The sequence below is a fragment of the Lissotriton vulgaris genome, chromosome 8, assembly GCF_964263255.1.
Source record: "Lissotriton vulgaris chromosome 8, aLisVul1.2, whole genome shotgun sequence".
In the NCBI taxonomy this organism is placed as follows: domain Eukaryota; kingdom Metazoa; phylum Chordata; class Amphibia; order Caudata; family Salamandridae; genus Lissotriton; species Lissotriton vulgaris.
This window is the reverse complement of record NC_141696.1, coordinates 28684276-28926690: the sequence shown is the minus strand read 5'-3', so window position 1 is coordinate 28926690 and position 242415 is coordinate 28684276. Positions and strand designations below refer to the sequence as shown.

Here is a 242415-nt window from a genome sequence, read left to right as displayed (position 1 = left end):
TTACTCTCACTTTCTTTATCTTGAAGTGTTTACAGAGGCTGGTGTTGCACTGAGACTTCACCGGTACCAGTATCTTTGTCCACTTCGACTGCAGCACACGTGGCATGCACAAGCAGTTTGCTGGAAACACAGCAAACTCTCTGGAACACCGTGATTAATGTACTGGCTTCAGATACCCTATCTCGTCACCAGTTGAAGTGTCCTGCCAGCTAGGTACTCGCCAGTGTGTACACAACACATGGAGACTAGTTGTACACGTCTTTATTCTGCCTCGTGCAAGTCAGAACTCAACATTCTAAGCCTGCCTTCAACTCATCCCTCAAATGCTTACGTTACAGCCCTATGCTATGATTCAGAGAGGCTAGAAGGGCCACATAAAGCATTTTCAAGATAAGAACTATTGGCATTGCCTTTTCATGATGGAAGGGTATCTTGGAATTCGATTTCTAAAATCGAAAAGCCATTTCAAGATTGCTAGTCATGCGTGGGCATGCGTTGTGATCCATGCACATGCATGAAGTTGGTAAAGAACCATTGGCAAAGCAACTAGCATAACTCTTTTCAGCTGTGACCGATTGGATTTGCCAATTACTGTTTAAGGCCCGAATGAGTAGCCCCTTTTATTAGAGAAGGCTTTACTTAGCATAGGTGAATAAAACTCAGATCTGGGACTACGTACACATTATATTTCACCTCCTATCCACTTTTTCTCTTTTCCTCCTATACTCTGCCCCCGGATTCCCCCCATTCTCCATCCCTACACCCCCTGTAGCATCAATGTGCTGTTATATGTTTTTATCTTCGTAGCGCTTGGTAAAGGGACATAGACCTGTTGCACTATTATACTTGTATGAGTATTTCTCATTGTTATCTGTAAAGTACCTAAACGCCAATCTAATCAAAAAAGAGCGATATAAAAATGTTGAATAAATATATAAATACTGACAATAATACATAATTCCCGGCTTACAGGAAGGCCAGAGCTAATTGGCTCAAACCAGTATGTAAAATGTTTGGCCTTACGGATCACTGTGCTGCATTACGCATCCTGAAAACTGACACTTCCTCCTTGACATTAATATGTGGAGTAGCTAAATTTCTGGGTTGCGCCTAGTTGCTGCGAACAAGGTACCAGGCAAGAATGCATTAGGTCTCAATATTTGATGGACTCTTGGGGGAAAGACCTGTAAAATGAATGTCGGCCAATATTAATGATGCAAACGCTGCTATTCTATCCTTATTGCTCATATGCACAGTGCTTTTTCATTACCTACTGTATATAACTTTTACTTTTAACTTGTATATATTGTAGTTTTTAATGGCTCAGAATCTATTTTATATTATGATGGTTGTTAAATGACAAATGTTATTATGGAAATTAAATTGATCTTTTTGCTATGCTTTTATGATACATTTTTAGCGAATAAAGTTTATCTACTACTACTACTACATAATTATTCACTAAGTTTATCATCAATAAATATTCCCACACATTGAAAACTTGGCACCTCTAGAAGATGTACATTATGTAAATGAGAATTACATTCAAAATTCGTCTTGCAAAATGGTAGGATTTGGGTTTTATTCAAAGTCACTTTAAGGTCACCCGTGGTGGAATAAAGTAGCAATACATATATTTTTCTTATTTCTGGCGGAGGGTGACTTTGACAAAGCTGCGGGGTGGTGGGGGGGGGGGGGCGAACGTATGTGCTACCTTTGGCTCGACAATTAAATGTACCAGTACTTTTTATCAGAGTCCACAATTGCCTAGCAGATGTAATAACAGACCTTTGACTTCAATACAGCAGCTGCCTTCAGCTGTGATTATCAGAAACCATGATTTTCCCTAGTGAATTTTAATGCCAGAGTGGAAGGCCCCAGGGTTTCAGGATAAACACACTGCTGTAATGACAGCACTCCCACCCCCTTCTAGACCTGGATGCCAGCTGATCCTGGGCACATCTAATAAAGGATTCCCACCTTCGGAGACAGCACCCAGAGCTGCCCCTCAGCAATGCCAGCATGTGTATGGGAGAGTAGTTGCCTCCAGCAACTTGAAGGGAATGCTGTGGCTTGTTAGTTCAATGGCTTTCCACCTCCCCATAGCGCTGCTCCTCCTTGCCTTTGGGAGGGAGGAAGCGCTTGAGAAAGGCTGCAGACTCCAGGCCTGGACCCAAGACTCCTACACCCGGCTCGGGGATGTGCTCCTCGGCGGAGTGTTCATAGTTCACTCGGAATCCACTTCCCCTGGGCTCACATTCCAGGAGCATCCGGCGATGGCGTCCTGTGACGGGTAAGGGCAGCAGGCCACTTGGCCCACGGCTGGGCTGGAGCTGGGCTCTGTGGGGGCAAAAGGCAGTCCCAGCAGTTTGAAATGTCTCAATCCACATCTTCTGCCGGAGCTACTTATCAAGAGAGGCGCAGCTTCAGGGGGTTTTTGGGGTGTTCCACTTCCCTAATAAATGTATTTTGTGATAAATAGTTGGGTACAGCTTCTTTCAATCGGCAGGGTGAGGTGTCTGGCAGATTTCACCTGGTATTTTCACAAACACACAGACAAAACTGCACACACACACTCTCTCCTTTTCTCTGTTTGGAAATACTTCATAAATGTTGGTTATTTCACAAAATCATGTGTTTTTCTCACTTAGTACTCCTGTCAATGCACATTCCTCACCCTTTCCACTGCCCCTTGAGCCCTTCTTTTGGCACCCTGCTTGTGCATAATGTATTTTAATGTGAGATCCCATACTCCAGAGCAAAAATGCACATTTCTAGAGCAGAAAGGGTCAAAAATAAAATCACTAATTTACTAGCTACTAACCTGTAATCTTGGGTTCCGGAGTAGCTCACTACTTGCTGTAAAGTGCATCAACGTCTCGTCTGGGGTAGTAAGCGCCATATAAATAAAAATTTCAATTACCACGCAATGAATCTTCTATACCTTTGAAATGTTGGTGATCCTAGAATAGAATGAACTACAAGCAGTCCAAAGTGTATCTGCTCATGTCCCTGCTGCGGCAACACTACAGAAGGGAAAAAGGCATTTGTGGGTCCGGCCGGATACTGCTTTTTCTGTCCCGCAGAGATGATATAATTCATGCCAAAAAGAAGGGAAAAAGGTCCTCACCTTCAGCCATTGGCTCCTGTTGGTGCCATTTACATGTGGATCAGTTTCATTTACCAGCCATAGGTTGATTGTGACTGTCAATCATTTTGTATAGGGTCTGCTTGTGCTCCCGTACAGGCCACTTCATTGTAACAAGAAGTGGAAGAGGATGGGAGTCCTTCTTCATTTTGACATGTTCTGAAAAAATTGCATAAAGTCCATCATTTGAGAGTGAAATCCATTGTTCCTCAATATTCCTCATTATTCCATCAACAGACAGCTTCAGTCCTATAATGCGCTGGTTCTGGCAGCCAATAAGGTAGAATAAAAGATATTCTATATTTAAACAAAAGGCAGGACTAAACTTTTTTCATTGGCCAGCTGTGAGAGTTTTTGTAATCCATTGGGATTGGCTAAGGAAGTGCTGAGCAGCTTTTCAGTGGCTCTGGTATCCTGGAGCACTAACTGGACGCACTGACTGACCTACCCTGAGTGGGGGACTCCCTCACACTTTCATTGCTCTGCTCAGGAATCTTGTGAAACCAGAAGAAGATTGGCGGAAGAGGACTCAAGAGTCTCTTGGGGCAGTATGTGTGGAAATGCCTCTTGATAAATGCTGGTGATGTTTTAGGTGAGGGTGCCGTATACTATCAGAGAGGCTTAAACTCAGGGGGTTGTTTAATAGGCGGCTGGTGAAGCTGTCAAACACAAGTACTGCTGTGTACAAAACAAGGCGTTACCAAGAGTAACAACGTAAAAGGTTTACTTTAGGGACAAGATCGAAAGAATGAGTCCAATTACAACAGTTTCCACCTGAGCATACAGATGGCAGAACCATTCTCAGTGACCTGAGACAGCAGGAGACGCAAACCTACAGGAGAGGTCTGACCAGCAAGGGAAGGTTTACTGCCAATGTGGACACCAAGGCTCTTCAGAGCAGTGGAAGAATGGCTTGATGACCCATGATTGTAATCTAGGGATAACAGGAGATGGGTGTTGTAAAGGAATCCTCTAGACACAGTAAGTGCAGTTCAGTATTCTTGTTTAATGGAGCTCATAAATCAGCCTCCAGACTCATCCAAGTACTTCAAGTGAATGCCACATATATATATTTTTCAATTCCTTTCTCCTTTACAGTGCATTGACAGACATAACAAGATTGAACAACTTCTTCTACTTGTTTATCCACTTGTTTATCCAGCCTTAGAAACCGCATTTTTTCTCTTCGAAATGTATTAGTTGCTGAGATACCTCAATGACTTTCATGAGCCAAATCAATTACACAACATTGAAGACTTTCTGGTATTACTATTTTAGTTCCTCTGAGTAATATTCCTGAGGAAGTCACAGATAATTCTGAACCTATGTTCTTGAATGTTAGTATAACATTTTTTTTTACATTCAATCGAAATTCACTCCCATTAGTTAGCAATCTCCACTTGTTTTCATGCAAGATTTCTTTTACTTGTTGCAGTGTATTATCTTTTTGCGTTTCTTCAATTAGCTCATTTTCTTTGACAATTCCTGGAACTGCTGATCTTACTATAAAATGTATGTATTCCTCCACCTCTAGTTGTTGCTCATCTATTGTTTTAGATGGATGCCTGGACAAATAATCTGCTGGAGTATGTTCTTTTCCTGGTTTATAAATAATTTTAAAATCATAATCCATGAGTCTCATTCCTCATCTTTCAATTCTTGGTGGCATTTCTGTTTTTGAATTTCCAAAGATAGAAACGAGTGCCTGATGATCAGTGATGATCACAAATGATTTTCCATAAATAAAATCATGGAAATGTTTGCATGCCCAAACAACAGCTAAACTTTCTTTTTCGGCTGAGAATATCCCTATTCTATTTCAGATAAGCTTTTGCTAGCATGTGAAACTACGTATCTTGGAGTTTCTCTTCGAGGTTTATGTTGTACTAATATTGCACCTAAGCCTACCAGACTGGGATCCACTATTAGTTCTGTATATAGATGTGGGTCAAAGTATTTCAAATTTGCCGCATTTGTTATTTCCATCTTTATTTTTTTCAAATGCTTGTTCACAATCATTATTCCACTGAAATGTTTTTCCTTTCTCTGTTAGTTCTCTTAAAGGTGAACTTACAGTTGCAAAATTCTTCATATATCTTGCACAATTACTTGTTATTCCAAGAAAAGTTCTCAGTTCTGCTACATCTTTCGGTCTCTGCTTTGCATTTAAAGCTGTTATTTTAATTGAGTCTGGTCCCATCACCTTTTCTGAAAATATATGACCAAAATGTTAATTAATTCTTATTTATTTCACTTTTTTTTAAATTCAAAGTCAATCCAGCTTCTTCAAGCAGTTGACACACTAATGCTTGGTCATGTTCATCTTGTGTTTTGTACTGGCCTTATAACATTCTTAATAATTTTTTGAAAAATCTCCGCTGCAGAACAAATTCCAAAGTTTAACCGCTTGTATCAAAACAATCCCAAATGTGTTGAAAATGTTGTGATATATCTTGATTGACTATCAATCTCTAACTGATGATATTCTTTGCATAAATCAAGTTTTGAAAATCTGTTGCTCCATTTATAGTACTTGTCATGTCATTCAAATGAGGGCCTGGGTAAAGTTCTCTTTGAATAGTAGTATTGGGAAACCTCATGTCCACACATATTCTGATAGCTTTTTCTGGGACAATGACAATAGGACTTACCCAAGGTGTTGGGCCTGTCACTCCTTCAATTATATCTTGCTCAAGTAGTAATTTTATTTCTTTTTCAACTTTTCCTTGCATGTTAATTGGCACTCTTCTTTTTGTTTGTGCTATTGGTTATATTGCCTCATTTATATGTAGAGTATTTTCTTTTCCTTTAAATTTACCTAGTCCTTCAAATAGTTTAGGATACTTCTTTAAAATGGGATGATCTGTTGAAATATTACAATGCATTGCCAACAAAACCATGAGTTGAGCAGTTGTGTTCCTTAATAAGCATCGACCTGGAACTTCACCTTGTAACACATGTACATCTTCTTTACTTGTTTTATTTCCATATCGTAGGGTCTCTTCAAATTTTCCTAGGCATAGAACTGGATGTTTGGCACCCCATTGAAAAACACTAACATTTGATGGTGTCAACACACGTTGGTTTTTCATTTCCATATATTCAGTTATGCACATTATTTTGCATGTTGCTCCATTGTCTAAAACAAAAGGAACTTCTTGTAATCCAACAAATACATTTACGGATGTGTTTTTTTAATTATTTTCTCTTTTAATCATATTGATTTGTTTGCAAACACTACTTTCTTGCGTTCTGTTGCTTTCTTGCATCATATAGAGTTTTTCTGATTTGCTCAAATTATTCTTCAATTTCTTGAATATGTCTTATATATTTTGGGGCAGATTTACAATTACTGGCGCATCCCTGCAAATTAGCAGAGATGGGCCAATTATAGTGCACCCATTTACAATGCGGCGCACCATGGGGCCAAAACGGCACAGATGCATCCCGCATCTGTGCCGCAAAAGCGGTGCATTGCTGGAGTTTTGTCGCAAGCGCGACACAGCTCCAGCAATGCTCTGGGGGGCCTATTCTTTCAATGCTGCCTCAAGCCTTACGCCTGCTTCAAGCAGGTGCAGGGTTTCGACGCAGCATTGGCCTAAAAGTGACTGAGTGAAATCTTGTAGATTTCACTCAGCGACTTTTAGGAGGCGTTCCTGTGCAGGAACGCCCCCCCTGCGCATGAACGCCTCCTTATGGTGCAGGGCTTTACAACGTGATGCATCTCCCAGATGCGTCACGTTGTTAATACCCCGCACCATGGTGCATCTTTTGCGCTGCCGCTGCGTCACAAAAGTGACGCAACGGTGGCGCAAAAGAGGCGCAAGGGGCTTGTAAATCTGCCCCTTTGTGTTTCTAATTTTTTTTTAAATCGGATTAACTTGTTTCCAACTCTCTTTATTTTCTTTTTTAAATTTGCATACACTTGCAAAATGATTGTATCCTCTACATTCTTTACATTGTTGTCCTATTGCTGGACATGTTTTTTGATGTGGAAATCCACACCTGTAGCATAATCTTTTTCCTCTGCACTGTGTTTCATTTCTTTTCTCCACGTTTTTTTTTACATTTCTCTAATCTGTTCAATTGCTTTAATTCTCCCTTCTTCTATGTTTGTAGCATGTTTTTGGGCCTGTGTTTCTGTTTTTGCCATGCAAATTATTTCTTGTAGATCATAGGTTTTTTCTAAGAGCTTTTTTTCTGAATTTTATTGAGTTGCATCCTTGTATTACTCAGCCGAATGGCTTCTACGTCGTTGAATTTGTCAAATTCAAAAAATTTAACTAGTTTTTAAAGTCTAGTAACATAATTATCCATTGTTTCATTTTCTTGTTGGCATGCTATATTGAAATTATATCTTTCAAATTCTAAGTTTCTCTGAGGGTCAAACTTCACATTTTGACATTTCATAATCCCTTCATAGGTGTTTTTTTCATCTTCTGGGAATGTAGTTATCAGGTCTTCAATATCATCACCTACAAGGTTAAGTAGTAGGAGTGTTTTTTAGACGCTGTTTTAGAAAATGTTTAAATCTCCTTGTCCACTTTTCCCACCTTTGTGCAATATTTTCTTGTTCAGATAAACTGAAAGGTAATGTTCTTATAAAAATTGTACTTGAAATGCTTTCAATGCTTTCAATGCTTTCAATGGCATCTTCCTCACTATATATGTCTGAATTCATATTTACAACAACTTCATTACTTGTTTCTTCTCCAGTCATGTTTTAATATGTATTGTTATATATTATGAAACTAAGGGCCCGATGTAGGTGGCCGTTTCAGGCCATTTACCGAGCGGTAACGGACGATTTCGGCCGTTACCGACCGGTAAATGGCCAATCGGTATGTAGGGGCCTAAATCCAAGGCCACATGTAGGTAAATCTACATTTACAGAATCGGTAAAATTACCGATTCGGTACAAAATCGAATCGGTAATTTTACCGATTCTGTAAATTCCATATGTAGGTGGGACTCTTCTGAGTCCCAAAGGCCTTAACGAATCGGTATTTTTCCATGAAATCCAACTTCATGGTAAAATACCGATTCCGGTGTGCATGCACATGTGTGCCTGCACACCTATGCCATGTGGCAGGCAGACCTGCCCCTAGGGCTTGTATGCCTGCCACATGGCACCCAATCCTGTTTAGGGGGTGCCAGGGAGTGTCAAAGTGACGCCCCCTGCACCCTTGTGAAATTCGGTATTTACCGATTTGGTAAATACTGAATCTGTAAAGCCTTTTGATTCCTATGGGCTTTGAAGCCCATAGGAATCAATAGGCTTTACCGATTCGGTATTTACCAAATCTGTAAATACCGACTTTTGCCGATTCGGTAAAAGGGAACATCTGGATTCCCTACATACCCACCCCTCACATTTACCGATTCTTCATTACCGAATCGGTTAAATTCGGTAATTTTCGGTAATGAAGAATCGGTAAATGTTACTTACCTACATCTGGCCTTAAGTTCTTATTCTAGTATAAGTTGTAATCGGAATATTCCTTTTATGTGTGTCTGTCACCTTGTTTAATAAAATTCAATCAATATGGTGTTTTGGTTTGTTTTAATTATTTCCTCATTTCCATATTTTTAATATAGGGGGCTCGTTCTACTTTAATTGTTTCTTTCACGCTGTAGCTGTTTTCCTTTAATATAGCATTCACATTTTCTTTAAAATGGGGCTCGAGCTACTGGTAGCTATCTTTCTTTAATAATATGTGGCTCGCGCTACTGGCAGCTGCTTTCCTTTAATACAGCACTCACGCTGTTTTCCTTTGACACAGCGCTCACTTAGGCTTGCACGTAGCAATGTGAATCTGCAAACACTGTGTCCATTGCACTGTCCAGCTTAAAATGTTTTTGTAAAATGTATTCAGTCCGTACTACTTGCATCACTAATCCAGATGTAGCTTGGTTTTATGTCCATGAAAATAACTTGGCGGATATCTACAACTGAAGTGACGGAATGAGTCATTAGTCGTCATGTCTTAACGCCTCACTTCGCTACTTCAGAAATGCAATGCTTATTTACAACAATATGGTGCAGCCTTGCGTTTTCCCCTGCGCTGGCGCTACACTTAGCAGTGTAGCGACAACCCAGGCACCCTTGCACCATTGTGCAGGGGTGTCTGAGTGCAGGGCAAAGATTGTTTATGTACAGGCAGGTCCCCCTTCCTGCACATAAACAATCTTTAAATGCCATTTTGTTACTTCTAAGTGTGTTGCTTAATGCAACAGACATGGAAGTCACAAAATGTCATTTGTTTCAAGGATTGTTTATGTGCAGTAACAAGGACCTTCCTGTGCATAAACAATAAAAGGCTTTCTGCTTTTTCCATGTGTGCTACACAAGGCAGCATACATGGAAAAAGCAAAAACGAGGAGAATTTGAGCTTTTCTCCTTGTTTCGCCAATTTAAGACTAGGTTTCCCTGGTATTAATTTTGGTGTTGCCTCATATTTACGCTGCCCTTGTAAATAGGGGTCAGCGTCCAAATCAATGGGTGTTGCGGTGGAATGCCCACTACAACACCCACTGCCCACCCCTTCACGCTAAGCATAGTGTGAAAGGGGGCCTTATTTACAAGGCAGCATTAAGCCACTTCCTTGCAAATAAGGCGAAGCCCCTATTGGCACAGAAACGTCACAAAAATGTGCGTTCCCATGGCGATAGGGGCTTGTATCTATGCCCCCTTATGTCTTAAAAGCGTGAGATTTGAATTCTTCTGCAGCCACAGTGCACAGGAAACTAACCCCCAGTTGCTTCACCCTGCAGGTTCCATGTCCGCTACTACCGGGACATGCTGGCCATGGTCTTCGCCATAGAAGAAATTAACCAAATTCCAGACCTGCTGCCAAACATCACCCTCGGGTTCCAGATCTATGATTCCTGCTTTTCGCAGATCAAAGCCATCGGAGGGATCCTGGATCTGCTCTCGGGGAGCCAGTGGCCAGTCCCAGGGTACCATTGCCGTTCCGGGGCAATGCCTGCTGGAGTTATTGGGGAGCTCATGTCCTCCATTTCAGTCCCAATGGCCAGGATTTTAGGTCTGTTCCATGTTCCACAGGTACACAGAACACAAATGTTGGATTGACATGCTTGGTGGGTGGGTGCACAACTGACAGGTGGACCAACAATAGGAGCAAGAAGGTTTGAAGAAACTATAAATAAACCAGGAAGAGCATGTGCACTAGCAAGAGCATTCAGGGTGTTGGAATCCCTGATCCTCTAAATTTGGCCATAATAATTGTCGGTGCCAGCAGCATATCCAACACCAAGATAGTTGTAGGTGAATGGGTGGATACTGTCCACCACCAAGGTTCTCTACATCTGCCCATAATAGATGTGGGAGCCAGCGGCATGCCCACCGCTGCGGTCCCCTACATCTGCCCTCAAGCGAATGGTTGGCAGAGGAGGCACAGCTCCACCTGGAATAGTGCTTGTTGGACCCTTGCAGTCTGGTATTGAGAACACACCCACTTCTAGATTTTGAATAAAGAGTCACGGTTTCATAGCCCCAATTCTACTTGGGCTCTGCAGCCTGAAGAACAACAATTGTGTAGGCGCATTTCAAGGAGTTGTGTGGTTAAGCGGGTAGGTCAGATGACAAACAGGACAATTCACTGTCGCCATTGTTTCTTGCCCCAGCCCTTGAACTATTAGATATTATTAGTTCGAATGCGAAACTTACATCAGGTTGCAGGGAAGCTGGGCAGCTGGGCAGCTTGGAATGGATGAGGATACTGTGTGTGGAGGACAGGCTTTTGAAGACCTTTTGAAGCTTCCTTGCCTGTTCCACTTTTTATGTTCCTTAACAGGATATTTGGTGAGTTCAGTGACTAGAAGGTACTTAGACACTCTTTCTTTGCTAACAGAGAAACCTGTTCCATTTTATAAACCACAGCATTCAATTGCAGTCTGTTAGCTCCAGCAGGAAGGCAATGGGTTTAACTTATTTGTCCTGGAACTTCTCTTGTCTTCTTGCTTTCTGTCAACAGTTTGTGGGGCCTCTGATTCGAGACTCCTCCCATTGTGTAGTGTTGCTCTCCAGGGACAGCCACTTGGCATGCCTGAGGGGGAGCCCCAGTTGATCTCCTCACCCTGCTGTGTCAATAGACTATCACTGCTGACACTTCCTGCAGAACCGCAGCAGCACTAACATATGTCCTAAGGTTTGGCTCAAATGGTGGTATCTTTGTGAATGAATATTATTGTTGTGCATTTAGGATTTTAGTAAACATAATACATTTTTCCAATATGGATTGCGACTATCAAACTATATAACACCAGTAAATGCTGAATGAACATATCTAGAGGACCCTCTGTTATAGTTACCTATGAGTGTCTGCGAGCATGTATATTTGTAAACAAGTACAGGCAAAGCCAGTAGGGCTGGAGTTGGCCACCAGCCTTTTGGGTTTTGCAATCATTCTGGCATTCGCTGCCAGTATCTAACATTTGCTAATGCTTTTTGCGTACAACTTTTTCTCTAACTTTATTACAAATAGAAAAGCTTTCAAAGACACAGATAGGATTTGATGGGGCGATTGATAGCGTTAGACCTGACTCCTTTAGTGTTGTATTCCCCCAGACATATTGCGTTCACCCAGATCTTTTTTTCTGAACCTGTTTTTGCCTACATTAGGACTCTGTGCACTCTACTCCTGCTAACCAGCGGCAAAGTGTGTGTGCTCTCTTCCTTAAAACATGGCAAGAATTACTATTAAACTATGTCCATAGAATATAGTACTATATGTACCTAGGTTTGTAAGTTAAATGCTAATAGTGGGCTGTAGAACTCATTGTGCCACCCTCTGAAGTAGGACTGCAATACATGTCTCAGGACTGCCGCTGCAGCCTGTAGTGAAGTTTTAAACTACCATGTCGACCTGGAAGGCTCATATGGCAGAGTGTATGGTATATAAAACATAGTTGTATATGCCATACTTAAGTTTTACATGTCCTTGTACTTAGGTTTTACTTGTCCTTGTAATGAAAAACTGTCAAAGCCATTTTTCACCATAGCAATGCTACCTCTCCCATAGACTAACACTGGGTTACCTTAGTACCCCTGATAATTGAAAACCTCAGTTTGGGGGCAGATAGAGAAATACTTCCACTCATCTGAATTTTATTATAAAATCATCTTTAATGATAAACTCAGATTTTAAGTTAGTCAGAAAGGGCCATATGTATCATCAACCTGATTTGCGATTCTCAAATAGCGATTTTAAAGAAATCGCTATTTGAGAATCGCAAATAGGTATGTATGTACAACATCGCATTTTTTTTGCAATTTCTTAAAATTCCTTTATTTGCGATTAGCAAATCGCAATTAAGGAATACTTTCCCATTAATTTCTATGGGCCAGGACGCCCATAGGAATGAAAGGGAAGTTATTCTCAATTCGCGATTCGCAATTTGCTAATCGCAAATTGAGAATAATTTCAAGGGTACAGGGGTGTCCAAAGGACACGCTGTTGCACCCCTGAAATATGCATGGGTGCACATGCCGGTAGGGCATGTATGTGTGTCACATGGCACTTTGAAAAATGCAAAAATTTGCATTTTTCAAGGAATTCGCAGCTTACCACCAACTAGAAGTTGGTGGTAATTTGCGATTCCTTAAGGACATTTCGCAATTTTTTTTTGCTTCATACATTGCATTTAAGGAATTGCAAAATTTGTGATTCCTTAAATGCAATTGCAAAATAAGGAATCGCACATTTTGCAATTCCTTGTTTTGCACCAGATTTTGCTTTATACATACCATTTAGCAAATTCGCATTCGCAAAGGCCGTAATTCTGTGAATTTCGGCCTTTGCAAATGAGAATTTGCTTGATACATATGGCCCAAAAGGAGGAAGGAGCACACTGCTTGGCATACCAGCACATAATTAGCTCAGATGCATTGTGGTAAATGTTGTGCATGATAACACTTACGTTAGAAAAGTCTTTGGTATTCACTATTATTGGTGTAACCAGTGCTGTGTATCTCTGGACACATGCTTCAGGGCTGTTGTCCTTCTTCAGCAGAGAGTAACAGGTGACATTTTGAGGTGCTGACAATGCTGCTCCAGAGATCCACAGCATCCGTTGCACCAATATTGGTGAATACTGAAGATCACCAACTGACGTAATGTTATCAAGCACTGAATTCGCCACTGTGCATCCAGCATAATTGTATGCTAATCAGAGGCGTACTATTAGCCAGTGAAGCTCCTGCAGTGTGCGTGGACCTCAAGCTCCAGGGAACCCCTCTGGCACTGTGCAGGGGCAGAGGGTGTCTACATAAAAGCCTCTGACTGAATTGAGCCCCCTCCATGTACTTTGCAGGGGTGCTCCTCTCAAGTTGTGTTACGCCACTGCAGTGCTTGGAACGATTCCTACATATTCCTTAATTGCGATTCGCTATTAAGGAATACCTTCATAGTCATCATTCGCAATTTGCGAGTACCAAATAGGTACATGCAAATTGCGAATGCAATTTCAAGAGTGATAGGGGGGGCAAAAGGCCACCCTGCTGCACCCCCTAAGAGGTAAGGGGGCGCATGTATGTACGCCACATGGCACCTCTAAAAATGCAAAAAAAAGTGGAAATCGCAGATTACCACCAACTTGAAGTTCATGGTAATTTGCGATTCCTTAAAGGTTGGTTGCAAATTCTTATGGCTTCCTGCATTCCATTTAAGGAATGTCAAATTGCAATACGTTAAATCCAATTACAAAATAGGGATTCCCAATTTTTGCGATTCCCTATTTTGAAAATTACTTTTGCGATGATACATCCCAAAAGGCTTTTGCTTGTTCGCAAATGGGCTGATTCTGTAAATCAACCCCTTTGCGAACGGGAAAAACGATTTATACATCTGGCCATAAGTGAGTAAATTAGTTGATTATAGTAAGGGCCCCAGAATCCTCAGTTTTAGAATGCTGGTGTACCATCGCCAACAGTAGGAAAAGATATGTCCTCAGGCATTTACCTTACATCCTTTTATGAATTTAGTCTCCATATCTTTCCAGATAGTGCTTACATGCTTGCTAATGACGATTACTTTAGAAAGTTAACATGTTTCATTCTATTTTATTTGTTCTAATGCTGCTGCTATGTTGGACGGTATATTTGATCTTACTAAAAGGGTGTGACAACAGAATTGTTGACTAACTGGAATGTTTAAAAGAAGATGGGCATCCATACTCTACTAGGTAATGCTCCAAAGTTGGAAACCAACAGAATGCTGCTTAACAGGAGAAACTATGGGACATATTTATAAAATAGTGGTGCAGCGCATCACTGAGAAAGGGCAAAAATACACAGCATTTAAGGCATCAGCTCATTCCTGACTATTCCCCATCCACTGGTGCACAATGTACTGCCTAGCACCAATGCAGGCACCCTTACACCATGGTGCAAAGGTATCTGCATGGCATGCAGGATTGTTTTTGTACAGAAAGATACAACTTCCTCTTTCTATGTGTGCTGCAGAATGCTGCACACATGGCAAGAGGAAGTAACAAAGAGACATACATATATTTCTCCTCATTAACCCTCTCCTCTGGAGGCGTATCTTTTTTGGAGGAATTCCCAGGTTTACAAGGTCTTGTAAATCTGGGAAGGCGTCAAAAAGCATAGGAGTCACATGGGAAAACCCACGCAATGATCATGGAATGCCTTCCTAGCGCAGAGTAATGCAGCAATTTGCTATACTCCAAATGTTTGGTACCACTCGAAGCCACGCATAGTGATTTTGCTTGGCTTGAAAAATCTGACTTAAGGATTGCATCGCTCTTGCACCCCATTGCAGGGAGCAAGAGCAAAACAATTTGGGTCATAACCCTTTGCATGCTTATGACGGCCCCCGGCCGTCATGAGTGACGTTGGGCGTGAGCTCACGACGCCCCCCGGTCGTCCGAATCCCGCCCTCTATGTAAATTTCCCCCACAGCGCAAAAATTTACAAAGCATGCAAGGGATTAAACATGGCCCCAGATGTTTGGAGTAAGCTGCCCTTTTAGCAAGAATGAGTGGATTGAAGAAAATATGTGTTTTGTGATCTGAGGAAAAAGTGTGGGTATTCATCTCTCAAACGTCAAATATATATTATATTACAAGCTATTGTCAGGATCCTTTGGTCCTGCCATTGAGTGGCACTTCTTCTCTTCTGTGAGCGTGCTGGTGAACTTTAGTTTGGAACCTGTGGTGAACTTCAGTGTTCATTCACAGACTTTACAGATCCTTTTGGAAATCAGATTTCCTTCCAGATCCCATTCCAGAGTCTATCTATCAACTTGTGATGTATTATGGCACTTGTACACCCTAGCTGAGTGTGAGAGCTGGAGGAGAGACTTTTGTTGAGTGTAATTATACTCTGAAATCTCTGTTTTCCCTTCCAGCATGCCCATGTGCTCCCTAGTACCAATCACCACCTTGTTCCAAAACAAGACCCCATCCTTTTTCCACTCTGGAGATCAATTCTGCCCACTGGTTGCATCCTCGAAATTCAGTGCACTTTTCAGGCAAAGCCCAGGCAAAGCCCACCTGCACTGCGCTGCAGCCTGCCCACACCTGTTCTGAGTTCCAATCTCCCTGTATGAGGAGGGATTTAAGGATGGTTTCTGCATTCAAAACTTGTGCTTCACTGCTGTTACTGGAAGCTCTTGTTTTCTTCTCCAGCCACTAGCGGTACTGAACTCAGGAAACTTGGGAGGAGACATCACTCCTGCTACTGCTTTTTCCATCCCCTGCTTTCCTCTGGCTGCCCTGTACAGTTTGGTGCTTTAGGCGTTTTTCTTGCTTCCCAGTCTCAGGCTTCTTTCTGTCTATCATTTCTAGCTTAATATCCTTATGTCTATGATTTCCTTAATGGGCTTCTGACAGAATATCCACTGATATGGCTATGGTTCCCATTGTTCTGATTTACAGGTTTCACCCTCCTCTGAATGCTTATGTTTTTCTATGTATCGACAGGGCATTATTTGTTCCAGTGCGTGTTGTGTACAGCCTTGAATTCATTGCTCTGAGCTCTTGTTCCAGTTTCCATTCACCAATGGTGCATTATTTGTCCCAGGGCCTGTTTAGTGAGACCTGCTCCTGATCCCTGTATCCCTGCTCTTGATTCCTGAAGCCCTGTTCATAATTCCTTGCCTTGGTCATCCCCCTGCCTCCTTGCTGTCTTGTCTGTCCTGTCTTCTGGTTGTTCTTTCCTCTCTGGGTTTCTGTTCCATTTCTGTATACAGTGTGACCTCTTTCTTGGTCTTCATTCTGATCAGGTCCATTGGAGTCCTACCTTAATGTATGAGCATCTGTCCAGCTATGTGCCCCTTTTTTTCCCTGCTCACTTCATATAAATATGTATTACTTTTCAGTGTTTCATTCTTTGTGATTTTGATTGACTAAGTCTTTCATTTTGAGTTGCTCCAGTTAAGTGGTTCTACATGTTAATGTTTATCACATACAAACGCATTTAAACAAATTTGACATTTCCTTAAATCATCCCCTTGTTGGCCACTGACCTGTAGTAACTTTTCTTAAAGTTTCATTCAAAAATAATAATTTAGAATCAGACTGTACCATTAAAAAGAAGTTTGAAATATGATTACATTGAGTAGAAGACGCCAGTCTGTACATGTGCCCAAACTGAGGTTTTGCATTATGAAAAGTTATAATGTAACTCAGTGCCTCTCTATAGGGGAGGCAGCCTTGCTGCTGCGAAAAATTACTTTGTATGTTTTTCACTTCCTGGACGTATAAAAACATAACTATGCATGTTCTACTTTTTATATACAATTGATCTTTCCCTATGGTTCATGAAGGCTTACCTTAGGGGTGAACTACAAGTATTAAAAAGGAAGGTTTGGACTATGCTTGATCAACCGTATTGAACAATTCAGGGATAGGACTTGTGCCAGATTCCTCCAGATATTTGTCTTCACCGAAACATATGATGTCTCTTTAATGTGTGTCATACTTCTTTAAACCAAAATGCTATATAAAGTTGTTATAAAAAAAGGAAGGTTTGGACCTTGAAAATGGTTTGTTTTGTCAGGTTACAATGGCAGCTTAAAACTACATACAGAGGTTCCAAATCCAGGTGTGCAGACAGGTTTTACAGGAATATGCCTCATTATCAAACATTCTTTTTCCCCGCAGGGAATTACAACGTGGTTGTTACAACGACCGTGTTGGGATTCCGCATAACATTACCCCACAAGTCGTAACAACAACTTGCGGAGGGGGAGCACTGGATGTTGGAATAGTATAATTTACTATTCCAACTCCAGTCTGTGCGTACAGTAGGGAAGGTGTTGGATTTTAAATCTAACACCTTCTCCCCCCTCCGCAAGTCGTTGTTCCGACTTGCGGAGTAATGGTATGCGGAATGACAATGCAGTCGTTGTAACGACTGCGTTGTAATTCCCTGCGCCGAAAATGTTTCGTGGTAAACATTGTTTACCCTTTTAAAGTGGTACGCTAGTGGGTCCTGCTCCCTACTGGTAATATTTAAATGATGGGCCTTCAGTAACGGTAATATCATATATTAGGAACCTATAAATGAAAGGTTCCATTCATGTGTATGTCATGTTTACCATGTTTAAGAGGGAGAGCAAAGGAATTTACGGGTAGTTAGAAGGGGTAAAGTGAATGAATGAAACAGACTTGTAGAGCGCAACACATGCCAATGGTGTCAAGGCACTGATAGCAGATTAGTCTTCAGAAGGGGGCACTGAGAATGAACTAACTGTTGCCCATTACAGAGTGAACAACCAGGTCTTTACGGCCTTGTGAAATTGGGCTTGAGATTGAAGACTGGAAATTGAAGGGGGGAGAGAGTTCCACAATTTGGACTCTGCCACTGAGAAAGCTCTGCCTCCCTATCTTGATTTCCTATTCCTAGGAATATTTAAGAGATGATTTTGGAGGATCGCAACTGTTTAGAGGGAGTATAATGTCGGAAAAGATTCCTTAGTTGTTTAGGACCTCTTTTGTCAAGGGTATTATGAACCATGCAAAGAGCCTTAAAGGTAATTTGCTTGGTCACTGGAAGCCAGTGAAGTTTCCAAATCTCCTCAGAAACCAACTGGAATTTCAAGATGTCAAGAATAAGTCTTGCTGCAACGTCTAGAACAAGCTGCAGTTTTGCCAGGACAGTCTTATTAATGTTCAGGTAGAGAGCATTACAATAATCTACCCTGGACATGATGAGGGCCAGACCCACTTGTTTACATGCCTGAAGAGTTCAAGTTCAAGTTCAGGTATAAGTATTTGTATAGCGCACTACTCACCCAGAGGGTCTCAAGGCGCTTGGGGGAGGGGGTGCATTATTTGTCGAATAGCCAGGTTTTAAGTTCCTTTCTGAAGGATATGTGGTTCTGTGTAAGGCAGAGGTGAGTGGGGAGAGAATTCCAGGTCTTGGCCGCCAGGTAGCAGAAGGATCTTCCTCCCATGGTGGATCTATGGATGCGCGGGACTTCGGCGAGGGCTTGATTGGAGGATCTTAGTTGGCGGGTGGGTGTGTAGAAGGACAGTCGTGTGTTGAGGCATTTGGGTCCTAGTTTGTAGAGGGCCTTGTGTGCGTGGGTGAGGAGACGGAACGTTATTCTTTTGTTGACAGGAAGCCAGTGGAGGTTTTTCAGGTGACCGGTGATGTTATCTTGGCGAGGGATGTCCAATATGAGTCTGGCTGATGCGTTTTGGATGCGTTGGAGTTTTTTCTGTAATTTGGCTGTGATTCCGGCGTAGAGGGTGTTTCCATAGTTCAGTCGGCTAGTGACCAGTGCGTGGGTGACAGTCTTTCTTGTCTCGAAGGGGATCCAACGGAAGATTTTTTTGAGCATACGAAGTACGTTGAAGCAAGAGGAAGAGACGGCATTGACTTGTCTGGTCATCAAGAGGGAGGAGTCTAGGATGAAGCCTAGGTTAAGTGCTTGGTCTGTGGGAATGGGTGCTGTGCCCAGGGCCGATGGCCACCATGGGTCGTCCCAGGCAGAGGGGGATGATCCTAGGATGAGGACTTCCGTTTTGACTGAGTTAAGTTTTAGGCGGCTGTTTTTCATCCATTCGGCTACTTCTTTCATGCCTTTGTGAAGATTTGTTTTGGCGGTGTTAGGGTCTTTGGTGAGGGAAAGGATCAGCTGGGTGTCGTCAGCGTAGGAGATGATGTTGAGGTTGTGTTGTTGCGTGATGGATGCGAGTGGGCTCATGTAAACGTTGAAAAGGGTGGGACTGAGTGATGATCCTTGTGGTACTCCACAGATGACTTTGGTGGCCTCTGATTTGAATGGGGGAAGTCGGACTCTCTGGGTTCTTCCGGCGAGGAACGAGATGATCCAGTCCAAGGCTTTTCCTTGTATGCCGATGTTGCTGAGGCGTTGTATGAGGGTGCTATGACAGACTGTGTCGAAGGCGGCGGAGAGGTCGAGTAGGATGAGGGCCACTGTTTCTCCGTTGTCTGGTAGTGTTCGAATGTCGTCTGTCGCTGCAATGAGGGCGGTTTCGGTGCTGTGTTTGGCATGAAACACAGAAACACTTTCTTCAGGGATTTAATTATTCAAAAACAGGTAGAGACTGTCCTGTAAAACTGCAAGTCAAAAGCTAGATTTGTATCGGCCGGAAAGTCTGTTGGAGTGGGTAAGGCCCCCAACTTGTCCGGCTACCACAGATTGAACCACACAGAGGGTTGTCCACCAAAAATCAGGACCTCCTTTTTGTCCCCATTCAGGTAGTTTCTCTCCATCCATTTGGCCACAGCCTGCATACAGTTTTTAAATTTGGAGGTAGTTGCATCGCATTAATGTCCCTCAAAATAATCATGATGGTTTAGGTGTTATTATCATGGGAGAGAGCATGGATCCAAAATGATCTAATCAGTTTTGTGCGAGTGGAGAGATAATACAAGTTGAAGAGGGTAGGGGTAATAGATGAGCCCTGTGGGACCCCACATGGCATCATTATGGTCTCCGAGGAAAACTGATCCACCATGACCATCTATGACCTGTCCCTAAAAAAAGGTGCCACAAGTGTAAGTGCCAAGTCTGCAACCCCCAGCTGATGCAGCCACTGGACAAGATGGGTCGGGAGATAGTATCAAAGGTTGTAGATAGGTCCAGAAGGATAAACACTGCAGCCTGCCTGGCAACCACCATGGTGGGGATTTTATTGACTACGGATTCCAGTGCTGTCTCCGTCCCATGTTTACTCCTAAAGACAAATTGGGAGGCGTCTAAGAGTTGGAATTGTTCAAGATAGCTCATAACATGCAGGTCCAGATGCTTCTCAAGAATTTTAATGGGTACAGGCAGGAAGGAAATGGGATGATAGTCTTTGGTTTCTGTAGGATCCAAATTGGCCTTTTTGAGCAGAGGCTTAACTACCACCTTCTTCCAGTTTAGAGGAAAGCACTCAGTTTCAATGACCTTGTTCAGAGTTTCAGTAAGATGATGGACTGCACTCTTAGCTCCTAACTGCAAGATGTTGGGGCAACATGGCTCTTCCGTGGAGCCCTATTTAACACCAAATAGTTAATTTTCTGTCTGCTGTTGTGTCAACGGAGTAAAACATGAGAGGCTTTCTGCAGGGTTGTCTAAGGTGGACAGCTTCCATTGAAGGCCGGATATGGCCTGAGATTCTACATTCAAGGAATTTGAGAGCTTAGAGTTGTGAAGGTCCAGATCTTTGTATATCTTCACCACTTTGGAATTAGCCAGTTAATAGCAGAACACCTGGGAATTCTCTATGCACACTGGGGCTAAGGGAACCGATAAGAGGTTGATTAACTTAAATAAAACATATAGTGGATTTAGTAGAGGCAAGTTCATTGGTACAGTACCACAACGTTTCCTCCTTTGTGGCTGTTTAATATTTGCCCAGCATGGCCTTATAGCTGGGTAGGATGGAGATGGGATTTCCACCATACTCTTTCCTGGAGACGACAACCCCGCCTAAGCAGTCTTTTCTGAAAACCATGGTGATGTGGGCGTCTTTCTTCGTGGGTGAATTGCCTTGAGGGGGGCAACTATATCCATAGATGCTGTGAGCCATGAAAAAAATTCTGTGGCTACTAACATCATCTGCATAACCAGTCCTTTTACATGTGTCCAGGGTCTGGGATAACGTATCTGCACTGAGCCCTTTCCAGTCCTTTTAGAAAGTGTGTGTTTGTTCTTTGTAGTAGGTCTATGGAAAGAGGACCACAAAAAGAAAAATAGAACAGCGTAATGGTCAGTAAGGGGGAATGGATTAACAACTTTGAGCCGGACATCATTAGTGAAAATACCGTCCAAGGTGTGGTCGGCTTTGTGAATGGCAGTCATAACTATTTAGTACAGTCCACAGCATGACATTTCTTCTTTGAAAGCAAAAGTGTCCTTTAGATACCATTCTCCAGATGGAAGTTGAAATATCCTAGCACTGTGAGATTGCTTTTTACCCAAATAAGGTTCTAGTACGTGAAAAACTTGGAAAAAAAGATAGATCTGCATCCAGGTGGCCTGTAAATGAGAATACCTGAGAACGATTTATTAGGGTCAATTTTTATAGAAAAGAATAGTTCTTTGCAAACCTCTGAGTTGTGTTCTGGGTTAAACGTACTGGTGTCTCACTTTTATTTAGAACTGCTAGCCCCCCTCCTATTTTATCAGTTCTGTTGTGTCATTCAATCAGGTATGGAGGGACGGCATCCACCAGGTCAGGGCCAGAACAATCCTTAGCCCAAGTTTCTGTGACAAAAACCCAGTCAGGCTCATGAGCAGCAGCAATCGCTGCTGTTTCTACTTTGTTTTTGATAAGTGAACGAGTATTGATCAGCAATCCCACATTGATCACTGCAGCGATCATGGCCCATTCATCAAAGGGGGAATGCAGCACCAGTTCCTGGGCCAAAGTATAAGAAGATATTGAGGGGTTGCACTGAAATTGACCTGAGGGGCATTTATTTGTCTTGTCATAGATGAATGTGTTAAAAACAAGGGAAGAACAAACTGGTCCATTGTGGTGACTAGGCAGATTCAGGAGTTGGTCCTGGGGGCCTCTTTGCTTATAAAAGGTTCCAGGGAATCTGGCCCAAGGCGCATTCCAGGTGTGGATGGGCACAGACGCAGGCACCCATTGGCCTCAAAGGGCTTCAGCCCCCCCGTCATGTGTGGCAGCCCGGGATGAGACACTTCCCGGGCCCGCTCACAGCCGCACCCGAGCACTTCACAGGTCTTTAAAAGACCTTGTGCATGTTAATGGGGCTTTGTTGTTCCTTCACCCCTTCTAAGAGCCCCTGCAGCTCGACTCTGCCGATTGCCTAAAGATTCAGCACCCCCCGAAATTTTTTATTAGCCCCCCCAACTTTGACTCTAGTTACGCCTCTGCACAGACGGGCGTGCTGGCATCCTGTCCGATGTGCATACGTCATGCATCCAAAATGTGTGCAATAGCTTCCTCCAGGCAATCGGCATACAGCCGCAATGGAACGGGGAAGGACAACAAGGTAGGAATTGAAAAAGTAAGAAAATAAGATTGCTATTAATAAAAAGTAATTTTTTAAAATCCTCTGAGAAAGCAGTTAAATTGTTAAAAGTGTAGCAGCCTGTTGCAAGACTGTCCCTGCATAGAATCCTCATGCCAACAAAATCGGATTCACCGAAAGGAGATGAAAATCTAGGGTTATCCTGCGGAACAGATTCCTTTTACATATGTCTGCACATTATAAACACACAGTTAAAACCTAAAACACATATTATTACTTGCAATTCCAAGGTATATAGATTATAAATAATAAATCCATTTATAGATGCTAATACACACAGCATAAAGCTAAAGCATTTATATTAGATTAATACATGTAATTGTAGGCTACAATATTTATTGAAGAGGTTTAGAGGATACCTCGAAACATGTCGACACAATACTAGGGATTATAATTACATAACAGTTATTTTTCCCTTTTATTAACCCCTTTTTATCCTTGCCAACTGGGAGCAAGAATAAAACTTTGGCTCACTAGTTAGGTACATTTTTAAATATCACTTACACCACTCCCCCTACACTGCACTACAGATATCCTCAGAAAATAAGTGCTCCTACGTAACTCCGCAAGTCGCAGCATGCCCCAGCAGTAGATGCTTGGGATGGCCCCAATGATGAAGCATGTCACCTAGGGGCAACCCTGGGTGAGTGAGGGGACTCAAGAAAATAAATGTTTCTTTTCGGCTAGCAGAGGTTGGTTTCCACCCAATTGGTGAACCACCCTTCTGTCCTTGGCTAGCTTCTTTTGATCCGTCATCCATAGATCCTTTTTGCTACACTTTGATTACATAGGAGGGTTAACCTGGCCCACTCCTCCTTCTCCCCCTGTTTTTGATTGGGCTACAATATATGTCCTAGAACTGCTTAGAGAATTATTATGGGATTAGTACAGGTGAATACCAACAGTGTGAACAATATGAAAACACTAAACATTGTATGTGCAGGCTAGACAGACTCATTGTCAGCCTCAAATATGAAAAGTCCATGGACAGATGGATGCTCAGCATGAATGCCCTTTGGAATTTATAGAGTGCAACTCATCACCCCAGAGGGCATGCAGGCGCTTAGGTGCTGCTGGTCTCAGTCAAAAAGCCAAGTCTTGAGTCCCCTTCTCGATTCCACCAGGGAGGCTGATGTTTGTAGGTGGAGAGGTTGGTCATTCCATGCCTTGGTGGCGAGGTAGGAGACGGAACGACCTCCACTGTGATTTTGGCGAATGTGTGAATCCCTATAGCATGCTGCTCTTTTTCTAAGTTTGCTGGTCAAGACATGAATTTTATAATAGATCCAGACACTAAAAGAGAATTTCTAGCCATCAGAAGTAAATAAGTGGAATAAGAGAATATGGGAAATGCACCTGGAGAAATACAGGTGAGAGGGCAGCCACTAGAACTAATGAGTTTTGACAAGACAGACCTATCGCAAGTGAATTGCACAAGCCATTTCTTGGTAAAAAAACGAAGGCATGCAGCATCACTTCAAAATATGTTCACGTAAAGCATGAAAACATTAGAACGTAATAAAAACTAGTTGGTATACATAGTCTTCAGGTATATATGTCAAAGATTATACATAGTGGTGGTAAAAGCGCAGGAACCCTCTGAGATATGTGGCCATTCAAGAGCTGTTCATCGACTACGGAGTTAACCTTTTGACCTTAGTGGCCTTAAATGTATACAGGATTATTAGGCACATATTCACATCAGAAAGATGGATGCCATTATCATTGTGTTACATTAAGATATGATATTTGATATTACTATTATACAGCAGTTTAAATAGCCCAACCTGCTCCCAAGGTCAATTAACTGAGCTTGAAAACAAAAAAAAGACAGGGAAGGGAATACACACACCCTAAGTAAATAGGGTTGGATTCAGCCAGATGTCTAGGAAGTCCTACATGTGGCAGTAAGAAATCCATGTCCATGGGGTGGAAGATTTAACTTGCTTGACCTGATCACATTTCCTAATGATTGGACGCATTTCACCTGCCTGATTATGTATTCTTTGTACAATGTTTGTCATTTGTGCAATGTTTTTAGGAGGCTGTTTTCTCCTACAAATTGCAATGGCCGAGATGTGTATTCAGTGGTTAATCGGTAGGACTAGGAGTCGTGTCTTAAGGAGACAGAGAGTTGAATGTTTGTTCCCTTGTCCAGGACATTTATTTAAGATTGAAGTCTGAATATAAAATGACCATCATGTTTGGACTGTATATCAGTTGGGTGCTCTACTACAATTGCAGATCCAATCATTCTTCAACTCAAAGAAAAGATTATTTCTGCAACCAGTTGTTGGTTTGATCTACTGCTTTGTGAAGTGTACTTAAGGGCCATTCCTGATTGCCTCCCTGTACCTAAATCCTCTCTAAGAGAATGTTGGGGTGCACTGTGTCCCATGTTAACAAGAAATCAAATGACATCAAGGCTTTTTACTTACCTTCAAGTGTAACAAAGGAGGCCTTCTTGTATATTTGCCAGAGTTGGTTCTGTGCCTCACAAGGGTTTGTAGAGAGGCTTATGTATGATATCCTGTATGATGAGGAATACTTATTGGAATATTTAAGCATCTTGTACCTAAATTCTCAACATAAATAGTATTTTTCCTTTGTTGTCAAGTATTTCTCCTAAAAATTCATCCGTCTTTGTCCAGCATCTTCTCTTAGGACAGAACCACTGTTGAAGTTTGACACCTCTTTGCCCCATGACGTCAATGCCCCTCCAGCAGTAATTTCCTTGCATTTTGTGGGAAATGCCATATTTCCCTGGTTGTGTTTAACTATTTGCATGAAACATGTTATAAGGCACAACGACACATACTCAACAGGAGGCAATGCATACTTATAAATAACTGTTTTACTTCATGTATCGATGTAATAGCTTTCTAGTTATCCAAAAATATTTACTTACTAAATGCATCTCATTCACTGCAGATCAGCTATGGGTCGGTGCTCTCCACGCTAAGTGACAAGCTTCAGTTCCCATCTTTCCTACGAACAGTGCCGAGCAGCTCCTTCCAGAACATTGCTCTAGCCCGGTTAATGGGTCACTTTGGATGGACATGGATTGGGATGATCATCTCTGATGATGACCTGGGAGTGAAGGGAGGACAAGACATGAAGAGGGAAATTGAGGAAAATGGGGGATGTGTGGCTTTCATGGAAAAGGTCCACCTCATGTATGGCATCGAGAAGATCCAACATATCGTTGAAGTTACCCAGTGGCACGGTGTGAAAGTGATCATTGTTCACAGCTCAGAAGTCCATGTCAAGATGCTCATGGAAGTCTTCCTTGCATTTAAGGTGATGGATAAAGTATTTGTTTTCTCTGCATCATTCACTCTGACACCTGGACTTTTCTCTAAAGAAACATGGAGATTATTCAATGGTTCCCTAGGACTTTCTCCCCATGTAGCAAAGATGGAAAATTTTCAGGACTTTCTTACTCGCCTTCATCCTTTAAGAGATCCAAAGGATATCTTTATTAAACACTTCTGGGAGAAAGTGTTTGGCTGCAAGTGGCTGGAATCCAAGGAGGTGGAGACAACAACCACAGTACAGAAGAACGAGATGTTGATTCCGTGCAAAGAGAACCAAACCTTGGCCAGTATGGTCACCGAGGTGTTTGAACTGTATGACCTCAGTTATACATACCACACCTACCTGGCAGTGCATGCCTTGGCTCATTCCTTGCATTCTTTGATGACTTGTAAACCTGATCATCCTCCTCTCAATGAAGCCTGTGCTGAAGTCAATAATATTCAACCCTGGCAGGTAAATGAGCAAAAACCACTAATCCCTTTCAGTCCTGGTACAGAGAAAAAGTAAGGGCTCTCTAGTGAGTCATCCACCACACACATACCTGTTTGAATGGTGAATGCATGAAGAGGAATATGAAGATTGTTCATATTTTTAATTGCTTAATGTGTAGTTAGTTTCCATAGAGGTTCTCATATAAATCCTGGAACACTCCTAAGTGGAACGTTTCACTTCGGATAATACACCCGTCTGGGACATGGCAAGTATGAGTAAAGTGTTGCCCTGTTTGTCTGGAATGTCAAAAATCTGTAAAGATGCATAGTATTTGTGGTCTGCCTGTTCAATAATAAATATTTCTTTATATCAGTGAATCATGGCAGCATCAATAGTTTTGGCGCAGTAGTAATTTGGCGGCTAATATCACTCACGTAATGCTCATGTCTATCTATATATGTCAGTGATGTAATAAATGATGTCATAGCCATGTCATGAGTGATGTAAAAGGAGAGTTCATAAGCAGTGCATGGTGGATTTGCAAGTTACATTAGCTGTGCTAACTGTAACTGGTGAATTTTTGTGTTTTTCTTTTTCAAAGCGTTAAGTTGGCACTGACATATTCGTCTAACTATACCATCCTTTAACCTTTCATTTTATCAGTAAATATTTAGGGAGTTTTTTTTACCTGATTAATATTTTATTCCTATATGTATAGCCATAGCCCTGATGCGCATGGCCAACCACCCATTTGTGGCAGCCAATCTCATGCTACCCACAGTCTTCATGATTCAGAAAAGGGGGTGGTGATGAACAGAGTGTCTGAATTAAGCAGACCACTCTTACCCAGTCCAAAGATCAGGGCTTGATCCATCACTGTTTTTTAGCTCACTGCACCATCCCAGCTCAGAACCTGGCTACATGCAAATTAGTATGTTCCTGTCCCAGTGTATGATGGGAACAGGGCAAACCAAACTACCAAGCCAATTCTTATACTGGGAAGGAAACAAGCTACTGGGGACCGGTTTCTGGCATTTCAGCCGTCGTCGGCCCGGCTTGCTTGAATCCTGATGGTGCAATGAGCAAGGGACTCACATCTGAGTATACCCTTCCACGCTTATAGTGGACAAAATGATTCAGAAAAGGGGGTGGTGATGAACAGAGTGTCTGAATTAAGCAGACCACTCTTACCCAGTCCAAAGATCAGGGCTTGATCCATCACCGGTTTTTAGCTCACTGCACCATCCCAGCTCAGAACCTGGCTACATGCAAATTAGTCTGTTCCTGTCCCAGTGCATGATGGGAACAGGGCAAACCAAACTACCAAGCCAATTCTTATACTGGGAAGGAAGCAAGCTACCGGGGACCGGTTTCTGGCATTTCAGCCGTCGTCGGCCCGGCTTGCTTGAATCCTGATGGTGCAATGAGCAAGGGACTCACATCTGAGTATACCCTTCCACGCTTATGGTGGACAAAATGATTCAGAAAAGGGGGTGGTGATGAAAAGAGTGTCTGAATTAAGCAGACCACTCTTACCCAGTCCAAAGATCAGGGCTTGATCCATCACCGGTTTTTAGCTCACTGCACCATCCCAGCTCAGAACCTGGCTACATGCAAATTAGTCTGTTCCTGTCCCAGTGCATGATGGGAACAGGGCAAACCAAACTACCAAGCCAATTCTTATACTGGGAAGGAAACAAGCTACCGGGGACCGGTTTCTGGCATTTCAGCCGTCGTCGGCCCGGCTTGCTTGAATCCTGATGGTGCAATGAGCAAGGGACTCACATCTGAGTATACCCTTCCACGCTTATGGTGGACAAAATGATTCAGAAAAGGGGGTGGTGATGAACAGAGTGTCTGAATTAAGCAGACCACTCTTACCCAGTCCAAAGATCAGGGCTTGATCCATCACCGTTTTTTAGCTCACTGCACCATCCCAGCTCAGAACCTGGCTACATGCAAATTAGTCTGTTCCTGTCCCAGTGCATGATGGGAACAGGGCAAACCAAACTACCAAGCCAATTCTTATACTGGGAAGGAAACAAGCTACCGGGGACCGGTTTCTGGCATTTCAGCCGTCGTCGGCCCGGTCACAGATCTACATCTTTCACCCTTCCCTGTGGTATACCACAAGGCTCGGCACCCTTTTTAATCTGTATGTTACGCCTTTGGCTTCTCTAATCAAACGTCTTGGCTTCTTGGTTGTCTCCTTTTCAGAATTGCATGGTACAGATTGGGAGGTGGATGTCCAACAATTGTCTGAAACTGAACTCTGTCAAAACGGACGTGCTAGTTTTTGGCAAGCAACCATCCTTTTGGTCCCCTTGCAGGTGGCCTCAAGAATTGGGTAGCCTCCCTATCTCGGTGACAAAGGTGAATAACCTAAGAGCACAGTTAGATAAAAAACTTTCTTTTGTGGGTCATGCCAATGCCATAACCTCGTCATGCTTTTTCATCTTTAAATCTTTAAATCACTCAGGAAGGTTTTCCCATTTATCCCTCTGGACATATGCAAAGCAGTGATCACAAAAATAGATTACTGTTATGGGCTCTTCCTGACTGCCCATAAGAAAGCCCTGGATAAACTACAAATGGTCCAAAATGCAACCATCAGACTGTTCTTGGGAATTCCAAAATATCAGTCGGTGTCCAAGTCCCTCCCCCTACTCCACTGGCTCCCGGTCCAAAAGAGGGATGTTCAAGTTCCTGTGCCCAGCATTTAAGGCCCACATCTCTGAAGGACTAGCTTCAATTAAGCAACTTTTCCATCGTAACATACCTGCCGGGACATTAAGATCGACCTTCCAGGCTTCGTTGTTCCCAAGTTTAAAAAGAGCTACCTGGGGTGGCAAGAGCTTTGCAGGGGCCACTGGCAAACTCTGGATATTGATGCCACTAACACTCAAAACTTTGAATAATCTTTACACGTTTCAGAAAGCACTTAAAACTTCGTTATTCATCCAGTAGTTCTTTATGCTTTTCCACCTCTCCTGCTTCACTAGGGCTATAGTTATTCTCTACTTGGACCCACCCTGTCAGCACCTAGACACCCGCAGGTAGTAGCACACTTCAGAAATCAGAATTTCATTTAATTTTAAAGAACCACGCAGGCGGGTGGCGCAGTGGCAAAACTCTGGAACATGGAGGGCAGGGAGAGAGTGAAAAGGGCAGCAAAAGAACCATGCAGAACAGATGAGAGTGGCTGTGGCAACATAGCAAACCATCAAGGGCAGTGAAAGAACAATGCATCATGAAGGACAGGAGGGAGGAGATCGGGTACGTTCATGGTCGTAAGCTGGAAGGTGGTCAGGTGCAATAACAGCATGCTGACCACTCAGGGAAGGTAAGAGGGGTGGTGGCAGCACAACATACCAAATATGGAAAGCAGGAGGGTAAGTGGCAGCACAACGGACCATGTTGGCCAAAAGGAGGGGGCTGGAGCATACAGAGAGGCAAATGCACAGGGCTCAGAAAACAGATGGCATAGGGAAGGGGCAGGAACAGCAAGCATTGTAAGCACAGAAGGTAAGTGAAGGGGCAGCACAATAGACCACGTAACCCCCCTCTACCTTTAAATAAAAATGCCTTGGGTAATGTGACCCCAGTGGCCAGGCCCTGTGGCCAACCCATGGCCGTGCACTGCCAAAGACAGCATGGGGATTGCTGTGAACAGGGATGTTGGGCACTGGGACCTGTGGCTGAATCCACCGCTACCCATAGCTGAAGACTGAAAAGTGACGCATCGCTGTTTTCATGCAGCGATGCGTCACTTTTCATAAATGAGGCCCCCAGAACCTGGATCAAGTTTAATGCTCACTGGATAAACATTATGGGCCATATTTATAATATTTGCATGCACCACAGCAAGACACCTGGCTGCACTGTGTGAAAGGCAGAGGGCAAGCATGCACCATATCTGTCAAGATATGCTGCCTGCCTGCTCTGTCCATAGGCAGGTGCACTTTACGTGGCTGTCAAAAAAAACTATACCAACAAATTTTATAAGATCAAGAAATACCCACATTGGAGAGAACAATTACTGTTTGCTTGGTTTCTCCTTCGTCATTTTATGTTTTGCTGCAGAGGGATTTCTGAATTACAACATGGCTGCCAACTCAAAGACTGATTCTGTTAGCGTTCTATGCCTCAGACCCTATTTGATTTTTCCAGGTTTGATCGTGCCTGCACGAATCTCGCGCTGAGCACATCAACTTTTCTTCAACTGAGAGGAGCGGTGTAGGACGGGGCACATTCCTGCAAAAAATCCATCCTGGGAGATTTATTCCTCTTCCTATGTGTGCCGCAGAATGGTTACTAATAAGTTAACAAGTAGCTTTGTCTGGTCCACTTTGTCCCACTTTAGAATAAGGCCATTTTTGCTCACTAAGGGGCCCATTAGGATCGCGGACGGACGCAAGTAGGAGGGAACCTCCGCATGGCCTGCGGAGATCCCTCCTGTGAAATTAGGATGTGACTGCCACCCTGGTGGTCACACTCACATCCTCTATTTTTACCATTGCGGCGGGTGCGGCTTCAAGCTGCACCCGCCGCAATGGTAAAAATGCATACATTGCATTTGTATGCAGAAAGCGGCAGGCACCGTGCGGTCCTGCCGATTACTGCATACAAATACAGGGGGGTACCATAGGTACCCCCCATGTGCACCCCCCACACCCCACTTCACCCAGGGGCCCGCAACGGGCCCCCGCAGTGAAGTTCCACATGCTTTTCCACAGCGGAAAACCCACCGCGGAAAAGCATTTTTTAAAACACATCCTAATTTGGCTGGAGGTGTCTGAGAGAAACCGCCACCATATTAGAGCTTTTCCGCCGCAGCTTGTAAGCCAACCGCGGCGGAAAAGCAGCGGACTGAAACCAGGACCCACCAGCCATCCTAATGTGGCGGTGGGTCTTTGGTGGGTCGGCAGCGGATTTTCCGCATCCTCCGGGCCGGAGGTGGCTTCCGCCGGCCCAGAGGATGCGGAAAATCAACAATCCTAATGAGCCCCTAAGATTAGTTATGGGGCAACTTTACTAAGTCTTTTCTCAGCAACACTCCACGCAAGTGCACATGTAAGCATTGCATCATCACTGAATTCAGTGAAAGAGAACTTCATCTTAGAGATAATACTATTTAAAAAAATGTACGTGATTATTTAATCAATCACAGAACAGCACTCAGTGCCTTGAAATGTGGGGGATAGTTAGACAGATACATGGTCAATTTTGTTTTGGGGCTCTAATTGCCAGGTCATCAATGCATTATTTAGGAAGGCGCCATGTTTATTATGGATAAAATGAGTAATTGGCTCTCCCCGATGGTCTTCCATTCCACACAGCTTTGTTTCTACCCTTGGCCAAGTCCTAATATTAAAATCACCCACCCATAAAAATGTTGAAAGCTTTTGGTGTGATCCAACAAGATCCTCTATAGCCTTACCTATGTTCTCTGCCACTGTTTGTGGGTTAGAAAAGTATTGTTATAGTAGTTTATTAGCAGGAGGTCCCAGGTATCATATCCTTTAATTACCAGCATGTGAAAGTGGGGAAATGTTTTTATGAATTTTACTACTTTCATTGTAATGGTGTTAGCTAGCAGTGTCAAGAGCCCCGTCCCCCCCTTAGCTCTACTCCTACTGAGGGTTCAGCTGGAGTGTTGAATGAGTGATAGCCATTTATAAAGATCAAGTTTGTCTCCCAGATAATCTGAAAGCCATAAAGCACTTTAAACCACTCTTCATTACACAGTGTGGTATTGAACCCTGCTATGTTCCACAATAGAAGAGAGTGGGTCAGATTAGATGCACAAGAAATGGGGACCTTCGTGATATTAAGAGGTGAGCTAGGCAAATCGGTATCATGACTTTCCTTTCCGGTAAACCTTATGTATTTCCTCAGCCTCGAACTCTCACTAAGATTGAGAGTTCAGCTGGGCTAATTAGCATATCAAAAAATGCTATTTTCTATGGATCTGACCTAACTATGACCACACAGTGGTGACCACATGTATGTATATAAATATGCATACATGTAATTGGTGCTTTTGGGGGCAAAACAAGAGCCCATCACAGATATTTGTGTAGAATGCTGGTCTTCAAATATAAAGATGTTATTATAAAAGCATCTGCATTAGTATCAAAGAATTTTGTAGTAATGCCTGCATACCTATACATAGTGGAACGACAAGAAGAAGAGCTCATGTTAAAAAAAAAAACAAGATTATAGATTTCAAGGGCCTCATTTATGAGGCAGTGCGTCACTTTTACGCCACCGGTGCGTCACTTTTTGTGGCGTAAAAAATGCGCCTTGTTGCGCCATATTTACAAAGTGACGCATCTAGGTAGAAGCGTCACTTTGTAAACTCTTGCGCCATATTATATTTGCGCCAGGTATAATGTATGCAAGGGGGGCGTATTGACGCAAGAACGAGTCGTAGAAGTGACGCAGTGAAATCTATGAGATTTCACTGCGTCACTTCTAGGACGCAAATGCGTCAATATCTTACGCCTGCCTCACAGCAGGCGTAAGACGGACGCAGGCCCTTTCACATGGGGTTTGCCCCATGTGAAAGGACACATTGCTGGAGTTGCGTCACTTTTGTGACACACTCCAGCAATGTGTCACTTTTGCGCAATACAGATACATCAAAAATACTGGCGTATCTGTAACTCCTTGCGACATGATGCGTCATATTATAAATAGGATGCATCACTCATGTCGTAAGGAGGGCGCACTGAGAAGGTACCTATCACTGCTTTCACGCAGTGATGCGTCATTTCTCATAAATGAGGCCCCAAGATGCGTGGTCCGCGTCCCTGCTCCTCCCCTGATCGTACCTCAATACCACGATGCCAGGATGGTTTTGGCTTTCTTACCTACTATTCTTATTTATATTGTATAAATCCAAATAGTATACTTTAGAATTTCATGCGGTATTTTCAATATTAATTTCCCTGTTTGGATAAAACCTATTTTCCAAGGTAACTACCCAGTATAAAAATAATAAAAATTTTATATAAAAAAACTGACTGGCAACATGAAATATTGTCCTCTATTACCACCGCGGAGGTCTGTACCACCAAGATGGTAATATAGGACTATATTTCAGATGTTAAAGGAACATTATAGTTAGGCGATAATGTCAGTGATAGAATAATGTTTAAACCAAATAAACAATGAAATTCTGCAATTATAAGTTAGTGAGCTAACTATAACTTGCACCTCTGAATGCCCTGCTCATGAACCTGCATATCACATCACTCATCACATGTTCAATTTTGTCATTGATGACATCTCAAATTGATGACATTTGTGACCTAATGTGCTGGAACACTACTAAACTGACAATAAATGTAAACAAACACAAACACAAAGTGAAAATGCCCAAAAGGTCATTATGAGAATGTGAGATGTCCCAAATCAGAATGCAGAAACACCTGGATGTATGTGAAGGACAAACTGATGATGCTGAAATCAAGGACCTCATTCCTCCACTATGTTGAACATTCCTGCAATAATGAGATGCACTTGGCACACCCACAGTCAGGACTCAATCAGAATGGAGATGAAGGATTAAAAAAATAAAAACAATGCAACTGGTCAGCTCCATCTGCACACCCTGGATCTGCAACAACATCTGCATGACCTTCAGAACTGACCTAACCTTACTTTAATTTAGAAAAGAGCTGAAAGCAGACCTCTTTAAACAGGAATACAGCATAACACTACATCCGTCCATATTTGCTCTCAGTACCCAGCAATATCTCATATCACAAGTTGACTGTATCACTGCTTTTGGCCCTGCCCAGCTTTCAGCTAGGTGTGTACTGGACACATTCTACACATATGCATGCATACATGTGCTGTTGTTGGACACCCAATATGCTAGAGCTATGGAAGACCATTAGAGCCCTCAAGCACCATTGATGTTCTAACCTCCTAACACCCTGGGGACAGGCAAGTAAACACATTTATAAATGCTATACACACAGACAGACAAACATGCACCTCTCTTTGCTCACATAACCACACACACACACACCACTCCCACACTCTCACTTATAAGCATACAGGCGCACAAAAACACAGAGACAGATGTTGAATTTTAAATGGACGCAGGAAATCAAATTGTTTCTGGCCAGGCTCTTACACCAACTTATCTAGCATAGTGCCACCATCAATTGTGCTATTTTGTGTTGCTACTCCAAGTCACACAAGCCCTACAACATGTTGTTTGGTCCTGGGCAAGCAAGGGCGGTATAAAAAGTCTTTCAGTATGGCAAATGTCAAGTCAATTAGCGTTTATTATAGTCAGGACTCATATGCTTCCAGTTCTCTGCCTTGTGACCACAGGAGATTCCTGAGCACCTGAATACCCTTATGTTAAACACAGAGGACAGGTTACAGCAGGTACAACAAACAACAGCTGCCACAAGGTCACTATCCGGTACAAAAGGGGGTGGTGATGGACGGAGCATTTGAACCAATCGAACACTCACACCCAGTCAACAGATCTGGGTTTAATCCATCACCGTTCTTTAGCCCACTCTGCCACCCCAGTTCAGACATGGCCATATGCAAATCAGTCTGACCCTGTGCCTCATGGGAACAGTCCAGCCCGAACTGCCAAGCAATGCCTTCTTGGGCCGGAAACAAGCTTCCTAGGACCTGTTTCTGGCATTCCAGCCGTCTTCAGCCAGGCTTGTTTGAATCCAGTGGCAAAGTAAGCAAGGGGCTCACGTCTGAGCATACCCTGCCAACTTATGGCGAACAAAGCGGTACAAAAGGGGTGGTGATGGACGGAGCATCTGAACCAATCAAACACTCACACCCAGTCAACAGATCTGGGTTTAATCCATCACCGTTCTTTAGCCAACTCTGCCACCCGAAGTTTAGACATGGCCATATGCAAATAAGTCTGACCCTATGCTCATGGGAACAGTCCAGCCCGAACTGCCAAGCCATGCCTTCCCTGGACCGGAAACAAGCTTCCGAAGACCGGTTTCTGGCATTCCAGCGATCTTCAGCCCGGCTTGCTTGAATCCAGTGGCAAAGTGAGCAAGGGACTCACGTCTGAGCATACCCTGCCACACTTATGGCGGCCAAAAGCGGTACAAAAGGGGGTGGTGATGGACAGAGCATCTGAATCAATCAAACACTCACACCCATTCAAAAGATCTGGGTTTAATCCATCACCGTTCTTTAGCCCACTCTGCCACCCCAGTTCAGACATGGCTATATGCAAATCAGTGTCACCCTGTGCCTCATGGGAACAGTCCAGCCCGAACTGCCAAGCCATGCCTTCCCTGGACCGGAAACAAGCTTCCTAGGACCGGTTTCTGGCATTTCAGCCGCCTTCAGGCAAGGTCACTATCCTACACAGGTCTCTACCTACTCTTCACACTGAATAATCCTCTTTGTGGCTCAAACATTGACAGAATGAGCCAATAGTCTGACTTATCCTTCTTCCAAAATGCATGCAGATGTGTATTTGTGTGTGAACACACTGCTCTGCTGTACTTCTGATTGACCTAGCACTGGAAGTGCAGCAGACCTATCTTCTAACCTGCTCTTCTTGATCTCAGCTGGTGTGTTTGAACCCCAGATCCCCCCAGATGCAATTCACCCTTAGCATAAGGTAACTAAGAAGTTAGATATGAGTCCCTAAATTGATGTGCGTCTTATCTCATCACTCTCTTGTGTTCTGATTGATTAGGTGCTCCACTACGTAAAGCATGTAAACCTGTCCATCACAAATGGCGACAGAGTATACTTTGATGTGAATGGCGATGCCTTGAGTACCTATGACATCCTCAATGTGCAGATCCCCACCGCGGATGACTTCAGACTGGTGAAGGTGGGCAGCTTTGACCCAGCAAAGGATGAGGCTGTCATTGTCAACACAGATGCCATCTTATGGGCAGAGAACAACATGGTGAGAAGTCAATGAGTTCACAAATGTGTTGTTTAAAGTCATCCATGTGTTGTCATGCAAATTGCATATCCTGAATCATAAAGATTGGTTCATCAGTAGGTCTAACTTGTTTTGTTTTACTGACTTACCCCTGACTTACTTCTGAATTTCAGGAGTACTGCAAGAGAAAGTCAGAGGAAAATCTACGTGCATTTGATTTAGAGTGTATGAAACTATTGTAGCAATTCAAGCAACCTATTTCAAACAAGCATTGGCAAAATAAATCTTAATGATGCTAAACAGCAAAACAAAGGAAAAGAAATATGAATAATAATGAGCAGGGATCTACAGCAATAGGAAGGTAAGGACAACACCGAAAGGCTCCCGGGGAGACTTAAAAACCACATAATATACAAGCAGTATGCAAAAAAGTAGTCCTCTCACTTGAACTATGTATGGATAAAACACATCCAATAAAGTAGTCTTATAATAGAGCTGTAGTTCAGGGGTGAAACAAACACAGAATAAGAAGTAAAGCAGTCAATGCAAAGCACAACACTATAACAGGCAAAATACCCATCCAGGGAACGAGACTAAAATAAATGGGAAAGAATGCAATAAAATGCTGTCTGCAACAGACAGGAAATGCTAACGTTATGGATCATAGTCTAATGCCTACAGTTGCATTACAAGGCTGGAGGCTCCTATTGTGCTTATTTTCTTGTGTTACTTTGAGTAGCAGACAAGATAATGAAACTACGGGGCATATTAGCAACAACTGGCGATAATTATCGCAAATCGCGCTTAGCGCAATTATTCTTATTGCCTCCTATCGCTGGATTTTATCGTGGAGATAACGCAGTATTACCAACGTTTATCTCCACTGCAATAAAAAATCCAGTGATAGCGGCGAATCCCATCCTCAACGTGAGATTTCCAGGGATAAAAATCCTTTTACTAAGGAAAATCTCGCTAATAGGCAATAGTAGTATAAAATACCGCTACTAATAATAGTAGCCTTAGAATCCACCTCCCATTTACTATTATGACTAAGTCAGGTTTTTTACCAGGTGTAAAATCCTGGCGCTAATCGATGTTAGCACATGTTTTTTTATCACGTCACGGGTATTGCTAATAGGCAATAGCTGTGTTAGCGACTACTTTCAGTCGCTACCAGTTTGGGCATGCCCACTTTGCCTGTCATTAGCGATAAATATCGCTGACACCCAAAGTGGGCCCCAAACCGGTCACTATCGCTTGGAAGTTGTCGCTAACTGCTGTTAGCGACGGTTTGGTAATTGAGTAATTGAGTGATAAAAAAATTGCTGCTTTATGGACAAAAAGTGCAGCAATCTGACCCATGCTAATATGCCCTAACTTTCCCTATGAGACACAGGGAAAATAACTACAGAGTGACATCATTATGACGATAATAACCAATGACCCATGACCTATAGTAATAATGGACTTGACTGCAAGCAACAAGCCCTCTTTTCTTGCTGCTCTCAGTCAAGATAAGTACTCTGCATTGTTGTTCTTTCTCGAAATTCTTAGGCCTTAACTCAATGTTGTTCTTAATGTTCATTTTACAATTATTTGTTGTTCTATGCCCGCTATCATTTTGCACTGTCCAAGCGTTGTCATTTTGTTTACCTTTTGTCCCATTTCATTTCTCCTAAATCGTTTACCTCTGCCAGGCTTTCATATTATATTGGTCATGTCCCTGGTGGCTTTTATTGCCTGAAAAATATGTGAGACTCAGGGTTTTGACAGTACTCTCTGTTCGCGTTTCTTATGGTGGCCCAACACAGGGCGGTTGAAGAATTGGATCTGAGGTAAACCATCTTTGCATCTACTCTCACACTACTGCCAACTTCCTTCTCTATGACTCTCTGGGGCATATTTACATGTTCTGACGCATCTCTGCAAATCAGCAGGGATGCGCCAGAACAGATGCGTCATGCAATCCTCTCCTTTACAATGCGGCGCACCATGGTGCAAGGAAGCGAAGATTCATGACGCATCTTGTGGCGTATGGGCGGGGCATTGCTGGAGTCGTGTTGCAAGCGCGACGCAACTCCTGCAATTCACAGGGGCCACCCATACTCAACGTGGTGTGTCACTCCTTACGCCTGCTTCAGGCAGGCGTAAGGATGTGACGCAGCAGCATCGTAAAACTGACTCAGTGAAACCTTGTAGATTTCACTGCGTCAGTTTTACGGGGCTTTCCTGCTAGGGAACGCCCACCCTGCGACAGAACGCCCACATGAAACCTGACGCAGGTTTCATAAGTCGCAACGTGGCGCATTGTTTACGCCACCGCTGCGTCACAAAAGTGACGCAACGGTGGTGTAAAAGTGTTGCATCTGTGTAAATCTGTCCCTCTGTGTTTTTCCTTCAGATGCCCCTAACAGTTGGGATTTTGTTTTTGTGAACCTCCAAGCAGAAGCGTCGATTTTTCACTTCTTTCTGCTGGCTAATTAAGTTTAAAGGAAAAAATGTTGCAGTTGCCTATTACAATTTATAACAAAATAATAAACTATTTAAATATTTTTTATCTCTATTCAGTTTTAGGTGGAGAGCATTTACAAATATTTGTGTAATGACATGGTCTACCTGCAAGCCTTTTGTTTACCAAATAACAATACTTTAATTTAATTATACTTTATTTTATAATAACATACATTTGTTGAATATGTCACAAAATTTGCATTCGAGTGAGGATAAGGAAGCAGAATATTTTAGGGACAATCTAAAGGATGTCAATAAAAGCTCAGCCCAACAAGCTGTCACTGATTCTAAGGTAGATGTTTCTAAACTCTTGAAGCCTTCATGCAAAAAATGCTTTGCCAATGGATGAATCTGGCCCTAAAAGGGGCAAAAACAGACAGCTGTAAATCCATGCTAAACAAAAATGTCACTCTACAATCTTCTGGTCGTCCCCCCAAGTAGTTTAAAAATTAGTGAATATATATTATCCTTCCCAATTGATGTAAATCATCTGAAGTTTACAGATGATGATTTAGATTATTTTGATAATCAATTCAATTCAAAATATCTTTATTTCGGTAAAGCTTTACCATGAAAGACGTTTGCAATATACATTTAAAAACTGGTTCTATTAAAATGGTTTATACAGCATACCGTAAAATAAAATCAACTTTTACAAAAATCCCTATGTGCAGAAAATTCAAGTCAGAGCCCTGAGGCATTTCCTTCTAATAGACCAGAGAGCACCCAAGTACTTGGCCATGGCAAACACAATGTGGTCGGACAGATCAGTTTTTAAAACTCTGTAGGCGGCCAGACACCTCACAAATCCCAGGTTCCTGCATAGGGGAGCAATCCAGTACCTTCGGATCTCTCGATAGGCAGGGCAGAAAAAGAGGATGTGAAGTTCAATTTCATCTGAAATTCTACATGCTGGACAGGTACTGATTGCATCGTCACTCCATTTAGATGTAAGAGTTCTGATGGGGAGGGACCCATGTCTCCACTGTAAGTATAGTTTCCTTAGTATAGCGGGGTAAACTTTATCCAGAGTTGGTTCCATATTATAATTGGCCTTGTAGGACAGAAAGGAGGCTGTCAAAGTCCCGAGATTTTGGTGATTGAGTAGCAGGGACAGTTTGCTATCACGGTATGACTTGACTAGTTCCTGTTTGGAGAGGAGATGGCACGTGTTCAAAGGATCAGACCACATTGTTGAGAGACCCAAGGCCTCCAGTTCCAGTTTGATGGAATTAAGCCATTTGATTTTTCCAGCACCTGGAATAGCTAGGACCTCCTGAAGTCCTTCTCTGTAGCTGGCCAATTCTGGAGTTGTCCATAGTCTACGCCAGAAGGCCAGTGGGCGTAGGGCCAAATCCTCATCGAGCGGGCATAGGCCTAGATCCATCCTGAGGGGGACAAGGGGAGTGCTCGGTGGTAGTCCAACAAGATTTCGGATACATTTATTTTCCACCTTCAAGAGCATTGATGTAGTAGTATGGCCCCAGAGTTCAGATCCATAAATAACGGCCCCCTTGGCCTGGGATTTGTAGATCTGTATTGGAGGGCCGATGGGCCTAATTGAGGATTTATTGTTTGCCAAGAGTTTCAGAATGCCCCCCGAGTGTTGAGTCAGTTTAAGTGCTGCCTTCTCCAGGTGTGTATTCCAAGTAAGTTTGTCATTTAGCACAATGCCCAAATATTCGAAGATTTTCACTCTTTCGAGCCTGGTGTGTGCAATGCTGGGACTAAAGTGGAATTTCTGTGGGGGGTTGAGGACCATGAATTTCGTTTTGATGGCGTTGATTTCTAATCCATGGGCCTCACAGAAGTCCACAAAGCTGTCGAGGATGCGCTGAATGCCCGTTGCCGACTTTGATAACAACAATGTGTCGTCGGCAAACATGATGGCTGGTACCCTTTCAGCGGCTAGTTTTGGGGCATCAGAGTTGGGAACCCCCGCTAAGTGGGAGATTACCCCGTTGACGTAGAGGCAAAACAGGGTTGGTGCAAGCACACAACCCTGCCTTACCCCCCTGCCAACGGGGAACCTCTCGGACAATGTACCCATCCTGCCACATCTCACCTGGGCGAAATTAGTGCTATGGAGGCGGATTATCATTTTCAGCAGGCCTTCAGGAACCCCCAATTTAGCAAGGACCTCCCACAGCTTGTTCCTAGGGACCAGGTCGAACGCTGCCCTCAGGTCCACGAATACAGTGTAGAGGCTGCCACCCCCCAACTGCACCGTTTTCCAATGTATGAGGACAAGTCGAAAGACCTGATCAATGGTGGAGACCTTCTCCCTAAAACCTGCTTGAAAGGGGCTGAGAATGTTAGAATCCCTGATGAACTCGTGTAAGCGGTTTAATAGTAACTTAGAAAAAAGTTTTTGGGACACGTCGATCAAGCTTATTGGCCTGTAATTGGCCAGGAGAAGAGGAGACCCCTTTTTAAAAATTGGGACTATTTCGGCCCCCGGCCAGGTCGAGGGAATTGGCATGCCTTTCAGAATAGAATTGAATAGCACCTCAAGATAGGGAGCCCAAATTTTAGGTTCATGTTTGTAAAGGTCGCCTGGGAGCCTGTCCAGGCCCGGCGCCTTACCTGCAGCCAGGGACGTAATTGCCATAGTGATTTCCTCTATACTAAATCCATCCATGTCAATTACACTGTTGTTAGTAGAGTGGTACACTTCTGCAGGTTCGTTCGTCACCTGATCGCTGCTATGTGGTTCATATAGATTTTTAAAATGTTCCTCCCATACAGATGGTGCTATGTTGGCCTCAACTGCTACGAGTGGTTCGGCAGAGCCGTGCCTAACGATCTGCCAAAAAGTCCGTGCATCTCGGCATGCAAGGGCAGCTGTTATTTTAGACCAGTTCCCCTCATCCCAGTCTATTTTAGCAGCACGGAGGGCTGATTTGTAAGCTAATCGTCTCTCCCTAATTATGTTTGAAGTGTCTCGTGCTTTGAGTGATTTCAATAGTCTAGCTTTTGCTTCCCTGCAGGAGGTATTGAACCAGGTGGCTCAGAGTAATGATGATAAAGACCCAGGTTTTTCTGGCAAGGACCTCCAGATAAGGGGTATAATTCATCTAATTACTTCAGTCATTATCCCAAGAAATTGAGGTTGCTCTCAATGTTCTTACCCCTCCCTAGCGAGCAAACAACATCACAGCTACTCCTGTCATTGACTCTAATATGCGCCTCTTGTTCACTACATTTGGTATAGACACTAAAAAGGGGTTCACAGACCCTGGTTTAATTGTCATAATAGGGTTCTAGATTTAGCAGGACCATCAACTTAAATCCTGGGCTTGGATGAAGAGACAAGAGCTGACGCCTCCCAGGTGAACCTGGAAATACTACCAAATTGGGCACAAATGGAAATATGCAAGTTAGGAAATGCAAATGGAGCCATCTTGCAAAAAAAGGTTAAAAGGCTCCTATTTAAATATTGACTCAAAATGTGGCCGTCTTTCCTCAAAGGAAGAGGATCAACAAGCAAAAAGCTTATTAATAAGTGACTTCTATTGATAAAGCCGAATTTTTCTTAAAGTGGATCATTGATCCTATCATATTTTTCAGGGTCAGAAAAGCTAGGACTTGCTTTGCTGGCCAGTTTCTCTTGTGAGATGGTTGTTATTTTTTAGGCTTCTTTGGCTAGGTCCAGATAATAAAACTCCAATTCTGCCCCCAATGAGGAGAGGTTTTCCGGAACAGGGGTCATTGAAAGAGAAGAGTCCAAAATACAGGTAACAAGTTTACATTCTGACCATCATCCTATAAGGGGGACAATTAAAAAAAATCTTTGAGCATGGGAAACAGATGACTTGAGATCCTTGGGTTCTTTGAACATTTTGCAAAAATCTCTATAAATCTCCCTATCAACTAAGTCTTTCACAACCCCTCATTGTTTCTGAAGAACAAACAGTGAGCCCTTCCAATTCACTTAATTTTATTTTATTCTATTCGACTCATTACTTTGTAAATACTCCCTACCTAGTCCTGCATGTCAACACGACATTACATGCTACTGATTAATCCCATTTGTCTATGTTTTTTGTTCTACCCTAGAGTGTGACTACGTGGCCTCTCCCATATAAATGCCTATTTTAGCATGGTAGATGATGGAACATGGTGAGTTTGTTTTCATCGGCGAAGAATGTATGTGCACAGCGGATGTCCAATGGACTTCGGTCTAGCAAAGAGCAATTTCCTGCGATTGTTTTTAGGTGAATCATCGCATTATTGAATGGTGAGTTCTGGAAAGAACGTTAAGACAATATTGTTTACTACATGCAAACCTCACTGTCAGCCCACCCACCGAACCCTTCAACACAGACGACGCTGCCCACAGCCTCAGACGCTGGATCAAAGACTGCGCCAACACCCTCGCCTGCTGAAGAAACCCTCCCAAAGAGACACCAGCAAGAGGGCCAGCTGGTTCACCCCAGAACTCCTAGCCTCCAAGCAAGCCTGCCGGGAACTAGAGAAGAAATGGCAAAGTGAACAAACACCGGACAACCGCGCAGCACACAAGGACGCCATCCGCAAACACCACCACCTCATCAGGGCCACCTCAGCAACAAAATACACAATAGCAAGGAGCTCTTCAACATTGTGAAGGAAGTCCCCAACCCCAGCTCCAACAGCAACAACATCCCGCTGTCACAAGCCCTGTGAGACTCCCTTGCCTCCTTCTTCCACCGCAAGATAGCAGACATCCACGACAGCTCCAACACCCAGACAGACCCAACAGACAGCAACACAAAAGACCCTCCGCACACCATCGACTATGACCCCCTTTTAGCCTAATCAGCATGAGCATCGATGACACCATCAATACCACCCCCTTTTCTGAATCGTTTTTGGCCACTATAGGTGTGGCAGGGTATACTCAGACATGAGTCCCTTTCTCACTGCTCCATCAGGATTCAAGCAAGCCGGGCCGAAGACGGCTGAAATGCCAGAAACCGGTCCCCGGTAGCTTGTCTCCTTTCTGGTGAAGAATTGGCTTGGTAGTTTAGTCTGCCCTGTTCCCATGATGCACTGGGCCAGGGACAGACTGATTTGCATATAGCCAGGTTCTGAGCTGGGATGGGGCAGTGAGATAAATAACCGTGATGGATCAAGCCCTGATCTTTGGACTGGGTAAGAGTGGTCTGCTTAATTCAGACACTCTGTTCATCACCACCCCCTTTTCTGAATCGTTTTTGGCCACTATAGGTGTGGCAGGGTATACTCAGACATGAGTCCCTTTCTCACTGCTCCATCAGGATTCAAGCAAGCCGGGCCGAAGACGGCTGAAATGCCAGAAACCGGTCCCCGGTAGCTTGTCTCCTTTCTGGTGAAGAATTGGCTTGGTAGTTTAGTCTGCCCTGTTCCCATGATGCACTGGGCCAGGGACAGACTGATTTGCATATAGCCAGGTTCTGAGCTGGGATGGGGCAGTGAGATAAATACCGGTGATGGATCAAGCCCTGATCTTTGGACTGGGTAAGAGTGGTCTGCTTAATTCAGACACTCTGTTCATCACCACCCCCTTTTCTGAATCGTTTTTGGCCACTATAGGTGTGGCAGGGTATACTCAGACATGAGTCCCTTTCTCACTGCTCCATCAGGATTCAAGCAAGCCGGGCCGAAGACGGCTGAAATGCCAGAAACCGGTCCCCGGTAGCTTGTCTCCTTTCTGGTGAAGAATTGGCTTGGTAGTTTAGTCTGCCCTGTTCCCATGATGCACTGGGCCAGGGACAGACTGATTTGCATATAGCCAGGTTCTGAGCTGGGATGGGGCAGTGAGATAAATAACGGTGATGGATCAAGCCCTGATCTTTGGACTGGGTAAGAGTGGTCTGCTTAATTCAGACACTCTGTTCATCACCACCCCCTTTTCTGAACCATCAATACAATGAGCACAAATCCATTCCGGCTCTCCGTCTGATCCCTTTCCACACCACATCTACAACAAAGCAAGCAGCTCCATCGCACCCCACCGGCGCAACATCATCAATCTCTCCCTCGAGACCGCAACCTTCCCAGAGAGCTGGAAACACGACGAGATCAACGCCCTACTGAAAAAAACCAAGGCTGACCCAAGAGACTTCAAGAACTTTCGGCCCATCTCTCTGCTTCCCTTCCCAGCCAAGTTCATCGAGAAAATCGTCAACAGACAGCTAACCTGATACCTTGAAGAAAACAGAATCCTGGACCCTTCCCAGTCAGGGTTCAGCAGCAAGCACAGCACCGAGACCGCCCTCATCGCCGCCACCGATAACATCAGTACCCTGCTGGACACCGGCGAGACTGCAGCACTCATCCTCCTAGACCTCCCCGTCACTTTTGACACTGTCAGCCATTGCACACTACGCGCACGCCTCCACGCCGCAGGGATCCAAGACAAGGCTCTGGAATGGACCACCTCCTTCCTCTCCGGTAGAACCCAGAGTGTCCGCCTCCCCCCATTCCGGTCCAAAGCCTCCGAGATCATCTGCGGTGTACCCCAGGGATCTTCCCTCAGCCCGACACTGTTTAACATTTACATGGCCCTGCTCGCTCACGTCGCCCGACAGCACGACCTCAACATAATCTCCCACGCCGATGACACTCAACTGATCCTCTCCTTCACCAAGGACCCAGTCACGCCAAAAACAACCTCCACAAAGGAATGAAGGCCGTTGCCGACTGGACGAAGACCAGCCGTCTGAAGCTGAACTCAGACAAGGCAGAGGTCCTCATCCTCGGCTCCAACCCTTCAGCCTGGGCCGACTCCTGGTGGCCGACGGCACTGGGAGCAGCCCGACACTCACCGACCACGCATGCAACTTGGGAATCATTCTCGACTCAACACTCTCAATGGCCAACCAGGTCAACGCCGTCTGCTCCTCCTGCTTCAACACCCTCCACATGCTCTGCAAGATCTACAGATGAATCCTGACAGTCACCCAGGCCCTCGTCACCAGCAGACTCGACTACGGAAACGCCCTCTACGCGGGAACCCCGAGCAAGCTCATCAAACGACTACAACGCATCCAAAAAGCCTCGGCACAATTGATCCTCAACATACCATGCCACTGCCACATCACCCCCCACCTGAGGGACCTGCATTGGCTCCCCGTCAGCTAGAGGATATCCTTCAAGCTTCTTATCCATGCACACAAGGCACGCCACGAGACCGGCCAACACTACCTCAACAGACGGCTCTCCTTCTACATCCCCAACCGCCTGTTACGCTACGTCGACCTCTCACTCGCCACCGTCCCACGCATCCGAAGAACAACCACCGGTGGGAGATCCTTCTCCCACCTCACTGCCAAGACATGGAACACCCTCCCACTGAGCCCATGACAGACCCAAGACCTGTTGACCTTCAGGAGGATGCTCAAGACCTGGCTGTTTGATCAGTAGTGCCCCCCCCCCCCCAGCGCCTTGAGAGCGTCGCAGGTATTTATTGCGCTTTACAAATGACTGATTGATTGATTGATTGATTTACCGATTGGGTCAACATATAGCACCAAGGTGGAACATGTGTGCCTTGTGAAATTAGAGTTATGAGAGGGAACGTCGAGTGTCGGAGCACAACCATCTGAGAGGTATACCTACACAAGTAATTTTATCTTATTCTCTTTGTGCTTCCCCCTACAGATAATCGAGAGTGAGTTATTTAGGGCCACCCTCCTCTTGAAAGTAACAGATTCCAGGGATACCATACACAGGTACAGAGGGTAACACTTTTTGGGATCCGAAGGGTTCAGAGGAATGCTGGTGTGACCCAACACTGTGGGCACTTAAAACATGGCCAAAACATGTTGACACTTTAGCAGTAAAGAGAGGTGAAGGAACTGTTTAACTTCTCCTATCACCACCATAATACACGTTTTTAGACATAGCCGGTGGGTCCAGAAAACAAATGGCGAGAAGAGGCACCACTGAGCTACTTTTAACCTTCACTGCACTTTTCTTTCGGTGATCCCAACGTATATAATGTTTTATGTTTGTATTGTCTTCCCCTCCCTTTGCCCCACCCCAGGCGTTGGTCTGTGCAGGGGTGTATTTAAGCAATCCCGATGATGAAGCATATCACAGTTTTGTGAGTGAGGGCAGTATTTTTTACCAAAGCATGTGCTACCTTTGGATTACAACTCCGTAGTCCTCTGTGTGTGTTATAGCTAAATTTGTGTCATGTGGTCATTAATTATCTTTTTGTAATAATATTTTCTTGTGTAATTATGCATGTAACTTTATGAATGATGGATCTCCCCTCTATTGGTGTACTTATGATGTCACAACTGCCCAGTTGTTTGACCCCCTGACAGTTACATAACCGACCAGAATGGAACGTTCTGCAGCACACACAGAAAGAGGATAACACCTCGCAGGATTGTTTTTGTGCAGGAAGTTTCCTTTCCTAAACAAAAACAATTCTGCATGCAACACAGGCACCATTGCACCATGGTGCAAGCAAGCCTATGTTGGTGCTAAGGTGCCAAAATGGTGGCAGCGCAAGGGAAACGGACAGAAATGCACTGTGTTGCTTTAATATTGTGCATTCTTGCCCTTTCACTTTGGCATAGGGCAGCATCGCCAGTAACTTTTCTGCGCAGCCCTGCGCCAAAATCCCATAAAAGAGGCCCTCACGGCCCAATCTATGAGTAATGATGCAGTAATGGATGCAAGCAGACCCATTGCGACTTGGAGTGGCTGCAAACTGGTTTTGGTGACAGGAATGAATTTTATAAGTGAGTAGGTGGGACACCCACTCTTAAAAGAGTAACATTCATGCTTTGTCTCTTCTTCATATTCTCTGAGGCTCTAGGAACAATACTCTCTGTTTGGTCTTTGTGCAGCTTCCACGCTCTGTCTGTAATGAAATGTGCTTGCCTGGCTACAGAAAGGCGATGAGAGAAGGGAGGCCTGCCTGCTGCTTTGAGTGCATTCCCTGTTCCCAAGGAGAGGTCACAAATCAGGGTGAGTTTTGGCATACAGTACACCTTTTGAGAAACATATTTAAACATATAGATTATGGAGTTGAATGAGATTGAACCTACCTGCTGTAATAGTTTATGTTCGAAATACATTACTATGTATAGAAATGTGTGTGCATTAAAATAAATAAGTATATGTGGGTGAATAATTCTATTACCCACATGTTTTTAATTTAACACAATCTCTTGAACATATTACTTTTCAAGACTCAGTTCTACTATGAATTAAAAGACCATCAGCAGTGAGAACGGAGGACCATGGTGTGTTGCGAAGGGGCTGGAATCGCACAGCAGCTTCTGTGTCAGAGAGGCCGGCACAGGATCAGGACAGGCCATGTCCCCAGAGATTGCGGCACTCTGAGACGGCTATCGGCATCTGGTTCAGTAGCACAAGCATGGCATAAGGTCTGCATCCAAGGCCAGTTAAGTAAGAGACTCGTGGAACTCTCTTCGACAGCAGAGCCGGGTTGGGTGTGCAGGGGGTTGGACGTGTTAACGTGTGCCAACCCTCTGTGGACAGCACGGTGAGGTGAACCGCAGATTGGGTGCACTGCATGGTCAAAGGGCAGGACCTGGCCATAGGACATGCTTTCTTCTAGCCCCTGGTGCACATGATCATAGCCCTTGCACAGTAGGGACTGGTCATTCCAGACTTTGGGCATTCTTTCCAAACCATGTTCCTGATGCCTCATGTGAGGATGAGTGCACTGCTTGGCAAAAGGCCAAACGTTGCAGCCAATGTTTGTAAAGCACAACTGAAAGTGTTTACCACAGGGTTGGGGGCCTAGTAGAATGTGCCCAATGACTGATGCCAATCCATGATGAGCATGGCCAAAGAATACAGTATGTGAATGAATTAATGAATGCAAGGGATTTTATAGAACATTTGGCTACTCATCGAGTGTACCAGAGCTAGGAGTGTGGTACACACCAATACATAGAAGAACCCCTGTTTTTAGCCTTCTCTGAAGCAAGGCTGATTCCAAGCCTTGGCCACTAAGAACAAAAATGCTTTGCCAACCCTCCTCAAATGCTTGCTGCAAGGCACAGCCAATATGGCAGCGGATGCCGTTCACAAGACTCTGGAAGGGCAGTAAGGGAGGAACATATCATCAAGAGAACCTGGGCTAAGAATAAAACAATGCCCAATGGACCAGAGATAGAGATTTGAAGAGAATCCGGTTCTTGATAGTCAGCAAGTTTAGAGTTTTTAAAAAGGGGGAGACTAATGGGCCTATAGAAAGACTCAGGATGAGATGGACAGCAGCATTTTCAAACACCTGGAGATGTCCTAGTATAACCTCAGATGCCTCAGGTAAAGAGTGTTATCATAGTCCAAATGAGAAGTGATTGACACATAGATCACCATCCTCCTGAAGTGTATAGGAAGGATATACAAGATTTTCTTAAGAGTGAGAAAGTAGCCTAAAAGACATGGCATTCACTGAAGAAATCTGAGGTTGCATAGAGAGTTGGTTATCCAAATTAACTCCAAATTTTTTGCCACTAAAGCAGGAGGGGGGACCCAGCCAAAGCAGACAGCCAAACAGCTTCTGACGAGTTGGCCGAATGGAAGCAAAAGAGAAGCATCTTGGTTTTCTCTGAATTACATTTTAACTGACTGCTCTGCATCAATCACACACCGCTGACATACAATCCTTAAAATACTTTTCTAATGAGGAGTGAGACCCCTCAAAGGTGAAGAGAAATGAAATGAAATGAAAAGAAATTTCTAAAGCGCACTGTGGCCAAGCGGCTTCCTGGCGCTAGGGGACACATCAGTATCTGCAAAGGAGCCCAATGGGATTAGCCGGGGAAAGCCTGAAGGAAAAGAAAAGTTTTGAGGGCTTTACGAAAATGGGAGAAGATCGGGATAGAGCGAATGGAAAGAGGGAGATTGTTCCAAATCTGGGGGGCCCTAACAGAGAAACGAGTGCCCCCGGTACGGGATTTACAGAAGCGGGGGACGTGAAGGAGAGAAAGAGAAGAAGAGCGGAGGGAGCGGCTGGGGGCATGGGAAGAGATTAAAGAGTTAATAAAAAGCGGGGCAGAGCGAGCGTGCGCCCGGAAAGCCAGACAGGCTAATTTGAACTGGGACCTAAAATGAACAGGAAGCCAGTGAAGGGTTTTGAGGGCCGGGGTAATGTGGGAGGATTTGGGAAGAAGGAGGCCTGGTTCTGGATGGCCTGGAGACGGCGAGTTTCGTAGGCAGGAATGCCTACGTACAAGCCATTTCCATAATCCAGGCGGGATGTAATGAGAGCCGTGATGATGGTTTTAAGAGCGTCAACAGAAAAAAACCGGGAGATTTTGCAGATAAGGCGGAGGGAAAGAAAACACGAGGACACAACGGAACTAATTTGGGCATGCATAGATAAATCATTACTGATCTTGATGCCCAAAGTCCGGACAGAGGAGACTGGGGAAGGGGGAGGGCCAAAAGAAAGGGGCCAGTGAACGGAGGACCAGGGATTAGACGGGCCACCAGTGAGGACAAGCTCTGTCTTGTCAGGGTTGAGCTTCAAATGATTGAAGCTCATCCACTGGGAAATAAGGACAAGAGTGGTGCAAAACTTGGGAAGAGAGTCAGTTGGGTAAGAGAGATCAAAGACGAGCTGGAGGTCATCTGCGTAGTTATACACAGAGACCCCCAGCTCGAGAAGGGAGGAGATAAGGGGGCGGATATAAAGGTTGAAGAGAAGGGGAGAAAGGGAAGAACCTTGAGGGACCCCACAAGTGACAGGAAGTGAAGGGGCAGAGAAGTCAGAAAGGTGGACTGCCTGTGATCTGCCTTGAAGAAAGGACGCGATCCAGGAGAAGGCAGTGCCTTGGATGCCCGCTGCGCTGACCCGGTCGAGAAGGATGGCATGGTCGACCGTATCAAACGCAGCGGACAGATCCAAAAGGACCAAGGCCTGGGGGAGGTTGCTGTCGGCCTTCCCCTTAAGTTCATCCAGGACTGCGAGGACCACCCCCTCAGTGGAGTGGCCGGGACGAAAGCCAGCCTGATGGGAGGCCAGGAGATTGTTCGCTTCAATGTAGGAGGAAAGGCAGGATGTTACATAGCTTTCGAGAATCTTCCCTAAATAGGGAAGAAGAGAGATCGGCCTGAAGTTCGATGGGAGAGAGGGGTCCAGACCGGCTTTCTTCAAGATAGGAAAAACAATAGCAGATTTAAAGGAAGAGGGAACACAGCCCGAAGCCAGGGAAGAGTTGAGAAGAGTGAGAGAAGGGATAGGGCAACTAGTGTAGAGAGTTCTGAGGATCCGTGCAGGAGCACAGTCCGCAGGGAAGCCGGACTTGACCTTGACAAGCAGGTCAAAGGAAGAGATCAGATGAAATTGGTTCAAAATGATCCAAAGCAGAGGGGGACGGGTGAAAATGATCCGGCAGATCAGGTTGAGGCACAATAGGAATATTGGCCTTGATAGTGATGATTTTGTTGATGAAATAATCATTCAAAGAGTGACAGAGAGATTGAGAGGGGGCAGGGGAGAGACATGCGCGGTCAGAGGAGGCAAGACTATGAACCAGTGAGAAGATCTCGCGAGATTTGTTGGCCGAAAGGGCCACTCGCTCAGTAAAGTATTTAGATTTGGCCACTAAGATGGCTTTTTTATAGTTGTTGAGGAGGGCTTTATATTTGAGGTAGAGGGTCGGACAGTAGTTGCGGCGCCAACGGCGCTCCGACTGTCTGAGTTCTAATTTCAGGGATTTAAGGTCGCTAGAGAACCACTTGTGGGAGTCGTGTAGACGAGCTGATTTAATCTTTTTAAGTGGGGCGACCTGGTCACAAGCAGCAGAGAGCCAGATGTTAATAGCATCCGCCTGACTTTCCACAGACGGGTCGGTCAGGGTAGGAGCCGATGAAGACAATAGGGAAGAAAGATCGTTAAGATCAGTCTTGTTCCAACTCCGGGCCAAGATGTTTTTTGGCAGGGAGGCTTTCTCGGCTTGGCCCAAGTGGATAGAGAAGGAGATCATGGAGTGATCCGACCAGACACAGGGGAGAATGGAGGTGGCCGAGAGGTTACAGCGTAGGGACCAGATTTGGTCCAGGATGTGACCATGGGTGTGGGTAGGGACCAAGAGGTGAGGTAAGAAATTGAGACACCGAAGTGTGGCAGAGAAGTCTTTAGAGCAGGAGTCCTCTCTCGGGTCACCCGGCCAGAAATTGAAGTCGCCGAGCAGGAGTAGCGAGGAATTATTTACCGCCAAGGTGGCCAAGAGGTCCTGCAAGGTAGACACAAATGATGGCATGCTTTGAGGGGGGCGGTACATAAGTACCACCGTAAGGGGTACCGGGAGGTTAAGAGAGCGGGCCACCAGAAAGTCAACACTGGGTATGCAAGGGTGCGGAAGAAGCTGGAATTTCATCGAGGAGCGAACTATCATCGCCGCACCACCTCCAGTTTTACCATTAGGGCGGTCAGCACGAAGGGCATAGTGGGTACTAGGGAGAATAGCAAGGAGATCCGGGAGTGAATCAGAGGAGAACCAAGTTTCTGTGAGAAAAAGAAAATCAGGGGAATCAGTGTCCAAAAGGTTGAAAAGGGCAGTTTGATTTTTAACAGCAGAACGAGTGTTGACAAGGATAGCAGAGGCGGCAGGAAAGCCGGAAATGGGGCCAGTATCAGAAGGCGTGGGAGAAATAGAGGAAGAAGGAGTAGGAGAGACGGGGCGAGAACAAAGGGGAACGTAAATACCGTGCGAGGATAGGTGTTGGACTACAGAGGGGGAAAGGGGAGCAGAAGCAGAAAAGGAGCATAATTTTGCAGAGGAGTGCACCAAAGGAAGGGCAGGGTCTGAGGCCCCTGGTCCCGGCCCGTCGCGGACGGGCGCAGACGGGCTTGCCTTAGGCGCGCCTTCTGGCGTGCAAACGGCGCGCCCGCAGCGCGCGTCCGCTGCGCGAACGGTAGAGGCACATGATTTATGGGACAGCTAAAGCAACTGGGTACTGCCCACTTAAGAAATACTTTTTCAGTTGTACGGCACCTGCAAAGTAGCCAGCAGGGACATAACTAGATGTCAGTACCACAGGATAGAGACTATAATTTTATAAGTACAATTTACACATTTTTTTAAGCAGAGTGACTCATATTTTTGGTCCTGGTGAATGCCATGCACCAGTTGGGCAGATTAAGGCAGAAACATGTTGACCACAATATAAAATAGGATTAAATCCATGTCCATGCTTCACTTAGCTTAGTTTTAATCCTACCGGTTGGGTGTCCCAGAATAAAGTGTATTGTACCCAAGAAGATGTAGTTTTAACTCACAATCACTAGATATTCTTATTTATGCACTCTGCCCCTCGTTCCCTAATAAGCTAATAAGGGATGAATACAAAAATAAACCCTCCTGCTCCTCACCCTAGGGTGAGTTGTAGCCAACACCGGCTACCTTGCGGTCCCACTGTGAAGAGGGGACCCAATGATGAAGCATGTCCCCCTCGGCTGAGTGGGGGTTCTCGTCTCTAAAAAGTAATGCTTCTGCACCTGATCTTTATTCCAGTTTTTTTTTATTTTATCACCTGCCCTATACCTTATGTGAGAGAGTTAGTTAGGCATAGTAAGGTGGGTGGTGTCAAATACTCCAAGAGACCCTATTTTGTGAGCTATCCAGTCCCTCATGCAGCAAAGCAGTTCTTCTTCCTGGCAGGATGTTGTTGGTTACAGCAAAGTTCTCATTTGGTGGTGTCAGGGGTTCAGTATTTATACCCAGTTGTTCCTTTGAAGTGGGGGATACTTCAAAGAGGACTTTGAAGATCACAAGTTTCTTGCCTTCTCTGCCTTTTCTCCAGACTCACTATAGGGGGGTATGCAGCTCTTTGTGTGGGGACAGGCAAAGCCCTATTCAGTTGCAAGTATCAGCTACTACCTCCCAATCTACCTCTGGAAGGCCCATCAGTCTGATGATGGGCCAGCAGGATATGAATGTTACACCCATCTCCCTGTGTATGTGACTGTCTAGAGGAAATGAACAAAGTCCAGCTGTCATCCAAATCAGACGTGTGTTCAGATACAGACAGAGGCATAGAATAAAGTAAGAAAATGCCAACTGCCATTTCCAGATTTAAAATGTTAAAATGCAACTTCACCATAAGTTATTATTTAAGTTGTGAGTCCAGAGACATCAAACTCTTTTTTTTTCCAAAATGTTTTCCCAATTGGAAATTACAATTAAAAGATGTTTTAAGGCAATCCCAATGTTAACCTATGTGAGAAAAGCAGCAGTGAAAAACAAATTTGATAGTTTTTCACTACCAGGACATATAAAACCCAAAGGCAAATGTCTTACCTTTTAAATACACTGCACCCTGCCAGTGGCGGCTGGTGACATTGTGGTAGGCGTAAAATGTGCATTGAAGCACACTGCGGTGAGCGTAGTGAGTGAGCCCGAATGACCTAAGGTGGATTTAGAGAGGTTCTGCCCCCAAGAAATTTTTTGAAAAAAGGAGTAGGCAAATGGCGCATTTTCAAGCAAATTTGAGCAAGCAAGATGGTTAATGAAGTGGTGAGGCACAAAAGTTAAGGAAAGGGCCGCACGACTATTGTTTGTGTTGCTTGCGTGCCCAATAGCATTTCCTAAAACTGCCCTTGAATCCTGGAAGTCACTGGAGGGGTGTTAGGAGTGTAGAAGAGATGTGCGAGTTCCTGAAAATGTTGTCAGTTTCGCCAGAGGCCAATAAACCCGGTAAAGAGTAAAAAGATGGTTTTGCTTAAGGTAAACCGATTGATGAAAGTATCCTTCTGCCAGACCCGGTTGGAATGATCTAAGCCCATACCTTGGTATTCTTGGTATACTTGGTATTATGTCTCAGGAAGCCAGCCTCAGTGCATTAACAAATGCATGCCATCTGAATGTGTAAACCTGCCCACATCTCTGCTGACACAGTTTTCTTCCTTGTTAGGATGAATGTTGCAGCCTGTGGGACTGAATCTCATTCACACCGCTCTGCAGCTTTCATGATAACTCTGGTGTGAAGTACCTCTCACCAATTTAAATAGGGGCACGGTTTAAATAATAAAACACTGGTTTTATCACATTCTGCTAGAGATGCAGAATAGCAATGTTACTTAGTCTGAAGGTAAAAAGTTGTCTCCTACCAACATATAATATCAAAGAAGGACATTGGTTCTGATATGTGTGTTACTGAACCTAACGGAACATACTATAGAATAATAAATGGAAAAGGGCGACCGCTCGGTCCCCCCGAACGTATGGTGGAGTACCCCGATCCCCCCGGGAAGCCATTTTTGGGCGGGAGGCGAGTCTCGGCTGGTATGCCCGAAGCGGCGTAGCCGGGGCACGCCTTTTCCCGCCCAAGAGGGGGCTGTCCTAGACACCTACGCCGATGGCCACGCCCCGGAGGCGGATTGGAGGAGGGTCCACGCCCCGCCCGAAGAAGGATAAAAGGAGCAACAAGCCAAGGAAGCATCCTCTTGTTCCTGTGCTCTGAAGCTGCACCTCCCCGTTGCACGTGAGCTCGAGACGGAACGAAGAGCCAATTTTGAGTATTTAATTTTGTGTTTCTTCTTTCAGCGAGTTCGAAGCTTCCTGACCTAGGACCTTGAGGACTACCCGTGGACGATGCCGGGCAAGAAGGTCGGAAAGAGGATCAGAACCGAACAAATGCTTCGTATGCTGGTGAAAGACATGGCGGAAATGAAGAAGCAGATGGCGGCAATGAACGGTGCGGGTGGACCAAAGAAAGTCATCGGACCAGCATTGCCGGGAGTGGTCCCTAAAGGGAGAGGTAGAAGGGGCAAGAAGGGGGCATCGGGTGGGGAGGCCCCGGTTCCCGAATCACCTCCAGCGGACCCGGTCACCCCGATCGAGGTCCCAGTCCCGGTCCCGAATGCGGGACAACCAATCCCCGTGGTGGTCACTCCTGTGAACGAGGGGGATATGCCTCCCGAGCTGGCTGCCCAGTTGGCGGCATGGTTGGGCAGAGAGAATGAGGGGGCCACGGCTGAAGAAGCCAGGTCGATAATGAAGCAGTTGCGGCAATCGAAAGATGCTGCAAAGGCACCGTGTCCTCTTGTTCCCCCGCAGGCTCCCGTGGAACAACCAGTATCGGGCGTTGGTTCGACAGCGACAACGGTCACAGCTACCGGTTCAGGTAAGCAGCCATTGCCGATGGCGGGGGAGGGATCGGTACCCTCGAGAAGGGAAAAAGTCGTTCAACATATCCCGATCGATGTGAAAGAGAGGATTTGGGCGGATAAATATGTGAACATGTTTTCCCTGTTGACCGATCACTATGAGATTGAGCATGTAAAGAACCAGAAAGAGTTTTTACACCCTAGTGTATGGCGAGCAAAAATGGCGGGTTTCAGAGTTGATGAAACGATCTCTAATTGGGCCAGAGCATTTGGAATGTTCACTGCAATTATGGGGGAACGTAGGCCCGAATTAGTGGTAGAGTTAGCCGTTTATCAGACACATATTATGGAATTTTATGAAGCATACGGGGGTAATCAATGGTGTTGTTACGATAGCATACTTCGTAAGTCCAAAGAGTACGACTCATCTCTGACGTGGGATTGTTTCGACTCCATTTCCTGGCAGAAAATTGAGAAGTCGAACACGGCGAAGTCGCCATTTTTAGGCGGGAACGGGGTGGAGTCTTCCCGCCATTCTTTGGGGGCCCCCTTTCGGGCGGGTTCAAGCAGCGATCAGAACACAAAGAATAATGGCAACTCGGGTAAGAAGGGGGTCTGCTGGAACTTTAACAGAGGCAAGTGTTCTAGGCCACAGGGATCGTGCAGGTTCAGGCACGAGTGTGCAGGGTGCGGGCAGTCCTCACACCCCGAGAGTACGTGCAGAGCCAAGACTGGTGATACGGGAGGTAGAGGGGGCGCCAAACAGGTCTAAAATAGACCGAGGGGCGCCATTACCTACCCCGGTTGATATCATGGCATTGATCCCTTGGCTGAACGAATACCCTGATCATATCTCCGCCGGGGTGTTGCGAGACGGTTTCTCATATGGTTTCCGCATCCCGGCGGGGGATTTTCGGGGGGACGCACAATGTAAGAACCAACTATCGGTTCAACAGAATACGGCGGTGGTACAGGCAAAGATTGGTAAGGAAGTGGCCCGAGGTCGGGTTGCTGGACCATATGACATACCACCAGTTGGAAATTTTGTTTGTTCACCTTTGGGAGTGGTTCCCAAAAAGGACCCAGGGGAGTTCAGGTTAATACATAATTTGTCAGCTCCTAGGGGCCTTTCGGTGAACGAAGCGATTGACCCAGGAGTTTGTTCGGTGCAGTACGCATCCTTTGATGAGGCTGTCGCCATGTTGAATCGCCTGGGGCCCGGGGCGCTGATGGCTAAATCAGATATCGAGTCAGTGTTCCGGTTGCTCCTGGTACACCCCGATGATCAGCGTCTCCTAGGTTTTATGTTTCAGGGACGCTATTACATGGATAAATGTATGCCAATGGGTTGCTCCATCTCTTGTGCGTATTTTGAGAAATTCAGTACTTTTTTGCAATGGGCGTTCACAAGAGTCACGGGCTTTACACATCTTATGCATTATCTTGATGATTTTCTGTTTCTGGGGGCAGCCGGGGACATGGAATGTGCACAGGCTGTGGGCGAATTCTGTAATCTGATGGAGGAATTTGGCGTGCAGCTGGCACCCGGTAAGACGGTAGGGCCATCTACTACACTCGAGTTTCTCGGAATTGAGCTCGATTCTGTAGAGGGGTGCTTCCGCTTGCCCGAAGAGAAGGTTATGAAGTTCAGGGCCTCGCTAAAAACATGTCTCGGCGAGAGAAAGGCATCTCTCCACCAGTTACAACAGGTGGTGGGTCAGCTTAACTTTGCCCTGAGAGTAATACCAATGGCTCGCCCCTTCTCCCGTTCTATCGCACAAGCCATGGTGGGCCTCAGGGAAGGGCACCACCGCACAAGACTGTCAACAGAGGTTCGCCAGAATATGCGCATATGGTTGGCATTCCTGGCGGATTTCAATGGTCGTGTGGTATGGACCGACCCGCCAGTATCCTCGGAAGAACTGGGGTTGTGGACCGACTCGGCGGGGAGTGTAGGTTTTGGCGCCATATTCGGCAATCAATGGTCGGCACGAACCTGGCCGGAGTGGTGGCACGATAATGGACTCACTAGTAACATTGGGTTTCTGGAGCTGTTCCCCATTCTGGTGGCCTTACAAACCTGGCCAGAGGGGTTTCGTGATCGCTCTGTGGTGTTCTGGTCTGATAATATGACCGTGGTTGAGTGTATCAATAGTCAGGCAGCACGCTGCAAATGGATTTTGAGATTACTGAAGGAAATTGTCCTGCTATGTATGCGACTAAACGTCCACTTTAGGGCAAGACACGTGCCAGGGGTACTAAATCAGGCAGCTGATGCGCTCTCTCGTTCCCATATGCAGGCCTTCCGGGGTTTTCTGCCCTCAGCGGACTCGGTGGCGGCACCATTTCCCGAAGCTCTCTGGTCTCTCGGTGCCCCGGATTACAAAACCTCGTGGGAGAGAGTCTAGCACCCAGGACAAGGAAGGCATATGAAGGGGCGTTCCGTTCTTATTGGTCCTTTTTGGGTTCAGCTAGGGGGGAGCACTGGGGGCAGGAGGAGTATGTCCTGAAATTTCTGGTATCTTTACATCAGGCAGGCAAGTCAGTGGCTACGGCCAATAGGCACCGGGCCGCCATTTCTTTTATGGCAAGGGCTCATGGCATTCAGGACCCCACATCATCCTTTTTGGCACAAAAGGCGCTGCGAGGGTGGCAACGCCTTGAGGGTCGCAGAGTGGATGAGAGGCACCCGATAGGTTTAGAAAGGTTGTCCTTGTTGCTGTCCGTACTTCCGGCGACATGTTCATCTCAAACAGAGACGGTGCTATTCCGGGCCGCTTTTGCATTAGCATTCCATGGGGCTATGCGGGTAAGCGAACTGGTAGCGCGGAACAAGCAGGATACAGGGGGAAGTCTGTGTCGAGAGCACATCCAAATTAAGGGGGAGACAATGGTGGTTTCAATTGTCAGTTCCAAGACCGATCAGGGAGCGGTCGGGGACAGTGTGGTAGTCCAGCGGATTCCAGGGTCTCCCATGTGCCCGGTAAAATGCGTGGAGGAGTATTTAGCGCAGAGGGCGGCATCATGGGGGGGAACCTTGCTGAGGCACACCGACGCCACCCCACTGACCAGTTTTCAGTTCCAGCGGGTTTTAACGATGGCAATCGCGGCAGCGGGCTTGAACCCGAGCGATTTTGGGACACATTAATTCCGGATAGGTGCTGCTACAGAGGCTACAGCCAGGGGTTTGAGTGTGGATAAAGTGAAACAGTTGGGGCGCTGGTCCTCGAATTGTTATAAGAGGTATGTGCGGTTGCACATGTTGTGAAGCTAATGCATGCACTCACGCTTCTTGTTTTCTGTTTGGTTTTCAGTTTCGCGAGCAGGCTTTGCGGGGCGGACTGTGCAAGTGACCCGACACCTGGGGACCAGCGGTCAAAGATCACCGGCTGAGGCAAGAGTGGTGTGGGTGAGGGTGTGAGGTAAGAAATTGAGACACCGAAGTGTGGCAGAGAAGTCTTTAGAGCAGGAGTCCTCTCTCGGGTCACCCGGCCAGAAATTGAAGTCGCCGAGCAGGAGTAGCGAGGAATTATTTACCGCCAAGGTGGCCAAGAGGTCCTGCAAGGTAGACACAAATGATGGCATGCTTTGAGGGGGGCGGTACATAAGTACCACCGTAAGGGGTACCGGGAGGTTAAGAGAGCGGGCCACCAGAAAGTCAACACTGGGTATGCAAGGGTGCGGAAGAAGCTGGAATTTCATCGAGGAGCGAACTATCATCGCCGCACCACCTCCAGTTTTACCATTAGGGCGGTCAGCACGAAGGGCATAGTGGGTACTAGGGAGAATAGCAAGGAGATCCGGGAGTGAATCAGAGGAGAACCAAGTTTCTGTGAGAAAAAGAAAATCAGGGGAATCAGTGTCCAAAAGGTTGAAAAGGGCAGTTTGATTTTTAACAGCAGAACGAGTGTTGACAAGGATAGCAGAGGCGGCAGGAAAGCCGGAAATGGGGCCAGTATCAGAAGGCGTGGGAGAAATAGAGGAAGAAGGAGTAGGAGAGACGGGGCGAGAACAAAGGGGAACGTAAATACCGTGCGAGGATAGGTGTTGGACTACAGAGGGGGAAAGGGGAGCAGAAGCAGAAAAGGAGCATAATTTTGCAGAGGAGTGCACCAAAGGAAGGGCAGGGTCTGAGGCCCCTGGTCCCGGCCCGTCGCGGACGGGCGCAGACGGGCTTGCCTTAGGCGCGCCTTCTGGCGTGCAAACGGCGCGCCCGCAGCGCGCGTCCGCTGCGCGAACGGTAGAGGCACATGATTTATGGGACAGCTAAAGCAACTGGGTACTGCCCACTTAAGAAATACTTTTTCAGTTGTACGGCACCTGCAAAGTAGCCAGCAGGGACATAACTAGATGTCAGTACCACAGGATAGAGACTATAATTTTATAAGTACAATTTACACATTTTTTTAAGCAGAGTGACTCATATTTTTGGTCCTGGTGAATGCCATGCACCAGTTGGGCAGATTAAGGCAGAAACATGTTGACCACAATATAAAATAGGATTAAATCCATGTCCATGCTTCACTTAGCTTAGTTTTAATCCTACCGGTTGGGTGTCCCAGAATAAAGTGTATTGTACCCAAGAAGATGTAGTTTTAACTCACAATCACTAGATATTCTTATTTATGCACTCTGCCCCTCGTTCCCTAATAAGCTAATAAGGGATGAATACAAAAATAAACCCTCCTGCTCCTCACCCTAGGGTGAGTTGTAGCCAACACCGGCTACCTTGCGGTCCCACTGTGAAGAGGGGACCCAATGATGAAGCATGTCCCCCTCGGCTGAGTGGGGGTTCTCGTCTCTAAAAAGTAATGCTTCTGCACCTGATCTTTATTCCAGTTTTTTTTTTATTTTATCACCTGCCCTATACCTTATGTGAGAGAGTTAGTTAGGCATAGTAAGGTGGGTGGTGTCAAATACTCCAAGAGACCCTATTTTGTGAGCTATCCAGTCCCTCATGCAGCAAAGCAGTTCTTCTTCCTGGCAGGATGTTGTTGGTTACAGCAAAGTTCTCATTTGGTGGTGTCAGGGGTTCAGTATTTATACCCAGTTGTTCCTTTGAAGTGGGGGATACTTCAAAGAGGACTTTGAAGATCACAAGTTTCTTGCCTTCTCTGCCTTTTCTCCAGACTCACTATAGGGGGGTATGCAGCTCTTTGTGTGGGGACAGGCAAAGCCCTATTCAGTTGCAAGTATCAGCTACTACCTCCCAATCTACCTCTGGAAGGCCCATCAGTCTGATGATGGGCCAGCAGGATATGAATGTTACACCCATCTCCCTGTGTATGTGACTGTCTAGAGGAAATGAACAAAGTCCAGCTGTCATCCAAATCAGACGTGTGTTCAGATACAGACAGAGGCATAGAATAAAGTAAGAAAATGCCAACTGCCATTTCCAGATTTAAAATGTTAAAATGCAACTTCACCATAAGTTATTATTTAAGTTGTGAGTCCAGAGACATCAAACTCTTTTTTTTTCCAAAATGTTTTCCCAATTGGAAATTACAATTAAAAGATGTTTTAAGGCAATCCCAATGTTAACCTATGTGAGAAAAGCAGCAGTGAAAAACAAATTTGATAGTTTTTCACTACCAGGACATATAAAACCCAAAGGCAAATGTCTTACCTTTTAAATACACTGCACCCTGCCAGTGGCGGCTGGTGACATTGTGGTAGGCGTAAAATGTGCATTGAAGCACACTGCGGCGAGCGTAGTGAGTGAGCCCGAATGACCTAAGGTGGATTTAGAGAGGTTCTGCCCCCAAGAAATTTTTTGAAAAAAGGAGTAGGCAAATGGCGCATTTTCAAGCAAATTTGAGCAAGCAAGATGGTTAATGAAGTGGTGAGGCACAAAAGTTAAGGAAAGGGCCGCACGACTATTGTTTGTGTTGCTTGCGTGCCCAATAGCATTTCCTAAAACTGCCCTTGAATCCTGGAAGTCACTGGAGGGGTGTTAGGAGTGTAGAAGAGATGTGCGAGTTCCTGAAAATGTTGTCAGTTTCGCCAGAGGCCAATAAACCCGGTAAAGAGTAAAAAGATGGTTTTGCTTAAGGTAAACCGATTGATGAAAGTATCCTTCTGCCAGACCCGGTTGGAATGATCTAAGCCCATACCTTGGTATTCTTGGTATACTTGGTATTATGTCTCAGGAAGCCAGCCTCAGTGCATTAACAAATGCATGCCATCTGAATGTGTAAACCTGCCCACATCTCTGCTGACACAGTTTTCTTCCTTGTTAGGATGAATGTTGCAGCCTGTGGGACTGAATCTCATTCACACCGCTCTGCAGCTTTCATGATAACTCTGGTGTGAAGTACCTCTCACCAATTTAAATAGGGGCACGGTTTAAATAATAAAACACTGGTTTTATCACATTCTGCTAGAGATGCAGAATAGCAATGTTACTTAGTCTGAAGGTAAAAAGTTGTCTCCTACCAACATATAATATCAAAGAAGGACATTGGTTCTGATATGTGTGTTACTGAACCTAACGGAACATACTATAGAATAATAAATGGAAAAGGGCGACCGCTCGGTCCCCCCGAACGTATGGTGGAGTACCCCGATCCCCCCGGGAAGCCATTTTTGGGCGGGAGGCGAGTCTCGGCTGGTATGCCCGAAGCGGCGTAGCCGGGGCACGCCTTTTCCCGCCCAAGAGGGGGCTGTCCTAGACACCTACGCCGATGGCCACGCCCCGGAGGCGGATTGGAGGAGGGTCCACGCCCCGCCCGAAGAAGGATAAAAGGAGCAACAAGCCAAGGAAGCATCCTCTTGTTCCTGTGCTCTGAAGCTGCACCTCCCCGTTGCACGTGAGCTCGAGACGGAACGAAGAGCCAATTTTGAGTATTTAATTTTGTGTTTCTTCTTTCAGCGAGTTCGAAGCTTCCTGACCTAGGACCTTGAGGACTACCCGTGGACGATGCCGGGCAAGAAGGTCGGAAAGAGGATCAGAACCGAACAAATGCTTCGTATGCTGGTGAAAGACATGGCGGAAATGAAGAAGCAGATGGCGGCAATGAACGGTGCGGGTGGACCAAAGAAAGTCATCGGACCAGCATTGCCGGGAGTGGTCCCTAAAGGGAGAGGTAGAAGGGGCAAGAAGGGGGCATCGGGTGGGGAGGCCCCGGTTCCCGAATCACCTCCAGCGGACCCGGTCACCCCGATCGAGGTCCCAGTCCCGGTCCCGAATGCGGGACAACCAATCCCCGTGGTGGTCACTCCTGTGAACGAGGGGGATATGCCTCCCGAGCTGGCTGCCCAGTTGGCGGCATGGTTGGGCAGAGAGAATGAGGGGGCCACGGCTGAAGAAGCCAGGTCGATAATGAAGCAGTTGCGGCAATCGAAAGATGCTGCAAAGGCACCGTGTCCTCTTGTTCCCCCGCAGGCTCCCGTGGAACAACCAGTATCGGGCGTTGGTTCGACAGCGACAACGGTCACAGCTACCGGTTCAGGTAAGCAGCCATTGCCGATGGCGGGGGAGGGATCGGTACCCTCGAGAAGGGAAAAAGTCGTTCAACATATCCCGATCGATGTGAAAGAGAGGATTTGGGCGGATAAATATGTGAACATGTTTTCCCTGTTGACCGATCACTATGAGATTGAGCATGTAAAGAACCAGAAAGAGTTTTTACACCCTAGTGTATGGCGAGCAAAAATGGCGGGTTTCAGAGTTGATGAAACGATCTCTAATTGGGCCAGAGCATTTGGAATGTTCACTGCAATTATGGGGGAACGTAGGCCCGAATTAGTGGTAGAGTTAGCCGTTTATCAGACACATATTATGGAATTTTATGAAGCATACGGGGGTAATCAATGGTGTTGTTACGATAGCATACTTCGTAAGTCCAAAGAGTACGACTCATCTCTGACGTGGGATTGTTTCGACTCCATTTCCTGGCAGAAAATTGAGAAGTCGAACACGGCGAAGTCGCCATTTTTAGGCGGGAACGGGGTGGAGTCTTCCCGCCATTCTTTGGGGGCCCCCTTTCGGGCGGGTTCAAGCAGCGATCAGAACACAAAGAATAATGGCAACTCGGGTAAGAAGGGGGTCTGCTGGAACTTTAACAGAGGCAAGTGTTCTAGGCCACAGGGATCGTGCAGGTTCAGGCACGAGTGTGCAGGGTGCGGGCAGTCCTCACACCCCGAGAGTACGTGCAGAGCCAAGACTGGTGATACGGGAGGTAGAGGGGGCGCCAAACAGGTCTAAAATAGACCGAGGGGCGCCATTACCTACCCCGGTTGATATCATGGCATTGATCCCTTGGCTGAACGAATACCCTGATCATATCTCCGCCGGGGTGTTGCGAGACGGTTTCTCATATGGTTTCCGCATCCCGGCGGGGGATTTTCGGGGGGACGCACAATGTAAGAACCAACTATCGGTTCAACAGAATACGGCGGTGGTACAGGCAAAGATTGGTAAGGAAGTGGCCCGAGGTCGGGTTGCTGGACCATATGACATACCACCAGTTGGAAATTTTGTTTGTTCACCTTTGGGAGTGGTTCCCAAAAAGGACCCAGGGGAGTTCAGGTTAATACATAATTTGTCAGCTCCTAGGGGCCTTTCGGTGAACGAAGCGATTGACCCAGGAGTTTGTTCGGTGCAGTACGCATCCTTTGATGAGGCTGTCGCCATGTTGAATCGCCTGGGGCCCGGGGCGCTGATGGCTAAATCAGATATCGAGTCAGTGTTCCGGTTGCTCCTGGTACACCCCGATGATCAGCGTCTCCTAGGTTTTATGTTTCAGGGACGCTATTACATGGATAAATGTATGCCAATGGGTTGCTCCATCTCTTGTGCGTATTTTGAGAAATTCAGTACTTTTTTGCAATGGGCGTTCACAAGAGTCACGGGCTTTACACATCTTATGCATTATCTTGATGATTTTCTGTTTCTGGGGGCAGCCGGGGACATGGAATGTGCACAGGCTGTGGGCGAATTCTGTAATCTGATGGAGGAATTTGGCGTGCAGCTGGCACCCGGTAAGACGGTAGGGCCATCTACTACACTCGAGTTTCTCGGAATTGAGCTCGATTCTGTAGAGGGGTGCTTCCGCTTGCCCGAAGAGAAGGTTATGAAGTTCAGGGCCTCGCTAAAAACATGTCTCGGCGAGAGAAAGGCATCTCTCCACCAGTTACAACAGGTGGTGGGTCAGCTTAACTTTGCCCTGAGAGTAATACCAATGGCTCGCCCCTTCTCCCGTTCTATCGCACAAGCCATGGTGGGCCTCAGGGAAGGGCACCACCGCACAACACTGTCAACAGAGGTTCGCCAGAATATGCGCATATGGTTGGCATTCCTGGCGGATTTCAATGGTCGTGTGGTATGGACCGACCCGCCAGTATCCTCGGAAGAACTGGGGTTGTGGACCGACTCGGCGGGGAGTGTAGGTTTTGGCGCCATATTCGGCAATCAATGGTCGGCACGAACCTGGCCGGAGTGGTGGCACGATAATGGACTCACTAGTAACATTGGGTTTCTGGAGCTGTTCCCCATTCTGGTGGCCTTACAAACCTGGCCAGAGGGGTTTCGTGATCGCTCTGTGGTGTTCTGGTCTGATAATATGACCGTGGTTGAGTGTATCAATAGTCAGGCAGCACGCTGCAAATGGATTTTGAGATTACTGAAGGAAATTGTCCTGCTATGTATGCGACTAAACGTCCACTTTAGGGCAAGACACGTGCCAGGGGTACTAAATCAGGCAGCTGATGCGCTCTCTCGTTCCCATATGCAGGCCTTCCGGGGTTTTCTGCCCTCAGCGGACTCGGTGGCGGCACCATTTCCCGAAGCTCTCTGGTCTCTCGGTGCCCCGGATTACAAAACCTCGTGGGAGAGAGTCTAGCACCCAGGACAAGGAAGGCATATGAAGGGGCGTTCCGTTCTTATTGGTCCTTTTTGGGTTCAGCTAGGGGGGAGCACTGGGGGCAGGAGGAGTATGTCCTGAAATTTCTGGTATCTTTACATCAGGCAGGCAAGTCAGTGGCTACGGCCAATAGGCACCGGGCCGCCATTTCTTTTATGGCAAGGGCTCATGGCATTCAGGACCCCACATCATCCTTTTTGGCACAAAAGGCGCTGCGAGGGTGGCAACGCCTTGAGGGTCGCAGAGTGGATGAGAGGCACCCGATAGGTTTAGAAAGGTTGTCCTTGTTGCTGTCCGTACTTCCGGCGACATGTTCATCTCAAACAGAGACGGTGCTATTCCGGGCCGCTTTTGCATTAGCATTCCATGGGGCTATGCGGGTAAGCGAACTGGTAGCGCGGAACAAGCAGGATACAGGGGGAAGTCTGTGTCGAGAGCACATCCAAATTAAGGGGGAGACAATGGTGGTTTCAATTGTCAGTTCCAAGACCGATCAGGGAGCGGTCGGGGACAGTGTGGTAGTCCAGCGGATTCCAGGGTCTCCCATGTGCCCGGTAAAATGCGTGGAGGAGTATTTAGCGCAGAGGGCGGCATCATGGGGGGGAACCTTGCTGAGGCACACCGACGCCACCCCACTGACCAGGTTTCAGTTCCAGCGGGTTTTAACGATGGCAATCGCGGCAGCGGGCTTGAACCCGAGCGATTTTGGGACACATTAATTCCGGATAGGTGCTGCTACAGAGGCTACAGCCAGGGGTTTGAGTGTGGATAAAGTGAAACAGTTGGGGCGCTGGTCCTCGAATTGTTATAAGAGGTATGTGCGGTTGCACATGTTGTGAAGCTAATGCATGCACTCACGCTTCTTGTTTTCTGTTTGGTTTTCAGTTTCGCGAGCAGGCTTTGCGGGGCGGACTGTGCAAGTGACCCGACACCTGGGGACCAGCGGTCAAAGATCACCGGCTGAGGCAAGAGTGGTGTGGGTCGTCGGCCACTCATACGTGAGGCGCGCAGCAGACGTATTCAAAGCAGGTGACATGATTCACATGGCTGGCGAATACGGGTACAGGGTGACCTTCTACGGAAGGGGCGGGCTCTGTATTGACCAGTTTCAAACTTTTATGGAGGGTTTGTTAGGGCGGACAAGGTCACCGCCATCAGTAATCATAGTGTATCTTGGGGGCAATGATTTGGTGACCACGGGTCGACGAGTACTTCTCGAATTAATACTATCCACAGTAAGTTGGTTGGCGAGAAGGGTTCCAGGGTGCACGATTGCATGGTCCCACATGATTCCACGGAAGGTGTGGCGGGGGGCTATTTCTGTGTCAGCTTTGAATCACTCGGTGAAGAAGGTGAATAACAAACTTGGTAGATTGTTTCGTACAAGTACATTGCATTCTATTCCTCATGGATGTATCAGGGGGGACCATATGTACCTGGAGGATGGGGTCCATTTGTCCCGGGAGGGGAATGCTTTACTCATAGGAGACTTCGTAGCCTGGTTAAAGAGTTTGTGCAGCCATGACCTTTAGGTAGGATTTTTGTGGGGGGCCGGATAGCCGGTCAACTATCCGGCCTGTGGCGGTAAGGTCATGATCGGTGAGCAGTAATTGGAAGATCCCTAGAGGTGGGGCGTCACCCATTATGGATGGGAGCGCCCGGGGGGAGGCGGCCAGTGGCCCCTCAAACGGGGAGGCGGTCCCCTTCTAAGGATGGGGACGCCGAAAGGGAAGGCGGTCAAGGCCCCTCCCTGGGGAGGAGGGGCTATGGGCCCCTCCTGGGAATTTCCCGGGGCCAGGATATCTGCGACGGCAGATGTGGTAAGCAGTGTGGGGTGGGAGGGGGGTCTACGCTACCTTCTAGACACCTCACACGAGTCCTCGGACGACCATTAAGATGGCATCGAGTAAAACAGGGGCCCCCGTTAAGACAAGGGAAATTGGAAGTTGGCACAGAGGTACAGTCCTCTCTGCGCCCGCCTCTCACAAGTGAGGGGGGAGTTCTGGTATTAGGGATCTGACACCGGTTACGACCTTGCCGTTGGCCCGTAATGTTAGGATGTACAATTTCAATTTTGAGAAATGTATTTACAGGATGTTTTAGTATCGGCTAGGAGAACCTTTGTTAGAGATGTGTTAAGGTTAGCCATGAACATCGTAATGTGTAAATGAAATTGTACATGATATGAAACTGTTATTTTAATGTTTTAATTTTTGTTTCATATTTTAATAAATACGGCCGGGAGGGTAACTCCCTTCCGCCTTCCAAAAGTTCAGGACCGTTTCCGTCTTCCCATTCTTGGGGATTGTGTTGAGAGGGGGTGTCGGGTATCCCAACCATATGGAAAGGGGCGACCGCTCGGTCCCCCCGAACGTATGGTGGAGTACCCCGATCCCCCCGGGAAGCCATTTTTGGGCGGGAGGCGAGTCTCGGCTGGTATGCCCGAAGCGGCGTAGCCGGGGCGCGCCTTTTCCCGCCCAAGAGGGGGCTGTCCTAGACACCTACGCCGATGGCCACGCCCCGGAGGCGGATTGGAGGAGAGTCCACGCCCCGCCCGAAGAAGGATAAAAGGAGCAACAAGCCAAGGAAGCATCCTCTTGTTCCTGTGCTCTGAAGCTGCACCTCCCCGTTGCACGTGAGCTCGAGACGGAACGAAGAGCCAATTTTGACCCACCCACCAGCCCCTGATGACAGCAATTTGTTTTGAATAAAGTCGAATGACATGATACTGTTTCTTTTACAGGTTAATGTGAATAAAGTTGATAATTTTGATATGTAATAAAATGGTTGATCTTTTAACATGGATTTCGGCAAAGTAAGTGCAGCGGAGTTATGTAGTGTGTAGTAGAAGTTATACTTTGAATTGCTCAGTATAATTGTCTTTTATTCTCTTTTAGTTTAGAAATGTCGTATTTATTTTTTGGTCGGGCGGTAAGGTCATGATCGGTGAGCAGTAATTGGAAGATCCCTAGAGGTGGGGCATCACCCATTATGGATGGGAGCGCCCGGGGGGAGGCGGCCAGTGGCCCCTCAAACGGGGAGGCGGTCCCCTTCTAAGGATGGGGACGCCGAAAGGGAAGGCGGTCAAGGCCCCTCCCTGGGGAGGAGGGGCTATGGGCCCCTCCTGGGAATTTCCCGGGGCCAGGATATCTGCGACGGCAGATGTGGTAAGCAGTGTGGGGTGGGAGGGGGGTCTACGCTACCTTCTAGACACCTCACACGAGTCCTCGGACGACCATTAAGATGGCGTCTAGTAAAACAGGGGCCCCCGTTAAGACAAGGGAAATTGGAAGTTGGCACAGAGGTACAGTCCTCTGTGCGCCCGCCTCTCACAAGTGAGGGGGGAGTTCTGGTATTAGGGATCTGACACCGGTTACGACCTTGCCGTTGGCCCGTAATGTTAGGATGTACAATTTCAATTTTGAGAAATGTATTTACAGGATGTTTTAGTATCGGCTAGGAGAACCTTTGTTAGAGATGTGTTAAGGTTAGCCATGAACATCGTAATGTGTAAATGAAATTGTACATGATATGAAACTGTTATTTTAATGTTTTAATTTTTGTTTCATATTTTAATAAATACGGCCGGGGGGGTAACTCCCTCCCGCCTTCCAAAAGTTCAGGACCGTTTCCGTCTTCCCATTCTTGGGGATTGTGTTGAGAGGGGGTGTCGGGTATCCCAACCATATGTATACATGGCACATTCTCGTTTTAGTGATATTCATGTGCAAACCACAATATCAAAAAGATGCTAAGTTAAATACGAGAACTAAAATGAAGACACAGTGGTGTTTAACTCGCAATAAGCGGATAAGTGGCCCAGTTCCACAGCTCTCCCTAAACTAGTCAGACATTTCACCCTAAATCAGACAGACAGTCTCACACAGTTCTAGACAACATCACTGCCATTTGTTGGAAGATCAGAAGACAAATCAATGAAGGCTGCTGGAATGGGACTGCTACATTCCCTCGCTTCCTAAACCAAACTGATTAACAATGGGGGAAGGGCTTTGTGGTTATTTTTTGGTAGAACATGCAGTAATTCAAAAGGGTTGTTTAAATCAATGGAGCAAGAATGCATTGAATAGGGGGGATATTTACAATCAAATGTCAGAGCACGGTGTTACTCCAAAATTGATAACACCGCGCTCTGAAATGTTTTAACCACAGGGATGCACCCAATTTACAAAAATAAGGTGCACCCCTGTATTTTCACTAGCGCTAGTTCTAAATAAGCTGCTTTGTGCCAGGGCAGGCACCCTTGCACATAAACAATCTGTAATGGCGATTTCCTTTTTCTATGTGTGCTGCAATATACAGCACACATAGTAAGAGCAAAATACAAGGAGAAATTTATAATTTCTCCTCATATCACCATGCTACAACCAGGATTTACCTAGTCTTAGTTTTTGGTGCTGCCCATTGCCCTCTTCTTTGCCGCTGCTGTGGTAAGGTTCGCATTTACTAGGTGGTGTTAAGCCATGTTAAGTGGCTTACCACCAACTTGTAAATATGTGGTACAGACCAACGCCATCGGAGCATCAGAAAAAGGTATCCTCCGGTGGCATTGGGGCTTGTAAATATGCCTCTTGTTCTGTTGGTTAAAGGAGGTGTTAATCACTGCGCCAGTCAGTCTATAAGCTGACACTGAGGTGAGAGTAGGAAATAGACCAATAGGTGGAAGGCAAAGGCTAGGACTCTACTGTTGGGAATGGCGGAAGACATTATAATCTCGGACTTGGTTCTAGTTTCTTCTAGGAATACCTTTGACATACAGCATTGGATGAAATTCAACAGAGAACACGTTTCCAGTTTTCTGAATTAAACCAGGTGGCTGTCGTCAGCATGTGCAAGCAACCTCAAACAATATTTATATGCTATTTTACCCATAGGACTAGAGACATAGAGCGAAATAATTATTAATAAATATGTGTATACTATGCAGGTTTAAGACAAATGTCTGAATTTAGGGCCAGATGTAGGTAGACATTTACCGACCGGTAATGGCCGATTCGGCCGTTACCGACCAGTAAATGGCTATTCTAGATGTAGGTGGCCGATTTTACCGATTCTGTAAATTTACAGAATCAGTAAATTTACTGAATCAGTAAAATACCGAATCGGTATTTTTACCGATTCTGTAATTTTGATATGTAGGTGGGACTCTTTTGAGTCCCACAGGCCTTACCGAATCGGTATTTTACCACCCAATCCAATTGGGTGGTAAAATACCGATTCCAGGTGTGCATGCACACCTATGGCATGTGACAGACGGACAAGCCCTTAGGGCATGTCTGTGTGCCACATGTCACACATGCCTTAAATCGGGGTGCTAGAGGGTGTCAAAGTTACACCCCCTGCACCCTTGCAAAAATCGGTATTTACCGAATCGGTAAATACTGATTCGGTAATGCCCATTGATTCCCATGGGCTTCAATGCCCATAGGAATCAATGGGATTCAGTAAATACCGATTCCTACAGAATCGGTAATTCAATTACCGATTTTCCCTACATCTCCCCCCTTCTATTTTACCGATTCATAAATACTGAATCGGTAAAATTCGGTATTTATGAATCGGTAAAATTAACTTACCTACATCTGGCCCTTAGTGCCTTAATCACTTAACGTTTTTCTTAGGAGTAGGCCCCATGACCAGCTGCTTGGATCTCTTCAGGTGGAATATTTCTGCAATGAGCTGCATTACTGTACTTCTGCTTAATCTGTCAACTCAATTCAATTTCAGCTGTATTCAATTTAAAAGATACAACCATAAAAGCATTCTAAAAAAAATATTCTCCTTAAAATTCATCAAGTTTTCAATACCTATTAAAAATGTAAAAACTTAAAAAATATTTTAGAGATGAATAAATATAATACAATAAATGACCAATTAGCTACCATAGATGAATAATACATGAAGTAAATTCCACAAAATGCACTAAGTAAAACGTATTATCTACGTATACAATGAACAAAGAAATAATGACATTCCTTGGAGAAACCAGTCAATATATGTCCTATATTCCTTCATAAAGTAGAGCCTCAACGTGTGAATTGGCCTTTCTCCTATTGATCACAATTTGTATAAAGATCACCACTGCATTACAATCTTTCTCATTATCTAGATAACGGATAAAATAGAAAGCAGATTTATAAAAATACAGTTTTCATTAGGGAATAGAGGTCGTGAAACACTCTTTCTAATATCTCTATAAAAATACAAAAAAGGATAAAATGTAGAGTGGTCTGTTGCAATTTCCCATCGCAGGGGCACCTTGGTATGTTTTGATTCCATTTGCCGATAGTTGAAAAGGCTGTGAGATAGTGAAGAGTACCTGTTCTTAAAGTTGTAAGGTAAAAACTATGTTTGTTACCAGGTGTAAATATGACTGTATGCCTAACGCCATTGGCCCTTCACAATAAACCCTGGTCATCTGTTTTCAATTTGCGTCAGTTTCTCTTAAAAATGTGCCCGTTTTCAGCTCTTTTTTACTATTACCAAGTATTTGGATGGGTCATTAAATCAATATTCTCAGGGCCAAAGGTTGCTAATAATATAATATAATATAATATAATATAATATAATATAATATAATATAATATAATAAACATAACATAATATTATATAATATAATACATACTAAAGGGAAAGACAATTCGTTAGGATTTCCTGAGTAAATATAGTTCCATCTTTACTCCAAATCCCATTCCATACAGTTAGAGCCGATATACTAATTTAGTGGCATATTTACAAGGGCTTTATCTCCGCTTTTTTGGCTTACAAAGCCAAAAAAGCAGAAATAAAACTATTGCCCTATATACAAGAGGGTGCTAACATGCATGCATCGCATGTTAGCACCCTTTTTCCAAACGCCTCCCTTTGCATCTCTAATGAGACGCAAAGTGGGCGTCACTGGGCGCACCCCAGATTGACTACCTTGCAAATATCACTGATGTTCACAACGTGATATTTACAAGGCTGCCCCAGCATTTTAGCACACGTTAGTTTTTGGAGAAAACTGCTAATTTCTCCAAAAACTAACGTCTGCTAAAATGCAGACTTACCTATCCCTAACATTGGGGTGGATTATGCTGATACAACCCTGTGGGTCATATCAGCAAGGACATCGCTGTTTTGCAGGGAACATCGCTGGAAAACCAGCGATGTTCCTGCCAAAACGGCGATAACCTCGCTATCTCTGGAATTTTTTTTGCCTGGAGAAAGGCATTGTTAATTACGTGCTACCAGGGCTATAAATTCCAGAGATAGTCTGCAATAACAAAATTATCGTTAAGCAAGGCCAGTGATAATTATCGCTGGCCATTGATAACTAATTGTCAATATAAAGGACTGCTAGCTTTTTGTGTATATGAATGAGAGAGTTGAATTAGGGGTTGCTAATACTTTTCTTAGAAATTTAGGGGCATATTAACAAGCAATAGCGATAATTATCGCTATGCATGGTTAGAGGGTAAAATTATATCGCCGAGCACCGAGGATTTTTACCGCTGAGATACCTTGATATTATCAAGGTTTATCTTAAAAGAGGTAAAAATCCTGCGAAATGCATGAATATCGCAGAAAAATCTGCGATATACATGCAGTATCGTGACAATGCTCTTATCCATGTTATCCACCTTCCATTGGATAACATGGCTAAGAACTACTTTTGGCAGACGATAGCTTTTGGAGATATTCGCACTTAGCGCGAATATTTCCAAAAGTAGATAATAGGAGCTAGGGATGTTAGCGACTGTTTTCAGTCGCTAACATCTTGGCACGCCCACTTTGCATGTCATTAGCGATAATTATCGCTGACATGCAAAGCGGGCCCAAAGATGATCGCTATCTCCTTAAAGCTGTCGCTAGGTAATAGGGCGATAAAATTATTGCCGCTTTAGCGGGAAAAATTCCTGCTAAAGCGGCGATAAGGCCCTTGGTAATATGCCCCTTCTTCAACAGAAGAGTGCTCTAGCAACTCTAGAATGATTGTTTCTCCATACAAAGTATGTGAAAAATCGGGATAGGTTTACCATGTTCATCCCTATAACAGTAATTCTTCTAATCCAGAATACCACATTTCTTACAATTAAAATCACCAACCCAAACAAAAAAAACAATCTCTCCTAAAGTGATTTGTAAATGTCAATAACTCCTTCTCTAGGCCATTGCTACATTATTTCTAGAATTATCGAAAAAATTATTATGAAAATGTATCATCAGTATACACTGATTATACATAGTTTGAAACCACAAAAATAAAAAAAATTGCGAATTAGAATAAACCTTTTTTAAACACAGGGGAGCTGTAGCTGAAGCCAAGGCAGCAAGTCCTCCTTTGGCCCTTCCACTCCGAGATGGAGTAGCAACCGTAGAGAATCCGTCAATATAGAAGGCATCAGTGTGCTAGGTTTCCTGTAGCAAAATTATTTGACAATGTTTGATAGATTCAAGCCACCCTTTGTCATTCGTCTTATTTTTAGTCTGGCTATATTCCATGTTGCGACAATCATGTTTGTATATGGTAAGGACTTATTTGATTCAGGTTCTTGAATGATTTGGGCTTGTATAGGCTTTCTGTTGTTATTTTTGCCTTGATCAGCAACAATTGTGGGATCTGTATCCTTTCGTAGTCAATCAATGTCGCTGCTTCTTCTTAGGGGGAAGAATGTGTTGTTTAGTGGGAGGGGGTATTCCGATCAGCTAGGATAGGCCCATTATAAGAACAGGTGAATTGCTTTGTGCCAGGTTTGTAAAAATACGCCAATGGAACTGCGATGATAATTCTTTATCTGTCATTTGGGCTTGGCATCAACTTACTCTTCACCCTCATTTTTCTAACTTTCTTAACTCTCATATACATTGTTTCTATCACCTCAAAGCAACCTTATTCTCTTTCCAGAAATATTCTGAATGCTTTGTATATATTTATCAGTGGAAATCCAAAAATGCTATACAGCTATCTGTTAGCACAGATTTTGTGGCCACTTTTAAAAAACTGAGGCAGCATAAATGATCTTAACAATTCAATCTAAAACACTGTGGTCATTATTAGATGGGTGTTGTTAAATGTTTAAAGATATAGCATTCTGGAATTTTTGCTAATTCCATCATTATCTTTCAAAGCAACATATCATAAACAGGAATGTACACCAGCAAAAGATTGTTAAATATGTTTTCCATTGAAAAGATAAATGTACCCTATAACCTCAGTCATCCTTTCATATAAAAGACATTTTGATACATGTTAATGTTCCTTAATTATGTTATTTCTTATTATTAATGAAACATAAGCTGCTAAGAAAGCCAATTTAACCTATTTTCTCATTTAGATACAAACGAATGTATGCAATGCCCTGATGACCAGTGGTCTAATGAGAAACGTGATCAATGCATCCAAAAAGAGACCGAGTTCCTCTCATTTAAAGAGCCTTTGGGGCAGATGCTCTCTATCTGTGCTGCTATCTTGACCTTCCTTGCTGCCTCCATCCTTTGTGTCTTCATCAATTACCGAGATTCTCCCATTGTCAAAGCCAACAACCGTGGACTCAGCTACCTGCTCCTCCTATCCCTCATGTTATGCTTTCTTTGCTCCTTTATATTTATTGAGGATCCCGGGAGGCTCACCTGCATGCTGCGACAAACAGTCTTTGGTGTAATATTTTCACTGAGTGTCTCCTCTGTCCTAGCAAAAACCATAATTGTTGTCATTGCGTTCAAGACAATACATCCCAAAAGCCCTGCAAGGAAATGGCTTGGATCAAAGACACCTTGCTGGCTAGTCTTCATCAGTTCTATAATACAAGGTCTTATCTGTGTTCTTTGGCTCATGAAATCTCCTCCATTTCCAGAACTAAATATGAAGTCTTACAATGAAAAGATCATCTTTGAGTGTAATGAAGGAGACGCCATCTTCTTCTACTGCATGCTGGGATACATGGGCCTCCTGGCCACAGTCAGCTTTATTGTGGCCTTTCTCTCAAGGAATCTCCCTGGAAGCTTCAACGAGGCCAAGCTGATCACCTTCAGTATGCTGGTGTTTGTCAGTGTGTGGATCTCCTTCATCCCGGCATACATGAGCACACGGGGCAAGTACATGGTGGCCGTGGAGGTGTTTGCCATCCTCTGCTCCAGCGCTGGACTTCTGGGGTGTATATTCTTTCCTAAGTGTTATATTATACTGCTGAGGCCAGAAAAAAACACCAAAAAACATTTAATTGGAAAGACCCATTTTAAAAACAAATAGGAATTTTCCATAGCAACATACTGGGTATGTACACTTTATAAAAGACATGGACTTGAAGGTAATTCGAGAAGACGAATCCTCAAATTGACATCTCAAGGAAGATATTTGTGGTTGGATGCTTGTGGCTAACTTCAATATACAGCTCATTTCAATAAATGTATATCCCTACACCTTGTCTTTTCTGGATTCAAAAGTACCTTCGTGAAACCTTCTGCTTATTCTCCACCTATGCAGTTTTACTATCCACACCCTCACAAGTAAAAAGTAACAGTAGCATAACTGGGTTTAGAAAGCAGTGTTACATAAACAAATCTTCTGTGACACTGAGGTAAAAGAATATGAATATAGTATGAAATACATAAACACTACTTCCAAACGGATATATGACGTAACAACGCGTCCTTTTACAACGCATACCATGACCACGGATCTATTACAACGCAGGTCATGTTACAACGGATCCTTTTACAACGCAATTCACTACAACGCAGGTACTATTACAACGCAATACCATTACATCGTAAGTATAATTACAGGTAAGTAAATAAAAGTAATATTTAATGTAAATATTTATTAATGTATAATTAATTTAAATTATTTATTATTAAAAAAATAAAACATATATTAATACAATTAATTTTAATTTTTTAAATTGTAAATATATATTAAAAATACCCCTGTACCCCAAAACCCAAACCCAGCCCTAAAACCTAAAAATACCCCTGTACCCCAAAACCCAAACCCAGCCCTAAAACCTAAAAATACCCCTGTACCCCAAAACCCAAACCCAGCCCTTAAACCTAAAAATACCCCTGTACCTCAAAACCCAAACCCAGCCCTAAAACCTAAAAATACCCCTGTACCTCAAAACCCAACCCCAGCCCTAAAACCTAAAAATACCCCTGTACCTCAAAACCCAAACCCAGCCCTAAAACCTAAAAATACCCCTGTACCCCAAAACCCAAACCCAGCCCTAAAACCTAAAAATACCCCTGTACCCCAAAACCCAAACCCAGCCCTAAAACCTAAAAATACCCCTGTACCCCAAAACCCAAACCCAGCCCTAAAACCTAAAAATACCCCTGTCCCCCAAAACCCAAACCCAGCCCTAAAACCTAAAAATACCCCTGTACCCCAAAACCCAAACCCAGCCCTAAAACCTAAAAATACCCCTGTACCCCAAAACCCAAACCCAGCCCTAAAACCTAAAAATACCCCTGTACCCCAAAACCCAAACCCAGCCCTAAAACCTAAAAATACCCCTGTACCCCAAAACCCAAACCCAGCCCTTAAACCTAAAAATACCCCTGTACCCCAAAACCCAAACCCAGCCCTAAAACCTAAAAATACCCCTGTACCCCAAAACCCCCAAAAAGATAAACTTACCTATAATTATACTTACGATGTAATGGTATTGCGTTGTAATAGTACCTGCGTTGTAGTGAATAGCGTTGTAAAAGGATCCGTTGTAACATGACCTTCGTTGTAAAAAATCCGTGGTCATGGAATCCGTTGTAAAAAATCCGTGGTAACAGTTGTACACCCTCAGCCCGGGCTGATGCAGTGCAACTCGAGCTGCTGGGGGTTCAGCCAGGGGCGTAACATAGGCCCCTGCGTTGCCCATGGAGGCAAGTACCAGGGGCCCCCTTAGCACAGTCCAGTGGATGCCCGGCCACCAGAAACCCAAAACGGCTGCATTCTCATGCTAATGCCGGGCGCCTCGGGTGGGGGCTAATGGCTGAGTACTGGGTGAGGTGCAAGTCCGCACGTGCTGCTTCTCCATCCTGACAATGGTGACACTTGACCCCCGTCCTCCTCAGGCTGAACAGGACTCCCCACCGCTCCTAAAGACGTTGTAAATATCTAACAATATTTAAGAGATTCATATCGAGATCAGGCATGTTAATTATTATATCTGTACACATTTTAACTGTGTAAAATGTGGGGGGTGGGGGGATTGGTTAAGAAACCTGGGGTTTTTAAATAGTGGCCCAATCGCGATCCAAAACAAGCCAAGGGGCGGGGGAGGCATTGGAAATTCCAAGGGCAGTGACATGGCTATGAGAAATAAAAGGGTTTGCGTTGTTTTTAGTGAGGGTTTTTTTTCTCCAGCAGCATGATAAACAGAAATACAGGTTTAGCTTCCCTCTCACTTGACTTTTGGCATTGCATCATGTTCAGTTGGAGATCAGGTCGGTAAAATAGCTATAAATATAGTCTTGCAGAAATGCCCCTGTGAGATGAAGTGCACGTAAGCCTTATTAACCTTCACTTCCGGGTGAGTGGAGGGAGAGCAGGAAACTACAGCTAGATGTAATTTACCGATTCAAAAATACAGAATTTTACCGATTCAGTATTTTTTAATCGGTAAATGCAATGTAGATAAAAAGTCGGTAAAATTTACTGGATCGTTAAGATTACCGATTTGGTAATTGCCATTCATTCCTATGGGTCTGGAGGCCCATAGGAATGAATGTCAATTACCGAATCGGTAAATACCGATTTAGTAAAATTGTGAAAGAGTCAAGGGTGGCAGGGTGGCACTTTGACACCATGTTGCACCCCTGAATAGTGCTGGTGTGCACATGTGGAACACATACATGCCCTAAGGGCATGTACGTCTGTCACATGGCACAGGTGTAAATTCACAGATTTGCATTTAAACAGGTATTCGTTATTTACCACCAACTAATAGTGCTTCCTACATCTCATTTACCGAATCGGAAAACGATGATTCGGTAAATACTGAATTGGTAAATACCGATTTATTTACCGAATCGGTAAATATACCACCTACATCTGAAAAGGTAATAGCCTTCCTACATCTGGCCCCACGTCTCTAAATAAAGTGTAGATGAGTTATTTACACATACGAAGGAAGAGGTGAGCCAAGGCCAGGGAAGTGAGCCAAGAGTGTTATCACTGGCAATAAAACAACAGCCCAGTGAGGGCACAGACCAACATTGGCTGGTAATCCGAACCTGCTGTGATACACCAGTGCAGAGGACTCACTAGGCGTCCTAGGGTCATGCATCAGGTCATTGGTGAAGTTAAACTTGCTTCATCCTCTTTATCAAAACTTAATTGGCAATTCATTGTGTCATATTGTAACCCTTTGCCCGCTCATGAAGACATGGTGCAATGCAAAAGCCTCTATTGCCATTGTATGCACAAGCCTTGCCAGTGTGCTAGCACAGGCTTCAGGCGCTCTCCTTCGCAGCAATGGCAGCCCAAGATGTGCCCTAGCACAACAAGCCTGTCCTACTACCATGAGATAGAGCAAGTCCATCTGGAAAGAACCAGAGAGGGTGATGGAGAGAGGGACATTGGCACAGGTGCTTTGGACTTCAGTGAGACTCCCTGGGAGTGAGTGCATCTTCTGAGGCCATCTGTGTGACACAGTAGCACTGCCTGGACTCAGCTAGGAACAGTCTCAGTGGAAACAAACAGTAGCTGCCGGTTGGTGATGTGGGGAGGGGGAGGGTCAGGGTGAGGGTTAGTAATCTATGGATTACGGAGGATTACAGGTAAGTAAACGTCTAAATATATAAAACGAATTTCGTTATGTGCCCTGCATCGCATTTGGGGATGTAGTGCGCGCAACCAAATTTGTTTTATTTATTTATATGTTTACTTACCTGTAATCCTCCATAATCCATAGATTACTATCCCCCACCCTGCCCCGTCCCCTCCCCACATCACCACCCAGCAGCTACTCCCACCACTGACCACTACTGGAAACAAACGCTGGCTGGAAGGAGTCCCAGGTTCCCTGGAGGTCCCACCCAGCTGAAGCCCCAGTGGAGGTAGAGATCTGGAAGAGGGAGGCAGATATTCACTGGAATTCACACCCAGCTGGAGGCACAGGCCTGCAGGATGGTGGTGCAGTGGCGTAACACAGGCCCCCGCTGCCCCCGGCGGTGCGGGGGGGCTAAGTTGCAGAGGGGGTACACTCGTTCGAGAGCTCCTAGTAGAATCCGGAGTGGGGGCCCCTCCATGCACCTTGCAGGGGGGCCCCCTCAAATTTTTCAATGCCACTTGGCTCAGCTGGGCAATATCTGGAGTTTTATTTCCAGCAGGCCCTAGTTTTTCACAAGTCCTTAACGACCATTTGCATATTTACATGCCTTTGTAAACTGGTTGGAGAGGCTTAGTTTTTGGTCCTGGATCCAGTACCCCCTGGATCCCCACTCTGCCTATTCCTTACATTTATATTTTACATTTACTGCTGTAGTGTGAGAATGCATTTCATGAAAAGGAATATAAAGTAGAGTTGCCAAAAGAAAAATGCCGGCTGTGTTTTGTTTAAAGAGCCTGCAAAGACCTCCTCTTGACACTAAATAGACTTATAAATAAAAAAAGTATGTATGCATTCGTTTTGTGACTTTTCTGTCTTTGTTCTCTTTAATTATCACAGATCATTGAGGCAGCCCTAGAACACAATTAAAAGTGTTTTTTATTTATATTTACTGTTCGAAGTACGCACAGATAGATGCTGAAAATATGGCTTTAGGTGGCAGCTTATTTTCGTACCGTCTGGGCCATCAAAATATTGAGCCGGCAACCCTAATCAAGTCAAGTCAAGTAAAAAATGTACTTTATTTGGTTTGTCACAAAAATAAAGCATACATGTACAAAAATTCAATTTAAATAGCAACAGGTTAAAAGTTCCTTTAGTTAAAATATGTTTTCGCATTCTTTAATTAAACACTTTATCCCAGACCTTATCTGTAGTCTGTTTCTATTTTTTGAAGCTGTCTCTGCAAAGTTCATGAATTTTACCCCGCGGCATATTAGGATGTTTGAACCTGCTCCCATCCAGCTGGTCACAGATTGCCTGCAGGTACGAATCTGTAGCATATTAAAGATTGGTTTCAGTAAATTTTTCCTCTTTTCTATGGAGGACTCACATGTGCACAGGAGGTGACACAAGGTCTCACTGTGATAATCACATAGTCTACATCTTCGTCCCTGGTGTGTGTCTTTCCATGACGGGATCAAGTCTTTGGAGCAATGGTCACCCAATCTGAGGGCCATAAATTTTGTTTTTAAAGATAGCCGGAAGTGCGCCATAAGGTAGGGTTGAGGTTTTAATCGTTTGTACGAGTTTAAAATGGTCCATGCATGTCGCCGCTTGGCAAAGTCTTTTTATCTTCTACCAAAGATAGGGCTTTTGCATTTAGTTTGCAAATCTTTTTAAAGGATGATTCTTCCGGTTGTCACCCACACAGTGCAGAGGGTTCATGTGCCTGCTACAAAGAATAAGTACCATGCAGATCACAGAAGTTAGTGAGTAATCTATGAGTAGCGCTATTAGACAGTTGAGGTGCATTGTTGGTGAGTGGCAGTGAAGAAATTCTTTGAGAAGGAGGACACGGGGGTGTGGCACCAAAAAAGACTGTTGCACCGTGTGTGACCAGGGTATAGGACCAGCCTGGCTGGGAGTGTCAGCCCCCCATCCGAAGTTCTGGTCTAGTGACTCCCCTGCTTCTGCCTATTATTATTATTTACATCTGTAGTGTGCTACTGTTACCAAAAGATGTCTTGGGGCGAATACCCATCTGCTGCCTGATGGCAAATGCGAAATACACAGAAGGAGAAGGAGAACCAGCCAAATGTGGTAACCTACAGAGCATAGAGAAAGGTTTATATATCTTCCTAAAGGATAATATATTCTTGGTGGAGCGAAGCAAAGGAGGATGCAAGTTCCATAACTGTGCGGATGGCACTAAAACAGTGAGACAGACAACTCATGCCTTCTTGAACTAGGGAACACGAAGCAGAGTGGCACAGGCCGAGAGGAGCATACAGGTCCAACTCATATGCTTGGTGAGGAATGATGAGAATGGACTGCAAGGGAGTGAGAGAATTCGATTGAAGAGGTCAGGGATGAGGAGAAATGTGAATTGCCGAAGAGAAGTGTGGACACGAAAGAAGTGAATGTGAGTGAAAGGTGAGGGCTTCTGTTAGAACAAAGGGGAGATGTCAAAGATGAATGGGGGGACTGGAGAGGTGTGAGATACAAATAGACAAACATTTTATGGAGAGACGAGGTGAATGAGAAGTGCTGAGGGGCATGGGAGGTAACGGGACCAGAGAGGCCATTAGATAAATGCCAGAGACTGTTAGAGATGAGGGCAGTGAAAAGACAGAATGGCAAGAGGTGATTAGAGGTAAAGTCAGAGGTTGAATGAGGAGAGTTCAGAAGTAGTAAAAAGGGTGAAAGAAAATATCCTGCAAAGTGAGAGAGGGATCCCGGGTTAGGAGAGGAGAGAGTGATGGAAGGGAGGGGGTGAGAGGAAATCAGCATGGGTAAACTGCTTAACTGTGCACAAAACCACCACGGTTTTAAGGGACCCCTGCTTTTCCCGGCCAGGGACAGGTGAGCTTCTATTGTGGCAGCACGTATTCCTGTGGAGTGGAAGGCCCTTCACAAAGGTTGACTAGAAATCTTTCTGATGTTAATTGCTGTATTTTGCTTATAAACTGGTACTGATGGGGTGAAATCTTTCATCAGTGTTACTGTGTGTACAAAATGACAAAATAAAGAAGCAATGCTATTCTAAAATGCGCAGCATCACATAACATCATTTACATTTACTTCGCACACAATTTAGTCAAGCCTGTCACATAATTTGGTCCTCACCTGCCTCATAATTCCAGTAGCCCTGCCTACAGGTTTAGAAATGTTTAGAAATGTTTGTCAGGAGGGGGTCCTTATGCCTCAAAATGTTGACAGGGGGGTCTCGAGATCCAAACGTTTTAAGACCTCTGCCCTAGAGTGTTGTGGGAGGAAGTACCTTGAATACAAAAAACATCATTCTTATATACTGTTGTTGCAGTGTAATTGCATGGGAAGGAAAACTGGAAGAAACAAGTTTAGGCACAGAAATAGCTGTAGGCAAAAAAGGGCAGATGGGTGATCAGGTGGTCAGCAGATGAGGAGGGGGAGTAAGAATGTTTATGGCGGCAATAAGGAGTCATTTGATAACATCTGAGACCAGGTGCACCGGCAGCTGCAGCCCCTCAACAAGTACATCAGATTGACCATGTCAGAGAGGTCTGCTAAGGTTGAGGGCACAGGCTGGGGGAAAAGGGACACAGCAGAGAACAAAATGAATACAACAGAATACAACAGAAACTAAATGGATGTGACAGTCAAAATGGCTGCCCTTATGCTAACATAAAATTTACACTTTTTCACAGCCTCAGGGACAGAAAAGGTTCCAACTATCTGGAGCTCACATGTGTACACAGAGTGAGTCCTAACCCTCAAGTGATGACTTTCCAGTCCTGGACCATTGGAAGTAGGGCTAAAGGTGCCCAGATAGCCAAAATCCGAAACTTGAGTGCCGCTTGTACAGTGAAGCACAGAGTGGCTTCTTCAAAAATGCTCCGTATTTCACTTGAATGCACTCTCTGGGCAGCACAACCTAGTGGCTGCCAGGGGGCAGCACATGCAATCTAATATGGTGCACTCTTCTTTGGAGCGCTGAGTGCACATTTGAAAGGTGCATTGCATATAATGGCCCTTGGTCACGCCGGACTGGGACAAAGTCACAAGTACAGGCTGACTGCGATGAGTGTGGGCTGGCTACAGGTTCCCACTTAGGTCCACTCAACAAGCAATTCATTGGTTCCGAGATGCATCTAGGCAGTGGTTGGAGGTGCTGCTGTGTCGTTCTTGAAGATCCCTTCGTCGGGGCTTGCAATGCTAAGTCTCAGCTTCCGGGATGAAGCACGAAGCTGATGATGCATGAGTTCCGATGAGATGTGAGGAGGCAAAGCAGAGTCCAGTGTCAGCATCTTAGCTGCTATCAATGAGAGAAGCGAAGATCTGGGCAGTAGATGTGACGCACCATTTCCTCTGCATCAGTTCCATGAATTGCCAGGGCAACACAAGTCTTTTGCATAATTAAAAATAAAGCAATTCCATTGTATATTTTTTTTAAACTAGAAATTTGATTTATTTAAATTACAGAAAACAAATGCAATAAATTGAACGTGCATACACAAATTAAAGCACGTACTAATATGCAAAAGAACACCCTACAACTTGATAAAAAAATCCATACTTCTGCATAGCACATATTAGCTATAATACATTTTAACTACATGTCTCCCATAGTTTTAAGAATTTCCCTTAAGAACCTGACCTTGGCACATTCTAATTTTGAAGTTTCTTCAGACCATCATTTTTGAAGGATTAATAATCTAGCTAATAAAATGATAATGAATAATGTATTTTTTATTAAAGGGTAATATTTAAATTGGGTGAATATCCGAAGACCACTGTCTGAGCATGTAATTGATATTCTAATTCTAATGTATGAAGGAAGAACTGATCAATCTCAGCCTAGAATTCTCTTAACCGTGAACAACTCCATAGAACATGGGTCCAATCCCCCCTACGCTTCCATTGAGCATCTAAAATAATTTGCAGATATTTAAGGGTAAATTTTATGTAAGAAAATCTCATGGGCATATTAGCAACGTTTAGCGATATTTATCGTTAACGATGCTAAGCAACAAATATTTTAACGCTAAGCATCACCGGAAATTATCGCAGAGGTAACTTGCAATTAGCAAGGTTTATCTCAGAAGTGATAAAAATCCTCGCGCTAACTGCCAATTGAGAGATTATCGCTGGAAAACCAACGATAATCTCTCAAAGTTTGGCGTTAGCTTGATAATAGGGGCTCACAAACTTAGCCATGATATCCACCTTCCATAGGATATCATTGCTAAGTCAGGAAAATGGCAGGTGTAAAAAAAGCAGTGCTAACCGCGGTTAGCGCTGCTTTTTTTATCACTAACAGGGTTAGCGAAATCCTTGATAATAGGAGAAATGTCGCTTAACAACATTTCTCCTATTATTTTTCTCAGGAACGCCCCCTTTGCATCTCATTAGAGATGCAAGTGGAAGTGTAGAGAAAAAGGGTGCTAACATGGAAATTTGCGTGTTAGCACCCTCTTGCTGATAGGGAGATAATTTTATCTCTTCTTTCTTGGCTTTTAATGCCAAAAAAGCGGAGATAAATCCCTTGAGAATATGCCCCTGAGTTCTGTAAAGTAACTATTTCGTATAAAATTGCATGCGCCATAGGTGTGACCCCTTAAATACATGGCAAAATTGATTGAATTTATATCATCGAAAGTTAGAGCAGAAATCAAAAGATTTTCTTTAGCCTGCCATTTATTACGTGCTTTCTCATGGACCTTAACTTCCTTGTTTATTCATAAAGAGGAATCTCACCAACTAATAGATCTGCGAGTACTAGATTCTATCAGGTCCAAGTTGCCAATATACCTCTGGGGTCCATACCCGTAACCAATATCTGATCTTAATTAAGGACCATTGCATTGGTGCTTTAAAAACGTAATTCTAGGCTCAATGTCCCTCCAACTTTTCCATTATTCTGCTTCTAGAAATTCCCATACCTTATGATACACATTGCTCGCCCATGTATTTTTTTCTAAAAGTGCTTGATCTCCAATGCATATATCCATTAAAAAGGTTACTCCATTATTAGGAGGGATGTCATGCTGCTCAAAATTTTTCTGTTTCTGCTTAATGGTTCACTCCAGCGTCTTATATCTCACCTTATTGGCGCTATCGTGAGGTGCAAAAAATCAACAATTTCATAATCCTGAAAAAACAATTCTAAAAAAACATTGTCAAACTGGGTGACACCTGGGGACTTAAAATATCTGTATGTAGTATGTGCAAAATTACTATTCTTTCAGGTCAGGAAGGGCCAGCCCTCCTTATTTGACTGGCCTGCAAATTATATCCATTGCTAATCTAGGCATTTTATAAGCCCATAAAAATACCAAAAAATACCCTGCTTCTCTTTAAAAAATGTAGGGGCATAGTAGCAAGGGCAATATCGCCGCTTTAGCGGACTTTTTCCTGCTACAGCAGTGATATTTTTATCGCTCTATCAGCAAGCGGTCGCAAACAGCAGTTAGCGACAGATGTAGGCGATAGCGACCGGTTTGGGGCCCGCTTTGCATGTCAGCGATAATTATTGCTAATGATATGCAAAGTGGGCGTTCCCAAACTGTTAGCGACTTAAAGCAGTCACTAACACAGCTATCGCCTCTTAGCAACGCAGGCTTAGCGATAATAAAAAGACACGTTAAGCGCGATTATCGCTAAAATTTAACACCTGCTGATAGGATGACTTACCTGTGTATTCAATGGGAGGTGGATTGTCAGATTAAGCCGCCATTGGCGTTAATGCGTGACTATCATTGGGTTTCCAGCGATATTCACGCATTTCGCCGCTATCGCTGGATATTTTACCAAAAAGGAGAAAAACTTTGCTAATAGCATGTTTTCTCTGCTAACATGTCCAGTGATAGGCAGCGATATAAAAAACACGGCAAGCGCGTTTTGCTATAAATATCGCAATTCCTTGCTAAAATGACGCGTAATCTGTACAAAAGGGCGTGATGATGGACGGAGCATCTGAATCAAACACTCACACCCAGTCAAAAGATCTGGGTTTAATCCATCACCGTTCTTTAGCTCACTCTGCCACCCCAGTTCAGACATGGCTATATGCAAATCAGTCTGACCCTGTGCCTCATGGGAACAGTCCAGCCCGAACTGCCAAGCCATGTCTTCCCTGGACCGGAAACAAGCTTCCAAGGACGGTTTCTGGCATTCCAGCCGTCTTCAGCCCGGCTTGATTGAATCCAGTGGCAAAGTGAGCAAGGGACTCACGTCTGAGCATACCCAGCCACACTTATGGCGGCCAAAAGCAGTACAAAAGGGCGTGATGATGGACGGAGCATCTGAATCAATCAATCACTCACACCCAGTCAAATGATCTGGGTTTAATCCATCACCATTCTTTAGCCCACTCTGCCACCCCAGTTCAGACATGGCTATATGCAAATCAGTCTGACCCTGTGCCTCATGGGAACAGTCCAGCCCGAACTGCCAAGCCATGTCTTCCCTTGACCGGAAACAAGTATAATCTGTACAGCATTAGGAATGGCAGCAAACAGAAAATTACACAAACGTAGAAAAAACTTTCAAATTAAAGCAACACAACCCATTATTGAAAAAGGTAAATTCATCCATTTTGCAAACAACCTCATAACATTACCTATTAGGGAAACATAATTCAACTAATAGAAATCATTAACATTTTCAGAGACATATATCCCTAAGTATATCTTGGGCCCTGAACTAACTGCAGAATGGAGTTCAGTTAATGAAGTGTTTAGTGCGCTATTGCATAGTAAAATCTCTGTTTTTAAAGTATTCATCTCATAACCTCCCAATGATTCATATTCATGAAAAATGTCAAACACCCTCTTTTGGTTGGCTAAATCCAGTTTAAGAAACAATGCTATTTCATCAGCATATAATTTAATAATAATCGTCCCTTACAGTGGTGGTATTTTTTCTGCATTATTAGCAATAGTTAGTGGCTCTAACCCCAAACTCATCAAGCATAGTAAAAAGTACTTCTCAAAACACTAAATGTAAAGCCTTTTGAGCACATAATAGCATAACCTGCACAGGAATTGTATTTTATAAAAAAAAAATCCAAGGCTTCAATCAGAAAATTTGTATTTAAAAATAATTGCTTCACTGGTACAAAAAGGTAAAGGTACCTTCAAGGGATTTTGATTATAGAATGTAAATAGTTTAGTGATTTAATCTGAGACCCACATAAATGATAGTCAGAAAGTACATTCAACAATTTTTAGTTAGAGAATCAATTTTGATTAAGTCACATTAAGTGATCCAAATGTAGAAAACAGAAGAACACGGGTGTATGTAAAAATTATATTTTATATGTATTCTTAGTCATATAAAGGGTACTTTTTGAAGCAGACGGATTTCATTATATGGTTCCTGACTAAAGAGGCGATACGAGTGCGGATTGATTTTTTAAGAAACGTGACAGATGTACGTTTTAGCGCTGCAGGCATTAATTTGATGAGAAGAAGTGGACTACCAATACGATCTAATTATTTAAGAATCCATCCTCGTGACTCAATCATTCGGGAGGACAATCGTGCATATTTATCCATCAGTATTGCCTGGTATTTTGCTCAAAGGATCTCCTTGGACATCTGTCTCTTTGATTGGACAATTATCTGCTACATACTATACAGGGGTCATCTTGTATATCCTCTCTGTCCTGAAGATGGTCTCGGCAATTTATTTATAGAGACCAAAACGTCGAACTACGCTTTTTCTTCTTAGATTATAACCATCAAATTCTGTATATAGAAAGATAGCGTTTACAACGTTTACAATGAAGTTGTTTAATTTCTGATATATGCACTTCTTGTATTTCTGTTGATATACTTCCAGTACCAAACACATCCTCCCTTTGAATGGTATGAAATTACCTTCCCAATTTTCTTGCAGCTCAAAGTGCAACATGCATAATAAAGTGTCTAATTCTTCTAGGAAGAAAATGGATTGATACCACTTTAATATAGAGACAGGTGACTGAGTGTATTGCTGTAAATAAAAGGGACCCCATTGGATGACACCTAGGTTGGCAAGCAGAACAGCATATAACCAAAAACACATGCATGAAAAAGAGCCTGTTCCATTGTAGAATAAAGTGCATTGTTACCAAAATGATTAGATATAAAGTGACTAAGTGTATTGGAGTCGCCATAAAAAGCTCCTTTGGATATCGACAAACAAACAAGAATACATCACATAACACATTTTGAATTTGAAATTTGAAATCTGCCTGAACCATTCCCTTTAGTTAGTAATAAAACATATATCATGTTGCAATTTTCTCAATTATACACTGCTGTTGTTATCTATACTCTACAATCTTCCCATTATCACTTAAATACTGCTGATGTCATCTGCAGCCTCCCATCTTCCCATGCTCACTTAGAAACTTCTTTTGTCATCTGCACCCTCCAATCTTTCCATGCTCACTCAGAGACTTCTGTTGTCATCTGTACCCTTCCTTTTTTGCATGCTCACTTAGGCACCGCTATCGTCATCTGCATCCTCCCATCCTCCAAGTAGTCAGTCACATCTGTTGGCATCGGCACCCTCCCATCTTCCCATGCTGACACACATCTGTTGCCATCTGTACCCTCCTATTTTCCCATGTTCACTTAGACACTGCTATCGTCATCTGCACCTCCCATCTTTCCATGTTCAGGTACATCTTTTGGCATTTGAACTCTCCCATCTTCCCATGCTCACTAGACACTTCGGTTGCCATCTACATCCTCCCATCGTCCCATGCTCACTTAGATATGTCTGTTGTCATCTGCACCCTCCCATCTTCCTATTCTCACTTAGACACTGTTGCTGTCACCTGCATCATCCCATCTTCCCTTGCTCACTTAGACACTGCCATTGTCATATGCACCCTCTTGTCATGTAGTTCCTACAAATCTATATAGGAGCTGCACATTTAAACAAAATAAACTGGGGGAGTGGTGTCAGATTGATTTCAGACTCCCCCATCATCAGATATGTTTGCCTGTATACCAGCTAGCTCACCGTGCCACTATGGACCCTCTTTACCAAGGAGAGAATAGTTTTTGGCAACTATCAAACATGACAACTCTGACCCCTAAGGGATCATGGAAACAGTACAGTACTTTTTGCTCAGTCACTTGTGCTCACTTTGTCTCAAAGAGACACACAAACTAAACAATGGGGATGTTTTCAATAAGCGGTTATTGAACAAGTGTCATTCTAGTGTAAAAAATGTGTGCTGCAAAAACCATAAGACAAAAACAGATATAAACCATTATAAGCACCAACAGAGTAAATGGATGGCAGATTTCTACCATAGTACTAAAACTATAGCTATATGTCACTATATAGATACATGACAGGAACAATAAGTACTCCTACGATGCAACCCTAACTAGATGTACCTAAATGCACTTAGCATGTATATAGGTGTTAAACGAAGAATCAACCAAGGACAGAACCAACCCCATTACCTGGTGTGAGAGAATGTAGGACCCCATCTTGGTTTCAAGATGGACACCACGCGAGGGATGTTAGACCTCTGCGTCTCACGTCAGTGTGTTTCCATGGAAGTCTTTCTTCTCTTATCGCCCCAGCAAAGATATGGTGTTTGTATGCACTCAAGGGATCTACCTTGCTGTGTCATGTCGGCCAAGGATGACGATGGTGATGAACCTAATACACAATTATTATGCAGAAGATGGTAATCCTGCTGTCATTCTGAGAATCCTCATGCATAATAAATGAGGCTAGTTTGTGGGGGAAAACACACAACATATATGCAGCACCTAACTAGGTAAAAGGTCAGCACAATCTGTTATGTAGTACAATGGCAAGGTAAATGTAGGTAAAAGGTTTAGGTGCTTATATTGGGGTACATTGCAAATCATAACACTCTCATCCTCCCATGCTCACTCAGAGACTTCCGTTGTCATCTGCACACTTCCATGTTCCCATTCTCACATAGATACAGCTGTCGTCATCTGCACTTCCTATCTTCCCATGCTCTGACAAACCTGTTGGCATCTACATCCTCCGATCTTGCCATGCCCTGACACTTCTGTTGGCATCTGCACCCCTCCCATCTTCCATTGTTCCCTCGGAGCCTTCTGCTGTTATCTCCACCCTCCAATCTTCCTATGTTCACTCAGATACTTCTGTTGTTATCTGCACCCTTCAGATTCCCACACTTGTTTAGACACTGCTATTTTCAACTTCACCCTCCCATCTTCCCATGAACCCTTAGACACTGCTGATGTCCCGTCTTCCCATAATCATTTAGATATATTTGTTGTCATCTACACCCCCCTATCTTCCAATCCTCGCTTTGACACTGTTGATGTCATCTGCACCATCCCATCTTCCCATACTCACTTGGACAATTCTGTTGTCTTCTGCACCATCCCATCTTCCCTTTCTTACTTAGACACTTCTGTTGTCATATGCAGCCTCCCATCTCCCTATTCTCACTGAATCCTTTCTTTTGTCATCTGCAGCCTCCCATCTTCTCATTTTCACTTAATCACATCTGTTCTCATCGGCCCCCTTCCATCATCCTATGCTCAGACACATTAGCTGTCCTCTGTACTTTCCCATTATCCCATATCCCATAACTTAGACACTTCTGTTGCCATCTTCACCTTCACATCTTCTGACTTGCACCCTTCCATATTCCCAAGCTCGCTTACACACTTCTGTTGGCATCTGCCCCCTCCCATCTTCCATTGTTCACTCAGAGCCTTCTGCTGCCATCTCCACCCTCCCATCTCCCTATGTTCACTCAGATACTTCTGTTGTCATCTGTACCCTTCAGCTTCCCACACTTGTTTTGACATTGCTATTTTCAACTTCACCCTCTCATCTTCCCATGATCACTTAGACACTGCTGAACCCTCTAAACCCTCCCATTTCCCATGTTCACTCAGAGACCTCTGTTGTTATCTGCACCCTCCCATCGTCCCATGATCACTTAGACACTGCTGATGTCCCATCTTCCCATAATCATTTAGATATGTCTGTTACACCCTCCTATCTTCCTGTCCTAGTTAGACATTGCTGATGCCATCTGCACCATCCAATCTTCCCATGCTCCCTTGGTCAATTCTATTGTCATGTCCACCATGACAACTTCCCATGCTCACTTGGACAATTTTGTTGCCATCTTCACCCTCACATCTTCTGATGTGCACCCTCCCATAGTCCCATGCTCACTTACACACTTCAGTTGTCAGTGGCACCCTCCCATTTTCCCATGCTCACTTGGGCATGTCTGTTGCATCAGTATGATAAAGTGCTGGGATATCTTCAGCGCCTAGGTTTTTTTGTGTTAATTCTGCACACAGTGCCTCAAGATGATGACCTTGTTCTTCAGAACAGGGCAGTTAATTTAGCACCCTTGAGGGTCAGTGCCAGACTAGCCCCTCACTCGGGGGTACCCTAGGAGTATACCATAGGTTTGTCGCTTTCACTTTCAGGGTGGCCAGCACCGCACAGCACTGAGTCAGCAGTGCCCTGGGGATGCTGTCTGAGGTTGCAGGCATGTATTTGGAAGCATGGGGAAAACGCCTGTCCTTGCTTTTGCCAGGCACACTTTCAAATGTGCCATGACTGGAATGAACATGAGGACACCCGAGGCTGCTTGGGCATGCTTCGTAAGTGCAGTGGATTCTCTGAGCTGGGGCTTGTCCACAGCTTCCATCACATGCAGTCTGTGAGTCTCTAGTAGACAGACCCCTGCACCAAGGTCAGCAGCTTGTAGCATCTTCCATTGTTCTGCTCCCCTTCAGTATTCTCTCGCTGCTTCACTTGCTCAACGATTCAGAAAAGGGGGTGGTGATGAACCAAACTACCAAGCCAATTCTTCACCAGAAAGGAGACAAGCTACCGGGGACCGGTTTCTGGCATATCAGCCGTCGTCGGCCCAGTGTAAGAATTGGCTTGGTAGTTTGGTTTGCCCTGTTCCCATCATGCACTGGGACAGGAACAGACTAATTTGCATATAGCCAGGTTCTGAGCTGGGATGGTGCAGTGAGCTAAAAACACAGCTTCACGAATACGCTGTTGCTGCCGACGTCGTCAACGCTGTTTCTTCGTATCTTCTAGCTCACAAATCGTGACTTTCCACCAGCTGCCCCTGAAGTCATATTCACTATAGAAATCTGAATCTCTTCTGCTGCATGGTTGTAATTTTGGCATAAGCATTGTTGTTGCCCTGAAAGCTCCTGACCTAATAACTGGCAGAGTTGCGTTGTTTTTTCGATTCATCTCACCTAACATCACTAACCCTCAAGGGAAGTGTATGTATCATAACTTCAATTTTCTCTTAGGGTCATCTATTATAGTGCACAAAGCATATGTCCTGATGATGGTCTTATGAAACAATCTCCTGAAGACCGAAACGTCGACTGCTGAGTCTAATTCTGCTAGCTATTCATCAACCACCACTGATTTTCATGCTCGTTTTGATCTGAAATCATTGTGTTACTACTTGTTTGCACTTTAGACCTATTTTGTGATGTATCATAGGAGTATATAGGAGACTCCTTTTATATCTCAAATGCATTTTTCTGTACCCTATTTTTATCATTGATTTAATTTCTCTGTCGTAAAGTAAATAACAATCTTTTGACTCAAAAAACCTGGTTATTGTATTCTTTTCATATTTTTCATTTTGTTAGTGTGGTAACATTATTGATTTGGCGTAGAGAAATTATATTCAGCAACTAACTGGTTGTAGTGTGGGTGCCCAATCAACCAGAGCCCCATACTTGCTGATACTGAGAACTTCAAATAAAACCCCTTGCTGGCCCAATGTTCTTGAACGTACTAATTGCCCAAGCCCGAAAGAGTATATTGGGTTGCTCACCCTCCCTTCAAACACTTGGTATTGATCAGGAAGGGATACAAAGGGATGCTCTCCTTCGGAAGGACCCTTCAGACCCTCCCACCTGTCAATACATCCACAAATTGCATTCTGAAAATATTAATCAGCAATCTTTGGTATCAGAAAGGAGCTTATCGAATTTATGAGAGGAGGCCTGTCTCCTCTCTCCCCACTTTAGATGTGTGGCTTCCTCCTTTCAGTCTAAAGAATGCCAGCAATACACTTCCACTGTCTGGGAATTCAATCTCACCTCCATCTTGTGTAGAGGCCAAGGGCAGAGGCTTCCAAAGTGAAACCCACTATCCTGTGTCACTCTGCTTTACTCAGACACTCATGCAATGCATACCAAATGTCAAAAGCATACATGCACACATCCAGGTGAACAGGATCAAGGCGCTTGGATTCCAGGTTCACCAGCAGCGGTAGAACTATGGTCGAGGGGGCCAATGGTCTTCAATTCCCATGTCACAGGTAAAAAGGTAGTCTCATACTATAATCAATACAAAAAACACAGTATGCTGCAACCACCACGCCACATGTGTGAACCTGTGACAGTGTCCCCCTGTAATTGCTGAGGGCCCACTTGGTGCACCCCGCTAGCACCAGGTCAGGTCCAGCACCGGTTTTAAGATATGGGCAGGCCAAGAGGCAGATTTACGACTTCTGGCCCATCCCTGCTAATCAGCAGAGATGCACCAGAAGAGTTGCGGCGCATCTGCCCACCCGTGCGCCACCACTGATGCTCCGCATTTACAATGCGGCGCACCGTGGTGCTTGGATGGGTAGATGCGTGACGCATCCCCGGTGGAAATTCGGCTCATTGCTGGAGTTGCATTGCAAGCGCGACGCAGTTCCAGCAAGGCTCGGGGGTGCCCCATCTGTACAATGCTGCCTCAATCCTTGCGCCTGCTTCAAGCAGGCACAGGGTTTTGACGCAGCATGGCCGTAAAAGTGCCTGAGTGAAATCTTGTAGATTTCACTCAGCCACTTTTAGGAGGCGTGCTTGCACCAGAACACCCCCTCCCCCCTGCGCCAGAACGCCCACATTTGGGGCAGGGCTTTACAACGTGACGCGTCTCCCAGATGCATCACGTTGTAAATACCTCGCACCATGGCGCTGGCTTTGCGCCGCCGCTGCGTCACAAAAGTGACACAACAGCGGCGTTAAAGAGGCGCATGGGGCTTCTAAATCTGCCCCTAAGACTTTTTCCCACATGCTAGAGTAGAGTGAGGCTGGATCCATAATATGATAACCAGGATATCATAACACAGGGGATATTCCCACGTGAGAACGCAGCATCCCGTACACTATTGCACAACAGATATTTTTTTTCTTATATTTAAATACACATGTTTATTATTAGAAAGGCTTCTATTCCTCTGAAAGGGAAAATGGAAAATTGCTAAATTGCAATACTTGCAAATGATAGGGTTCAAATGACAGTTTTCATCATTTCCCAGTAGTGCTGGAAGTCAGCTGGGGATGCTCACAAGACTTCTTTAAAAGTGACCACCTTGTGTTTCTCATCAACAAAGGGTGCAATACACATCAGGGCAGTGCAATGTTCACGCCGAAACAAACGTCTGCCACACATTGTTACTTTACTACTTCATTGCGAATAGTGGAGAAAGGAAGACAGTTTGTGTGAAGAAAACCTTCTGTTTTACACTGTCTGTTGAAGACTTGTGCATGCCTGTTCCCTGTCCACATTTCCACAGAGATACCTGCCATTGGTTAGTTCAATGGAATTGTTTATTTATTTGCTGGTACTTCTTTCTCTAGTTTGCAACAGAAGTGGTGCTTTGCCAGCATCCTGCAAGCTTCAAGCCTGGAAGCAGAACTCCTATCACCAGGAAGGAGACATGACACTAGGGGGAGTGTTTGTTGTTCACTCTGGTTACACTTCCCCTGAACTTACATTCAAAGAAGAACCACAGCCAATATCCTGTGAAGGGTAAGAACAGCTTGTTACAGTATGTGTAAAAGTGGCACAGTTGATAAGCTGTGAGGGGTGAGAACAGTTTATTACAGTATGTATAGAAGTGTCACAGCTGATATCCTGTGAGGGGTAAGAACAGTTTATTACAGTATGTATCGAAGTGTTACAGCTGATATCCTGTGAGGGGTAAGAACAGTTTATTACAGTATGTATAGAAGTGTCACAGCTGATATCCAGTGAGGGGTAAGAACAGTTAATTACAGTATGTATAGACGTGTTACAGCTGATATCCTGTGAGGGGTAAGAACAGTTTATTACAGTATGTATAGAAGTGTCACAGCTGATATCCAGTGAGGGGTAAGAACAGTTAATTACAGTATGTATAGACGTGTTACTGCTGATATCCTGTGAGGGGTAAGAACAGTTAATTACAGTATGTATAGAAGTGTCACAGCTGAAATCCAGTGAGGGGTAAGAACAGTTAATTACAGTATGTATAGACGTGTTACAGCTGATATCCTGTGAGGGGTAAGAACTGTTTATTACAGTATGTATAGACGTGTTACAGCTGATATCCTGTGAGGGGTAAGAACAGTTAATTACAGTATGTATAGAAGTGTCACAACTGATTTCCTGTGAGGGGTAAGAACAGTTTATTACAGTATGTATAGAAGTGTCACAGCTGATATCCTTGGAAGAGTGAGAACAGTTTATTACAGTATGTATAGACGTGTTACAGCTGATATCCTGTGAGGGGTAAGAACAGTTAATTACAGTATGTATAGAAGTGTCACAGCTGATATCCTGTGAAGGGTAAGAACAGAGTGTTACAGTATGTGTAAAAGTGGCACTGTTGATAAGCTGTGAGGGTTAAGAACAGTTTATTACAGTATGTATAGAAGTGGTACAGCTGATATCATGTGAGGGGTGAGAACAGCTTATTACAGTAGGTGTAGAAGTGGCAATTCTTATAAACCGTGAGGGGTAAGAACAGGTTATTACAGCATCTATAGTGTTACAGCTGAGACCCTGTGAAATTTATTTCAGTATGTATGAAAGTGTCACAGCTGAGACCATATGACTGTACGACTAGTTTATTACAGTATGTATAGAAGTGTCACAGCTGATATCCTGTGAGGGTAAGAACAGTTTATTACAGTATGTATAGAGGTGTCACAGCTGATATGATGTGAGGGGTGAGAACAGCTTATTACAGTAGGTGTAGAAGTGGCAATGCTAATAAGCTGTGAGGGGTAAGAAGAGGTTATTACAGCGTCTATAGTGTTACAGCTGAGACCCTGTGAAATTGATTTCAGTATGTATGAAAGTGTCACAGCTGAGACCATATGACTGTACGACTAGTTTATGACAGTATGTATAGAAGTGACACAGGCATATTCTGTAAAGGGTAAGAACTTTTATTACAGTTTGTAGAGAATTGTCACAGCTGATCTCTGGTGAGGGGTCAGAACAATTTACTGCAGTACGTACAGAACTGTCAGACCATTTATTACAGATTTCTAAATATAAAGTGCATAGTTAATTAAACCCATTACAGATGAAAACACATTAAAAATCAATACAATAAAAACAGCACAGTAAAACAATTGGTGTATTAGTGTAAAAGGTTTTTCATGTCAGGTCTACAGAATATTTTTGAAGATGTTAAGAATTTCGCCATGTATTAATGGCTAGCTAATTCAGTTCATATATAATTTTCAGTCTTGCTTGGTATAAGCCTTTACTTTTGCCACATATAACTGTAAGTATTTGACAACCCTGTTATTCAGGCTTGTGTGCACTGGGTTGAGTCCTTCCATGAGTGTTTGCCTACAAGTTCTAATTCCAGCCTGACCTATGGGGCCCTCAGTAATGTTCTTCTTTCAAGGAGTACAGCCAGACAGACCCAAAGGATATGAATCATCCTCTCCTTTCCCTTCCCACGAAGCCTGCACTAATCCCCTTCAGTTACTCTCTTCATGGATGGATCTGGTCTGGAGTTGGCTGATCCCTAAGATGCAGGCGCATAAAGGCTACCTTGAAATGAAATGGGTATCCATGGTTGAAATACGACTGAGGTTTTAAAGTTTCGTAAGCATGAATGACCTGCCGGGCATAAGTTTTCTTCGCCATTGTATGCAGGGTGGGCGTTCCCATGTAAGTAAGCCTCATAGAAGTGACGCAGATTTCACTGCACCACTTCTAGGGTGAAAATGCGTCAACATCTTATGCCTGCCTCGCAGCAGGTGTAAGACTGATGCAGGCCCTTTCACATGGGGCTTGCCCCATGTGAAAAGACACATTGCTGGAGTTGCATAACTTTTGTGACACACTCCAGCAATGCACCACTTTTGAGCCATACAGATACGTCAGAAATACTGACGTATCTGTAACTCCTTGTGACATGATTCGGCATACAGTAAATATGGCGCATCATTTGTGTCGCAAGGAGGGCGCACTGAGAAGTGACACATCACTGTTTTCACGCAGCAATGCGTCACTTCCCATAAATGAGGCCCAGGGTGTTTATTTCCTGCCAGACCTAAGCCGGATGCAGCTGGGCCAGCGTGATATATTTTGGAAGTTTGCATGTCAACTGCTAGGTCCTGGCAGTTAATAGCTCTAGGGTTTTTTTTCCATTGTCTCTCCCACAATTTCAGAGCCATATCCTATAGTGGGTAAAAGCTTGCTGCTATCACCTCCTGTAGGGGCCAAAAAAACAGGACCGCGAGTTTTTGTTGGTTGCTGAAATCCTGAAGTTAGGGAGCTGTAGGATAGAATGGGATTCATATTTTGGCGGATGGGATATCAGTCGCCGTTTTGACAGAGTAACCAGTCAGCCAAGATTTAAATCAGGCACTACATCTAACAGTGTTATAAAACTATAGTTACCATGGTTACCTCTATCGCCACCTGTATTGATTGAGTGAATTATTGATCCCTGGCATGATTCAGGGATCAGCTGGTTCTCAAGCACTGAGTTATAAAAGGTATTAAGAATTCTTGTCTAATATTGTACGTTTACCCTAAAGGGGGCAGCAGGAAGGCTTTAGGACCAGGGGCTCCATGTTCCTTTTTCTTTCATATATTGGTTTCTAAGATTCTAAGATCTTGATCAGAAATCTCTGGAGAGCAGTTGTCTTGGACAATTCCAAAGTTGGCTTCACCTGAAAAAGAGCTTGTTGGGCTACTAACGTCATGTATATGCTTTTTCTGCAACAGTATTTGCTGTGATGAATTTCCTGTGCTGCTACATGATTCAGTGCTAGGTACTTTTTCACTGTCCCGTGCTGCTTGCATAATGGAATTATGCCTCCTCAAAATGCTACACCCATGATTCTTCAGAAATATTCGTGTCATACCTGGTTGTTGTGACCTTATCGATTCCATTGATGATTTTCTAATTGTCGTTAGGGTTGCTTACTTTACATGTATGAAGCACCCTGGCACAGAACCTTTCCGAATGATCGTTTTTGACAGTCCAAAACTGCAGAGAAGGCAGTTCTGATGAATTTCTCTTATTTTCTCCTGCTGAGTTGGATTGCCAATGTCATTTTTTAATGTGAAGTATTCCCTATTTAAATAATTAGAGTTTTATATATGCAGAAACTAGACCCGAATGTATCAGGTATCAGAGCTCTTTACATGAGCACCAGTTGCATTGCACAAGGACACATTCATTTTTGTTGTTGTTGTTAGGCATGGGGAGATTAAGAGATTTGCCCAGAATCATATTCTCATCTCATTGCAGAGACTCGAACCCAATTCTCTGCTAAGAAAAGCTGTTTAGTTTTTCAAGGGCAAGTTTTCCTTTCTATGGATACTGCATGCGCCGATATCTTGTTTTTACAGAACTAGCTTAACATTTTGCAGTTCTATTCCCACTTAGTAAACTGATTGTGTTCTGTTAGCTGCTTCTCTTCTAGAATCTCTATGTGTACTTGCCAAAGTTGTTCCTGGAGCTTCTCTTGCCACCTAAGTCACCGTTAATATCTAGACCTTATGGTCACTATCTACATGTTCAGTTCAAAGGAAAAAGTCGGTCCAGGGATCCTGGTGTTGGATATGATATCCTATGGGACTTTGGGACTTCGGAGGTACGTAGCACAAGGCTCTGGACCTTACAGCCTCATTTTGGCAAATGGGAGTAGGGGTGTAAGCATATGCTCCTCCCTTCAATTGCTCTGTTTTTTCATTAGGTTCATTCCTTTATTTTTGGACACAACTCAGTAGTCCAGTTGGGATTTAGTGAAGGAAGATATTTTATTTCCTTTTGTCTATTCTTAACAATATTTCACTCTTTTTTTTAACATGTTTAATGGCAGGATGTTTAAGAAAAGGGGACAGCCGACACGTGTTTCGCCCTATATGGCAGATTGAGCCAGGGCTTTCTCAAGGCTGGTTTGTAATGTTCAGATGTCATACAGTCTATGGGAAGTATGTTAAATTCCAGATTCCTTCCTTGATGTATAAAACAATATTCACAATTTGAGGTGACAAGGTTTTAGTCCAAGGATAAATTCATCTTGCGCAGTGTTGCTATGATCTGATCCCAGAAATGCTCCCAACAAAAATTTGTATTAAAGAAATCTACTGGGAAATGGTTGCGCAAGTTGAGTTTATGCGCTACGACCTGACTTCCCTCTCTGGGCTTTTTCTCCTGATTAAACCACGCCCAAGTATTGAGCTATACTGGGATATCATTGAGAAGCCCCTGGACTGTAAACTTTATTTTCAGTTTAGATCAGATCTCTGCCCCTAAAGTGTTTTACATCTAAATAGTCCACTACTAGGGATAACAAATGTCACATATGCACCACACAAGTGGCATCATTCACACATGTTTTTTGTTTGCCCTGCTTATGTCGGCCCACGGAAAACCTGGCTAGTTCAGCATCGCAAGAACCTGGGTACAAGATCACATAAAACAGCCCTGCGCATCCTCTGCATTGATCCAGGTATGTAATTCCGGTGGCTAAATTTCTGAGGTGGATGTGGCTTATACATTCCAAACAAATCAGGGCTGGTTAAAGTGCAGGACGAAATCCCCCACTATTGCGTAGGACTGTGCTTACCTGGCCCCGTGGGGTATTTCATTCCTGCCAATGTGCTGGAGACTGTTTTATATGTGCTGTTTTAATAGTGTTTTTAACTCTGTTTCATCTTTCTATGTGTAACACAATGACACTCCTGATTCCTTATCTGCACACATGTTTTAACTTCTCATAATTTTGATTGTTTTATTCTTTTATCTGTAATGCTTTTATGACTTATACAGTCTAATAAAGCTTTTCCTGAATTCAATTATGTTCTCATTAGGTTTCACCAATTAAACAGATGTTATTAGATAGTGTGCATCATTTTAAGTCACCAGTTTAGTTATTGCTTCATCCAGAAGCGTCATTGCAATCATCTTAGCTCTGGTGTTTGGATTGATGTACCCATTAAGTTAAAAAAGTGGTTGTTTTTTCCCTGTTCCTATTCTCTATTTTAAAAGCCTGTTCCCCGTTCTGTGTAACATTGATTTGCTCAACCATATTTTGCAAAGGGCTGAGATATATATTGAGAGGACCCCTTTGGGTTGGCCTTTAGAGCTTGTGCTCTGTGCATGCTTCTAATATTCTATGTACCCTTTCCGTGGCACCGACTGCCCAGCCCAAGTTTCCTGCAAAAGCATGATTTGGAATTATTTTACGTATTGCAAAACCACAGAATTGGGGACTTTTTTGGGGAAGCCTGATATGTTCCAAGAGCAGATAAGTATTGGAGTTGGTTTAGAGCCGAGTGGCTCCTGATGCCCAGTCAGATACGTTGCCGCCCCTTGATCTAGATTCCTGTTACCTAGACGAACCTGGGGGGGTCAAGAGCAATCATGTTTTCAGGAGCAGATGTTACAGTAGCTGTAGAAGTGTCACAGCTGATATCCTGTGAGGGGTAAGAACAGTTTATTACAGTATGTATAGAAGTGTCACAGCTGATATCCTGTGTGGGGTAAGAACAGTTTATTACAGTATGTATAGAAGTGTCACAGCTGATACCCTGTGAGGGGTTAGACCATTTTATTACAGTATGTATAGAAGAGTCATAGCTGAAATCCTGTGAGTTGTAAGAACAGTTCATTACAGATTGTATAGTGGTGTCATAGCTGATATCCTGTGAGACTATGTCAGTAAGTATAGAAGTGTCAAAGCAGATATCCTGTAAATGTTAAGAACAGTTTATTATGAGAAAAAGCGGTTACAATGTGGCCATTTCTACGGAATGCATTTACAACCCAGCTCTTACCACACAACTACCATAACTGTGAATAGCCTTTACCTCACGTGATTTCACAATGAACATGCCTTTACCATGCGTGCTTTTACTACAAATTACACTGTAAAGGTATGAACGGTAAATTCTTATGCCGGTAAATGGATATGCGTGGTAAAGGAATATGCATGGCATGAGTAAGCATCTCTACCTGAACATTAGGGACCTTCTGCAGGAAAGATGTCAGTCTTGGAGCCTTTGTTCTGCTTTTCCGCTTCCATTTAAAAACAAAAAAAAGACCTGCATGTCAGAGAAACTTTCTACTTTCTCGTCCCCCCTTTACAAGCCAAAAGCAAACATGCGGTTCTAGGGCACAGGGCTGGGTGAGGGATGGATACAGAGTGGCGGGAGAGGAAATGAGTGATGTTTAAGGCTTAGGGCAGAGAGAATTTGAATCTTGATGCTGGGGAGTGGCTGCAATGGGTGCTGGTATTAGGGTTGAGGGCTGGGATCGGAGCATTTTAACTGTTTGGTGCATCAGAGAGTCTACCCTTACCACACATAACCTTTACCACACAAATGCCCGCACCACTCATGCCTTTACAAAGAAGGCTGTTGTAAAGGCAAGCATGGTAAAGGTATATTCGTTGTTAAAACATGTGTGGTAAACAGTTCATTACAGTATCAACAGAAGTGTCACAACTGATACTCTGTGAGGAGTAAGAACACTTTATTACAGTATGTCTAAACGTGTCACGGCTGGTATCCTATGAAGAGTAAGGACACTTTATTACAGAATGTATAGAAGTCTCACAGCTGATACCCTGTGAGGGGTAAGAAGGCCAATTACAGTATTTTTGAAATGACACAACTGATACCCTGTGAGGGATGAGAAGGGCCTATTACAGCATGTAGTGATGACAAAGCTGAAAGCTGATTTCCTGTGAGTGAAAGAACAGTTTCTTACAGAATGTACAGAAGAGCCACATGTGATATTACATGGTATGTATTAGAGTCTTACAGAAGATATCGCCTAACGAGTGAAACCAGTTTCTTACAGTTCATATTGAAGTGTCTCTGTACATATCCTGTCAGGGTAGGAACAGCATTCAAGTATGGCATGGTGATAATTGTATTAATAGCATAATATCACCAGAGAGAAGAATAGTGAATTAGAGGTTTACTGAGTCTTTTATAGGATGAATATAGCTCTTGGCGTTGACAACTTTGAATCATCAGAGCTGTGGGTTACTCTTTGTGTAGAAGGCTGAACTACTCAATGGTCATACAAAAGAGTCTCTCAAGAGGACTAGAGAATGCCTGACATCCGGGTCACGGTAGATAAACAGATGGCATCATCAGTACTGAAAGGGGTGTGAGGGGAAGCAAGAGAGAGCCTCATACATCAAACTAAAGGCCCAGGCACTAAGTTACAGAGGGCAATGGCAAAATATCCTTGGTTAGGATATTCACAGGGATAGAGAGTGAAATTACATAATGGAAGTCATTTTGCGGTCGCCAGAGGTCACAGTTGTGTTCCCCAACTTGCCCCTTGCGACCTTGGCCCTGCATTTGCAACCCCTGGAGTCAAAGGTTGCAACATCAGTGTGAGAACACAAGGACACCTCGTCCTTATGGACATCGCTTTGGGCTCCAATCTCCTTGTTTTTTGTCTTTTTTGTATTACATTAATAGTAAATAACAGTATATTATTCACTATTAGTATAAAATAAAAGGCACACAATCACCTAGAATATAACTGTCCCTGGAAGCTGAGGTAAGTAAAATATCTTTAAATGTAGGTTGTATGTATGTGTGCAGGTGAGAGTGTAATGGTTTGAAAGAGAGTGTGTGAATGTGTGAATGTATTATTGTGGCGTTAATATGTAAACTTCTATGTGTGAGTAAACGCATAGGTCAAATAGGGTGTGATGTCACTTCTACTTCCCCCACCTTTCAGTGGATTGAAGTTCATGAACTACAATCAGAGCAGATGTTGTGGTATCCTGGGCCCAAGCCCAACATGCTCTAGAAATGACCACACAGACACGGCGTACCAGGGTGATGGAACTGGCCCAGGGCATGTGTGCCCAGCCCCTTTTATTTGCAGGGTCACCTGACTGGTGATGCCTGTAATGGTTGGGTGTTAGTGTAAGTGTTATACAGGGTGAAACACTAGAACGTGTCCAGCCAGACAATACAACCCTCCCAAACTTTATTGAAAAGTAGCAAACAAAAGTCCAACCTGTAAGAAAACAAATAAACAATACATAACACCAAGAGAGTCTCTTCAGGCCATCAGCTGGGCATGACTGGAGCCTTGCACCGCATGCTCAGGATGCTTTAGTCCGCCTTGGCGATGTAGTTCAGACCGGCCTTGTCTTACAATGTCAGAGTCTATTTTGAAAGTTGTAATATTGGTGCATCTGGAGCGGTGGTGGAGTCCATTTTGGAGATCTCGCAGGTGCTCAGGTTCCGGTGAATGACAAACCTACAGCTGTTGGGGGTGATCTTGGTGTATTAGGCCTTTCCTTAGAGGCAATGTGCTTGATGGTCTTTCCAGCTCCTGACAGCCAAGCAACTTCAGACTTGCCTCTCTTGCTTGGACTCCTCTCTCACTGGAGTCTCCTGGAGGGCCTTCCTGTCAGACTGCCATGGGACCGTGAGGACTATGTGTGCTTTGTGTAGGCCGCACGAAGGCGTCACTGAGGAACTGCCAACAGGACCGCAGCCAAGTCGCTCATGTAGCCGCAGAGGGTGGTGTCTCAGTCTAGATGTTCTTACCCTCAGGACTCAGATTCTGTTCCTTCCTCTGATGGTCTTTGGGTGACCAGTCTTCAACTGTGACCTCCATGCTTCCTGTGCCTGTTGTGCTCACACATCTCTCCTATTCGGATTCCCCTCTTACAGGAACTCTGTCGAGGCCCTTGCCTCTGGATTGCCACGTGACCATGTGGGCTGTGCGGGCCTTTCGTAGGGTACATTTTTTATTGATGTACTGGTATCCTTGTAAATATGGGATCCCTTTCACACATTGATCTGTGTGAAAGGGGTGTTCCATGGGTGTTGCTGTGGATGTTCCCACGCAACATCCATGGAATCTGACACATTCCGAGATTTATAAGGTTTTATTAACCTGGAAATGCTTCAGATTTGTACACGTAAGGAGGTGCAGATGAAGAGAAATATATCTTTATTTCTCCTCGTTTTTCTTTTTTAATCTGTGCTGCACAAATAGGTGAGAGGATATGGCACAGTGCCTAGAGCTCCCTATTCGTTATGTGGGTAGCCAGGTTCGAGTCCCAACAACATCCTGTGATTTAGGGCAAATCACTTAATCTCCCCATGCCCATGGACTGTGCCTGGATACCCTCACGGTTAATAAGCTGCGCTATATAAATCTACTAACATTTATCTTTAAAAAGAGGAAAAAGCCTCTTATGATTGTTTTTCTACAGGAAGGTGTTCCTTGTAAAGCACAAGAGGTCTCTGATGATAAGATGTCTTTGGGGTCATCAAGCCAGCATCTACCAGTCACAGGTGTGCAGACACTTTCATGCTTCCTCAGCCAGGTGGGAAAACAAAGCAGTGAACAAAGCTGCACATTTACTAAGAAGTGTGACCAAGCAGCGTGGCAAGCTGTGTTGTATCACCTGGAGAGAGCAGACCTGTGCCATATCTTCAAAGAAATGTTGAAGTTCTGTCCCCCGTGCTGCTGCACTTTGGGTTGCCTAGCCCCAACACAGGCACCCGAGCATAGAGTAGAGTCGGGCTAACACAGAAGGGTAAGTGTTCGAGAAGGCTGAGTTGAAGAGTTTGGAGTCATTGACAGAGAAACGAAGCCTACACGCTGATCAGTTTTTGATATAGGGGGCTGTGGCGAGAATATTACGAAATAAATGGAGCACCAACTCATAAACATCAAACTCACAAGGGGTTAAAATTCCTATTCACTATGGGAAATTGACATAAAGAGATCACGTGGTGCTATAAAGCCATCTTGATGCTGACTGGAGGAAAACTGAATGAGGTAAGGGAGTCATGAAGGTTGCACTTGGGAAGTGAACTAATCTGTGGAGAGTGCAGAATCTTGTTTTAATATGCTTGCAAGGTAAGAAGAAATGCTAAATTAATGTACTCAGTTTAAATATTGTCATAGAATCTCCCACTACAGAGCATCAACTGAATGCTAGCAACAGACACAGTGAAAGGTCACAGATGCAACTACCAGGGTGCAATGGTCCGGAGCGCCCATTATCAGACGCTTCTGTTCGCTCATCACAGACATCTTGGGTAAGACGCTGGACAGAACAGGACTGTCCACCCCTATCACCACCACAACGCTATTTTCAGTGGCCTCGCCTTATTCACAAGGCCGTGTTAAGGCAAAAAACTAGAAAGTAGAACCTCTATACTGACCTACTTATTTTTCAAAGCTTAGAATAAATCTAATATATTTCTCTAGGGATGCAACAAGGATGAAAATATTCACATAGACATAGAATACTTTAGTTTTCTATTTATCATCATTTAACACTTTAAGATCAAAAAAACATTTTTATCATCTTTTATAAATATTTCAGTGCAAAAAACATTATTAACAAAAGAAAGAAAATTGATTAGGGCCCCACAGAGAAAAAGGTACTATCAAAAAACATTATGCATTCTTCATCATTCATTCCTAATCTAACATACTCTCAGTTGTGACGTGGTGCAATAGAGACAAACAAAGAACAACAGTACATCTGAGATCCCAATTGGTTCTTTACAGTTAAGTGTCCAATTCTTTCATATTTGATTGTTTCCAAGTTCATAAGTCACTTATTCCTAGGTTTCCTTCTCCTTTTGGTCTTTTTGTGTAGGGTTCTCAGGTGTATATGGCATAAGTACGTTTCGGTGAACCTGGTAATATCACCTTCATCAGGGCCGACATTAAACACAGACTAATGCACACATAATTAAAATCAGGGGGTCCTTTACATCTGAAATTTTAAAAGATATGCAATAAGTTACATGTTAATTTAACATTGTCTGTTGCATCCTATTAGCAAGATATCATAGATTTATGTTTATCTTTTATTTAGTGCTGCTATGCTAAACATCAGGGTCGCATAACAATGCCTGTCATGAGACACTATAAAGTTGGAGTGGTTTAAAGTGACTATATAGCTCCGCCATAGGTATTCCAGGCTGCAACCGGGTAGATAAAGTGCCCTTTAGTACAGTTAATAGAGAAAGAAAGAAGAAATTGGAAATTTCTCCTCATGCGTGTAGTAGATGAGAAAGGAAAAGTGAATCACAGACCCTCCACCTAGCAATGTTCTCATCAAAAAGTACCTACTTAGTATATAAAAAAGTCGCTTTCCTAGGTACAAATCATGAGGATGCGGTGTCCGAGGTTGGATGATTTACTCTGCTACGTAGTATTCTAAAAAATAGATACGCGTGGTTAAGGCTACGTTCTAGAGAGTGGATTACTGTTGTTATAGATAAAAGGTAGAGTACTACCTATTGATAGATGTAGAAGCTCTCCGAGTGTCTGTTTACATAATCATCACCGGGAGGTCAGTGCTGGGTAGGTAGCATGCTCGTTGGTTATTCAAATCCTAAGACAGGGTATAGCATATATTAAATATCGTTCTCGTAAGAATAAGGGCATGTAGGAAGTTGTTTTTATCCCCTATTTTGACAAAGGTAACTAAAGCCACCTTACCCATAGATTTTTTGCTGCCGAATTCAATAAGCTTTATTGATATTACTTCTCTGTAGTTTTGCTCATAGACCATGTGTTTCTTAAAGTAGTGATGGCCTGTATAGGTGGAATCAGAGAATACATATGTGGTGTTAGTGCTGTTCGATTCCAATAAACTATGGAGAAAAGACACGCAAAGAGATATGGTCTTTTAATCAAAGGTGAGGACGGTAGTGCAGTTTATATATACTCTAGCCTATGTCGAGGGGGAGATAAATGCCTATTATTGGTACATGTCAATATTTGTGCGAAGTAGAAATATCTCGTGCGATTATGGGGAAGAAAATATCTCTGATTAGTAACATGATATGAAAAAAACAGATGATTACGCGTAGGTGTAAAATAGGGCATTCCAAAAGCTAGAGTAAAGCTCCCAAGCATGGGAGCAAACTAATGAAGTGCTTCAGTGTTTTCCTAAGAATGCTCCACGTTTAAAACAAGCACCCGTTTACTGAAAAGGCAATACTGGATAGACAAAGACGAAAAAGGAAAGCGTGAAAATAAACACGCCAATAGCCTGGTGCCTAAACTAGTGAGCAAAACCAGGTTATCGGCCTATAAATTCACATACCTGTTCTCAAGGTGACTAGCCTCGTAACAACACCACCGATCACCAGCAAAACTGCGACTAGATGGTATCAAATTTACAGTCGGCTTTTAAAGCCCAGTGGATCGGCTAAAATTGAAGACAGCTGGGAGGCCCTTACGAAGTTGCTGAGAGAAAGGGAACATAGTTAAAGGACTAACCATGTCCCAGGGTATTACTGCTGTATTGAGCATCAAAGAAGGACTCTCGTGCGATTCGGTGTTTACATGTAATATGGCGCATACTCGAGTGTATGAAACTTTGCTCAGTTAAAAATTAGCCAATCAAAGTTAGCATTTGAATATATTGAGATTCTGTCAGAAACAAAGAGTACTAAATAAATCATTTGGATTAAATGTTATGAATTGTGGCTCAAGTGTTGGCAAAAAAGGCTAAATGGGCCAGTACGATGTCCTAGTTTAGAGGGGCTTCAGGGCAGTGTATAGTTACTCAGCCACTATCCAGATTATCTCCTCATTATGTCCATGATGAACTGTATCCAGATTATATATCCAGAAAGTTTCTCGCTTTTTCCTATATTTAGTCATATCCTTACCAGGGGTCACATGGATACGCTCCAGAATAAGCCATCGCATATCTTGTTCTGTATGCTGGTATTGCTTATAATGTGCTACCATGGGGCATTAACTCTTCCTGTTCTTATGGCCGACTTGAGCTCAGATAGTCTAACCCGTAGTTCTCTCGCTGTTTCGCCCACATATCCTATATTGCAAGGACATAATATAAGGTAGATTATATTCGCAGTTCTGCAATTGGTCATTTCTTGCAATTGCCCAGATTTATTGCCATAAGTCCATGTCTGACTCGTAATGGCTTGGTCACAGGCGTGGCATGTGCCACATTTGTGATTTCCTTTTGGTAATGGTCTGCCGTCTATGGTTGTTTGTCGTTATTTGTCTACATTTCTTATCCTGCTATGGACTAGTTTATCTTTCAAGTTAGGATTTCTCCTAAAGGAAACTACAGGTTGACTAAGTTTTGAGGTTTCATCGTTGGAGTTTAGAATTTTCCAGTTTCTGTGAATCACCTGTCTGATATTATTGTTTAGACTAGAGTGATTCAGGACACAGACTAGTTTTTGGCTCTCGTGTTTGGGTGTGGGATTTATTAAAGCATCTCGATTGTAGTATTTTGCTCTTTTGAGTGCTTGTCGGACTAGTCTTTTAGGGTATCCATGTGCCAGTAGGCAATCTTGCAATTTAGCTGCATGCAGCATGAAGTCCTTCATGCTTGTGCAATTTCTCCTAATTCGGAGGAATTCCCCAAAGGGGATCAAGTCTTTCTGGCATGCAGGATGGTAGCTGCTATGCTCTCGAATGGTGTTCTTTGCCATTGGTTTTCTATACAGACTCACAGTGAGCTCTCCTTCTGTATTTCGTATCCAGATATCTAGAAATTCAACTTGGCTGAAAGAGTAATTACTGGTAAATTTGAGGTTCTGATCTGCTAGATTTAGCCATTCCATGAATTTCTTAAAAAGTTCTTCTGTCCCTGACCAGATAAAAAAGATGTCATCTATAAATCTTTGCCATCTAGAAATGTTTTCAAAGAATGGGGCTAATTCGTTAAAAATTTGTTTTATTTCGAATTCTCCCATATATATATATTATCAATGCTGGGGGCACAAGAGGCCCCCATTTTGACTCCTTTGGTTTGCTGGTATACGTGTTGCTGGAACTCAAAAAAATGATTTTATAGGACTATCTCTAGACACTCTAGTAGGAATGTATCAGGTCTATGTCCCCGGTGTCCTCGCCAGGAGCGCTACCACCGCATCCATAGCTCGGTCCTGGGGGATATTAGTGTACAGGGATTCTATATCACAAGTCACTAATAGCTGCGTGTTCTCATTAAAAGCCGTATGTTCTAAGGTTGAAATCATGTGGCCGGTGTCCTTGATATATGACTTGTACGTGGTAGTTAAAGTGCATAAGAAGGTGTCAAGATACTTGGATAGAGGTTCTGTGCTGGAATTTATTGGTGCCACTATGGGTCTTAAGGAAGGGTCAACTATATCTCTATGCGTTTTAGGAACGCAATAAAATGCTGGAGTGACAGGGTTAAGTTTTATCAGGAAATCCACTTCTTGCTGACAGATATAGCCTTCCATTACGCTCTGTTGACTGTTTCTTCAATTAGGGTTTTCAGATTATGTAAAGCTCTCTTATTGCTCTTTTTATAGTATTCTTTTATGGATAACATCTGATTTATTTTTTGTGGTGTATTGATCAGTATCCATAACCACTATCCCTCCTGCTTTGTCGCAGGGTTTAATAGTTATGGTGGCATTCTCTTGTAATGTTTGTAGAGATTTTCTCTCTGTCACCTCCAAATTGGTTTGAGGCGCGGGGATATATTTCAAGATTTTCCTTCACTAAATTTTTCTCAAAAACGCCCACCTCTGGACCTACCATGTCTAGGGATGGGGTAAAATTTGATGGAGGTTTGCAACCAGACATATTGATTTCTTTCTCTCTCGTTTCTGTTCCCTCAAAAAACGTTTTCAACATAACCTTACGAAAGAAGGAGAAAATGTCTTGAGTGACTTTAAAACGATTAGCTAAGGTACTCAGAACATAGGAGAGACCTTTACTCAAAACCTGTATCTCTTCAAATGATAGAATATGGTTGGATAGGTTGAAAATATGGTGGAGTTATTACCTAGTCTTACTGTCTCCAGTATTGTTGTTTCCTGGTTCGCATGTAGGGCTGTGGATGTGGAGGGTCCGGTTGGGAGTAGTAATTGGTGTTCATCCCTGGGAATCTGGGCCTGCCCCTGCCCCTGCCTCTCGTTAAAAAAGGCTGTTGATGTGCTCTGGTGAATCTACCTGAGTATTGACCTCTTGGGTTTCTGTCTTGATATCCATTATCTGATTCCTCTCCTACCGTTTGCTCTTCGTATTCGGAATTTGAGGAATTGGTTTCCGAGAAGTTTAGGACCCCGACTCTTTTGTTGGTCCTAGGATTATATTGTGCTTGGTCAAATGGCCTGGCTCCAGATGGGGCCTGGTCATTGGGTCCCTCTTGGTAGAAGTCTGTTCTAAGGTAGGGATAGATTTTTTCATGTGAAAACCATCTGATGTCTTTCTTAAGCTTATCCGTTTTCTTTTTTATGAGATAGTTGTCAAATTCTACTATCTCTTCATTTATTTCTTGGAGTGTCTTCTTCGCTTCCTCTACTGCTGGACTGGCTTTAAGTTTTTTTTCCAAATTCAACATTTCCTTGTTAAGTATTACTACCATCTCTCGTACAGTCTATATTATCAAGAGCATCCAATCTCTTGAGCAGCGGTTGGCAATAAGTGACCACCGCTTATGAAATTTTCGCACCTCGACAAATAGAGCAGGCATATTTCTCACTCTAAGTCCTGTTGGGATGACCCCTGATTTCAAATATTCACACATAAAAAATGCGTGTGGGGTTAATGGTGGTAGTACTGCTACCTGAAACAAGAAAATCAACTGAAAATCAAGGGAGCAAGTAAATCACCAAGTGTCTCAATAATCTCTTACTCTTTGTAGGAAGAGCACACAGCACTAAGTGAATGGAACTAGAACTACCCTACTGCTGGACTGTTTTCAATTTTAGCCGATCCACTGTGCTTTATAAGCTGACTGTAACTTTGATACCATCTAGTCGCAGTTTCGCTGGTGATCGGTGGCGTTGTTACGAGGCTAGTCAGCTTAAGAACAGGTATGTGAATTTATAGGCCGATAACGTTGTTTTGCTCACTAGTTTAGGCACCACGGTAGTGGCCTGTTTATTTTCACGCTTTCCCTTTTCGTCTTTGTCTATCAAGTATTGCCTTTTCAGTAAACGGGTGCTTGTTTTAAACATGGAGCACTCTTAGGAGAACACCGAAGTACTTCATTAGTTTGCTCCCATGCTTGGGAGCTTTACTCTAGCTTTTGGAAAGCCCTATTTTACACCTTTACGTTCTCATCTGTTTTTTTCATATCATGTTACTAATCAGAGATATTTTCTTCCCCATAATCGCACGAGGTATTTCTACTTCGCACGAATATTGACATGTACCAATAATAGGCATTTATCGACCCCTCGACATAGGCTAGACTATATATAAACTGCACTACTGTCATCACCTTTGATTAAAACACTGTATCTATTTGCGTGTCTTTTCTCCGTACTTTATTGGAATCGAACAGCACTAACACCACATATGTATTCTCTGATTCCACCTATACAGGCCATCACTTCTTTGAGAAACACATGGTCTATGAGCAAAACTACAGAGAAGTAATATCAATACAGCTTATTGAATTGGGCAGCAGAAATCTATAGGTAAGGGAAAACCATCTGATGTCTTTCTTAAGCTTACCCGTTTTCTTTTTTATGAGATAGTTGGCAAATTCTACTATCTCATCATTTATTTCTTGGAGCGTCTTCTTTGCTTCCTCTACTGCTGGACTGGCTTTAAGTTTTTCTTCCAAATTCAAAATTTCCTTGTTAAGTATTACTACCATCTCTCGTACAGTCTCTATTATCAAGAGCATCCAGTCTCTTGAGCAGCGGTTGGCAATAAGCGACCACCGCTCAAGAAATTTTTGCACCTCGACAAATAGAGCAGGCATTTTTCTCACTCTAAGTCCTGTTGGGATGACCCCTGATTTCAAATATTCACACCTAAAAAATGCGTGTGGGGTTAACTGTGGTAGTACTGCTACCTGTAATTTGTCCTAACATGTTCACAAAGTCCTCATCAGAAAAACCAAAAGTTTTTAGATTATCCATAATGTAAAGCAACAAGACTTTAACCAAGGTTAAAACATTTACATACCTAGGAGTCATCTTTGACGACACGGGCACTTGGACTCCACAGGTGGTCAATAAAGCATTGGCGATCAGGCGGTCGTTTGGTGCGATACAGAGTTTCGCTAAAAGACTGGGGGGTAAACCAACGGAAGCCATCCTTAAGCTATACAAAGCCAAAACATTGGCCCTGGCAAGATACGGGGCTGGGATCTGGGGTTTCAGGGATCTGGCCCTGATACAGAAGGAGGAGAACAGGGCTATGCGGTCATTACTGGGCTTACCACAGTCCACACCCATTTTTTCTGTCTTAACAGAATTGGGGCAGGGGTACATCGAAGATACCCTTAACCTTGCCCCTTTACTGCTTTGGGTGAAAATGTGGGTGAATCCAAATTTGAAGCTAAACCGTCAAATTATCACTGACTGCATGGGGAGAGACAGAGTTAATGATATTAAATGGCTGAGCTATATTAAGTCTGCTGCTACCCACCTGGGTCGAGTTAACTTGTATAGTAACCCCGAGAGGCTATGTAAGGAAGATGTAAATTGGATCAAAACACAATTTTTAGAGGCCAAGAATACGCGGCGAGAAGCACTAGAACTAGAGAAAATTACTGTGAGGGCTCATTATATTGTTGTATCTACTATGTCCATTCAGCCATATTTAAGGGCAGTGAATAGGCCGTATCACCGGTGGCTTCTCACCAAATTCCGTTTCAACCAGATGCACCTTCTTCTGGGGGAATACCAGAAATGGAATAAACCAAGGGATAACATCCCATGTGAATGTGACTCATTCTCGGATCAAGACCTGACCCATTTTATGTTCTTTTGTCCCTTTTTTGCGGAGGGGAGAAAAAAATATATATTACCGCTGCTGAGAAATAGGGGATTCATGCAAGTAAAACCTGCTCTATTGTTTTTGCAAACTATGGAGACTTCTATTGTAATGTATGGGGTCGCAAGTTTTCTGGTGGCAGCTATGAGAGCCAAACGTCTCAGATCAATAAATCCCTTAAATATTGACTGAATCACGTAAATATAGGTGAAGTATTATATAGCCTATGTTTGTAGATTTGTATAAATATTTTGCACCATATTGCCTTTTAATATTTCTTGAAATGCCAATGAATTATTTATTTATAGAATATATTGTGAGAATGTATCGAGGTGTCAGATTTACCTCAAAAAGCACAAGTAAAAAGTGAATAGGAAAATCTAAATGTAACATCCGCCCCCGTTTTTTCACCCGTAATTGCTAAATTGCTCTTTTAACGTTTTTATTGCTTTTTAAACACTTTTTTAAAATGTACACTACATCACTGAACCGTGTTATTGAAAAATGAATGAAATGTCACCCCCAACGTTATATTGCTGTACATGTTTCCGTATTGTTTTATGTATGCACTTATATGTGTCCATGTAGTATACTTTTATGATTTTAACTAATCGAATAAAGTATTTTTGACTTGACTTGACTTGACTAAAGCAACAAGAGGAAGAACTTGTTTTTGAATTTTAAAACTAATCTAAACACGTGTGTAAGATATAGAAAGAAAGTGAGAGAAACAAGAAAATCAACTGAAAATCAAGGGAGCAAGTAAATCACCAAGTGTCTCAATAATCTCTTACTCTTTGTAGGAAGAGCACACAGCACTAAGTGAATGGAACTGGAACTACCCTACTGCTGGACTGTTTTCAATTTTAGCCAATCCACTGTGCTTTATAAGCTGACTGTAACTTTGATACCATCTAGTCGCAAATTCGCTGGTGATCGGTGGTGTTGTTACGAGGCTAGTCAGCTTTAGAACAGGTATGTGAATTTATAGGCCAATAACGTTGTTTTGCTCACTAGTTTAGGCACCAGGCTAGTTCCGTGTTTATTTTACGCTTTCCCTTTTCGTCTTTGTCTATCGAGTATTGCCTTTTCAGTAAACTCTTAGGAGAACACCGAAGTACTTCATTAATTTGCTCCCATGCTTGGGAGCTTTACTCTAGCTTTTGGAATGCCCTATTTTACACCTTTAAGTTCTCATCTGTTTTTTTCATATCATGTTACTAATCAGAGATATTTTCTTCCCCATAATCGCACAAGGTATTTCTACTTCGCACGAATGTTGACATGTACCAATAATAGGCATTTATCGCCCCCTCGACATAGGCTAGACTATATATAAACTGCTCTACCATCATCACCTTTGATTAAAACACTGTATCTATTTGCGTGTCTTTAGGGGATAAAAACAACTTCCTACATGCCCTTATTCTTACGAGAACGATATTTAATATATGCTATACCCTGTCTTAGGATCTGAATAACCAACAAGAACGCTACCTACCCAACACTGACCTCCCGGTGATGATTATGTAAACAGACACTCGGAGAGCTTCTACATCTATCAATAGGTAGTACTCTACCTTTTATCTATAACCAACAGTAATCCACTCTCTAGAACGTAGCCTTAACCACGCCTATCTATTTTTTAGAATACTACGTAGCGGAGTAAATCATCCAACCTTGGACACCGCATCCTCATGATTTGTACCTAGGAAAGCGACTTTTTATATACTAAGTAGGTACTTTTTGATGAGAACATTGCTAGGTGGAGGGTCTGTGATTCACTTTTCCTTTCTCATCTACTGCACGCATGAGGAGAAATTTCCTATTTCTTCTTCCTTTCTCTATTAACTGAACTAAAGGGCACTTTATCTACCTGGTGGCAGCCTGAAATACCTATGGCGCAGCTATATAGTCACTTTAAACCACTCCAACTTTATAGTGTCTCATGACAGGCATCGTTATGCGAGCCTGATGTTTAGCATAGCAGCACTAAATAAAGATAAACGCAAATCTATGATATCTTGCTAATAGGATGCAACAGACAATGTTAAATTAACATGTAACTTATTGCATATCTTTTAAAATTTCAGATGTAAAGGACTCCCTTATTTTAATTATGTGTGTATTAGTCTGTGTTTAATGTCGGCCCTGATGAAGGTGATATTACCAGGTTCACCGAAACGTACGTAGGCCATATACACCTGAGAACCCTACACAAAAAGACCAAAAGGAGAAGGAAACCTAGGAATAAGTGACTTATGAACTTGGAAACAATCAAAGATGAAAAGAATTGGACACTTAACTGTAAAGAACCAATTGGGATCTCAGATGTGCTGTTGTTCTTTGTTTGTCTCTATTGCACTATGTCACAACTGAGAGTATGTTAGATTAGGAATGAATGATGAAGAATGCAGGGTGTTTTTTGATAGTACCTTTTCCTCTGTGGGGCCCTAATCAATTTTCTTTCTTTTGGTAATAATGTTTTTTGCACTGAAATATTTATAAAAGATGATAAAAATGTTTTTTTGATCTTAAAGTGTTAAATGATGATAAATAGAAAACTAAAGTATTCTATGTCTATGTGAATATTTTCATCCTTGTTGCATCCCTAGAGAAATATATTAGATTTATTCTAAGCTTTGAAAAATAAGTAGGTCAGTATAGAGGTTCTACTTTCTAGTCTTTCGCCTTTACTCCCTCCTCTAGACCTAAAACAAACATTGGGAGGACCCTTGTCTAATTTTCAAGGCTGTGTTAAGCCACCTAATGCTGCCTTGTGAATAAGGCACCCTTTCACGCTGTATTTAGCGTGAAAAGGAAGGGTAATGGGTGTTGCGGTGGGCGTTCCACTGCAACATCCATAGATTTTGATGCTGCCCCTATTCACAAGGGCAGTGTAAATAGGAGGCAGCGCCAACATTAAGACCAGGAAATTCCTGGTTTCCAACTTTTTCCATGTGTGCTGCCTTTTGCAGCACACGAGGATGGAAACCAGCAATCACTGGTGATAGGTAAGATATCAAAATCAAGATGAGGGGAGAATGGATCACTTGTAACTACATTTACAGGGGTTTTGTTCTCTTAATAAAAAAACCCTCATACATGCACGTAGTTGGTAGGCGGTATATCTTGGTTCTCCGCCAATTACGATGCGTTAGTGCATCATCACCGGGTCTTTCTTTGTTGTATGTTCACCTCCATCCGGAGGTAACCACTGGATATGTAGTAATGTCCAGATATAGAGTGTTCAAGTGCTCAAAAAAACAATATGTGAATAAAAAATCTCTGGGTCATCTCAAGTCAATCGATTTATTACAAAAAAGATGATTCAGGATCAGTAAACATGTTGGTGTGTAGTTTGGTGGATCTCTAAAGTAGGTCTCTCCCTCAACCAGTTCTATGCTAAAGGTGCCATGCTTCTGGGCTTAATGTCAATTAAGAGGCTATCAAATATTTGTATACATCCAAGGGAGAACTTATATTCAATTTCCCAACCTTGTCAGGATCTGGAAGAAGAAGGCAGTGATTTGGCCAAACAATCTGCATTAACCTATTACAACAGTACAGTGTGTTTATGTTCTAACCAAAAGAAAGCCTTTGAAATGTTCACCCACACCTGTCGATTTTGTCGATACCTATTTTAACAGCTCAATATCTACTTCATGGGCATGATCTGTGTCTGCAATGTTTGGAGAAGGAGTGTCATTATCATAAGTGGTAACAACAACCATTGTCCATTTCCATTCCTTCTTTAGGTTCCATGTCCGCTTTTACCGGGATATGCTTGCTATGGTTTTTGCAATAGAAGAAATTAACCATAATCCAGATCTATTACCAAACATCACCCTTGGGTTCTGGATCTTTGATTCCTGCCTTTCACAAATCAAAGCCATTGGAGGGATCCTGGAACTGCTCTCCATGAGCCAGAGGCCAATTCCTGGTTACACGTGCAATGTCCGTTCAATGCCAACCGGAGTGGTGGGAGAAATTATGTCATCTATATCTGTTCCACTGGCTAGGATTTTAGGGCTCTTCCATTTCCCACAGGTAAATGATATGTACACACTGAAATGAAGACAATGGGTTGATAAATTTGCAGATGGATTTATGATATATATGATGGAATAGAGAGATACATTTGGATGTGAACTGGTGCCTATGTCTGGTAAAATTGCACAAGTGAACTCATAACTGAATAACCCATTGACATCTTGCAGTTCACAAACTAAAGATGGGTCTTGCATTAATCTAGATAGTAGCCATAATAGTGATAAATAAAGAAATAAAGAGAGATAGACATGCACACAGAAAGAAAAAGAGCAAGACAAAGATAGCAGGAGAGAGATTTAGAGAGCTATAGACTCACAGAGATATCAAGAGAAAGAAAGAGAGTGAAACATTGAGAGTGAGTTATACAGGGAGAGATAGTTATAAAGGGAAGAAGCAAGAGGGATTGAGAGACTGTTAACCAGAAAGGTATTTCCAGTACTGATAATCCAGACCTTTTCTCAAGGCACAGAAAAAGATGTTCAGCCTTGGCCCTGCAGACATAATTTGTGGGGAGAAGGTGGACGTGTATCACACAAGCATGGTCAAGGATGAACTAGAAATTAGACATTGGACATGTTAGCACTAGAACTGCTAGGATAGATCACCTCTCTAGAACTCTTCCTGATCATTTACCACTGTTACTGAAATAGACATTTGAGGTCCAGAATGGACTTTTGCAATTTGCTGTATCTGGGAGTCTCACAATTCATATTTCTTATACTTCAGAGGGTGCAGAATGCAGCAGTTTGTCTTCTGCTTAACCTCCCAAGGCGATTTCCTATGGGTTAAGCTGTCACTTAATTGCACTTCATGCCTCTATTTAAGAGAGTGTCCTTTAAAGCTATGTGCTACTGCCACAGAATCCTGAATGGAAAAAGGCCTTGTTATCTGCATTCTCTTGTTGAACCATATCCACCCGGCAGAAGCCTCAGGTCTACAGAGGCTTCCTTAGCCATTATTCCTACTGTGAAAAGAGCATGCATGGGAGGATACTCTTTCTGCAGCAGCACTTTTGCGCCGGCTGAACTTCTCTTTTTTGATGTTCCTGTGGCACATTGGGCTGCAGCATATTTTACAATGCCAGTAAAGCCATAACCTTGTAAATATGTGCCCCTTTCACACTTTGTGAAAGGGGCCTTCCGTGGATATTGCTGTGGGTATTCCCATGCAACACCCATGGACTCTGAAGCATTACCAGATTTATGAGGAATCGTGAAACTTGGGAATGCGTCAGGATCTAACGCGGCCCCAGGGGTGGCATTAGGGACGCACAACGGGGAGAAATATTTTCATTACTCCTTGTTTTTTACTTTTTCTATGTCTGCTGCAGAATGCAGCACACATAGAAAGAGGAAATCACGCAATTTGATTGATTTTGTAGAGAAATGTGTCTCTTCCTGCACAAAATCAATCAGCCCCACAACACAGGCACCCTTTCACAATGGTGCAAGAGTCCCTGCATTGGCACATGACAGCCCATCGTGCTCTGGCGCAGGGAAAAAGGACAGAAATGTTCTGTATATTATAGATATGGCGCATTCCTGCCCTTTTATTTTGACACAGGGAAGTGCATCAAGATTCTTTGCGGTGCAGCACTGCGCCAAAACCTCATAAATGAGGCCCTTAGATTGTTAGCCTCTGAAATATGGCACATTCTGCTTCTGGCACTTAGACAGGAAAACACTAAATTAGCAGTTCTGAACAAACTCAAAGCTTGGTCCTTCAGACAGACATAAAGGCTCTTTCTTGAGTGTGCCTCATAGGTTCTGTATTTGGGAGTGAAATCTTAGGGATGTGACACTTGTGTTGAAGTTACCAGGTGCTTTATATATCATTTTGTATCCTTATTAGGTAGCGCAAAAAAGAGACTTTTCATAGAGACTTCCGTAAGGTTCACTCGAAGACAATGTATGTGGTGATGAAATAAAAACAGAAGTCATTGTTTATTTATTTTTAACTTGCAATCAGTGACCTTGCCTTGAATGCCTTGGGAAGTATTTTGACTAGTTATCAGGGATGCTTGCATGATCAAAAAAAAAGGAAGGGGTGCCCAATTAGCCACATTTGAGAATGGCATTCAAGGCTTAGAAATAGCTTATTGTGCATCTGGTGATGCAAAGATACTGGCAGATATTAAGTGTAAATTAACAATTTACAATAATGCATCTATGAGAGTGCTGTTTGCATGCTCGAAATATCTCACGAACACGCATTTTGAGAACGCAAACAAGCAAAAAAGTTCGCGAAGTCAAGGAACGCAGAATTTTGGGCAATTTTTCGTTCTCCGTGGAACGCGAAATTTCCCAAATTCTGCGAGTGGAATGGAATTTACCGCCCAGGCCTACATTATTTAAGCGAAGAGACTGGGCTGCTCCATAAACTCTGGGCCAGCGCATATATCACCAACAATACCAACAGTTCCAATACCACCACCAATATCACTACCACTGCCAATACCTCCACCAACTATACCACCACCATCAATATCACAACCTCCACAAACACCACCAATACTACCAATACCACTACCACCACCAATACCACTACCGCCACCAATACCACCACCACCATCAATACCTCCACCTCTACAGCCACCAAAAACACAAAATTATTATTTCCATGTACCCCCGAAACCATACCCACCCTAAAACGTAAATAAAACCTTCACTTACCTTATAATGCGTTGTACGGCATGTTTGTAATTGTATGCATTGTAATGGCATGTGTTGTAGCGACATGCAATGTAATGCCTGCGTTGTAATTGTATGCAATGTAAATGCAGTTGCGTTGTATTGACTTGACTGCGTTATGAAGGTAGTGTGTTGTAACAACTGAGTTGTAATGGTTGTTTCCCTCAATACCACCAGCACCAATACCACTACCACCACCAATACCACCACCACTATCACCACCACCAATATCACCACTAATACCACCACCAATACCACCTCCACCACCAATACCGCTACCATCTCCACCACCACCAATACCACCACCAATAATACCACCACTACCACCAATAACACCAACAACACTACCACCATCAAATACACTACCTCCATAACCATCAATACCACCACCGCCAACACCACCACCAATACCACAACCACTACCAATAACACCATCAACACCACCAATACCACCACCAACACCACCATCATCAATACCATACCACCATCAACAATCCAATACCACTACCATTAATACCAATACCACCGTCAATATAAATGTCACCACCAATACCGCCACCATCAATACCACCACTACCACCACTACCAATACCACCACTAATACAACCACCAATACTACCTCCACCTCTACCATCAATACCACTACCACCACCACCACCAATACCACCACTACCACCAATAATACCACCCCCACCACCAATACCACCATCCCCACCAATACTATCACCAATACCACCACCACCAATACCACCACCAAAACCACTACTAATACCACCACCACTCCAATAACACCATATCCCCACCACTACAACCACCATCACCAATCTCACCACCACTAATACCATCTCCACCAATACCAATACCACCACCACTAATACCATCAATGCCACCACCACTACCAATACTATGAATACCAGCACCACCACCACCACCACCACAATACCACCACCACAACAATACCACCACCACCAATACAATTACCTCCACTTCAGTTCCTCTCACTCAATAGTAATAGCAGGGGCACTGTACGAGGCTGGAGCTGCAGCCGGGACCACCCCCCCTCCCTCCATTCCTGCCATAAAGCAAAGCTCGCCCTACCCCAGGAGGTGAAGCCACAGCCCTACTGCAGCTGGAGTGTTTTTTATTAGGCCAACAATAGCATTGACATTAACAATAGCATTGACATTATGCAATGCCAGACTGCACACTCAAATCATGGAAAGGGCATGAACTAGCACCCTGCTCCTGCTCTGCCTCCTGAGCTGTGCCAGTGCAATCACAGAGTAAAAGGTGTTGAAGCGCTTTGATAGTGTTAATAGCTAGGATCACATGTAACTCTCACTTCACACTTTGTGTCTGTGTAACTTACACATCTTCTTCACCTCACTATTTATCACTACTTTGAATACGTCACAGGCCAGTCTCTTCCTCTGATATTTACAATCTACCAAGTGGTTGAGAAGGCCCTTTATTGCGATGCTATAGGTCTCGCATTTCTGAGAGTTTAAGCTATTGGTATAGTAAATGACAATGCCTTTTATTTATGTTTTGAAACCCAAAACTTAAATAAAAGGCATTGTCATTTACAGCACCAATATCTCAAACTTGAGTCAATGCAAGACCTTTTGCATTGCAAACGCTTGTTATTCTGCACAAGTGCTGTGGTCAGGAAGTGCTCACAAAAAAATCTGGATGTTCTTTTTACAGTAGTAGAGATTGAACAAATGATTCAAGCCAGGGGCCTCCTCTGTGTTAATGGAGCTATAAACCCTGACACTTCCTGTTTGCTGGAACCTGGGGTACAAGACAAAGCGTTCCCAAAACTCCCATATTGATCACAATGGTAATGGAACCCCTGGCAGCTAGCCAACATCATGCAGGTAGCTGCCACAAATACTAGGAGGCTGGTCATATCACTGTATTTGCAGGATATATTTTAGAGATACTGTAATCAATATTCCACTGACTCTAGGGAATCTATTAGATTAGGCAATCTTATAGAAATAACTATAAACTGGACCTCACCCAGGCCACCTGCCAAGTTACTCTAATAATTCCACTGAGATGGGGGGATACTAACATTAAATATGTTTGGGTTAGGATAAGTAGAATCTTAGATGACATATGGGCCCAGATTCTCAAAGGAGTCATAAATGCTGCACTGTGTTGCTTGCAGGGACAGAGCATAGTAACAGAGTTATGGCTCTCTCTTCCCCTCTCCCTAGAACCAGCACTGATTTTAGCTGCCGTGCACCAGGCAAATACCTTGGCGCCTACATTTGTATAAATATTTTCTAACATCCATACACTTTAAAAATACAATTACATAGATATATTAATTAACAAGATTATCAATGAAAATGGTATATAAAATGTATCATATGTGTAACTTTCAAGATTTATAAATATAACTGTTTTTCAATTTTGAAATATGTTCTCATCTATATTTCCTTTAACAATTATGACAGTTTCATTACAAAAATGCAATATTTTTAGTGTAAGCATCCAAGCAAAACCGAAAATACTAACTAATCCAATTTTGTTGAATAAACTAATATTTATGAAAAGATTATTATAACAAAAACATTTTAAAATTGAAAATAATGAATTTACTTATCTTTCAAATAGTCAGTTACTTTTTTAATTTAAATACATACTTGTTTAAAAAACTCCCCATCCTTATTGCTCAATATCTCAAAATCCCGTTATGAAACAAATAAATACATATTTATAAACATTATTCTTTTTTAAAATACAATTTTTTCATTTAATGACTTGGAATAATAAAACATTGCAAATATAGAAAGAAATTACAAACACATACACTAAAAAAAGTATACTATATTGCATATTATTTAACACTGACAAATAATGTTATATTCAATTATATATACTAATCGATATTTTTAAGAACAATATTAAAAATAACACGAACAAGCATTTGCAGTGCAATAGGTCTCGCATCTGTGAGAGTTAGAGCTATTGGCGTTGTATAATAAAATGTATTTTATGTATGTGTTTTGGTTTGGTGTGTAGTGTATGTACGTGGTGTGGAGTGGAATTATGTGGGCTGTATTGGAATTATTAGCTGTGAAAATTGTATGGTGTGTAGTGTATTTGTGCAGTGGATTTATATTGCATGTTGAATAGATGGGGTGAAAGCTGCACAGACTAGTTAGTAAGAAAGATAGAGAGGGATTGGTAGCTTGTGCAGGGTAAGACCTCTGACCCTAAGTCTAGGTCCACTCTCTCCCCTCAGCTCCGCTTTGCTGTATCCTGCTCTCCAGACCCCGACCACTTCCTGGGAGGTTAGGAGCTGCTTCCCGCGCCTGCTGCCAACTGCAACTAGGAACTGGCCTGCCTTCAGCCCGCTTCTTGCCCTGCTGCCACCATAACTATTTTCATCAGCTCTTACTTATGTAAATTTCTCTGTTGCACGGTTTTATTTGTGTTTTTATTATTATTTTTCCACCACAGTTTTTTTCATATTGTGCCTGCCTCCTTTCCACCGCTGATGCCCCTGCAGCCCATCCCCCGGACAGCTCCTACTCCCACCTCCCAGCCTCTCTTCCCTCCCCTACTTAATGGCCGCTGCTGTGCAGTCACACCGCAGGTGTGCTGAAAATGCTCCAAAGGCAAGCCTGTCTGCGCCTGTCCATGTATCTGCCAATAGGTCACACCAAACAGGACCCACTGTCAGCTCTCCTGCCTCCACTGCCGTCAGACCTTCACCACAATCCCTGCCACCAACACCACCGACTCCAACACCACCGACACCCAAAGATGCATTCTCCTCAATGTGCGCTCCCTGCACAAACACACCATGGCGATATGGATCCTACTCAACTCCCTATCGCTTGACTTCACCTTGTTCAGGGAGACCTGGTCCAATACCTCCTCCACTCCTGACATCAACACCGCTATCTCTGCCAGATACAAGATCCAGAGGAAGGACTGCCACAACCACCCAGGAGGGAGCCTCGCCATCGTCCACAAGAACACTGTTTGCCTCACCACCTCCAATGAAACCTTTCCCTCCGCTCAACACCTGCACTTCCAGACCTACACAAGCCCCAACGCCACACTCCGCGACACCCTCGCCTACAAACACCTCTGGCCCCTTGGCCCCCTTCGCCCCCACCATTGCCAACCTCGTTGCACCCCATGCTATCGCCTCAATGAACTACATACTAATATTGAACTTCCACCTCGACAACCCCAGTTAGCCCAACTCCACCACCCTCTTTGACAACCTCGTCGACATCGACCTCAAACAACTTGTCACCACACTGACCTACAGGGCAGGACACACCCTCGACCCCATCTCCACAGCAGGATTCAGTGTCCACTTTAGCCAAACAAAGCAACCCCCATGAAGCGACCACCACTGCGTACACTTCCTCATCGCCAAACCCAAGCCACCCAAACTAGCCCCACGCCCGACATGAAGGAACTGGAGCAAAGTCAACGATGAACAACACAACTCCACCCTCATCTGAGACAACGAAACCCCAACGTCAACCTAGCAGCCAGGGAATTCCACACATGGATCTCCAGCGGCGCAGACAAGCTCGCCCTGCTACGCAACACTGACAAACAGCGCCCCAGGAAAGGCACCTGGTTCACCACCACCGATCTCCAAGATGCCCAGATAACCTGCAGACACCTGGAGAAGAACTGGAGAAACAGCAGGAAACCCAGAAACCACACCACCTACAAGGACACCATGATGGACTAGAGCAACAGAATTAGAACCACCAAAAGGACTTTCATCAACAACAATTTCCTTGCTAACCTCAGCAACTCCAAGGAACTCTTTAGTGCCATCCATGAATTCATTAACCCCCGTAGCGAAGCCACTGACATCCTGTGTCCCAAGACCTCTGCGACAAGCTTGGAACCTACTTCCACCTCAAGATCAAAAACTTTGACGACAACTTCATGGACCATCCACCAGACACCACAGCAGGGCTGCCCCCCAGACACACCAACCAACCCACGTCTCTACCTTGACACTGATCACGGCCGAAGACACAGCCCGACCATGAAAGTCACCCACTTAGGGGCCTCCACCAACCCCTGTCCTCCACACATCTACCACAGAGCCGGCACCGCCATCACACCCAAACTGCAACGCACCATTAACACGACCATTGAAACAGGCACCTTCTCAGATGACTGGAAATGTGCAGAAGTCAGGCCCCTGCTCAAGAAGCCCTCAGCTGAACTCACAGACCCCAAGAACTACCGGCCCATCTAGCTCCTCCCCTTCATGGACAAAGTTGCAGAGAAGACAGTCATCGGGCAGCTGACAAGATTCATCAAAGACAACACCGTCCTCGACCCGTCCCAATCCAGATTCCAAAGCGATCACTGCACCAAGACCAGCTACTCACCGCCACAGACAACATCTGCACCATCCTTGGCTTTAGGATTCTCACCAGGACTCTAACCACTGCTCTAGTTCTTGTATTCTCGCCTTACAACGTGAACGAATTAGCTTAAGCCAATTGGCATATTAAATTGAGTCCCCACTAAGGTGCACTACATGTGCCCAGTGCCTGTAAATTAAATACTATTAGCGGGCTTGCAGCTCTGATTGTGCCACTCACTTAAGTAGCCCTTGAAACATGCCTTAGGCCTGCCATTGCAGAGCTTGTGTATGCAGTTTAAAAAGCCATTTTGAGGGTGTGTATTTAGAACTTTGTGACACAGTGGTGGCATAAACAATGCGCCACATTGGGCCCAATTTACAACGTGGCTCATCTAGGGAGATTCATCACCTTGTAAAACCCTGCACCACATTATACCTGCGTAACGGTATAATGTATTCAGGGTGGGCGTTTCCACGCAAAAAGCCATGTAGATTGATGCAGTAAAATTATGTAAATTTCAGTGCATCAATCTACGCCTTCTCTGCATCAAAATCCCTATGCCTGCTCAGACCAGGCATAAGAAATAATGCAGGGCTTTTTGAATGGGGCTCACCTATCTGTTGTTGCGCATTGCTGGAGTTGTGTCACTTTCATGTGTAACTCCAGCAATGCATCACTTTTATCAATCAATCAATCAGTGACACTTATAAAGCGCGCTACATACCCGTAGGGTCTCAAGGCGCTGGGGGGTGGGGGGGTGCCGCTACTGCTCGAACAGCCAGGTCTTCAGCTTCTTCCTGAAGGAGAGGTGGTCTTGGGTCAGGCGCAGGTCGGTTGGGAGGGAGTTCCAGGTCCTGGCGGCCAAGTAGGAGAAGGACCTTCCTCCTGTAGTCGTTCTTCGGATGCGGGGGACGGCGGCGAGGGCGTGGTTGGCTGATCGGAGGTGGCGTTTGGGAGCGTAGAAGTTGACTCGGCTGTTGAGGTAGCTCGGGCCTTGGTCGTGTAGGGCTTTGTGTGCGTGGGTGAGGAGGCGGAAGGTTATTCTTTTGTTGACGGGGAGCCAGTGAAGGTCTCTCAGATGTCCGGAGATGTGGCTGGTTCGTGGGATGTCGAGGATGAGTCTGGCTGAGGCGTTCTGGATCCGCTGGAGTCTCTTCTGGAGCTTGGCGGTGGTACCGGCGTAGAGGGCGTTGCCGTAGTCCAGTCGGCTGGTGATGAGGGCCTGGGTGACGGTCTTCCTGGTCTCGGTGGGGATCCACCAGAAGATCTTCCGTAGCATGCGTAGGATGTTGAAGCACGCCGAGGAGACGTTGTTGACCTGCCTGGTCATGGAGAGGGAGGAGTCCAGGATGAAGCCCAGGTTGCGTGCATGGTCTGTCGGTTTGGGTGCGGTGCCCAGGGCGGGAGGCCACCAGGAGTCGTCCCAGGCGGAGGGTGAGGAGCCCTGGATGAGGACCTCCGTCTTGTCCGAGTTCAGTTTCAGGCGGCTGGTCGTCATCCACTCGGCTACCTCTTTCATCCCTTCGTGCAGGTTGGCTCTGGCGGCGGCGGGGTCGTTGGTCAGGGAGAGGATCAGCTGGGTGTCGTCGGCGTAGGAGATTATGCTGAGGTTGTGTTTGCGTACGATGGCCGCGAGGGGGCTCATGTAGACGTTGAAGAGGGTGGGGCTCAGAGATGATCCTTGGGGGACGCCGCAGATGACTTCGGAGGCCTCTGACTTGTACGGTGGTAGGCGGACTCTCTGTGTTCTTCCGTCGAGGAAGGAGATGATCCATTCCAGCGCCTTGTCCTGGATTCCGATGTTGCTGAGGCGCCGTACTAGGGTGCGGTGGCAGACCGTGTCGAATGCCGCGGAGAGGTCTAGGAGGATGAGGGCCGCTGTTTCTCCCTTGTCCATCAGGGCTCGGATGTCATCGGTGGCGGCGATGAGGGCGGTCTCGGTGCTGTGGTTGGCTCGGAATCGGGACTGTGAGGGGTCGAGGGATCCGTTCGTCTCGAGGAAGGCGGCCATCTGCTTGTTGACGGTCTTCTCGATGACTTTGGCTGGAAACGGGAGGAGCGAGATGGGGCGGTAATTCTTGAGGTCGGTGGGGTCCGCTGTTGGTTTCTTGAGTAGAGCGCTGAGTTCGGCGTGTTTCCAGCTCTCAGGGAAGATGGTGGTGTCGAAGGATGTGTTGATGATGTCTCGCAGGTGGGGTGCGATGACAGCGTCGGCCTTGTTGAAGACGTGGTGAGGGCAGGGGTCGGTCGGTGATCCGGAGTGGATGGAGTTCATCGTGCGGATGGTGTCTTCGGTGCTGATCGGGGTCCAGGCGTGGAGGGTGGTGGTGGGGGGTGGTTGTTCGGTCATGGTGTGCGTTGGTTGGTTGTCGAAGCTGCTGTGTATGTCCGTGATCTTGTTGTGGAAGTATGAAGCGAGGGAGTTGCAGAGGTCTTGCGATGGGGTGATGTCGTTGTTTCCTGCGCTGGGGTTGGAGAGCTCTTTCACGATGTTGAAGAGTTCCTTGCAGTTGTGTGCGTTGTTGTCCAACCGGTCCTTGAATGCTGTTTTCTTGGCGGCGCGGATCAGCTGGTGGTGTTTCCGGGTGGCAAGTTTGAAGGTGGTCCTGTTGTCCGGTGTCGGTTCCCTTCTCCAGACTTTCTTGAGGGCTCGGCAGTTCTTCTTGGAGCTCTTGAGTTCGTCGGTGAACCATGGGGCCTTCTTGCTGCCGGGTCTGCTAGGCGGGGTCCTCAGTGGGGCGAGTTCGTCCGCGCAGTTGCTGATCCACTTTGTGAAGTTGTCGGCGGCCTGGCTGGGGTTCGCTGAGCTGGCAGGAGGGTGCTGGCTCAGGGAGGTGGCGAGCTGGTCTGCTGTGATCTTGTTCCAGCTTCTGCGGGCGGCCTGTTGCTGGTGTTGGTGGGTCGTCGTTCTCTTGAAGGTGAAGTGGACGCAGCTGTGGTCCGTCCATTGAAGCTCTGTGGCGTGGCTGAAGTCGATGTCTGTGCTGGAAGAGAAGACTGCGTCGAGTGTGTGTCCGGCGAGGTGGGTGGGGGTGGACACCAGTTGCTTGAGTCCCAGGTTGGCGAGGTTGTCGAGCAGGGTGCTGGTGTTGCGGTCGTTGTTGTTCTCCAGGTGGAAGTTGAGGTCCCCCAGGAGGATGTAGTCAGCGGAGGGGAGGGCATGCGGGCTGACGAAGTCGGCGATGTCCTCGCTGAATTGCGTGCGTGGTCCAGGGGGTCGGTAGATCAGGGTGCCTCTGAGGGTGGTGAGACGGATGGTGCTCCTGTGGATGATGGCGATGCCTCCTCCCATCTGGTTGGCGTTTCGGTCCCTCCGGACGATCTTGTAGCCCTCTGGGATAGCGATGGCGATGTCGGGAGCTGAAGAGGCGTTCATCCAGGTCTCTGTGAGGAAGGCGACGTCAGGGGCTGTGACGTCTAGGAGGTTCCAGAGTTCAATGGCGTGTCTGTGGACGGAGCGGGTGTTGAGCAGGATGCACTTGAGGTGGGTGCTGCTGGAGTTCGACTTTGCGGGTGCTGGTGCGGGGCTGGACCGGATGCAGGTGAACTTGCAGGCTTGGCAGCTGAAAGGTCCGTGGGTACGTCTTGGAGTGGCTTGATGGCAATGTGGGAGTCGGCCGGTGTTGAGATCGGTGAGGGTGGCGGCGGAGTACGTCAGGCGGGTCGGTCGGGCTCCTCGGGGGCCAGGGGTCCTGGCACTGGGCGCGGTCCGGTCGCGGACGGGCGCAGACGGGCTTACCTTTGGCGCGCCTTCGGCGCACAATCGGCGCGCCCGCTGCGCGTGACCGCTGCGCGTTCGCACGGTCGCCATTTAAGGCCAAGTGCGCGGGTGGGCGGAGCAGCTGGGAGGCGGGAGCGGGGAGGGTACAAAAAAGAAAAAGGGGCGGGGAAAAGCGGCGGTGGCGGGAAGGGAGGGCGGGGGGCGGCGCGGTAGGCGGACAACAAGGAAGGAAAAGCTAAACACGGGGAAAGTGAAAAAAAATACAAACAGGCACTAATTTTCGGCAAAACCAGGGCAAAACGAGATTGAAACAATACAGGCACAAATTCACGACAAAACAGAGGGAAAAAACAACCGCAGCCGGCAACCGGCAAACGAGTCAGCAGCGAGGCAGAAGGCAGGCAGGGGGTACACGCAGCAGCTGGTGGCCGTGCGGCGCGGGGGTGTCCCACAATTGGGTCACACTCACCTGCGTCGCACGGTCGCCATTTAAGGCCAAGTGCGCGGGTGGGCGGAGCAGCTGGGAGGCGGGAGCGGGGAGGGTACAAAAAAGAAAAAGGGGCAGGGAAAAGCGGCGGTGGCGGGAAGGGAGGGCGGGGGGCGGCGCGGTAGGCGGACAACAAGGAAGGAAAAGCTAAACACGGGGAAAGTGAAAAAAATACAAACAGGCACTAATTTTCGGCAAAACCAGGGCAAAACGAGATTGAAACAATACAGGCACAAATTCACGACAAAACAGAGGGAAAAAACAACCGCAACCGGCAAACGAGTCAGCAGCGAGGCAGAAGGCAGGCAGGGGGTACACGCAGCAGCTGGTGGCCGTGCGGCGCGGGGGTGTCCCGCCAAATGATGCATCAGAATTTCTGACGCAACTGTCAATGCTTGCACCGTGGTGCGCCGTATTGTAAATACTAATGTAAGGAAGAGTGGGAAACCCAAGGTACCCTTGAGGGCTTGGGAAATTCAAGTATGAGCAAGTAAGTGTGCTTACATGGGATTTATTAAAACACATGTTTATATTAATTTTGCACTCAATGTTGGCAAGCTCTACCCAGTAGCTCAAATTCTATTTTATTTATTTCAAGGTGAACAAATCTGAAGAAAAATGTGACACAATTGTATATATTCGAAAGAGATACATTTATATTGACAAAATATTACAAAGGGTACAAAAAAGTAAAAAGATTTCCGTAAAGATTTCCATAAAATAGCACAATGCAACCTGAAAATACAATTTTTTGATGTTACAAACACCTCATTGATGCTGTTGCGAACACCTTTTCGAAATAATCACAGGAAAATGTGACCGACTAAGCAGACAGCATATCCTCAAATCAAATACTACAAAAGATTGGTGTGGTTGTCGACGGTTCGGTCTATGTATTGCAAGTATCCGCTACACCATCTTCAGGACATTTAAGAATATAGTGATGAATGGCCCTTGGGGATTTATGTTAACAAGATTTAAACTTGGTTTTGTTGTCCGAGATCAGAAAACGTGGTCGCTAAATGGCTACCCACTTGTACCAGCAATAAATGTGAGCAATCAGAGCAACAACCCTTACTATGGTCATTAAACAGCCCTCTTGTACCAGAAACGCATAAGTCTGAATCCTGATGGGGGTTGGTTTACATGACATACCGATGACTCTGCAGTACAAATATCCCTATGTGTCTGATGTCAGATGTTCTAAGTATTCAGGATATCTATGACACTCAACTACTGGTAACTATCACAGACCTGGAGCAATCATCCAGTAATATGGACACTCTCTTGAAAGACCTGAATGTAGACATGGACTACACAATAGCTAGTGGGCTTAAGACTAAATCTAAATGGACTCCGACCCTACCAGGTGGCAACACTGTAGACACATTTTACAATGGAATTGATGTTGGAAGACTTAGACAGATTTAATCACAAAATGAGGGACAAGAGGGCAAGATATCTTGACAATCAAGAACGAGGGGAATGAAGGGCGATGGAACTTTTGAATGCAGATAATCAGATTATCATCAGGAATGCAGATAAAGGAATCAACATTGTTGTAATGAATAGAGAGCATTACAATCAAGAAATATTAACACAACTCAATGATAACATGTTCTATGAAAGACTGGAAATGAACCCTATTTCCCCCCTTACCAATAAGATAAACAAACATCTGAGAGAATACTACTCTGAGGGATTGTTAGATGAGGATGAACACCTATACTTTAAGATTTTTAGACCCACCTTCACTTGCCTTTACACCTTGCTCAAGGTTCACAAGCATCTCCCATTCCCACCGTGAAGACCCATAGTGTCTAGCATAGGGGATCCCACTGAGAGGTTTGTGGAATATGTAGACATGTTCCTTCAACCCATGGTGCAAAACCTTCCGTCCTATTTAAGGTACACGAAACACATCCTAAGTATTTTATCTGATCTTACATGGGAGGAGGACATCATTCTGGCAACATTAGATATAGTAGCCCTCTATACCAGTATAAAAACAATCTGGGAATGTAGGCTGGACAATTTACGTATTAAAGGAGACAAGATAATCACGACTAAACTGTTTTGGTCTCATTTGTGTGAAACATGTACCCATTTGTTTTGTGAAGAAATCTGACAAATGTCTTATGGAGCATTGTAATACTAGCCTGTGTATAGGCTTGTTTTAAACTGTACACTTACTTGTTTTATTTGCACTGTTTTGTTGTGCAGTTTGGGATCACCTTCATACTTGCAAATTGATTTAAATATAACATTGGAATACATGTGTTTTTTATAGTTTAAGAAATTGAAATAAAACTGTGTTATTGAGAAATTGAACCAATCTCTTGATGGTGAAAGTTACTCTCTCTTAGGGAATAGAGGTAAACACTTCCCCCTTGAGGGACCACTGTTATCCTTCCTGTGCAGGGTAAAGGCTGATTTGCATATAGCTATTGTCTGACCTAGGGTGGTGTGGAGTGCAAAAGAGCGATGGATTTAGGCCCAGATCTTTGTACTGGGGTGAATGTAAGACATTGTTCTGCATTCTGTCCATCAACTGTGTTTTTTGCAATCCTTCCTATGCAGGCATATTTCGGAGCCATGTCAGATAGACTGTTTTAGGCGGCACTTATTTTCTAAAAATAAAACTATGTAATTTATTGAATGAATCATTAAGTGTATAAAACTGTAAGAATGAAAAACTGAATAAAATGCCTATTTCTGTAATTTATATATAGCAGTATCGAGAGTCAGGACAAAACTAAAGAAAATCAAATTACAGAAAACAAGAACACATCACAAGATGTGATTAAACTAACATTGTGAAGAAATGTAGCTCAACAAATTCTACCACTATCCTATTCTGATTGGTCTCAGTAGATATAAACATGCATAGCACGCATAGGATCGCTTCATTTGAGAAAATACTATGCGTTAGCTACAAATCTTGAAATTGAGCTATCTAGCATCCTTTCTTCAGTATATAGCTGAGCAAAATTAGGATGGACATTACTTTAAGGTCATAGAGCTTGCCAAATATTCTACTCATATTCCTAGTCCTAGTTAGCCATTATTCTCTATCTCGAGCACATAAATAGCCAGAATGTGTTGGTCTGGTTGAGCTTTTCCTCTTACTTTCTTGGAAGCATCATTTTATTGGTGTGGGATGTGCTGTTGTTCACGTGTCAATGACTAACCTGAAAGAGGTTGACATTTAGGGATGCTTAGTTGACCATATGTATGTCAGCAAATTGGAAAACTAAGCCAACCTTGATCTCTTTCACTACAGATCAGCTATGGATCAGTACTCTCTGCACTAAGTGACAAGCTCCAGTTCCCATCTTTCCTTCGTACGGTACCGAGCAGCTCCTTCCAGAATATTGCCCTGGCACGGATAATAGGACACTTTGGCTGGACCTGGACGGGGATGATCATCTCTGATGATGAGGTTGGATTACAAGGAGGACATGACACAAAAAGGATCATAGAGGCCAATGGGGGCTGTGTGGCTTTTATGGAAAAGGTTCACATCAGCTACAGCAGAGAGAAGCTTGTTCATGTGGTTGAAGTAGCACAAATGTATGGTGTGAAAGTGATCATTGTCCACAGTCCAGATGTCCACCTCAAGGGGATTATGGAGACTTTTGCTGCACAGAACGTAACAGATAAAGTATTTATTTTCTCTGCGACATTTAAAATAACTCTTGGCCTCTTCAACGAGGAGAGCTGGAAAATATTCAACGGGTCACTAGGACTTGCCCCCCACAACACAAGGATGGAAAACTTTGAAGCATTTCTTACTCACCGTCATCCCTCAAGAGATCCCAATGATATTTTTATCAAACAGTTCTGGGAGAAAGTGTTTGGTTGCAAGTGGCCAGGACCTAAGGAGACAGACATCATGACTACCATGGAGAATGGGGCTCGGTCAATCTTCTGCTCAGACAACGTAACTCTGGAAAAGAAGGACTTACGATTCTTTGAACTCTATGACTTGAGTTACACATACCACAGCTACCTTGCGGTGTACGCTTTGGCTCAGTCTTTGAATGCTCTAATGACAGGCAAACAAGGGCGAGGACCGTTCAGTAAAGGAGCCTGCGCTGACATCAACAACATTCAACCTTGGCAGGTGAAGAAGTGGTAAACCCTTATGTTTCGTCAGATTGTACAGATCTTACAATATCCATTCAAAGGTGTATGTGGCATGATATAATTTAATAATGTATATATACGTTGTTTGGCGTTTTTTAATTGTATAAATGTTTTCTATTTGTGCTTTGATGACTGTATCTAATAGCAATCGAATAAAGCTGTACTTGACTTGACTTGACTTGACTGCTCCTCTCCAGTCAGCCAAAGGGGGCCCTGGCGGGCTTCTCCAGTGAGTTGTTTGCAACGTTTGAATATGCCTAATGCACTTGCTTCCCATGAGCCACTCATGCAGTGCGGTGTGTATTATATTCCAGTAGGCATGTAGCATTGGGCAACTCCAGAACATGCAGAAAAAGGTTCCAGTGTGTTCTTGACATCTTGGGCATGAGAATGGCATGTTAGGGTAGTATTGTTGAAGATTTTCCGGCATCCAATATGCTTGATGTAAGATAAAATACTGTACGATTTTAAATGGTAGTTTTGGGATACTTTTTGGGGATATTTTAACGCTTGATCCCATTCTTCGTGATGTGGTAGCTTCTGAAGCTCGACCTCTCATTTTTCCCACAGGGGGGGCTAGTGTTACTGCATTGAGTTCTCGGATCGCTTTGTATATCCATGTCACTATGTGAGGTCCTGGGCCCATATGCAGGATAGCTGTGACTGTGTGTTGCCGGTTCACTATCAGATATATGGCAGGTTCGGGTGCAATCTAGCACCAGCCGTCCATACATGAGGAACTAACCTCCTGGGAAGCCAGTATCAGCTGTCAGTTCTGCAAAGGGGAGCAAGTGACCGTCTGGGAACAGCGATCCCGCCTCCGGAATTGACTGGTCCGTCCAGGCATGTAGGGCCCTTGCAGTGTAGTGTTTGCGTCTCGGGGAAGACCTGCTAGTGGCAGAAGAGGGGAATGAAGAGGGGTAGTCTGTGACATCCAGGGGCAGATTTATGATGCCCTGGCGCCGCAATTGCATCACTTTATTTGACACAACTGCGGCGCAAACAATGCGCCCTATTTACAACATGACGCATCTAGGAGATGCGTCACGTTGTAAAGCCCTGCGCCATAAGGAGGCGTTCCTGCGCAGGGGGGGGGCGTTCCAGCGCAGGAACGCCTCCTGAAAGTGGCTGAGTGAAATCTATGAGATTTCACTCAGTCACTTTCAGGCCAATGCTGCGTCAAAACCCTGCGCCTGCTTGAAGCAGGCGTAGGTCTTGATGCAACATTGTGTAGATGCGACACCCCCGAGCCTTGCTGGAGCTGCGTCGGGCTTGCGACGCAACTCCAGCAATGCGCCACATTTCCGGCACAGATGCGTCACGCATCTGTGCCGTTTTTGCACTATGGTGCGCTGCATTATAAATGCGGCGCACCATGGGTGGCGGAGCTGTGGCGCACTGTGGCGCATGTTAACTGGCGCATCCCTGGGGATGCACCAGTTAACATAAATCTGCCCCCCCAGTGTTTAATGTAGGTGTGCCCCACTGTCCCCTGCAATGGATAGGTTGATACTGGTTTGGATCCCAGTAGCAGCATACTTCATATCGCTGGGACTGATATTGGCTGATGCTTGTGTGGGTCTCTCCTAATAAGCGTTCTGTGGTCAATCGTGATATCCACTGTAGTTGTTCCGCCAGGAGTATGCCTCAAATGAGGGGCCCCTAGTCCACCCTGGTTCACTGGTAGCTACATTTTGGCCAGGGCAATGCTTCTATGATCCTCAGCCCATATTAGGATGCAGAGGAGGGTGTCTAGTTCCGGAAAGAAGGATCAAGGAGGGACTACTGGAGATTAGCAAAATGGAAGAGCGGTCATGGAACAAGAACCATTTTGGCCACTGCTATTATTCCAATAAGGGTTATGGGGAGGGGTTTCCAGAAACTGACAGGGGAGCGAATGCCTGTTAGTACTTTCCAGTGTTTAGCCTCGTAGACGTCTTGTGGGGAGTGATACGGGTGTACGCTTAAATACTGTGGTGCCTGTGTGCTCTATGCAAGGTCGATTCCAGGGAGCATTTATCTCATATCACATTTTGCTCAGCAGTCCAAACCCCAGCACACACCAGCCTGATTGCAACATGCATGAGCAGCATGCTGCATTCTGGGAACTGTAGTCTCACTTTGACCTTTTCTAAGATCAACTCCACATTATTTGCGGAGACAAATTCCTATGTACTGTTCTGTCTCAAGGTTCAAGAACTCCACATGTTATGTCCTCACTTGTCAGCTGCAGGCAGTGATTACTGAATATCTTGAGGGTTTTAAAAATCATGCCTATATGTAAGCAGGTGGTGAACAAGTGGGGTGCTTTGAAGCTGTCACCAGTGCCTCATTGGTACAAAGTTACTGTAAATGTTTCTCTTTTGTATAGCCCTCACAGTAACAAAATGACATTATGTGAGGAACAGAGCTCACTGTGAAGGGGTAAATGGCATATAAATACATGCATTCGTATGTAGGGGTGCAACTGAAATTAAAAAAGTATCTCTGAAAGTGCTTGAGCAGTGGAAGGACACTGTAGAAATAAAGAAGTCCAGTAGACAGTTCTTGTAGTTGTAGTTTATTCCTTAAGTTACAGCTTAGTAAATTCCAATGTAAGCTTTAATGTAAGTTCCTAATATAAGCCCCACCAGGAGCGGCCTCCTGGCTGCTCAGCCCATCTTCCATCCTGCTCCCACTTCAAGTACAACCATCCCTAACATTCTAAATGACATGACATAGCTAGAGCATCAGAGCCAGGGAGATGCATTACATAAGAAGGAGATTACTACAGATCTCCCCATTTATAATATTTAACAAAACAAAATAGTATAACATAAAAATAGAAGATAAACATCCCAGAGGTACATAGAAGAACACCATAAAAACATAATCCTAACTTTTCTTATGTTATAATAATAATAATGTAAAAGTAATGCAATAATGAGAAATGTAAGAAATAAAATATCTTCCCCTATGTAATAATTAAAAATACAATGCAATTGTAATAATAATATAAGTAATAAACAGTAAAACAGTCTTCTCTATGTAATAATAATGACAATAATGGCATAGTAAATATAATAATAGTACCGTAAGTAATAAAGTAGTAATATAAAAGTCGTAAACTTAAACAAGTGGCAGAATCAGGGAATACGATACACCCTCTACTGCTCACACTATCCTCTAGTACATATATTATAATGTTCCGTCTGCATACTATTGCAGGACCACACACTCATTATTGCACAATACCCTCCCAATAGGAGAACACATAGCTCCTTGTGTATTATAAAGGGGAAATCCACATCCCTATAAACCACCACACACAGAAACCCAAGGGGGAATCCACCTCCCTTTAAACCACCACACACAGTAACCCAAGGGGGAATCCGCCTCCCTATAAACCACCACACACAGTAATCCAAGGGGGAATCCACCTCCCTATAAACCACTCGCAACAGAATTGGGCATAGACTGGCCCAACAACCTCCCCAACTAAGAGTACAGCGTAAGGTTAGAAGATGTCGCCCTAGGAAACCAAACTCTACAACATCACCTACATAGGGTACACCATAGATACAACATCACCTTAGATGCTGCCCTAGGAAACTACAGCCACAACAGCTCTCAAAACACTTTCCATGGCAATCCCAAATACACACAATAGAGCAAACACACCAGAAAGCTCCACAAAGATAAAGCAACCAAAATAAACCACAAGACTATACCCAAACAAACGCACTCGCAAACATGTACAGAGATGCTAAGCACTATAAAAATAAGTAAATAACTTGAGCTCCGGTGAGCGGTTTCTCACCCGGGAACCTTTCACACAGATGCTCTGTGTCCTGATAAAAGAGCAGTGTTCTTCATACAGTTGCTCGTACAGTCATCAGGAGCACAGTGAACTTCAAGAAACAAGTGCAGCCCAAACTTGTCAATCAGCATGAAGTAGATTCCACGGGAATTCACTACACATGTATGCTCCTGGTAAATAAGAACCAATACCCTTTCTTGTGGCAGGTAGTTATCTTCTGTCTAACTGATGATCATTGAGGACTGCCATGATAAACGTGATTGGCAAAAAGAAAGAGGGAACAACATGTACCATCAATTACAAAATGGCGGCACGCTGCCTCACTCGGCGCCGAGTGGCTCACGGCACGTTCCTGCTTAGAGACATCTAAAGGCAGCATTGACAACTAGAAGAAATGAAACGTCACACAAGACTCTCCAGCGGTCCTGCATGTAGAGGTGAGAAGCGAGTGGTAATGCTTGCTGCGCACATTTGAATATTCAAATCCATCTATTCCTGTGTCTGGAGTGCCCTAAACATCTCTGGGTGTGAAAGTGCCTTGTTCAAGGTCTCTGTCAGCCCTGAGTTTACCCTGTCCGGGATGGTCCTTTATCGTCCACCCGGCAGTGATGTGGCGTTCAGAAATGCTTTCCCCGATATTGTTGGCCCTCTGGTCGCAGACTGTGCCAACTTCTCTATCATGGGTGATTTAAACCTGCATTTCGACACCCTCTCTGGCTTGACAGTGCGTTCCATCTCCTCTGACCTAGAGGCCTTTCAACTTCCCCAGATGGTTTCCCAGCCTACCCATCTGGGGGGGCATATTCTGGATCCCTTGTTCACCAATCTGCCGGGGATTCAAATCACCTCTGTTTCACCGGTGGAATGGACAGACCACTTTTTGGTGTCCATCCTATGCCCTGTCTCTGCCACTCCCTCCATCTCTTCGGCTAGACGGGTTCAGAAGAGGGCTTGGAAAAAGCTTAGGTTAGAAGACTTCCATCGTCTTCTATTAGAGGAGCCGCTGGGCCCTTTGACGGATGTAGAAAAGGGGTATGACCTCTTCTATTCTTGGATCACTAGGGCCTTGGACTCTCTGATACCTATTGTATCAACTAAAATCAACTCCAGAGAGTCGAGTCCCTGGTACGATGGCGCACTTCGGGCCCTAAAGGGTGCCTGTAGGCGGGCTGAGAGGGCTTGGAGGAAAACCTATGGGGCTGATCTAAAAGCTGCATACGCCAGGTCCGTCAAGCTCTACCATCGAGCCATCTGCCGAGCTCGTGCGGCTTTTTACGCCACTGAATTCCGGAACAGTTCTAATCCGTCGAAAGCCATCTTTAAGGCCGTAAAAGATCTTACGACGAAGCGGACTACCTCTATGACCGTAAGCTCCCTTTCCAACTGTGAATCCCTTGCATCCTATTTCTTGGGGAAGGTCCAAGCTATTTATCGGACATTCCCTAGCATAGGGGCCAGTGGGGAAAGTACTAATGGGGCCCACCATCAGACTACTCTGCTTGTCTTCCCCCCCCTTACCTTGGACGGCTTTGACAAACTTGCGTTGCAAGTCAAATCTGGATCTCCATCCGATCCAGTAAGGCCTGCTCTCTTCCGAGATCAGGCTTTTATGGGGCGTCCAGCTGTATGTTCCCTCGTCAACCTTTCCTTGGAAACGGGAGTTGTTCCAGCTAAGTGGAAACAAGCCGTGGTGTCCCCAATTATCAAAAAGCCCACCCTGGACCCATCCAAGCCTGAAAGTTATCGCCCCATCTCGTTGCAACCCTGGCCAGCCAAGATCACTGAGGCCCATGTCAATCTGGCCCTGTCTGAACATCTGGTACGGACCAATGCCCTCGACCCCACACAAAACGGATTCCGTGCTGGGCACAGTACGGAAACTGCGTTACTTGTGATGGTGGAACATCTCCGGGCAAGGTTGGATGCTGGTCAAACGGCGGCGCTTATTTTGTTAGACCTTAGCGCCGCCTTTGACACGGTGGACCACAGCATCCTCCTGCATCGGCTCGAGGAGACTGGCATTGGCGGTCAGGCGCTGCAATGGTTCCGCTCCTTTTTTGATGACCGCTCCTTCTGTGTTGCCATCCCTCCCTTCAAGTCCAATTACCAACCGCTGGCCATGGGGGTTCCGCAAGGGTCCTCGCTGAGCCCCACGTTGTTCAACCTTTACGTGAGACCGCTGGCTGATGTCGCTAGGCAGTGGGGCCTAACTTTGGTCTCATATGCCGACGACACACAGCTGGCGGTTACTCTCAGCGGGGATGCGGAAATTGAGGCCCCCAGGTTTCAGTCTGGACTGAAGGCGGTGGCTAGCTGGCTGACAGGCAATTGCCTTCAGCTAAATGCCACAAAAACGGAGGTGATGGTCGTCGGTAAGGGAGTGGAGCTGTGGGGCGACCACTGGTGGCCCTCAGAGTTGGGACCTACTCCGATCCCGGTATCGGAGGTGAAAAACCTGGGGGTATGGCTGGATGCGGGCCTCTCCTTTGTAGGGCACACTAAAAAAACTGCGGCCTGCTGTTTTGGACTCCTAAGGGGCTTGAGACCTGTTCTCAAGTTCTTTGACGCCCCAACCAGGCAGCTGGTGATCCAGGCTACTATCATCTCTCGCCTGGACTATGCCAGCTCTCTCCTGGCTGGGGCTAACCAGGCCGAGCTAACCCGCTTGCAACGGGTTCAGAATGCTGCGGCGAGGGCGATTGTTGGCCTGCCCAGATTCAGCTCGGTGGCAGGTGTCCTTCGCTCCCTACATTGGCTTCCGGTTAGGAAGCGCATCCTCTTTAAGGTTCTGTGTCTTGCCTTTAAGATCTTGAGAGGTATTGGCCCGGAAATCCTGTCAAGCTGTCTTTCCCTCTATGTTCCCACCCGTAGCCTCCGTTCCCAGGGTTTGGCCCTTGCGGTGGTCCCCAGATTCAGGCTCAGTCGCATGGGAGGCCGCTCGTTTAGGGTAATGGCCGCGTCAGCATGGAACTCCCTGCCTGTTGAAATCCGTCTGATGGAGGACCTCTTGACTTTCCGGAGGGCTATAAAAACCTTCTTGTTTTAGCTGTTTTGTTTTTATTCTCCTGTTGTGTTATGTTCTACCTTGTCTCTGCGCCGGGACGCTCCTTGGCTGGAGTATCTGTGCGCACAATAAATCACCGTAACATAACATAACATAACATAACAAATGTTGCTTGAAGTATTGTAAATGGCCAAATAACATTTGTATATTAGCCAAAAAGCGTCACTCACCAATTGCGTAAATGCCGGTCCAGACTTCCTTCACAGGACAAAAGGCACAAGTGAGCATGAAAACAAAGATGCCAACTTCCTCCTGTCAATGTCGAGCCAAACCGCTTTGCTGCAACAAATCTTTGCATGCACCAAGCCTAAAAATGAAAGTTACCATATTGACACTGTCCAGGTCGCATAGCTACAATCACTGCCTATTTAATATGCTCCTCAATAATAAATGTTCCGCTTGCTCCACTCGCTGCACAACAGCCGAACACAGTTCACTAATAAGAAAACATGCTTTCCAATGACGCCGGTCCCCGAATGCCCTCACACAGTACAGCGCTGCCAAGGTACTAAATCCGCATCGAAGAACCGCTATAAATATGTCAAATGACAGGAGCTGCCACGCTCGCTGTAAATATGCCAAAGTGAATAGGAGCTGCCACTCTGTTTTCTGCCTCCCACCAACTCGAAGGCATGTCACGCCTCTCACCAGACTCGATGGTTTCCTCAAAGGTGCGGGGGCAGTGCGCCGAGTCTAGACAGGATGTCTCTCCATCAAGCGCTCGTTACACAGGTAGAGTAGACAGAGGCGGTTGAAAAGTCTCTTTCTACACAGAAAACTGATCACTTATATGTTGCTGGATTGCTAAAAAATATTCCAGATGACAGCTTCTGGACTGGTCGCAGGTCGATCTGGCACCTAGAATTATTTAGAGCGACCGTTGTCAGTGTCACTGGTGGGGCAGGTGCCAGACAACTTAAATAGTTCAATGTCTCTACTCTAGTAGTAGTACCTTCAGCTCCAGTTCCAGTAGCCAATGTAGAAATAAAGAAGTCCAGTAGACAGTTCTTGTAGTTGTAGTTTACAAAGTAAGCTTTAATGTAAGTTCCTAATATAAGCCCCACCAGGAGCGGCCTCCTGGCTGCTCAGCCCATCTTCAATCCTGCTCCCACTTCAAGGACAAAAATCCTAACATTCTAAATGACATCACATAGCTAAAGCATCAGAGCCAGGGAGATGCATTACTTAAAAAGGAGATTACTACACACACACTCCAGGGGAGAGACAAACACATGAAGAGGAAGTGCAGCTGGCACGCAGAAATGAAAGTGACAATGAAATGAACCAGTGGTGAGCAATGGGCAGGCTGTAAAACCCTGGTAAGGGAAAAAAAATCTCCCAAATGATGCTCTGTCTCAGGATAAACCTAAAAAGGGGAAGAGCAGTGAGAGACTGAAATGATGCATGCAAGGATGGATTGAAGTAGGTGGTGGATAAAGCATAAGTGGAGAGGAAAATATGATTTAAAATGCAACATTGCAAGTAAAATAAGAGAATTTCAAATAGGTTTTATGATTTCCTAAATTGCAACAATTCAAGTTTTACTCGACAAAGGGAACAATGCGAGGGGAATAGATGATGCAGCAGCATTTCTCAAGCAGCATACAATGTGATCTTGAGGAGAAAGGAGAACTCTTAGAAGTGAGAGAGCAACATGTGTCAAATTAGCCTCCTGTATGAAAACCTGTGTTCTGATGACCCAACGGGGGAAAGTAATCCCATCAGTGGCATCACACAGGGCACTGCTGTCACTTCAGCCCCTGCAGTGCAGAGGGCAGAAGCCTTTCAGAGCTCCCCTAAGCTTTAGGGTGTCTCCATTTAGAACACGGCCAATGGTTATCTGTGTGGCACAAGGCACTACAAAGCAGCAGCTCAGACACTGATCCTGCCTTCCTCTGTATCCTATGTGGAGTCCTTGGCTTCATGGCCACTTGCATAACAATGTATATAACATTCTATGTCATGACTGGAGGTTCAAAAAGGTGGAGGCGTACTCATGGGATTCGTTGTTCTTTTAAGGTGTTTATTTTGACAGTGATTTGCTGATGTCAATATGCCGGTAAAGAAAGAAAGGCACAATCCTTGTCTCTGTGTCCTTAGTAGAATTAAATATGTGTTGTGACTGCTAGCAAGTTTTTCTTATCCTCAAATGAACACTAGTAGGAAAGATTAGCCCACCCGACTTCAACTGTAGGGGAGCTATTTATGATGATGTGAACATTGTGCACAGACAAAATGCCAGCACTTGAAGTGAAGATAAAAAGGGCCTGCAAATTAAATGCTATGGGCCCGATTCACAGAACTAACTTAAGACGAAATTCTAAACTTACTACTTTTGGTATTCACAGAAGGCATTTAGTAATAGTAAAGTTAGGATTTTGTCTTAAGTCTGTCTTAAGTCTGTCTTAAGTTTGTCTTAAGTTTGCCTTAAGTCTATCTTAAGTCTGTCCTAGGTTTGTCTTAAGTCTGTCTTAAGTCGGTTTTAAGTCTGTCTTAAGTCTGTCCTACAACTTTTGGTATTCACAGAAGGCATTTAGTAGTGGTAAAGTTAGGATTTTGTCTTAAGTTTGACTTAAGACACACTTAAGACAGACTTAAGACAAACTTAAGACAAAGTTAGGACAGACCTAAGACAGATTTAAGACAGACTTAAGACAGACTTAAGACAAACTTTGGACAGACTCAAGACAGACTTAAGACAGACCTAAGACAAACTTAGGAAAGACTTTAAACACACTTAAGACAGACTTAAGACAATATCCTAATTTTACTACTACTAAATGACTTCTGTGAATATCAAAAGTAGTAAGTTTAGGGTTTTGTCTTAAGTTAGTTCTGTGAATCGGACCGTACGCGTGGATTTGCAACACCTATTGTGCCACCCACTTAAGTAGCCCTTTAAACATGTCACACGCCTGCCATCGTGTTAAATGTCAGCAGTTTTAAATTACATGGTCAGTCTTGCAAAATAAACCTTTTTGCCTTGTCCAAACCTTACTCTTCAATACATATAAGTCATTCCTAGGATAAACCTTGGACTGCCCAGAGGGCAGAGGGCAGGGAGCAGTCTATTTGAAAAATGGGATATGCACTTTATAGATTTGTATCTCCTGTAGTGAAAACCTTTGTTTTTCACTGCTACAAGGCCTACCTCTCCCACACGCCAAAGGCTAAAATTGGAGTTACCTTATTATATCTAATAAGTGATAATGTCCAAATGGGAGCAGGTGACCAGTTCATGTTTGGTGTCTTTGAAAACATAATGAAAAATCCTCTTTCTTTAAATTACAATTTTGGCTTTGGGCCACATCATTGGGTGTAGCTTATAGTTGGGCTTTATGAATTCCTCCTAGACACCCACACACAATAAAGAGCTTATAAATGATCATTTCTAAATGGGAGCAGATAACCAGTCCATGTTTGTTGTCTTTGCAATTGTAATGAAAAACTCTTTCTCATGGTGACGTTGATTTTTAAATTACAATTTTAAAAATGCTACGTTTCCTACCTTAGCCATTCAGTTCCTGCAGCCTGTCTCTGGCTGGGTGTAACTGACAGTAAGGCTTTTCTCTATACCTCCTAGAAAGCCACACACAATAGGAAGTTTAGTTGTGCCTGGATGGGCCATCACGGGCAGGATGGGAGGGCGGAGCTGGACACAGGCCTACTTACACTTGAATAGGCTGTGTCTTGCCTCTACCCAAAGGGCTACATACCCTCTGTAGTTGGTTTGGAGCCAAGAGCCAGCACCCCCTGTAGTCAGTCTGGAGCAAAAAGCTTCTATCACTTCAAAGGTAGGACTAGGTACAAATATTGAACCGCAGATGCCAATTCTTCAGTACAATTCTGGACTTGTGTATGCTCTGCAAGGAAGGACTGCTGTGATGCTGAAAGGGCTGCTACTCTGCTGGACTGCTGCTCTGAAATGCTGTGCTGTCCTGCTGCCTCCTGCCCTCCTACCTGGGTGAGAATGACTGGGCCTGCATCTGATGAACCTAGGACACCAGAGTGACTCTAACTGTTATTTGGCTGGCCTCCTGACTTGCGACTCAGGGGGAGAAGGCTTCAACAACCTTGAACCCACAACCTGGACTCTGCCATCTCTGAGCCCTAACCTACCACGTGGCGCCACACCAGTCCTGGACCCCTGGAAGTTGGCCTGGATGTGCTCCAGCAGCCCACCTGTAGATCCAGCACAACCTACCCATCTCCTATGAAGCGCAGCACAATCCCGAGCAGTAGCAACGCATCGCCTCTGCCATAAGAGTTTTCTCAGTGCTAGGCCTCCACATCGACCACGCAACTTGCATCAGATTTGCTGCTGTGCAAAGCTTCACCAATGCAGGCCCTCCAAATGCAAATCTCTCATTGACAGCAGCTTCGGCAATGGTGCAGGTTCAAACATTGAAAACACAAGCATCCCTACCAAACTTCATGAGTTTATGAGTTTTGTGCACCTTTAGAGGTATTTAGGAGTTCTTTAAGCTTTAAAAATAAACTAAAAACCTAAACACCTGTCAGCACTTCGGAGAATCACCCCTAAATGAGACCAAGTGTAACACTTACTAAACATTTTGTTTAGTAAGTGTTTTCAGTTTCAATCAATATATCAGAATTTCAAGATCATATGTCTGACCTTCTCGTATACTTTGAGTGGTCATTGGCATTTTTATCCATGTCGTTCAGCGCTTCCCTGGCGGCTGTAGGATGTCCACCCTGTGGGGGCTTAGAAGCTGCAGTACCATGACCATTAATGACAGCACAGGTCTCCTCCAACTTGTAACAAGAAGTTTAGAGCCTGGCACACTTCCAGATCAAGGCTCGAAATGCATGGAGCTTTCCGCTCAGTGCATTAGGGAATACAAAGCATGACCAGCATGATGGAGAAGAACTAAAGGCTCCAGAAACACCAGCCTATTTTAGAGTAAGTGGCTTCCCGTCCTCATTCAACCAATAATAAAGACAATGTATGGAGCAGCGTGGTACATTTTAGGGGTGAGGGCATTCCACATGGAGCTCGAAGTGACACAAAACTCTGTGAAATCGGCCTGCAGAGTGGAGTTCTCCTCCTACCCCTAGTTTCACCCCCTCAACCAATGACGCAATTACTTTAACTAACCTACAAAAACCTGGATTTTCCCACATCCAATACTCTCCAGACTCGAACATGCAGTGGCTAATTTGTTAAAAAATAAGTGCCGGGTCTCTATTCAGGAGGCAGCTTGCACCAGCCCATTTCTCCTGTAAGCTCTGCCTAAAACAGAACTCCCAAGCCTATCAAATGTGAATGTGGCAGTGTGCCAGTACCTTTGGTTTGCGTTTGCACTACAAGCGCCGATGTTCATGATTAAGTGCTGGTGCTGAGCACCGGAAACCACTGGCTCAATTTAAGCACTGCAAACATGGCTTAGCCTCCTCTTGGTCCTGAACAACAAACTCTAAGTTGTAGAGTCCCCAGAAACCTCAGTTTCCTAAAACGCATAAATGCAAAGGAAAAAGTAGCAAAACTGCAACTTATAAACTTCTCCAAAGTCAATCTTTACAATCCTAAATAAGATTTTAAGATAATAGTCTGTCACTTTTCTTTTTTTGCAAAGCATGAATACTGAAACTCCTTGTATGTAGGTATTCAAAACCTTCATCTGGCAGTCTAATCTTCCAGGTGGTCACAAGGTTGGTAACAGCCATAAGAACATTTAAATAAATATCTGGAATCCAGTTAAGGAAAACATGGCTCCCCATCGAAATGAGAGGCATCTTCAAACTTATTTGCATCACATAAAAAGTAATATTTCTAGGGATCCTGAACTAGCTGCCCAAAGGCTAACCCTCTCAAGTGGCCAACCTGTTTTGGGAAATAAAGAAATAGCAGGAAGAGACCTAGGCATCTAGAACTTCACAGCAGAAGCCACCAGCACTATTTCATCATTTGACACCTTTAAAAGGAACGTGAAAAAAAATATTGTTCTAACAAAAATCTGTGTTATTTACTAGCCACTTAGCCAAATGATGGTCACTCTCACCCAACTCTTTTGCTAGTTAAATTCCTTCATCCCTTTCAGCTATTTGCTTTTCCATCTGGCATTTGCTTTTTTGGGTGCGTATATGTAAATAATTGTTGATGTTTCCATTTTGATGAGATATTATTCCATACTGTTACTATGTAAACCACTCTGGCATCGTCAGACCATTTCTCCCTATATAAAATAAAGCCTTTGAAAAATAAATAAATCTTATGGGTTGTGGTCAAATATAGGAACATTGGAAACATTCTTAAAAGAACTCTGAAATAGTTTTTGAAACAGTTGACAGATGAGAAACTAACAATAATTTCAAATCATTCAGGTCTCCAATATGGGTTCTGGAGTAGCGTGCTACTCGCCAAAAAAACGCTTCAACACCCCATCAGGGGTAGCAAGTGTTATATAAATGCAAACCGTTTCCCTCTTCTATCCCTCCACTATCCTTCTGAATTCAAAAAACTGATTAACATATCCACCACTCACACTACTTTCATATTTCACTATACAAATTCACCACTAATCCTTTATGGATTCAGGATTGGCATGCTAGTCGACAAAAAAGCACTTTGACACCTCCTCAGGGGTAGTAAGCGCTATATAAATGCAATTATTAAACAATACAGTACAATACAATCAGTGCTATATATATAGAGGTGTTGTCGGTGTTCGCCACTGACACACTTTTTCTTAGCAGTTGCTCTTGACAGTTCACCACATGGTGTGGTTGTCTGTTTAGTTTTGAGCAGATCGTATTAGCAGAGTGTTTAAAACACCAACCTACCTACACGAGTAGTAATAACAGCAGGTCCAGCTCATTCTTGCAGCTTTGAGTGAACCGGAATAGTCTAAAACAGGCTTCTCCAATGGGTGGCTAAAGACCTACTACTGGTATCTCACCAGCTCCTTGTAAGTAGCGCTCCTGGGTGCCAACTAAAATAGAAGCTTTTGCTTGATTGAATCAATATATCTATATCAAACTGGAAATACATGTATTCAAGACCAAACCATGTGTATTTTAATAACTCATATGCTGATGTTTGGAGAAAAATTGTCTAATATCCAAAATCTATTTAAAGCACATATTTTAGAGAAAATCTGCGCATCACTAGAGATACATATTATGAATGTTATCACTAATGTGGACAGAACTTACAGTGATACACCATCGCCGCTTTTATCGGCAGGAAACTGCAGCTAAAGCGTCGATAATGGGCTTGATAATATGCCCTTGAGAGTTCCCATAGAAGCCCCGGTTCACACCAGCGATAATGTATCGCCCTTTCTTGATAATATGGCCCTTAGAGTTTTACGAGGTGGAATTCCGCTGAGTTGCATAAAAACTCAGCAAGATTCTGTGGAGTTCCGCCCACCCATAGTTGTGAAAGGAGACTGTGCTGGGGCAACATGGGATATTGGATTGATTCATAGTTGCAAGCAAATATACTGCTGTAAAGGGAATAAGTAAGATTTTGCCGAATCAATTATCAAGTGTTCATTGCAGAACAGTCCCCCCCTCACTGCCATGTCATTCTGCAGTTTATTTTACATTTGTTGGACTGTGAAGTCTGTAGCTGAGATGTTGTGGCTGAACTTCGCTGAAGACCCAAGTGCCTGTAGCCACACGGCTTATAACATTCACAGATTTCCATAGCCAAACCTTAAATGACATTTTGCTGAGTGGGTGAGGCTTATAGATGTCTGCCCAGATAGGTTCATCATTCAGTTTTTGAATGCCATCTCTTACTTCATTTGATTTTTAGGAAACTGTTACTGTATCAGCAAGAAGTAATGCCAAGCAAGTGCCTTATTTGGCTAGTTCTCTGAGGGTTACACAATAAGTCATACCCGGTTCAGCCTATGGTTTTAAATTTAACAGTTTAATAACTGGACCACACATCTTCAATTAAAGTAATGCACGTGGTCCCTGAACTATGAACTTACAATCCAGAAGTGCATTCACAGAATACAATGAATATCCTAATCAGAATAGTGCATCGGGATAGGCGCCTGCTGCAGGGATCTATGTATGATTACTTGATTGGCCTGAAAGTCTAAGTTCCCGTCTGACTGAGAAAGCTGAGGGGGTTGGAGGTCCTCGGTAAAATGGACTACGCATTTCATCTTCCTAGATTGATAAGGCATTTTGCTGATAATTACAACCACTATTTAAAGTGCCAAGGTGCAGGTCAGTTTTGCACTATAGAAATACCGCCTTCAAGGGAAGTGCCACTTACTGCTGCCGGGGTTCAGCTGGTGGAAGCTGCAGGCGATGCCCTGTGCTGCCTGCATGAAAGTGAAACTTCTAGGCCAGCCTCTCCCTCCCCTTCCACCGTGGTTCCCTCCACCTGCCCGCCACTGTCTCCTAGGCAACGGGCTTCCTAGTCACATGGGGGGGGCGCTGAACTCTTCCAAGATGGCTGAATGTGAGTGTGATTTGAAGTGGGCTACTATGATTGAATGCCAATAGAGGCATGTAAATGTGGGTTGGGTGTCAAAAAACTCTGCAGTGTATTTGCAGAGCAAGGAGTGACAATGAGTGGCAAAACTCCGCAAACTCTGCTGGCGGAGTGGAGTTTACCACCCACCCCTAGTTATTACCTTGTTGCCAGGGGCATTGCAGCTATATCTGCTGTACATTACCCATGTACAAGCTGCACAAATTGATAAACTTTTTCACATTGCTGCTGACAGCCCTGCTTGATGCCCTGAGGTGGTCAGTGTTGGTACTCCTGCACAGGGGAGTCACTAAGGTCATCTTGTCTGCTGTGGTAAGGATCACACCAGTAATAATATTAGTTGATTGTGAGGATTTGTATTGAACATAAGTAGCGCTTATTATAAAAAGGTTGGAGACCCCTGGTCTACAATATCCCAATTGGAGGTGTGTGGAGTTTAGTCAGTGGTTTGGTACTGGAGTTTTGCAGAGCTACAAGGGGCAGCGAGTGGCACAAGCTACATTGGGCCCATGAGAAATGCCTTGGGACCTGGCACTTAAGGGGAGATTTTCAAAATAGTAACGCAATGCAGCACAGCCGGCCGTGAGGCTGTGCTGGATTGCGTGACAGGGAGGGAGCAGGAGAGCGCCATATCTTCAGAGATATGGCTCTCTCCTCCCCTTTTCCTTGTGCCAGCACAGATTACAGCTGCCATGTGCCATGCACACCGTAGTGCTGCAGCGCTAGGGTGCGGCATTGAGTGTAGTATAGGTTTTGTACAGTAAGGGTACCCTTGCTATACAAAATACTGTGCTAGTCACAATGTAAAGCTTGTCCCACTTTGCATACATTCTGCACAGTGCAGCACACATGGAAAGTCGTTAAAGCAGAGAGAAATTAATTTCTCCTGTTAGCGCCTCCTTTAAAGGGGCGATAACTTTTGGCGCAAAATCATGTTCACAAATCTTTGTAAATATGGTTTTGCGTCAAAAGGCATGGGTGGTTGCATGGAAATGCCCATGTACCACCCATGTCATGCCCCCTCGGCGCAAAGTAACGAAAAGCAGCGCTTTGTGCTGCTTTGCACTTCATAGAGGGTGCTTTCCAGTGCAAGACAATTTTTGAGTAGGAAAGAAAGTAGCAAAAGATCTCCCCCTAAGTTTTTATACAAATTAATGACATCAAGATTACTAACTTCAGATGCTGCTTTTGGGGCTTCTCTTGTGAAGGTAGGCCAAAGTTTGAAATCCCAATTGTTGAGAGAGTTTTGTGTGAACCGAATTTTATTCATTGCAAGGTTCCACTTCACATTCATCCACCCGTGTCGTGTATCTGTCCATGTGCTCAGGGTACACTCACACACCTCCTTATCTGGCTGTAAGGTTCAGTAATACAAGATGCTATGGATGCTATGAGACATAGACAGTATGAGGAGGATGGGCTAATACAGTATGCTGACCACCTGGTAAGATTTGAATAACCGGCTGGTCAGATGATGAATTGAGTTGTTTTTTCTCCCCTCAATGGACTGCATAGAAATCACACAATGAACTCTGCTTGTGTTTGAATCCTCCAGGTCCTCCACTATGTGAAGAAAGTCAATATATCCCTTCGGAATGGTGACCGGATCTACTTTGATGTGAATGGTGATGCACCGCGTGCTTATGACATTCTCAATGTGCAGATATTTAATGCTGATGACATCAAATTGGTGAATGTCGGCAGCTTCGATCCCCAACAACGTGATTATGTCTATGTCAATACAAAAGCCATCGTATGGGCTCAAAACTCTCAGGTAAGAGGGAAATCTTTCATGCGCATCCTATGTGCATCAGTCCCTAATAGACCCAATATACATAATCCTCTCACACATTATTTAATATTCTGCAGAAATATCAAAACATCTGGGAGAACCTGCAACACATGCCTGCATGCTAGGGAACTGAGATCTATGTTAGGGCTGCTATATTGCTGCCCATTGGTCTTTACTCCTTGGGTCATCTATTTAAGCAATATAATACTGTTGATTATGCTAACGCTTCACCAATAAATAACAAATACAGCAATTACTTCAGCCCCAACATATTTCCACTGAAATCATACACGTTTCTGCCTATTCCTTCCCTCAGTCCTGTCCACTCTAAACATATCCTCCATTCTCTGGCACTGTCTATCCCCATCAGTGTACTGTCTCTACTGGTGTTGATTCTTGGTCTGAGTGGTCACACCTCATGATTCCTCTTATCTAGCCCTCTAGGCAAGGTTGGTCACACCCTGCGATCCCTCTCTTGTAGTCTTCCTGCCTGAAGTGGTCACACCCTGTGATCCCCGTCTTCTTGTCTTCCTGCCCTGAGTAGACACACCCTATGATCCCTCTCTTCTAGTCCTCCTGCTCTGAGTGGTCACACCCTGTCAACCCCTTCTTCTGGTCTTCCTTCTCTGAGTGGTCACACCCTGTTATCCCTCTCTTCTAGTCCTCTTGCCCTGAGTGGACACACCCTATGATCCCTCTCAGTCTACCTGCCCTGAGTGGACACTCCCTGTGATCCCTCTCTTCTAGTCCTCCTGCTCTGAGTGGTCACACCCTGTGAACCCCTTCTTCTGGTCTTCTTTCTCTGAGTGGTCACACCCTGTTGTCCCTCTCATCTAGTCCTCTTGCCCTGAGTGGACACACCCTATGATCCCTCTCAGTCTACCTGCCCTGAGTGGACACTCCCTGTGATCCCTCTCTTCTAGTCCTCCTGCTCTGAGTCGTCCTACCCTGTGATGCACACAAGAGTGGAGTTGCTACAAATGGAGAGGGCAAGGTATTCACAAGAGTCGGTAGAATCTGCCAGGAGTTCTGTGGCACTGAGGTTAGAGCAGTAGATGCAGGCGATGCCTCCTCCTTTCTTGTTAGATTGCCTGTCCATTCTAGCATTGTCATAGCCGGGAGGGACTTGAGGTCCAGGCATGGAGATGAAGAGTCATTGAACCATGATTCTGTTAGAATAGCTAAGTCGAAGTTGTTTTTCATGATGAGTGCAGCAATGTCAATGGCGTGCTTAAACACCGATCAGCAGTTCTGCTTCATTTTTATCTCAACTAATACAATTTTCAGTTTACTAAGCATAGCTACTCCTGGTTGACCCCGTCATTGTATTGTTGTGTTAAGGGATGTCCGGCAGCCAGAATTTGTTTTTATGCTTCTCTTTAGTGAGCCTTAAGTCAGTCTCAAGACAAGTTTGCCTTTTTGCTGCAAGTGCTTTTATGTGACCCCCAAATCATTGTCTTTGAGACTTTGGGAATGTCAAACAAATTTATATTATTAAGGTCCTTAAAGTCTTCAATGGCCTTGGAAATTTCAGCTCTATTCACAGTAACGTGCAGCACTTATTGATGCAATCTCATCATTTTTCCCTGGCAGAAGTCCATGGATCCCTAATTTTTCCCCCACTGGGTCTTAATGAGGCATCATGATCCTCACTATTCTGGCTTCCCAGATCCTGTCAACAATGCGGCTTGATGGGAAAATATATGGTGAACCACTGAACTTTCACTTCCCCACATATCTCCTTCTCTTCCTATTTCTTAGCGAAACCTCATAGTTCCAGCTCTAATCCAGTTTAACTAAACCCCCTGAGTTTCCAGTATACAGGTACTAGTAACTCTGGGGAAACTGAGTCAACAGAACAATATCTAGATAGGTGGTAATGATCACTAACGGTGGGCGGCCAGCTACGCTCCGTCTGCGGAGTGTGCGTAGTGCCGCCCACTCCACATTTTGCGGAGCTGGCGGAGCCAGGCGGCACTACGCACGCTCCGCAGACGGAGCGTAGCTGGCCGCCACCCACCTCCCTCCCGCCCTCCCTAAATACTTTAAAATAAAGGAACGCAATCATTTTAAAAGCACTTACCTTGCCGCCGCTGGCCGCCGCGTTCCCCGGGGCTCGTTATCTTCCGTCTTCCGTATTTTGCAGTAATGCGCATGCGCGGACGGCCGCGCATGCGCATTTTCACGAGAAAATGCGCATGCGCGGCCGCCCGCGCATGCGCATTACTGCAAAATACGGAAGACGGAAGATAACGAGCCCCGGGGAACGCGGCGGCCAGCGGCGGCAAGGTAAGTGCTTTTAAAATTATTGCGTTCCTTTATTTTAAAGTATTTAGGGAGGGCGGGAGGGAGGCGGGTGGCGGGGCTGGCGGCCAGTGTTTTTGCGGAGTGGGGCTACGCGGAGTGCGGAGGTGGGCGTAGTTTCTCGCCCACTTCGCGTAGCTCCGCGAAGCCCCACTCCGCGAACTCCGCCCTGGGTTAATGATCACCTTCAGTTCAAAGAATTCAGGACATTATATATAGCAGATGTTAAACACCATAACGTCTAACTTAAAGATTCTGCCTTAAATATTTTCACCTAACAGCTATAAACTGTGCATATGATTATCTTATGAAAGTCCTCTCTACCTCAATCTCTCTGTTAGATCCAAACTGTTAGTTGTGTCTTGTGTTCTCTCTCCATTCTTTCTGAAGATCCCATTACCTGTCAAGCATAACTTATTTCAAGGTATCCCTTTCAGAGTGCACAAGTTACTCATGATTTGCTACACCCATATAATCTGTGTCACTCCACAGGTTCCAGTCTCTGTCTGCAATGCAAATTGTCTCCCTGGGTACAGAAAGGCCGCCAAAGAAGGAAAACCCATCTGCTGTTTTGAGTGTGTTCCGTGTTCAGTTGGGGAGATCACCAACCCTTGTAAGTTTGACATGCGGGATACTTTTCTACTAACTAAAATCACAATTGACGTGGCTCCTTCCTAAAAGAGAGTAAAATAAATGGTAAACTTACCTCTGTATATATGTTTGTTCATTTCATAATGAAGCATAATACATATTACTAAGTGGTCTTAGAAATAATATATAGAAAATTCTACAAACCTCTCATGATATGCGATACATCATCAATTCACAAATCAAGGGGGTCCCTTTTTAGAGTTTTACAGCTACAAGGGGGAATCCATCAAAGAAACGCCACATGCCCAAACGCTAAATTCTTGGTTCACCAATTTAGAGGTAGACAAAGTGCCAGATTCTAGTGGGGGTGCATCAGCTATCTCCGCCAAGGGAAACCTGTGACGGTCAACCTGTCTGCAATTGCCACAAGGCCATAGGTCAATGTACTTGGGAAACCACCCTACTTATAACAGTTCTTCCAACTTAATTTAGGGGGCATTAGTTATGTTACTTTCACTTGGATCAAAGATACCTTACTCAGGGATCACCTTTCTGTGTTTTTCAAAAAGCTTATATGTTTACTTATTACTTTCTACAGCTGTGCATACAATTATTTTACCTCTGAAAACTATCTTTTAAACTATGTTCCTGTACAAAATGAAATCCCACAGATGTTGATCCTTGTTCCTACTCTGTTCAATCTCAATATTGAACCGGTTGTAGATTTTCTAAGATACCTATATGCTGATGAAACCTAGGACTGCATACAGAACAGGAAATCCTTTATCTGGCACAGGCAATGGAAAATGTGTCTAACCGAATATTATACCATCACCTCATACCAAAAGAGATAAATCCCTCTCATCTACACAAATTCCTCTCCTCTCCATATCTAAGCATAAATGACTGCCCTAGTAAACAGGACATTAACCAAGCTATCATAAAAAATAGATCAGGCCTCCACAATGGAATTTACCTATAGCAGCCCGTACAAGGTTAGGCAAAATATCTCAATATCAACTTAGGCTCCTTAAGGTATTAATAATCACCTCTAAATAAAGATTTAATCTATGCCTACGAAGGCAATAGCAATATCTAATGTCCAGTTACCACCAATCAAAGTAGTTGTGCATAGAGCTGAATGAATGAAGAATTGATAACTAACTCTCATTGCTTTGTTCACAACACACCACTGATGACTTCAAACAATTCTATAATGATATAATCCCTACCTTACAAAACATTGAAGTATTAAGCCTTGGGACTCTTTCTCTCATGAAAGATAACACCATGAGAGACTCTCTTCTCTAAAAGTCCCTAGTCCTATCTTTCAGCTTCCTACTCCTACTTAGAAAGAGAAGCAAGACATTTCCTGATCCAATGCAAGGACTAGCATAGTTTTGCAGCATGCCGTGGTCTTGGTGGTGCTTTCCTGTACAGGTGCACTGTGTCAGAGCTGAGACAGGAGGAGTGGGAGGCACCTGAAGCACTCATGAGAGGAGGAAAGTGAATTCTTCTTTAGTAAAGTTGAGGTATAAAAAGTTAATCTAGCCTAAACATCGAAGGTCATGCTGTGCATAGAAGCAGCAGCAGCAGCACCCTCCCAGCCCAGGACTCTCATTTTCAAATCACTTATATTGCATAAGCTCTGAAGTATCGAGTTCCTGATACCATTATGAATGATTAAGGCCTGAGACAATGTACAGGTGAACTTAAAATGATAGTCAAGTCAAGTCAAGTCATAACATTTATATAGCGCACTACATACCCAGAGGGTTTCAACTCTACATTGGCAACAATCAAGTAAATAAAAGACTAAATACCCATACATCTTTTTATGAAGCCCCAAATTCCATTTTTGTGAAAGTGTACCACATTATCGATTTTCCTAAAATAGACTTATGCATGATTTAGATGTTCAATATAGTTATGTAAAGTTTCAGTAGGTTTCCTTAGAACAAAGGTTAGCTCTGATTTTCTAAAAACATGTTTACAAAATAATTTCTCATTTGCCATCTCTATTGATAACCGAGTCCTGAATTTGATAAGATGTCCATTACTGCTCTATCTTACAATCCACAAATGCACGTCTGACCCCCCATTTTCGGTGATATAATTGCTGAGCAACTTGTCACAGTAGCTCTCTGCTCCTGCTAATTGCACTATGCCCCTCCAATCTTTGAATGCTTTTAGAATATTTTGTGTGAATATTTGTGTGCTCACCCTTCTGCAAGAAAATAAAAAAGTCAATGTGGGACTGAGATGCAGTTTAGCAGGGGAATCACTTTCACACCAAACTCCCATTCAAACTACGACAGATAAATGTATAAGCACCCATAAATATCATTAAAGGTTGCAAAAGGTGGCTGACACATCAAGCATGCAATAGTTTACGGGAGGTCACCTTACCAAGGAAATAGCCGAAATGGGTTGGTCAAAACCCTTCTGTTTATAACATTTTCATATATTGCTTACTGTTTTGACACTGGATCTTGCAGACAGCTATATCTCCCTATAGCTAGACCTAAAAATGTTAACGAAGTGGCTACATTAACTCAAATTGTAACACAACACCTAACAATAAAACCATTTTTTGTTTACAAACAAAGCACATACATTTTCAAGGTTCAAATAAAACCAATCTGTTCTTAAGTGTATAATTACTGGTTTGATAATGACTTATGGAAGAGGGCATGAGATGAGCGGCTTGGACCTGCTCACTTAAGTGACCATTCGCATGCGGCGGGCCAACATATGAAATTCTGTGGCTATGATTGGGTTAAATTTGACAGGGCGGAGGTACAACAACAAGTGTATGGAAGAACAGTGTCACCTGCAAGGATGATTTCCTATCTAAAAGAAACAGACATAAATTGCACCAAAGAAGTATTTCGCGATATTATTTACATGTGAGCTATACTATTGAAACTGTGATCAATATATGAGATGGTTGCAGTGTATGCCCAATTGAGCAGTCTTCCTCAACTTCTCCCTAGCTGACACAATTGTGCAAAATTGTTATGTTTTTCAGGGTTTACAAGATCTAATGGATACAAAATTCATAATATGGATCCTTCTAGATGTGACGTTATATCATATTACTCCTGATTGTAGGATGTATGCTCAAATCACTTCATATATTTTACCCAATACCCCTCTTTTTTATCTCTCCTTCCTTTTCTCCGTTTCTTTTTCTTTATGTACCTTTGAAACAATAAAATCTAATAAAATGTTTTGAAAATCAAACTCTGAAAGTCATTCTTGCCCAAAACAGACACTCATTTACTCACTGTTTCAACTTTTTATTTAAAAGCAAGACAAACCTTGACACTATAACAAAAAAAACCTCCCATGTTAAAATTGGTGTTCCAAGAATACTTGAGTAAATTAAGTTCCTACCAATGGATTGAGTATTTGAGTAACTTTTGAATTCAATTTTATTTTGATTTATAGCACTGTGTTATGATTTACAGTTTAACTCAAAATATGGCTTCATGTCCATTCTTTTCCAGATACTGATGATTGCAGCAAATGCCCTGATGATCAATGGCCCAATCTGAAATATGATCAGTGCATCCAAAAGGTGACGGAATTCCTCTCATTTGAAGAACCCCTGGGTGTAATTCTTCCCACCTGTGGTGCCTTGCTGTTTTTCCTCACTGCATGTGTGCTGTTCCTTTTCATCAGGTATCGAGACACTCCCATTGTGAAAGCCAACAACCGTGGACTCAGTTACCTGCTCCTCGTCGCCCTGATGTGCTGCTTCCTCTGCTCATTCATATTCATTGGCCGTCCTGGGAAGCTCACCTGCATGCTCCGACAGACTGTCTTTGGAATAATTTTTTCAATCAGCATCTCTTCTGTTTTGTCAAAAACTATAATTGTAGTCATTGCCTTCAAGGCAATAAATCCAAATAGCTCTGCCAGGAACTGGCTGGGATCAAAGATGCCAAGCTGTATAGTGATCTTCTGTTCAATGATTCAGGTCATCATCTGTGTTGTTTGGCTGGTCGAATCACCTCCATTTCCAGAACTGACCACAAAGACTTACAATGAGAAGATAATCTTTGAGTGTAATGAAGGGAGCGCCATTTTCTTCTACTGCATGCTGGGATACATGGGCCTCCTGGCCACAGTCAGCTTTATAGTGGCCTTTCTCTCAAGGAATCTCCCCGGAAGCTTCAACGAGGCAAAGCTGATCACCTTCAGTATGCTGGTGTTTGTTAGTGTGTGGATTTCCTTCATCCCAGCGTACCTGAGTACACGGGGGAAGTACATGGTGGCCGTGGAGGTGTTTGCCATTCTGTGCTCAAGTGCTGGCATGCTGGGGTGTATTTTTGTTCCCAAGTGTTATATTATTCTCATAAGGCCTGAGAGGAATACCAGAAAACTTCTAGTTAGACAAGAGTGTTTCTAATGCAAAAAAGATGTGCTATGACATGAAAGCAAGCCTTGTCCATGAGAGAAAGATAGTGGGAGACAGCAAAGAGATTAAGATAGAGAAATCAACCTTTTACTATACCAATATATGATGATATAATATATGCATACACTTTTAGGACCTTGCAGTACCTCTACTCTGCTACAAAGAAGCAGAAGTTGAAAAGCATGCAGATCACATCTCCCAAACATGACGGGTCAAGATTTAAAACATTGGGCGTAGACCACCATTTGTCTAAACTTAGCACATACTATCAAAATTAAGCTGCTAGCAAAAGTTATACAATGTGAAATTGCTATCCCTTGAGTAATCAAATAGCAGTGTTGAAGTCCTGACAAGATTTGCACGAAGAGTTAAACACCATTTACCAGTGAGATTGCCCGGAAGAAAGGAATCACTGCACCGATATATTGACCTTACTCAAGTACAGAATTGACTACTGAAAAACAATTGAGACACACCAGCAACTCAGAATCTACTCATGGAAACGGAACAGGAAGGGGATCAATTTTTAATCAAGACAGTAGATATTGTTTTTTGGACTTGCTTTCTCTACAAATGATCAGTTACAAGTGACCAAAGTGATTGATATGTCTGATACAGTGACAGGCCCCTCCTTGTCTCCACCTCTTTGCAAGTGTGATGAAAAGTCATTGCAGCAAATGTTTCCTCACTTCTTCATATATACATTGTAGGAGTTCACATGTATATTTTAGCATCTGTTAACAGAAAATGTTCATAAACAACATGTTTACATGTCCTCATACTGTGAAATCATAATAATAAATGTATGTTCTGAAAACCAATTGTTGATATTCTTTAACAATAGATTATGATGTGACTTCCCTTTACATTTATAGCTTAATAACAACAGACACTGATGAGTGAGTGCAGAGCCTTATGGGAAGATCTGAGGTGTTCCACTGTGGGCATTTAATGACAATCTTACTGTCTGCTTCTGCTGGCTTCACATCTGGTGTTCAGTTTTTTAGTATGCTTTTCCGACGATGCATGCATCAGCAAGTGCTTCTTGTAGATCTACCTATGGAGAAATGGATGTGTTTTTCAGTAGAGAGACACACAGATTTGTATTCCTTTCACCATGTTGGGGTAATCATAAGTTTAGGGACAAAAAATTTTCACTGACTAAGTATTCTGAGCAGGTAAAGTGGGTTCCAAGGCATGAAGGCCAGTTGACGGGTAGAGAGACGGATACAGATTCTCCAAATACTATGATCTTTTCTTTTAGACCATTCATGAGAGGTAAGAATATTTGGGGAAGTCACAATGCACAGGGTATGATGAGGACTGGTGGCCGTGGTTTGAAAGAAATGATATAATTAGGCTATCTGTTTTTAGGTTTAAACTTATAATAACTGATAAAACCCCACAGAAAGGAAAGGAGTCATCTCCAGTGCAAACATATAAACACTGAAAAAACACCTTCACAACCACAAACTATGTGCCATTCAAACTAAGAAAAAGCTGAGTGAAAGAGTAATTTTTATATTTTCCTGAAGGGGTCAATACAATGTTATTTTGTTACACACGGCAGCAGCAAGAAAGACTGGGCTAGCATTCTGCTTGAGTTTTGTTGTTAAGGGATGTCACAAAATTATTGTTTCTTCTTCCTTCTGATTTTTTCAGTTTTGTGGCGTTTGGTCTGAAGATGCATTGTTAAGAAGCATGTTCTAGGTCGCATTAGTTATTTTATAAACTGTAGAGAACTAGGAAATATTAAAATCAATTTTGATATTTTGGGTACATTTGATGTTACTGATCCGTAAAATGTCTGGTCTCATAAGAATCTTTCTCAATATGCACCATCACATTTACGCACATACAATGGGTGCAATCCTTTGATACATCCTCCCCCTTTTCGAGCGAGTCAGTATTGATTGTATGTGAATTTTCAAACATCCCAGGCTTTAAATATTCAATGAAAGGTGTAGTGACAGGTATATTTGAAAAGTGTTGTCACCAAGCATTTGAAGTAGTAGTAAAAACATGACACTAGATATTTTGTAAACATGGAACGCAGTGTCACTTGAAATGCTGCTGCAAAAAGTTCATACCAAGTTCAATAAATATTGGAGTGATATTGTTTGTGTTTGCAGTAATTCGGCTACTTATATGAAAACATTGTACGATGACCTGTCAAAATCGATACCTAAGCTAAAGTGCTTCCCTGTAAAAGATCCTTGTCGCTTGCGAGATGGTATGCTGAAAGCGTCTTTATAATCTTCAGCGTTAATGAAGAATGCTATTGGCTTTGTAGTCTATTATGGTGCACTGTTTCGTAATGCCCAGGAACTAAACTACAAATATTTATCTTTTTGTGCTTTGTGTGACACCAAACATAGAGTCTTTTATTTTATTTTTTTAATTTTTTTATTAACAGCAAGAGAAGAGGAAAAGAAAAATATATAAACAAAGACAATACAGATCATATCATAGCTTAAAAGGGAAGAATCACCTTGAACATAATACATATAATATGGCAGAAGGAAAAAAAAATATTACAAAGGACGCCAAAATAACATGTTAAGTTATAAATCTGAAAAGGTTTAGTACTATAACATTCTAAATAAAATTACCCCAAATTTTTTCAAATTTACATAAAGATAGAAAGCCCTCTGAGCCTAGCCAGAGCCACCTCCATGTTATAAATTTCATTGACCAGGGCCCACCATTCCATTATGTGTGGAGGCTGAAGAGAAATCCAAGCGCGTGCAATGGTCAATTTTGCACATGATAATAAGATAGTTATTAAGGACTGTTGGGGGAGAAAGACATTGTGTATATCTAATAATATTAGAGAAGACACCAAACATAGAGTCATCCTAACTGTCATTTAGGCAGTGGTTCTCAGTCCTAGAGGCTGTGAATGCTATATTATCCATGTGGCAACCATTTATAGAATGTTTGCTTAGTGATGATGCTAAGGCAATAAATGTGATGATCTTTGGTCACAGATTGATAGTGATGTGAAAAACTACAGTCTACTGCATGCTTAGATTTTTACAAGAAAACATGACTGCTGTAGTGGACATAATCAAAATACTGGAGTCTGAAAACACCCTTGTCTACCAAGTGTTCAGCATGATTGGTGTAGATGTGAAACATCTCCTTGAGAGTTTGCTGGGCGACACATTTAGTGACTTTGGCACTGCAACATGCTAGAATTCTTGCCACTTGGTAAGCAAAGAAATGTTGAGGAGCAGTTAGGGAACTTTTATTTTACAGTCTATTGGAAATGAGTTTCAATGATGTATAGAAACGTCCCTTCACAAACTATGGCATTTGAAGTTAATAAAGCCTCACTGAGGTACTCTGCACAAGTTCTAGATCCAGTCTGAATTTTCTCCAGGCTTTGAAAAGTACTGCTTCATTTTTGACTGCTTCAATAACTGAGGGCATATGTTGTAGAACATGTCCTAGAGAATCACCATCTCAAGTGCACCAGTATTGGCATAGAAAGCTTTGTCATTGTGTACTGGCTGTTTTGGCATTGCTCATTTCAAGTGCCAATGTTAAGAGGGCCTTTTCACAGCTAAACGTTCACATAGGAAGGACAGAGCAAGCGTGCATGACCAAAAACTCACTAATGGTGTACTCTAATAAGTTTGATTTGTAGAAATGTATTTGAACCTCAAATACCTTGTGTAGGAAGGTGGATATCTGACTATGGTTACCCCCAAACTTTTTGCCTGGTGTTTAGCTGGTTTTTGACTTAGTTGGCCTGGGTTCCTGCTATTCAGGACCCCAGGCTGATTGCTCTCTCCTTAAAATGGACTCCATGTACCTTAGGTGCATAACACAATTGGAATTGGTTCACCTTATAGGCCCCTGTAACAGTGTACCATAGGTACCCAGGGCATAGGTGTAGCCAAGGCCTACCAGGGGCTGCAGCATGTATTGTGCCACCCCTGGCCTGGCCTCCATATTTGACACAACTGGCTGATCACTCAGCTGGGGTAAGTTGGTGTAATCACCTCTTGCTTAGATATAGTATCCCTATATCTAACCCTAAACTGGACACATATGTTCCTATCAGCCACTCCTATGGAAGGCCTCATCAATCCTGGAGGCAGAGTGCTTGGAAATATGTGAGAGGGTGCTCTAGCGTGAGCTGAGCCTGTCTGCAGCTGTCGGGAACCACTCCCTAAGCTGTTCTGGGATATTGCCATACCATATACTCTTAAGTGCATTATAATCCTCGCGGTTATATGCTATCTTTGGTTTGGCTTTATCAAAACATGTCAAGTAAGGTGTCATACGAATTGGAATACTATCCCCGCGCCAGTTCTGGCGACGGGGATAGCATTCCACCCTTCTAGAGGGACACGACATGTGTGTAGCCTTAACCCTGGTTAAAGTTAAACAGAGCCTCAGCATCACAAAATGGATGCTGCCACCACAGACACATGTCTGACCTCCTGCTGCTGGGAGTCCTTCCAGCGAGGAGGGCCTGGACAAAGGGTTTCCTGCCTGGGGAGGTGCGAGCACCACCCCAGACAGGGTTTTGTGTATTGGGTAGGACAGGGCTGAATAGATTGAGACATGCCTGGGGCACACAAGGTGTCCCTGTGCATAAGCCAGCCCAAACCGGTTCTGGGGCTTTCCAGCCCCAGTCCTGGCGAGGAGCTGGACAAAGGAGAGGGGGTGTAACCACCCCCCTTCCTGGTCCCACCCATAGGGGAGGGACCTAGCAGGAGATCCACCCCTCAGATGGGAATAAGAGAGGGAGCAGTGCCATTGCACAGCAGATCATCCTGAAATCAACTTTAAACTAAGAAGACGACTGGACTTCGACTTTCTGATGAATAGAAGACTGAAGAGCATCTCCCTTGTGGCTTAGGAAGGGCCACCCTGTGAACACAGGCACCACCCAGCACCTCGACGTCTGCTTTGCTGCCGCCTCCCGCCGGAGCCCGAGCCCAGAGCCTGACAAGACCCAGCTTCCCAGACTTCTCACAGCCCGATCCACAGTCCCTGCAAAGAAGGAACCCGTGGAGGCACGGAGAGACGTGGGAGCGGCCATCTTGAAAGACCCCCGAGACGCTGACTGCGCAGCACCCAAGGCACCCTCGACTTTGTGCTTTGGGGTTTGAGAAGCCCCACAACCGAGCAGCATTTGCACCAAAGATCAGCCCTCCAGCATCTCCACGATCTGCGTGGGGCCCTTTTGCTTTGTGCCACTCGACTCGCCATCCCGGCCGCTTGTCACGTGATCAGCGGCCATCTTGGCGACGAAACCTACGATTTACACTGTGGGTCTGGTTGCTCCAGACCTGCCCTCGCTCCTGTAGAAAGGAGTACCCGCTCTGACCTTGCTGGTCCGAGTAATAAGCCTTTTTCACTTTCCCCGTGGCTTGCATTAGCCAAGGCTTGTTTGCTTCAATCGAGTTGCCGACACCGCCATCAGCTAGAGCTTTCGAGGGACAGCTCGTGATCGACTCCTGGACGTCCTTGACCTCTTTGTGTCCACGTGGCTGCAGAGAGAAGCAACACCTCATCACCTGTTTGCACCCGACTTTGCCTGGTTCCAATCTGGTTCCACGGTGGTCACTGGTCAGTGACTTTGAACATTGTCCCCTCTGCTTTCAGGTCTTCACCACTTCAGATCCACCCTTGGATCCACCGGACACTTCTCCTTCACATCGCCTGCAGCATCTTCAGCTTCAAGCGCCAAGAACCTGCGTGTCAAAACCCAACGCCACTTCGACCCTGTGCACCCACTTCCTGTGGGTGAGGTAACATTGCAAAGCCGGTGTCCCTACACTGGTACACACCTCTAGGGTCTGTGTCTTAAGTTTTGTTCCTCTAGGTTCAGCGGAAGTGCCCTTAAACTAACTTTGTACTTTTTAAGCACCATAGACTTTGCAGTGGAAAGTGCGTGCACTTTGAACACTGCACCCGAGTCCCGTGGGCCTTTCCCGACTTAGTCATTGCCAGTCTCGAATAGCTCCAGCGATTCCCCAGGCCCTAGGCCTCTTCCCTTTCCTATTGGTATCTCTTATACCACTTTCTTAGTATATGGTTTAGGTGGCCCCTAGGGCTCATCCATATTGTGCAACTTTTGTGTATTTTAAACTGTCTTGTGATTCAACGCTTGTGCTTCTGTGCTCATAAAGAGTCCAGGGGATTTTATAGTTAATAAATCAATATATATTTTCAATATATATCTGTGTGGTGTCCCTTTCATTTGGTATTCAAGGGGGTTGTGTGTGGTATAACAGCTGGCTTCACATGCCTTTCAGAGTTTAGCCTAAGACTGCTTTGTCCACGTTACCACTAGGATAACTGGTCTACAAGGTTGAATTACAACCATCATCATAAGGGTTGCTTGGCATGGTACAAAGTGATCACTAGAATTAGTGAGCATTATATACCAGGCCAACTTCTCACACCTTGTACACATGCTGTCTATACACATACACAATAGGTGCAGAGCAATAATTAAAAGCTAAACATTCCAAAAGCACTGGAAAAACACGGTTTCTGTTGGTTATTTATTGGCTCGAAAACGTGTAACCACTGATAACCACTGTTTTTTAAGGTATTAAAAACACTGAAAAAATACACCAGAATTGGCAAAAAGTAGAACTTGAAAACAGGAAAGCCTAGATATAACGCAAGAGAGGGCAGGCCCAAAAACATGTGAACATTTTCGTGGCAAGCTGAAGAGGTTATCTAACATGTGTATCCCCCTTACCCTGACTAGAAGCAAGGGTCCCTACTCTGCCAATTTGAGACCCCCATCACTAGAATTGGTGGTCAGCTTAGAGAGGATTGAACTTGTATTTGTACTTGACCCACAGAAATCATGAATTGAAATTGCTGAGGAAATTGGAAATGGAAAAAGACAAGGAAGCTACCCTTGCCTTGGAAGAAAGGTATTGCTTTTTGCACATAAATTGAGCATGGAAGAGCTGGACATCAAGGGCAAGCAGGTGGAGTCCAGAGCAAATGGTGGCAGCGTATAGCCAGTGCAATCTGGGGGTAAGGTCTGCATTCCGAAAGATCTAGTGGAGAATTTCCAGAAGGGGGAGGATATTCATGTTTGTTTTTCATTGTATGAAGCAGCACTGAGTATGAATGAGGTCCCTGAGAAGCTTTGGGGGATGGGCCTGTGGAAACACTTTGAGGCCACTGGAAGGAACAACATGACACATTTGGAAGAGGGGGTTACTCTCATCTATCCCAATATGAAGGAGGCTTTATGCTTTTCGTATGGGCTCACACCTGAGCAGTACAGGGACAAGTTAGGTCTTTCTCAAAGCTTGAATCAAACATGAGGGTGGAATGTGTGAATGTATTAGTGGAAGCTCCCTTCTTGTGCAAAGGATGGTGAATTGAGCCTCTCCCGGAGTCAGAAATAGTTTTTACTCCCAGAATAGAATTGTTCAGAAGGCAGAGAAGATCAACCCAATGTTTCTGGCTCAACCTGAAGATGGAAACAGGGATACCATTTGGACCTGGGGCAATAATATTTATTTAGCTTGACTCCAAATTTGCGGGTAATCATCGCAGCCGTGAATGTCAGTGCTGCATAGCTGACGGTGCATACATAGGGATGTTCTCGATGCAAGTCATGTGAAGATCGGAGCCAAACCTAATCCAGATGACTACATCCATGTTGTTAGTCTTGACCTTAGAATGTTCAAGAGCACAGACTGACTTTTCTGTAGCCACGCTGAGCTGTCTATTCTTTGATATTATGGCATCCTTTCAGATCGGAAATATTGTACTTATACCAACATTGGCACTTATATTATTGTTAGTTGCATCAGTTTATGCTGGAATGCTTTATTTTCCAGTTCCTGTGTTTAAATAACAAGGACAACATATGTACATGTCCACTAGGGTAGGTATGAATTCATTTAACAATTGTCCTGTGGGCCTCATTAAAAATTGTTTCTTAGAGGGAACCCAGAGTTACTCAGATGTATTCATCGGACCAAAATTAATTACAAAGAAAACAAAACACAGGACTGATATAGTTTGCATCCTGTATTCTTTTGACTCCAATCAAGTGTAACCATCTACAAAATAAGTGATGATAGTGCAGACAAGCCAGTGTTCCCATGATGATTATATTTTCAAACTACATATATAGGGTTTGCATATGTCAGTGTGGAATCCCTTGAAGTTAATTACACATAACAAGCAAGAGAGGGTTTGTAGTTCCTTCAACCCTTTGTGACTGTAAGGGTCTCTTCAAGTCATTGTCATCTGACTAGAAGGCCACCTAATAGTGAGATCACTTGTGTGACACGAAGAACTACCAGGACTTCAACCTATCCCAGTCAAGTATTTCGGTGCTGGGGAATTTTATTTAAGAACCAGTACTAATCCTCTTTATACCAAATGTAGCACAGCTGATCCCATTCAGAGCAAACCAGAACAAAGATATTGAAACTTACCCTTCAAATAATCGCCCGGAACCTGTAGAATATTTTCAACATCATGGTTTCCACAGGCGTAAGTCTGCAAATTTGGAAACAGGCTTCCATCCTCCCTCTCTTAAAAAAATGTAATCTGAGCTGCACCGATACTACTAACTATCCCCGATCATACACCTGCCTCTTCCTGTCAAAATCATTGAAAAAATCATGAATATTGAATCATAAAAATATATTCTTGATAGCCTTCTATTAGACTCTACCCAGTGTGGCTTTAGATCAGGACACAGTACGGAAACTGCCCTGGTCAAAGCAACGGAAGAGGTGAGGATGGCGGTGGATAATGGGAGTTCCGCTGTCATGATCATATTGGACTTATCAGCTGCGTTCAATACGGTTGACCACAAAACCCTTATCCACTGCCTAGCAGAGATTGGGGTGAAAGGTAAGGCGTTGGTTCTGCTCACCTCCATTCCAAAAGATAGCATACAAATGGTATCCTTGGAAAATATGAGTCTACCCCCTACTCATTGCCATGTTGAGTTCCTCATGGATCATCATTGAACCCCACTCTATTTAATGTGGCCAAGCAGGCCCGCTCATCAAAAGTCTTAGAATGGGTGTAACTTCATATGCTGACGATACACAATTGATCATCTTGGAGGCCAATAATGATATGTCCGGCCCTCAAAGATGTCAAGACTGTATCAAGGCTGTCAGCACAGGGATGAGTACATTATGCTTGAAACTTAATGCAGGAAAAACTGAGATTATCTTATTCTGGAAGCCTTCCTCAATTGTTCCCCTAATTGGTGGCCAGAGCATCTTCCTCAACCCCGCCTTCCTGTTATAAAACCAAAGATTTGGGAGGCATTATCGATGACAATCCTAACATGGGTGGCCAAGTTTCAGCGGTGACATCTTCAGCCCACCATATCTTAAAAATGATCAGGAAAATACTGCCCTTTATCCCTGATAATTATAGGAACAGCTTTATCACTGCAGTAGTCTACTGAACTACTGTAATAGTCTCTATGTAAACATCTGAGGTGGCTGCAACTTGTTCGGAATGCCGCTGCCAGAATGATCCTTAAGCTTCCAAAGTATCACACTATCTCCCATGGACTTGATAAACTTCACTGGCTTCCCATGAGCTGCCAGGCAAAATGTAAAGCCTTATGCCTTGCATATCAAGGACTACATAACACAAGTCTGGAATTTCTCAGGACGGCATGTAAATGGTACACCCCCAACAGAGATCTCCGCTTCACCAACTCTTATACCCTAGCTGTTCCTAAAATCAAAAAAGCAAACTGGTGGGGTGGGGGGGGACAGGAGCATCATCTATGCTAAAGTTATGGAATAGTCTGTCGTCACACATCAGAGCCACTTTTTCTGTATTGGCATTCAAGAAGGAAGTAAAAACCTGGCTATTTAATAACTAAAGCATTTTATTCTAGCTTGCTCTTTGCTTAGATAGCGCCAAGACACCCTTGGGTAAATGAGCGCTTTATACATTCCATACCATAACATGACATATTAATATCAAGGCAAAATTGCCTGAATAGTGATTTCAAGTTACTCTTCAACAAGAACGCAGTGGATCTAATCTCCTTCCGTTAGGCACTGTTTAAGTGTGGAGGAACATAGGTGCCTTCTTTGTAATCATTTTGGCCTGATGAATGAGTAATTCTTATTTCCACTCATATCAAATCTTCTTCTCATGCATGTTCCTTGTGTTTTTAGGGTGCCCAACTCTGCTGTGTACTAGGTGTTAAACAGGTCACAGGACCACCGTGTCCTCTCTGATGTTGCCTCGTGAAGCAATTCAATAAACTTGAGTGGACATTGGGACATTCGGCAATGATTCCTAGGTCTGTTGTCAGGAATGCCCGGTTGTTGATAAGGCTGCTGCCAATGATGTTTAGCGTAGAGCCTTGTTAAATGGGAGTTACATTTTTTTCATTCAATTTTGGATCCTCCTCCTTCTCTGCAATTATCTCAAAGTTAGCATCCTGGCTAACCTCACAATTCATTTTAGTAGCCAGAGGGAGATGTTCACCCTCTTGTTTTGCTTATGATTTAAAAAAAAAAAAACGATTTGTTAGAACAAAGGCTAACTAAGGTATAATCTAATAAGATTGTTTTCGATGCCGCAAAATGTGATGCTTTTGCTGGGATGTTAACAAGAATATTAGATTCTCTAGGAGGTATACCCCATACATTGGGGGGCCCTTTCATTGGATCATGGAGTAAATGCTCTTAGTCCATAATGGAATTCAACTCACCTGTCAGCAGCAGCTCTAAACTTGTCAGGCATGGTGGCTTTAGTTCCAGGGGTTTCAAGAACATTCGCTTTTCATAATTAATAAGCTAGACAAATTGTCTTTGTCATAATATTTCACAATAAGCAGATCCAACCTGTGGCATCAGATGCCTTTAACTTGGCACAATAACCAATTTAAGCCATCAGTTTTGAATTTAAGCTTTTTTCACAAGGCAACCTTCAGACACACAGTCAGAAAATTGGAAATCTATACAAAACATTACAGTTGTCTAAGAAAAATACTATCTCTCCCAAGCTGCCCTATCGAGGATTCTCACTGAGCAAACACTCTGTATCCACAGTTTGTCATACTGGGTGACCAACACCCAAACCATTGCCTATGGCTAATCTGTGAGATTCCAATTAACAAATACATCTGCAGGCTTTAATATAGGGTAATAATAATTCACACTTAAATGCCTATTTAATGTAACATATGCTCTTCACAATAATTACGTCATGCCTACTCCCTTTATCATAAGATTTCATAATAAACAGATCAGGCATATGGACATGATAATTGCTTGCCTTCATAACCAACTCAGTCCTGCTATATCAAGTATAAACTTTGGCCAAACCTTTCAATACATGCAGTCTTTGAGTGGAAGCACACACATTCAGCCATATCAAATCCCTTTCTCTTCAGGACTCTGACAGGTCTTATTTGTTGATCACATAAGTTCAATCCTAAAACTCCACGTAAATTAGTGGAGCCCCGTGCTCTTAAACACACAACTGCACTCTGTAGTTTAACAATAATGGCTGTCAATCAAACACATTAAATTGTCTAGTTATCTAAGGCCCTATATTAGCAGTGCAATGTCATGATGTTATGTGTGTGCCACTGAGAGTGCTAGGTCAGGTACACTGCTGCTGGCTGAGGCAGCTGGCTAAATAAACAAATTGGTCACATTTGCATGAAGAACAAGCAATGGAAGCACACAATGTATGCCAAATCAAAACATGTACTCCTGGCTACCAACAAGTGGGCGGAGTCCAAGTCCCTCTTCTGGTACTGCTTCTTATAGCCTATTTATTATGTTGATCACATAATGTCTGGCAACAGCTGCATTCTCCATGCATTTAATGTAAGCAGGTAAAGCATGTACAACACATTAAATAATCCTCATGGCCCATTTAAGGCCGGCATTATAGCGCTATCAAGTGTAAAATCCCCAAGTCCCTATGTCCCTTTTTGTAGGGGTGGTTACTCACCATTCAAATAATACAAGAGAATTCCAGATGCAGCCCAAATTAATGCTACACACCCCTAAGCCTACATTTTGCTTTAAGAGTTCACCACCAGTTCAGTGCAAGTCCTCTGGGGCCCCATTGGTCTGGAAAAGTTTTACTTCACCTGTTGGAAGCCAGCAATCTCAGGAGGATGGGTCTGCTCCTGCGCAAGCTCTGGGCTTTCTTCTCCAAAGGTCCACAACCTCTCCCAGTCTTTTCCAAATTATGCGTCGGGCCTCCTCAGTCTATTTTGGCTTTAGCAGCAATTGGTAAGTGTTCTCTAGAGCATCCTCTGCACAATTAACCAGGCCAAAGAACGTCCCTGTGCCCACTTTAGTCCCTTCCAGGCACACAGGGGTCACCAACTTTGCCTCTCTTGAGGAAAATTAAATTTTGGCCATGATGTGTTCCCTAGCGCGTACCCCACCGACTCAATGTATCAGCTTAAAGTGCATGTAACTTCCCTCCTGTGCCAGCTATGAAGACGCAAATACATTTGCGTCCACCGTTAACTTGTCCTCTTTCAGACGCACCATGAATGGATTATATGGTCCGTTCCTAAATATGCTATGCCAACGTCTTTTTGTAGTACACTTTTCACTTTTTCCTGCTCTAGTCAGAGTAGGCCCTGAATTCCTGCCATCTGAACCTCTTTTGTGGCTCCTGACTCTGCCCAGGCTACCTCTCTACTCGTGAACTCTGTCCTACTTTTCAGCGCGGCCCCTCGCGCTCAGCTCAAGCCTGCTTTCTGCCAAGACTGACTATAACCTTCGAGTTATCTGTTCCGCTCCCCGAGAATACATTCCTGCCTACCAGATCCTGTAAACATCCTCTCCAGCTGCAGAGCCAAAAGGGCCGACCTGTCTCAATGCAAGTAATTCATAGCCTCCGTTGCCATGCTTCCATGGAAGGCCCCGTGCCCCCACGCTCCACATGTAGACACTCAGGCGCTCATACACGCATCCACAGTTAGCATAGAATAGCCTCTACCCTAGAGACCTTTCCGCCCAGATAGTATAGTTCCTAAACATCAGATATCAGATAGAAGTACAAGTTGATCTGACATGCCAGACTTCTGTCTCTTTCCGTCAGTGTAAATGTCAAGACCCCTGCACCCCGTCAATCACACGTCATGCAGCTGCGTGCGCATCCAAGCTTCCGATTTCTGCTGACATTGCAACATTCTGTTAGCACCACCCCTTGGTGCCACCCACTTTCGTCACCTATCAGTGACGTTTCTAGCACACACCCCTAGTTCACGCCTAGTTTACGCCTCTTGATGATGTATTGGTACCACGTGTATACTGTTATCTTGTCTTCTCTCAGCTGTTACGCCTCTCACACTGAAACTTATGATGTAAATCAAGTATATAAGCTATGTAATGTCAATAAACGTGAGCGCGCTCATCTATCCCTTCTGACACCCCTGTGGTGGTCAGAACATGATATCCTGATTCCTTTATGAGGAATAAAACCCTTAGAAACTCTAACACCACGGACTCTGTTTTCTTTCTTTCTGATTGAGTTATTATTGATTAAGTACTTACCTGCATAGAAATTAAGAGAGTAAATTAATTATTTACGTCATTTTGGCGCCCGAACAGGGACCCCTCCCCCACCTCACGCGCCGGAAGGTGCGTTGCAATCCGTGTCCCCTGCCATCAGTTAGACGGACTACACGTGTACTGGCAGGATTTCCTGCATCCCCCTCTGACCCACGGAGGTGACGAAGACTGCGATCAGTGCCCAGACGAGGCGGTGAGGAGTGCGGAGGATCCCGACCAGAGCCCAGCCGAAAGAAGCAAGGTCCGAGGTGTGAAGAGGCCCACCAGTTTTCCGAAGTTTCCCGAAGTTTTCCGAAGTTTTCCGAAGTTTTCCGAAGTTCCGAGTAGAGTCCAGTCGAGTTTTCCGAGGCCTTCTGTTTCCGTGCTTCCCGGTGAGTACCATTGCTGGGTCGTATCTAGACGGGTTTGGGTACGCAAGTCCGGTCTGCACTGTTTTTAGGCAGTGTATCTGTACTGTTTAGCAGTATATAAAGTATTCCGAATTTTTGCACTGTTACACCAGTGTATCCGTACCGTTGAGCGGTACATTCAGTGTAGGGGGTAGTTAGCTATGTCTCCAATGTTTTCATGTTTTCATGTGATTAATGTCGTGGTATGAATGTGACTGTTTTATTGTGTATCATTGTATTTCTTGTATCAACTAGCAACTCGTATCAAGGAATAAAGACTAGCGTTCAAGTAATAAGCAAACAAGATGCCGTTCCTCAGCAAGTTAAAACAGATAGGAACTAGGAAAGGGTTACTAGAGGAAGAAATTCCCATCCCCCCTAGGGACACTCCAGGCAATTTTATGTATCAGAAGCACGGCATAGATGCCATATTATATCTAGATTTATGGGCCGATTACACCAAGCACCTAGACGAAAGACACAGATGGCCTGTTACCGGAACGTGGGATGCCGAGTGCATCATGAGGGTAGAAGAAGCATTATGGAAAAAGAAAGCTAGGCAATCTCAGAAGGACGCCATAGAATTTTGGCGTAAGGAATCACGTAAGCGTGCTGACAAAGCACTCCGTAGAGAAGACAGACTTAAAGAATCAGATAAAGAGCGAGTTACTGAAGGGATCCGAGTAAAAACAGAACAAATAGACCGTGCCCGAAATAATCTTGTAAACGGTATGTACCTCATAGCAGATGGCCCATCCGAAATTGAATCAGAAATACCGAAAAACTTACCGACACCATTAGTTCCAACTAAAGTAATGCACAAGACTACTAAAGACATATTCCTGAATTCGTATCTAGAGGATGTAGCGCCAGCTTACACCAATCTGCCTGTTCGTGCCCTGCCTACTGACAGGGATGGGGGTGGCACTGCGCCCCCAGATAATGTTACGCCGGTACCGCGACAGACCTCCCCTGTTCCGCCACCTCCGCCACTTCCTCCACTCAAGACGGATCTACCGAAACCAGCACTACCCGATCTTACTAAAAAACAGACTCAAGTCCAGATACAGACTCCGCGGAGAGATAATGCCCAAGCATCCGCCCCAGGAGGTGCGACAGCGGGTCTACAGACCCCGCCACCGACACACAGATTACATTTAAAGGACACACAGAATCCTTCCCAGTCTCCCTATTCAGCCCGGCTAGACGCATTCAAAGATAGGATGTCATTCTGCAGATATGATCCAGTACCCGGAACAGACGATCTGATGGTCTTAGCATCACTACGCTTAAGATCTGCCACCGATAGCTTGTTATGCTATGTAGGAATGCAGGAAGCTCTCGACAGACTATACAAATTCATACAGACGGGGAAAGACCCCGACAGTGTTAAAGCTGCCATGTATAAACAGAAAGTTGACGTTCAAAAACAGATTTTAAGATTCTTCATAAATTGTGTGATAAGAGAACGAGACAGGCCCGGGACAGATCAGAGTGAGTTAGACGCATTAAACAAGTGGGGCCAAAATATAGCAGACGCGAAACATGACAAGGGGACTTGCATAGCCACTATGTCCCAGAAAATTAGAAAGGCAGTATTAACTGCACATCAGGAAGAAAATGATAAAACTTCCTCTGAGGAGGAAGATGAAGATGAAACATCAGAAAAGTCTACAGATATAATAGCGTATGTAGGTAGGGGAAACTACCTTAGGAAAGGTGTCCGTCCGGAGAGCAAGAGAGTTCTTTTCTCCGCTTTAACAAATCCGAATTCTTCAGAACATCAATTCCAGGAAACTGATAAAAGGCTTCGAGATCGAGTAGGGTATCATATACTCAATTCTATGGATGAACAGGAACTAGCCCGGTCCGCCGTGTTGTGGGCCGAAAACGCAGACATATATAATGATGACACGTTAGTGCAGACATTTTTGAACCTTTCCCCGGAAGAGCAGAAAATAGCAGGTGTATACATGATTCAGCACCTCCTCATCAAGTTCAGAAACCATCATTCTGATCCAGGTCCCTTACACGAAACATTAGAAGCACTAATTATGGATAGATGGAGAGGTTTTAGTACCAAATTAATACAAATAATTCTAGAACAACGACGTAAGTATAACACTTTCCTGAGCTCTGAATATGTTCCCGCCCCACCTCCAGAAAGAAAAATGTACCACATGCAATGCGGTAGTGGCATTGAAAGTCAGAATCCCTTACGAGAAGTACATCCAGTTATGGGTGCGGACCAACGTCTGAAACGTGTGTATGTTCACACACCACTGACCAAGTTAGAACTGTTAGAAATGAAGAAATTAGTTCCGTGCCATGATAAAGACCCTGCGGGTTTTCACAGAGAGCTTAAAGACATGTTACTGATGGGAGATTACACGTATGATGATATTATGAAAATGTTGAAAGTACTGTTGCCCACGGGCATTTACGAGAAATTAAAGGAGAAGGATTGGGAAGTGGGAGAGTCAAAGATAGCATGGGCGGAGATAGAAGACGAAGAAAAGAAACGAGTCCCAGGGTTAGGCCTTGGGGATCTGACTAAAGCATTACCAGGTTTAATAGTACAGGTTCTGCCAAGATTATTGACAACTAGAAAGGAAGATTGGGACGCAATCTCGTCCTGCAAACAGAAACAAGATGAAGATACTAGTGACTTTTATTCAAGATTCGAGAAATGTTTCATTATCAATAGTGGTCTAAAAACAAGTAGCGAGTCATATCCACACCTTTTTGTAACGAAATTAGTAGAGAACGCCCTACCACTGGTTAAAAATCGAGTGTACAAGGTTGAAAGTACTTGGCAGGCAAATACGGCATCACAGATGTTACAAATGTTACAATATCACCAGAACAGAATAAGGGAAGAACAAGATCAGGAACAGAAACGTATGAAAGACACGAAAATGAAAATGTTAGTGGCTCAGACAATTCCAGCCGAGGGTCATAGAAAAGGTGGGGCCCAGACCAATCATTCTGCCGCTCCCGTTAAAGGGACATGTAATTATTGCAAGCAGCCAGGTCACTACGTACATGAATGTCCAGTCCTGAAACATAACATCGAGACAGGTAAAACTAAAGAAAGACCGCGTCCGCCTAGACATGAACAGGGTCAACAACAGACCTCACAGAACGAACAGCCAATGCAGAATACACAGCCTATGCATGATCAGTCCCATACAGTACAGACAGTAGCAGTACCGCAGCCACAGCATGCCCAGACACAGCCCGCTGCCGCAACACGACAAGTATCACAACAGATGTACCAGTATGCCCAGTCGGCATATCCAGATTATCAGCGTTATACATGAAACAGCCTAGGGAGGGAAAGTGATTTGCCTCTTATTGAAATTCCTGTAGATCAAGAAGGTCCTTATGTACATAGTCACGTATTAGGAAAAGATAGAAAGTTTTTAATTGACACAGGGGCAAGTCGCACTACTATAAGTCATAATGAAGTTCCAGGGGCACCCCTCTCAGGCTCACAGAATGTTTCCCTTGGTTTTTCAGGACAGCCTATTGTAAATGAAGTATCAGAACCAGTACCACTAGCTGTGGGTCCATTATCTCGAGTTACAGACTTGTTACTTACGAAATCATGTCCCGAAAATCTGTTAGGAATTAAAACACTGAAGGCTCTAGGAGCTATAATTTGCTGTTCCCCGGAGGGAGTCAGACTCTTTCTACGGGATTTCAAGGGTCATTATGTTCTACGTGACTTTGATGTCAGATTGAGAAATGTACCAGATCACTTATGGGCAAAAGGCCCAGCTGATGTAGGTTGTATGCATATCACTCCATACCGTGTTACACTCAAGACAGGAGTTGTTCTACCCAGAATCAGACAATACAAGTTACCACCCGATGCTGTAGTGGCTTTACTGAAAATCATTGAAGAGCTTATTGCCCAAGGAGTGGTTGTAGAGACCGACTCCAATATCTGTAATTCGCCTATCATTCCAATTCTTAAACGTACAGACCGCAATGCACCGCCAGTATACCGGCTGGTGATTGATCTTCGAGAACTGAACAAATGCATTGTACCACAGTATCCTGTGGTCCCCGATATCTCCTCCCTGTTAACTGCCATTGATTCAGAAGCAACGTTCTTTACTGTAATCGATCTCAAGAACGCTTTCTTCAGTGTACCCATTGACCCGGAGAGCCAATATCTCTTCGGATTCAGTTTAAATGGACGAAGTTTCAAATTTTCCCGCGCACCTCAAGGATTTACAGAAAGCCCCAGCATCTATAGTCAAGCACTGAAAAGACAACTAGATTGTATTCAAATGCCAGTTAATACCGCTTTACTACAGTACGTCGATGATCTACTGATCACCGCACGAAGTGAGCCCGAATGTGAACAAGCGTCTCTGATAGTTTTGCATTTTCTGGCCGACAAGGGACACAAGGTGTCTCCTTCGAAGCTACAATTCTGTGTTCAGCAAGTCGTGTACTTGGGTCACTTGCTGTCCAAAGTGGGGAGACAGCTCACTCCCGATCGCATTCAGTTAATAGTAAACATGCCCCGACCCCAGACACAAAAAGAAGTGCGGGCCTTCATAGGCCTCACCTCGTACTGCAGACAATGGATTCCTCAATATGCATTTCTAGCTAAACCACTCATCCAGTTAACGACACAGGAGGCAGCAACTTCGACTGTCCTCCCTTGGACTCAGGAACACACACAAGCCTTTGAGGAATTAAAGAAAGCTTTATGCCAAGCACCAGTTTTAGCGACACCATGTTACAGCAAACCGTTTACACTTTTTGTTACAGAACGTGACGGTACAGCATTGTCTGTCCTCACTCAAGATCAAGCAGGTTCACATAAGCCTTGCGCTTATTTTTCAAGCACATTGGATTCAGTAGCACAGGCACTCCCTGCATGCTTAAAGTCAGTAGCAGCAACAGCGTTAGCAATAAGACAAAGCGATTCAATTGTTTTAGGTCATCAGTTAACAGTACAAGTTCCACAATCTGTAGAGGTTCTGTTAAACAGAACCCAGACTCAACACTTAACTATAGCACGACTGACAGGTTACGAATTGACATTATTCCAGCCACACATAGAAATCAGACGCTGCAGTATCTTGAATCCAGCAACATTGTTACCTACAGTTATGACAGATCCAGCCCCACATGATTGTATAGAGATTATTAATGCAGTAACAAAGCCCAGACGAGATTTAACAGATGTTCCACTGACAAATCCAGACCTGACACTTTATGTGGATGGTTCATGCATGAGAACAAGTACAGGAGAGTTAGTGGCCGCATATGCCGTGACCACTGAAACTGAAGTTAAAGAAACACATCGTATTGATACACTGTCTGCTCAAGCGGCAGAGCTCATCGCTCTGACCCAAGCCTGTATTCTAGCAAAGAACAGAAATGTTAACATATACACAGATTCCCGTTATGCGTTCGGAGTCGTACACGACTTCGGCATGCTCTGGCAGGAACGAGGTTTCCTGACCTCTCATGGTACCAAAATACAGCATGGTCCTCTCATTCAAGCACTGTTAGAAGCAATACATCTGCCTTCAGCCATATCAGTCATGAAGTGTAAAGCACATACTAAAGCCACAGATTCTGTTTCCCAGGGTAACGACCTGGCAGATCAGACTGCAAAACATACAGCACTGACTCACACTCAGACAACTGACACGACAAAGATAACAGATCCGACAAACTGCATGACAGTCAGAGATCCCACACTAGATGTTATTGACATTCAGACACATGCTACTGCAGACGAAATAAAGAAATGGACCGAACTAGGAGGGATCCAGACAGATCAAGGTTGGATGACGGGAAAATCTACATGGTTTCTCCCTGACTCTATGGTTCAAGTTATGATAAATACAGCACATAGTCCTGCCCACCTGGGAGAGAAAGCCATGTTAGACAGTTTACAAAATCTCTGGTACAATAAACACTTACGAGCAGTCGCAAAACAGAAAGTGCGTACTTGCATGATCTGTTGTCAGTTCAATCCAGGTAAAAGCGTCCCTGTAGAACAAGGTGGATTTCAACCTCCCGATCACCCTTTTGAAGTCCTCCAGATGGATTACATCCAGATGGACCGTTGTCGAGGATTCAAATATGTTCTCGTAGTTGTCTGTGCTCTGTCCCGCTGGACCGAAGCATACCCAGTCCCCGATTACACTGCTCCGACCACTGCCAAACAGTTGGTTCGTGAATTTTTCCCACGGTACGGCTTGCCTCGTGTCGTGTACTCAGATAACGGTCAGCCATTCTCATCTGCCCTAATGAAAGAAGTTTCCTTGTTATTGGGATACCAGTGGAAGTTCCATTGTGTCCGACATCCAGAAGCCGCAGGCCTTGTTGAAAGGCATAATCAGACATTAAAGATTCGCCTTGCCAAAATATGTCAGGAAAAGGGGGTCGACTGGATAGTCGCCCTGCCGGTGGCACTATTCTATATGAGAATGGTCGCCCATTCGAGATCAGGGCTATCTCCGTACGAAGTGGTCTTTGGCAGACCACCGAATATGTGGGGGACGCCCATTCCTAAAAAGATAACCGATGTTGATTCTAATATGTTGACAGATTACCTTGCCTCCTTGATGTCTGCACTCCAATCATGTCGTTCACAGGTTGCCGCAGCCTTCCCTGACAACACCGATGTGAAGGAGCATGACGTCCGCCCCGGCGATGTTGTTCTAGTTCGTAACTTCGACAGGAAAAGTCCGTTGGAGCCCCGCTGGAAGTCTCCGAAGACCGTTCTACTTACGACAAGGACCGCCGTCAAGTTGGAAGGAAGAAAGGGGTGGGTCCACCTAAGCCATATCAAAACATTCCCAGGACTGAAACCAGAACAAGACACACCCACCCCCACCAAAGACTGTGATCCCAAAGACTTTTCCGAACCCAAACGAGAAAAAACTCCTCAAGAACAATATCGTATGAAATTGCGATCTAGCAAGTCAGACAGTTTAATTGTTTAAGTCCTCCCCTAGGTGAATCGGTTAAATAGTTTCTGACATGTATCCCCTAGATCGAGTTAGAGAGAGAGAGGAAAAGAAAAGAACATATTGCAAATCACTTCGTAGTCACTGCATAGTGACACTAATAATTATGTTTATTATAAGTATATTAATAATTGTTGCTAGCATCTTATTACCCATATACTACCCTATCTTCAAGCGTGAACAATCTGCTTACAATGTCTCTGCTGAACACACTTTTAGTGAATTACCTCCTCATGAGCTTTCCTACAGACTTGCGCTGCGCAACAATACATTCATTAGTATGTTACATCATTCTCATCAAACTAACAATGCTACAAATTGCTGGATATGTGGCCGACTCCCTCCCTACCAGAATTATAAGGGAGCGCTGCCTCTCTTTCCTTACCCATTCTCTCACAATGGCTCCTGCGGAGCATGGTTTAAGATAATTAATTCTTTAGATCCCGACATTGCTGTTTTCGATGGGGGTTGGGTTTGGGGAAACCTGAACTTGGTCCTACTAGACGTCTGTTACCGGGATAAGGAGGGACTCCCCATTAGAATAGGAACTGATCTAGAAAATGAAGTATATGGATTAGGTAATTATACAATTAGCCGTTTTGATTCTTACTGTCGAATCCAAAGCCGCACCAGTTCTATCTATTATGTCAGTACTGCCAGTCATCGGTGAATTATGTATCAAGAAGAAAGGTTCCGTACACTTAGGACATAGTAAATGCACTACTGTAGTCGAATTCAGTGATGATGGAAAATCATCTTTCAAAGCTATCAGTCATTCTTACTTTGTGTGTGGTCATACCGCATACATCCGTCTACCTCCAGATTGGGATGGTACCTGTTACATTGCATTCCTTCTGCCACCCGTTTTCCTAGCTCCTTCTGATTACCATAGAAATAGCAATCTAGTAAAGAATAGACCCAGAAGAGATGCCCCCCTTGTCGACTACACAGAAACGGCATGGGAACAGTACACTGACTTTAATAAAGGATTCTTTTTCTTTTTAGGCCCTGTTCAGAATAGTAAATTAATACGCAGATTAACTAGAACACTTGAAGCAGTAGTAAATGAAACTACCTCCGCCTTAGGTAACTTAACAGAAGAGCAGTCCGCTATGCGGGTTGTTGTCCTTCAGAATCGTCTTGTAATTGACGTCATCTTGGCAGATAGAGGTGGAGCCTGTAAGGTCATCGGGTCAAGCTGCTGTGTTTTCATTCCACAGAATGCACCATCTGTATATCAAGCTATCACCCGTCTCCATAAGATTGCAAATCAGATACATCAGACTCCAGGCACCTGGACTTGGTCCGGTTGGTTCTGGACAACGTTAACAGCTTGGGGATGGAAGATCCTATCCTTCCTAGGCATTGGCCTAGTCCTAGTATTCAGTTGCTGCCTATGCCTGCAGTGTGGGCCAGCGATCTGTGGACTGTGTGCCACTTCTTGTATTGAACATTCCAGTTTCCACTCACAACGTAACCAAAAGAAAGAAGAACAAATGATGTTACAAGAACAGACTGATCGATTCATGAGGATCGATATTTCATGAAGGGTCCGTAGGGAACAAGGAGGGAATGAGGAAAATTAAATTTTGGCCATGATGTGTTCCCTAGCGCGTACCCCACCGACTCAATGTATCAGCTTAAAGTGCATGTAACTTCCCTCCTGTGCCAGCTATGAAGACGCAAATACATTTGCGTCCACCGTTAACTTGTCCTCTTTCAGACGCACCATGAATGGATTATATGGTCCGTTCCTAAATATGCTATGCCAACGTCTTTTTGTAGTACACTTTTCACTTTTTCCTGCTCTAGTCAGAGTAGGCCCTGAATTCCTGCCATCTGAACCTCTTTTGTGGCTCCTGACTCTGCCCAGGCTACCTCTCTACTCGTGAACTCTGTCCTACTTTTCAGCGCGGCCCCTCGCGCTCAGCTCAAGCCTGCTTTCTGCCAAGACTGACTATAACCTTCGAGTTATCTGTTCCGCTCCCCGAGAATACATTCCTGCCTACCAGATCCTGTAAACATCCTCTCCAGCTGCAGAGCCAAAAGGGCCGACCTGTCTCAATGCAAGTAATTCATAGCCTCCGTTGCCATGCTTCCATGGAAGGCCCCGTGCCCCCACGCTCCACATGTAGACACTCAGGCGCTCATACACGCATCCACAGTTAGCATAGAATAGCCTCTACCCTAGAGACCTTTCCGCCCAGATAGTATAGTTCCTAAACATCAGATATCAGATAGAAGTACAAGTTGATCTGACATGCCAGACTTCTGTCTCTTTCCGTCAGTGTAAATGTCAAGACCCCTGCACCCCGTCAATCACACGTCATGCAGCTGCGTGCGCATCCAAGCTTCCGATTTCTGCTGACATTGCAACATTCTGTTAGCACCACCCCTTGGTGCCACCCACTTTCGTCACCTATCAGTGACGTTTCTAGCACACACCCCTAGTTCACGCCTAGTTTACGCCTCTTGATGATGTATTGGTACCACGTGTATACTGTTATCTTGTCTTCTCTCAGCTGTTACGCCTCTCACACTGAAACTTATGATGTAAATCAAGTATATAAGCTATGTAATGTCAATAAACGTGAGCGCGCTCATCTATCCCTTCTGACACCCCTGTGGTGGTCAGAACATGATATCCTGATTCCTTTATGAGGAATAAAACCCTTAGAAACTCTAACACCACGGACTCTGTTTTCTTTCTTTCTGATTGAGTTATTATTGATTAAGTACTTACCTGCATAGAAATTAAGAGAGTAAATTAATTATTTACGTCACTCTGATGGGCAATGACCTGCACTTTACAGTAGCCTTTCAGGACACAGACTACAGTTCTACTAATGGGCCAAGGCATGCACTTCACGATGGCACCCTCCTGCCACATGGGGTCACAGAGAACATCGCTTACATGGGCAATGTCCCTCACTTCATGTGGCCAACTTCTGGCTCAGGGAGTCAGACTGCAGCCCTCACATGCCAGGACAAGGAGCCTGGCTTCAACAGAATTAGGAGGATGCCCCCCACTCCTTCAATAGTCATGACCAGATCAGAACAACTGTTTCACACTATGCTCAACGGGGTCTGCTGGACAGGCTCCCCCCTGTGCCTGACTCCCTCCAGACACTCTTCTTGTCCTCAGAGGGCTCTACGGCCTTCACAGGCAGCCAGATTCTTGGTACTGGAATTTTGTCAATTTTCCCTCCTGCCGCTGTTCAACAAAGTATGGGGGTCCAACTTTTACAGTCCAAATCTAGACACATATATGATTTAATGTCTAGCACTTGAAATGTAAAGTAGGTGTGTCAGTTCCTTTGAAGTGATCTCTCCTCTGCACTGCCTTTGATGAAGGGACTTTCTGCCACAGCGGGAATGGAGCCAACTCTTAGTGACCCACAACACAGGCCAAAGGATTTATTAAGAATCGCACCTGTATCATGAAGTTCCTGTAAATCTATATAGGATCTGCACGTTCAGACAACATAAACTGTGGGACTGGTGTCCAGACTGATTCCTGTCACCCCCACTGGCTTTGTTCGCCTGTATACCAGCTAGCTCACAGTGCCACTATGAACTCTTTTTACCAAGGAGAAATAGTTCCAGACAACTCGTTAACATGACAACCCTGATCCCTCAGGGATCATGGAGACAGTGGAGTACTTTTTGCCCAGTCACTCGTGCTCAATTTGTCTCAGAGAGATACACAGAATAAACAATGGGGACGTTTTCATTAAGCATTTATTGAGCCAGCATCATTCTAGTGTAAAATATGTGTGCTGCAACAACCATGAGACAGAAACAGATATAAATGATTATAAGCACCGACTGGCAGATGCATCAAGCAAAATACCTCCCGTTAAAATACCGAATCGGTAAAACAGGCCGGTACCGAACGCAAAACCAGAAAATGCTATGCATCAACCCCAAATCGGTAAAAAATAAAGAATCGCTAAAAATATCCCCTCGGTAAATTACCGAATCGCAAATCAGACAATCGGAAATAACGAACACCAAAGCTGACTATGGAAATACTGAATCGCTATTAAAGAATTGCAATGGAATGCATGAAAAATCGCTAATATCGAAAAATGCAAAAATCGCTATTTAGCATGAGCAAAATAAGGGGAATCTCAAACAGGAGGTAAAGTTATTTGAAGGATAGGAAAAAAAAAATTCTAATTCGCAGCAGGTGCTGACAATCAGTAACCCTTCACAAATGCCCTGGGAAACCCCACAAGTCTTCCAAAATGGCTGCCCTCTACGTGCTTGCTAGGAGGAGGAGGATCAACGCCCAGGCTCAGCGCAGGAGGATGATCCAGGACAGGGTCTTCAGGGTGCGCATCACTTTGCTGGGGCAGACCGAGGAACAGGTGTACGATAAGTACAGACTCAACCGTGCCATGATCATGCGCCTAATAGCAGATCTGGAACCATTACTGCAGCACGAGACCCGTAGGACCAACGCCATACCAGCCCATGTCCAGGTCCTATGCTGCCTGCACCTGCTGGTGTCTGGAAGCTTCCAAGGGGAAATAGCTGAGACTGGAGGCGTGTCGGAAAGCGCATTATCACGCTTCTTCCACTGGTTCCTAGAGGCCATGCTGACATTCATAAATCACCACATCACCTTCCCCACAACCCCCCAGCAGCTGACCCGCACCAAACGAGAATACTACCAGGTGGCACAATTCCCCCATGTGATAGGGTGTGTTGACTGCACGCATGTCCCCATCTGTCCTCCATCAGCCACCGAATACATATACCGCAACCGGAAGTCATATCATTCTATAAATGTGCAGGTTGTGTGCAATGTTAAGTACATCATTACGGACCTTGTAGCCCAATTTCCCGGGAGCACACACAACGCTTACATATTCCGTCACTGTGGCCTCCACAGGCGCCTGATCAACGGTGAATTTGGAGAGGGACACCTACTAGGTACATATTGAAGCATCATCGTTCACTCCATCCCCACATGTATCATTGCATTCATGCTGATGACCTTTCTCTCCCCATCCTGCAGGTGACAGTGCTTATGCATTGCGTGAATATCTACTCACTCCCTACCTCAACCCAGCAACACCGCAAGAGCAGCGCTACAACAGATCACACATCAACACAAGGAATGTGGTGGAGCGTACTGTCAGGTCTGGCTACGCAGGGTTCAGTCGCAGCAGAATAAAGGACCATCTCCTGACTTCACCAAGTACCCTGAAATGGGGTTAACCCCCAGGGTCTTCGAGTTATCAAGCGAGGGACACTAGGTAGGGGAGGGGTCAGCAGGGACAAAGGCTCTGAAAGACATAAACACAACAATAAGACAATGGTAATCAATCTACTCTCATCAATTCTCGCTAATTCACAAAGGTCAAAAATACCTGGTGGTCCTCTGCACCAAAAGAGATAAATCCCTCTCATCTACACAAATTCCTCTCCTCTCGATATCTAAGCATAAATGACTGCCCTAGTAAACGGGACAATAACCAAGCTTTCATAAAAAATAGATCAGGCCTCCACAAAGGAATTCACCTATAGCAGCCCGTACAAGGTTAGGCAAAATATCTCAATATCAACTTAGGCTCCTCAAGGTATTAATAATCACCTCTAAATAAAGATTTAAGCTATGCCTACGAAGGTAATAGCAATATCTGATGTCCAGTTACCACCAATCAAAGTAGTTATGCATAAAGCTGAATGAAGCTGCTGAATTGATAACTAACTCTCATTGCTTTGTACACATCACACCACTGATGACTTCAAACAATTCTATAATGATATACTCCCTACCTTACAAAACATTGAAGCATTAAGCCTTGGGACTCTTTCTCTCATGAAAGATAACACCATGAGAGACTCTCTTCTCTGAAAGTCCCTAGTCCTATCTTTCAGCTTCCTACTCCTACTTAGAAAGAGAAGCAAGGCATTTCCTGATCCAATGCAAGGATTAGCATAGTTTTGCAGCATGCAGTGGTCTTGTTGGTGCTGACCTGTACAGGTGCACTGTGTCAGAGCTGAGACAGGAGGAGTGGGAGGCACCTGAAGCACTCATGAGAGGAGGAAAGTGAATCTTTCTTTAGCAAAGTTAAGGTATAAAAAGGTAATCTAGCCTAAACATCGAAGGTCATGCTGTGCATAGTAGCAGCAGCAGCAGCACCCTCACAGCCCAGGACTCTCATTTTCAAATCACTTCTGTTGCATAAGCTCTGAAGTATCGAGTTCCTGATACCATTATGAGAGATTAAGGCCTGAGACAATGTACAGGTGAACTTAAAATGATCTCTCTGTCCCAAACTCTACATTGGCAACAATCAAGTAAATAAAAGACTAAATACCCATACATCTTTTTATGAAGCCCCAAATTCAATTTTTGTGAAAGTGTACCACATTATCGATTTTCCTAAAATAGACTTATGCATGATTTAGATGTTCAATATAGTTACGTAAAGTTTCAGTAGGTTTCCTTAGAACAAAGGTTAGCTAAAAACATGTTTACAATTTAATTTCTTATTTGCCATCACTATTGATAACTGAGTCCTGAATTTGATAAGATGTCCATTACTGCTCAATCTTACAATCCACAAATGCACGTCTGACCCCCCATTTTCGGTGATATAATTGCTGAGCTAATTCACAAAGGTCAAAAATACCTGGTGGTCCTCTGCACCAAAAGAGATAAATCCCTCTCATCTACACAAATTCCTCTCCTCTCGATATCTAAGCATAAATGACTGCCCTAGTAAACGGGACAATAACCCAGCTTTCATAAAAAATAGATCAGGCCTCCACAAAGGAATTCACCTATAGCAGCCCGTACAAGGTTAGGCAAAATATCTCAATATCAACTTAGGCTCCTCAAGGTATTAATAATCACCTCTAAATAAAGATTTAAGCTATGCCTAATTGGTTCCCCTAATTGGTGGCCAGAGCATCTTCCTAAACCCCGCCTTCCTGTTATAAAACCAAAGATTTGGGAGGCATTATCGATGACAATCCTAACATGGGTGGCCAAGTTTCAGCTGTGACATCCTCAGCCCACCATATCTTAAAAATGATCAGGAAAATACTGCCCTTAATCCCTGATAATTATAGGAACAGCTTTATCACTGCAGTAGTCTACTGAACTACTGTAATAGTCTCTATGTAAACATCTGAGGTGGCTGCAACTTGTTCGGAATGCCGCTGCCAGAATGATCCTTAAGCTTCCAAAGTATCACACTATCTCCCATGGACTTGATAAACTTCACTGGCTTCCCATGAGCTGCCAGGCAAAATGTAAAGCCTTATGCCTTGCATATCAAGGACTACATAACACAAGTCTGGAATTTCTCAGGACGGCATGTAAATGGTACACCCCCAACAGAGATCTCCGCTTCACCAACTCTTATACCCTAGCTGTTCCTAAAATCAAAAAAGCAAACTGGTGGGGTGGGGGGGGACAGGAGCATCATCTATGCTAAAGTTATGGAATAGTCTGTCGTCACACATCAGAGCCACTTTTTCTGTATTGGCATTCAAGAAGGAAGTAAAAACCTGGCTATTTAATAACTAAAGCATTTTATTCTAGCTTGCTCTTTGCTTAGATAGCGCCAAGACACTCTTGGGTAAATGAGCGCTTTAAACATTCCATTCCATAACATGACATATTAATATCAAGGCAAAATTGCCTGAATAGTGATTTCAAGTTACTCTTCAACAAGAATGCAGTGTATCTAATCTCCTTCCGTTAGGCACTGTTTAAGTGTGGAGGAACATAGGTGCCTTCTTTGTAATCATTTTGGTCTGATGAATGGGTAATTCTTATTTTCACTCATATCAAACCTTCTTCTCATGTATGTTGCTTGTGTTTTTAGGGTGCCCAACTCTGCTGTGTACTAGGTGTTAAACAGGTCACAGGACCACCTTGTCCTCTCTGATGTTGCCTTGTGAAGCAATTCAATAAACTTGAGTGGACATTGGGACATTCAGCAATGATCCCTAGGTCTGTTGTCAGGAATGACCGGTTGTTGATAAGGCTGCTGCCAATGATGTTTAGCGTAGATCCTTGTTAAATGAGAGTTACATGTTTTTTCATTCAATTTTGGAGCCTCCTCCTTCTCTGCAATTATCTCAAAGTTAGCATCCTGGCTAACCTCACAATTCATTTTAGTAGCCAGAGGGAGATGTTCACCCTCTTGTTTTGCTTATGATTTAAAAACAATTGTTACAACAAAGGCTAACTAAGGTATAATCTAATAAGATTTTTTTCGATGCCGCAAAATGTGATGCTTTTGCTGGGATGTTAACAAGAATATTAGATTCTCTAGGAGGTATACCCCATACATTTGGGGGCCCTTTCATTGGATCATGGAGTAAATGCTCTTAGTCCATAATGGAATTCAACTCACCTGTCAGCAGCAGCTCTAAACTTGTCAGGCTTGGTGGCTTTAGTTCCAGGGGTTTCAAGAACATTCGCTTTTCATAATTAATAAGCTAGACCAATTGTCTTTGTCATAATATTTCACAATAAGCAGATCCAACCTGTGGCATCAGATGCCTATAACTTGGCACAATAACCAATTTAAGCCATCAGTTTTGAATGTAAGCTTTTTTCACAAGGCAACCTTCAGACACACAGTCATAAAATTAGAAATCTATACAAAACATTACAGTTGTCTAAGGAAAAATACTATCTCTCCCAAGCTGCCCTATCGAGGATTCTCACTGAGCAAACACTCTGTAACCACAGTTTGTCATACTGGGTGACCAACACCCAAACCATTGCCTATGGCTAATCTGTGAGATACCAAGTAACAAATACATCTGCAGGCTTTAATATAGGGTAATAATAATTCACACGTAAATGCCTATTTAATGTAACATATGCTCTTCACAATAATTACGTCATGCCTACTACCTTTATCCTAAGATTTCATAATAAACCGATCAGGCATATGGACATGATAATTGCTTGCCTTCATAACCAACTCAGTCCTGCTACATCAAGTATAAACTTTGGCCAAGCCTTTCAATACATGCAGTCTTTTAGTGGAAGCACACACATTCAGCCATATCAAATCCCTTTCTCTTCAGGACTCTGACAGGTCTTATTTGTTGATCACATAAGGTCAATCCTAAAACTCCACGTAAATTAGTGGAGCCCCGTGCTCTTAAACACATGACTGCACTCTGTAGTTTAACAATAATGGCTGTCCTCCTCCCATCTGTGCTGCAGCCAGAAAAAAATCAAACACATCAAATTGTCTAGTTATCTAAGGCCCTATATTAGCAGTACGATCATCTGGCATCACCGGTTCAGCCCTCAACTGGCTTGTCAGTTTCCTATCCGACCGAACCTTCCAAGTCTTCTCTTCATCATCCGCTTCCCAAACTTTTACATCTGCGTATGGAGTCCCACAGGGTTCCATCTTGAGCCCCTTGCTCTTCAACTTATACATCAGACCTCTGGCATCTGTTGCAGAGCAAGCTGGGCTCACTATTTACTCCTACGCAGATGACACCCAGATCATCTACTCTCTTTCCTCTGACTCTCTTGCCCCCTCATCCGCTCTATGTTCAGGATTGAGAAACATCGCAGCCTGGATGTTGGACAACAAACTGCAACTGAACGGTGGAAAAACAGAACTTCTGCTGTTTGGCCACAATACCACTCTATGGGGACCCCAACACTGGCCCACTCAAATGGGCACTCCTCCTACCCCTTCTAAATCAGCACGCAACTTAGGCGTGATCTTTGACGACCAGCTGTCAATGAAAAACCATGTGGTCAAAACCTCCTCCACCTGCATCACAATCATTAAGTGGTTGCGCAAGATCATCTGGATGCTGCCTGCGGACACCCAGAAAACTGTAGTCCAGGCCTTAATCACTTCTAGGCTGGACTACAGCAACATTCTTCTTCTGGGTGCCAGCAAAGAGGTGACTCGCAAATTGCAGACAGTCCAGAATATGGCAGCACGACTGCTCTGCAAACTCCCCAACACTTCTCTTATCTCTAATTCCCTCCGCTCACTACACTGGCTCCGTATCGAAAACCGCACGAAATTCAAGGCTCTCTGTTTCATGCACAAAATAAACACTGGCCGGGCCCCACCTTATCTGACATCCTTGGTTCACCACCATTGCCCCCCCCGCACTCTGCGCTCATCTAGCCAATACCTTTTCTCAGTGCCCAGAATCAGAAAAGCCAGAATGGGAGGCCGCTCTTTTGCCTGGCTAGCCCCTTCACTATGGAATTCTCTTCCCCTTCAGTTACGAAAAGAGCCCAACTACCTTAGCTTTCGCAAACAGGTGAAAAATTGGTTATTCAACATGTAGCCTCCTCCCCTCTGACTTCCCCTCTTTATTAGTTGGTTTTAGCGCCGGGAAACCTTCGGGTAGCTGAGCGCTTTATAAACTTAAATATAATAATAATAATAATAATAATGATGTTATGTGTGTGCCACTGAGAGTGCTAGGTCAGGCACACTGCTGCTGGCGGAGGCAGCTGGCTAAATAAACAAATTGGTCACATTTGCATGAAGAACAAGCAATGGAAGCACACAATGTATGCCAAATCAAAACATGTACTCCTGGCTACCAACAAGTGGGCGGAGTCCAAGTCCCTCTTCTGGTACTGCTTCTTATAGCCTATTTATTATGTTGATCACATAATGTCTGGCAACAGCTGCATTCTCCATGCATTTAATGTAAGCAGGTAAAGCATATACAACACATTAAATAATCCACATAGCCCATTTAGGGCCGGCATTATAGCGCTATCCAGTGTAAAATCCCCAAGTCCCTATGTCCCTTTTTGTAGGGGTGGTTACTCACCAATCAAATAATACAAGAGAATTCCAGATACAGCCCAAATTAATGCTACACACCCCTAAGCCTGCATTTTGCTTTAAGAGTTCACCACCAGCTCAGTGCAAGTCCTCTGGGGCCCCATTGGTCTGGAAAAGTTTTACTTCACCTGTTGGAAGCCAGCAATCTCAGGAGGATGGGTCTGCTCCTGCGCAAGCTCTGGGCTTCCTTCTCCAAAGGTCCACAACCTCTACCAGTCTTTTCCAAATTTTGCATCGGGCCTCCTCAGTCCCAAGATGGCATGCATCAGTATTGGACTTCTTATTTTGGCTTTAGCAGCAATTGGTAAGTGTTCTCTAGAGCATCCTCTGCACAATTAACCAGGGCAAAGAACGGCCCTGTGCCCACTTTAGTCCCTTCCAGGCACACAGGAGTCACCAACTTTGCCTCTCTGATGGGCGATGACCTGCACTTTACAGTGGCCTTTCAGGACACAGACTACAGTTCTACCAATGGGCCAAGGCCTGCACTTCACGATGGCACCCTCCTGCCACATGGGGTCACAGAGAACATCGCTTACATGGGCAATGCCCCTCACTTCATGTGGCCAACTTCTGGCTCAGGGAGTCAGACTGCAGCCCTCACATGCCAGGACAACGAGCCTGGCTTCAGCAGAATTAGGAGGATGCCCCCCACTCCTTCAATAGTCATGACCAGATCAGAACAACTGTTTCACACTATGCTCAACGGGGTCTGCTGGACAGGCTCCCCCTGTGCCTCACTCCCTCCAGATACTCTTCTTGTCCACAGAGGGCTCTACGGCCTTCACAGGCAGCCAGATTCTTGGTACTGGAATTTTGACAATTTTCCCTCCTGCCGCTGTTTAACAAAGTATGGGGGTCCTACTTTTACAGTCCAAATCTAGACACATATATGATTTAATGTCTAGCACTTGAAATGTAAAGTAGGTGTGCCAGTTCCTTTGAAGTGATCTCTCCTCTGCACTGCCTTTGATAAAGGGACTTTCTGCCACAGCGGGAATGGAGCCAACTCTTAGTGACCCACAACACAGGCAAAAGGATTTATTAAGAATCGCACCTGTATCGTGAAGTTCCTATAAATCTATATAGGATCTGCACGTTTAGACAACATAAACTGTGGGACTGGTGTCCAGACTGATTCCTGTCACCCCCACTGGCTTGTTCGCCTGTATACCAGCTAGCTCACAGTGCCACTATGAACTCTTTTTACCAAGGAGAAAATAGTTCCAGGCAACTCGTTAACATGACAACCCTGATCCCTCAGGGATCATGGAGACAGTGCAGTACTTTTTGCTCAGTCACTCGTGCTCAATTTGTCTCAGAGAGATACACAGAATAAACAATGGGGATGTTTTCATTAAGCATTTATTGAGCCAGCATCATTCTAGTGTTAAATATGTGTGCTGCAACAACCATGAGACAAAAACAGATATAAACGATTATAAGCACCAAAAGAGTAAATGGATAGTAGATTTCTACCATAGTGCTAAAACAATAGATATTTTCAGGTTTATAGGTACATGACAGGAAAAATATGTACTCCTACGATGCTCACCCTCACTAGATGTACCTAAAAGTATTGAGCATGTATGTAGGTGTAGAGGTAAGATATCTCCTAGGAAAGAAACAACCCCATTACTTGGTGTGAGGGAATGAAGGACCCCATCTTGGTCTCATAGTACAACCCGCAAGGAATGTCAGACCACGGCCTGTTTGAGTGTCTGCATGCAGGAACGTCAGCATATTGCGTCAGTGTGTCAGAATGGAAGTCTTTCTCCTCTCTTGCACAAGCAAAGATATGGTGTTTATAAACCCAAAAGGTACCCTCAGGGGGTTCTACGCTGCTGTGTCATGGCAGACGAGCATGGCAAAAGGGATGACCCTTATACATAGTTACTGTGCTGAAAATGGTAGTCCTGCTGTGAGTCTGGGAATCCTCTTGCATAATAAATGAGGCTAGTTTTTGGAGAAAACCCCACAACATTTATTCAGCATCTAACTAGGTAAAAGGTCAGCACAAACCTGTTATGTAGTACAATGGTACAGTGAATGTAGGTGATATTGGGGTCTATATTGGGGTCCATTATAAATCATATCTGGCTATCAGGCTGCACTGAAATATTCCCAATAAAGGTTCAGAGGATTAAGGCTTCCTCTCTGTCGAGATTTGGTAAACCTTATTAGTCTCTTCATCTTCCCAAAAATGAACCCAGGCCCCACTGACCAGTACCTGTTCCTGGAATCAAAGATTTCTTTGATTGGGTTAGAGGATGCGCTGCTCCTCTCCCTCAGTGTGTCCCACCCCAGCCCTCACGAGTATCGGGAATATACATCTCTTGTCTGTCCTCAACTTTCCAGCCTCTCCAGTCCCTTGGATTTAAAATGGAACCCAACAGCCTCTATGTTATGTACCATCCACAATCACACACATGCAGCCCAGCACCCACACAGAAGTATCATGTGCTGTCCAGTGCTACACGCAGTCCATGCAAACCTCGAATCGGTTAAATACATTGTCACTGGACTATACACAAGTGGGCCAGCAGGACACACTTCAGTGACACAGGAAAAATGGCCTGTTAATATGACGGATTCCACTGAACACGAAACAGTTGTGCTGCCACCATCGTGTTTGTGTCATTTCACTCTGGGTAAGGGCAGTAAAAATGTACCTTCACAAATGTAGCATGTGCTGCCCCCTTTCCGGTTTAAGCTGACCCTTATACTGTGAGATATATCTAGGTCATGGCGCACACTCATGATCCACATTCACCTATGACCAAAAATCTGTACCAGGGATTCAGATTTCCATGTAGCTGGCACACGTAGTGTAGGGGTGCATGTCTGTCACAATGCAGGTGGCTTCTCCTTTCCAAAAGTTTTAACTTTTTGTCAAAATACAGCATTGGTAAAGTAATGGTATTCTTCCAGTACAGGACCTACAATAGATATAATATGTTGCAAGGTAGCCAAAAGTGTCAGAGCTTGATACCTTTTTAGTTGCTCATGATCAAGCATTTTTTTCCTCATATTTTAGAATTGTGGCAGGACAGATTTTTATCTCAGTTAAAAGTGGTCAATGCAGCCTCCAAAAGACTATCACAATAAGCCATTTTTATCATTATAATTAAATATAGCTGAGCATTCCCTTGTGATTGAAAACTGATAATTGTCAGGCAAATTCTTTCCAAATAGTAGGGCTGAAATTATAGATTTTGCCTTTTCCCTGTGAGACCAGAGATCAGATCCTCCTGTGCATTTCCTATAAAGATTGTGGGTCCTGACATTCAGAGTCATCACTAAGAGTTAGTTATAAGGAAAAACAGTACAAATAGTTTAATGCCTGTGCAACTATCACTGTGATACTGAGGTCTGCCACCCCTTTGGTGAGATTACACTGCAGCACTGTGTTCTCAAAGGCTCTGTAAAAGACTTCCATGTCCCTTATAACAATTGCATCTTAAGAAGTTTGATCTTCTGATCCTCTCTTACATTGTGAATTTCGCAGTCACCACATCCATGGGTTTCTGTTTACGTTCAATGTTTCTGCTTCTAGCCTTTGTCAGAAGCAAAGCTCTGCAACCAGCATGCAGACTCCAGGCATGGAAGCAGAATGCCTACACCAAAGAAGGAGATATGATTTTAGGAGGAGCGTTCATCGTTCACTCTGAATATTCATCCACCGAGGCCACATTTAAAGAAGAGCCACTGCCGATATCCTGTGAGGGGTAAGAACAGTCTCATGCAATTTGTATAGAAGTGTCACAATGGATATCCTGTGAGAGGTAAGGAAAGCCTGTTGTAGTTTATATATAAGAACCACAGCACATATCATTTGAGGGGTAAGGGTGTCCTAATGCAGTTTACATTGCACTATCACAGTGCACATTCTGTGAGGTGTATGAGCATTTTATTACAGTATATAGAAGCATCACAAATTATATCGTGCGATGGGTAAGAGCAGTGTATTGCATATGTTGGAGTGTCACAGATGATATCCTGTGAGAATGAGAACAACCTATAACAGTCTGTATACAGCTTTCATCAATGATATCCTGTAAGAAAAGTTTCTCACAGTATGTATTAGACAAGGCTGACATCCTGGAATAAGTAGTGGTCTTTACCATATATGTAGAAGTGTCCCATCTAATATCCGTACAATACACCATTACTCTTAATATCATGTATATTGACTTACAGACAGTGAGAACAGCAAGCCAAGCCTCCTGTTCATACACCTTTAGGTATCTTATCTTCCAAGAATGTCTGTGGAAAAATGGGAGTAAATACTGAATTACAATGATCCATTTTAAAATGAATTGACATAAAGCATAGGATGGTGTTGGAGATAAGGATCAGACAGAAAGAACGGTCTCCACGAAAAACCCTTTCCTGAATCTTAAGGATTTGAAGAAGTGTATCAAGGCACACTTAGACTCTGCCTAGACTAGACCATGGAACCTTGACTGAGTCATTGCAATTCTATTGGCTTCACAAATGCCATTCATGCACTCATCTCATTCTTATATGCTGCTTGCTGCCCTCTTAGATCCAATGACATCAATCCTAAACGAGTGTCCTATGTATCATATCTATAGTCCAGTTTGTTGGAAGTATAAACACCTGGCTGCACACTTTATGCCAGTAACATAGGCATCTGGTGCACTCCCCATGAGTAACAGAAAGGCCCTAGGGAGGTTTTTGGTCTGGATCTTCAGAATATGGGCCTATCCAGAATCGATGTAGGTTTCACACACTCACATGCATGCATGTACGCACACACACACACATACACACATACACACATACACGCATGCATGCAGGCGCACACACATACGTATTACATTTGTCTATAGAAATGAAATGGAGGAACAAAGAAGATATTCTTAATTCACATATTTAGTATTATTCTTAAAGAGTTTGGGTAGCACTAGATAGGTTTTGATATTAAAAAAAGTGTTCAGGTTATAGTGCCAAAAAAAACATTTGACACATAAGTCCAGATTTACAAATGTAAACTTAGACCTGAAGACTAAGTTTAGACCAGAAGCCAAACTTTAGACCTGAAATCTAACTTTAGACCTGCAGTCTAAAACATTTTAGTCCACCATTTGTTGTGAGATGGAATATGAGGAGATCAGCAGAGTATATGTGTGGACAGCTTGGCTGTGGGTAGTGAGGTTGCCTGCCATCTCTTCAAGTGACCGGAGCTGCCTGAAGGACTGTTGAATCATGTAGACAAATCCGTGTGGACGCTTTCCTGCACGGTCGCTCCCCTCGCCCTCTGCCTCCCTACGGACGCTTGTGCTCCCTGCAGCCTGAGCCGGAAAGAGATAGCTCGCAGCGCTCAGTTTCGCTTTTGCCCACTTTAGATATACATTTGATTACAGTAGCTGCGCACTCGGCGCCAGAATTAATTTGCCTGACATAATATAATTGATTATTGCTGCGCACTGTAGACTTTGCTGTGTAGGGTTAAGAGAAGTGTTTTACGAGTGTTTGTGACGGTGTTTTACATCGGCTGTGCCCCAGTCTCGTTGCAGGGACAGGGCTGCCATTTTAAGACTTTGTTTACCTCTGTGCCTCCTCCCAGATCCCGCCTCCCAGCTGACCCGCCCACCCACGAGTACAGCTACAGCGCTCTATCCCCTGGCCATTTGTGACCGTGTGGACGCTTTCCTGCACGGTCGCTCCCCTCGCCCTCTGCCTCCCTACGGACGCTTGTGCTCCCTGCAGCCTGAGCCTCTCTGAAGGTACATCGCGCCACTGCCTACCTGCACGTAAAGAGATAGCTCGCAGCGCTCAGTTTCGCTTTTGCCCACTTTAGATATCCATTTGATTACAGTAGCTGCGCACTCGGCGCCAGAATTAATTTGCCTGACATAATATAATTGATTATTGCTGCGCACTGTAGACTTTGCTGTGTAGGGTTAAGAGAAGTGTTTTACGAGTGTTTGTGACGGTGTTTTACATCGGCTGTGCCCCAGTCTCGTTGCAGGGACAGGGCTGCCATTTTAAGACTTTGTTTACCTCCGTGCCTCCTCCCAGATCCCGCCTCCCAGCTGACCCGCCCACGCTCCGCCCCCCTCCACTATCCATTTATGACCAATGTCCCAACGCGCAGCGTTCACGCGCAGCATTCGCACCCAACCCGCGCCGAAGGTGCGCCAAAGGTAAGCCCGTCTACGCCCGTCCGCGCCTGGACCGCGCCTAGCGCCAGACCCCCTGCCCCTCGCGCTGCCCAGCCCTCCCGCATTACCTACGATGCCGCCACCCTCCTAGCCCTTAACCCCGGTCGCGCCCCCAACTGCGTCCAAGCCGCTCCTGGACAAACCCATGGACCTTTCTCCTGCTACTCCTGCAAATTCAGCGGCACCGACAACATCTCCGCTACGACCACACCACTGACTCCCGACCCCAACCACCTACAATGCATCCTTCTAAACACCCGCTCGGTCCACAGACACGCCATTGACCTATGGAATCTACTAGACACCATTTCTCCAGACATCGCCTTCCTAACGAAACATGGATGAACGCTTCCTCCGCACCAAACATCACCATTGCCATCCCTGAAGACTATAAGATCACTCGCAAAGACCGTACCAGCCACACAGGAGGAGGACTCGCTATCGTCCATAAGAAATCAACCCGCATCTCAACCAGCTCTGACGCCAACCTCGTCAACTCCGAACACCTTCACTTCCAGATCCACACCGACCCCAAAACCACACTCAGAGGCACCCTCCTCTACAGACCACCAGGACCCCGCGCAAAATTCAGTGAAGACATCACGGACTTCATCACTCCACACGCGCTCCCCTCCAAAGAATACATCCTTCTGGGAGACCTCAACTTTCACCTTGAAAAGATCAACGACCGCAACACCACCACCCTCCTGGACAACCTCGCCAACCTCGGACTTAAACAACTGGTCACTTCCCCCACCCACATCGCAGGTCACACACTCGACCCCATCTTCACCTCCAGCAATCATGTCTCCTTCAGCCACACTACGGATCTCCTCTGGACTGACCACAGCTGCGTTCACTTCACCTACAACAAGCCCAAACCCACCAACCACCTCCAACCAACTCTGCAAAGAAACTGGAACAAAATCACCACCGACCAGATCTCCTCATCGCTCCTTCTAAACACCGCAGCCCACTCCTCGGACCCAAACCTAGCCGCCGCCCTATGGTTATCCAACACCGCCGACACCTTAGCACCACTGAGAAAACGTCAAAGCAAACCAGGCAACAAAAAGGCCTCATGGTTCAACGATGATCTTAAGAAGTCCAAGAAACTCTGCCGCACCCTTGAAAAAGCTTGGAAAAAAGACCCAACCACCAGCACCAAGGACGCCTTCAAAAACGCCACCCGCACTCACCACCAACTAATCCGAAAGGCCAAGAAAACAGCATTCAAGGATCGACTTGACAACAACGCCCACAACAGCAAGGAACTTTTCAACATCGTCAAGGAGTTTTCCAATCCCTCGGCCAACTCCAACGACATCACCCCCTCTCAAGCCCTCTGCGACTCCCTAGCCTCATTCTTCCACAACAAGATTGCAGACATCCACAACAGCTTCGACAACCAACCCGGAGTCCAACCCACCCAACCACACGCTGAACACTCTCCCCCCGCGAACACCCTTAACGACTGGAACCCAATCTCCACTGAGGACACCATCCGCCTGATGAACTCCATCCACTCAGGATCCCCCACAGACCCATGCCCTCACCACATCTTCAACAAAGCAGACTCCGTCATAGCACCGCACCTCCGAGACGTCATCAACTGCTCCTTCAACTCCGCCACCTTTCCGGAAAACTGGAAACACGCTGAACTCACCGCTCTTCTGAAAAAACCCACAGCGGACCCCACCGAACTCAAAAATTACCGCCCCATTTCGCTCCTTCCATTCCCGGCCAAAGTAATCGAGAAAGCTGTCAACAACCAGCTCGCCGCTTTCCTCGAAGCCAACAAATCCCTCGACTCCTCACAATCTGGCTTCCGAGCAAAACACAGCACTGAGATCGCCCTCATCGCAGCAACAGACGACATTCGAACTCTACTGGACAATGGAGACACAGTCGCCCTCATCCTCCTCGACCTCTCTGCAGCATTCGACACAGTCTGCCACAGCACCCTTTTACAACGCCTCAGCAACATCGGAATACAAGGAAAAGCACTTGAATGGATCACCTCGTTCCTCACCGGAAGAACCCAGAGAGTCCGCCTTCCACCATTCAAGTCCGAGGCCACCGAAGTCATCTGTGGCGTACCACAAGGATCCTCTCTCAGCCCCACCCTCTTCAACGTATACATGAGCCCCCTCGCGACCATCGCCCGCCAACACAACCTCAACATCATCTCTTACGCGGATGACACTCAACTGATCCTTTCTCTCACCAAGGACCCCAGCACCGCCAAAACTAACCTACACGAAGGAATGAAAGAAGTTGCTGAATGGATGAAACACAGCCGTCTGAAACTGAACTCAAATAAAACAGAAGTCCTCATCCTAGGTACATCCCCCTCTGCATGGGACGACTCTTGGTGGCCGGAAGCCCTTGGAAAAGCACCCATCCCGACAGACCACGCACGGAACCTAGGCGTCATCCTGGATTCTTCACTCTCAATGAACAGACAAGTCAACGCCATATCCTCATCCTGCTTCAACATTCTCCGCATGCTCAAAAAACATTTCGCTGGATCCCCACCGAAACCAGGAATACAGTCACCCATGCTCTGGTCACGAGCCGACTGGACTACGGAAACACCCTCTACGCAGGCACTACCGCTAAACTCCAGAAGAAACTCCAACGAATCCAAAACGCCTCAGCCAGAATCATATTAGACATCCCACGCAACGAACACATCTCTGGTCACCTGAAAGACCTCCACTGGCTACCCGTCAATAAGAGAATCACTTTCCGACTGCTAACCCACGCACACAAATCACTCTACGACATCGGACCAGAATGCCTCAACTCAAGACTGTCCTTCTACACCCCCTCCCGCCAACTACGTTCTTCCAGCCAAGCCTTCGCCACTGTACCTCGCATCAACAAGACCACCATGGGAGACAGATCCTTCTCATACCTGGCTGCTAAAACATGGAACTCACTCCCCACTTACCTTCGCCTTACCCAGAACCACCTAGCTTTCAGAAAGCAACTTAAAACGTGGATATTTGACAAGTAATCCTCCTCCCCTTCCTTAGCGCCTTGAGACCCTCTGGGTATGTAGTGCGCTATATAAATTCTCTGACTTGACTTGACTTGACTAGTATTACAAGCCTGGGGAAGGGATGAGTAGGAGATCGCCATTATTTTGTTTCACAATTCTTCATTGAAAGATTGGGAAAAAAATAAGGGATAGGGGAAGGGGGCGGGAAACATAAGCCTTAATACATGAAGTAATAATACAGTGTTGAGTACTGAGTGTAATATTAAACATGGTACTAGATACATAGCATAAGGTAGCCCCACAAAGCAGGGCCCCTCCGAGGCCAAGAAAGAGTAGCACAAAGGATGCTGCATGGGTCCACATTTGTGCACATGCGAGTCAGCGGTGTGGGGGAACCAGGAGAAGAACAGGATAGGCAAAACAATAGGAAAACAAACAGGGATCCCACCCCTACACATGTACACCCTAGGGGGGAGGTAGATTGGTGGACAAGAGGGAAGAACAGGGAAGTGAATAGAAAAAAGAGATATTGAGGGGAAGGCTGAGTTAGAGAAAGATATCATATATGTGCCCAGTATGAGTTTATGTTGGGACAGGACCAGAGTACACACAGCATATCACAGACAATCTGGGAGCATGCCAGAATAAGAGCCTCTCGCATGACAAGCATGGCTGGTGTCCAAAATACCTAGGTGCACTCATCAGTGGAGAAGAAGAGCTGAATTCAGCCAGGGCTAGCAGTGAAGACGACATGGACCCAAATAACTCAGTACACTCATCAATAGAGAATTAGAGCAAAATCCAGACAAGGCTAGCAGTGAAGGTGACTGCTGAACAGCCTTAAACACACACGTCTAAAAACTCTCAGAAAACTCACTTGTTCTAATTTCTCTTATACTGACTTCTGCACTTTTCTGTTTCCTTTTGCGTTGTGTTATGTTCACCTTTTCCTTGCGCCAGGACGCTCCTTAGCTGGAGCATCTGTGCGCAAAATAAATGATAATAACATAACATAACATGTGCACTTTGATTGAAAATATCTTTGAAGATTAATGTAAACATTACATAGATGTAAAATCTGTTTTTTCTAGATCTAGCAGAGAATTGCAATGGGACATGATACTGGTTCTAATTTCTTGTCCTCTAACAGATGTTTGGAACATCAACTTAAGAATGGGCTTAAAATCTAGAACATATCTAGAAATGTGAAAAACCACAGCTAAATAAGCTATTAGGCACATTGGGCGCTGAGCGCTAATTTATAATCTAGAAAAATCAAATGTTTCCATTATGGCTGACATGAGAGGATCCACTGTGATGTGTCTAGACCATAAGCTTATTGACATATCTGCTACCAAGGAGGACCCGGAAGGTAGGCCGTAATATACTCAGGATCACTTTGTGTTTTTTACAAGTTATCCTACAGGATGTGAGTACTATCACCTATGTGTAAAAGTCACAGTCAATAATGTGCAGTGTTGGTGAAGATGATTATGGTCCAGCTAGAAGAGCAAATAACTGCTTGCCAAGTAGCCTCCAGTGACAATAATGCCAGTATAATAAGTAACAATGGAGGAAAGACTATGTTTTCCAATTAAAAGACATCAAGGGTGCACTAGATTATTAAGCGGTCACAAAAGGTCACAAAAGGTCATCTGAAAGAGGAGTGACCGGAGAGTGCAGTCGTTCAAAGAACACAGTTGAAGGTGACCTAGCTGTCTAAACCTTTCTACATAAAGAATTATGGGGCATATTATCAAGGGATTTATCTCCGCTTTTTTGGCTTTAAAAGCCAAGAAAGTGGAGATAAAATTATCTCCCTATTAGCAACAGGGTGCTAACACGCAAATTTGCATCTTAGCACCCTTTTTCTCTTCACTTCCCCTTGCATCTCTAATGAGATGCAAAGGGGGCGTTCCAGAGAAAAATAATAGGAGAAATGTTGTTAAGCGACATTTCTCCTATTATCAAGGATTTCGCTAACCCTGTTAGTGATAAAAAAAGCAGTGTTAACCGTGGTTAGCACTGCTTTTTTTACACCTGGTATTTTCCTGACTAAGCCATGATATCCTATGGAAGGTGGATATCATGGCTAAGTTTGTGAGCCCCTATTATCAAGCTAACACCAAACTTTGAGAGATTATGGTTGGTTTTCCAGCGATAATCTCTCAATTGGCAGTTAGAGCGAGGATTTTTATCACTACTGAGATAAACCTTGCTAATAGCAAGTTATCTGTGCGATAATTTCCGGCGATGCTTAGCGTTAAAAAATTTGTTGCTAAGCATCGATAGCGGTAAATATCGCTAAACGTTGGTAATATGCCCCCTATGTCCTCATATATTCATTAAGAACTATTGGAAAGGCATACAGTTTTAGGAAATGTGACTTGTTTTAAAACCTGAAAAAAATATTTATTTTCCTATTTGGGGAGATTTTGCTTTGTCACCACATTTATTTGTAGGAACTAAGGGCCAGATTCAGAAATTACACTTCGTAGTAGGTTTTGGAGTACTACAAAACATAGTACAAAGTGCTACTCATAAAGTAGGTTAAGAGTTTAAGCCTCCACAATTACATATAGAAATGTGTGCTGGATACTCCACCCGAATGGGGTGTGTCCACACATGTCCTCAGATGTATACATATATTTTACAATTAAATGTAGTAAATGTGGGTGGGACTGGAGAAAGTGAACGGGAAAAGGGGCAGACTTACTCCAATGTGGTATGGGATTAGAGAGGAGTTAGAGGGTTTTATGGAGGAATGTGGAGAAGTTCACAGAAGGTTGTTTCCCACCTACACAGGAGTAAACAATTTGCTATATCCAGGAGATAAGACAAGGTAACTTATACTTTTGTTGTGCATTTACATTCCAAGTCTGATTATACTGAAACAACTTACTTCAAAGTGTAAACTTACTCTCAAAAATGTAAGTTTCTTTGTGTAGCAGGCCCTGAGATTTCATTTGCCTTCATTCAGTGCCAATGTGAATATTGTCTGATTGTCTCTCTTTTGAGTCTTTTTTGGGCGAACTTGTTTAAGACGTATATTATAGTGGACTATATGGTCAATTAAATCTTGTTTTGGGGTAATATTTTGTAGTGCCTGAGAGAAGCTTGAGTGTGTCCAAGTTCCTCAAATCCTTTCCCCACAATTGGTGGTTATCCAGTAGTGAGTAGTGCATGGAGGTATGTTACCTGACTAGACATCCTAGATTGATAGGATGGTCTTGATTCTACCTTCTTTTGCAATAAGTAGATCTAATGTGGCACCTTTTGTGTGGGTTGGAGGCAACCACAGTTGTTGCAAACAATTTTTACAGAAAAATGAAAAAAAGGAGGGTTGTGGAGGAATGCAAGAAGCAAGGGCAGCTGTAAGAGGGAATATTTAGTTCTGTAGGGTACATATAAATATTGGTAACACTGGGGATTCAGGTGATTTGGTAAAATAGTGCATATTTTGCCAAAAATTCATTATGAACACATATTGGTGATTTCTCATAATACCCCGGTTTGATTATGATATGCTTGATTAGTCTTAGCAGTTGAGTGTTGTGTAGCATTATAATGCCACACACTTTAAAAAACAACATCCATTTCTTTTAACGTCTAGATTCCAAATCCGGTATTACAGGGATGTGCTGGCCATGGTTTTTGCTGTAGAAGAAATAAACCGGACTCCAGACCTTTTGCCAAACATTACCCTGGGCTTCCAGATCTATGATTCCTGCACTTCCCAGATCAAGGCCATTGGAGCGCTCTTAGACCTGCTCTCAGGGAGGCAGCTCCCTGCCCCTGGGTACACATGCCATTCCGGCCCAATGCCAGCAGGTCTTGTTGGGGAAGTCCTGTCATCTACCTCTGTCCCACTGGCCAGGATTTTAGGTCTCTATCACTTCCCTCAGGTAAGTCAACTGCATGCAGTGATTTGCATAGAATATGTTGGGGTCCACAAGCATGTATAGGGTACTGACTATTGGATGGAGTCATTGTTTGAAGAATGATTATCCAACATGCTCATACCTAGTAGGCAAATGATAACTCCTCCTTCACATAGATGGTTTAATGCATCATGTTCAAATTCACACAGGCAACATAAAGCAACTCTTAATGCTACCCTGTGATATCATCGCTGTTACACAAGTCAGACAAGAAATTAGAATATCTGTCTGGGAAGATCTAGAAGCATAAGCCAATTCAAAGGACACTAGAAAGTTCTGAGAAGTTGAAAACCATCCATTCTTCTGAGAAGGTACCAACTCGATAGTAGAATGCCACATTACTGCTAACTCTTGAGTAGCCCATTTTAAAATAGATTTTGCCCCAGATAAAGAAATTAGTGTCTTAGATAATGAAAATAACCAACCTTTAGTTACTCAATAAAATATGTAAATGTTAAGCGTTCAATTGAAATCTCTTAAGTTATAAATGCTATTCTCTGGGACCTAATGGCATACTGGTGGATATATTTAAAAATAATTTGACATTTTGAGCCATGTTACGAATAGATGCATTTTAAGCATCAACTACGAAGGAATTTCTCAGATCGTGGAGTGAAGCAGTAATAGTCCTGAGCTGCTATCAAACACATTTATTGACTGATTCCACCACTGAAATATTGGAATAGTGGAATATGGAAATATTGGGCCGTGTCCTTTTATCAAGAAATTATTTTCTATCTGGCTTGCAATATGGCTTTTGCTCCAGCCTGGACAAGGTGGAGCAGTCTGTAAAATGTAACATTGCTCATGGGAAAACATATCAAAGCCAGGAGAGGTTATTTGCACATGGCCTTTATGAATATCTCTTGCACATTTCAGACTGTATATCTCACAAAACTGTGGTCCATGCTGCAAAGGATGGGAGTTTAAGTTGCTTTAGTATCTTTAGCTCAGATATTTGCACAAGGATACAACATTAAGGGTATGTTATGGACGTGGGCAGATTCACCTACTATACATTTCAATCTTGGAGTGAGGTGAGGCTGCATCCTGGCAACGTATCTGCTTTTACTTTATATAAATAACTAGCAGCCCGTCCCGACGTTGTCAGGGTATGAATTGCTGCCGGCCAGTAGTATATTGTTTCGTAGGATTTCATTTTGATAGCATTTCTTATCTGTGACAGGCCTGTGAAACGCTCCGATTCACAGTGCACTGCTGATGCACTTAAGAGTGCGCGTTCAGTAGTGTGTGAACTCGAGTTTCCCTACTTAATTTTCCTTGCAATATTATATAGCGCAAACTCAACAACATGGAATGAGCACAATTTACATTACAGAAGAACACATTGATTTGTGGTAGGCACGGGGAGACAAAGCGATTTGCCTGGAATCACAGGATGTTAAGCTGATGTCGAGATTCTAACGTAGCTCCCCATCTCTAAAGTTCGCAATTCTAGAACTTGTGGTGGGAGGTGTGTCTAAAAGTGTATGTCGGTGCTGGGCATCAATGAGAGAGACCTGTGCATTTTTCCAATTGGTGGTGAAAAAATATGAGTATGTTGCTGGAGATATGGGCCGCCGTGCCACCAATGTACTTACGGGGGAGGGTAAACGCCCATTATTCTGCAAATTTCTTTCCGCATACCATCACTCTGCATACTTTCATTACGAAAGTACCATGACTCCGCAATGCCATTATAACGCATGGCATTACATTTTATATGCTTTTACCACGCATACATTTACAATGAAATTTGTTGTAAATGCATGAATGGTAAAAGCATGTTTTTTAAAAATGTTTGGATAAGGCAAGTATGGGTATAGGGGTATATGTTTTGGGGTACTGAGGTATATGTTTTGGGGTGTTTGGGTATTTTAATGGTTCAGATATAGTTTTGGGTTATGGGGTACAGGGGTATTTTTAGGGTTCAGGGCTAGGTTTGGGTTTTGAGGTATAGGGGTATTTTTAGGGTTCAGGGGTAGGTTTGGGTTTTGGGGTACAGGGATATTTTAAGGGTTCAGGGCTAGGTTTGGGTTTTGGGGTACAGGGGTATTTTTAGGGTTCAGGGCTAGGTTTGGGTTTTGGGATACAGGGGTATTTTAAGGTTCTGGGCTAGGTTTGGGTTTTGGGGTACAGGGGTATTTTTAGGGTTATGGGGTAGGTTTGGGTTTTGGGGTACAGGGGTATTTTAAGGGTTATGGGCTAGGTTTGGGTTTTGGGGTACAGGGGTATTTTAGGGTTCAGGGGTAGGTTTGGGTTATGGGGTACAGGGGTATTTTTAGAGTTCAGGGGTATGTTTTGGTTTTGAGGTACAGGGGTATTTATAGGGTTCAGGGCTAGGTTTGGGTTTAGGGTACAGGGGGATTTTTAGGGTTTAGCGGTAGGTTTGGGTTTTGGGGTACAGGGTATATTTATAGGGTTAAGATGGGTTAGTGTTTAAGGGTGTTGGGGTATTTTAAGGAGTAAGGGTGGGTTATGATGATGGGGTGCAGGGGTATTTAAAGGGAGCAGGGTGGACACCCGGAGCTGGAATGTACTGAACCTGGGAAGAAAAAACAATGAAATATTGGGCACAACGCACACTTTTTTTCCCGTAATCCCGTGCCCCGCATACGCCCACGCCCCCAGCACACGCCCACAGCACACGATATGAGACATGCCATGAAGGGCGGAACGTACCACATGCCCCCAGCGTTTGTCACGCCACCAGCACACACCCACAGCACAACGCAGACACGCCCACAAGGGACTACTTCCAACGCTGTATTGGGTGTTGTGATTGGTGCTGTGGTTCCTGAGATTACCCGCCTCAAACGTTTGGGCTCTCTCTTTATTATATTAGTATGGATTGGTGAATTCTTTGTCAAATAAAGAAAATTTGTGAGAGAGAGAGAGCAGTGACTGACCATATTCCTGTTCTCTGAGCTTTACGTAATGCTCTTTCCTTTCCCTTGTGCCCAGAGCCAGCGAGGTCACGAGACAGGAGGGGATTAGAAGAGAGCAGTCAATGTCATTGCTCATTTTTAGCCTGCAAAGCAACTGTTTGTAAACCCTGCCTGAAGGAGGCAGTCCGGGTCAGTTTTCCTCCTGGACACTGAACTCGCTTGACGACTTCAGTTCTCTGTTGTGGCAGTGGCTGCTGATGAAAATGAAATTCGTTTTATTAAGTCATAATTTTAAAAGTTACGTGGTGGGTGGGAAAGAAATTTTATTTTATATTTCTTTGTTAGCCACTGGTCGCTCTGACTCCATATTTAGTTTGTCCTTAATTTTGAAGTGGTGCCTATGACTGTCTAAGGTTTTCTAGTTGAGTTACTTCTAGGCCTGATGCAGCAATGCCTGTGGGCCCATACATGAAGCTTTAACCTTGTTTCTGTCCTCCAGCTACTTGTTCATAAGTGCAGAAACCTAACCATAATTCTAGTGTTCTGACAAAAAGACTGTGTGTGGCTCAAGTCTTACACTTTTCTCCCTGGAGGTAACTGGTTCGGTTTCATGGATTAGGCCTGCCCTCTCCTCCACTGCAGGCATAATAGCGCAGGCCTCCATGCACACACAACAGACAGGAGGTTTAAAGACGAATGCAGTTTATTTTCTGCTGCTTCTTCAGCGCTGTAGATGCTGAAATAGAAAGTAAACCAGATCAGCTTTAAATTGCTATCGTGCCAGGTCACTGCTTGGTCTCCCTTCATTTAATTAATGTTAGCCTCTCTGCTTGTTGCTTAGGAGGGACCCCTGTCTTAGCGCTATCCCACCCCACCTCCATGCCAGAGATTGTAGCATGCCCCGTTCACACTCAACACACTTGTCAATGAGGAAGGGACTGACATCGCGAGCCGGCGGAACTACAAAAATGGCCGCTGTGATGTCATTTTGCACTCCCGCGGAGAGATTTCCTCAGCGTTTTGCCGTTTTTTCACAGATGGTCAGTGTTGCCAGCTCCAAGGGCAGTGAGCTATAAAATACGAATAAACAGACTCTCGCTAGTAAGAGTGATAGTTTCCTTGCAGGCATCAGCCATTACCTTATAAAAATGGGGCGGATATAAAACGAATAAAAAGTAGTCCCCTTTGCTGAAACAATACTAAAACGCCCAGGTTCTTTCCTGATGTCATCACGCAGACGTCGCGGCCGGCACTACTTGCAAGGGATTACTTTATTTTTATTCCTAATTTTTTAAACAACGTATATTTTTTATTTTTATATAGCCTATGTCCTACTGCTTGCCCTGAGGTTTTCAAAGATGTCTTGGGTGTTTGGATTGGTGGTGTACTTTTCGAGTTTACCTGGCTCAAAGGACACAGTTCTCTCTTTATAATAGTAGTATAGATAGATATACGCACGCACGAATATGTATGCATGTATGTATGTAAGAACACATTTGCAAGGCTGCGCATAAACCGGGACAGGCTTGTGTTTCCAGAAATACGGCACACTGTTCTATATCTATTAAGAGCCGCATTAATGTCATCTGTCTGGAATAACATTCTGATTTATGCAACAGACTTACCATCTTTGTGTTGCATACGCCAGGTTGATAGGAATGCTTGTGAGAATGAAAGTTGAATGACAGAATATTAGATAGATTAATTTGGAGATTTGTGAGTATGAGAGTATGATTGAAGTATGAATTGTTACTGGGTAGGTCTCAATGTAGGATGAATTTTTTTTTTTATCCCTTTTTGCACCAATGTATTTTGTCTGATGTCTTTACTAATATGCTGTGGATTTAATATGATCTCTATTTTTGTATGATCTTTTTTACCTCCAATCAAAGAGTATACGCAAAAAAAATAAAAATATATATATTTGCTTAACACATGTTTTTGAGTATAATTGGATTGACCAAATGGTATGTGCATTGCTAAACTCCTAGCTTAATCCCCCCATATATAGTGGGATCCTACTGTTAGGACCATCACATCATTAGGCGGGGTTACGTTCTTTGTTCTGTTCTCACTCCATAAACCGGGACAGGCCAGGCCAGACCATACATAGAAGTAAGACTAAAAAACTTTAGTTCTACTTTTATTTCTAGCCTGTCCCGGTTTTTGATTTTCAAAATCTGGTCACCCTAATTGTAATCGTAGCTCGATAATGTACTGTGTTTTTATGCATATAATAAAATTAGTGTGCAGTTTGGATGTAGTTCTCAATATTACAATGTTCTGTCCTTTTCCCTTTATTACCAAAAGCCAGTTTTACAACGTGCTTCAAACATCACCTGCTTTTAAAGGCCTGCGGCTGTTAGCTTTCCTCACATGCCGCAGGGTCAACAAGGGAGGGATTTAGAAATGCACTCCGAGTGGAGCCATCATTCGAAGCAGAGTAAATGTTTATACCAGACGAGGTTAATGAAATTGTGGCAGAAACTTCCGTTTGATGCAAACCAAAACCTACCCCTGAACCCTAAAAATACCCCTTTACACCAAAACCCAAACTTAGCCCTGAACCATAAAAATACCCCTGTACCCCAAAACCCAAACCTACCCCTGAACCCTAAAATACCCCTGTACCCCAAACCCCAAACCTAGCACTGAACCCTTAAAATACCACTGTACCCCAAAACCCAAACCTACCCCTGAACCCTAAAAATACCCCTGTACCACAAAACCCAAACCTAGCCCGGAACCATAAAAATAACCCTGTAACTCAAAACCCAAACCTACTCCTGAAACCTAAAATACCCCTGTACCCCAAAACCCAAACCTACCCCTAACCCTAAAAATACCCCTGTACCCCAAAACCCAAACCTAGCCCTGGACCCTTAAAATACCCCTGTATCCCAAAACCCAAACCTACCTCTGAACCCTAAAAATACCCCTATACCCCAAAACCCAAACCTAGCCCTGAACCCTAAAAATACCCCTGTACCCCAAAACCCATACCTATCCCCAAACCCTAAAACTACACCTGTACCCCATAACCCAAAACTATATCTGAACCCTTAAAATAACCAAACACCCAAAAACATATACCTCAGTACCCAAAAACATATACCCCTATACCCATACTTACCAAACATAAAAAAACATGCTTTTACCATTCATGCATTTACAACGAATTTCATTGTAAATGTATGCGTGGTAAACGCATATAAAATGTAATGCCATGCGTTATAATGGCATTGCGGAGTCATGGTACTTTCATAATGAAAGTATGCGGAGTGATGGTATGCGGAAAGAAAGTTGCAGAATAATGGGTGTTTACCCTCCCCCGGTAAGTACATTGGTGGCACGGCGGCCCACATCTCCAGCAACATACTCATATTTTTTCACCACCGATTTGAAAAATGCACAGATCTCTCTCACTGATGGCCAGCACCGACATGCACTTTTAGACACACCTCCCGCCACAAGTTCTAGAATTGCGAACTTTAGAGCTGGGGAGCTACGTTCGAATCTCGGCATCAGCTCAGCATCCTGTGAATCCAGGCAAATTGCTTTGTCTCCCCATGCCTACCACAAATGAATGTGTTCTTCTGTAATGTAAATTGTGCTCATGCCATGTTGTCGAGTTTGCGCTATATAATATTGCAAGGAAAAATAAAGTAGGGAAACTCGGGTTCACGCACTACTGAATGCGCACTCTTAAGTGCATCAGCAGTGCACTGTGAATCGGAGCGTTTCACAGGCCTGTCACAGATAAGAAATGCTATCAAAACGAAATCCTACAAAACAATATACTACTGGCCGGCAGCAATTCATACCCGGACGACGTCGGGACGGGCTGCTGGTATAAATATATATAGAGGGAGAGACTCTGGGATGTGTATAGGGATTTAATCATACTAGGCAGTTTGTATGGGGATCTCTTATTTTGCTATGTCGGGATCACAAGCCTCTGTAGTCAAGACTTCGACTACAAAGTGACTTTATGGTGCTTCTCCTAGAACTGCCAATTGTCTATGAAACTTCTAGATAATAACTATAGGGTATGGTATATGCCTGGAGTTAAAATAAAGCAGCTGATATCTTGAGCTCTAAGCCCTTGCTTATCAAAGAAATGGGGAAAGATGAATGGGATGGAAATTCAATCACAATATTAGATAGGAAGGAAGATGGGCAGAGTATTACAGAGCAGGAATGGAAAGAAGTTGGGAAAGGATGGAATATTGATGGAAGTAGTGGAATTTGTTGGAAAAGGATGGCTAAGGAAAATACAGTTGAAAGGTACAAGTGCAATTTGGGAAGTTAAAGATGAGTTGTCAGTGGAAAATGGTTTATTGATGAGAAGTGGAAAATTAATATCTCCTTGTAACTTCTATTTCAAAGTAATACATTTATGTTGTGAAGGTCATCTGGGAATTGTGAAAAACAAACTATTGGTGAAAGAATGGTATGGGTAGTCAGGATTTGACCAGAAAGTGGACATAAATGAACATGATTCTACAAAATGGAAACATTCTGATAAATCACAAATCAAGGGAAGATTTCCCCGACTTCCTATTGCGAGCCTGGGTATGCCACTGGAGAGGCTTGGATTGATGTGATGGGGCTGGCCCGGGATGAGGGGAAGAGTCAGTCAAGTATGTTTTTGCCATGGTGGATCATTTTTCCAAGTGGCTGGAAGTAGAAGTGGGGCACAGGGCAGGAGCTAACACTGTGGTGAAGTTTGTGGATGCTGTGGGGTAGATTTACAAGGGGAGAGTGCTACCAGACCATCACTTTTAGTGACGATCTGGTGGTGCTAATCCCTTCTCCATATGTACAAAGTGGCGCAAAACCACTTTGAGTCAATTAACTCCACCTTGTAAATAGGCCCATTAACAAGTATCACTTTGCATGAAAGGGGTGTTCAATGGGTGTTGCTGTGCACGTTCCACCGTGATATATATTGCTTTTTCACCCTGCCCCAGATTTACAATGATCTGTAAATCTGAGGAGGTGCCAAAAACTAACACCATGCAATAGTAGGCATCAGAATGGTGCAATGAGGAGAAATACTTGAATTCTCCTCATTTTTGATGTATCTATCTGTGTTGGATTCTGCAGCGCACATGAAAAGAGCAAATTGCCATTAATGATTGTTTATGTTTAGGAAGGGACACCTTCTTGCACATAAACCATCATTCCCTGTGCAAAGGAGCCGTCATTGGCGCTAGGCCGCTATATTTAGCACCAGCCCTAGGGTGATAATGGAGGCAATTCATGTTAGAAATGTTTCAATGAAGTGACATAGAATATTTCACAAGAATACATCTGTATATCATCCTGCAGGAAATGGCTGTGTGCACCTCTTGAACAGGGTATTAAAAGGAGGTATTGAGTTAACAAAAAGAAAGAAACTCAGTTGAGAGAAGTAAGTGAAAAGAATGGGTAGGGCATACTGAACTGAAGCTAGTGAAAAAACTGGCCTGAGTCCATCTGTGTTAATGAGAAGCAGGATACCAGTGACAAAGGATAATTTAGGATGCATGTCCAAGGCAAGGATTGGTCATCAGATTAGGTGAGAAAGATAATTATCATTGCACAAATGGTGTATAAGAAAATATATGATTAAATCAATGGTGTTAAGACAGTAGATTTACAAGTGAGAGACCGAGAAAGGGTGAAGAAGAGTGATTTGCGAGGAAGGTTAAGAGTAGATTTTCTTCTCTTGTTGAAGTAAAGACAATTCTGTGCAATGCTGCACTATTGAGTGCTAGGTAGGTTTGGCATGCTAGTCTTTTGCCCAAGTATTACAGCTTAATGTGATGGAGAGTTGATTGACAATGTGAGATAGGCTGTTTGGTTGGATGAATAATGAGTGTTGAAAAGGAGTGGGAGAGGTATGTATTGTTGAAAGAGGTGTTTTCAGACACTGGAATGAAAGTGAAGGGAAAGGATGCTTTGGCAGAACAATTAACAGACCTAGGAGGTTTGAAGATTACGTTTGGGATTGAAGTTTACAATGATACAATGCTATTTGTATACCATACAATGTTTATTAAAAGGAAAGGAGTGTGGAGGTGCGCATTGAGGCATGCACCAAGGATAAGAAAATCCCATGGTATTCCATGACAACCTATTCCATGGCAAGTGCTTGGAATGTTGTTGAATTACTTGGGCAGTTGGGAGTGAGCTTAGGAGTAAATGTAGCTGCATTCAACTGCATTTGTCTGTTTGGTTTTTGGCCCTCACGTATTAATAACGCCATCATCTTTGTATTGATCAAAAATATTTACTAAGAAAGAATTAAAAGTACTTTCTGGTAATACTTGTTGGTGGGCATGTGGACTAGATGTACACACATTGAATTTGAATCTTTGCTTAGTACAAATATTGAGCAGCAGATTGCTTGTCAAGAACTGTGGAGACAGAAAAGTGAGAGGATTCTGAAGTAATTAAAGATAAACAGTGAATCTTGGAAAAAATAAGCATATTCTCAGGATGGGTGGAAAAGTGGTAGGCAAATTTGCAGAAGGAACATGTATTGATGAGGTCTTGGTTCTCGGATATATTTGGAAGGGTAAGAGAGTAAGAAATAAGCTATTGAGACCGTTTTGGGTAATGAGACAAGAGTTAAAAGTTGTGGGAGGTTGTTTCTTTTGGGGAAGGGTAAATAGGCATTCGCAGAATGAAGGATAGATTGATATTAGATTTCCTGTTTCCATCGATTGAATTGAGTTCTTCAACAGTGATAATGCATGATTCACCAGGAAACTGCCTATGCATTGTAGGAAACTTCCAAGAGGGATGTGGGAAGGGCTTGCCTTGAACATTATATTTGCCCTGTTTGTTGAGATAAATACACTACAATTCCTCTTGTTGGTGGACATGTTTTCATATTGGCTAGAGGTAAAATGGGTCAGAGTAGCGCTAGTAGAGTACTGAAGTTGCTGGAGGATATATTCTCAACAGAATGTATCCATCCATTAGGCTAAGAGAAAATGGGGTTCAGTTTTGTTCAAAAGAAACAGTGACTTTTCACTGTAAAAAGGGAATACGCACTGTTAATGAGCCTTGTACCATTCAGTATCTAACAGGGTAAAGGTTGAATTAGAATACAATGCATTAGAGTTAATTGATGCCAAAAAAGAATCAGTTGAAAAATCATCTATCTGCAGCTAAAGTGTCTTGCCATCTGGTTACAGGTAACTCCATTTGAGTTCTTCAGGAAAAGCGCATCTTAATCTAAGTTAATTTCATGATCTATAAAAATGGCAGAAAGTTGATTGTGGGTGGATGTAACAGGTGAATGGCGGAAAAAGGAAGTGAGTTTTTAAAAGAAAAGGACTATTTGTCATCTCTTCTTATGTGATCACTACCTTTTCAATCCCAATCAGTCTTTTAGGGTCCAGTCCAGCTGTGGCATCACAACAGTGGTATTTAAGTGGGGAAAATACCACAAATGAGCTGGATAGCATGGCAATAACATTGCTTGCCAGACCTTATCAGACTCACAGCAATCTTGGACACCATAAACCATGAGGTGCAAAGTTCACAGAAATGAGTGGGTCTGCCATAAAGTGGTGTTCTTCTTTTCTGGCTTGGAAATCTCAAACATTAGAGACAAGATTATCTTGGTCAGTGTCCTTACCCATGTCTACAGACTTCAGGAGGCCTAATATAGACACTTTGGTATTACAGAAGGGGCCACAGAAGCTTTTGCTTCTTCTTCTGTAATACTGAAAGTGCTGGTGCACATACAGCAAGCATGCTTTCTCAGGAGGGCGTTGCCTCATTTGCATGTAGTAATGACCCCATGCAAATGAGGTAATCCATTTGCCTCTGCACTTGCACCGTATCACAGATTCGGAAGCAGTGGCAAAGAAGCTGTCAGGAGGCGCACTGTCGTTGTGACTCCTGATTGCAGCCCTCTGGCGGGGCAGACATTTCCTTGAAGGCAGGTGCAGTCACTCATTGCACCCACCTGCCAGGGGATCTATAATCAACCTTTGAGAGTGCAGGCAGGTTGCTGCCTGCACTGTGAAAACAGAGCTGTCTCAAAGCAGCCACTCCGATTTTCACATGAATGTGCTGCCCCAGGGCATCGCAAGTTCCTGGCTGCACTGGGGCAGCGCTTTCACCCTAATACAGCGCATTTTCCTTGATTACACTGGGCACACATTTTAAATGGTGAGCCCAGCACAATCAAGGAAAATTATCTGTATGTGTAATTCAGTCCCAGTTCTGTATCTAACCTTATTTGACATCTACATAAAGACATAGGGGCATGGGTGTGATCAAAATGTTTCCTTAGGGGCTAACTAAATTAGCACATTAACAATAAAAGGATTCCATGGAGGTTTTATTTACCCAATTCCAAAGAAAGTTATTTTTGCTATCTAAAAAAAGTACATGTTGTAAGTATAGGATGTAATGTATGAATGGGGTTATGAAGAATTACTTTTAGTACAGAGATTACCAAATATATATAAATATATCACTTTATTTCATTAATATTGACAGTGATAAAATAGGTTGCTCTTAAAATTAAAATAGCAATACAAAATAATGCACAAATATACAAAAATATAGAAACAGGATATTCAAACATGGTTAGACCTTCAATTAGATCTCATGCAAGTGAAGATGCAAAAGATGGATCATATACAGGTGTCCAATTGATACAAAAATGTTTTGGTCCTATTCAACAATTTTTAAGGACAACCATGCGGACACACGTGCCAATCCAAATAAACCTGTATCACTGCTTCAAGACAAACACTAAAAAAAATAATTACATACTGCAAACACCCTCGACACCATTTGGACCTAGGGAGAATTTTAGTGCATCTGGATTACACACTACAACAATTTTAAATTTGTATTCAATATTATCATCTAAAATACTTACAATTATAAAATGACAAGTTTAATCTCAATATATTCACCTAAAAAGAGAAAGAAAAGAAAGAATGTCAGGCACCAGCTAATTTACAACAAGTTATAACTGGTGGCCCAAGAGGGAGAAATTTAATTGAACTGTGAAATTCTCCAGTGATGGGCCAGAATGGCAAGAGTAAAGCCCCCAGAAGATCTAGGAGTAGGCTGTTGTTTGACAATTATCAAGGAGATAACCATGTCATAGCTAGGATTCTAAGATCAGGGTGTGGGATCGTTGAAGCAAGCAGGTGAAAAGGAGTATCAGCTTGGATGTTCATACTATCAATTTGGAAGTTAATTTGAAGCTACCTCTTGTTATTTCTTGTGCAGCCTAAATCAGATTTTGCCTCCTCAAGAACAGTGTTCCCATGTGTGGCATTTAAGTTTCAAAGTCTGGGCTCCTTCTAAAGTTTAAGGAAGCCACCATAGATCACGCAGTTAGTAAAGCATGTCTGAAGAAAACGTAGTCCCGGATCTTCCTGGGAATATTTTGGTTATCACAGTGTTAAGAAAATAGTCCTCTATGTATATGCTGCTCCTCATAGGAACCTACGTGTGAAATAGTATTTGTACGGCGCAAACCTTACTGCAACATACCCCTGAACGCCAGGTTATCCTCATATAATCAAGTTCCTTTTTAAGAGTAAATGCTGATCATGAGCCACTTCTCTCCATAACTAATAGCACACTATATTTTACAAAGTGAAATACAAGCATTGATTTGGTGAACACATACTATCATTTAATGTGATACGCTTAAGTTAAGGTTATGTACAGTTGCATGGATATGCTTTCCACACAGGCCTGATTTGGAAACAAGAATATATAGACTGAATCATTATGTGAAGGAAAATTTAAGACTGAGGGAGAGAATAATTTACCTAATGATGTCATTTACATATAACAATATCCAAAGCAATGACAACAATAGAGAAAATTTAATTACAGAAAATATCGGAATACCAGGAGTTACTTTTGCACATGGGTGAATAAAACAATTAGTCATCCACCAAAACTGCAATTACAGCTGTTGCTATTGTGACGAAAAATGGCTAAGTTTTGCCGCTATCTTATTCTGGTAGGACACAGGCATATGTGTCAGCAAAGGATCTCTTCATTTGAGAAAAGAATATGCTTTATCCAAAAATCTAGAAATTGGGCTACTATGCTTCCCATTACAGTATATAGAGGTAAGAAATTAGGATGGGCATTTTTTAATGTGATAAAGTTAGCCAAGGGGCCGTCCCTCTCCTAGAACTAATCCCAGTTGGTCAATATTTATTTCAAGCAAATATATAGGAAGAATTTGTGGTTCTGTTTTACATTTTCCTCTTCTGCAATTCTTGAAATCACATCACTAACATTGAAGTGGGATGTGCTGTTGTTCACATGGCAACTATTAGGCTGTAGGAGGTTGACATTTAGGGTTACTTAGTTGGCCATATGTATGTCAGCAATAATGGTAAATAAACTAAGCCAACCTTGATCTCTTTCACTACAGATCAGCTATGGATCAGTACTCTCTGCACTAAGTGACAAGCTCCAGTTTCCATCTTTCCTTCGTACGGTACCGAGCAGCTCCTTCCAGAATATTGCCCTTGCACGGATGATAGGTTTCTTTGGCTGGACCTGGACGGGGATGGTCGTCTCTGATGATGAGGTTGGATTACAAGGAGGACATGACACAAAAAGGATCATAGAGGCCAATGGGGGCTGTGTGGCTTTTATGGAAAAGGTTCACAACAGTTATACCAGAGAGAAGCTTGTTCATGTGGTTCAAGTAGCACAAATGTATGGTGTGAAAGTGATCATTGTCCACAGCCCAGATGTCCATGTCAAGGGGATTATAGAAACTTTTGCTGCACAAAACGTAACAGATAAAGTGTTTGTTTTCTCAGCAACATTCAAATTAACTCGTGGCCTCTACAATGAGGAGAGCTGGAAAATGTTCAATGGATCCTTAGGACTTTCCCCTCACAACAGAAAGATGAAAAACTTTGAAGAGTTTCTTATTCACCGTCATCCCTTAACAGAACCTCATGATATTTTTATCAGACAATTCTGGGAGAAAGTGTTTAGTTGCAAATGGCCAGGACCTAAGGAGACAGACGCAATGACTACCATGGAGAATGGCACTTGGTCAAACTTCTGCTCAGAGAACCTAGCTCTTGCAAACAAGGACGTACGATTCTTTGAACTCTATGACTTGAGTTACACATACCATAGCTACCTTGCGGTGTACGCTTTGGCTCACTCTTTGTATGCAATCATGACATGCAAACAAGGGCAAGGACCATTCATGAAAGGAGCATGTGCTGACATCAATAACATTCAACCTTGGCAGGTGAAAAAGTGGTAAACCCTTATGCTTCGTCAGATTGTATAGATCTTAAAATATCCAAAGGGTTATGTGGCATGATACACTTTTTTGCCCGATTAACAATTATGATATAAAAGAAAATCTTTTCTTCAGGGAAAGATAAATAATACATGAGGGAATTTCATCCACATCCTAATAGTGGAGACAATCCAATGTGTGGTTTCTCCTATGGAGTTAGCACATTCTTCTGAAATCAGTGGATAATACATCACCATCTTTACAAGATCAGGTCAGTTAGTTGTAACAAATTCATTTACAATCACAACAGTAATGCTTAAGTTTCAGATGGATATTTCGGTATTGGGGGAGTGGGAGCCTCCATGTAGATGTGTGGCCCACCTGCCCCACCATTCCTGCAGTTCTATTGCCCCATTTAGGAATAGAGAAACAACAAAGACCCCTGATCTTATACATTGGCTGGGAACCAGCGATTCAATCCCATTCAAGGCTCCACCTGTCCCAACTTTGGATAATCATTAGTGGTAGCTCACTCATCACAGGGCCACTGCACCTGAAAGTCACCCATTTGCAAATTTTTCCTAGCTAGGACTGCGATTTATGGGGCATGGTCAACAATGAGAGCAAAAACCATCTTTGGTTCCAGGCACAGGGAGAAATCTTTGTGCAGGTCTGGGCTAATGATTTTTTCTTTGGCATATATAACCCCACATTTTGGTAAGACTCAGAAAAAGAGGAGGTAATGCTGGCAGGTCACTTACACATGGTGTATATATGCACCTTTCCCATTTTTCTCAGAAGTACTTTGGCTACAACATTTGTTTAACTTTCAGCAAAACAATCTTCACAGACATGGCGGATATCTTTAAGTATAGCGAGTAGATGTCTTCTTCTGGCAGGTTAGTGAGAGGGCCTCAGTCTACTCAGTGATAGCAGATTGTCCGACAAGTTGCAATTAACCCATAGGTCTTTCTGTAAGCAACTGAAAATTACACAAGAACATCCTCCACCGGTCACAAAAATCACAATGAACTTTTGGTAGTAATGTAATGTAATGTTAATTATATTCGATGTATAACACCATTGCCTCAGGCATCCTACCTGGGTGCCATTCTCTTTCACAGAATCAACAAATTCTAAAACTGCAGAAGATTGACAAGCTTGTGGGTTTTCTTCAACTGACTCAACCCGCAAGCTAATGATTTGAGTGTAAATAAGAGAGCACAAAACAATCACCACAAAGCCATATTGGAAACCCTTCCCAAACTAAAAGATGACACCATGACATACATGACAACCTTTACCACGATGTCTAATAAAATTAAGAACATCATCCTACAACGTAGAAAGATTGTCAACTCAGAGGAGCTGAACCTGGAATGCCCTAGATTTGCCTTCAAAAGAACAAAAAACCTCAGAGATCTTCTAGTACATACAAAACCGTACCCCCAGTCCGCAACACAACAAACCACACTGTGGAGCTTAAAAGCAGTGAAAGGCTGCTACCCATGTGGCAGCTGCAGTGTCCATGCTTTTACATGTCACACAAAAACCTTATATTTGGAAATTCCAGATGAACACAGAAACAACACACAAATTGTAATAAAGAAACTGTGCTTATCTTATTACATGTCAGTGCAACCTATGTAGGCATGACTACAAGACTGGTCAAAACCAGGATCAGTGAACACAAAGCAATAATCGCTGAGGCCGCAGTGCTACAAAAACTTGCAACAACTACATTGAATTCCGACACACAACTGCCCACTTGACATGGGTTATTTTGGAGGCTAATCCAACCTGGAATACCACTACCCTGTTTAGAAAAGAACCACATTAGGTATTCCACCTTCGCACACATATCCCTCACCTGAGCAATGATATACCCTGGATTGAACTACAGTAGCACTTTCCATTCAAGCCTATCTGCTCCATATACTGTCTCTTTCAATACAATATCAGTATGTCTCCCCAAACTGTGTATCATTTTCATTATACACAGCGCCATTTCTGTATACACTATAAGCATGGACCTTACAATGTATAGGTCGAAAGCTCTTCGTTCATGTGGAGAACGAGCCTACACCATTGTGATGTCAATGTTAAGGCACTTTTTATCCGTGCACCCTCTCAACACGACCGGGCCATTTTTCAAACCGAGGGAACCTGCTCCCCACTTTATGCCATATATCAGCTCCCCCTTCTCTCAGGATACCCTTGTGGTGGTGAGCCTCAGCAAGGCCTACCAGTGCAAGGGATTCGCCCTTCTCTGCACAGAGTTCTCAGACCAATAGGAAGAAGTTGGCACATAAACTGGAATGGAAAGTTCAGAGTTTATTAAACCTCATGAGGTGGAACTACATGCACACAACACCCTTCGGTAATGCATGAAGTAGCACACTGAATGGAAGGAGCTTGGTCCTTTTATACCCACACAGGGGCTCAAATGAAGGCGGTACACGTACAGAATGCTGGTTGTAAGTACATATAATAGTCATACAGAAAGTGTGCTGGCAACAAGTGGGAGGAGCTGACAGTTTGCTAATTCTGGTGGACACATCCTGACAAGTTGAGGACAGCTGTAAGCTTAACTGAGCATGTGCAAAGCAGAAGAAGCTATATATATCTCGCCTCTAGGCAGATTTCAAGAGCAGTTAACAGGGAGGTAGGACAGAGCACATGGCAAATAAAATGGCTGCTAGAAATACAAAATGGATTCTGCAAAATCGACAAGATAGTCTCTAAATACAAGATGTCTTCTGCTAATGCTTAACCTAATCGCTGCTAATTTACAACAGACAACCCTTTCTTTTTTTGGGTTTTCCTCATATACCATTATTGGAAGTCTTGATAGGAGACTGACTGCCTCTCAGTAATTGGTCATCCTGATCCAGCCCTGATGTCGTAGACCAATAACAGAGTAATGAGCCTGATCCCTCAAGTGGCCACTGCTTTCCCAGTCCACTCCATTTCACACCGTAGTTGGGCCCCGTGTTACTTTGAAGGCAAGGGAACCAACAGGGCTCTGTATACATCATAGGAATACCGTTCACCTATCTTGCCAGGCCACACGGGCCGCCCAGATTTTTACATAGCTTGTGGGATCACTTGTCATGTCGGATTTACTTGTAATAATAATATGCTTTAGACAGTTGGAAAAAGTAGGGGGAGTTGGATCCTTCCAGGTTCTACATATCTCCCGCCTTGCAATAAGCATAGCATAAAAAATAAATCTTGTGGAGAGTTCATTTATGTTGTAATCAGAACCCAACCCAGAGAGGATAGTTTTTGTGGTTATTTCCAGGGGTGATTGAAGGACATCTTCCAAAAAGTCCTGGGTCTTGATCCAATAGTCTTTTATCTCTGGGCAGTCGGCGAACATATGCGTATCATTGGCAGCTGGGTACCTACATCTCGGACAATGGTAGTCTAAGTTGGAAAATGTAGCAAGTTTTTTTGGGGTTGTATATGCCCTGTACATGGTATAAAGATGATTTCTTTTTAAGGTGGCAGGCTTAACCACCGCCTGCAAGATGGCAAAAGAATCGCTCCATCAATCTTTAACATTTCCACTGTTCAGGTTTAAGACGTTGGCCCAGAGTTTTTGGAGCTCAGGTTCCGTAACGCTCTCAGCGTCTAATATAGCTGAATACCAGTGTGAAATTTGGTTTTTCCACCTGCCACTCCTAGTTACTAGATCAAACTTCGGGTTGGGATTGTTGGAGTTCCAAGATCTGGTCGACCACCATCCGGACAGCTGGTAATATTTGAATCTAGTAAGTGTTCCCCCAGTCAAATTGGAGAAAGCCTCCCAACTCAAAAGCTGATCTCCTTCCTGGAGATCACCCCAATGTACTAACCCTGCCAACCTCAGTGGCCGAGACAGTTGATCATCCAGACAGGTCGGTGTCCCAGGTGAATCCCAGATCGGGGCCTGTGCTGCATAGTATGGGATGTCTAGCCTTTTCCTGATGTATACCCAGTTTCTTAGTGCTGCCCCCAGGATCTTAAGTCTCACTTTTTTAAGAAATTTTGGGTCTCCAAATTTAAAGAGGAAGAAATCTTGTCCCTGTGGAACGTCTTGCAATAATGATTTAAAGAGTATGCCTAGTGAGGATACATCTATTTTATTGGCCAGTAGTCTGAAGTTTTTAAAATGCGATGCGTGGCAATATACAAATAAATATGGAAATGCAAGGCCCCCTGTTTTTAAACTTCTCCTAAGCTTTTTCCAAGAGATTCTTGGAGATTTTGAATTCCAGATGAAATATCCTAATTTCCCTTGCAATTTATTAATTGCTGGTGTATTAAAAGATAGAGGGATAGAGTTAAATAAAAACGTTATTTTAGGGAGAATGATCATCTTGATTAAATTCACTCTCCCAAAGATATTTAAAGGTAGGGATGACCATCGCTGTAGTAGGGCGCAGACATCCTTTGAAACTCTGTCTAGATTGATTTGTGTTATTTCCTCAATCTTTTTGGCCAAGTGCACCCCCAAATATCTCATTATAGATTTTGCTCCTAATGTCCCTACTTTTGGTTCCACTCCATGATCTTAGTTTTGTCTTTATTGATAATGTATCCTGAGATTTCTCCAAAGGCTTCAGCTGTTTTTATTAATCTTGGCAGGGCTTCAGCTGGATTTGAGGTAAACATGAGCAAGTCATCCGCGTATAGCGCGAATTTTAATTCCAAGTTGGAGATTTTGAAGGGCTTGATTATTGGGTCCGACCTAAGTAAACAAACGAAAGGCTCAGAGGACAGCCCTGTCTGGTTCCGCGAGCAATGGGTATCCATTCTGTAAGGATCCCATGAATTAGGATGTTTACGCGTGGGGAACTATAGAGAGACTTTATGGCTGTTATAAACACGTTTGGGAATCCAAAAACCGCCAGTGCTTTCCACAGGTATAGCCAGTCTACTTGGTCAAATGCCTTTGCGGCATCGACAGCTACCAAGGTCAGGGGGAGCTTCCTGTCAATAGCAACGTCTATTGCAGCAATGACTTGAAATGTTAGCTCATTGAGTTGTCTATCTGGGATGAAACCCCTCTGATCACAATGGGCAATAGTTTTTACTACTCTGGCCAGTCTAGCCGCCAACACCCCCCTAAATACCTAATAATCTGAATTCAATAAAGAGATTGGTCTGTATGACTCGATTTTTGATCGATCTTTTTTGGCTTCAGAACTAAAGTAACAGTGGCTTCTGATCAAGAAATTGGGGCCTGCAACCCACACTGGAGAACTTCATTAAACAGTTATGTCAAAAAAGATAGTATTTGGTCTAAGACTATCCTGTACAGCTCCACAGGGAGCCCATCTGGGCCAGCGGCTTTCCCTTTGGCCCTTTTCATAATCTGAATTCTCACCTCGCCTTCTTGGATATCAGAAGTAAGAAAAGTTCTATCATCCTCAGATATATTTGGGAGCTGTATCCTGCTCAACAAACCTTCCGCACTCTGTGTGGAGTTACAGGTGTTAGCTTTATATAGATCTAGCATGAAAGATTTAGCCTCTTCCCTGAGTTGATCGTCGTCATAGGTAATTTCGCCTGAGCCAGAAAGGGATAGGCTGTTGATCTGATTTCTGGTCTTATCTGCTCGAGCTTTCCATGCGAGTAGGCGGCCACATTTCTCTCCATATGTAAAATTCTGAAGCTTGCTGGCATCCCATCTATCTTTCAAGACCTTGTCTATGCTAGCTTGATGTTCAGCCCGCAGACCGTCCAGCTCTCTTTGTAGGCAGAGTTTAGAAACTGACTGGTCTACTGAAGCCCTCTGAAGCTCCTGTTCTTTCAATTTGAGCTTCTGGAGACTCTCTTCTTTCTTTTCCCTCAGCTGTTTGTTTCTTCCAATCATCAGGGTAATCAAAGAGCCTCTAATAAAGACCTCAAATGCCTCCCATATCATCTGTTGACTCATTGAGTCTTTATTGTGCCTAAAGAACTCCTCTGTTTGTATCGCTAAGTCCAACCTCACCCCCTCTTGGAGTAGAAGGGCTCTGTCTAGAGTCCACCTCCTCTGCTGTTCCTTCTGTTTAAGGAGAATTACGAGTTCTACAGTCGAGTGATCCGACAGTATAGCCGGCATATATGAAATATGTACTACCGCGAAAAGAGCAATTTATCTAAAAGAAAGTCGATTCTGGAATGATGACCATACCTTCGACTATAAAAGGAATAATCCCTTTTTGCACCGTTTTTTGCCCTCCAGATATCTATGAGGTTAAGATCTTTCATGATATTCCTGAGCTCCATTCGGGATCTTTGAGGGGGGGGGGTAAATCTGACCCTGGACGTACGATCAATTTTTCATCAAAAATCTGATTAAAATCGCCCCCTAATATTATAGGACAAGGGTTCTCCACTAGGCTAGCTTTCAGCTTCATAAGAGATCCCAGGGCATCTCGGTTAGGTCCATAATAGACTGCGCAGGTAAAGGGAGTATGACCAAGCATTAATAACGCCACCAGCCATCTCCCGGAATGATCTGTCTCAGACTTAACCAGCCTAATCCCAGCATTTGCTCTAATCACAATTGCCACTCCCCTAGTACTGCCACTTTGATCCGAACAAAGGATATTTTGAACCCACCCACATTTGCCGAATGCTGACTTACACTCTCGCATTTCTGGGTGGGTCTCTTCAAGAAGGCAAACATTGGCTCCATAATTATATAAATATTCGTTCATCCTCTGCATCTTTCTTCTGTCCCTCCAGCCATTCATGTTCCAAATAATTATTTTAATTTTACAAGTCATATTGGCCATGTCAACCTTTCCTCGGATAGACCATTGCTCAGTCCCCATTCAAAAGCTCTGCTTCTATTCATTAGTACATGTGGAGTTTTTTTTATGAGGATTTTTTTTTTTTTTTACAACAGACGACCCTTTAAGCATTATCTGAAGACATTTGTTTATCTGGGGTAATCTAGATATGCATCCTGTACATTGATGTTCATCATCTAGGTAATTTCATTATTTAACATTTGTTGTGCTTTTATGTTTGCAGTATTTCCTTTGGCAGGTGTACAAGCAGTGATGCACATGGAGCAAAGAATAGGACCACATTGTATACAAGTACAGCATGTAAATAGTATCACCAGTAGTATACATAGAATAGTCAGTAGCTTCCAGCCCCAAGTAATAAAGAGTGTCCATATCCAATTTGAAAATGTCCATGTACCAGTCTCGGTGTGAATTTCTGCAGCAATTTTATGCAGTTTTGAGATTGCATCATGTACGCAAGGTGAGTGATCTGGTATAAATACACAACAACTGCTACCAATGATGAGACATGCACCACCTCGATCAGCCAAAATCACGCCTAGCACCATCCTATTTTGGAGTGCTTCAATCCTCTCAATTTGTAGTTCCTCTGTAATGTTCCAAAGTGCCACAGCTGTTTGATTAATAACAGCTTCCACAACACAAGTTAATCGCCTTTTTCTTTCTGCTATTCAATGCAGCACCCGCAAACAAGAACAAACCCAAATGGAAATCAACATATTGTTGCAAAGTGGTATCTGTCTGGTCAACCTAATCTGTACTTATTGTTAGTTTGTATCTATTCTTGGAAATATCATTATACAACTTTAGGTCGAGGTGATATGATGTATGTGGTAAAAACACAGGGGGTAACAAAAATTATATTTAACATACCCCGGATCACCCAACAGGTAATTGATAGTATCCTTTATTACCACACACAAAATACAAATTATGTGAAGACGTAAAACTACTGTTATTAGAACCTTCAATAGTCTACGTTAAAATACATTCACTCTGTCCTACTGTAATTCTCCCAACACTACTTATACACAGTTCTGCTTTAGCTCTGGTCATAGAAATTACAAAAGGTCCATTGTCTTTGATAGTCCTCATATTTATGAAGCCATATGGTGTTGAAATATTGTCCATTTGGTACTCTTCCCATTCCCATTTAGTCCCTTTAGCTTGATGTTAACCATCTACATCTTGGTAGCATACTTTATTCAGACGAAAGATAATTCCTCCTACTGAAGGCTTTCCGAAAGCAAACAAAAGAGCATACCAAGCTTGACAAGAACCATTATGGGAAAACGGTAAAGGAATTAAAGGTGTTACTCCTTTCTTTTGGTGTGCAGGTATCATCCCACACACCTAACAATTGGTAGTATTCGTGGCATTGTGTGTATGATGCAACATCTGCATGAATGTGTTATTTAGGTAGGATTGTCGATGTTTCTGCCCATGGTAGGGAAGTGTAAAATACTGATGTTCCACTGAAGCTGGAGTAGTGGCAACGAAAAGCTGTTGAGCAGGAGCCACTTTCTAATCAAACTAGGTGATTATTGCCATAACCACCAGAGCAATAACAAACCCTACAGCACAAATTATTCTTTTGTTATTCATTTCAACAGCGATAATTGATCTTTCTAAAAACTCATTGAAAACAATCGTTGGAACTCTTATCCCTGGGCAGCTGCTGATTTCTTCACCACGGGCGAAGACGGGTGTCACTACACTAACGCAGGGCTGATCCCCCCCTTGCCACATCGGCTCTCCATTTGACTAACCCAGGGCGGTAGCTCAACCAGTCTTTTTCAACACTGCAGATTTTTTCCTCGGTCTCAAGTGGTATCGCGAAGCTCCTGGAATCGTGTGGTCCGGGAAGTCTCCCGCAGATTCGGCAGGTGAGATAGCTTGACCTTTCTCCGTCTCCAGGATCTCTCAATGGTCAGTCAGCACAGCAGGTTCCACCAAGGCAGGCGACACACGCTTACAGTGTCTGCTATAGACCCAGTTCTTCTTGTTCATCACTCAAGCTGCTGTCCTTGTCGCAAGGAGCACTTGCTCTGGACCTCGCCACCTCAGTTCCAGGCTGTTCGATCTGTCGAAGACCTTGACCGTCACATAATCATCAGGACGGAGTTCATGGGCTTCACCTGTAGATCTGTCAGGAAGCGCTTCTCGAACCTGTTGATGAATAGAGATCAAACTGACGGTTAACTGTGCCAAATAATCATTCATCAAAACACAAGGAACATTATGTATGGGGCGTGGCTTAGGAACTCCCCAAATATTCATTGGTCTCCCAAAGACCACTTCGTACGGGGTGGGACCAGATCGTGAATGTGGCAACCATCTTATGGACAACAATGCCAAGGGTAATGCATCTGGCCACTTTAAAGACGTGGAAGCCAGTATTTTCACCAACTTCAATTTTAAAGAAGCATTGTATCTTTCCACTAATCCTGCTGATTGTGGGAGGAAGACTATGAAATTTCTGTTTGATCCCTAATCCTTTCAGGACATGCTCAACAACTTGCCCAATAAAATGAGGTCCGTTGTCACTCCACAAAAGATTACAAATACCATATCTAGGGAAAAACTCCTTTAGAAGCACCTTTGCAGTGGTGAGAGCAGTAGTATCCTTTGTAGGGTATGCCTCTATCCATTTGCTGAAGGCACAAACCACCACAAGAACATATTTCAGATTATTGCAGCGTTCGAGTTGGATGTAATCCATCTGCAAAACATCAAAAGGTGCGGTTGGTGTAGCAAACCCTCCTGTAGGAGTCTGTGTCCTTTTTCCAGGAATATACTGCCAACAGATCAAACAGGACTGTACCACTCTTTTAGCTGTGCAGGCAATTTCAGGATGCTCCCAAAATTGTGAAGGCAATTAAGCATGGGCGAATTTTGCGAATCTGGCGTTCGCGAATTTGCGTATTTGCGAACTCGCAATCCGCAAAATCTGCGAATTCTCGCGAATTGGCAGATTTTTTTTTGTGTTTGCAAGGGTTTTTGCCAGTTCGTGAAGGTTTTGTACCAGTTCGCAATTGCGAACGTACTTGTCGGCTCACAACAGTCACGACTATGTTGTTTCTACGTCTGAATCATCATCACAGGTTCACAGCACCCTCTGTTTCACCACTGCCACCCTGTTTCACCCATGCCACCCTCTGGTACATCAATGCCACCCTCTGGTTCATCACTGTAGATTATGGGGGGAAAAGCAAGCACACCTGCCCTGCTTCAACTGACATGAATTAATTTGGGGTTGATTTATTAATGTGTCACTGTTTTAAAATTCCAGTCTGGCATCTGCTTCCTTATCTGTAATTTGCTTTCTGTTGCAGTGCAATTTTTTTCCAGGACCTTTCTGGCCTACTTGTAGCTATTCTATGAGCCTGCTGTGAGGGTCAGAGCAGGGTCATAGAATTGTTGCAACTAGAAACTGAACTCTGGAGGGGCCCCAGTCAGGAAGCACTACAGGGAATGGTTACTAATGATGAGTTTGAACTTTTGCACCTGCTGAGTGCTTTCAGTTTTGCAAAACTCTTTTTTCTGCAGAACAGCAACTGTAATGCCCCAAACAAACATAGGCAACTGAACTCTGGAGGGGCCCCTCAGGAAGTACTACAGGAATGGTTACTAATGATGAGTGAACTTTTGCACCTGCTGAGTGCTTTCAGTTTTTAGCAAAACTCGTTTTTCTGCAGAACAGCAACTGTAATGCCCCAAACAAACTTACTTGTGAAAGTTGATTTCTAATCCAAAAGTGATCCGAAGAAAGTCAAAAGACCTCAAATCCAAAAAAGTGCAGGCAAATGTCAACCTGAGGAGTTATTCTGATAAAAATCATCATTTTCAGAAGGTCTATGCTGCTTGCTAGTGGATTTCTTGTGCAGAATTGCAAATTTTGTAATTTCGCGAGTGCGAGATTGTTGCCGCCCTCCGCACCTACATGTTCGCAATTGTGAACTCTCGCGATGCGTCGCCAATCTCCCGCGGGATCCTGCAGCAAGATCCAACATGGCGCAGCACTCGCGAAATATCGAGAAAAACAACTCGGCAAACGCTGAATGACGGTAAGTGAACGCCGCATGCTGCAATATTGTATCACCAAGAAAAAAAATCCACTGCTTGCGAATTTGCAGATTTTTGGTAAATTCGCGAGAGTTCGCGGATTGCAAATTTACCGAAAATCCGCGAGCGTAACGGATTTTCCGCCCATGCTTAAAGGCGATTTAGTTATTGCTAGAGCTTCAACATGTGCCAGCCCATGTGCCATTTGAACCATAGGTTGTAAATAGGCTGCAGGCAATTTCCACTTATTTATTTCTTTGTTACGCCAACAGCCCTCATTGTCTAACATTCCTTCTTTAGACCATTGCTCAAGTTCTTCCACAGAGGCAGATCTCTGTATATCCAATACTTCCTCTCTAGCATCATGCCAACGCTCAGCTTATGATTTCACTACGTACATGGATGTAGTGCTTTGCTGCATCGCAGTCTCATGAACTACGCCATCTGCAAAAGGTATTGCCTTGCCCTATTTTGTCAATGATTTTCTTTTGTGCGCTACACTTCATAATAGCAACTTTCTTTGGGTATGTAAGTGCAGTCAAGAGATTATGTACTAATTCTCTGTGCATTATCTGCATCCCGTGGAATGTAAGAAAGCCTCTATGTAAATGTAAGATACTTGTAAAGCGTACAGCTTCCCATCACCGGGGTGTCCCGGTGCTGTATAACGCTGTGGAACCCTTCCTGGCTCTCCCTGTGAGATGCCCCTCCTGGGCACCCCCAAGGTGAAGCCAGGCATCCCAGTGTTGTAGGGGCCGTTGTGGAGATCAAGCAAGCTATTGCCAGGAGTTGCAGCGTGGGACCCCATGATTAGAGTAGGCGCCGAGGCGAGAATTATCGAGTTCGCAGGCAAATGAGCCCAAGACCCTGCCGTGTCGGGAATTGAACCCTGGTCCCGGGCCAGACCTCTGCACCAGGGTCTCTGACCATTGAGCCACACGCCTCCACTTTCCTTCCAGAGTAGGCCAAAATCTTGAACCACTCCAAAAGCATAGCGGCTATCCGTGTAAATGTTCACACACAAATCAGTGCTAAGTTCACACGCTCGTGTCAAAGCTATTAGTTCAGCTGCTTGAGCCGACTTCTGAGGTATGCGAGCTGTTTCCACTACTGTCTCAGGCGTGGTGATTGCATAAGCAGCTAAAGTCGTGCCATCTGGTAACTTCAAACAGGACCCATCAACGCACAGTTCCACATCTACATCTGGAAGGGGCGTATCTTGCAAATCGATGCAACCATTTGCCTGTTCCTCAGTAAGGAATATGCAATTGTGAGGCTCCTTTGACTGAGACTGAGTCTCAGGATATGGCAACAAAGTGGGTGGATTCAGTGTCGCACACCTCTTCAAGATGGAGAAGTGCGGCTCAGGGGTTAGAGGCAGCAGACCCGGAAGCTGAGATCGGTCCTGGACCAGGGTTCAATTCCCCGCCTCGGCGGGTCTGGGCTAAAAATTCCACAGACTCGATAATTCTCACTCTGGTGCCTTCTTGACTCACGGGTTCACACTCTGCGACTCTGGGCAATAGCTTGCTTAATCTCCACAACGGCCCCTCGCGGCGGGATGCCTGACTTTCACCTTGTGGGTACCCGCTGGGGCTATCACACAGGGGAATATCAGGACGGGTTCCCTAAGCAAGCGCCGGGACACCCACTGCGGGTAGCTGTGCGCTATATAAGCTCAACTACATACATACATACATACAAGATGATATGGGGTGCTAACAGTGTCAATTCGTATCCGGTCAGACGAGCACTAGTTAAGTGTTGTGTCTTAGTCTGATTCAAAAGGGCATCTACTGCATGAGGTACTAGCACCAACAGTTTGTGTGACAAAACTATCCCTTCACTCTGACGTATGGACACAGCTGTCTCTTCGACTGAATGGAAGCACCCAGGCAATGCACGAGCAACAGGATCAAGAACTGCAGAAAAGTATACGCAAGGACGCTGCTTGTCGCCGTGTGTCTGTACTAAAACTGACAGTGCACATCCATCTTTCTCATGTACATAGAGTGTAAAAACCTTCGTGTAATCTGGTGTGCCTAACACTGGTGCAGAGCAAAGAGCTTCTCTTAACTGACGAAAAGCATTTTGACATTCATCTGTCCATGGAAGGGGGATCGGAGTGTTTTTAGTCAAAAGCGCTAGCAGGGGTTTAACAATGTGTGAAAAGCCCAATATCCATTGCCTACAAAACGAAGTCAAACCAATGAGTGCACAGACATCTTTCTGTGTGGAAGGTACTCTGGTGTCTAAAATTGCTTGAATACAATCTGGTGTCAATGCACAGCCCTCCTTAGACAGAAGGTGACCTAAGTAGGTTACCTTCGGTCTACAATATTGCAATTTCTTTCGTGATACTTTATGATGGTGTGTAGCAAGAAAAGAAAGCAAAGACAAAGTACACTCTTCACATAGTTCAGGCGTATCGGCTGCCAACAAGATGTCATCGACATATTGTATGAGAGCCACCCCTTCAGGCAAAGTAAAGTTATCAAACTGTCTCTTCAATGCTTGACTATAAATACTAGGACTCTCAGTATAGCCTTGAGGAACTCTACAAAACCTATACAATCGATTATTCAAAGTGAAACCGAACAAATATTGGCTTTCAGGATAAATAGGGATCGAAAAGAAAGCGTTCTTCAAGTCTATCACAGACAATGTAGTTGCTGTCTGAGGAACCAAAGTAAGTAATGTCGTTATATCAGAGACCACAGGGTACTGCGCTACTACAATCTTGTTGACTTCTCTTAAGTCAATGATGAATCTATAAATCCTGGTGTCAGTATATTTTTTCAAAATTGCAAGAATCAGACTATTGCAAACATTGTAAGGAACTTCTTCCACGACCCCTACTTTGATCAAATCATGTACAAAACGTGTAAGTGCTTCTTCTCCTTCTCAAGCAATCTTATACTGAGGCAGTCTTGGCAAATGCACCCTCCTTGACATTATTATGCACTGTCGGAATAACCATTTGCCCTACATCAGTGTCTGAAGTAGCCCACAAAGTACTAGGGAGTGAAGCTAATGCAATGTCCTCTTTAATAATACAGGATCTCTCAATTACAGGGTAGTTGTCATTCAAAATAACCCGTACTCCTTCCGGAGAACATCATATCGTAGCCCTGAAATATTTGAGCATATCAAGACTTTGTGGTACAACAGATAGACTTTGTGGTACAACACAAGATTATTGCTCTACAAGAGACTTGGGACACAAGTGATCTTTTTCATCTAGATGGTTACTGTAGCTTTCATGTCAAGGCCACTGCAGGGCAGGGCGGTAGACCTAAAGGGGGTCTTTGTATTTTAACCTCACTTAAACTTCCAGGCTCATTTAGAAATGTGGGGTTTCTGTCAGCAAACCTACAAGGACTAGAATGGAGTCGTCCCAAATACCCTAAAATTTTAATTTTGAACTTTTATAATGCGCCAGAGAAGGTTACACAAAACTTGCACCTAAATACAATGGCTTCTTATTTAGAACACTATAAGTCAACACAAACTGCTATTTTCGATATAATCCTAATGGGAGATTTTAATATTCATCCATGTGTTTGGAATTGTCTGGATAAACACAATATAGGCCCACCTGGTTCAATCTCCACATATTTCGAGCACTCACCCCAAGGCGAGTTGTTAGAAGACCTACTTGCAAACACTAATCTCTATGAAGTCGAGGGGAGTGGAGGGGAGGAAAGGGCCCCAACCTTTGTTGGTAGAGAAGCATAAACTGTAATTGATTACATTTTCGTTTCCCATGGTGTGGTACAGGTTTGTTCCTCAATAGAGGTCATAACTTCGATCTTTAGTGACCATAATCCTCTAATCATGACCATTCACAGGGGGAGGACACAGACAACCAGAAGGTAAACAAGGATTGTAATCCTGATAAACTCATTCCCAAAGATCCGGGGAGGATGCTCAATTGGGCCCAGGTGGTCCCAGACACTTTTATTAATGATCTAGAGCACAAAGTTAAGGAGGACATGGCAATATGCCTAGATAATTTGGCAGATGGGAAAAAGGTCTTAAATTCTTTCACCAATATTTGCACACAAGTGAGACTTGACCTAAAATGTAATAAGAAGAGGGATTGCCCAGATCAGCCTAGGTGGTTTGATGAGTCGTGTTCAAAAGCCCACAAAGAACTATTGTTTGCTTTAAAACAAAAACTGAGAGATAAAGAAAAGGTGGGCGTACTGAGAAAAAATTATAAACTTGCTATGGCTAACCATAAAAAATCTATAAAGGAGGAGGCTTGGGACAATCTCATGTCAACAGATGTGTTGAAGGATAGTTCTAAATGTTGGGCTGTAATAAACCACCCTTACTTTTCTGGTTCAAATAACTCGGTGATGGACTCTGTGATTCCCGATGAGACATGGGTCGCCCACTTTAGTAAAATATATAATAGTGCTGAAGAGAACATATTGGAAAGGGGCGACCACTCGGTCCCCCCGAACGTATGGCAGAGTACCACGATCCCCCCGGGAAGCCATCTTGGGCGGGAGGCGAGTCTCGGCTGGTATGCCCGAAGCGGCGTAGCCGGGGCGCGCCTTTTCCCGCCCTAGAGTGGGTTGGCCTAGACACTGACGCAGCTGGCCACGCCCTAGGGGCAGGCGGGGGCGGGTTTACGCCCGCCCTGAAGACGGATAAAAGGAGAAGCAAGATCCGAAGGCATCCTCTTGTTCCTGTGCTCTGAAGCTGCACCTCCTCGCTGCACGTGAGCTCGAGACGGAACGAAGAGCCAATTTTGAGCGTTGTAATCGTTCTTGTTTATTTTACAGATACTCTGTTGGAGAATGCCGAAGAAGGCGGGAAAGCGCATGACTACCGAACAGATGCTGCGTGTTCTCATGAAGGAGATGACCGAACTAAAGAGGCGAGTGGATAAGAACGAGGAAGGGGGACCAAAACGTCCTTTGGCGGGAGCAGCCCCGGGAGGGAAAAACAAGAGGCCCAGGAGGGGAGCAGCGGGAGAAGACATCCCGGGTCCCAGTGCCCCGCTCGAGGCACCAACTCCCGTGCCGAAGGAAGGGAATCCGATTCCCGTTGTGGTCACCCCCGTGTCCGAGGAAGATATGCCGCCCGAGCTGGCAGCACAATTGGCAGCGTGGTTGGGGAAAGGTAAAGAGGGCGCCACGGCTGTCGACGCACAGGAGCTAATGAAGCAACTGCGTGAGTCACGGGAAGCAGCGAAGGTGTCCACGCCGGCTGCAGCAGTAGAGAAGCCGCAGGGGACGGGTTCAGTAGCAGAGACAACGTCCGGTGCAGGTAAGCGGCCATTGCCGATTGCGAGGGATGAGTCGGCACCCTCTCGTAGGGAAAAATTGGGTCAGCATGTTCCTTTGGCTATTAAGGAAAAGATATGGGCAGGGGAGTATGTAAACATATTCTCGTTGCTTACTGATCACTATGAGATGGAGCATGTCAAGGGCCAGAAGGAGCTCATGCATCCGAGTGTTTGGCGCGCAAAAATGGCCGCCTTTAAGGTAAATGAAAACATTGGCAATTGGGGCCAAGCGTGGGGGGTTTTTACATCAATCTTGGGGGAGCGAAGGCCCGATTTGTTACCCGAATTGCCGATTTATCAATCACGAATCATGGGGTACTCGGTATCACACGAGGGTAATCATTGGTTCTGCTATGATAACCTGTTTAGAAAAGCTAAAGAGCACGATAAAAACTTAACATGGGATTGTTATGATTCTGTGTCATGGTCCAAAATGAAGGAGACTGGTATGTTAAAATTGCCATTAGTGGGGAGTGTCGTCGGCGAGTCTTCCCGCCAGTATGCGGGGACGCCCTTTCGGTCAGGTGCGGGTACAGACAATTACTCGAAGCCTGCCGGTAACACAGGAAAAAGGGGGGTTTGTTGGAACTTCAACAGGGGTAAATGTACTAGGCCCCAGGGATCATGCAAATTTAGACATGAATGTAGTGGGTGTGGGCAATCATCCCATCCTGAGTCCACGTGCAGAGCCAAAACGGGTGATAACGGGGGTAGAGGAGGCGCCAAACAGGTCTAACATAGTCCGAGGGGCGCCTTTACCTACCCCGATTGATACCTTGGCAATGATTCCTTGGCCCAGTGAATACCCGGATCGTGCTTCTGCTGGGGTGTTGCGGAACGGGTTTTCTTATGGTTTCCGCATCCCAGTGGGGGACTTTCAGGGTGCATCGAAATGTAAAAATCAGCTATCGGTCTTTCAGCATACGACTGTGGTACAGAATAAGATCAGGAAGGAGGTGGCTCAAGGTCGAGTCGCCGGTCCGTTTAGTGTACCACCGGTTCCTAATTTTGTTTGTTCCCCGTTAGGTGTGGTCCCAAAGAAGGACCCGGGTGAGTTTCGGCTGATACATAATTTGTCAGCCCCACGTGGTCTCTCCGTCAATGAAGCGATAGACCCGGAAGTGTGTTCGGTGCGGTACGCATCATTCGATGAGGCCGTAGCCATTTTGAATCGCCTGGGGCCCGGGGCGCTGATGGCTAAATCGGATATCGAGTCAGCGTTCCGGTTGCTCCCGGTACATCCAGACGATCAGCGTCTCTTAGGTTTCATGTTTCAGGGTCATTATTACATGGATAGGTGTATGCCGATGGGGTGCTCTATATCTTGTGCCTATTTCGAAAAATTCAGTAGCTTTCTACAATGGGTCTTCACAAGGAAGACAGGTTTCCGAAATGTGATGCATTACCTGGATGATTTTTTGTCCCTGGGGGTAGCCGGGGACCCGGAATGTGGGCAGGCTTTAGCACAGTTTTGTGACTTGATGAATCAGTTTGGCGTGCCATTGGCACCAGGTAAGACTGTGGGGCCTTCCACGTGCCTCGAGTTTCTGGGGATCGAGTTAGACTCCGCAGAAGGTTGTTTTCGTTTACCAGCTGACAAAGTGTCAAAGTTCAGGACATCCCTGCAGATGTGTATAAGGGGACCTAAGGTTAGGCTGCATCAATTACAGCAGTTAGTTGGCCAGTTGAATTTTGCCCTGAGGATTATACCAATGGCCCGCCCCTTTTCCCGTTCGATCGCTCAAGCCATGGTCGGCCTGAAGGAGGGCCATCATCGCACAAGACTCTCGGCAGAGGTCCGCCAGGACATGTGCATTTGGTTGGCATTTCTGGCAGATTTCAATGGTCGAGTCGTCTGGAACAAACCAGCCGTGTCCTCTGAGGAGCTGGGGTTGTGGACAGATTCGGCGGGGAGCATAGGTTTCGGTGCCATATTCGGCACGAGATGGTCTGCACAAAAGTGGCCGACATGGTGGCATGACAGTGGACTGACAAGTAACATTGCTTTCCTGGAACTTTTCCCCATTTTAGTGGCCCTGAGAACTTGGCCCGAAGGGTTCAGAGATCACTCGGTGGTATTTTGGTCTGACAATATGACCGTGGTCGAGTGTATCAATAGTCAGGCAGCACGATGCAAGTGGATTTTGAGACTGCTCAAAGAAATTGTTTTACTTTGTATGCAATTGAATGTGTTATTCAGAGCAAGACATGTCCCAGGGGTAATGAACCAGGCGGCTGATGCACTGTCTCGTTTTCGTATACAGGCTTTCTGGGGTTTCCTTCCCACAGCGGACCCGGAGCCGGCACCCTTTCCCGAAGCTCTCTGGTCTCTCGGTGCCCCGAACTTCGTAACCTCGTGGGAGAGAGTTTAGCTCCCAGGACAAGGAAGGCATATGAAGGGGCGTTCCGGTCCTATTTGGCCTTTTTGGGTACTGATAGGGAGGAGCTTTGGGGCCAGGAAGAGTGGGTGGTGGATTTTCTGATGTCCTTACATCGGGTCGGGAAATCGGTGGCCACGGCTCAGAGACATCGGGCTGCCATTTCCTTTGTTGCCAGGGCTCACGGGATTCAGGATCCGACGGCGTCTTTCGTTGTACAGAAAGCGCTACGGGGGTGGCAACGCCTTGAGGGTCGCAAAGTAGATGAGAGGCGCCCGATAGGTTTGGATAGGCTGGCCCAGTTATTATCCAGTCTCCCTGCTACGTGTTCGTCTCAGTTTGAGACGGTGTTATTCCGAGCCGCTTTTACGCTGGCATTCCATGGGGCTATGCGGGTAAGCGAATTAGTGGCGAGGAACAAGCAGGATGTGACAGGAGGATTGTGCCAGGAGCACGTCCAGATCAGAGGGGAGACGATGACGGTCTCGTTTGTCAGGTCTAAGACCAATCAAAGTGGGATGGGTGACTGCGTAATCATACACAGGATTCCCGGGTCCTCCATGTGCCCGGTAAGGTGTCTAGAAGATTATTTAGCACGAAGGGTGGCATCATGGGGGGGGACCTTGTTGAGACACGCTGACGCCACCCCACTGACAAAGTTTCAGTTTCAGCGGGTGCTTGCGATGTCGATTGCCGCTGCGGGCTTGAACCCGGGCGAGTTTGGGACCCATTCCTTTCGGATAGGGGCTGCTACAGAAGCAACAGCCAGGGGTCTGGATGTTGAACAAGTTAAACGGGTGGGGCGTTGGTCCTCCAATTGTTATAAGAGGTATGTGCGGTTGCACATGTTGTGAAGCTGTAGCAATGTACTCACGCTTCTTGTTTTTGTTTGGTTTTCAGTGGCGCAAGCCTACGAGGCGGGGCGGACTTTGCAGTCGACCCTACACCGGGCCAGCGGTCAGACATCACCGGCTGTGAGAAAGGAGGTGTGGGTTGTGGGCCACTCATACGTGAGGCATGCCGCAGACGTATTCAAGGCAGGTGATATGATTCACGTAGCTGGGGAATACGGGTACAGTGTGTCCTTCTACGGAAGAGGCGGGCTCTGTATTGACCAGTTTCAATCATTTTTTGAGGGTTTGCTAGGGCGGACGAGGTCACCGCCGTCTGTAGTGATAGTACATCTTGGGGGTAATGATTTGGTCACCACTGGTAGACGACTTCTTCTTGAGGCGATGCTTTCCACTGTAAGTTGGTTAGCGAGGAGAGTTCCAGGGTGCACAATTGCATGGTCCCATATGATCCCACGAAAAGTGTGGCGGGGGGCTATTTCGGTTTCTGCTCTAAATCATTCTGTTAGGAAGCTTAATAACAAAGTGAGTAGGTTGTTCCGTTCCAAGACACTGCATGCTATTTCTCATGGGTGTATTAATGATGACGGTATGTATTTGGGGGATGGAGTGCATTTGTCTCGGGTGGGGAATGAGTTACTCATAGGAGACTTCTTAGCATGGCTAAAAACGTTACACCATGACCTTTAGGTAGGAGTGTTGTGGGGGGTCCGGATAGCCGGTCAACTATCCGGCCTGTGGCGGTAAGGTCATGATCGGTGAGCACTAATTGGAAGATCCCTATGAGTGGGCGTCACCCAGCACGGATGGGAGCGCTCGGGGGAGGTGGCCATTGGCCCCTCAACGGGGAGGCGGTCCCTTCTAAGGATGGGTCGCCAAAAGAAGAGGAAAGGCGGTCAAGGCCCCTTCCTGGGTAGGAGGGGTTACAGCCCCCTCCTGGGGAATTTCCCGGGGCCAGGACGTCTGCGACGGCAGATATGGTAAGTTGTGTGGGGTTTGGGGGGAGGTCTACGCTACCTTCTAGATACCTCCCACGAGTCCTCGTACGACCTCTAAGTGGCGACGAGTTTTATTGGGGCCCCCGTCAAGTCAAGGGAAATTGGTAATTGCATTTGAGGTACGCCTCTGGGCCGCCCCTCACAAGTGAGGGCGATAATTCTGGGTTAGGGATCTTGACACCGGTTACGACCTTGCCGTTGGCCCTTAAACGTTAGGATGTACAATTTCAAAATTTCAAGTAAATGTTAGTTCGGCTAGGAGAACCTTTGTATTAGAGACTCTGTTAAGGTTAGCCAAACATCGCAATGTGGTAATGAAATTGTACATAATATGAAACTGTTTATTTAATGTTTTAATTTTGTTTCATATTTTAATAAATACGGCCGGGGGGGTTACTCCCTCCCGTCTTCCAAAGACTTCAGAACTGTTTCCGGTTTCCCATCCTTGGGGATTGTGTCGAGAGGGGGTGGCGGGTATCTCAGCCATATAATGATGGACCCCTTAGAAATTGGTGTAGAACTCCTCTTACGATTCGAGGAAATGGAGGTACAAAAGGCCATTGTAGAGATGACAAAATATAAGGCCCCGGGCCAAGACGGTGTGCCCGCAGACCTTTACAGGACCCCCCTGGAGCTATGGACTAAGATACTCACGAATGTCTTTAACTCCACTATAACTTCAGGGTTTCCCCTCTCTTGGGCATCTTCATCCATAATACCCGTCTTTAAAAAAGGTTTAAGATCTGACCCTGCCTGTTATAGGCCTATCTCGCTCATTGACTCTGCCGTTAAAATCTTGGGCAGGGTCATTCTGCAGAGATTAGGCGAACATCTGGAAGAGAGGAAGGTCCTCTCCGAATTACAATATGGGTTCAGGGCCAAAAGGGGTACCCTTGACCAATGTCTTAACCTCCATATGTTAATTAGCAAATACACCTTGGCTAAGGAGGGTATGCTATATATGGCATTCATGGACCTAACATCGGCCTTTGATATAGTCAATCGTGGTAAACGTTGGGCAATTTTAATTAACATAGGGATTGATCCCCCATTGGTACATTATCTAGCGGGTCTGCATCAAGAGTTGCGGGCCAATATTAGAACTAATAATGAGGGCAGAACTACTAGCTCTTTTAAGTCAAAACGAGGGGTAAGGCAGGGGTGCATTTTGGCACCCCTCCTTTTTACACTATATATTAACTCCCTCAAAATAACCCTGAAAGGCTCCACTCCTGATGTCCCATGTGTGGGGGAGTACTTGGTGCCGGTACTCCTCTACGCGGACGATGCGGTACTGCTCATCCGTACTGGGGTGGGGTTGCAGAAACTTTTGGACGATTTCGGAGTATTCATGTCCTCCTTGGACCTGCAGGTAAATAACAAAAAATCACACGTTATGGTTGCAGGGAAGCGATCCAAAAATGTAAAGTTTGGCAAGTTTCTTTGCAACGGTGAAGAAATCTCCAGAGTCCCGGTCTTCACTTACCTGGGCGTCCTTTTTGATGAAAGGGGTACCTGAGACCACAATTAATTGCTAAAGGCTTAGCTGTCACCAGAACTAATTCTGCTCTATTGAGCTTTGCTAAACGCTTAGGTTCACGTCCAATAGAAGCATTGTTGGCAGTTTACAAATCAAAAAGCCTATCAATAGATAGGTATGATACCTCCATATGGGGCTATTTACCACAAGATAAAGTCCACGTGGCAGAAAATAAGTTTCTAAGATCCCTTCTAGTGGTCCCCCAATCAACCCCAGTATTATCAGTGCATACCGAGGTAGGTCTTGGCTACATCAGTGATCAACTACAGTTGGCACCCCTGACCTGCTGGGCCAAGACCTGGTTGAATCCAGACATCAGCCTAAATCATTCTATTTTGAAAGATTGTATGGCGCTGGATAAAGTTAATAAAATTCCTTGGTTGGTCTAAATTAAAAACACTTTTATTAAATTGGGAAGGCCTGAACTATATCCTGCCCCGAGTACCATCAAGAAGGGCGATGTACTGTGGATCAAAAATAATTACTTAGATCATGTGACGATGGAACGGGAGGAATTAGAGGTCCAAAAACCGGGGGCTAGGGCTAATTATATACTCCAGACTACCCCTAAAGTGGAACCCTATTTGACCATTGTGACTCGTCCTTACCATCGTAATCTCCTGGTGATATTTAGACTTAACATCATCCAGTATTCATTGGGGAATTACCCAGTATGGGGAAAATCCGATACATCTATCCCCTGTAGCTGTGATAATTTCTCTGAACAGACACTGATGCACTTTAATATGTTTTGCGGCCATTATGAAAAATGTAGGAGATTGTTTTTAATACCTATTTTGAGAGAAGCAGGGTTCACACAAGTTCGTCCCACTCTCCGCTATTTACAACTCCTGAGTAGCATCAGAGTGATATTTGGGGTCGCTAGTTTTTGGTTGCTGCCATGCGTGTTAAGTCTAGAAAACTGAAATCAAATTGCCCATGAAATGTGTTAATAATCGCCATTTGTTAGTTTAACTATGGAATGCTCTATTTTTAATGTATAAACATGAATTTTTTTTATAAGAAATGTTTTTTAATACATGAATTGCTGATTTTATATGTGATTGCTTTCATGATTTTAACTAATCGAATAAAGCTTGTTTTGACTTGACTTGACTATCAAGACCCACAATATTATCTGGTGTGTTTGGAGAGAGCAAAAACGGACATGGAGCAATAAACTTATCAACATGGAATGCAAGTGGTTGCAACAGTGGGCTAAGGGAAGGTGTTCCATTGATGTAATAGTTAAGCCAGACAGGGGAACCCTTGGAACCAAGTGTTGAGACAAGGTGCTCGAGTAGCTCCTGTATTAGCTAGAAACTGATCAGTAGAACCCAAAACATGTGCTGTAATATAGGGACCCCTCTGATCTACTGGAACCTCAACTGGTTCCTTACCCCATCCTAGGCATTCCTGTGCATAAGCAGAATCTTGTAAATCAGATGGCGCATAGTCGGACATTTGATATTGGTTCCTTCTATCAAAAGTGTTAAACCCATACTGCCCACGTGTATTTGCATCAAGCCTATCGCGATCATTCATGCTTCCTCTAGGCCCTGAATATCCGGTGCGATTTCTCATTTGTCCCCGGCTGCATGGATACTGCTGAGCATGCAGTACTGGACAATCAGAAAGCCAATGTCCAAATTTCTTGCAGTACGCACACTGATCAACATACAAATTCGAACGAGTATAAGAAGGAAAAGACGAACCATAAGATCCACATCCACCTCTATCATTACCTCCAGAAGGCAGGCCATAAGCTTGAGCTAACATAACCTTCGTTTTCAACTCTTTAGACTTTTTATCCTCATTAATTTTAGCTTCTAATTCTTGTCGCTCATAATATTGAGCCATGGTTAAGGGAGAAACCGGAGAAGAGGTAGTCCATGAACTCTCACTGGCCTTCAGGCGACTAGCTATTCCTGGCAAAAGGTTTGGGACATATTTATCGACAAACGGATGTCTACCCTTGTCATCTGTCAATGACTGGCCACTAAAATCGTGGAATGCTTCTTCAAAGCGTGTGAAGAAGTTAAAAACTGATTCATCTACCTTTTGCTTGCAAGACGCTAACCCATTCCAATCTATCTATTTAGGGGGAATATTCATTTTTAACTTAACTAATATAGCTGCCGGAAGATTTAAAATTACCTGACACGGTTTCTCTGCAGGTTCTCTATCTTCATCTAACTGCTCTAAATCTTTCCACAATGCTCCAAATGTTGCACGATCATCAACTTTACGCACCGTTCTCCACATATCAGGCGGTAATATTAGTCCGGCAAAGTCATAGTACAAGAGCTAATGGCACCCTCAACTTCCTCATAAAAGGCTGCTGGATTCTTTCGCGGATCAGGCAAAGCATTTTTAAGTGCCATAACATCCGCTCTATTCAAAGGAGTGTAAACCCAATTATAAATAAAATATCCTTTAGCATCTATAGAAGTCTTATCATCATTTGTACCCGTTCCTTTAGAAGGAACATGTAAAGGGGTGGCTTCCCGCATGGGTTTCACATTAATTACAACATTCTTATCTGTTTCAGGAGTAGAAGTTCGTGCCATGCTGATTCAGGATATTTGTGCAGCTGCGTCTGCTGATTTTTTCTCCTCTCACAAATGGGCTGCTTCAACACGCAGTTTAACCAAGCGTCTGATCGTGTCAGCCACCTGGGAGAGGACAAAAATACCTTCACGTTGTTTTTTACAATCAGCTGCTACGTCATCGGGCTCTATTTCTACAAAATATTTTCTAAACCGTTCGATAACCTCTGTGGTATATGTATTGGTAAAATATATTTGCTCTCTTTCCTGCCAACCATTTATACTATCTAAAAGTTCAGAAGCAGTTGCAGTACTACAAATTGTTTTAAGCGCAGCTGATCTAATCTCAGACGCACGTTCAGCAGATAACAACGAGCGAGTTTCTCT

At 44.1% G+C, this 242415-nt stretch overlaps 3 protein-coding genes across 3 annotated transcripts; all 3 read left to right on the top strand.

The window, feature by feature from the left end:
- Window positions 1-2276: 2276 nt before the first annotated feature.
- LOC147693289 (extracellular calcium-sensing receptor-like) lies at window positions 2277-76018 on the top strand. The gene is made up of 7 exons (XM_086935898.1): window positions 2277-2293; window positions 9923-10214; window positions 25590-26429; window positions 36124-36342; window positions 46459-46529; window positions 47630-47781; window positions 75105-76018. Exons 1-7 carry the CDS (start codon window positions 2277-2279, stop codon window positions 76016-76018), a joined length of 2505 nt encoding a protein of 834 aa, XP_086792024.1.
- A 14152-nt stretch (window positions 76019-90170) lies between these two features.
- LOC147693288 (vomeronasal type-2 receptor 26-like) lies at window positions 90171-158480 on the top strand. Its single transcript, XM_086935897.1, has 7 exons — window positions 90171-90216; window positions 95180-95351; window positions 117318-117609; window positions 133169-134011; window positions 150932-151150; window positions 153965-154085; window positions 157576-158480. The coding sequence occupies exons 1-7, from the start codon at window positions 90171-90173 to the stop codon at window positions 158478-158480; spliced, it is 2598 nt and encodes an 865-aa protein (XP_086792023.1).
- A 32039-nt stretch (window positions 158481-190519) lies between these two features.
- Window positions 190520-217575, top strand: LOC147693287 (extracellular calcium-sensing receptor-like). Its single transcript, XM_086935896.1, has 4 exons — window positions 190520-190568; window positions 193821-193992; window positions 203076-203367; window positions 216718-217575. Exons 1-4 carry the CDS (start codon window positions 190520-190522, stop codon window positions 217573-217575), a joined length of 1371 nt encoding a protein of 456 aa, XP_086792022.1.
- Window positions 217576-242415: the final 24840 nt, after the last annotated feature.

Excerpts from the sequence above, each read along its gene's own strand:
- LOC147693288 (XM_086935897.1), top strand. The coding sequence starts at position 90,171 with ATGACGATGGTGATGAACCTAATACACAATTATTATGCAGAAGATG. Across the intron at positions 95,352-117,317 it reads CAGCCAATATCCTGTGAAGG|GTTCCATGTCCGCTTTTACC; the intron begins GTAAGAACAGCT and ends TTCCTTCTTTAG. Across the intron at positions 151,151-153,964 it reads TATGGGCTCAAAACTCTCAG|GTTCCAGTCTCTGTCTGCAA; the intron begins GTAAGAGGGAAA and ends GTCACTCCACAG.
- LOC147693289 (XM_086935898.1), top strand. Across the intron at positions 10,215-25,589 it reads GTCTGTTCCATGTTCCACAG|ATCAGCTATGGGTCGGTGCT; the intron begins GTACACAGAACA and ends CATTCACTGCAG. Across the intron at positions 47,782-75,104 it reads AGGAGAGGTCACAAATCAGG|ATACAAACGAATGTATGCAA; the intron begins GTGAGTTTTGGC and ends TTTCTCATTTAG.
- LOC147693287 (XM_086935896.1), top strand. The coding sequence starts at position 190,520 with ATGGCATGCATCAGTATTGGACTTCTTATTTTGGCTTTAGCAGCAATT. Across the intron at positions 190,569-193,820 it reads TTTGGCTTTAGCAGCAATTG|CCTTTGTCAGAAGCAAAGCT; the intron begins GTAAGTGTTCTC and ends TTCTGCTTCTAG. Across the intron at positions 193,993-203,075 it reads CTGCCGATATCCTGTGAGGG|ATTCCAAATCCGGTATTACA; the intron begins GTAAGAACAGTC and ends TTTAACGTCTAG.